Consider the following 244,538-nt stretch of genomic DNA (forward strand, 5'->3'; position numbering starts at 1 on the left):
GAGACTTCAAGTGTCTTTTTTTTTGTAAAGAAAGTGAAAGCATTTTGGAGACTCCAAGTGTCTTTTTTTAAAGAATGCGAAACAATCTTGGAGACTCCTTTCTCTTTTTTTTTGAGAATGTGAAAGAATCTCTGGGACCTCTAGTCTCTTTTTTATGATAAGGAATCTTGGGCGCTCTCGAGTGTCTTTTTTTTAAAGAATGTGAAAGCATCTTTGAGATTCCAAGTGTCTTTTTAAAGAATGTGAAAGCATCTCGGGAGTCCCAAGTGAGTTTTTTTTTAAATGCGAAGCAATCTTGGGAAATTCCTAGTATTTTTTTAAAGTATATAAAAGTATCTAGAAAGTCGTTTGTGTGTTTTTTTTTAAGAAACTGAAAGCATTTCGGGGCTCCCGGGTGCTTTTTTTAAAGAACTCGAAGCATTCTTGGGGACCCCTAATATCTTTTTTTTTTAAGAATGTGAAACAATCTCGGGAGCGTCCTAGTGTTTTTTAAAGAAGGTGAAAGCATTTCGGAGGCACCAAGTGCCTTTTGTTTTTACGAAACTGAAGCTAGGGGGTTCCAAGTGTCTTTTTTTAAAGAATGTGAAAGCATCTCGGAGACTTCAAGTGTCTTTTTTTAAGAAACTGAAAGTGTCTAGGGGGTCCCAAATGTCTTTTTTTAAGGAATGTGAAGCAATCTTGGAAGCTTCCTAGTATTTTTTTAAAGAATGTTGAAGCATTTTGGAGATTCCAAGTGTTTTTTTTTTAAGAATGTGAAAGCATCTCGGGAATCCCAAGTGGTTTTTTTTTTAAATGCGAAGCAGTTTTGGGAGCCCCCTAGTTTTTTTTAAAGAATATTAAAGGGTTTAGAATGTTTTCTTTTAAAGACCCTGAAAGTATTTCGGGGGTCCCAGGTGTTTTTTTTTTAAGAACGCAAAGCAATCTTAGGGACCCCTAAGCTTCCACTTTTTTTAAAGAATGTAAAGGAATCTCTGATACTGCTAGTGTCTTTTTTATGGTAAAGAATCTCGGAGCTTCCAAGTGTCTTTTTTTAAAGAATGTGAAACAATCTCGGGAGCGTCCAAGTGTTTTATAAAGAATGTGAAAGCATCTCGGAGCGCCAAGTGTTTTTTTCTTAAAGAAACTGAAAGCATCTAGGGGATCCTAAGTGACTTTTTTTAAAGAATGTGAAATCATTTCTGAGTCCTCAAATGTCTTTTTTTTTTAAGAATGCGAAACAATCTCGGAGACTCCTCTCTCTTTTTTTTTAAGAATGTGAAAGAATCTCTGGGACCTCTAGTGTCTTTTTTTAAAGAATGTGAAATCATCTCGAAGGCCTCAAGTGTCTTTTTTTTAAAGAATGCGAAACAATCTCGGACACTCCTCTCTCTTTTTTTTTAAGAATGTGAAAAAATCTCTAGGACCTCTAGTGTCTTTTTTTATGATAAAGAATCTCGGGCACTCTCAGGTGTCTTTTTTTTAAAGAATGTGAAAGTATCTCTCGGACCTCTAGTGTCTTTTGTGAAAACATCTTAGAGACTACAAGTGTCTTTTTTTTAAAGAATGTGAAACAATCTCGGGGGCCTCTTAGTGTTTTTTTAAAGAATGTGAAGGCATCTCAGAAGCCTGAAGTGTCTTTTTTTTTAAAGAAACTGAAAACATCTCGGCGTCTTTTTTTTTAAAAAGTGCGTAAGCATCTTGGAAACTCCAAGTCTCTTTTTTTTTAAGAATGTGAAACAAGCTGGGGAGCTTTCTAATATTTTTTAAAGAATGGGAAGGCATCTCGGAGGTTCCAAGCATGTTTTTTTTTAAGAAACTGAAAACATTTCGGGGGTCGCAAGTGTTTTTTTTTTAAGAATTCAAAGCAATCTTGGGGACCCCTAATCTCATTTTTTTAAAGAATGTAAAAGAATCTCTAGGACTTCTAGTGTCTTTTTTATGGTAAATAATCGAGGGGGCTCCCAAGTGTCTTTCTTTTTAAAAAATGTGAAACAATTTCAAGGACCCATAATGTCATTTTTATGAACGTGAAAGAATCTCGGGAGCTTACAAGTGGTTTTTTAAAGAATGTAAAAGCATCTCGGAGGCTTCAAGTGTTTTTTTTTAAATGCGAAACCTTCTCGGAGACTTCTAGCCTCTTTTTTTAAAGAATGTGAAAGAATCTCAGGGGCACATGATCGTTTTCCGGGTTGGAACCGTGTCAATTGAGTTTTTAGGCTCCACGTTTCGCACACTTTCGTAAGTGGCATCTTCAGGAGCAGGTATAAGAATAAGGCAAAAGAGCACGGTAACTCACTCTGTCAACCATACCAGAGGCGAAACTCTTCTGAAGAAGCCCAAAAACTCAATTAACATCGTTCCAAACCGGAAAACGATCATGTTTTGATTCCGATCGTGCAAACCTCCGAAATTAATCTCAGGGACCTCTAGTGTCCTTTTACATGGTAAAGAATCTTGGTGGCCCCCTAGTGTCTTTTCATTTAAAGAATGTGGAAGTTTCTTGGAGGCTCAAAGTACCATTTTTCAAAGAATGAAAAACTGTCTCGGGCTTCCTAATGTTTTTTTTTTTTTTTAAGAATGTAAAAGTCTGTCGGAAGCCCTAAGTATCTTTCTTCAAAAATGTAAAAGAATCTCGGGGACTCCAATGTCTTTTTTTCTAAGAAGCCGAAAGAATGTAGGGGACGGCGCTCAGGTGTCTTTTTTTTTAAAGAACGTGAAAGCATCTCGACGGCCCAAAATGTCTTTCTTAAAGAATGTAAAAGCACCTCGGGGGCCTCAAGTATCTTTTTGTTAAAGAATGCGAAACAATCTCCAGAACTTCTAGTCTCTTTTTTTTTAAGAATGTGAAAGAATGTCTGGGAACTCTGGTGTCTTTTTTTATGGTAAAGAATCTTGGTGGCTCCCAAGTGTCTTTTTTTATGAAAGTGCAAGCATTTCGTGGACTTCCTAGTTTTTTTTAAGAATGTGAAACAATCTCGAGGACTCGTAGTGTCTTTTTTTATGACTACAAAAGAATTTCTGGAGCTTCGTTTAGTTTCTCTTAAAGAATGTGAAACCACCTTGATGGCCCCATGTGTCTTTCTTAAAGAATGTAGAAAATCTCGGAAACCTCCCTGTCTTTTTTTAAAGAATTCCAAAGAATCTTGGAGGTGGCGCTCAAGTGTCTTTTTTTAAAGAATGCAAAATCATCTAGAAGACCCCTAGTCTCTATTTTTTTAAGAATGTAAAAGCATCTCGAGGAACCCTAGTGTCTTTTTTATAAATGCGAAACAATCTCTGGGGCTTCGTAGTGTTTTTTTTAAGAATGTGGAACTTCTAGTGCCTTTTTTTATGGCAAAGAAACTCAGGAGCCCCAACTGTTTCTTTTTTAGAGTGTGAAACCTTCTCGAACCTCGAATTCTCTCTCCTTTTTTGTAATAAGATGAAACCTTTTTTTTTCTCTTACAGTGTGACTAGTATTTTCTATATTCTTTAATATGAATGATCAGATCAGCTCAGTCTAGGAATTTTCTGCCATTATTGCATTATTAAAAAGACGCAATAAATTAAAAAAATTCTCCTCAGTCTGAAAAAGTGTGTGAATTGTTTCCGAAACGTATTTGCTGTTGAATGATCCTCTGACTCGATTAACGCCTCGTCAAAAAACTAAGCAGTTGGTTCGTGCAGTAATAGTTAAGCATGAAAAAATTTGATTCAATTTACTTAAGGAAATGAGTTTTGAAAAATTACCTTCACCTGGAGTTTTTGCGCTGTCAGTTTAAAAACAAACTTTCTATTAACACATAATAACTACAACAAATAAAAACTGTCGAATTAGTCTAAAGATTACTTCAAATTAATTCCCGTTTTGTAAACTGACTGAGCTGTATTTTTTAAGTTCAAGTTATCCGATGACTAATTTAACATCGATAATTTTCATTTTTTCGACCGCAAATACGATTTTGGTTGCGTTTTGCGGGTTGGAAGCAGCTTGTTAAAACAAAACAGGTGTGTTTATATTTCCGTGCAATTATTATAGCTTTGGCAATACCAACCACTTCGACTTCCCTCTGATGCTCCTCTACGGTCCGTCTGCGTCTACCTCCGGACCCTAACCTACATAAAGGTATTAGATTCCATTATCCTCATTTTCCTGTTTCCCATCATACACAACGTACACCGCGCACTATAGACTATCCACCTAATCCCTGTTTGCATGTTTAGATGAGTAGCATTCAAATGGGCATGCCAATATTTGGTTGACATTTTGGGCGGACTGCCCAGACACAATAAGGGTGTATTGGAGACAGACAGCGGCAGTTACTTTTTACACACCGCATCACTTGAAAGGGTGAGTTTCCGCATGCTGAACCGATTTTGCCGTTTTCGCTAAAGGAGATTCGAATATTGACAGGGAGGAATAAATAAGTGAAAAATGGATCGAAAGCAAATCGGTAAAAATTAATCGGTTCTAGTAGGTACTAATGTTGTAAACTGTTTTTCAAAATGATTTTCCGTTGCGGTCTGAGTAAAAAACAACTTCAGTCCTTAATTGATTTTTGTGGATTCTTTTTTGTGTAATTTGTGTCCTACGCAATAGCAGTGTTGAAACAATTTTAACCAATTATTTGAGATGAAACATCCTGTATGCATATTGATTTTTATAAGCGATGTGTCATTTTAAATATTCATCCGGAAATTTGTTTTTTTTATAAGAAATGTATAACTTTCTTGATATTTAACTTCCTGGAGACAAAAATTAAATTAAAACGGTTTAGTTGTTTATGTATAGGATGATTCAACGGTTTGATCACGGATGGTTAAAATTTTGAGCTGTAACTAATAGAGCTCATTTAATCAAAAAAACCTATTTTTTCGCACTCTAAGGATCATGAAACGACGAAAAAATGTAGAAGTAGCCGTCCAATATACTCGATTACAATACTTCCTTAGCTTGCGCTAAGTAGTAAGTAGATGACAAATATTTTTAGCTTTTGAAAAGTAGCAGTAGAGTTTAATGCATAAACTAAAATTGTAAAAATTGTTATTAAAATTGTTGCTGCAAATATGAAATTAAAACACAAGTTAAAAATAACTTAAAGTAGTAATAATTTGTTGAAAAATAAATAAAAAAGAGACGAAAAGCTCGTTGTTTCAAACTTATCCCTCTGCTATTATTATCGTCTATCATACTACTATTATTTAATTTTGAAAGCTGCCAAAACGAAAGATTTCTACTTATACAAATGTCACTTCCCTCCCAACAAAACATCTAGAGATCCAGCTACATTCGTAGACCGGAAGCTCGAATTAGGAGCAATCAAAGTTAATCTGCAGTCAGCTGATTGCATTATGTTGTGTCCTACTCTTCCACACACAGAATTCATTATCTGCGTGGGCACAAGTAAAACAATACCCAATCACAAATTACGTCAAAAACCATAGTAAACATAAATCCAGTGACGTCACGGCGCTTCTCCCTATCTCCATCGGCGTCACCGGAATTATCCTGAAACAAAAACCAAAAAAAGCTGCTTTTCTAAATTTTTATTGCCGAAGAAAACAAAGACTTCAGCGACATCACGCCAGTTCTCCCCTACGCCATCACGTCCCCCACACCCCGAAATTATCCCGAAATGACAATTGGGGCATACGGCAAGCAGTGGCACGCGCCAAAAATTAAAATATCTCGGTACAAAATCGTCAAATTATAGCAATCATTCGAAATTACACGTTTAGTATAGTGGCAAGGCGACGTATGCAGAAGGTAACATAACGGTTTTTAACACACAAAAAACCGATTTGAAAAGATCCAGGGCGGTGAATGAGTGTGTTTGAATGCGCTCCTTGGCCCAGTATCGGATGACAATCTGGTGAATGCGCGATTTTTTAGCGGGGTTTTGTTACGGGCAGAGTGGGTGTTACCGGCTTCTTCCGGACACCGTGCGCAACAGGACAGGGTGGACTCGTTCGGGCAGGATGGAAGGGAAAAGGTGAAAGGGAGGAATACCAGTTTAAGCTGATGAGGCATCCGAGTGGGTCTTCGGCTAGATACAAAATCTATCGAGTTTTAGTGTGACGGAAATTTAAATTAGGGTGATGAAAAAAAAACATATTAGGGCTGAACTCAACTACTAGAACTTTTTTCTTCACTGTGCTAAAATTTTTATTATCTATTTTTGAGTAACCGTACTTCATTTAAATATATTTTTAAGTCTATTTTTTGATAGTTGCTTATCTTATAAGATATAAAATATATTAGTACATTACAAAAGGATAGACAAAGATCAATATCTTCTACCATTCTTTGAAAGTTTGAACTAAAAATGTAACGGTCAAAAATAAACTTACAAAAATCGATGAAAATAATGGCTTGTCTTTGAATCTGTTCTTTCATTTTTAAAACGAATTTTAAAACGAATTTTTGAAAATAGAAAATGCTTTCGGACTGAATTAGTTCTCCAAACGTAGAACCTGACTTATTTATGAAAAATATTTTTTTCTACTTTGTTTTCATCAAAAAACACTGTCTTCTTTAAAATTTCAGGTTGAAACCAAGCGTAAAACCATGTAATTTTTTGCAATTCTTACAAATAAACTTAATATAATGAAGGTAAATGTGATCAGTTTTCATTGTGTTAAAAAAATGAAAAAAATTAAACACTTTTGTTTGGAGTTTGTTTTTAAGTCACTAAAACAACACATGTGATTCTAATATACATTTCTTGTATCGTAAATACCATGAAACAAGAAATTATATCAAATCATATAGTCCTACACGTGTAGTTTATGAATCTGTCTTGAGCTTTTACCTAAAAGTCCAGATTTTTGGAAAAAAAAAATCAGAATTATATGACAACATTTTGCAATTTCATTTTGAATCTGCAAAACCGAATGCTTTGAAATATTCCTAACATTTTGAAGTTATTGTAAGTATGGTAAATTTTTATAAAAATATATCTCGTTATTCCTCCAAAAATTTGATGATGTCATGTCAAAATTTTGCCGAATAAATCCTATCTAAAATCTAAAATTTGCAAAATATGACGAGTCAAGACTGATTTATTATTAAATAAATTTTAATAAACTTAAGAAAGCGTTTTGACAGAATATCAATTTTGATATTTTGTGTTACTATCACTGTTAGTTATTTCGCTTTAATTGATAAAAGTGTTACTTCAATTTAGATTGTTAATCGAATTGATTTACAAATTTTTTTACAATATTTGGCACATTTTAGATAAAATTAATACCGAAAAATTTTGAGATGCTCTCATCAATTTGGGGAGATAAACGGATCAATTTTGATTTATGATACTTACGACAATCTTAAAACATCAGTAAGTTTTTCAAGCAGTTACATGTTAAATTGTAAGATATTGTCACAAAATTTCGATTTTTTTCCTAAAACTTATATATTTAGAGCAAAAAACAAGACGGATTCATAAACCACACGCGTGGGATTATGCAGTTTTGTGAAAATTAAAAACATTGCGTAGGCACAATTTTGAAGTACCGTCGTTACACTGTTAGTGGGGATGATTAGACAAATTTTGGTTGGCGTTTCACCGTCTACACTTTATTCTTAAATTACAGCCGAATTTTTTTAAATTTTGATAAATTATTGTAAAACTGTACCAATTACAACATTTCGCATGTTTCGGTTTCTGTCTTCGTCCGCCACACTATATTGACGCAGGTAAAGAATGCCCGCATTTCTTAGGATGTTAGGAGCGGAAACCTTTCCACAATAAAAAAAAAAAAACTGCTATACATATGAAATTTGGCAACAATCGGTCCAGTAGTTGCGGAAATTATCTAATAAAAATCGACACACACGACAGACGGTAGACATCAGACGACAGACGAGAATAATAGACCTATTTTTTCATATTCTAGAGGTCATAAACCGTCGAAAAAGCATGAAAGTAGCTACTCATCAAGTGGATTCTATTACAATACTTCTCTTAAACGTAAACGTAAAAAATGGTTAGAAACCAAAATTACAAATTTAAAATAAATATGTGGAAACTTTTAGGAAAACTGAAAAGTATAAATCTGAATGTCTGAAGAAAAAGGAAACGTTTTAATTTAAATTCTAATAGACAACGGGTGATCAAAAATTTTTCAAATTAGAGTTGGCCATGGAGATATTTCTCATGTCATAAACTGTAAATGTCAAAAAATAAAATTTTTGAATTACAAATGAGGTTATGTATGACATTTGCAGTTTAATCAAAGACTTTTTGATCACCTGTTGATTATAATTAACAAAAATATAAAAAGCTAAGAATAAAAAAGTATTTTTTGTGCAAAGTATATCAATAAGTGCCTTAATTGTTTTCAACTATAGATAGAATGTGTTCTTTTTTTGAGATGTAACATACAAATTAGGTTGTTATTTAAGAAGGTATTGCAATAGGGTACTTTCATGTTTCAACGTTTTATGAGCCCTAGGGTACGAAAAATAGGTTCCTCGTTTCCATCTGTCCGTCTGTCTGTCGCCTGTGTCATTCTCATTTGTGTCAATTTTCATTGACAAATAATCTCCAAAACTACTGGACCGTTTGCTGCCACCTTTTATATATATTACCTGATAGTAAAACCCTAAACAAAATTTGCCTAATCATTCTCATCAACAATTTTGTGACGTTAACTCAACATTTTACGCATTTTATGTTTATATTATTTTGTAAAATAATGAATTCTTGTAGTGGTGCGGTATGAGTCCACCTTGATTTTGTTTATGAATATTACAATTTTTAGTGTTTAATTCTTCCTGTATTTTAGATACATAATAAGAAGTTAAACAAGCGGTTCCTGTGCCTACTTTGCAAATTACCGAATTCGAATTTTATCCCTGGAAATTTCAATTTTTTTTCATTGTTTAATTCAAGAACGGTTCACCTCACTTTCTCGGAAATGTATGAATACAGTAATATCGCACACACTTGTATTTATTAATAATAATAAAATAATAATTATTATAATAACAGCTATTCACCCAAAATAATATTAAAACCATTTTACTCCATTATAACTGAATCAAGCAATTTCGTTTTCTTTTAACGCAAATACATACTTTGATATGCCGCCACTGTTGCTTAATAGTCGAATTCTTTGGAAATATAAACATAAACAGTCGAAGTTGCACAGGTACTAAGAATACAAAACATAATGGGCTTCTTCTTAGTAGTGAAAAAAAATCTCGAACACCCTATATTTTATCACTGCATTTTTGGCTTTTATTCTGTTTCTCCCTAAGGAAACTGAAAAAACGCAAAACTTGTCAATTTTAGGTTTAGATGCACCAATAAAGTGAAACATGTTCAAGTGGAAAATTCCCAGAATTTAGTTAACTTTATAACATAAACTTTCAATATGATTTAAATTCAACTTCTGTCATACATAATTCATCTAATTTTTTACTGAAAAAGGCTTTGATATTTAAGCAAAGTAGCAGTGTTTCCCGAGCGTAAGTCCATCAGCCGGATTGCCACTTTCATATTTTCTCGAAGTGTCATGACCTCTAGAGTACGAAAAAACTGGTATCCCGTTTCCGTCTGTCGGTCCGCCTATCTGTCTGCCTGTCTGTCTGGTGTCTGTATCCAGGTTTATTACACAAGTAATCTCCACAACTACTGGACTGATTGTTGTCACATTTTGTATGTGTATTATGAATATCATGTTAAACTCTAACTAAAATCTGACTAGTCATCCCCACCACCAATGAGATGACGTTATCTCCAAAATTTATAATAAAGTTTTTTTAAATTTTATAAAGAAGATACACCTGTACTTGTGGTGTATGAATCCGTGTCGAATTTTCACCCTAGACATCCAGAATTTTTGGAAAAAATTCAAAACTGAATAACAATATTTTGCAATTTAACTTTGAAACTGCACAACGGATTACTCTGAAATCTTGTAAATATTTTAAGGTAATCGTAATCATGGTAAATCGTTAAACGAAATTTATTCATTTATTCCCTCTCAAAAAATTGATGACGCCATCTCAAAATTTTGGCGAATAAATCCTGATTTGGAACTTACGCCCAACACACTTCTTTAACATTACAGTCATTACACACACATTTTTATTTTCACTTACAAAGATTATAATAAAAAATAAAATTCGCAAAATCGAATCTTATAAATTTTCCAAAAATATGGATTTATATTATTACCTTTAATCAATTTTTGAAACGTGTATTAATTTTCTTTGATTTTTCAATTTTTCAAAGTTTCAGTTTCATAATTTTTCGTTTTTACAACTTTAAGATCCGGTTCATGGAAAGCGAATTAAAAGTTAATAACGATTAATTTTAATTGAGGTCCGTTGCTATGCAACGTACATGTGTTAACCAATGACGGACTCATATTATTAATCTTAATCCTATGTTAAATTAATCGAGGATTCAATATTTAATTCAGTTTCCATAAACCGACCCTAATGTTATCAATTTTTCAATTTCAGGCTTGCATATTTTTCAGTTTTTTATTTTTATTTTTCCTTTTCCCGACTTCATTTTCTTGATTTTATTCAATGTTTCTTCCGATTTTACAATTTTTCGTTCGTTTATTTCATTCTTCAAATTTTTCAGTTTTCAATTCCTCGATTTTTCAATTTTCAAATTTTTTAATTTTGGAATTTTTGGATTTCTCAATTATCCGATTTTCCGATTTTTTAATTTCCAGTATTTCGAATTTACAATGTTCCGTTTTTCTGATTTTGTAGTTATTCGATTTGTAATACCCGTTTGTACCGTACTTTTAATCATCTGACTATACGTTATGTTTGTTTACCTTTTTTATCATACCTGTAGCCCTCTTTTCACAACAAAAAACTTAAAATATCTTGAAAATGGTAAATTTTTGTAGATCAAAATGGACAACATATAAGGCCCGCCCACCCACTCCTTCTCAATTGGATGAATATTTTCTTTGTGTACATTGTTTTTCTTCAACAATTTTTTGGCACAAAGAACAAGAGATATAATAAAAAACATAGTGTCAATATATTATTCAATAATTTTGGACTGTACTTCAAAATTCACGTCAAAAAAGCTGTGGGACCGTTATTTACGCCACTTTATAGAGAATATCAGAAAACAAAAATTGCAAAAACAAAATATAATTTTTCGAAAAAGTGGGATTTATTTGGCTGCACTTCAGAGGCGAGGGACTTTCGAGCAATTTTTTGAACTAGGTCTGGTTTATCTTCACTTCGACTACAATATTACTGTTTTCATATTTTCTAGTTTCCTACTTAACGACAAAAAATAGCTTCTTACTGGTTTTCATTTCCTTTCCTTTTTTGTTCTTCTTAGAATTTCCAACTACTCTGTTTTTGTCATAATTATTTACAGTTTACATTCTTCTGTGATTAATGCAAGTTCCGTTGTGTTTTGCATTACACTAGCATTACATTTTAAATGTTTTCTTTCATCCATTCATTCTGTTTTATTGATATTATATAAAATGAAACTAACAAAAATTAACTAAATAGTTATTTTAGATTCACGATTTCTATTCGAGTTTTACACAGACCGTCGGAACCATTTGATGGTTCGAGAACTTAGAAGTCTAATTTTGGTCAAATTTTACTGAATATGAAAATAACTGCTAATCTACATTTATTGCATAGATTTGTAATTATCCTTACATAGCTTACTCAAAAATAGGTCGTTTAATTCCAGCTGTGCGTAGGTAAGAACTAATTGTGCATACCTCGAGGAGTCTGCACTTACACGAATAAATCAATAGTTTAATAAACAGTCGTGTTAACGTATCATTAATTTATTTATTCATTGCCGCATAATAATAGTTGCAATAACGTAATTACGGTTACAGGCATGTATCTACGTAGGGACACGATTGACAGTTCAAAGTGGTTGTTTCAGAAGTAAAATGCCGACAACTACACCTTTTCAGTGTTACACAATATGAAATGGTTCTGATTTCGATCAAGGAATCGACGTAGATCTCTGCCGGTGTCGGTGAGAAGTTTTTGTTGGTTTGCTACCGGAATACAAAGTCCATAACTAATTTCTTTATTAGTTTACATGACGTGAATGGTATCCTGCCGGCGAATCAAATTTTATTCTTTTATTCCATTGTGCGGCTGTGCCATCATTAATTATTGTATTGGAGCTTGTTGATTTGTTACAGGTTTAACCGTTCGAATTTTTTGCAAAGGATAATGAAAGCTGCGCTATAATTTATTTCAATCTTACCGACGAAAAATCGCAAAGATGGAGGTTTATTGATTACGAGGACAATTTTTCTTGTTTTTTGGTATATTTTGATAACTTTTGATCTGATTGAACCCATCTTCTTCAGTTCAATCCCCCACCGTGTCACCCAAACCTCAATAATCTCCTTGTAGCAAATAAAGGCCTTTTGAACCTAATCTCCACGTCAAGCGGTCGACATCTCGAACAAAACCCATCCCAAACAGTGTCCCTTTTCGCCCATCCACCGGCCTAAACAACATTATTCCGGAACGGTGAGCAACATCCACTAAACCCATCTCCGTTCCACCAGGTCAAAACAATCCCATTGTCGTCGAATAAAGCGCACTGGCGGCATTATCCTTTTCCAGGATTACACAGATCAACAGTCGTTCACTTCTGACCATCTCTGTTGAAATATTTAAAAGAGGTCACATAAAACTCGTAAATTTTATTATGAAAAGCGAGCTGACATGTTTCGGCACCCACTGGTACATCATCAGTGCAAATAAAAACTCACCTCTTTTAAATTGGGGACATATCTGATTTTTATCGTTTGACGATAAACACCGATTTCATGTGTGAGAAGAACTAAACCACCGTGGTCGAGATAATGGACGTCGAGATTAAGTGTAACGAGAATGCGGATGGGAAAATAATTGCATTTTATTCAAAGTTTTTGCCGATATTGCTTCATTAGGCCGTTCTCTCTGCACAATTATTAATGAATCTTGACTTGTCGGTCGGTTTTTCTGCGCCGAACAACCATCTGTCATCGATATTTTCCATTATGGAAGTTTAAAATGTTAATTAGGTTCGATGGGGTACTAATCTGGGCGTATTATCTTATCCGAGATCGACAAGAGCAATCTGGGCGCATTCATGGGTCACGTGGCGGGATGGCACCCTCGGGAGCATGTGCCGCTCGTTAGGGCTATTGAAACCTGGATTTAGGATAAGGATCAAAGAGAACTGTTCACAAATAAGGATTAAATAAAAATTACACGACATTTAAAAGTGGCCAGTTTTTGAGAATTGAATAAGGTGTAGATTTCTTAATAAAATAATTATAACAAATTAGATATTCTTTGTTTAGACATCCTGTATCCACAAATGCAAAAAAATGCACAATAACATCTGAATAAAAATAAGTCAGATAAATTTAATCTGTTTTTAAGATTGCGTCGTAAACTTTATGGAGCGTATGAATACATAACTTGTAGTCAACGTCATATTATGTCTAAATTAACGTTTGTATCTTGCCAAAATTTCTAAAAAGTGTGTTGTTTGATGCCTGAAACAGATTGTATAAATATGGTGGCTAAAACCATAAAACTACAATGTATGCAACGTTACACACTTTAAATGAGCTATATTTAAATCAGTTTTAATTAACATTTTGATGTTCTGCATATAATCATCCAAGTACATGTCTGAAATAGATCATTTGCCTACCAAAATCACCAGCAAAAAAACAAATCGTAAAATTTGATAGTCCAAATCATTTTTTTTTTTTTAGATAACTAATGAGAAAAAAAATTAATGAATTATTAATAGAAGCACCTGCCACACGTTGGGAGTGAGGTTTGTTTAACAATGTTTTTATACAGGGTGTTCAAAAAATGAATAATAAATGAAAAGTTGATCAGTACTATTTATGGAGCAGAGAAAAAATAATTTAAAAAATCCTTTTGCCCAGATGTAGAAGTTTAATTTTGAAATTGACGTAAAGAGTTCTTTAATAATTTTTTTCAAACTTGGACTTGAATAATCCATGCTGCCATAAATTTGAAAGCTGTTTTTTTTTATATAAAATACCATCAGTAGTAATAATACTTTTCAGTTTTTTGAACTTATTTACCTATATCGGCAGATATTTGTAAAAAACCAAAATTTTACAATAAAATTCCAAAAAAAAATACTCTTCTGACCCCCTTGCAAATGCTTTAATGTCGTTATAAACAAGGTAAATCCTGATCAAAATTTGTCTGTGTATCCCTTTCAAAAACTTTATGATGTCATCTCAGAATTTTACTAAATAAGTCCCATATGAAATGTGAAAACGGTTACATTTTTACTCTTATGATCTTTCGAAGTACCTAGGTTTCTAAATCTTGCACGTACTTACAGACTTAAAAAAATACAACAAAGTTCTAAAACTTTTCTAGGAAATCAGTTCTGTTGGATAGTGCTTCAGGACTGACGAAAATTATATGTAAGTGTTTTTTGATTCATATAGGTATGTTCGTTTGAAAAATCGAAAGCTAAAAGTTCCAAAGCCAATACTTAAATCGTTCTGGAATTAAGTGCCACCAAATTTTGAAAAAATAATTTAATTAATTTCTATGACGATCAAAGTGACGTAGCGACAGTTATTTTTGTGGTGTATTGTTTTTGAAAAAATTTGAAAGAATTTTGAAATATTTGATGTTTTTTTTTTGACCATTTATAAGATTCTTGGGAGTTCCTGCTGTTTTCAGAACCTTTCATCTGTTCGTAAAGTGTTCTTTCTTTAAGAATTCAAATCTCGATAGCCTCTGGTGTTCTGTTTTTGAAGAATTTAGAAGCTCTGAAAGGATTTCGAGACCCCAGGTGTTTAATTTTTTAAAGCATTTCAAAGAATCTTGAAGGCCCTACAGTCCTTTTTCGGAGCCTCTGGTGTTTTGTTTAACAAGAGAATTGACAGAATCTTGCAGAATTCAGAAGCTCTGGAAGAATTTCGAGACCTCTGGTGTTTAATTTTTTAAAGCATTTCAAAGAATCTTGAAGGCCCAGAGTTCTTTTTCGGAGCCTCTGGTGTTTTGTTTAACAAGAGAATTGAAAGAATCTTGCAGTTCTTAAAATCGTTTTTTTTTAAGAATTAAAAAATATGGGGTTTCCTTAGTGTCTTTTTTTAATTTAAAAGATGTAAAAGAATCTTGGTGGTCCCTAGTTTTATTTTTGAAGAATTTGAAAGAATCTCGGTGTTCCTCGTATTTTATTTGAAACAAATTGGAGTAATTTTAGGTAACAAACATTTTTGAAAGAATTTAAAAGAATATCGCGACCTCCAGTGTTTTTTTAAGGAATTGAAAAAAAAACTCAGTGGTCCCTAATGTCTTTATTTCAAAAGAATCTGAAAGAATTTCGAAGACTGTAATCTTGGTGTTTTATTTTTAGATACATAATTTGAAAGAATCTCGGGAGTCTCTAGTGTTTTGTTGTAGAATAATTCTGAGATGTTTTATTAAAAAAAAAAAAAAAAAGCTGAAGAATTTTACAGCTTCTCATTTTATTTATTTATTTATTTATCTTAGGAGGTACTACTAGCCCCGCCCACCCACCCTCTCTTTCCTTACAGGGTTTTTCATTTGCCAAAACCACTCTTATCTTAGCAGATACTGGCCCCGCCCACCCACCCTCTCTTTTTTTTAAGGGTTTCTCATTTGCCAAAATCACTCTTATCTTAGCAGGAACTAGTCCCGCCCACCCTCTCTTTTCTTAGAGGATATGTTATTTGCCAAAATCGATCTTAGATTAGAAGATACTAACCCCGCCCATCCGCCTTCTATTTTCTTAGAGGGATCTCATTTGCGAAATAAATCTTATCCTAACAGGTACAAAAAAGTTGGCGGGGCTAGTACTTTCTAAGATAAGAGTGATTTTGGCAAATGAAATACCCTGTAAGAAAAGAGAGGGTGGGTGGGCGGGCCTAGTATCTGCCAAAGTCAGACTGATTTTAGCAAATGAGATCTCTTTAAGCAAGGAGAGGGTGGATGGGCGGGGCTAGTAGCTGCTCAGATAAAACTGATTTTAGCAGGTATTAGCCCCACCCGACGACTATTTTCTTAGAGGATATGTCATTTGCCAAAATTGATCTTAGATTAGCAGGTACTAACCCCGCCCACCGGCCCTCTATTTTCTTGGAGAGATCTTATTTGCCAAATCAGTCTTACCCTAACAGGTACTAGCCCCGCCCACCCACCGTCTCTTTTCCTAGAGGTTATATCATTTGCCAATATCAGTCTTATCCTAGCTAATAGCTGCTCAGATAAAAGTGATTTTGGCAAATGAAATACTTTTTAAGAAAAGAGAGGGTGGGTGGGCGGGCCTGGTATCTACCAAGATAAGAATTTAAAAAATCTCGGATTTTCGTAGTGTCTTTTTTAATTCAAAAGATTTAAAAGAATCTAGTTTTATTGTTGAAAAATTTTAAAGGATCTCCACGTTCCTCGGATTTTATTTGAAACGAATTGGAGGAATCTTGGGTAAGATTTTTTTAAGATGTTAAAAGAATATCGGGACATCCAGTGTTAATACTAAATTGGTGAAATATCCTCTGATAATCAGGCTGTAGGACAAAAAACCTTGAAAAACCATATGACAAATTCTTAATCCGTGTTGGAATTATGTCCCGCTAAATTTTGAAAAATTGATTTTAATTCATAAATACCACTCGTTCCACATACTTCGTCCCTTTATATTAATCTGGTAGGATATCCGATCTCAAGATCAGGTCGTGGGACAAGAAAACTTCGGTAAATCAAGTACTGAAAACCATAAGACGGATTCCGAAACTGCTCTGGAGTTGTGTCCCAGCAAAATTTGAAAAATTGTTTTTTAATTTATAAATGACACCCGTCCCATATATATTTTTCTCTCCATACTAAACTTGTGCAGTATCATGTCTGAAAATTAGGCTGAGGGACAAAAAAGCTTTGGGAAAGCGAATGCTGAAAATCATAAGACGGACTCTTAATCCGTTTTGGAATTATGTCCCGCTAAATTTTGAAAAATTGATTTTAATTCATAAATGACACCCGTCCCACATAATTCGTCTCTCCATATTAAACTGGTAGGGTATCCGGTATGAAAATGAGTCTATAGAACAAAAAAACTGTGGGGAATCGAATACTGAAAAGCACAATGCAGATTTTGAAACCGTTTTGAAAATATATCCCGTTAAATTTTGATTTTTTTTTTAATTCATAAATGCTTCCACAATGTCCCGTAAATACTGATCTGTCCATACTAAATCGATAGGGTATCCGATCTGAAAATTTCACCCGAAGACTTGAAAACTACGATAATTCAAACACTGAAAAGCCCAAGACGAGTTCTTAAGTCGTTCTAGAGTTGTCCCGTTAAAATTTGAAAAATTGTTTTTTAATTTTTAGCACACAACTTGGCTTTTTTAAACAGAACACTCTATATATTTTTGGATATTCTTTTTAGCTTGTCTCTAGGCGTTATAACAATTATAACCATAGTTTATTTTTGAAATCCCGATGCGACGTTGCCACGTTATTCTATTTTTTTTTACCAATGCAAGGGTTCATAAAAAAATTGCAATAACGTTATTTTCAAGATCTATATTGCACTATTTTATAAACAGAAGTATCCGCTTTGCTATGGCTTCAATTAACTATAATTTTAAAATACAGAGTGTTTATAAAAATAATTTTAAAAATTTCATACATCGATATTTTAGTTGTTCCAAATGGAGCACCTTGTATATTTTATGACTGCAAATTATTCTATTTTTTGTTCTATTTTTTCAATACGTCGCCGTCGTTGTATCGCTTAAAAAAGTAAAAAATCTCAGTAACTATCAAACTGAACTATGTATTTGAAAACAACTGAAATATCAATATTTTATTATTGTTATGTTTTATTTTTTATAAACACTCTGTGTATACAGATTTTAAAAGAAGAAATTATTTGGCAAATTCGTATTGGAATTTTGAAAATCAACTATAGTTATCACGCCAAAAAAGTGGCAAATCAGAATATATAAAAACATAACTATATTTGAAAAAACGAATTTGTATGTTATGTCTTAAAAACAGAACATTCTGAATATGTAGTTAAAAATAATTTTAGTTTATGGTCTTCAAAAAACTGTATAATGAACTTTTTTCTACTAATAATACAATTCGTGAGATATCAAAGAGCGCGCGCTTAGTGACTCACCCTGTATATTCGCCTCTCCACACTTAACTGGTAAAATATTTTCGGACCTTTTTTTCCGTCCAAACAGTTAATTGTCGCACTATTATTGTTCATTAGGTGAAAAAATCAAACTATGAAGATAGTATTTGAAGTGAGTTTTTTTATACAATAATTAAATGAAAAGAATTGCAGATGGACCTAGTTCGTGAGACACCCGGTATAATAATAATCGTATCAAATAGATGCACAATTTTGATAAAAAGCAATTTTACAATCTCCACGTAACAACAGTTTTATTTTCTACTTTATGTACATAAGTACTTAGTAGTAAATCCGTCAAGCAGAGCATGTCCCTGATGAATTAAATGTTTATAGTTCCTCGTACCTCCGTCTTATAATAAATCACATCTCGTTCCAGCTAATTAAAATTTTGCAGCACAAATGAGAGCACCCGGAAACCATTAAATTTAGCAAATGTTCACCAATAAATGTAGGCTAGCAGCTGAAAAAATGAATTCATTGATTTTGTTTCCCGTTAAACACAAAGTGAAAATGATTGAATCGTATGTCGTACAACGGGTTCTTACTGCTAATAAGCCATAACAATAATGAGAAAAATGTAGATGATTGATGACTACAGTTACATTGACACTCGGTATATTTTATTAATACTAGAAAAACAACCGACGCGTGTAATCATTTTTTCTTCTACCACCATCGTCGTCACGGCTAATGGCTGCAAAAACAAAGCGGCACCCCTGAACCCTACTTAAGTCTTAATTTTACTTTAATTACGTTACGTAATTACTCATTTTAATAATCGCTTTCCACGAGCAGGTGATGTTTCTATTTATTTTGTCATTGTAGTCTTTATGCAAATGCAACATTCTTCAGAGATGTAATAACAACCGGAATCGTGATCAGAATTAATATTAACGTAATTTTGCTCTTTGCATATTTATTTCAGCACATACACACACGTTCTTCACAAAAACACCGACAGTTACTTTGTAGAAAGGATAATTTATCTTGAACAAATTACTCCAATTAAAAAATTATACTCGTTGCTTTGCATAATTGCCGAATTGTGCAAGTGATGTTCTGGGTTTATAATGTGGCGTCCGACAATGGTGGATTTAAAATGTGAAACATTTACATCACGGTAATTGATCTTGACTGAGAATGTACACTACATACATTTAAATTTCCTTATTCAACCATCTACCAGTACATCCAGGACAAGTTCACAAAAAAGGACAAGCGTAATACAAGTGCACTGATATGAGATTCCTGTATATTAAACGCTTTTATATCTGTTCCATCACTTTGTTTTTCACTTAGCTCAGTTATTTCCGAAGCAATTAAAATAACATGGTAGTTTTTCGTTTTTCTGCGCTGTAAAACTAGTTTGTTTGTTATTTAAATACGTCGGTTAGAGGTATTCCAAGTTTTTGTCGACTCTAGTTGTTTTATGTTGTTATGAAGTTATTAATTTTTTAAAAGTGATGGTTTTCGAGTTTACTACTTGTAATTAATGTAGTTTGAGTAAGAGTTAACAAACACTTACTTAATTAGCATTCTCAACATTTAGTTTAAAATCGTACTACCTACCAGGAGGTTGTTCGAGCATTGTTGGCCTATTTTATGGATGTAAACTTAGCAAAGATTTTCACCGTAATGATCAAACAGAAAACAGCTTTTTATGAAACCTCATTTCTTATGTATTTATACAAAAGTATTAAAAAAAAAACTACACACGGTAAAGCCGCCAAGAAAATATGAACAGTAGTAAAAAATAACCTTAACAACACCTTGAATTTTCCGTTTGACTGATTTGATCAGTTTTCAGAGAAACGTTAATGTATGTCTGTTCCACAAATATTCATCGCCTACAATTCTGTTTTAGTCCAAGATTTAATGAAAATGAGCAAATAAATAGATGTAAGAGTGTTTACATTTTTTTTTTTTTCAAATTGTGCAACGCAGCCATGTTTATTCATCATGTGTAAACATATTTGTAAATTTAAATCATTAGGTTATCTAATTAATAAATTTTTATAACAAAACAAAACCAGTTTTCTACACGTGTCCCAAATCTGACTTAATTCCTAAAGACATAATAAACCAGATACCTTTGTCACTCGAGATTTATACATCCCAAAAAAATTTACGATACGTCTATATCACTTTTCGACGACACGTAGTTTACGCCATACCTTCCAAACAGGATTTTTATTAGACATTGATATGTGCGTAATAAAAGTTTGCTGCAACGGTTGAATAATAAGTAAACATCTTTATTTTTTATGACTCACAATGCCATGAATCAATTCGTAATTAGACATACGTAAATAAAAATTACAGGTGCTGAAACAGAAAAATGATGTCTCGGAATTCGATATCGCGTGCAAAAATCTCAATGTCTAACAGTTTTTTCCAAAGAAATAATTGCCCGCCTGTTCTAGCCATCGCAACAATAATGATCACCTTCGCGTTTGCCCAAGAGAAACCAAAAAATGCTGCTATTGTCTCTGGAAGCTGCGAGCTGGAGGCTATGTCGGTCTAGCTGGCTTTTAGACAGACGAAAATGTTAATTTTCTTTTTCAGGAGGGATAAGTGGGAGCGTTCGACCTGCGGTGCGTAGCCAAAACACGACGAAAAAATATACAAGATTTAGAGTAATTTTCCCATAAAATAAAATACTTATTATGTATCTGTTAGAAACTAAAATCTAAAAAAAAAAAAATATTTGATGTAAAAGGGATACGAATTTGAGTGAATCAGCTTTTAATATTACTTCGCATATTCAGATATGTGCAACACATATATTTTCCTCGTTATGCACAGAAAATTGGGAGAGAATAAATATAAAACACAAAGACAGAAGGACAGTTATTACTACACTACGTTTATAATAGGTGTCATTACCGTACTAATGCGATAATAACTGTCGTTACCTTACTGATAGGTCTGCTTTACGCGGCGGCAGTAACTCAACACAAGTTTCGTTTAATGTTAGAAAATTCGATTGTTTCGCAGTAATACTTGATCTCTCATTATTCCAAAACAAAATCAATCAAATTTCTTTTTCTTTTGTGCAGCGACTGATGCTTGCTTGTATGTGATTACAGTCGAATTCTTTCGAAGTATAAATATAAATACTCGAAGTTAACCATATAATAATTACTAAAGGCTCATTTTTCCGTTGGTTTAAATATATTTTCTATCGAACGCACTTGTGCGGACCACGGTACCTTACAACTTGGTTTTTAATTTATAGAAGTTATCACCAACAAAAATGTTAAAATCAAGTTTCATAATTTTTCAAAGAGGCGGAATTTGTTTCAAGAGCGAGGTAAGTTCTGCCCTTCGATGTTCTTCGACCATTTTTTTTTTATTTTGGGGGTTATGATTATGAAACTTCTATAAGACATGAAAGTAGCCAAATGGATTCAATACAGTAGAGCCTCGATAATCCGATTTAATTGGGGAAAAGGTGTGTTCGGATTAGCGATTTGTTCGGATCAGCGAATTTCCAAAAATCTGAAAACAAACGTCAAGAAATAAACCTTAATTTTTTTAAACAGAAATAATGTATTATTAAGCAACAATGGATAAATAAATACATTCGAAAAAAATATTACTCCGTGACCACAAACACGCTATTCGGAATCAACACGTCAGGATCTATATCTCTGAATTTTTTCAGAATTTTTTGATGACTGTCAAGAATGAAATTTTCCATTTCGAATCATTCTCGACGATTTTCGAAATTTAACTTAATAAATTTTCTTGCAAATTTTGGGCAGCAGAAGTCACTTTTGGCTTCATTTCTTCGATAACTTAAACTGTTTTTCTAGAATTGTTCAGTGAAATGCCGCAATTTTTAAAAATTCCGAAAAATTCGAATTTCACACCGAATTTTCCGAAGATATTGCTCCGTTACCATCAACACGCTATATTGTGTGAATCAGTATGTTGAGATCTACATTCCTGAGTGTTTTCACAATTTTTAGATAACTTTTTTAAAAATGAAATTTTTTCAATGGTCCCCTCTTCTTGAAAGTTCTGAAAAATTTTGACATTTTCGAAACTTAACTAAATACATTTTCTTGTAGATTCCGAGCTCTAGAACTCACTTCTGGCATCGTTCCTTTGATAAGTGTAATCGTTTTTCAAGAATCGAAAGTTGAAATATCGAAATTTTCAGGAATTTTCAAAAATTCGCATTTTGTACCGATTCTTTCTAAAATGTTGGGCCGTGACCGTCAACATACTGTGTTTTTGGAATCAGCAGGTCGATATCCACGTCCCTGAATTTTTTCGCAATTTTTAGACAACTTTTTTGAAAGTGAAATTTTACAATGGTCCCCCCTTCTTCAAATTTCGGCCAAATTTTGACATTTTCGAAACTTAACTAAACACATTTTCTTGTAGATTTCGAGCTCTAGAACCCACTTCTGGCATCGTTTCTTTGATAAGTGTAACCGTTTTTCCAGAATCGAACGTTGAAGTATTGAAATTTTCAGAAATTTTCAAAAATTCGCATTTCCTACCGATTCTTTCGCGCCGTAACCATCGACACGTTATATTTTTGGAATCAACATGTCGAGATCTACACTTTTGAATTTTTTCAGAATTTTTAGATAACTTTTTTAAAAGTGAAATTTTTTCAATGGTGCCACCTTCTTCAAATTTCTGAAAAATTTTGACATTTTCGAAACGTAACTAAATACATTTTCTTGTAGATTCCGAGCTCTAGAACTCACTTCTGGCATCGTTTCTTTGATAAGTGTAATCGTTTTTCAAGAATCGAAAGTTGAAATATTGAAATTTTCAGGAATTTTCAAAAATTCGCATTTCGTACCGATTTTTTGAAAATGTTGCGTCGTGACCGTCAAAATGCTATATTTTTGAAATCAGCAGGTCGATATCCACGTCCCCGAATTTTTTCGCAATTTTTAGATAACTTTTTTGAAAGTGAAATTTTTTCCCCCTTCTTCAAATTTCGGCCAAATTTTGACATTTTCGAAACTTAACTAAACACATTTTCTTGTAGATTTCGAGCTCTAGAACCCACTTCTGGCATCGTTTCTTTGATAAGTGTATCCGTTTTTCCAGAATCGAATGTTGAAGTATTGAAATTTTCAGAAATTTTCAAAAATTCGCACAGTCGACAGCGAATGTTTAATTTTCCGCCGTTTGTCCGTTGGAACACCCCGTATGAATCTATTCTACATGAGTATTTTGGCAGAAATGGTGAAAATTTTTTATTCTTGTGGTGTGTCATTAACTATCGAAAAATACAATATTTTCGAAAGACACATTTAAATCGAGTTTTGGCGAATTGTATGTAACATTCGTAATTTTTTATTCATCCACACAGCGCGAAAATTGTGTTCTGCTAATGAATAATGTTGCAGTATTTTAATTAACATTCATTTAGTGCGAGACGCACCAATGAAAAAAAACTCTGCAAAAAATGTCCGATAGATAAGGTATCGGTGAGAATTTTTTGTTCATTCTTCGTGTTGCGCAGAGTTCTGTCGGTTTTGACTTTGTTGAAGGCGTGTGCGTACGATGTAGAAATTAATTAATTTAAGTGGTTTATTTTTGTTAATATAATTTGGTTTCGGGCTTAAAGTGAAAGGTGAGTGTTGTGATGTTCCCATGAGGAAGGAATCTGCAAGGATCGGAGCGGAAAGAAAGGAAATCGGGATTTAAAGGGTAAGTGTTCTTATTAGGTTTTACATATCAATATATTATTCAATGTGTTGTGCCTTATTTCTTCAGTCCTTCTATTCTAAATTGATATAAAAATACGGATGTTAAGGGAGATGTAACTGTATTATACAAATCGTTACTCAACGACTTAATAAATTTGTTTCACCAAGAACTCAAACGTTAATATCTCCTCAGATATTTATTCCTCAAATCTGGCCTTATCGGCTGAAATAATTTGGAATATCTAATAGGTTTTTATCAACATTAATTATTTAAAAATTAAATCCAATTTTGTTATCTCTTTACCGTCTTTACGTTTGACGCATCACTGCAATTATCGTTATTGTTTTGTGAAACATTTAAATTTCACAATTGTTTTAAGAACATTTTTGTATGTGAGGCATACTTAACTACAACTAGAACAAGTTCACTAAATCAGCAAAAGGTTTCAGACAATCACTTGAGTTTAAAACAGTCTTCAATATCTGAGTTTATTGGCAAATGTTTATCGAAGTTTCAGTTAAATTAATTTTAGAATGTTTTTAATTTCCAAATGCAGTGGAGCAGGCTTGTTTTATTAAACTGTCATTTGTTATTTTCTGGACATTCTCCAGCTTATGGCGTGAAAATATCGATTTTCCGTTTCCGTCCTTCTCCGAAACATGTTTTTACTGTATTTTGAATCTGTTATATATTTTTTTTTCTGTTCATCTTCACCAAGAATCGCGTAAGTGTAAAATTTTGCTTATAATTTATATTGTTATTTGAAAATTTTTTCTGATTAGCTTTTTTTAAATCTTATTTGCTTATTAAACCTTAATTTCTATGGTTTTTTGTTACAGTGAGTTCGTAAGTGAAGGTGAGGGGATTCGATAAATTGTAGCAGAAGAAGAAGCCTAAAGGTTAGAATTTTGCATTAATATTAAATTGGGTGTTGTTTTTTTAACATTTTTTTTATCTTTTATTAAAGCCACTTTGATCGGTAATTTTGTCTTATTTTTGTTTTATCAATTTTTTTTGACGTCTTGTTTTGTAAGTAGTTTGTTTTATTTTATTCTCCAAAAATCCGCGTACCAACGTTAAAAGCAAAGGTTGAATAAAAAATTACACAAATAAAAAGCGTATTATTTTGCATAATTTGAACAATATTTGCTTAGGTATAATATTAACAATAATATACACAGATTTTCACAATATGTGTATTGTTTGTAGAAATCGTGATGCATTACTTATGTTGGATGATAAAATTGATATCTTGTTGCATTTTACTCTTGTTTGTATTACTCCTGTCTGTATTTTTTGTGTTAATCTTATGTGTTCCTCTTGTATTTGTTACTCTTACATTTATTTCTCTTATACCTATTACTTTTGTATTACTCTTTGCGCGCTCCTCTCGTTGTGTTTCTCTTGTGTTCCTTTTTGTCTGTTAATTTCGCATTTCCTTCTTTTCGTATATGTTCCTTTTTGTTCTTTTTGTGTGAAATCCTCTTGTGTTTGTTCTCTCCATGGTTGTTCCTTTTTTGGGTATTCCTATTTTACACGTCTTGTAAGTTATCCTGTTGTGTTCTTCCTGAATATATTCCCCTTTTATACTGTTGATGGTCTTCTTTTTGTGTTCGGCTTTTATGCTCCTTCTGTATATGTAGTTCTTGTTTTTCACTCGTACGCGTTTCTTTTGTATTTCTTTTGTATCTGTTCCTCTCGTATTCATCTTATTGTGTTTGTTCTTATTTCAACTTCTCCTAATCTATTCCTCTTTTCTTTTCTTTTCTTTTCTTCTTTGATCCCCTTTTGCGGACTCCTCTTGTGTTTAGTGTATTCTTCATGTGTTCGTCTAATAAATGTTCCTCTTATGTTCCTTTTGCGTTACTCTTGTGCCCGTTCCTCTCGCGTGTGTTTCCCTTGTGTTTCTTTTTGTCTGTTCATCTCGTCCTTCTGCTTGTACATGTTCCTTTTTATTCCTTTCATGTTGAGTCTTCTTGTGTTTCTTCTTTTCATGCATGTTCCTTGCTTGGTGTTCTTGTTGTATGGGTCTTTCCTTCTGTGTCTGTTTCTCTATTATTCATCTTATGTTTGTTTTTATTTTAACTTCCTGTTCATCTATTCCTCTTTTCTGCTCCTCTTGCTCCTCTTGTGTGGATTCTTTCTTATGTTCCTTTTTGTTTCTGATATGTTCTTCTCATATTAGAATACTAGAATAATTAAAATTACAAACTAGAATAATTAGAATATTATGTAGCTCTTGTATATCTCTTGTGTTCGTCTGCTACTCTGCACTCGTTTCCTTATGTGCGTATGTTCAATCAAATTTTCCTTTCGATTTTTCATGCTGCTGCTTTTACACACGTTTTTCTTTTCTTTATTTAAACGACACCCTGATATACTGTGCCAGGATAAACTTGTTTTGGAATTAAATTTTACAGAATTTATCGATTCTTAATTTATGAAATTTAGTTAAAATTTTTATTTCATAAATAAGATAAATAAGAGATAATAATACAAGATAATTCTTTAATTAATAAATTAACTGAAGGAATTTTATTATCTATTTTTCCTCTCCGTCATTATTGTTCGCTCGCCCCTGAACATACCTAGCTTTTTCGAAAACTTATAAAATTTAATTTTGCGAATTTTGTTTTTTTATAAGAACTCCTATAAGTTAAAATAAAAATATGTGTGCAGTGATAAAGTAAATGTAAAAAAGGTGCTACGTTTTAAGTGAGTTTTTCCATTACAAAAGTTTGTGATGATGTCAGGACACATATCAATTTGGCTAGATGTAGTGCAATTCTAATAATAAGAATTCTGTAGTTATTCCCAAAATTTCCAGAAAATGGAATAATCGTTCTTGATTTAATCAATAATATAAATTCGCTCATTTAGTTAAGAATATCGTAGTAACCAAAATTTATCTACAATTAATGTTGTAAACTCTTTTACGCTTTATAACATAACATACTCCTACATTTGTAGTTTATGAGTCTGCCTTACTTGTCGACATTTTTTTTATACCTTGAATTTTTTTGAATATTTGTGTTGAAGTGCGAGGAAAGCCCTATCTAAATGACTTTACATCAGTTTCTTTATGCATAAACGTAAGTAGATCGTTAGTGTAAAATAAAAAAATATGTCAAACTTGTGGTACCACAAATTTTGCAGACAATTGACGAGATCAGTATTATAGAAAACGTTCAATATATGGGAAATTAAAAATTCATTGCTATAGTTCTTAGTGTCGAAAACGTATAAATCTAATTATCCTATTTGTTTTACTAGCAAAGTTTCAAAAATTTTCGAAAAGACGGGGATAACAGCTCCACTTTGCACAAAAATAAATAATTAATAGTTTACTTATACACTAAATCCAGTATTTTACGTTTAAATGACAACAACAAAAACAGGAAATCGTTGGCAACCTTTCACCACCGCTTATTTGATCTTTAAAATGTATTGCAGAAAAATTCAAAATACACTTTCTTTTCTAGGCGTTGAAGTTAGTGTACGAAGAAATTTCCTCAAGAACTGTTTTTTTTTTATAAAATGCGTTGATTTCCACAACATTTCCAGGATTTTTTCTCCTCTTCCTCAAATCAGAGAAAATATTGTAACATTTTTGAGAAAATTGCTTCATATTTGTTATATTTAAAGATGGAACTTTACAAGTTTGTACAAAACAAATTTACCTTGACATTAGAAACGTATAAAAAACTTAACAATATTATAATCCAATTAATTTTGTTTCATTCGTGACCATGAAATTTTCAAACTGACGTTAATTTTCTAAGAAACTTGCTAGTAAATAAATAAAGTGAACATTAAAAACGACGTTTCGGTCACAGGCGAAACAATTGATTTTATTGATGGTCATCAGTGTCATCCAGTGAGTGGAACAATTACTTTTTGCACTTTGAAAAATTTGATGAAGACACCATTAGATATTATAAAAGACTCCCTTGGAAAAAATTGAACTTAGCCCCACCTACCCACCCGTTCTATTTTTTTTTCATGTGAAATAAGAAATATCTCTTATAGCAAATACTATGACAAAAAATTACGATTAGCAGTTTTTTCTTTTTTTTTTTAGTAGTCCAACTCTATAAGTTCCCATTCTTACTCTATAGAAGAACACACAATTAACCCCACCCGCCCACCTTGTCTCAATTTCAGTGATTACTTTTATCTGGAGCGAATGAACGGTGAAACTTTACTGAAAAGAAATAAAATCGTTAGAATGAAAACAGGGTGGGTGGGCGGCGCTACTACTTGCTAAAATAAGACTGTGGCAAACACTCATAAATTTGACGAAATTCCGCAAAAGTGTAAGATGACGGATAAATTTTGGTTAACGTTTAACATGTTTCAAATAATCTTAAAATATTTCCATGATTTCACAGCATTCGGTTTTTGCAATTTCAAAGTTACATTGTAAAATATTGTTATACAGTGTTGATTTTTTCCAAAAATTCGGTTGCTGAGTGAAAAAATGTAACTTTATAAAATTTAACAGTTTTGGCCAAGATTCTAATAAGATATTAACGTTGTCATTAATTAACAATAGTAAGAGTAGTCTCTAGAATGAAGAGGAGGTGGGTGGGTAGGGTTATAACTTGCTTATAAAAGACTCCCTTGGAGAAATTTGAACTTAGCCCCACCCGCCCACCCGTTCTATTTTTTTTTTTCATGTGAAATAAGAAATATCTCTTATAGCAAATACTATGACAAAAAATTACGATTAGCACTTTTTTTTTCTTCTTTTTTAACAATCTAACTATATTAGTTCCCATTCTTACTCTATAGAAGAAAATACAATTAACCCCACCCGCCCACCCAGTCTCCATTTCAGTGATTACCTTTATCTGATCCGAATGAACGGTGAAATTTTACTGAAAAAATTAAAATCGTTAGAATGAAAACAGTGTGGGTGGGCGGCGCTACTACTTGCTAAAATAAGACTGTGGCAAACACTCATAAATTTGACGAAATTCCACAAAAATGTAAGATGACGGATAATTTTGGTTAACGTTTAACATGTTTCAAATAATCTTAAAATATTTCCATGATTTCACAGCATTCGGTTTTTCTAATTTCAAAGTTAAATTGTAAAATATTGTTATACAATGTTGATTTTTTTCAAAAATCTGGTTGCTAAGAGTGAAAAAAATGTTACTTTATAAAATTTAACAGATTTGGCTAAAATTCTTATAAGATAATAACATTGTCATTAATTAACAATAGTAAGAGTAGTCCCTAGAATGAAGAGGGGGTGGGTGGGTGGGGCTATTACTTGTTTATAACGGACTCCCTTGGAAAAAAATTGAACTTATTTGTTGTATGGGTCCAAAGGGCCAAGAAAAAACGTGTTGGAATGAAAAAGGCAGTGAGTGATTTATTTTACTAACGCATTTATTACATATTCACACCAGTAAATAAAATAAAACAAACAAATACTTCACACAAGCGGACTATATTATTATATAATAACTGACATTCAACATTTTTGACGTGTTTTGAATTTTTAAGGTATATGCATATTGTAGCTACTGAATTACTTCTTGGAGATGAACTAAACCAAAAAGTTGCAATCATTTCTGTAATTCTAGCGACCCTGTATATCTCCAATATATAAGTAACATGCAAGATAATCTCAGATCATTTCAAACAAAATAGATAAAATCAAAATTTTTACTGTTATTTTTCAACTTATGATAAACAAACAGAATTAGTCCCTTGGGGTAATCCCCCATCTAAAAATTTTTCCCGCCATCCCCGCAAACATTTTCTTGCGATAAATCATCCAAGCACGGCATTCTGTTAAACGCAATCGCCTCTAAGCTGCCACAAGCCTTCCAATTAAGTTTGCGGTAGGAAAATGACATCAGCTGTGCTCGAAGAGGAGTCATCGAACAAGACGTGGGTACAAACGGTAGCGACAACTAACAAGCGAATAATATTTGGAATTTCGCGCAATTTTTAACGCGGCACTTCAAAGACATCGCTACTGTCTAAAAAACCGCTCCAGTTACATATCGATCCGGACTCCGGCCGCAAAAAATCCGCAAGCGGCGAATGCCACAAGTGCATGCGTACGTGTACGAGTTGCTTTTTACCAAAAGGAATGAAGAGGCATGCTGGATTGTACGGCGAACGTATGTATGTACGTATGCAGCCGGGTCGGCGGAAACCCCCCGAGGGGTGGTGGTTCAAGTCAAGCACCGCGACTCGAAAGATGGAGAGAAAGAGAAGCCACGGGCAGAGAGCTTCCAGAAATCACTAATCGCTGGAATGACAGCCGGGAAATATAGATAGATAAGGCGAGTGGTCGACGAAAGTTGTGGCAAGTGGTGTCTGAAAGTACCAGCGGGTGTCGTGGATGGCGCCTCTCTGGTTTTCTTTTCGGGAGCGGTAGCTGGAAGAGGTGTTGTAATGAGACACTTTAACGAAGCTTAAATTTCGTGTTAAAATATGACGGTGTCGTTTCTATCGTAATCTGAGAAACTATCGGCTCGATTACTTTGAAAGTTTGTATTTTTATTTGTTATGAAAATGGTTGAATAGTAGCCATAAAAATCAAGTGAATATTCCCAGAACGTTAATTTTCCACAAAAAGAATACACACAGATAGACGTGGAAATGCCCCTAGTCAAAAATACTTAGAATGTGACATTTTTTACTAAATTTTCCTAGGTGATTTCTTATATGTTGATATGGATAAATCTAAATTCCAGATCCCCAATTATTAAAAGGTATTAAAAAAGGAAAGTCAATAAGAGAAATTTTTTGTAAATTGAATTTTTAAGTTGGGAGACCCAGTAATTACTAGCTTACGTCCTTTGGTCCAATTGTTATATTTAGAGAGCGGATTTCTAGGTTTAATGCTTTTTGTGAAAAATGTAAGCACTTCATAACTTTTTATATCTGTAACTATGATACAATTTGGAGTCATTTGACACATTTTTTTTTATGCTTATTTGCTTTTTTTTTTCAATTTTATGCATATTAAAACTTCTATGCTTATTTAATGCTTTTTTCGACGAATATGAGTTTTAATGCATATTTTGTTCAAATGCCGGCCTTGTCGGGATGACAAATACTTGTTAGTTAGCCGTATCGTATCGTATGCATTTTACCTGGACTTGACCATTGAAGTACACTTACTGAAGACCCTTTCTGTGAATAGGTTCCGGTCGTTTGGGTAATAAAATTTTATTATAGAATTGGAAAAATACTCCATAGATTTTATGACTTTAAATCCTTACTTCCGTTGATAATGAATTAAAGCTTTTAACCAGATGTACTTTTTCGGCATTTTGTGGCAAGACCGTTGAAGATTTTCTAGAAAAAAGAATTATTGTACCCAACTACCTACCTTAAAATTTTTCTAATGGAAACTTTTAAGTAAATGAACCGTTTATTTCACAACCATCAGTTTATCGCATCTGTTATACCTACGTGGTTCTCCCTTGTTACATGTTGAGTTCTTTTTGGTAATATTACTAATATTTTAAAAGAATGTCGAAAGTAAAATCGACGCCGGATGAGTGGATAAGGGATTTTCCAGAATTAACATTAGAAAACAACAAAATATTCTGCAGAGCTTGTGTGAAAACTGTAAGCCCACTATTTTTTTTTTATCTATTTTCGTTTGTTAATCCTGTATATGTACGTTGTTTTAGATTCAAAGTGATAAAAAATATAACGTGACGCAACATGTCAGAACGACTCTTCATGTAGAAAGGAAGAAAATGTTTGAAGTTTCTAAAATTAAACAGCAAACCATACATAAATCTGTTGCATCTACTTCCACAAAATATGAGCAGTTTCAGTTTAATTTCGATTTATGTAAAATGATGATCCAGTCCAATATACCTTTAAAAAAATTGGAGAAAGGCCCTCTTCAAGAATTCCTTGAAAAATACAGCAATCGACATATTCCGGTTGAAAGTACTCTCCGGAAAAATTATGTAGGCCCAGTGTTTCAGCAAGTTTACAACGAAATTAAACATCGCATTGGAGATAATAATTATTTATGGTTCGCTGTCGATGAAACAACCGATAGTTGTGGAAGATACGTGGCAAGTTTAATTGTTGGAATTTTAAATGAAAATTTCCCTAGTCGAGGGTATGTAGTAAGTTTGAAAATGTTAGATAAAACAAATGGCAATACGATTACCAGATTTGTAAATGACAGTCTTACGTCACTATTTTTGCCAAATGCCGTACCGGCGAATAAAATTTTATTGATGATCTCGGATTCAGCTCGTTATATGTTGAAAGCAGGGAATAATCTAAAAATATTGTACCCCAATTTAATTCACTCTTCTTGCATTACCCACGGTTTAAACAGAGTGGCTGAAGGAATACGTTTGCAGTTTCCTACTGTTAATAAATTAGTGGCAAATGGTAAAAAGATTTTTGTTAAATAAAGCCCCACTAAGAGTGCAACATTTTAAGGAAAAATTTCCAAACATACCATTGCCCCCAGAGCCGATTATAACGAGGTGGGGAACATGGTTACAGGCCACATTTTATTATGACAAATATATCAAAGAATTTGAGGAAGTATTTACGGAGTTTAGCGAAGATTCTTCTCAATCGATTAAAGATTGCATAAATATTTTGGAAAACAAAGATTTGCAACAAGATCTAGCTTTTCTAAGAAGCAATTATCAATTCGTATGTGAGGTAATAGAAAAGTTAGAAAAATCCAACATATTGTTGGTAGATGCCATAAAGTTAGTGAAAGAATTTAAACAACAAGCAAACGCAGTAAGGGGTTATATTGGTACTAGAGTATCTCAAAAACTTGACGAAGTGTTAAATAAAAATGCAGGTTTCGGTGTTCTTTCCGACGTTGCTCGTGTTTTACAAGACCAGAAGGTGGAAAATTTGGAGTTAGATTCAACATTAGTTGCAAAATTCAAATTTGCGCCAACAACGAGTGTGGATGTTGAACGCACATTCTCCAATTTTAAACACATTTTAAATGATCGGCGAAAAAATTTTACAGTGGACAACTTGGAACATATTACAATCATAAATTGGTTTAAAGAAAACTGAAATACGTGTGTAAAATATAAAGTCTAGGATTATTGTAATAATATTTTATCCAAAGTTCTAAGAAATGTTCTTTGATTTTTTAATGAAAGTGTTATGCTTATTTAATGCTTTTTTGCTTAAAATAAAACTTTTTTATTGAAAATGTTGTGCTTATTTAAGCGCTTATTCTTAATTTTTTTGTGCTTATAAATCCGCTCTCTAGTTATATTTCATACAACAACTTTATTTTGACTGAATACAGTACACCATCAAAAACTACTATATTCTGCTATTATGTTAAACCCATTATTAACATTAATAATAATTTCATTCTGTTGTGATATATCTACAAATTTTTCATTTTCCCAAGCACAATCTTATCATAATTTCTCTTAACTTCCGACCATGCCATTTCAATAGCGTTGAAATGACAGTGGTAAGGTGGCAGCCCCAATACCCAATGCCAATGATTTTGGGCGTAGAAATCTAAATGATAACGTTTTTGGGGTTATTTGTTAGCCAATATTCTCCAGATTTGGTCTTTCATGGCCTTGGGTTAATAATCAACCCCATTTTTATTTAAATATGCTATCATTTTTGTCTTTGTCCAACTTTTTCGAGGAATTTCTTTCTACAAATAAAGTAAAGTTTTATTACAATATATGAATACCTATAAAGACTAAATTGACACCTCAAGTCTACTATGATAACTTGCGTTATCTATCAGAATAAGAGAATGTTCCGGCAAACTTGGTATTTTTTGAACCATTTTTGAAAATTTTCCTGGTTTATATTATTTTGATAGTTTCCAGATTTGCTATTAGCTTTAAAAATTAAAGAGGCTCCTTCAATAAAACCATTTTTATTTCCAGCGTGAACCACAATGTATCTGCACCCTTCTCCAGTTTTTGCCACAGCACCTGAACCGTCTTGCCATGTCTTTTTGTATATGCTACTTTTACTAAATACCCACGTTTCATCAAGAAAAAAGGTTCCATCAAAAATTTTCTATTACTATTTTTCTTAAATTCGAAACCAATTTTCCTTATTCAGTTGGTTCACGATCTAGGATCAACGTTAGAATCGGGAATATCTTCCATTAGTGGATCATGCAGCAATTTAATAGTAATGTATTCTTTAGAAACAACCATGGATTCACTTTTCTCTTTATGTGACTAATTCTAGAAGACTATTTTTCTTGTATTCAAAGTCACTTAAACCTGGACTTTTTTGTAGCTTCTAGACAGATCTTTCCGAAATTTTCAACATTTCTGCGGGGAGTTCTGTCTTCCATTTTTTCTTAAATTCCAAAACATCTTGGTTTCTATCAATATACTTAGTCTAACACATTTAAAATTATTTGTTTTATTTAGTTGTTAAATCGCTTCATTTTTGACTGGGACAAATGACAAATTTGAAAATTTTACTTAAGACTCTACGACCTACTTAAAATTTGGTGACTTTTTGTTCACACAAAGTTTGACTTGGGATAGTTCCACGACTTTAGGAAGATTCAAAACACGTAAAAATTAATGAAGAAATAAATCAGAAAAATCAGGACGTGCATATGGAGGACAAATAAAAATGAATAAAAACTACTATAACCAGACAGCGGTACCAGAAAACTATAGGGAAGAAATAGGAAAGAGTGGCTCAACGAAGATTGCATATAAATGGCAGCAATTAACAAAAACCACGAAAGCAAATTCTAAGAAAAAATTGTGAAATTTTTATAAATATAGAAAAATAAGAAAAGAACTAAAAAGTATATGCAGAGCAAAGAAAAGACAGAAGAAACGAAAAGAAAGTGTACTAATGATAGAAGACAAATTCCTAAAAGTAAGGGATAAGATCATAACAACTTTATTAAACCATAAAAAGAAGAGTTGATATGTAAACCCGCAAAAATCACCCAAAGATAGATGGAATTCTTTAGAGAATTATTTCACGATTAGAACGAAAGACAAAAAGAAAATCAACGAGATGAGGAAAATTGAGAAATGGGGAAAGTGAGATTGTAGCTAAGATGTTAAAAGCAGGAGGGGAAGGAGTACTAGGTAGATTGTCAGAGCTGACCAGATTGCTCTGTGGAAATTATCGAGAAATTACCATGCTAGCTACGAACTATAAAGTAAAAAACTTAATAAATATGCTGAAAAATCTCTGTGAGAATACCAAGCAAAATTTAAGAACCTCGCCTCTGAAATACTCGTACAATCAAACAAATCCAATCTTTTGAAAAACAAATATAGATAAATAATACCAGTCACAATGTAAGAAAAAATAAAGTGGCTGATCCAGGAATCGAAAACGCGACCTTCGTGTTCTAAGCACGCGTATTGCACAAAGATTTTTATCAAGTAATTGTGACTAAAACTCACGACAGATTCATAAACCATACAGTCTTGAAATACATAATGTCATAAAATTAAACTAAAATTTATTGTACAAAATTTTGAGTAGTTGTCATCAAATTGTTGGTAAGGATGACTATACAAATTTTGGTTAGTATTTTACCATCTGCAGAATATTCACAACATATACAGGGTGTTATTGAAAGGTACGTACAACAAATGTGACAATTAGATATTCGCGAAGTCTAAGAAGTCTGAAAAATTTATTTTGTGTTATCAAAATTATAAGGGGAAAATCAACTCTTATCCAATCTTTCTAGACGCTACTGAAGGATAAATGGGTATAATTAATTTATTTTAGTAAATCCTAGCAACTGTAACAATAAATCTTTTGTCAAGACTAAATGTTGCTATAGAGGCGTACAACGAATTTGAACATAAATTTTAATCATTTTTATCTCTAAAAGGAGAACACTTTTACCTGAACTTTTTTTTACTTTTAGCACCCATACTTCGAGACCAATTGCCGATTTTATTTTGTACGTACCTTTCAATAATACGCTGTAAGTAAAATTTGACAAAAGTCGGTCCAGTAGTTTTCGTAATTACCTGTCTAATAACAATCGACACAGACGGACGAAAGACAGACAGTCTGTGGGAAGACCTATTTGTCGTGCTCTAGGAGTCATGAAATGTCAAGAAATTATGAAAGTAGTCATTCGCCGTTCTTTAGTTTAGGCTTGGAAAGTGAAAATCGTCAAAATAAACTCAAAAATTGTCCTGATATCTTCATCCTCAAATTAATTTTTCTTAACTAAAGCGTGATCATGTATTACTAAATAGTCTGAATTCATCTAGGGGTTACTTTAACTATCAGGAATAATAGTAGCTCTTAAGAAATTGGTCTAAGGTTATTTAGACAGAACTTCTCTCGCCCCGGAATGTACAGTCCAACAACTGTCGCTTCTTTAAAAATGATTGTGATAACCTTCATAAATTAAAAAATTTAGATAATATCAGTCAGAATTTAAAAAAAAAGCCATATTTCTACATATGGTTCCATTTAAGCTTAGACTAGTTTAAACTTGGTTCTATTAGCAACTCACAACAACTCAAAATTTTTATATGTAACTATTTATGTAATGTTTAATGTTTTTTGTTTTCTTTTTCGGGACGAATTTATCAATATTAATTTTTTTTAATCTAATTTATCTGCTTTTTAGCTCTGATGATAGTGACAGTGAGTACTGAAACTAGTTAACCTAGTTTTCTTAATAAAAATTTCTTGTTAATGTGGAATCGACCTAATTTGTCTACTGGTTCCATATAGTTAAAAGTTATTCATTATTATACAATCTGAATTCTTTAGTAAAATTTAGATATCTAGCATAAAATCTCAAAGCTGATTCATAAACCACAAATATAAGTACTTATTTCATAAAATTTAAATGGCTTTTACTAAAAAACAAAATTGAGGAAACTTTACCAAATTGTTGATGGGCATGATTAGCTAAATTTTGGTTAGCTCACGATATTTTTAGTATAATGCATTTAAAATTTTACAACAATCGGTCTGGTAGTTCCAGAGGTTTCAGTCTATTTTGTACTGCAAGACTCATGAAACGAGACTACATGAAAGTAGGTATTCTCCCGATAGACCCTGTAACAAAAAGGGATTGCAAAGAATTATACGGAAACTAAAGCTAAATTACAACTTTCTACCAGGAATTAAACATTTGTACATTTGCTAAGCTACAAAGACTTAGATGGTTGGGGCATGAAAAGAAGATGTAACTTCCTAGATACATTAAAGTCGAAGGGTGCAGACAAAAGTGTTGAACAGCCAGATGTGGAAATAGGTAGTGAAAAGTTTCCAGGATTAACAAAACCAAGGATGGAACTAGTAAATAAAAAACAAAGTTAAAATGTAAAAATTCTTGCATTCTGTAGAAACGTTTGAAAAGGTGAATTATTACTAAATTGTACTAAATAAAATTGTCGGTCAAAAATTTCATATTGAAATATTGAAATTTTGAAAAGTTGAATTAAAATTCTCAAAAATTCTGGGATCTTAACGAGCTGATTCTAAAAACAAAACGTATTAATTGTCTCGGAACAACATTTTCAAAAAAGTCGGCTTAAAATCAATTTTTTTTTTAAATATGTATCCAAAATAGTAATTTTTCATTTTATGGATTTCGGAAATTTTTTTGGAATTTTTGAAGAAAATAATTTCTACAAGTTGAAATTTACAAGAAAATATATTTAGGTAATTTTTGAACGGTGCTTGAAAACGGTAAAAAAATCAAACGAGCAAGAGGTATCGAAAAATTCTCAAAAAGTTCTAGGATATAGATCTTAACCAGCTGATTTAACAAATATAAGGTGTTAATGATCCCGAAACGCAGTTTTGAAAAATTCAGTTTGACAATTTTTTAAATATGTATCTCTAAAATTGTCATTTTTCATTTAATTTATTCTGGAAAAATTGTTGAAATTTTCAAAAAATAAAGCCAAAAATTACTTCTATAAGTCGAAATCTACAAGAAAATGTCTTTCGGGTGCTTCATAAACCATGAAAAAAATTCATAAAGTAGATCGAAAATTTGAGAATTTTGAAAAATTGCTTGAAAACCCCAATAAATAATCCGATACAAATCTCGACGAGTTGATTCGAAAAACATAACGCGTTAAAGCTTCTGTAACAAGATTTTGGAAAAATTTCGTTTAATAATAAAAATTTTTAAATATGTATCTTGGAAATTGTCATTTTTTATTTTATCGATTCTAGAAAAAATGTTGGAATTTTCGTAGAAATGAAGCCGAAAATAACTTCTTCAAGCCTAAATCTACAAGAAAATGTTTTTAGATAATTTTCAAAGGGTGACGAACGAATGGCCAAAAAAATCATGTGGGAGTAGGAATACCTATTGAAAAATTTAAATTTTTGAAAAGTTGCCTAAAAATCATAAACAATCTTGAACACAGACCTGAATGAGCTGATTTAAAAATAAAAAACGACGTGTAGAAAATTATCTTTTCTCATTTTATCGATTCTGGAAAGATTGACAAAATTTTCGAAGAAATGAAACCGAAAATCAAAATCCAAAAAAAATTTCTGGATAATTTTCGAAGAAGGAAGGAGTTACTTTTCAATGACTTGTAATCCCTGTGAGATTTCCTGAATTATCGAATGATCATTTTTTCTTTATTAGAGAAATAGCAAGTATTGCAAATAGAAGAGGAAAAATCAGTAAGCGGTGTAACCGAAATACGACTTAAATTTAATAAAAAATGAAGAAATAAAAGTAGCTGGGATTGTAGAAAGAACTTAGTCACAAGTGCCAGAAGCAATAAATTTCACAGATTTTTATTAACTCATTTACAAAATATACAATTTTAATGTAAATAACTGTCACACAACTTCGACTTTCACACAGAAGATTCTGAAAATATTGCTCCGTTACCATAAAAGGCTATATTTTATGATTTTTTCCGAATATTTATACGACTTTTTAAAAAATGAAGTTTTACATCATGTATAACCATTTTGCAAATTTCAACCCATTTTTGACAACTTTCGAAATTTAACTATTTCTTCGATAACTCCAACCGTTTTTCCGGAATTGTCCACTGAAATATCGCAATTTTTAAAAATTTCAAGAAATTCGAATTACACTCAGAATTTTGGGAAAATATTGCTCCGTGACCCTAAACACGCTATAATGTAGGGACCAGCACGTCAAGATCTATAACCCTGAATTTTTTGAAAATTTTGAAGACGACATTTTCAAAACTCAAATTTTCCAAAAAGTACATATACCTACATAATATACACATTTCTACCCATTTTCGACGATTTTCGAAATTTAAGCAAACACTTTTTCTTGTAGGTTTCGAGTCGCAGAAGTCACTTTTGGCCTCATTTCTTCTAACTCCCACCTGCTTTTTCAGAATCGCCCATTGAAATATCGTTTTTTTTTTCATTTCAAAAATTCGAATTACACTTCAAATATTTCAAAAATATTGCTCTATTTTTCGTTTTTTGTTTGCTCCATTCAACATTCAATTTTGAACACGAATCAATTATTATTTAAATATCAGAGTGTCGAGAGAGGTAAGTAAAACTAAAATCTTGAACAACTCGAAACAAAAAGATTTAACTCACTTAAAAACTTCTTCAGTGTACATTAATATTTCAAGGAAAATGTGATCATTCTTGAATGCATAACACATCTCTTATTTGAAATCAATAAGCGAAACTAAAATGTTCATACTTATGGTTGTCATTAATTGTTTAGTGAAGCAGTTAATTCAGTTAAATTCAGTTCATAAAGCATTACTACAATAAATTTGTACTTTGAAGTAAACACAGTTAGTAACTTATGAAGGAAAATTATACCAGAAGTTGATAAATTTAAATTTCACAAGATTGGTACACCCAGTGGGTTCACTCTCGATAAAAGGATAATTACAGATTAGTTTCAAATTTCCTTTGTCAAACCAGAATTAGCTGAATGGATTTTCAGATGGTTTTGAAAGGGTATCTGGGGCATGTTTCTTCATTCAATGTTTTAATTAACACTATAACACCTGTCTTTGTTTTTTCATTGCGTACCATTATTCGTATAGTTCCTTTGAAGCACTTGACACCTGAATATTATAAAAGGGCTCAGATCTCTACTAATGATTATATTGAAATCTAATTTATGCACGATGTTAATCTGATTCTAAAATTATCTTGGCTCGTCTAAATAAATTAAGCCGTTTTCTTTCATGTGCGATCAGTCACATTTAGGAATTAATAAATAATGTACTGACCAATATTTCCGCATGAATTTTTGCCCTATTGAAGCACTTCTGTTGCAATTCCCCGGGAAGAAAACATCACTTGTAGTAAAGTTGCAACGACGTAATTATATTTAATTTAAAGAGATAATATTTGATAGAAGCTGCATTGCATAAAGTTTTGAGAAAATCGCCATTAGCAAATAATTTTCCTCTACATTGTGTCAAATATCAAAGCCTGTAGGATGCATCCGTCGAAGAGGGGCGTTCTATTTTGTCTCCGAGTAGAAATTATAGACCGGGGAATTTTTGAATTAGAACGCCGCCGTTCCACGTTTCTGGTTTATTCATGTAGAAGAAGTCGAAGTTGTGAGCAGAATTAGCGATGGCAAAAATCGTTACCATCAACCGTCGAAATAAAGATTTCACCTTCAGACAAATCTTGGAAATCGACAGTCAACCGAGAAAAATCCAAAGGCTAAATCGACGTCCATCTGCGAAACAAAAGTCGCTTCGAACGTCCTTCGTATCAAACCTAATTCGTCGATGTTAGCCGACGTGCATGCACTCTAAACAACGTTATCATTTAAACAAAGATTAAACATTACAAATGATATGACCTCTGCAACAATTAGACTGACCTGCTAAGTCACATTAAGCCTTCGTTCACCGTTTATTGAATACAATTACATTGTCTGTACGCTCCGCACCAAAATAGTTCTTAAGTAGCACTCGCTTACAAGTTGCTCGTTCTGCTTCCTCCGGACTCATCTGCTCAATTAAAAATGACGAAAGTTGAAGGGAGACGGTGGAGGTGACGTGGACGAAAAACTTCCACATGGCTAATCCACAATATTAGGATGGCATTTAAATACCGAGTTCAAGGGGTCAATAAGTAAAATCAACTTATCACTACTGATTCTATTAAGTGATTTACATCTCATTTAATTACGGTGCCGTTGTTGGATCGCTTAACACTCACACTTATTGATGGGTCGGGGCAATTTGCACTACCATATCCACACGTATGCGTGCTGCCGGAGATTACCAAAACGATAAACTTATTGAATGGTAAGTACTTTTAATGCTCCTCGTGTCCTTACTCTTGCCAATTTGTCTAACCGATTCATTGCAACTATTGCAATTGCAATTGCAAATGCAATTCTACATGTATTTTTCCCAGTTATATTTTTATTGTTTTTTAATTACCCATTGATAATTAGCAGTGATTGCCTAATTAAATTTTGTATGTGCCACTAATGGGTCATAAATTAGGATTTTGATGCACACGGATTTTATTTTACATGTGGAGTTAAATAATCGAAACTATTTTTTTCTTAATTATTTTATAGAAAAATGTTCTAGAACACTTTTAAAATCGCCATGAATAGTTAAAATCATTTTACCAAGGAAATTTTCTTTTCTCTTTTATAATACTTACTTCACAAAATTATGACAGTATTGAAAAATTAAGTTTTTGAAAAAGTTGCATAAAAAATAAAAAAAATTGGGATGCAAGAACTATTCGCATTGAATTTTTTAAACAAAAAAAAAATCTAAAAATTGTCATAGTTTAATAGGCGATTCTGTGAAAATGCTAGGAGTTATCAGAGAAATAAAACCGAAAGTAACTTCTAGAGACCGAAGATCGAATATCACTTTACAAAAGTTATAAACTGAAAACTGTATAATAATCCCCTAATTTTGTTGCCATTTTTTGAAAAATCAATATTGTATAAATTATGAAATATTAGAAAAGTTTTAAGGAAATCATAAGTATGATAAATCGCTAATCAAAATTTATTTGCCAATCTCCTTCAAAAACTTGATGATGTCATTTGAAAAAATGCTAGAAATTTTTGAGGAAATGGGTCGAAAATAACTTCCTCGAGGTCAAAATTTTTAGTGAAATTTCAAAACTGAAAAGCGAAAAAGTCAGGTCAGGTCAGGTCAGGTTAGGTCAAAAATCTCTTTAGTTAATTTTCGAAAGTGGTCGAAAACAGATGAAAATTTTTGATGAAGAGACAGTATTGAAAAATTAAACTTTTGAAAAAAGTGTCTCAAAATTAACAATAAATTTTGTGTTATAAATTTGGACGTACTTATTCGAAAAATAAGGTGTGCTTATGATCCTAAAGTAAGATATTCCCTTTGAAATTCAATTTTTTTAACACCTAAAATTCATTCATTAGGCGGTTTTGGAAATATGATAGGTTTATTGAAGGAATGAGGCCGAAAGTATCTTCTGTAAAATCAAAAACTACAAAAAAAATTCTTTAGTGGTCATAAAGTGTCTAAATTTTTGATAAGGTAGAATATTGAAAAATTAAGTTTTTGAGTAAGTTATTTAAAAATTCACAAAAATTCTGGGATATAGATGGTGACGTACTGATTAAAAAAATATAGCGTGTTTGTTGTTCCAGTGTAAAATTTTAAAAATATTTCCTTTTTTAAACCCTAAACATTGCCATATTTCGTTAGGTAATTTTGGAAAAATGATAAGAGTATTGAAGAGATGATGCCGAAATTAACTTCTAGAGGTTAAAATCTACAAAAAAATCTATTTCTATAATTTTTAAAGGTGGTTAAACAAACGTTGAAATTTTCATAGGGAAAGAAAATATTGAAAAATTAAGCTTTTGAAAAAGTTGCGTAAAAATAAAAAAATTTGGGATACAAGAACTATTGGCATTGAATTTTTTAAATTAAAAAAAAAAATCTAAAAATGACCATAGTTCAATCGGCGATTCTTTCAAAATGGTAGCAGTTACCAGAGAATGGAAGCCGAAAGTCACTTCTACAGATGGAAGATCGAAGATCATTTTATAAAGGTTATATTTTAACTAAAATAAAATTCTGTAAACTGAAAACTGTATAAAAATTCCCTAATTTTTGACAATTTTCGAAAAATCATTGTTGCATAAATTGTAAAGTCCTAAAAATGTTTTAAGGAAATCATAAGTATTATAAATTGCTAATCAAAATTTATCAGCGAATCTCCTTCAAAAACTTGATGATGTCATTTGAAAAAATGCTAGGAGTTTTCAAGGAAATGTGTCGAAAATAGCCTCCTCGAGGTAAAAAATTTTAGTGAAATTTCGAAAGTGATTGAAAATAAGTCAGATCAGGTCAGGTTAGGTCAAAAGTCTCTTTAGTTCATTTTGGAAGGTAGTCGAAAACAGGTGGAATTTTTTGATGAAGGGACAGTGTTGAAAAAATGAACTTTTGAAATAGGAATCTAAAAACTGACAAAAAATTTTGTGATATAAAGTTAGACGTGCTGATTCGAAAAATACAGCGTGCTTATAGTCCCAAAGGAAGATATTCGGTTTGAAATTAATTTTTTTTAGAATCTAAAATTTGCCATATTTCATTAATCGATTTTGGCAATATATGTAGTAGGAGTTATTGAAGAAATGAGACCGAAAGTATCTTCTGTAGGTCAAAATCTACAAATTGAGCTTTTAAATAAGTTATTTAAAAATTCACAAAAATTCTCGTAGATCTCGACGTACTGATTCGAAAAGTAAATAAATTTAAAAAATATTAGTTCCGTAATTCAATTTTTTTAAACTCTAAAAATTGACATATTTCGTTAGGTGATTTTGGAAAAATGGTACGAGTTATTGAAGAAATGAGGCCGAAAGTAAGTTCTGGAGGTCAAAATCTACAGAAAAACCTATTTCTATAATATTTAAAGGTTGTCAAAAAAACGTTGAAATTTTCATAGGGAAAGAAAATGTTGAGAAATTAAGCTTTTGAAAAAGTTGCCTAAAAATAAAAAAATCTGGGATACAAGAACTTTTGAATTTTTTAAATAAAAAAAGTATTTAAAAATTGCCATAGCTCAATAGGTGATTTTGTGAAAATATTAGGAGTTATCAGAGAAATGAAGCTTTTAGAGATTCGAAGATTACTTTACAAAGGTTATATTTTAACGAAAATAAAATTTTGTAAACTGAAAACTGTATAAAAATCCCCTAATTTTTTGCCATTTTTCGAAAAATCAATGTTGCATAAATTGTAAAATAAATCACTAATCAAAATTTATCTGCGAATCTCCTTCAAAAACTTGATGATGTCATCTAAAAAAAATCTAGTAGTTTTCGAGGAAGTGGATCAAAAATAACTTCCATGAAATCAAAATTTTTAGTGAAATTTCGACTTCAAATATGATAGGAGTTATTGAAGAAATAAAGCCGAAAGTATCTTCTGTAGGTCAAAATCTACAAAAAAAAATCGCTTAAGCGGTCGAAAAATTTTTGATAAGTTCGAATATTGAAAAACTGAGTTTTTGAATAAGTTATCTAAAAATTCACAAAATCTCTAGGATATAGATCTCGATGTACTGATTCTAAGTACAGCGTGTTTATTGTCCCAGAGCAAAAGTGCTATGTTTCATTAGGCGCTGTTGGAAAAATTGTACGAGTTACTGAAAAAATTGAGGCCGAAAGTAACTTCTAGAGGTTCAAATCTGCAGACAAGTCTATTTCGATATTTTTCGAAGGTGGTTAAAAAAACATTAAAATTTTTGTTGATTCGAAAAATGTAACCGGTTTATAGTCACAGAGCAAGATTTTAAAAATTTTCGATTTGAAATTTGATTTTTAAAACATTCTAAATGTTGCCAAGTTGCCATATTTCAGTAGACACTTCTGGAAAAATGGTAAGATTAATCAAAGAAATGTGGCCGGAGGTAACTTCTACAGGTCTAAATCTACAAGAAAATGTCTCTTTAGGTAAGTTTCGAAGACGATGGTAATGAAAAATTGACCTTTTGAAAAAGTTGCCTAAAAATCCACAAAAAATTCTGGGATATAAACACTGAAGGTTCGATGTGTTTATACTCCCGGAGCGAGAGTTTACAAAACTTCAATTTGAAATTTCATTTTTAAAAATTCCTAATTATTACCATATTTCAGTAGACGATTCCGGAAAAATGGTAAATCGAAGAAATGTGGTCGAAAGTAACTTTTGGACGTCGAAATCTACAAGAAAATGTCTCTTTAGGTAGGTTTAGAAGGTGGTAGTAGAGGGTCGAAATTTTCATAAAAGGGTCAATCAAAAATAACATATTCCTGTATTTGTGGTTTATGAATCCGCCTTAATTTTTTACTCTAGACATCCAGATTTTCGCATAAAAATCAAAATATATACCAACCTCAAAACTAAATTTTCTAAAATCTGGCAAACGCTTTCCTAGTAAATCGTTATTCGTTATGAAAATTTATTTTACATTCCCGCCCCCAAAAATGACGTCATGTCAAAATTTCGCTGAATAAATTCTATCTAAAATTTGCTAAATATTATGAGCCTGTTAATTGTGGTTTATCAATGTATCTTTTTAAACATATAGGGTTTATAGAAAAAAATTACATATATTTTTTTGTAGCGGTCGAGGGAAGTTCTGTTTGAATAACCTTAGTCCAATTTTTTCTATGGCCCTTACTTAAGAAAGTTTTAGTTGAATCTTTAGAAATTATATAAATTTTTTAACCGCCATAACGATTTTGAGCCCAAAGATGGCACGAATGTGACAATTTGTATTTACTATTTTAATAAATGGAATTTAACATTTAAAATTATTTTTTAACAATTAAATTTTAATAATGAGCAACAAAAATTATTTTGGATTTTGGAAAAATGGTAAAAAAAAATCCAAAAAATTCCGGGATAGAAAAATATCTACGTACACTGATTCAAAAAATATAGCAGGATTGAGTTATAGATTAATTCAATTTTTTTTTCAATATTTACTAAACGTTTTTCTCTGTATGTTAGATGTTCAATAATAATCGAAAAAACAAATATTTTGAGGTTTCAAACTCTAACTAATGAGTTGAAATGCACCAACATAGCATTGTCGTTTTTTTTATTATTTTATTATTTGTTTTATTAGATTTATTACTTGCCGAACATAACCTAAGGGAAATTTGTCATAGGGTTGTTGTGCAGTTTATAATTTCCTATTTCTTTTATTTTGTAGTTGATAGAGTACGAATGTGCAGATTTATTATTTCCGTCTGTCTGTAGTTTGTTGAAATTTTTGTTTCAATAATTATTATCACCGAAATTAAACCAGGAGTAAAAAGAGAACTTGTAGAAAATTATAAATTAATTACAAAGATTATGATATCAGTACCAACCTCTAAATTTAAAACAAATTTAAAGCATTTTTTTAATACCTAATTTAGATTGTTTCGACTGAAAGTCAGGTTGACCGAATGGACTAAGACGGAAAACGACCGAAGGTTCGAATCCTGCACCTGACACTCTGTTTGACTTTTTTTCTTCAAAATCTAGATCTATTGTTATCCCTAAACGAAATCATATATCAACATCCCAATTTCAATGTACCTAAAGTCCCCCACCTGCAATCAAAATTCAAAATCCCTAAAGCAAAATCTACAACCGACTATACTGGCATACTGGCGACGACACACCGATGACGTCAGACCGGACAACTGGACGTGGGTTATGAAACCGGATAGATGTCACACCTGTTTATATACTGCTATAAAACAGACACTTTTATTAGGGTCCTTTCGGCGAATAATGATGGAATAACCTTTCCGGTAGGATCTTGGTCGATCATCACAGCCGAGACGACGAGTGTTGCTTTGAAATCCACAAAGTGAAGGTTTTTACTAACTCACATTATTTTGTTAAGTCACTAATTATGTGAACGACAGTGAAGACAAAAAAAAGTTTCTGTCTGAATCAGATTTTTGCTATATTTATTTGACGTCATGCATATCATTTTTTAGCCTTGACGAGTTTTTTGTGGAATTATGAATATTGTACATTTTTTTCTTACATTTTTTGTTACATTAGATCTATTTAATCAAATGTGTCCACATTTAACAACTTTTAGAAGATTTATTTTAACCATACCTAATATTCTTGTTTATCCTCTTTAAGAATCGATGGTGTCACATCAAAATACCTTTCTATCACAATATGTGATGGTTTTTTGTTTGTAGTCATGAACTACCTTATTTTTAATTTTGTTACAAAAGTTCTAAAAAAAATAATAATAATAAATACAATTATGACGGATTAAATTTTAATTTACCTAATAATAATAAGAGAATTTCTAGTTTGATTTAGAAAAAAAAAACAGATTTGAGTAGATTATAAACTGAGTAGAGTTAATTATTATTGCAGGTTTCAAAGACCGAAACCAGTACTTGAAAGCTTGTATCAGTTGCACATCCTTTTAATTACCGCTATTAAATTTCTTAAGAATACGTCATAAACGAAATTATATTAAATAGGAATTCAGAATGGATACTTATTCATGATGCGTAGTGTTTGTCCTTGTAAAACTCTTTTAGTAGTCTCTCATTAATACTTGTCTATTTTAACTCACCTTGTACAAAATAGTAAAAAATGTATAAACTCCATCATTTATAATGTTCGTCTCTTCCAAAGAAGGACCAATATAAATCTCTAACATTACATAATAACCTCCAGAAACAGCCATACTCCTCCACCTCAACTATGGCACTATATCGATCTTCATTCACGACCATGACCCAAAGCCTTCAAACTTCTTTGAAGAGGATGCAAAACGCGATGCTAATTAGCGATAAAATGAATTACATAAAATTGTCCACCTACTTGCGAATCCAATTTGTTCTGGCGCCACCTATATGATGTTACAGTCGGGAAATCCGTCACCAACATCCACTTAATCAAGACCACCACTTTTACACCATCCTGTATTTTAATTGGTGAGTCTGTATTTCCTCGCCACAAATAAAAGACGCCATAAATCCGTTATCCTGCAGGATAATAAACCGAGTGTGCTCATTACGAGAATATTTACAATCTCAACCCAATAAACAGAAAAAATTTCTAAATCTCATCACACGTTTTGTAGTCCGTCGAGGTGTTAAGTCGGACATTCGTCCACTTTATAGTATCAATAAATTTGTTGTAACCGCCATCGGGCAATAAAAGAGACCGCTGCTATTTCACAAGCTCCCGCTAGCAGTTTGTCGGTGAAGCGTTTATAAAATGGCATAATATTAAAATTTTAAAACATGAGATATGCGGCATTAAAACCGCACGGTAGCGTAAATTACACATGCTAAGAGAATGTGGGTTGATATGGCAGGAAACTGCTTTGATAAACTAAGACACTCGTTAATGAGTTCTTTTACGGCCGGTTTTTGCGCGCACATTCTGGGAAAAGGAAACAATCGAGTTCTAGTACTAGCTCTACTTGAGTAAGCGCAGTTTCGATATCTTTAATAGATGTCTTAGGAGATAAAATTTTCTTGTATGAATGTTGCCATAGAAGAATGGAAGGAGGTGTGGATTGGAAAACCGAACAGTCTGTTCGTGTCAAGTGGATTTCTTTTGCAAGATGTTTCCATATTCATACGCTTTTATGATTATTCACAGGTGAAAGAAAAAAGTTAACTACTACTTTGTAGTGTTAATCATGGTTTCGAGATTGCATTATGAAACTTACCGTTGTTCCTGGTTAAGGTATGAATTATTACTGACATGTGTTCTTGAGCCACTCTTGTACGAGCAAATTTTCTTCTCATAAGTCACAATATGTTTCACAGTTTAAGGAAACGTCTCACTTAGTATTTGAAAATAATTAGATTTGTTTAACTGAGCAAATTCACTTAGCATCTTTAATATTTAAACCCCTCGAACCAGCTTAGTTGTACTAGAATCCCAAATTGACTCAATGCAAAGTTATAATTAAGAGTTTGACAATAAATATTCAAATGTATCTGCACAAGAAGCAAGAAGAAGAAATTTCAAAATTCTTACCACCATCACCTCAAAATTTTACATGCTAAATGCTATTTAAATTTTATAAAATAACATATTCCTGTATTTATGGTTTATGAAGCCGCTTCATTTTTTACCCTAGTATCCAGATTTTCAAAAAAAAATAATAAAAATCAAAGTTGTATAGCAATGCTCTGAAGTCCACAAACGTTTTCCTTGCAAATCGTTATAAAAATTTATTTTAAGTCCCCGACTCCCAAAACTTAATGACGATATGTCAAAATTTTGCTGAATAAATTATATCTAAAATTTGCTAAATATTATGATTTAGTATTATTATATTATTTTTATTTTCGGATAAATTTAAAGGAATCTGGTGTTTTGTTGCTGGATGAACTTGAAAAAATCTTTTGAGTTTTTAGTATTTTATTTTTGATGAATTTGAAAAAGTCTTGAGTGCTACAGTGTTTTTTCTTTTAATTTGGGAGACTTTTGGGTATCCATGGTGTATTATTTCGGTAGCCCATGGAGATTTCTTTTTTAAATTATTTAAAACAATTTTGGGAGACTTTCGTGTTCTATTTTTGGAAAATTCTGACCTGAGCTGTTTTTGAATTAATTTTGGGAACGTTTTTTTTTTGAAAAATTTAAAACTATCTTGAGGTTCTAAGTATTCCTGTTTGGAAAGAATTTGAAAGTGCTTTGGAACCTCTAGTGTAGGTATTTTCTTATAATAATTTAATGCAATTGCTTAGAGGATACGTCATTTGCTTAAATCAGTCTTATCTTATCAGGAACTAGCCCCACCCACCCCCCTCTCTTTTCTTAAAGGGTATGTCATTTGTCAAAATTAGTTTTATCTTAACAGGTACTAGCCCCGCCTCTCAGCTCACTTTTCTCTTAGAGGGTATCTCATTTGCCAAAATCCGTCTTGTCTTGACAGATACTAGCCCCGCCCACCCACCCACTCTTCTCTTAGAGTAGCTGGGTGGGAGGTTATGTCATTTCCAAAATCAGTTTTATCCTAGAAAGTAATGATGACTAACTTTTACAAAAAAATGATCACAATTTGGAAACATTACGAGCTTACTTATAAGCACAAGACAGGAATTTTGAACATCTTCTCTAGTGTTTAGTTTGGTTATGCTTTAATGGATTTTTCTTTTGTTGATTTTGGTTTTTTTGTTTATAATTTATAGATGTCTTATTAAATATTTTTTTGTTGGTTTAGTTATTAATAAAAAATAACATAGTGTTTTATTAATTAAAATGCACAACGATTAATAACTACTAGTTGTTGTGGTTATTGTCCTAAAAAAAATAAAAGGTGGATTTCAATCACCATCGTTATTTTTATAAAATTACGTTTTTTTCGTAATCATAAAGATTTTTTTTTATTATTTATTTTAGTACTCCCGTAATTAACATACTGAAGAATTAATCCGCCATTTTCAAGACAACCGGTATATATTAAGTTTTGGGATTTTTTTATTTTTGGATTGTTGAATCTTTCTTTAATTTTCCAAATTTTCGGTTATTCAATTTATCGATATCAATTTTTCGGTAATTGAGATTTAGGGTATTCAATTTTTCAATTTTTGGATTTTCAGTAGTTTTTTCGGTTGTTGGATTTTCCACTTCTTCGAGTTTTGAATTTTGGAGTTTTAGATTTTTCAGTTTTGTTTTGATTGCTCAGTTTTAGATTTTTAATTTTTTGATATTTAAATTTTTCCATTTTTAGATTATTGGACTTCAAGTTCTTCAATTTTTGGAATTTTTTAGTTTTACATTTTTCAATTTCTTGATGTTTCAATTTCTCGGTCTTAGATTTTCCTGTTTTTAAATTTTTCGATATTTGAGTTTTGCGATTTTTCAATTTATTTAATTTTGGACATCTTGATTTCTCAATTTTTCAATTTTGCGACATTTTAAATATTAGATTTTATTTTATATTTTTTCAATTTTTTAGTTTTTCAATTTTTGACTTTTGAACTTTTAAGTTTGTCGTCTGGGATTCGTCGAATTTTACAACTAGTAGTTAAGTAAGCTGGTAATCTTTCCAAATATTGATCATTTCTTCTAAAGGTTAGTCATCACTACTTGATAAAAATAAAAAAATTAAAAATCAAAAAATTGAAGCATCGGATAAATGAGAAATCGGAAAATTGTACAACTGTATAATCGGAAAATCAAAAACTGAAATACGGAAAAATGAAAAAAAAAACAAATATAAAACCGAATTCAAAATTCCAGTTTTGAAAAACCGAAAAATCAAAAGAACTGAAAATTAGAAACAAAATTTTCAGATGTTTTAAAGTTACGGTAAACATGGCAAATCGCTGATCAAAATTATTTTTGACTCCTTTCCAAAAATCCGCTGACAAAAAGTCAAAAATCGAAAATTAAAAAAATAAGAAATATATTTTCTAGATATTTTTAAAATCAGATAATTGAGAAAACGGAAAACAATTAAAATATTGAAGACAGATCAAAAAATTGAAAAATTCGAAAGTTGAAAAAACGAAAAACTGAAAAATCTAGCAGTACTCGCTACGATATGACTGATTTTGGCAGATGACCTACTCTCTAAGAAAACAAAGGGCGGGTGGGTGGGGCTTTTGTTTAAATAAAATAATAAATAACCTTGGACCAGTTGACCGATTATTTAAAGTAATTGTTCAATATGTCAAAACAAACATCGAAAGTAGTGTTGTAATTAGAGTAAAATTTGGGAAAACTGTGCATGTGAAAATTACCATATTTTTCATCAAAAAGTTTATAATGTCATTTCAAGACATAGTTTAGTAAAAAGCATTTGGTACAAAGTTATATATACAGAACTTTCCTCGATCCCTGAATCCAATCGAAGAAAACCATTTTTTTTTTTGAAAAAATATAAAATATGTATAAATTTGAAAAATTTTATTTGTATTATGATAGCCCTTATAAATAATAAAAATTGGAGATAATACCAGTTACAATGTAAAAAAAAAAATTCCATTTTTTGATTGTTGGACTTTAAGTTCTTCAATTTTTGGAATTTTTTAGTTTTACATTTTTCAATTTCTTGATGTTTCGATTTCTCGGTCTTAGATTTTCCGGTTTTTAAATTTTTCGATATTTGAGTTTTGGGATTTTTCAATTTATTTAATTTTGGACATCTTGATTTCTCGATTTTTCAATTTTTGACTTTTGGACTTTTATGTTTTTCGTCTGGGATTTATCGATTTTTACAACTAGTAGGTAAGTAAGCTGATAATGTTTCCAAATTTTGATCATTTGTTCTAAATGTTAGTCATCACTACTTGCTAAAAATAAAAAAATTAAAAATCAAAAAATGACAAATTGAAGCATCAGATAAATGAGAAATCGGAAAATTGTACAACTGTATAATCGGAAAATCAAAAACTGAAATACGGAAAAATGAAAAAAAAAAACAAATATAAAACCGAATTCGAAATTCCAGTTTTGAAACACCGAAAAATCAAAAAAACTGGAAATTAGGAACAAAATTTTCAGATGTTTTAAAGTTACGATAAACATGGCAAATCGTTGATCAAAATTACTTTTTACTCCCTTCCAAAAATCCGCTGACAAGAAATCAAAAATCGAAAATTAAAAAAATAAGAAAATTATTTTCTCGATATTTTTAAAAATCAAATAATTGAGAAGTCAGAAAACTGACAAAATTGTAAAATTAAAATATTGAAAGACAAATCAAAAAATTGAAAATTTAGAAGGCGAAAAATTGAAAAATTCGAAAGTTGAAAAAACCAAAAACTGACAAATATAGCAGTACTGATTTTGGCAGATGACCTACTCTTCTAAGAAAAGGTACTAGCCCCGCCCACCCACCCTTTATTTTCTTAGAAGAGTAGGTCATCTGTCAAAATCAGTGTTATCTGGGCAAGTATGAGACTGATTTTTGCAAATGACATATTCTCTAAGAAAATGAGGGTGGGTGGGAGTGTTTAGTACTTGTCAAGATAAGACTGATTTTGGCAGATGACCCACTTTTCCAAGAAAATAAAGGGTGGGTGGGCGGGACTAATACTTGACAAGATAAGACTGTTTTAGCAGATAACTTATTCTTCTAAGAAAATAAAGGCTGGGTGGGTGGGACTAGTACTTGCTAAAAATAAAAAATTTAAAAATCAAAAAATGACAAATTGAAAAATCGATTTTGGGATTTTCCCATTCAATACATGATCGTTTTCCGTGTTGGAACCATGTTAATTGTGTTTTTGGGATTTTCCAATTTTCGTTCGATTTTTCAATTTTTCCATTTTTCGGGAGATGAAAGTTCTGTCTAAATAACCTTAGATTTATTTTTTTCTATGGCTTTTTCTTAAGGGTGTTTTAGTTGAAATTTTAGAAATTATAGAAATTTTTTGAACGGCATAAGCACTCGATTCACAAAAATGGCACGAATGTGACAATTTTTATGTACTATTTAAATAAATAGAATTTAACATTTAAAAAAATATAGATAACACAACTGTAATAATGAACAACAAAAATTTATTTTGGAAATATATTTGTATGAGGAATTCCTTGAAGCATCCAAGTGTTTTTAAAATAATAAATTTTTAATTTTTGATGCTTAATTTAAATAAAGTTTTTCTAATTTTTATTACTTTATTTTATGGATATATTGTATAGACGCTTTATTCATAAAATAATAAAACAACTTCGTAGAATAGAAAAACCTTATAGTGTGCTCGTGCCAGGTTCTTTATGAACTTGTTTAACATTCATGCTTTTATTGTTATTCATAGGTGAAGGAAAAGAGATAACTACTGTTTTACAATGTTAATAGTGGTTTCAAGATTGTGTTATTTTAGTTGAGATAATTATGCTTATTACGACAGAAACAATTTCCACTATTATCAAGTTTTCTTTCGGTTTGACAATTTTTGAAAACTCCTACCTTGAGTTTGTTAGAAAAATAGTGATCATTGAATAATTTGGAATCTGTCACAAATGTAATATATAAACCTAATTTTCTGTCATAATCTGACATTTTCTAGAAAAAAAATTGCAAGGCTAACCCTGGTAGATAAAGCAAAATTTACAAAATCTTTTAACTTTAGTTTTCTGAAGATAATTGTTTTTGTCACTGTTTTTTTACACAAATAATAAAACGAATTCATACCGGATGAATTTCACAACGAAATCTGGCTCAACTTGTTGACATCGAACCAGATTTTGTTTAATTTTTTTCCAAAAAGTTAATCAATTTTATTTCTTCAGCACAGTTAATGAAGCGTGTTCATTAATCCATATTTTTGCTTGACCGATCACATCGTACCTTCTCTAATTAACGATTGTCAAGTTATATTCAAAATAAAAAAATCGTTTCATTCAGTTTTTCAGTAATTACAAAATTTTAATTTTTTGCAAGAATTAAAATTATAAAGCTACTTCACAACTAAAGAACTGCATATTTAGCATAATAGAGCTTTGAATGTCCAATGAAATGTTTGTTTGGGGATTTTTCTTGACTGTGTTTATGGCGAAAATAAAATTTTTGATTTATTTAAAGTGTTATTCTTGGACGTTTTAATACAAATTTATAAACAGAAAACTATGAATCATGTCTTTGTTAAAGATGTAAAAATTATTATTTGTTATTATCTGGAAACTTTAATTCGGAAATTAGACCAAAGCTTCCCGAATTTTTTAAGCTTATTTTCTGAATGTGGTAAAATCTGATCAGTGCAACTATATAAATCGAAGCAAAATATTTGTATAAAAGTGTCGATTAGCTTGAAAAGTGTGTAATTGACGAGTGAGAAACCAATACGTTTAAACAATTTATTTTATCACATAAATACGGAAAAATCTGCGACAAATGCATGCTATTTCATTTAGCACAAGAATGATTGCATGATCAATGTGTCCAATAAAAAATTCATTCGAAAATTCCACACTAGACAAAACTGCGACTCTAAGTAATTCATAACAATCAGTCCAATTACAATGCAAGTTTATATGAAAAAAGAATCCTAATAATATGCAATCAATAAGAATTAAAATTACGGTCTTTAAAATAAATTATGTTATTAGAGCATCAATAATAATACAAATTTTTCAAATGCTCGTGATAATTATTTGATACCAACAATTTATCCTAACTGCTTCATAAATAAGTTTAAACTAAGTGGTAACCGATTACCAATACATCAACTTAATGTAATGATCACTGGAATTAGCGTATATGAACAAATCAAACAATTATACTGCAGAAAAACAATTCCATGTATTAAAAAACATAAAATAAATCATTAACTCAGTTTATTTCATTTTCAACTTCTTCATTTCTTACGCAAACTTTCCCAGACTTACCCGACACAAAATTTAATCAGTTTTGATTGAAAAGTGAAAGGGCTTGACAGCACATCTTTTTTCATCGTGCTTTTTCACCCATTCGCTCATTCTTGAATATTTTACCATACTATTAAAGACTTCAAACTATTCTAGCCGCGCTATATAAGGACGTAATTCCGTCTTACTGATTAATTGATATTAAATGCAATAATTTATCGTTATGCCAGTGCATGATTCAAGTTCGACGAGAAAACGATTCTTCTACGAATTATCGTCTGCTTTTTAGCCAGTCTGTTTCCAGTCGATTTCCTCTTCTGAGGACGTCTTTGCTCTGACGCGTTGGCATGACGACGACGCCGTCGCGACGCTAATTTACCAAGTATTGTAAAAGGCAAGCTCGAATTAGAATGGAGGACTTTAGGATCTTCAATATCACATTCATGTTTTATTTTCATATTTATGAGTGCTTTGATGCCGGCAAATAAGAGTAAAATTTCCTTTTAAGTGCAGAAATAATACACTTTTCTGGAACAAGTGTTTATCATTAGTTATATTAATATTATCTGTTGTGCTAAAAATTGAAATTCAAATATATGGAGATGTCTTCTTCAAAGCTAATTATTATTAGTTATTACTGTTCGACTAATTGCAAAATGGTGTAAAAAAATAAATGTTAATCAATGCGAATAAAACACATGTTGCAGCATTCCACGAAGACAATGTTGACTTTGTACAAGATATTTCAATCATTGTCAACAAATGGAATAAATTCTTTTCCCTAAGTACGTAAAAGGTTGTTACGTTAATTGCTTATTATATTTTTAAATACGTTCTGCGAATTTCTTATTTTTATTTATTTCTGTAACTGGTCAGTTGCTGAACGTGACGTTTTTCGCGGCAGTAATTTGAGGTTAATAATAATAATAACATGTCCAGTAACAAGTTTGTCTTTACTTCAGAAGCTGTAATGAAACTACCTCCAGAAGTTTATTTTCTGGTAAGTGTGTACAGTTGTAGGTCCTTCAACTAAAACTTCTGTAATTTCTCGTCGTTTGGATAAGTATGTGGGAAATAAAATAGTAATCGAATAAAAAAAATCATTTCTTGAGTGAAAAAAGACACGTATGTTTATCTAACAACCATTAATTTATTTGTTTTTGAAAATGAGCTCAAAAGTCTAAGCCAGTGTATGTAGCTAGTCTGGAAAAATTAATAGAAAGTTACATGGCGAACAAAAAATAGAGTGGTTTGCAATTGACCTGTCTTTATTATTAAGATAATTAATTGCGCTTTAACCACTTTGCCGGAGCTATTTTTAACTTAGTTGTATAGTTGTGAGGAGTTTTTAGGAATTAAGTATGTTTGCACAACACAGTTTGTAATTTTTTTACATTTAATTCTTAACGATACGCTTCCGAATTTTTCATTTTCTAGGATTAAAGTTTTCTCCTTTAGTTTCATCTACAACACTGCTTTCAGAAAAGAAAAAATTAAAAAACTTGTTGCTGTTTATTTCTATTGCTTGTTTTGACTTACACGAATGTTAGCTGCGGAAAATAGAGAGATTTTAACGAACCTCTAGTTTCATGTTTCCTTGGTGTTCTCTAGTGAAAATTCAGGTTTCCCGTTTTCGTCTGTCGTTTGCTAGCAGTTTCATTAGACAAATACTCTCCAAGAGAATAAAAATAGTTACTTGAAAATTTTACGTGTACTTGTGCGTTTATTCTCTCAAAAATTAGAACGGTTTTGTAAAATTTGTGACATATTTGTAAAATTAAAGTTTAAAAAATTAAGCTTAATCTATTAAATTTTACATTTACATATAATCAATATTTATTAAAAAATGCGAACATACTTTTCTTTCCTTACGCTAACAAAGTAGCCGGCGAATGGCTACTTTCATGTTCTCTCGACGTTTTACGACTCCTAGAGTATGAAAAAATAAATCTTCTCTTTCCGTCTGACTTCGTCTATATATTTGTTTGCCGATTCTTGTCAAGTTTTATATGTACGTAAAATTTGTCTAATCATCCCCACCAACAATTTGATGACGTCATCTCAACATTTTAGGCAGTAAATACTATTTAAATTTTATAAATAACATACTCTTGTAGCTGCGGTTTATGAAGCCGCCTTGATTTTTTATCGCTCTACCCGCCTGGGTTCGAATTCCCTCTTCTTAGACTTTTTTTTTTAACTTATACTTTAATTATAAAAACAAATTTTGATAATTTTTCGAAGAGACTAGATTTGTTGAACTGTAGAGACGAGGAAATTTTTGTTTAAATAATAATGGACCGATTATTTAAAGTAATTGTTCAATATGTCAAAAAAATAAATATCGAAAGTACTGTTGTAATTAGAGTAAAATTTGTGAAAACTGTGCATTTGAAAATTACGATATTTTTCATCAAAAAGTTTATAAGACGTAGTTTAGTAAAAATCATTTCAAATTGATTACGATTTCATTTGTAAATAATAGGTCCAAAGTTATATAGACAGAACTTTCCTCGCTCCTTGAATCCAATCGAAGAAAACCATTTTTTTTTTTGAAAAATTATAAAATATAAATTTGAAAAATTTTGTTCATATTATGATAGCCCTTATAAATAATAAAAAGTGGAAATAATACCAGTTACAATGTAAAAAAAAGTTCGGTAACAACAGGATCAGAACTCACACAGGGGACAGAGCACAAGTCCGATAAACCTGTATTTTACCAACCATTGAAATGCCACGAGGTATAAGGCTACATGGAAAATATTCCACGAAAAAATTTTTGTGAAGTATGTTATTGAAAAATACAAGGCGGATTCATAAACCACATCTATAAGAGTATCTTTTATGACGCAAAATGATGTGCGTCATCAGTACAATATTCTTAAACCATTGTAAAATTTTGAAGATTATCTAATCTCAATTTTTCAACAAAAGGAACAAAATTTCCAAACTGAAATTTTGATTTATTTTCTCTTATTAAATCGACAAATTCAAAATTCAAAAATTAAGAAATTAAAAACTCGACAAACTGAAAATTCAGATGTGGAAATTCAAAAATCGACGAACTGAAAATTCGGAAGTTGAAAATCGAAAAATTGTAAAATGGAAAAAAACTGAGAAAGTCGAAAAATTGACGAAATAAAAATTTGTAAAAACGAAAATTTAATACAGATTTTTAGTTTTTCATTTTCTCAATGTTTAATTTCTCTCAATTTTTAGCAAAATAAACAAAATTAGGTTAAGAAATCGACAAATTGAAAATTCAGAAGTTGAAAAATAGAAAAATAGTAAAATTTTAAAAACTGCAAGTCAAAAAATTGAAAGTTGAAAAATTCAAAAATTGAAAAATGGACAAATTGAAAATTCAAAAAGTTGAAAAATCGAAAAATTGAGTAAATAAAAAACAGAAAATCAAAAATCGCGAAACCGAAAAATCCAAAAATGGTAAAAACGAGAAATTAATACAAATTTTTAGTTTTTCATTTTCTCAATATATAGTTTCTCAATTTTTAACAAAAAGAACAAAATTTTCAAACTAAAATTTTGGATTATATTCCCTCGTGAAATCGACAAATTGAAAAGTTAAAAATTCAAAATTTGAAAAATTAAAAAATCGACAAACTGAAAATTCAGGAGTTCAAAAATCGAAAAATGGTAAAATGGAAAAAACTACAAGTTGAAAAATTGAGGAAATAAAAAACTAAAAATTAAAAGTTGCGAAATCGAAAAATCAAAAAATGGTAAAAACGAAAAATTAATGCAAATTTTTAGTTTTTCATTTTCTCAATGTTTAATTTTTCAATTTTTAGTTTCTCAATTTTTAACAAAAAGAACAAAATTTTCAAACTGAAATTTTGGATTATTTTCCCTCGTAAAATTGATAAATAGAAAAGTAAAAAATTCAAAATTTGAAAAATCAAAAAAATTGACAAATTGAAAATTCAGGAGTTGAAAAATCGAAAAATCGTAAAATCGAAAAACTGCAAGTCGAAAAATTGACGAAATAAAAAACTAAAAATTAAAAGTTGCGAAACCGAAAAATCAAAAAATGGTAAAAACGAAAAATTAATGCAGATTTTTAGTTTTTCATTTTCTCAATGTTTAAGTTCTCAAAAAAAGAACGAAATTTTCAAACTGAAATTTTGGATTATTTTCCCTCGTAAAAATGATAAATAGAAAAGTTAAAAATTTAAAATTTGAAAAATCAAAAAAAATTGACAAATTGAAAATTCAGGTGTTGAAAAATCGAAAAATCGTAAAATCGAAAAACTGCAAGTCGAAAAATTGACGAAATAAAAAACTAAAAATTGAAAGTTGCGAAACCGAAAAATCAAAAAATGGTAAAAAGGAAAAATGAATACAGATTTTTAGTTTTTCATTTTCTCAATGTTTAAGTTCTCAAAAAAAGAACGAAATTTTCAAACTGAAATTTTGGATTATTTTCTCTCGTAAAATCAACAAATTGAAAAGCTAAAAATTCAAAAGTTGAAAAATTAAAAAATCGACAAATGAAAAATTCGAAAGTTGAAAACTCCAAAAAAACTGTAAATCGAAAAATTGACGAAATAATAAACTGAAAATTAAAAACGAAAAATTAATACAGATTTTTGGTTTTTCGTTTTCTCAATGTTTAATTTCTCAATTTTTAACAAAAAAAACAAAATTTTCAAACTTAAATTTTGGATTATTTTCCCTTGTAAAATCGACAAATTGAAAAAATATATAGAAAAATTGTAAAAACGAAAAATTTACAAGTCGAAAAATTGAAGAAATAAAAAACTGAAAAATTTCAAAATCAAAAACCGCGAAACCGAAAAATCTAAAAACTGAAAAAGATTGGATTATGTAATTTAATAAAAACGACAAAGGCAGACGAGGGACAGATGGAAACGGGAGACCTACTTTTCCGTAGTTTAGGGGTCATGAAGCGTCGACAGATACGAAAGTAGCAATTCGCCAGATTGACTTTCATACAAACTTCCTTATATATACCTACTTCGTTGGGAAGTAACATAAATAATCACATTTATAACGAAAAATATAAAAAAATATACTGAATGAAAGCAAGCCATTCAGTATGGCTGAAATTTCAGGAACACAATATAATTTGTCTAAATATATTTTTTATTCACTTCTTCCTCCAAAAATTGACAATTCAATTTATTTAAAAAAAAATACAAATATGTAAATTAAAGGATGTATTGTAGAGCTAAAATTCTTTGAGAAGCACCTGACATCTGACATCATTCCTGTTGTTCTATTGTAATCTCCAACAAATGTAAGTATGACTTCAAGATTTTCTTGTGGATTTGAATTTCTACCAAGTTAAAGGAAATTTAATTTGTTAGCTATGTAAACTAATCCTAAATTCCTAACTGTCAAGAATATAACACAGAAATTGCCCACAACTGAAAAATCAGTACACAAAATCGATCGTGGTAAAAATAAAAGTAGAATTAAATAAAATATTACTGTATTCCTGCAAAAAATGTTTTGTTAAAAAAATCCACACTAAAAATAAACCACATGAATTTTTTTCCCACATTGAAAATTTTTGAAACCACCGAATTCTTACCAATTAATTGATCAAAAAACCAAATATTAGATTTTGTTCAAAATTTTTTACTTTTTCTACTTATTTTATAAAAAAAATAGTGTATCAGGTACAAGTTATTCAGTGAAATGAACAACATATTTTTTTCAAATTCATTTTGTGTTTCAGTTTCTCGACCAAGAAACTGCAAATTTTCTATTGTTCTGTGTTATATGTAGTATCTGACACTGAAATCTCTGTTTATTGTAAATATTTTGAAAGAGTAATCTCCAAAATCTGGTCATGGTAAATAAGTTATTTTTATGGTACATATTTCATAGTTTTCATAATAATTTTCAAGGAAACGTGAAATTCTTCAGATTGTTGGGCATGTTAAACATGTAGATTTAACTAATATCGTTTTTTACACTCTTAACCAAATTATTTGTCTCTAGGCAAAGTTAAAACAATTTAATTAAAGAACGTATAACGATTTTAACATTACATCACATTTTGTTGTATACATGTATAAAAATTTGTATAATTAATTTATAGGCAGTTGAGGAAAAAAAACATTTTGTAATTATAATCAGAAATTTTAAAAAGATATTTAAGAGTAATTTAAAATGTTTAAAATTTGCCGGTCATATGTCATTTTTGCAATAACGAAGTGTTACACAAGAATTTTTTTTAATTAATTTGATTACCATCATTTTGTACATACTTGACCACTTAGGTCTAAAACAAACACAAATCTTTAACACTTCATTGTTTTCAAATTTAATATTTTATACCTCGCAATGATAATTTTGAAAATTTATATATAACATAAAATTTATAACAAAAGTAATCGACTTTATTAAAGAAAAGAAGTGGCTTGAATGTGACCCGAAAAATAAATTTTAGACCAAAAATACTTTCGATGTGTCTAAAAAATTATATTTAACATAAAAAAGTGGAGTCTATATAAATGTGCAATAAATCTTTGTAAAACAAAATTTGAAACACTCATTATAGACACTATGAATATCCATTTTGTGACTTAATCCATCATTACATGATTCGAAATAATTTACATACATTCAGAGAATTTGGAGTTAATTATGCGACATTGCTACTTAAACACTAATAATAGTACATTTCTGAAATAACTTTAATCTACGTCAGATTGTGTAGACGATGAACATTAAAGGTTAGTTTAGAATTCTGAGCACACACGTTTAACGTGTTTACGGCACATTACTGTTTCTGGCACACAGCATAATACAAATATTGTCAAAAATCACTTACCTGATATGTGTAGACGTAGCTTTTAACGGTTCGTTACATAATTCCTACCTTTATAAAAACAAAAAATAAAAGACAGACGTCTCTCGGACTGGCGGTGACTTTGTAACGTGATGGAAATTTCTGAATATTCATTTCTTTTTTTTATAGTGATCTCAACTTTAATCCAAAGTTTCATTGAGGTGATTAAAAAACTGGAATAAAAGACGTAAACAACAAGCACAAGCTACACATTTAGGCCTCCCGTATGTAACGAACAAGGTCAGTTGTCTCACTTGACTTTCTATCAATCCATCATTCAGTCACAGAGCTGATGAAAAATGATTGAAATATTAATTTTTGCGTCGTAAATAACGTTTTTTGTGAGCATCCAGTGTACCGTTGTCCACTTCCGGATTCGTTAGGCATGTAGGTTAGAACAGAAAGAACGCTTAAAAGTTCGTTATTTATATATATTTTACACATTTAGAAATATTTTTTCATTTAATAATTATAATAATTTCGTCCTAAAATTATAGACAGTTTTCAATAAACACTACTTTACATAATAAGGTACATCTTCTGTCTCACACTCACCACAATCATCAACAACTAATATAGTTTACAATATACTATACAAGGAATCACTAAAACTTTTATAGACCGACAGTGACAAGTCGCGCAATTAGTAAGTTGTCAAGTTCTTGCGAGTTCCTCCCACAATCGCTCGCCCACGTTTCCCTCATTTTACTTACATATTCAACAAAACGCACCAACAATCAAACAAAAACGCATGGTATAAAAACGAGCGTTTCTCAAGTCGTGAAAGGTTTGAAACAATATTGTAAAATTATAAGAAGGAAACCTCAAAATGCCAATCACTTTTATACCATGGATAACCTAGTCAACACTTTCTGTTAGTACGTATCACTATTTTACAGTTTTCCGCTCGAAATGAAAACGCCAAACGACTAAACCAACAAACGCCATCGATAGGAAAATAAATTAATACAACTGAGGACGAATTGTTGATCGAATCGCCTTGCCCTGTCATCGACGATATTGCACCGAACTCATTTTTTATTAACAGGATGGAATATTCTTTAGCTGAGATCGTAACTAGACACAATCCAAACATAACTCAACAACGATTTTCCGAACGTTCGCACTCACTGGTCGCAGTTTGTCCTTTGTTATTAAAATTTCATAGACCTAATTAGTAACTAATCACTTTCTTCATTATTAAACAGCTGGCCACACCCTGAAACAAAGAGAAAAGTGTTAAAAATCACACGGTATACTATGTACGAGGTTGTAGTGTTTTTGAGTGCAGACATCTCAGTTTTTGAAAATTTTGAGTTTGGTGCGCGTGGTAATGGACTGGGCTGTGTATGGGTCAATATCTTTTTTGGAAATTAGGTTGTTTCGACATTAATTTCAAGGTCGTTGTTAATTATAGAGTGAAATTAACAAAAGCAATTGTTTACAAAATGGTTATTAAAATGGTCTATTGTTTCGGACTATTATTTTTATTCGATAAGACATTAGGTAATTACTCACTCTTCTAATTTTATGGTTTTTCCAGACAAGAATACGAATGGGTGGTCTGAATTATTTTTAATAATAAGTTTTTCACTTAAGTAGTACTTTTGCCATTTGAAATCAGGCTTCCAAAGTCTTATTTATCTTCCCATTGTTAAGAATTTTGTTGCATTAATATAATACAAAGAATGTTTTTCCTTTAATTAATATGTAAATATAGTTTAAATTAATTAAGGTAATTAGGTTTTTTTAAACGTTAACTGATGAATAACTTTTCATATCTATTTTAGATCGCTAATAAAAAAAATAGATTCAGAAAAATATTATTTTGTCAAAAATCGAGAAGTTTTGATTCGAAATAAAGGTAATTTGATTAACAACGTGCCAAAATACGTTTAACAGTTCTTGCAAAAAGCTTTTCGATTAATTCCATGCTTTTTAGGTGCCCTGTACACAGAAACAAAAAATATCCAAAATAAATTCTAAGGATGATCAAAATTATAAAATTTTGTATACAAATTGTTAGTTTATAGTAATAGTTTGCTTGGCTTTGTAACTTCTCTGATGTCTAGAATATGAAATGGTCTTTTTTTGCTCATCCGTACATTTTTTAGTCTAAATTCCAGAAAATCGGATAAGCGACATATAAAAACTCAGATTTATAGCATTAAAATGCAATAATTGCGAAACAAACTTAATAATAAAAACAAGATACAACACTACATCCTTTGCCCGGAATTAAAAAAGTCGTTTCCTGTGCCTTTCTAAATCTCCAGTCGGACTTAAATCATAATTTACGTAAGTATGTCTCAGTATGTGGCAAATTTTACCATTGAATACGTTAAAAAGTGGAATAATAAAATTAATACACACAAAAAATAAGTTTTTAATTAATAATTACGTAATTAATTACAAAGTGAACACACCATGTATTTTGGAATATTATAACGATTTAAATAATAAAATTGCAACGAAAGAATAATAAACACACATCATTAGATCAAGAAAACTAGAAACTAAATATAGAAGAAGTTGACAATTCGACTGAATCTATAATTCTAGCTAGAAGCAGACAGTGAAAATGTATTTTCTATAAAAGTGAATATGAAAATAAAACCATCAGACATAAAATTTGAGAAAAACAAAAAATATATTTTGTTTCAATAATTTTTTTGTTTCTATTTTAAATGACGTTGCCAGCTGAAATATCTTTTTTTAAATATATACTGGACCAAAAAAAAATATATATATAGGGTGAGTTATTAAACACACGTTCCTCGATCTCATTAATTATTTAAAATATAAAAAAAGGCGCAACAGAACTTAGTTCTTTTTAAACACCCTATATAATGGAAGGGTTGAATTTTTCATGGATATTATCGATAAAGTCCAATCTTCATATACAGAGTGTTTATAAAAAAAAATAATTATTGCAATTTTCAGATAGCGATTTTTCAGTTTTTTCAGATAAAATACGTGTATGTTATTAGTGTATCTTACACAAATAGAGTAATATATAATTATAAAATACAGGGTGTTCGGTTTGAAAAAATTGATACATATATATCGATATCTTAAAACTGAATAGTAAAAATTTCGATTTTTTTATAAACACTCTGTATATTAAAATTTGATTTAATTTGTACCACAACAAAGCACGTACCTTTATTTATCCCTCCACAAAATATTGTAATACAGATTTTAAAAACCACTCTTTAGCGAATTTTTGTGAATGCTTCTATTGCCAACAAATTTCAAAAAAATTGGATTAATATGGAAACATCGCTTCGGATTTAAAAAAAAACTGTGATTTTAGTATCTAGAAAAACGCTACTCAGAATATGTAGAAGTATGTAGGGTGTTTCGTTTAAGAAAAACTAACTTGTATCTTACGCCTTAAAAACTGAACACTCAGTATAGTCTCTTGTTCTGAAAAGACAACACGTATATTAAGAAAAAATGCAAAATATAAGCCCCGCCCACCCACCCTATCTCAATTGTGATGATTTTCTTTATTCGTCATGGGCCAAGAAAACGGAAATTAACTGCAAAATCCTTATTTTTCTACGAGAAATTAAAAGCATATTTTTGAGTACCGTGTCACTCAAAAACTACTATATATATTAATAAAAACTTAAAACCAAATATTAAGCCCCACCCACACCTGTCCTGATCTAAATAGTCATGAAGTTTTCGTTCGTTGCCAGACCTAGGGGCGGAGCCTAATTGAAAAATCCATATTCTTTTACAAAAAGTTACCATTTTAAACGTATTTCAAGTTTCTAAGAATAAAAAAAACCATCATTGAGAAGGGGTGGGTGGGCGGAGTTTATATTTTGTTTTTTTTTCTTAATATACTTAATATTCCTTGAACAACACGACACACAAAAACATGTTTTTAATTTCTTCTAAAAAATAAGCATTTTGCAGTTAAGCTGAGCCCTCTTGGTTCACGGCGAATAAAAAAAATCATTACAATTGAGACAGGGCGGGTGGGCGGGCTTACATTTTGTCCTTTTGTTTTAATATGTCTAAACTTCTTTTCAGAACATGAAATTTAAAACATGTTTAAAATGGAAAATTTGTATAAGGAAATATCGATTTTGCAATTGGGTCCCGCTCCATAAGTGCAAAATTCATATTTCCTTGAAAAAATGTACCATTTTAACCATATTCTAAGTTTTTTCTTGTGAAAAGATGGCTATGTATAGTAAGAAAAGAAAACAAAATATAAGCCCCGCCCACCCACCCTATCTCAATTGTGATGATTTTTTTTGTTCGTCGTGACTCAAGAAGACGGAATTTAACTGCCAAATCCTTATTTCTCTACGAGAAATTAACAACATGTTCTTGAGTATCGTGTTACTCAAAGAATACTATACATATTAAGAAAAAATTGAAATTAAAGATTAAGCCCCACCCATACCTGTCCTGATCTAAATAGTCATGAAGTTTTCGTTCATTGGGAGACCTAGGGGCGGAGCCTAATTGCAAAATCCATATTCTCTTACAAAAATTTACCATTTTAAACATGTTTCAAGTTACTAAGAATAAAAAAATCATCATAATTGAGAAGGGATGGGTGGGCGGGGTTTATATATTATCTTTTTTTCTTAATATACATTGAATTCTTTGAACAACATGATACTCAAAGACATGTTTTTAATTTCTTGTAAAGAAATAAGTATTTTGCAATTATACTCTGCCCTCTTGGTTCACGGCGAATAAAAAAAAATCATCACAATTGAGATAGGGCGGGTGGGCGGGTTTACATTTTTCCGTTTTGTTTGACTATGAGCAGACTTCTTTTTACAACATGAAACTTAAAACATGTTTAAAATAGAAAATTTGTATGAGGAAATATCGATCCATATTTTCTTGGATAAATACTCCATTTTAACCATTTTCCAAGTTTCTTGTTGGGAACAGATGGCTATGCATATTAAGAAAAAAAAGACAAAATATAAGCTTCGCCCACCCACCCTATCTCAATTGTGATGATTTTTTTTTATTAGTCGTGAGCCAAGAAGGCGGAACTTAACTGCAAAATCCTTGTTTTGTACGAGTAAGTATGAAATATTTACATTTTTTACTAGTTTTTCATTAATTATCCAGAACCTAATATTAATAAATTTTGTTCTTATTTATATTTTAATACAACCAATAATATACAAATATCCTCTGTATGAAATCAGTTATACATATAAGCACATACTAAGTAATATTTTTTCTCAAAATTTATTTTAAAGTCTACACGAATTGAAGCAATTAAGTACTGTTAAAGTTTTTACTAAGAAATTTGTTTGCAGGTTGAATCACAAAAGTTATGCGATTTTTTGAGAAGGATACAATAAAATTAAGAATTTTTGAAAATAGAGAGTAATTTGTTTTTGAAACATAGCACTAAATAAAGTTATATAGAACAGCCTATATATTTTTATATATTTTTATTAACCTCTTCCTAGAGTTTACAATCATAGTTTCTTTTTAAAATTCTGATGAGACATTGACAGAAAATATTTTATGGAGATATAAACAGATATCCGCTTATTGTAATAACCATTTAAGTATAATTATATTATACAAAGTGTTTATAAAAAAATAATTCTTATAACTTTCAAATATTCAATTTTCAGTTATTTTCAAATGGAGCACTATTTTATTATAGCATCATACTCTATTTTTTGTTCTCTTTCTTTCGAAATGTCGACGTGTCTCTTAAAAAAGTAAAAAAACCCAATAACTGTAAGTATTTAACAAAAAAGAAAGAAAACAAAAAAAATACGATTCAGTAATAAAATGTAAAGTGTCCTATTTGAAAAATATTGAAAAATCGACATCTGAAAAACCTTAGAAATCGATGTTGAAAAATTGTAATAATTTATTTTTTTATGAACACACTGTATATTAAGACTCAATTTTATTTCTAACAACAAAGTTCATACCTTTATTTAGCTGTCCTTAAAATGTTATAAAACAGACTTTAGAAATAACTCTATTGCGATTTTTTTCTTTGAAAACCCTTCCATTGCTAAAAAATTTCAAAAAATTTGAATATAACGCGACAACGTCGCATCGAAATTTCAAATATAAAGAATGACTATAAAGGCTAAAAAGGAGGTCAAATAGACTGTGTACAAATATGTATGTAGGTGTTCCATTATTCTCATCTACTTTTGCCTATAGTTTTTGTAAAAATTTTGACTCTAGCTTTTCAACAAGAAAATAGCAATCAAAGAACAAAGTGTCCCAAAATTAAAATAAAACTCACTACATCACAGAATTTATTTTAGTACATCAGAATATAAATTTGAAGCTCTTTTATGATCTATAGAAAAATGGTAGTTGATGTAAATTCAGGCAATTATGTGAATACATTTTAGAACTAAATTTAGACTCCTTATTAATATCATTCGAACTAAATGTACAGATACATTTTACCAGTTTCGTATTTTAACATTAGCATGAATAAATCATACAGTGAAAATAAAATTCAAGTTAACTACAATTTTTTCTTAACAAAAAAACTATTCAAATCAGAGCTTGTACCAAGTCTGACAATAAAAACTGGTTATTCAGAAATACGTTATTCAGTGTGCTGAGATCAACCCAGTGAGAAAAAAACAAAATGAGAGCACTTTTGACTACGAAACAAAAAAATGGTTTGAGGCAAAAATTTTGACCGTCTGCTTATTACACAACCGAGCATAAAAACGGAAAAAACAAAGTCACTTTTTCTCCACATTGCCAGCGTAAATGTTAGATACCTACTTACTTCAATCAAAATCCAGCACTTTCAACCTGTTTACTTGTCAAATTAAAAAAGAACAAAATATATGCATGTTAATTTAAAACCCAACAAAATATATTTACGATATGCTAACCATTAATTAACTTGCCGTTAATTTTAATTAAGTTGTTATAAAAAACACGACCGGGTTAAGTAAAGTATTCACCAGAAAATAACTTCAATGAGTAATAAAACCCATTGTTGTCGCATTCGCCATTGTTATTGTTATTACATGAGAATTCCAGAACGCCGTGTTTACTTGAAATTTCTCGCAAACATTTTGCTTTCGTAGCCACAGCGTAAAAGTTATTCGAAAGAAATAACTCATGGACACTCATTACTTTAAAAAATGAGCTCTTTTATTTACGTTTCATCATTTGAAGGAAAGAATTCTTTCTCCTTTCACTCCGCCCATCGCCTGCACTCGCTCATTACCGGTAATTAATTTTCGAAAAATCGATCCAAGTTTAAAAAACGAATTAACGGCAACTACAAAAACCGATTCCAATTAACGCACAGCAGGTCTAAGTCGAATTTACATTAATTGCTCCAATTAGGATTTTTCCAGTAATAAACAAATTCTCGTTCGTTGAACTCTCATTGGCACCTCGGTAATTTCTCCGGGTCTCTAACCAGGAAAACGAGCCTCGCAACAAGTCCACCCCTTGGAGAATTTCATTACATCAACGTTAATATTGAAACATTTAAACTAGCAATTAACGTCATAACAGACGTCACGATCTTTGAGCGATTTATTTTTCTTTCTTATTTTATAGTTTGCATACCGACCACCGGCCACAATTTCCCCGTTTAATTAAAAACGCATTCATCAACTTGGCGGCGAGAAGATCATACAGAGTGACTCGAAAAAACGCGCGGACGACGGCCAATTAGTCGCTGATCTACTAGACACTGATCGGGATTATTAACACGTCTTTAATTTGTTTGTGCCGTTAGGGCGACGCTCATTACGATAAACTGTTTGGGTTTTTAGCTGAGTTACACCACATTTGCATAATTTTATGTTCGGCTACTGAAAAAAAGTCCCGTGGAACCACTACCACACGATTAATATGTATGAACAAATCTGGGTTTTATTAGGCATTTATTAGAAAATTTAAATGGAAAATTATGCCCTCGGGTTAAATTGTGTATCAAAATTCGTGAATGCATGCCTGTAGGTCGAGCGAATTTACAGTTTTTGTTAAAAATTCTGAATCCATTATTACAAATTTCTGTTTACTGTTGCAGCACGAGTTCTAGGCTCTACTTTCGTTTATTTATTATTGTTAACGTGTCGGAGAAATTACGTTTAAGTTTAAATGCAAAATAATATAACAGTACTACCCACGACTATCTGACCTAAATGTCATATTTCCGATTTTTATTTTTTTATTAAACAAAATATATCGTTATACTTGGTTGCTTGTTGCCTTCACTTTTCTCAACGTTAATTTATTCAAAATATGTTATATTATGTATAATGCCGTGTTCGTACTTTCATTTTTCATTAACAGCCATGAATCTACAAAAGAACGAAATTTTAATTTTGCGCTGTTGCTAGAATTGCAGATTTATTTATTTAAAAAATAAACAGGAAAACGCGTTTTGTAAAAATTAACAAAATTGCTAGTTTGCTGTAAATTGCTTTTGTTTTAATAATATGTTGTTTAAGTTTGAACTAAATTGTTGCTTGTAAATTAGGACTTTGTGGTATTAAATATGCAACGAACTATCGGTAATTTTACACGAGAAATAATTTTGAATTGTATACCTGTTTAATTTTTAATTTGTGATTTTTTTCTGCAATAAAAACATCTGAATAAGCTTGCGCTATGGCAACACTTGTTATCTATTGCTCACAGAGACTATCTGGCTAATTTAATCATATACAGGGTGAGTCATTCCAAGGCAAAGACAAAAGTTCAGTTCTTTGAGTAGCATCCTATAAAATTGTTTCTTACTACACAGAGTGACTTGTTTTTGAGGCGCATCATTAGATCACAAAACACATTTTGTAGTAATTTCAATAAAATCGAACCTTAATATACAGAGTGTTTTAAAAAATATCTAGTAATATTTCAGTTTTTTTGTGACAGGACACTCTATATTTTACTACATCATCTTACTCTGTTTTTTGTTTTTTTTTAGTATGTTGGTATCTCTATAAAACAAAAAATTGCAAAAACTTTCAACGTCAGATAGAGCAAATACACAGAAACATGTTGTAATGAAATACAGAGTGTTCTATCGGAACGTTACACAGGTGATCCAAAAATGACGGAAAAGCCACGATGATAAGAAGACTCTAATCAATTCTAAATATTTTTTTAATCCTTGAACCAAAATTTGTAAATATTAAAGTTCAAAGTTGAAAATTTGTTAATTATGTTTTAATGTGAATTTTATTGAGAGTTTCGAATTCCGATAAAAATGGCATATGTCAACAGTAAAAAATTATGTTTCTGATTCAAACAAATTAATTTTAAATTATTAAAAACTAATGATTTAACTGTCTGTTAGACATGTATAAAAAAAAACAAAATTAGGAAGTTATTTCTTCAATTTTGACATTTAATATTTTCAAAAGCACATCATACAACGGACCATCGAGTTTTTCCGTCATTTCTAGATCACCCAATAATATTTTAGATTTTATTTGTAAATGTTCTATATAACAAGGCTCAACTTTATGGTACAATAAAAAGCACAACTTTTTGTGAAAATTCGCAAAACACGGCAACGTCGCATTCAAATGCCAAAAATAAAATAAGATCATTAGAACACTTTTTATAATAAAAATAATTTAATCCATGCTAATAATAATTAAATACAAAATATTTAACGAGATACTCGCACCCTTAGTGACTCATCCTGTATATTTTGAACAACATATCACGATTTATCCATACTTTTCCTCATTTTATAGCAGCAGGTGATTTTTTAAATTTCTGCTCTAGTCGATCATGGCGCTTACGTTAGCTGTCAATTCGAGGAAAAATTTTAAAAATCACACGATATTACAAAACCCTTAAAAATAGTTCAGTGTGAATCTGTCAACAGTGGCTAATTTTTCACCTTGTGAAGTGAGCGTCAAATTGACGTAAGGAATTTTTTAATGATTGTCCTCGAATTTAGACTTATGATCTTAATAACATATCGCTGATTTTTTTTAATCTCTTTTTGTTCAGAATTCGCATTTTTACAAAAAAAATATTTAACGAGTTGTTAATAAATAATAAATATTAGTGTTTTTTTTTAATTATTATAATACCGAGTTAGTCTTAATGTTTGATGACAACATATTTACAATTTTATGATGGCATTCCTGATTGTGAAATTGAAATTGAAATTGAAATATAATTGGAACTACAAATTTTTATTATGTTTATAAAAAAAAAATCTGGAACGAAATTTTACAGTTTCTCTTAGAATCTACGCAAAGAATTTGGTTGAAATGAACATTAATTTCACAACTGATTGCAAAACAACTAAATTTTATTTATTTATTATGTCCCCAAAGTTGACGTCAACTAAATAAAAACTTAAATAAATCTGAATTAAATTAAAAAAATTATTTTCAAATGCAAGGTTATTTGTGTTCTGACTATATATTTCTTAGAATTGTTAACACAGGATGTTTCAAGTCATTGATGCATGAAGCCATTTACATTCTTGATTAAATCAAAAATGACTTATCTAATTTTCCTGAAATTCTAGGAACATAAATTAATGATATCATAACAAAATTTTATTATGAAAATCTCATGCTTCTAAAGCTTGAATTAAATTTAAAAAAATGGCTAACCAAAACTAGGAATTTTGTTTTGTTTTTTTTTGCACCCCCCAGTCAATGCAATTTCAGGAAGAAATTATAAAACCCGTCAACTGTAAATTATTTTGACTCGAGATCCGGCATATCTTGAGCAAATTACATATAATTCTGGTTCTGAAATAATGAACGATAATCAGAGTGACTTCTGATAGGTTCAATGAAGTACCAAGTAGGAATAATAATCAACAGATCACGGATAAGCTCGATGATACACACCATCCACGAAAAGAGTCGTTTTATGATTTTGACTTTTCCCAACCTCTGGTGTGTGAAGCAACAGCGTCTTAACTAATAGCTGTAAACAGATAAACCATTCCTATTTACGAAAATGTGGCGGTCAAACTCAATAAACAGCCGCCAATAAAGTTTGGTGGTGTCATAAATTTGCAAAGTCGTAAAAATCACTGTTTTCGTGGATGGCCTATACGTTATTGAGAAACCAGTGAACCACTCAAAAAAATCTATATAGTATAGTTAATCAATAAAAACTGTCTATAATCACATCTGACAACGGTAAAAAATTAATTTGTGGATCGTAGTCAAGCAAATTAAAATCACAAAGTTAATTCTTCAGATTTAAACTTTAATATAATATATTTTAGAAAGTTTGGCTTTCGAATTGTTTAATCATTTTTTTTGAGTTCTTCAGTGGTTTCTCAACAATGTACCATCGAGCTTATCTATGATTTTTTGATCTACAAGGTCAATCTAAAATCATCCTTTAAATAAATTGTTATGGTATAATTTTGACATTAATATTAATATTTCTGGAGAATACACTCGGTGCTTTGTAACATTCATTCATAAATGAAATAAAGATTTAAATCTAAGCCTGCCAACAAATTAACTTAAGAGAAAATAAGCTCTTCACTCTTTAAACTAAAAACAAAAGTGAGGGTGGTGTTAAATAAGAGTATTATGGATACAAGGAAAAAGACGATTGCTGCTGATTCAGTAATTTTCATTATGCATAAATTTTATTAATCTTAACCCAGAATAAATCTAAAAAGACCTGCAAATTGTCAAATTACACGTCTTTTTCCCTTCAGAGAAGTTACCATGCCAAGATACACAATTTAATTCACTTTTGGAAAACCCAAAGGGCCAGTTTTCATTGTCGAAAACTTAAAAACCCTCGAAAAATAACAGATTTAGACCCGTTAATCTGTAACTTAAAAACATAATTCTTGAAACAAGACAAGTTGTGCCTGACAATAATTCCATACCCTATATAACATCATGAAGTAGGCATCAAAGGTCTCATAATTCCTTTGACTAGGTGCTTGGATGATTTAATACTTGATCCGCTGAAGCAAACTTTCATGAAAGTTATTCCAAGGGTCGTCCGGTTGTAAGTGAAAAGAACTGCACATAAATATGTTAAGAAAACTTGTGTATGTCAGACAATGTGAAACAAAATTAAAAACAGAGACATTATTTGCTTCACGTAAAACTAAACCAAAAAAGTTCCAAGCTGTATCAAGTGTCGAGAGGACAATCAAGTTTAAGTACCTCTGTTACAGCAGTCAGCGAATAATATCTACACGACGTCGTTAAAAATAATGTACAGGGTGTTTCAATCAAGATCGTTATTTTCTAAATAATGTAATTATGTAAAAAGATCTTAAATTGAGACACCTTGCGCACACGCTTCATTTTAGAAAAAAATCAGTTCCCGATCGAACGTATTTTTTTCCTAAAGTATACACAGGTCACACTTACGTAAGGAGGCCGGGGTTGTCCGTGGGGTACCACGAATATTGTGGGAGGTAGTTGTGTGGCGGGTGTGGGTGCGGCGCTGGATGAGGTGGCGGGTGTATTGGTTGCTGGGGTTTGACGTCCCAGCCGGGACTAGCTGCCGGTTGACCCGACATGTCTGAACCTGGGGTTGAACTGGGGGCCGGCGACGAATGCTGCATGTAGCCGGCGGTCGCTGGTGAACCACTAGACGATCCGCCCCCTGAAATATAGCGAAACAATGTGTGTCAGTTAAGTTGTACTTTATCAAGTGGGCGACGACTTGTATGATATCTACAGTCCGGAACAGATGTCGCCGCATGTATCTAACGTAATATGGGCACCGGCTGCCATGTTGTATTACTAGAGCGTGTTATAAAATTCAAATGACGTCGAGGGTGTGGACTCGGTTGACGTGCTTCAAATTTAATTCGTGGAAATGGCCTTATGTAAAGAGGAGGCGAATAATAGCAAGTGGGTAAAGTGTGTATGTTAATATATTTTCTTTTTGACGAATCAGTAAGGGATGGTGCGATTGCATGTTTTGGCAATATCTTCAAACGTTATAATGCCGTAACCAAAATAAACATCACAAAATTTTGGTATTGCATGAAAAAAATGCTTACAATTCTAGTAATTTCATTTCTTTTAAAATTTATAAAACGTGAAATCTTAAGAAGATATGTTATTATCATTTTCTACATTTGGAACCTCAGAAAACTTAAAAAACTGTCCCAAAATATTAACAGAAACAAATTTACTTTGTATAAAGTCTAATTTCACACACTAAACCCGCTAGTAAATTTTCTAAACTAATATTCACAATTCAAAAAGATTAAATCAAACATATCAAAAGATATTCTAGAACTTCAAATTTCTAGAACTTGTAAAAATTGTGACACAAATACAAAGTCTGTTGCGTTCGTTCTTGTCCAAATAACTATAATTAATCGTCACATCACCGATTTACCCCACAACTAAACAATCCAGTAATAAATTGCTATTATTTTCTATAGGATTAAAACTCAAAAGTTATCTCGTCTTAAAGTTTTCTGTCCTCTGGTTTCTCAATTTTTCTACTAAAAACTTTTTTGTTATTAATTTTATGCTGAAAAGTTAGTCATAAAATTTATAGCGAAAGCTTCCAGGCCTTGAGCTGCGAACATCAAGGCCGGGAATTTACGTTGACGATTATTATTTTGAAAATTTGCTTTAAAACTTTACGCCACCTTTGCAATAGTTTACAATTCTGTCAAGACGAATAATTAAGTTTAGAAGTACCCAAAAGATACATATTTTCGATAAGTAACACATTTTTTAAGATCAATTCGGGCAAGTAACTGGATTGCTATGTTCTCAAATTTGATATATGGAAAAAGAACCTCTAATTTTTTTCTAATCCGAAACCTAAAATTGCTGCTTGAAAGGTTAATAAATTCAAAACTCCTAGTTTTTCTTTGAGTTGTTTGATTTTTGTAATAGGGTCCATCGGGAGAACGGTCACTTTTGCGTTTTCTTAACGTTTACCTCTGTCTATAGTCTCTATGTATATCTGTCTGTCTGTCTGAGTTTTGTTAGACGAACAAGTTCCGAAACTACCAGGCTAATTGTTGTAAAATTTAGGAATATCGTGTAGATGGTAAAACGCTAAACAAAATCTGTCTTATCATCTTCACCAATGCTACATAAATTTCATGAAATAACATACTTCTGCACATATTTTATTTACTTTTTTGTGACTTTTTCGAAGCTTTTGTGTAGCCTTTATTAATGTCCTTTTTTGTTTTTTTTTCACTTTTGGTATTTGCTTTTTTGTTGATTTTTTGTCCTTCCTTTTTTGGCCCTCTTTTTTGGCCGCACCATATCGTTTTTTTTTGCTCTCCGTTCTTGCATTTTTGCCGCCACTTTTGTAGATTTTTTTCTAGTTTGTTTATTTTATTTTTTATAAGTTTTCTTGTTGCTTTTGCGCCCGTTTTTTATTTTTTTTTGTCTTGCTTTTCGCATTTTTTTGTTCAAATGTTTTTATCCTCTCTTTTTTTAACCTTTTGTGTTAGCTTTTTCTTACTTTTATTATAGCGTTTTTTTTTCTTTATTTTTGTGACTGTTTTGTCGCCTTTTTTGACTCCCTTTCATTTTTTGTCGTGTTTGTTGACCCCTTTTTAATTCACTTTTTTGCAGTGTTTTTTTCCTTTTTTGCTGTATATTTTATAGACTTTTTGTTCTTTTTTCTGTCACCTTTTGTGTCGATTTTGTTTAAGACTTTTTATTGTAATTTTCTTCTTGTTGTTTTATCTTTTTTTTCTTCCTGAGCGTAAGTTAGGAAAGTCTTATAATCGAGTCCGTCGGCCATACTGGCCATTTTCATATTTTCTCGACGTTTCATAACCCCTACAGTACGAAAAAATAGGTCTCCCGTTTCCGCCTGCCGTCTATGTCGATTTTTATTACACTGATAAATCTCAGAAACTACAAGATCGATTGCTGCCAAATTTTATATATTTATACAAGTTACGAATTTCGTATAGATGGCAAAACGCTAACCAGAATTTGTTTGATCATCCCCACCAACAATTAGACGATCTACCTTCATTATTTTAAGTAGTTAAGGTTATCTAGATGTAATGAAACAACATACCTACTCCTGTACTCGTGGTTTACGAATCCGTCTTAATTTTTATCACTTTACAAAATTTTTGTTTGCATGAAATGGTTTAGTTGAATCTGAATGTCTGATGCGCCGTGTGGGTTCGAATCCCATCCTTACCTAGTGTTTTTTTCCACTGTGAATTGTATTATCTATATTTTTTACCCATAAAATAAATAAAATTAATATATAAGTAAACTTTATCTTAAACTATTTTCTGGTCTTTGTTAAAAAGTTATAAAAAAAACTCTCTTGAAACACACCCACGGCATACTTCTTTAACAATCCATTGTTTTAACTTTTAGGAGGCGTAATATAAAAAATAAATTCGAAAAAATTAAATTTTATGTTTTATCTAATAAACTGGATTTATGTGGTTGTACGTCAAGAAAGAAGGACGTTTTGTCTTAGTAACTTAGTAACAAAATTGTAATAGCAGACTTTTTGTAACTCAGATACAATATCATTTAAGCTGAGCTGTGGGGGTAATTCTCTACAAATAACAAAAACTGTTACAATTATTCATAAACTTACGAAATCTTTTTACTTCAAAACACGCCAGATTATCACAAACCAATCCAATTTAATTTATTCTTCTGTCGGTATCCTTATAATACCCGCATCAAATCGCATACCTAGAATTACTTAAATAACAGAAAATATCATCAGATCCAGCAAAAAAGAACATATTTCTGGAGAAAACCCAAAATTCGAATGCATGTTTTACAAAAAAACAAATTACATGTTTTTGCAAAAAACGTGCAATCTGTTCCAGCCTGTTCGTGATTTTTAAGTGGTTACATGTTGATTGCATTGGTTTAACTTTCCAAAAGTCAACAAAAAACCCTCGTTTAGAATTTCGTCTTATGTAACTCTCCCCTACAGATAAACCTTATAAAACCACAAAAACCATGTTCGTGTATGAAGTTTTATTGCAGTAATGTGTAATTACTGATTGCAGATTGCAAGATGAATTTATTACTCTGGCTAGTCATTACATCTGTTGCTTTTTAATTAGCTTAATACCGGCAGTGAAAGTGTCCCCTTAAACCCTCAAATTTTAAATTCGAAGTGGTGCAAAACAACGCTCCACAATTTCTTACAGTTGAATTTTCTCTCCCTTGGGGGCATAGAGGAGCACACTTAACCCACAATCGATAACAACCTAATTTCTTTTGTCCATATTTTATGACCATTGATAAGACGAAATGCGTGACATTTCTCGCATGCTGATCTGATCGCGTAAAAACATTCGCTATATTTTTATCTCGAACATCATATTCCAACACTGTACGGCACGCAAGTTCTGAGACGTTGCTGATAGATCATGCCGGAAACGAAACAAACGTAAAAAATATAAACCTACATCCGTTCTATTTTTATTCATAATTTTGCAGCACTATCGCGAACTTTCATTTCGAGAAATCTCGCCACCAGGTCCATCATTTCCACCATAATTCTCCTTTTCCTTTTGACTTGTCCCACTGGTTCTACCTGTCGCAATTCAAATTAATGATAATCTGGTAATGTCTTTGTTACAACCGCGCCGAATTTTTAATTTTTCAGCGAATTACGCCCATCCACCTGTCATGAAGAAATCAAGCCTTGATTATCTCATAATCCAATTTGATTGGTCGCAACCAATTTCAGTCTGCCCTCAAGTGCACAATTTAAGAGATTTCACGTTGCTACCACAGAGTCATAGAGAGAAACGAAAAAATAGAATTAAAATTACATAACGGTCTCTACTATTATTTAAATCGTATTATTACTAACAGGAAACGGTCGATAGTATCAACGCGAGATAAGATTTCGTTGTATGAATATTCTTTATGAAATTTATAAAGAACGGCGATCCAATAAAATTCGCTATCGGGCTAGATCGGCAAGCATTAAACAACAATCTGAACACTAATTACAGGAACTTTCTTCGCATGAAAAGGGGCGATTTGACGGCACCTGTCAGCAAAAATAGACCACCGAATTCGGACAATTTATAAATTCGTTAATTTTTTTTTGTGGAGAAAAGTACGATCCACGATTTAGATTAGTTTCAGCACAAAAACTTTGTTTCTCACCTGGCATCATATTTTGGCTTTGTGGTCCTGGACTCGTCGGCGGTAAATTCGAATTAGGTCCTAAAAGTCCCGAATGTCCCCCGGGAGTCCCGTTGTTGTTGTTGCCCCCCGACACCTGCGCCGCCTTCATCATTTTCTTGTACTTGCTTCTCCTGTTTTGAAACCATATTTTGACCTGGAAGAAAAACGAGACTGTTTTACTTTGTTCTGTCTATTTTGTTCTAAAATCTGAATTTTCTACACCCCTAAGACAGTTTCTTGAGAAGGTCACATGCATTTTCGGTACTAGAAAGAAAGGTAACTTGATTTTCTAGGAAGAGCTTTGATGTGTCAAATACACCAAGCCCTCCTACTACTTTTTTTTCTAGTTCTCTTCCTATATCATTTAGTTCGTTTTGGGTTTTCGTAAAGTTACATTCAAAAGTGTGAAAGTGTTTTAAAAATTGTTTATCATCTAGTCAAATAGTCCTTAAAGGACAAGTTAAGGGAATGGCAAAACAAAGAGATTTTTCAAATAGACAACAGCGAATTATTCTGTAACGCCTGTGGGAAAGTTGTAAGTATAAATTATTAATATTGCACAATTTCAATGGGAAAACTAGTTGTAAAATTAATTCCATAAATTCGCATAATGATAATTACATCAATAAGTAAAATGTGTTGTAAATTTCATGCCAAAAGAAGTGCCATGTTCTTCAACATGAAAATACTGACAAGCACAATCTTTAATTTCCTCATTTCATAGTGAAAATCATATGAGAATTTTTACTGTGAATTATGCATTTTTGTACTGAAAATATACCGTTGAAGAAACTTAACAACAAAATATTACTCTTAATTTTTGGACCGAAACTTCTAAAATAATATTCCTGAGGAATTAACTTTAAGAAAGAATTACTTGTCCCAAGTTTACGATGACATAAGTATTGTGTGATGATGCATAGAGACTCAAGATTGAGAACATCCTAATGGGTGGTATCTTTGCCTTTCTTTTTTACTCAAAACTTTTCTTTGAACAACACGACTAAATACATTTTCTTGTAGATTTCGGGCTGCAGAAGTCATATCCGCTTTCATCTGTTCGATAACTCTAATGGTCTTTCCAGAATCGTCCTTTGAAACATTCAAAAATATGCAAAATACCCCAAGTTTCGACCAATTTTCAACAAAATTTTCGAAATTTTACAAAATACATTTTCTTGTAGATTTCGGGCCGCAGAAGTCATATCCGCTTTCATTTCTTCGATAACTCCAATGGTCTTTCCAGAATCGTCCTTTAAAACATTCAAAAATAAGCAAAATACCCCAATTTCCGACCAATTTTCAACAAAATTTTCGAAATTTCACTAAATACATTTTCTTGGAGATTTCGGGCCGCAGAAGTCATATCCGCTTTCATTTCTTCGATAACTGCAATGGTTCTTCCTGAATGGTCCTTTGAAATATATAAAAATATGCAAAATCCGCCCAATTTTCTACCAATTTTCAACAAAATTTTCGAAATTTCACTAAATACATTTTCTTGTAGATTTCGGGCCGCATAAGTCATATCCTCTTTCATTTTTTCGATAACTCCAATGGTCTTTCCAGAATCGTCCTTTGGAACATTCAAAAACATGCAAAGTACCTACCTACCCCAATTTTCGACCAATTTTCAACAAAATTTTCGAAATTTCACTAAATACATTTTCTTGAGATTTCGGGCCGCAGAAGTCATATCCGCTTTCATTTCTTCGATAACTCCATTGGTTTTTCCAGAATCGTCCTTTGAAACATTAAAAAATATGCAAAATACCCCAATTTTCGACCAATTTTCAACAAAATTTTCGAAATTTTACTAAATACATTTTTTGTAGATTTCGGGCCGCAGAAGTCATATCCGCCCAATTTTCGACCAATTTTTAACAAAATTTTCGAAATTTCACTAAATACATTTTCTTGTAGATTTCGGGCCGCAGAAGTCATATCCCCTCTCATTTCTTCGATAACTCCAATGGTTCTTCCAGAGTCGTCCTTTGAAACATTCAAAAATATGCAAAATACCCCAATTTTGGACCAATTTTCAACAAAATTTTCGAAATTCTATTAAATGCATTTGAGAACACGTTCCACATGCTTATTTCTCATAGAAAAATCAAAATTTTGCAATTAAACTCTGCCTCCTTGTTCACAACGCATAAAGAAGAATCGTCACAATTGAGACAGGGAGGGTGGGCGGGGTTTATGATTTTATGTTTCTTTTCTTCTTAATATACAAACTCTTCACAGCAAAAGACTAAATACATGTTTAAAATGGTAAATTTTATCTCCCACACTTCTCTACAAATTTATTGTTTTAAACAAGTTTTCAGTTTCTTGTCGTGAATAGAAAACCACGTGCATATATTAAGAAAAATACGGCAAAATACAAAACCCGCCCACCCACCCTTCTCTCTATTGTGATGAATTTTTTAATTTGTCGTGAGCCGAGAGGCGGAATTTAATAGCAAAATTCTTATTTCTCTAGAAGAAACTACAATGTGAAACATGTTTTTTATGTTGAGGGAAAAGTATACATATGTCAAGAAAAAAAAATCAAAAATAAGATTAGAGACCATAGGGCTAATATTAGGTCAGTCTGTGGATATAATAGTGGATTTGTAAAAATATTTGGAAGATACCCCAGAGGAAGTAGGTGAAATGTCATTTAAAAAACTGCAAGATACTTTACAAAAAAATACCGACTACATATACCTTAAACTTGGTAGCAAAGTATTACAAGGCGAAAATATAGAAAAAGATTTAAAAATTAAACTCACTGAAATTTCTAATTTTAAATATTCTCCGTTAACATCGTGTGATTTTGACAAATCCTCTAGGTGTAAAAATGTCCTAACAGACTTGAGAACATTTTTCACATGGTAATTTCTCGTAGAAAAATAAGGAATTTGCAGTTAAGGTCCGCCTCCTTGCTCACAACGAATAAAGAAAAATCGTCACAACTGAAACAGGGTGGGTGGGCGGGGCTTATTATTTGACTTCTCTTTCCTTCTTAATATACTTACCTACTCTTCACAACAAAAGACTGAAAACATGCTTAAAATGGTAAATTTTATCTCCAACACTTCTCCACAAATTTACCATTTTAAACAAGTTTTCAGTTTATTGTCGTGAATAGAAAACTACGTATATATTAAGAAAAAGAAACGGCAAAATAGAAACCCCGCCCACCCACCCTCATCTCAATTGTGAAAATTTTCTTATATGTCGTGAGTCAAGGGGCGGAGCTTAATTGCAAAATGTTTATTTCTCTACAAAGATTCTACCATGTGAAACACAGTGTTGAAAGAAAAATATACAAACGTTAAGAAAAAAAAAATTAAAAATAAGTAGGTATTACAAGACGAAAATGTAAAAAATAAAACTCATTAAAATTTCTAATTTTAAATATTCTCCTTTAACATCGTGTGATACTGACAGATCCTTCTCTAGGTATAAAAATGTCCTATCAGACAAAAGGAAAAATTTTCAAAAAAATCTGATTATGCAAAATAATAAAATAATATAAACCTCAAAAAAAACAGACGTTGCCTATTTTGACATTTTTCGTTTATTTTGGGGATTATTTTGGCTTCTTTTAGCCTAAAATCAGCTGTTTAATTATCATTGGGCCTAATTAACGTTTTATTTCGGTTTCTTAGTTTACTGAAAATCGACGAGTTGTGCATCATCCAATGCATTCCAGTTCACCAGGTGATGACGTTCACATGACTCGCAACAATTCGCCGCTTGCACGATTTTCAGAAGTCATCCATCATGGATGCAAATAGAGAACATGCGATTAGGTCAGCGTGTCAGATCATAAATGCGAGGTATTTTATGAAATGTCAATTTTAAGTGCGTGAAGTTCGAAAAAAAAAGCCCCCGTATGTTTTATTTGTGTTGCATAATTTTTTGCATCTTGTGGTGTATCTAACTATTTACATACATATTATAATTACGTTCTTTGGTGGCCGAAGTGGCCGGGTGTCCCCTAGGTGTACGGTTAATGAAGAATCGTTTAGTCAGGCTTGCTACAATGGCACACAATTCGAATAAAGCCGATCCTATCTCTATTTACACGGTGTTCCAGATGGTTATCGCTCCTGTAAGCCGCCTCTTCTGAATCATTCAAATAAATGTCAAGCGCAACATATTGGTTTCGTTTGAAGAAAATCGTTTTACGATAATTATTGTTGGCAAGATTTTTTCCCTGATTTATTATTTATAACGGCACTGGAAAAGTAGACTAATAAAATTTAATGGGAAATAAATAATAAACGCTGCAGTAATTCCAATTTATTACGATAATGAGCTTTTGAACTTTACAAGTATGAAACAAGTGGTATTAATTCATATCGAGATAGAAATCCGGATATTGTGGAATACGGGTCAAAAAATCGCAGAGCCTCGAGAAGTTCGGCTACGGTTCTGTCTAATTTGGACTACTGGTGGTTGTTTCGAAAACGCTGATGTCAGTCACGAAATTAGATGATGAGGTAATAACAATTATTATGAAAATCCCGGTAGCTCCGACTTGCTAAAATTGGTTTTAATAATGGGTTTTATTAATATTGGAATTATTATGTTACTTTCTGCTTCATAAAGTTTTGGACAAGGTCTTGAACTATAACTATCGAGGAGCACGGCCTGGGGCGGTGTATTGTTTTACGACCTTTCTATTGTGTGAAGACGAGACCAGAGAAGAGAAATTTTTCAGTGCTGAAACGTGGAACAAAATGTGCTTTCGAACATTGAAGAATTAATCAAATGCGAAAATATACATACCTTCAAGAAAAACAAAAATAACTTACTGTAATCATTTTATCACTAGCTCTTTAAGTTTGCAGGGAATGTAATACATAAAACAAAAATAACACTAATTATAGTGATATTAAAACCAATCATAACTGTACTACGCTATGCAGAGGTAGTGGAAATATCCAATAATTTTCTCGCAATAATAATTAAGAGTCAATAGAGAATTCTGAACATGAAAAACAACAACAGGATGTCTAGGGTAAAAAGTGAAAACAGATTCATAAACCACACCTTAAGGACTATCTTATTTTATAAAGTTGAAATAACAAATAAACAGATAGACGGACGGAAAGGGGAGATCTAAGTAAATTTAGAAGCTTCTATTGTGCACCACGCTCTATATAAGTTCCCACTGCAGCTTTCTTGTTAGATAGAAATCTCTTTAACGATTCAATGACATTACTATAAATTTATGTGACTTTCATAAATTAGCACTCAACGTTGTTTCTAATTGTTGAATATATACTACAAAAACGTGTAATTTCATAGCAGTTGTATTACGGAGTTCGCCTATACTGTGTCCAACTTGGCCGTCCTCCCCTACCCGACACCTCTGACCGTGGCGACCGATTAGTCGCAATTAATTAACTGAAAATCCGATGGGAAACAAACACCCAAGAGCCTAAAGTAAAATTTCTCAAACCACGCGCATAATAAATCTCGTCTCTTCAGAACCGTTTTGACAAATAACGGTGAAATTCCGAAACGTCGGCCCACAAAAATCCCGCTAAATCGCCCATTTTTTCCCGCGTCGTGAGTACGCGATGCCCTCGGGCCAGCAAAGGCTGAAGCAAAGGAAATGTTACAAGGTCTTCAAGATTATCGCGGAGATTGTGGCGTTTTGTAATCACTGTCTCTCTCTCGTTCACTGTTTTTTAATTATTATTTTATAACGAGTAAAAATAAAACGTTCGAGTTGAAGACTTCATGTGAGTGACAGTTCGCTGCTGCGGGCTCGTCGGAGCCCATGAATAAGTTAAAGGCGCTTTCACATCGCCCTTGTTTGTTATTATACGGTGTCAGAGTGGCTTTTTTGCCCAGTAGCAGGAATTTCGTGTCCCATCGGTTCAATTGTCTAACGTTTTCCCTGCTCGCATGGGATTTCGTTCAGGGAATTAATTAATTTAATTACATATCTTCGGTAGATAAGGATGGGTTATGGCGGCCTGGCGAGCCGGATAAAAGCGGCTTTTTTATGTTTTTGAGGATAATTGGAGTAAGTGAGACAATGAGAACGACCACGGAATTGAGATGTCCGGAGATACAGTTTTTGACTTGGTCGAGATTATAAACAGGCTGCGTCCTGGATTATAGAAATTAGTAGTTTGTTATACTTCTACATGTAATCAATCCGCCTGCTTCTGTTTTTCTCTTTTCCACTGGTATAATAGGTAGTTTGCTGACGTACATTCACATTGTAAAACCCAGTCTGGGTGAATTGACTATCCACCATATTTTATTTTTAAATTAATTAATTTAAATGTTATTCATTGTTTTTTTTAATTCTTTAGCTACTGTTACGGATATAAATAAAATTATTTGTATATTAAATAGAAAACGACAGATATAAATAAGTTTTAAGATATTCTCAGACAAAGTCTGACCTCCAGCTATATTATTTTATTAGATAGAGAGGGGCATCGCCAGTCATTATTATACTAGACCCTATTTAGTCTTAAATATATATTTTTTTACTAATTTCTTCTTGTTTTTGTCTTGTCAGAGCTCTACTACACAAATAAAATTTAACTATTATATACAGGGTGTATTAATATTTTTTTTATTTATACATGGTTCAGAGTATTTTGTGTTTTATTATTTAAAGAACTGAACTTAGTTTTTTTAATATATAAAAGAATCCATCCAATTTTTTAGTTATCGAATCCATCGGAACGACGGTTTGAAAGTAGCGGACTGCATTTTTTTTTTCTTTAGATAGTTTTAATAAAATCACTCTCTAATTTTTTATGCATCAAATTAAGAACGTGACACCCCATTTTCTGGCGACAAACCCATTCAAATAACTAATTTCTACGTGATATTCTTTCGATGTATAAACATAAACACTTCGACTTGTTATTACTGCTGAGAGGCCGTTTTTATTTATTGAGTGTAAGCTAAACAAGCATAGTAGGGATTATTTAAGGAACTTATAAGGATTATCATAAAAAATAAAATTGGCAAAATAAATTTTTTTAATTTTTCTAAACAGTTGAAATTGATGTACTGTAATTTAGAGAAGATGGAAGTTCTGTAGAAAAAATATTCAACGAATTTTTTTAAAGGATCTTAAAAAATCTTGGGGGTTTTAATCTTCTTTTATACTCCTATTAACGTACAGGAGGCATCACAAAAGAATAAAATTTGTGAATCAAGGCTTATAAATTGTCCAAGAAGCTGAACTTCAAATTAATACCAATATCATACTGTATTTTTCAAAATTAATATTTTTATCACCGAAATCTTGATACCGTAACCTTAAAAAATTATTACTGAATAAATCTTTTGAAAATTTCGTCCTGATATTCAAAGTCGAGGGAACTCCCATATAAATAATGCAAAGTTTTTTTCTATGCTGGTTACAATATTGCCATACTTTTATATTTAGAATTATTAATCTGATTCTGGTTTTTCTATATGTAATAGTTGTGCTGTAAATATAAATTAGATTATTGATTCCCGAAATAGGTAATTACGTTTTTTACGCGGAGTAGAATTTTAATTAATTTTTTATTCAATTATCGTTTCATACATTCTTTATATCCACTTTAGTTATTTTTTCATATAGCTACACTTTTTTGTTATACCACTCTCTAAAAGGATAGTTGTGATATTAATTATTAACTCCGGATTTCACTTTGTTTGCATCTAGATCTATCACTTTCGTTAAAATAAAAAAATTTTTGCAATTTTTTTATTATATCTGTTACACATACAGCAGCCTTAAAGTGAACTGATTATGCACTTGGTGTAAACACCGTGTGTACTAATTTTTTTAATTCGCAATCAAATATAATTATAGTTCTATTATCATACAATACATTATGTTGAGACTAATTGAATTGAAATTCCTGTTGTTAGTATTCAGTAATGCTTCACTTAACGACCACCTGTACTCATGTTTTTTCGACCTATCAGTCTTCGTCTTGAACAATATCAATAAAATCCTCCTGAACCTTCAACAAGAAGAAGCCGCTTTAATTAGTTAATTAGTGTCCCTAATTAATTGGTCTCAATGATTATGGACGCCGAAAAATGTGGAGAATGTATTCTAGTATCCTGCCAGTAGCACACTCCAAATAACTTTATCAAAAATCAGAAGGACTGAAAATTAAAGGATCCGGGAACTGAAATATTTACTGACTCTGCGAGTCTTAAAGGGTCAAACAAAGGAGATCAGTTTGTGGTGTATCTTGAAGATGGAAAAATGATTTAGTGAAAAAAATCCACTTCTCAACTTGTTAGTAAAAGTATAAGCACGACTTTACACCAGCTTGATTAATTTTATGGCAACAGCAAATCACCGCGCTGCATGAGCAATTAATTTTAATAAAGACAAAATATTTATAATAATTTTTACATAACTTATTCAATCTAATATAAAAAAAAATGCACATAACTTGTGTTTTGCTCTAGGCGTGGTGTCGTCTTCGACCTTTGCAAAATTACTCCGTTTTGATATTTTTCACACAAATCATATCTTCAATTTTTTAACAATACTATAATTGCAAAAAATTGTCAAGGATGAATCCGAGTTGTTGTGTTAATTCCACTAACTTGTCGGATGAAGTATACATTTTTGGAACCATCTAAAAGAATTCCTAAAAAAACCACGGTTGAAATCTGAAATCTAGCGCTGATGTCATTGCTGGGAAAACCGAAGCAGCAACTAGAATATCCGCAGAAAGGGTTTTATTATTGTGAAATATGTTCATTTAAGTTCACGTGATCTATCCATAGATCTAGATTTTTTTAATCCTTTTTAGAGTAAAGCGAAGAAATCCGTGCGTGCAAGCTGGTGCAGAGAAATGATTAATGATAGCATGACTTAAACTTTTTCTACACCACTTGTAGCTGAAGACGCAAGCGTAACATCTTTATCGAGCAAGTTTCACCGCAGTTTTCGGCCAATTTTGGAAAGTTGTGCTATATGCATTGTGCCGATTTTTCAATATATCGTAGTGAGTGAAACCTGTTCGTGTTAGATCCCAACATATGTTGTATTTATTTGAACAGTGGAAAAGCATTGAGCGTTCTGCAAACCGCAATATTACGTGAACCGTGTCGCTGCATTATTAAAAAATAATAATAATGGAATAAATCCGGTGGTCCGGACTTATCGGAATTGCGCTTAACGACCGATCGATTCGGTTTTATTGGATTCCTTTTTACGCCACTAATGTGAATCAATTAGTCGAATAAATTGCTTGTGTGGAGAAACTAAAAAAACTTCTGCAATTGCTGCGTAAAGCAATTAAAAAGCAATCAAGACTCGTTCTTTTTCGAATTTAATTTGAATATGTAAGTACGCGTAGAACAACGATAACCGTCGATATTTCGTCCCACATTTCGCGCAGATCCGTCTCTATCTAGGCAGAAAAATACACGAAAAATTTTTTACATCCGAGTGTACAGCACGCCTTAGGCCTTATTCCGTTTCCGCTTTACACATGGCAGAGCACACATTACAAATGTTAACGTCGTGTCAAATCGTTAGGGAGCGGCAAACAGTCTCCCACGATTATGTAACGCTCGGCTATCGAGCAACTGTTATAAAACAATAAATTGTGAACGGCCGATTTTATTTTATATTCAATAATAAAACATGTATATGGACGTTTTTACCCTAAATTCGGATGCTCGTAAATACGGGGGGACGCGGAGCGGAACGGTTGACTTTGTGATGGTTAAACGGTTGCTGGATGTCTAAGCTTACCCATGTTGAAAATTAATTCAATTGTTTTACAAATGATGACATGATTCATTTAGATGATGGTTTATACGAAAGGGAAATGGGGCTGTTCTCATGGGATTCGACTGGAAATTGTGTGGGTTGTGTGAACGCGGCTTTAGGCGGCGGCCAGTGGCGGCGTCAGAGGTCGAAATTTACTCGTAATTTATGCTTCCCATGGAGGTGAAGGCTTGTGAAAACAAAGTACGATTCTTCCTACGTTCGTTCGAGGAAGGTGGTCATCGGAGCGTCATTCACCTATAGTCTATCCATAAAAATTACCGCCATTACCATCAAGTCATCCATCAACATCTGTATTTATATGTGTGTGATAATTTATTGTGTCTGACATATTCCGTCCAAAGACGAACTTTTAGCATCCTTAATCGTGTTACAAGTGTCGGGTTGTCAAAGTAAATGAAGTCCAGTGAGAATTTTTCGATGTATTTTGCGATTATGAAACGATGACTTCCTTTATACTTAACTAGATGTTCTTGTATGAGGGTAATTAATTTTTCTTACAAGATACCTGAACATCAGGACATGATACTACTGTTAATTAAGTCAGTTCTCAGATAAGTAGATTATTTAATCGACAAAAAGTGGTTTATAAGATTATTATGTAGCCGTTTACATCATTAGAAGCATTTTGAGATCTTTATCGCCTCTAATCTTTTCGAAATTTGCACATTCTTGTAAATGAACTAGCCAGAAAGGCATAGAAGCAAAGATTGCAATTTATTGCTAACTAGATTATTTTTTGCTTAGCTGAAATTATTACAGAAAAAATATGGTTAAAAAAATGTAGAAGATATTAAAAGTAAGATCAGCTCAGGTCAGGTCAAGTCAGATTAGGTCAGGTCAGGTTAGATCAGTTCAGGTCAGGTCATTTTATCTAATAAAAATATTCGTTAAGTCAGGACCGGTTTTTCAGAAAAAGTTAGTTTTTGTGAAAAATCTTAAATTTTTTAGCCGTTATGACATCATGAATATCTTTTTAATAGTAATCCTTCTCCGAAGACTGGTTATATTTTCAGAAATGACTTTTATCAGGTGCGTGTTTATTTTTTTTTTGTATTCCTAGAATTTGCAGCATTTTAAAAAATAGTAAGGAATTTTGAACTCCTTATAACATTTAAGAAAAGTTGCGCTAATATTTTGAAATTATAACGAAAAATAGTTAAAAGTCTTGTTAAAACAACATATGGAAAAATAATTCAAAATATTGAATATGTACTAAATATGTCAAATTTTTTGTTTTTCTGAAAACAGAGAGTGAATATTTTTTGTAAAATTTTTGTAAATGCTTTAGTAAATTTTATATACAGTGTGTCCCCCGATTAAGATGATTTTTTTTATATTATTTTATAGAAAAAAATTATAGAAATACACTCTGGCTTGGCTTAAAACAAAAATTTCATATACAAAACTTTTTACTAATACATATTTCTTTAATAAAATAAATCAATAAATGAAAAAAATATTCAGATAATTTAATTAAAAAATAGTTCATTCAAACGAGCAAGAATTAATTTGTGCATTTTTTTTAATGTAGATTTTTTTATTGTGATTAGATTAGTTAATGGATTATAACAACACTATGTGAATTTTTCTTAAGTTAAAATCTTTATTTTATTTGGTGTTTCTTGGCAGAAAAAAAAGTGTCGAATTTACAACAAATTGTGCTCTAAAAAATGTTTTATTGACTCTTGGGCACTAAAAAAAAAATAAATTGCACATTTCCGTCTGGCCGTCGATTTTTATTAGACAGATAATCTCCAAAACTGGACATTGTTGTAAAAATTTATATCTATATTAGGAATATTGTGCGAACCAAAATTTGTTAAGTTTGTAGTTTATGAATCCGTCTTAAGTTTTGACCCCAAGCATCCAAATTTTCACCAAAAAAATCCACATTATAAAGGGTTAGTATGAACATCAATTTTTTTACATCTTTTGATACAGAATAGATAATTATTCTCAGATATTATCAATCAACACGTTTAATTCTACTGATACAAAAATACAAAAAATTCACACAAAAACACCTAATAAAATAAAACCACGAGATCGTATTATGCGACAACAGATACATAATTCATTGAGTACTTTTATTCTGCATCTTTTTTTTTTTTCTTACACTGTGACTAGTATTATCTGTTTTTTTAATTTTAGGGATTAAAATAAATCCAATTTTGAAAATTAAATTTCATCATTTTTCGAAGAAACTGAAATTACCAGTTTTTAACTTATTACAAAAAATGTCTATCTTGGTCAATAATATGTTGCTTTACAAACGAGACGTTACAAACGTAAAGTATATTCAAAGTAGGCGTTGGAAACATTGTGGCGAGTAACCTAAAAGTTAAAAATACAAAAGTCATTCTTAAAACCTCATAGAATTGTAAATACCGTATAGTTATGATGTCGGTATCAGTTTTAAAATATCTTGACGTGTTTCACAGTACGCACACTTTGTATAAACAAAAATACAATTAATTTACCGGATCTGTTTACTAAACAACACGCCAAGAAAATATTTGAACGCTGAACCTGTGACCATGAAATGGAAGAAGCTTTTACAATAGATAAATTGTATTTACTTTACAACAAAGTATTTACTTCCTGGTTGCCCATAAAATAATTTAGTAACCCGTTTCGAAATCAAGATTTTAATGATACATAAAAGTACTTTATTCGAAATAAAACAAACATAAATGTCATAACGTTAATAAACCTTGTCCTTTCCCAACGCACTGTCACTATTTATCGGGTCACAATTACCTATTATCATCTACTTTATCGACTTCCAAGGTTATGATTTTCTAAAATTCCAAGTTTAAGGAAGACTATAAATGGTATTGTGTAAACCGGGGGCCGTTATCCCGCTACGCCACTGGTGCATTAAAACCGTTTGTTACACTTATCGTTTTTGATAGGTGCACAGTAACACGAAGCGTAATCACCCGGTACTGATACTTATGAAACGTTAATTGTGTAGGTACCAAAGCAAAAAATACAGTTTCATAATTAATGGGTTTCAAGGTTTCCGAGTCTTTGCAGGCAACTTCCTTGATACACGGTGTTTACTAATATATTAATTTAGAAAAAAACTAAACCAGAGGAAACCTATTTGCATGACACGCGAGCCGCCTAACTAAACAAAAATTCCGCATGAATTAACAACAAATCTGCTTTGTATGGTCGTAATTCGCACGATTTTTCACATCTACCCGACCATCGATCAAGATAATGCCTTCCACCATTGTTGCACAATTTTTTAATAAAAACGTACACAGCACTGGACAAGCGTGTCTAGGTCAGGTGTTGGAAAAGTCCTTGAAGAAGACGTGCAACACAATTAATGAATTAATGGTCCTAAGTGAGTTGTGACGAATTTCCGCCGCAGCATCCTGAAGCCTTAATTAACATTTATTAGGTCATCTCTTCTCAGCCTTGTTTGTTCTTCTTGAAAAAAAATCGCACTTTCTCCGCGGTTCCTGTCATTAGTGACTGACAGAACAGAAGTCGAGTGGACGCCGACCCGGACGACGCGCTGTCGCTCGGTGATTTATGGCCGACTGCTAATGGCGATTTTCATTAATTAATTAGAGCAAAGTGTAACAGGAAAATTAGTGTAAATCACTTAGATTAATAACGACGAGATTCCGCGAATCAAAGAGCGGAGAGTTTAATTTAAAAATTTACAAACAGTGCTTCTGATTGTATCTAGATCACGTGGTTTTTTATTGCGTTAATGGCAGCTTCTGGAGATATTAATCAATTTCTGGTGCGGTAATTGCAGGATGAAGTGGAGGCTTAATCGAACGTGACATTTCAACTTGACGTTTTTTGGACAACGGGGACTTTTTCTGCAAAATTGGTTACGAGAAATTACGGTTTCAAGTTGCTAGCTAACAGTAGTTAGAAAGGTCGCTATGGATTTGGTACATATATTAGGAGTCGTAGTGTCTGTCTACGAAAGTTTAGAATAAAAATGATAGGGAAGGGTCGAATTCGTTTTTCCTGCTTCTGTAATTGCAGCTACTGACGAATAATTACTTTAATTACTCCTATTACATAGATTATTATTGCATAAAAAAAATTAAACTAAACTAAATGCAGTTTAATTTGTCTTTTTTTGACACGAAACCAAAAAAACTGAAGAATTATAAAGGTTTATAATTAAACTCCTAAAGTGTCAACCTAACAATTTTCAAAAAAAAATATTCAAGATGGATTCCATGACTGTCGTATGTTTGATAAACTGATAATAAAAATCTATAGTTACAGTTATTTTAATATTTGGAATCTTGGAAATTTATAAAGGTCTAGATTCAATTCAATTCAATTCAATTCTTCGAGTCTTCATGACAGTATTGTATTTTCAAGTTTTTTACATCAAAGAACGCCTTCATCTTTTTAGAATAGCAGATTGTAAATCATTTACGCTAATTAAAGCTCAATTAAAATTAGTGAAGTCTGAAATATGCCATGAAAATCCAAATACGGAATCACTAATAGCTCTGATATATTTAATTGTCACCACACGTCCAGATAGATATTGCTCATGTAATGACTGTTCTCGACCATCTCGAGGACTGTCATGGTTAAGAACAGAAGACAGCTGCAAAAAAGTCTCTGTTATATTGGATATCAAGTGTTATTAATAATAATAATAGTGTGCAGTTTTTTTCTAATAAATAGATTACTACCAAAAATTTACCATTTTAAACACGTTTTAATTTTCTTGTTAACGAAATAAGTCCACACATATTAAGAAAAAAAGGCAAAATGTAGCCCCACCCACCCACCCTATCTCCATTGTGATGATTTTTTTATTCGTCGTGAGCTAAGGGGCGGAGCTTAGCTGCAAGATCCTTATTTGTCTACAAGAATTTACCGTTTTAAACATGTTATAAGTTTCTTGTTCTGAAAAGACGACTACGCATATTAAGAAAAAAGCCAAAATATAAGCCCCGCCCACCCGCCCTATCTCAATTGTGATGATTTTTTTTAATCATCGAGAGCCAGGGGAGCGGAATTTAATTGCAAAATTCTTATTATTTTTCTACAAGACATTACCATGTAAGACCTGTTTTTGAGTATCGTGTTATCCAAAGAATACTATGTATATTACGAAAAAACTAAACCTGCCCTAGGGGCGGAGCCTAATTGCAAAATCCATACTTCCTTACAAAAATTTATCATTTTAAACATGCTTTAAGTTTCTAAGAATACAAAAATCATTACAATTGAGATTGGGTGGGTGGGCGGGGTTTATATTTTGCCTTTTTTTCTTAATATACATAGTCTTCTTTGAACAACACGATACCCAAAAACATGTGTTTAATTTCTTGTAAAGAAAGCAATATTTTGGAGTTAAGGTCCGCCCTCTAGTTTCAGGGCGAAAAAAAAATCATTAAAATTGCGATAGGGCGGGTGGGCGGGCTTACATTTTGCCTGTTTGTTTTAATATGTGTAGGCTTTTTTTCACAAAATGAAACTTAAAACATGTTTAAAATGGAAAATTTGTATAAGGAAATATCGATTTAGCAATCAGGCTCCACACCATAATTGCATAATCCATATTTCCTTGCAAAAATGTACCATTTTAACCATGTTTTAAGTTTCTTGTTGTGAAAATATGGAAATGTCAATTAAGAAAAAAAAGGAAAATATAAGCCCCGCCCACCCGCCCGATCTCAATACTGATGATTTTTTTTTATTCGTCGTAACCCGAGAGGAGAGATTAACTGTAAAATCCTTATTTTTCTAGTAGAAATTACCATGTGAAAATGTGTTCTTAAGTAATCGTGTTACACAAAGGAAACCAAAAGAGAAGTCCCACCCATCCGTCTTCATATCAATCGTGACGAATTTTTCATTCGTTGTCAGACCGGGGGGCGGAGCGTAATTGCAAAATCGATATTTCCTTATACAAATTTAAAATTTTAAATATGTTTTAGTTTTTTGTTGTAAAAAGATGACTACACATATTAAGAAAAAAAAGGCAAAATATAAGCCTCGCCCACCAGCCCTATCTCAATTGTGATGATTTTTTATTCGTCGTGAGCCAAGGGGACGTAGCTTAATTGCAAAATCCTTATTTCTCTACAAGAAATAAAAAACATGTTTTTGAGTATCGTGTTGTTGAAGGAATACTATGTACATTAAAAAAAAAATAATAAGCTCCGCCCATATCCATCCTAAGCTCAATTTTAATGAATTTTTCATTCGTTGTCAGATCCAGGAGCGGAGCGTAATTGCAAAATCGATACTTTGCTACAAAAATTTACCATTTTATACATGATTTACTTTTCTTGTTGTGAAAAGAAAACTATACATATTAGGAAAAAGGCCAAAATGTAAGCCCTTGTAGTTATAATACCTAAGCAATTTCAAAGCTAAATTGTAATGTTGAGCTACACAGTTCTGATTTTTTTTCCAAATATTCGAATGTCAAGGGTAAACACTGAACACGCACTCAGAAACCACAAGTACATGAGTATACACATTCTTATATAATTTTAAGTTTTTTCCAAAATTCTAGATGTCTAGGGAAAGAAGTCAACACGGATTTATAAACCACAAGTGCAGGTGTATGTTATTCTAAGTATAAAATTTAAATAACCACCTTAAATTCATTTTGAATAAATATTGAAACTGAAACCCCAAGCTTCGGAATTTTTGCAAATATTATTATTTCTCATTGAAAATAAAATATTCACCTAAATTAAAAAACGTAAATTATGAGAAACACATGTTTATATGAGTTAACATTTACAAAGAGTGAAGATGAATTAAAAAATGCAGTAAATGCTACAAGGTTTAAATCTTGTCTTGACTATAAATTTTCTAAATGAGATAATAAATTAACTCCAAACAAAAAACACTAAGAATATTTTACATTTAATTATTTACAACGTGCTGAATTCTGCAAATCAAAATCGTTGTCATATTTCCCATGCACCCAATTTTTTGGCAGATTTTTTACTACGGATGTCAGTGGCTTTTTTTTACAATTGCAAAAAATATCGTCAAAAACCCAATTAAACACATCCTCTTCAATCCAATTCCCTTGCAAAAGCGAAAGCCACTTCCCTTCGACCAACAATAAAAATCCAACTTAGAGACTCAACCGAAAGTACAATAAAATAAAACAAGTCTGGCCGCACTTTTGGTTTTTTTATTATTTTTCTAATTGAGAGTGATGCCTGAAGATTGTATCTCGATCTCTGAATACCTTATCTCCGTGTTAATCTTTTTTCCGAAGTGTTACGTTAGGTTTATGGTCGTGAGCAATTCAGACCACCTGTAAGTACCTCTCAGAATAATTGTTTTATCTTGCTAAACGGCCCATTAATAATACATCAGTGGTAAAGTTAATAAATCACTGTTCAAGTTACAGACCATTGGGTCTTATAAGATTTATTCCAGCGATACCCGCGAAACCCAACAAAACCACGACACCAATTGACAGCGCCATATCAAAAATGACCGGATATTATCACACTTTGCATAACTTGGTGTCGTGACGACGCTTTTGCAAGAAAGAAACTGTTGAAAGGCAAAGGGTTGCGCAACTCGCCTTGATCCACTTAGTGGGGGCATTGTAGGGCGCTTTAGGCCTTTAAAGCAACCAAAAAGTGCACTGGTCAATCACCCCAGAAATGGATCACTTCGGAGGTATTAGGGTTAAAATTTGCGCACTTAATGAGAGCACCGAGGGCGCTTAAGGGTCCCACCGCGTGTTGGCACAGCAGCACGTGCTATCGCAGTCGGAATAAGGGCGTTTTGCACCCTCCGCTGAGAAAATGGCCCTATTACAATCATAGCCGGTTATTATAAGCGACAACCCCACAACTAACTATCCTTATTCAATCAGACGCGCATTGTGACGAGTACGGCCCTGCGTTGTTATTATTGGCCTTTGTGTCTAGGCCACCGCGGCTTTCTTGATAAGGATGGTGGAAAAACACGTCTGCACCTTGATCCTGAATGAATTGCGACGAGTTTATTCAATTAATTATCGGACTTGTGCGAATAGGAATTGGTAAAATGTTAGTGAGTTATCGGCGAGTTTGCTAATTGATTTTTTATGTGGATGCAGAATTAATTAAACATTAGGGAGAGGAGTAAACAAGGAGCTATGACGGATAGTTGCGGCACGGATAATGACGATAATTGAGGAATCGAGGGAAAAAATAACAGGATTGAACACACTTAAGGGGATCACTAAGGGATTTTTGCTTTTTTAAGATAAAATGATATTAATATAGATGAATTATACATCAAACTGCAGCTTTTCTCACGTGCTAAGCCCCTGAAAACTGTTCAACTACAGTTTGGTGTACCATAAATCTAAATTAGTACTATTTTGTCACAGAAAAGCTCAAGCTTAAGCTCAATACCCAACAGGCTGTAGACGAATCATAATTTATTATATATTATATGACCTGACCTCACCTGATTCAAAAGTATAGCTAAATCATTAAAAACCCACCAAATTCAAGGATTTTTCCCAAAATTCTGCTATCGAGTAAGTTTCATCAAGTGATGTCTTTATTTTTACAAAACAGCTTCGTGGGACGTATTAGACGTTTTATATTCCTTTGTTCACATTTAAACCATTAATTTTTTTAACCCTGAGGCTTGTATTTCAAACTATCAAAAAATATTGATATAAAATTTGAAACGAAGGCAGGGAATAAATTAAGTTTATACGTAATTACTCGTTCGATTTTTTTTGATATTGTTTGTGGTATAAGTTGGTTAAAAGTACGTATATCGAATCCACCTGGTGGGGCAAATTCCGCCTTGTCCGTGCCAGTACGTAAGTGTCCCTCATTTAACCTTATTAAGAATGAGTTAGAACATTAGCTAACGTGACGCAACTATGCGAAGCGAATAAAAAACGAAGACATTTTATTTATTTGTTGAAGAAACAAGGTGGCCCAAAACAAGACAAAATTACAGGAAAACTGGCCGCCGCTGGTGCAATCAATCATCAGTTTCGTCATCATCTTGGAAATGCTAAAAGTGAGTAACGTGTTTTGTTGAGGACCGCCCGAAGCGATTTGATCATAATTTTTAATTAACGACGGAGTTTTTTTCAGTGCTTTTGCCGCATTTGTTCAAAGTAAAGCATTTTTTCCAGGAATCCGTTTATTGTCTTTAATCGGGGAATGTTTTCTGTTTTTACCAACTATTTCCCAAACAATGAAGATCCTAATCGAATTTTTATTGTTTGATAAAACGAGAAATAAAACGCGGAATGCGGGCACGGACGGAACATCCTTTTTTAAACTTCAAGGGTGGCAACACTTTTCAATCGATTCAAAAACGTCGATATTCGTTCTCGGTAGGTAAACATTTGTATTCATGCGGATGGAATTGTTTGTTGTGTTAAAGTGCAGCTGAAGGCTTCGAGTGCGCAATTATTGCATCAAAAGGAATCGATGTTTGAAAAATGCGCCGCCACTGGCACTGTCGCTTTTTGCCTGGACGTGGATTCGGATCGGAAAGACAATGCTGTGGTAAAACATGGGAGTCACTTTCACAATGATTATGGTAATGATTTACTACAAGTTGTGGATGTTTCGAGAGAGCTGATTGTTCTACACTCTCATAAAAGCCGCCGAATCTTGACGTCGGGCTTGTCGCCGCTTGTACTACAAGCAAACAAATTAGATACAACGAGAGAAATCCTTGACGGATTAATCAACGACTCTTTCGTACTTTGCAAATGAAAAAAGTTCTTTGATGGTTAACGAAATTAATGATTAAAATTTAGATTACCTTGAATTTATTTTAATGACTTAAATAAATCTGTCGAAACGGAGTTGCGAGATTTTGCTCCACCCAACAGTCGCGATTTTTTCCTTAGGAGAAAACAAAATTATAATAGTTTTGACATTTAGATACATAATAACGCCGCACATGTAATTAGAGCTAAATATTTTGCGATCTGTGTTTGAAGTACCGAAATCACTGGGACAGCCTGTATATTTATTTCTACAACTAATCAATGCATGTGATAAAATTCAACTATCAACGGTGCATAAACTCCAGCTTAGCAATTTTTTCCCTCCACTTCTTATCCTCCTTCCCCCACCATCACCCATTTTTGGCCCATCAAACCCACGACATCACCCTCACCCATCCATGAAGAGCAACCAACTTCCGGCGATAGTGTGCAGATTATAAAAACGCACGCCGACCTATCGATTCCGTGGCGGAAGTGCGCCTGCCCGCGAATTTCAAACATGCAGCGATGAGCGAATTGCGTGCGTCCTTCATAATCATAATCAGCGCGTGATCTTCGAAAAGAATTAATTAGCTAGTGTTCACCACCAAACTAATTACCTGTCATATCAAAAGCGCGAATTTTTTTCGCACCGTCCGCGGTCGGAGCGGATTTTTCATTTTTTACCTTCCTCGACGCGCTCCGATCTGATGGTCAGCGGCGCGTTCAACATGTGTGCAACTGTAAAAATGCAACTAATACAGAGACGGCCAGCTCTGAAATTTCCTGTTACTGTCATAAAACGTCAATTCACGCTACGTGGCTCTTCGTTTTAACGGAAAAACATACTTCACGTCACATTGTAATAATATATGGCGGGTCTGAGTTGAGGCAGTGTAGCGTTGCGTCGTGGAAGGAAAATACAGGGTGCATTACGAGAATCACGATACACTGTTATTATTATTTAGAAAAAAGAGATTGTTGTTTAGGAGTTTACGCTAGGTGAAGAAAGTGAGGGCGAGGTGGGGCTTCGACCAGGAAATTTTTATTATTTTGGTGTAGGTATACCGCCTACAGACTTGAAGAGGCTCGGATTTTTGAAAATATCGTTTTTAAAAAAAAAGTTTTGCACAGACAAATCTAGTCTTATACATGGTCCGATTTTATCCTGACATTTCTTGGTTTGAAAATTATTGAAATAAATATACTTAAAAATTCTCAAGCTCTAACTTCTGTAATTTTTTAAACTTTAAATTTTATTTGTTTTCAAGATACAAGGCTAACTTGTTTTTTTTTTATAGCACCATTAGTCAAATCGTCAATTTTTGAATAGAAAATTTTTATCTGAATTCAGAACTGTATAATACATACATACACTTTTTTAACTAAAACGGCAAATAAATACTCATCCCAATCGAGAACAAGTCTCTAGGTCGACGATTTCAAAAGATTGCGCAAATTTAACAAAACTAATAATGTTATAGAAATCGTCAAAGAACCGGAAGAGCAAAAAGTGTTACAAATGACGAAAACTCTTTTAATATCATGTTAGATGTAACTGAAAATCCAAAACTTTCAGTGCAGCAATTAGCATTAAACTACAATATGAGTAGAGGCTCAGTTCAAAAAATACTCAAACGGGAAAAATATCATCCATACAAAATTCATTTCCTACAAGAATTGAGTGAGGATGACTTTGACCGCAGACAGACTAGATCAGGATGGCAACTTCATAAACCAATTATTATTTTCTGATGAGGGTACTTTTTGTTTGAATGGCCATGTTGATCGCCATAACTGTAGATACTGGTCCTATACAAATCCACACTGGATGGAGGAGATTCATTCATAGTACCCCCAAAAAATTAATGTTGGTTGCCACATTGTAGGCCTCTTCTTCATTAACGGAAATTTAAAATACCTCCAACTTTTGCAACAAAATATTATTCCTCAACTTAGACAGATATTTCCCAAGTATGAAAAGCCAAATTGACCTGTAGAATCTATCTAGTTCCAACAAGATATGTCAAGATGTGAAGTACGGAATTACTTGAATGAAATTTTTCCTGAAAGGTGGATAGAAGCAGTTGAATGGCCAGCCGATTTAACCCCACTTGATTGATATTATATTCTAACAGATTCATTTGAAAATTTTGTGCTATTGCGAGGAAGTAAATGAAGAACATTTCGAATTTGTTGTAAAATTATTGTTTTCTAAAAGTTAATTTGATGTTTTTTCAATAATGTAATTTTTTATTTAAATTTTTCAAAAAGCTTTCGTGACAATGCATTCACTACTTGCAATCATTAAATCGGAGTATTATTATTTCTAGAATATTTTGTAAATTATTTGGAAGCAACATTTAATTCAATATGTTACGCTGGCATCTTTATTTTAGTTTATGTAGCATCAGTTCTATAATTTTTTGCAATGATTGGGCACTAGTATAATTTTGAATAAAGTGTCCTACGTCAGGACTATGACAGGTACTGTCAAGACTAGCTACGATTTTCTGATTTTGAGTATTTTTATTTTGACAATTTATTTTACCATGTTGGGAAAAAATAAAATAATGTATGCCTTACATTTCTGTAGTAGTAGGATCCTTTTAACAACTCCTACATGAAATCTGTATCTTCAGTAGTTCGTTCCATATAAAAGCATTTTTTCAGACATTTAGTACTCATACAGTAGAAAATGTAAACGAAGTTTTAAGTTCTTCGACCATCATTTTCTTGGAGAAAAAAAAATGCTCGAAATTTGTAAACTTCCTAAAATAGTCTATTTTTGTCCCTGAAATCATTATTTTGAGGAAAAAATACAGATTTTAAACTTTCACGAAATATAGTAACCACGTTCATCTTTTCACGCCACTAAGTTCGGTTATATCATTTTCATCTCACTAAGAGACATAATTTTTTTAAATGACTGTTTCTAAAATTATTAAAAGTAATTGGCTTCCACAGAAAACTATTGTCTTACAATACAGTTTTCTTTCAGTTCCAATTAGTGCTGCTACTGGCAGCACCTCTAACCATGGTACTGTATTAAGTTTAAAGTAGTACCAGCTTAAAGTGTGTCTCTCTAGGTTCTTTTGGTTTCAAAAACAGACGTCGAAGATGCAGGGACGTATTTACACGAAAGATTTATGAATTTAATTACAGTCAAGAATACAAGGACTTACCAATAGTTTTTGAAATACCTACACATTTTATCTAACTAAAGAATATTGTATATAAACAACACACAAACGTGTAAAAATTTCTTAAATAATAACAGAACTGAAGATTTGTTACTTTTGAATGTGAACTTTTGACGTGTCTCTAAATTTTTTTGAAACTGTGTAAAGCATTTAATTGGAGCGTAAAAATATATATAATCATCTCAAGAATTATTGAAACTAGAGGTAACAAGTGTGGATTTCTAGAAAAACTCTTAAAAATATAAGATGACGTTGCAAGTAGATACAGCAAGTTAATTAGAAATACAAATTAACCTGAGTTTTCGACAAATACCATTAGTTTTGAATTAATTTCATAAGTAGTTTCCACACTGTATAGTGAATAATACCAATTGATACTTTTTATTTTTACAGAAACTGAATACCTACAAAAACTCTTGTTCCATAATAAAGTACGAAAAGAAATTTCTGTCTGTTTAAAATCTTTATTTTTATAAGATAAATCATCTCCACATTTAATGTGAACATTTTTTTATAACATCTTCAATAGAGTTACTCCTGTTTTTGCCCTCAGTGTTATAGAGAAAAGTACAAAATTAGTTTTAGTGGACGAAAATTCAATATTGGAAGATCTAGATGACCTAAACTGTGTACAAAAAATATGAAGCATCGAATAGAAGAAAAATTGTTACAGTTGAACGTAAAACAAATATTTAAGCATGATATGGAGGGTTTATTATTGGTCAAAATCAGTCTTATCTTAGCAAGTATTAGCCCCGCCCACACGTCCTTTATTATCTTATCATAGCCAAAATCCTATCATTATCAAAATCAATCTTATCTTAGGAAGTACTAGCCCCGCCCACTCGCCCTCTATTTTACTAGAGAATATGTCATGTTCCAAAATCAGTCGTATCTTAGGAAGTACTAGCCCCACCCACCCGCCCTCTATTCTCTTAAATGGTATATCATCTGCCAAAATCAGTCTTATCTTAGCAAGTACTAACCCCGCCCACCCGCCCTCTATTTTCATGGAGGGTATGTGATTTTCCAAAATCAATCTTACCTTAGCAAGTGCTGGCGCCGGGGAATCTGAGTAAACATTAAAAAAAGCGTATACCTTGAAAACCCGATTACTTTCTTATAAGAAAAAGACATTAATTGAAATGACTTCAAGTTCATCAATTTTGTAACATTTTTGAAAACAGCTTTAGAAAATAATGAATGATCGTCTCATGAATAGCCAATGGACTCATCACAGGAACAGAATTAAATTTGGCTAGAATATAAGTATTCTAAAGTACGTTTTTTTATTAAAAGTTAAAGTTTGTCTAGAATTATAAGAATTTTATGGACTCCCAAAGTTAATTCGTTTTACAGCCCTGTTGTCAATTTTATTGTACAGCTGAAGAGCGGGGTGAACTCAGGTACAGAAAACATCGACTTTCCCCTGACAGGCTCTTTACCTGTACAATAGAATTGACGCCTGGGCTGTAAAATGAATTAACGTTGGGAGTCCATAAAATTCTTATAATTCTGGACAAACTTTACTGTTGCTGTGTTGGTAACATAAAATTTCCCCTCAAATTTCTCGATCTTCTTCTTTCTTCACTGGACTGCATTCTCTCTAAATATATCTATTTGCTGCCATGATGGTAAAAAAATAATCAAGGAGCAACTCGAATTTGTAGAAGGAAGATCAGTATGTATCAAAAGACTATTGATAACTGTAGAAAGGGTAAATGTTATATCTACTGACTTTGCAAAAGCTTTTGATCGCGATTATCAAAGTTTATTTATTCCAGAAAATAAAAGCAATTTATCAGAAATATCTAAATTTTTTAGTATTACTAGGTAGAAAACAATTTGTAGAATATAAATTATTAAATAAGACTTATACCAGGGCAAGAGTGGAGTACAAGGATTTAACCTAGACCCAGTTATGTTCATTATTTTTGTAAATGATTAATTGTAAGTCTTTGTCACATACAAATAATTTAAAGCTTTGTAGAACTGTTGATAATGATAAGAATTGTTATTTATTACAATATACTTCCAATGCTTTATTTCTTTAATGTTGAATAGATAGTGAAAAATTTAAGGTTTTTACTTAAACTAAAAGGAATAAAGTTATTTATTTTAACTTGTTGTTTGGAATTTCGAGATCTAGGTGTAAAATGGATCCGAAATTATCATTTGTGTAATAAATACATGAATCACGTAACGAAAAGTGGAATTAAATGCTTGGCTTTATTGTTTGATCAACGATAGAATTTAGAAATATTGATACAGTAGAAATATTGTTCCAAAATCAAAATTAAATTTGGGGATTCTGTCTAAAATACTTCATAGTATTGTTAAAAATTAGTAATTAGAACAGGTTATGTCCTCAAAGCAGGTGTTAGATCATTCTCAACTTTTTATTAAGACATTTCTAGCACTAAGGAATGTCAAATTTTCCAATGCTATCAATATTTCAACTTCATAATTCACTACAACATGATGTCGATATTTATAGATGAATTGAAGTGTTAGTCTTAGACGTGGATTTTTGAAGATTTGTCTTTGATAGAATTTTCATCTGGCGGTCAATTTGAATCCGTAGCCGTCCTGGATTGTGTTTTTCGTTGCTCTCTCTGTACATGTTTAGTACATTTAGAAATCAGTTATTATGTCATTTAGATTAATGTATAAGAACAATTACTCTTTTTTTTAAACCCTGCTCTACCTGTCTTTTGGGTTCTACTAAACATTATTTAATTATCTGAAATATATGTAAGACAATTTGTAAAATTTGTAAATAAACTGGACAAAAAAACAACAACCTTAGCCACTTTTAATTCATTCACTCGAACCCAAATTTTTAAGCTCTCCAATTAGGATTTAATTTATGCAATCGATTATATGTAAACAATGCTAGCACAGCTATTAAAGTTATATTTTAAAAGTTTAATTACAATAAACCGTCTTGCGTTAAATTGATTTGATTAATTTTGCAAACGTATTTAATTTAATCTTACATAGATTGTATCTTCATCAAATTATTGACGCATTCCTGTACTTTCAGCTTGCGTCGGAGAATGATAAACATTTCGTCAATTTTTTATTATCGTATAGTTTTTACGTTCAAATATTTTCAAGTTATGTTTTTTGTATAATACTTGTAATATTGTTGCAGCATACACTGCAGGCAATATTGTTGATTATTTTTTACTGCAGCGAGTATTGGCATATGCAAGCTTTTTGTTAATTAAACAGCACGAGAATTAACATACGGTAATTAAAATTTTATCAGACATCAGTGACGTCACATAAAAGTAACTTGATCACGGAAATTACACTCTAACACCTTTAACCAGAGGATGCGTATGTATGCTTTAAAATTTTTTTACAAAACTATACATTCCAGTGTGTAAATTCTGTCTTAGAAATACTTAGAAATTGTCAAATTTGAACTTTTGAACTTCGTGGTCTAAAAAAGATTTTTATTGCAAGCTATTTTTGGAGTAATTGTCCTACAATCTGCCTCAACACAAATTACAATTTGAAAAACATCGGTTGGAGTAGGTTTCGTTAAATTACCTGCTGCACAACATGCATTTTACGACTTTGAAATTGAACCTTTGACTTATACGACATTCAGTTAGTAACACCAGTAATAAATTTATAAATAAAAATTACACGAAACGTAAAATATCGTAAATTTAAGGGAAACTATACATTATGCATGTTTGCGAAAAAATAAGCGACTGGAGTTACTTTCTATGCACCTGCTAGGAATACCATTGCAACGTTCCTCAATGAAACTCTCGAGTGGCTTTTAGGTTATGAGAACCGTTCGCATGAAGGGCAGATAAGATCAGGGTTATCCCGAGATGTATGTCCCTGCTTAAGCCTTTATTATAGTTAGAAAAATCACTTTGATAAAGTATTTTTTACATGCAAACAATGGACAAAACAACATTAACTCCGGCTACTGGCTGCGAAGGTCACCAGCAAGATCAAGAGATATGAAAAAGTGCATAAATGTGCATTTATTAGGAACGAGAATTATGCAATACGCCGACAATTAGTCATTGCAAGTTTTCCAGTTTACTGAAATGTTCGATTCTGGATTTCAATCCTCGAGGAAAAAAACTGAATCCGTTATAAACAAGATCCTGTTTTTCTCCAACTTTTTTTACCATATCGTATAATTAATACTGAACTCTTTTCGTTATTTTTTACGCGTGGAAACCGCAACTATGCTACGAGTCGGTGGAAAATACCAGTTTTTACAAATATTTGTTTAACCATCTGTAAAACGATAAACTGATGCTAATACATATTAATGACGTCTTGAAGTGTTTTAATCGCAAAAATAGGTGTGAATGAGCAGTTTTTAAAATGGCAAAGGAAGCATGAATCACCTGTACAAGGTGCTCCACAAAGAAATAGTGATCTTGAAATAGCGACAATTCTAATTTAAGTGCGGAAAACTGCGCCATCAAACTCAAAAAGCCTCGAGTTCGTGTTGGATATCTACAAGGTGAAGAACTCCGGATTTCTTCACAGCTCGAAGGTTTTTGTTTTATTCAAAAAGTTTTTTTTTATTAGTTTTAGAAGTCTTCATTTTGTACTTTTAGTTTTGTGGGGGGCACCTAAAGGAGCAAAACTCCGTCTTTAACCTTCTAATCGCCTTTGCAGCGCCACCATTGTGTCTCAACAGTAATAACATGGCATGACATCTACTTCGAACAAAGATGTACAAAGCTGCTAGTAACGACCTTTTTTCTGAAAATTAACGTTTCGAATCAAGAACTGTGACCAAGGCTGTAAACCGGAAGTCCGTGCACATCTATCTCGAGATGTCATTCGTGTGAGAAACTATAAAAACATAATAAAATATTTGCGTCATGTTCTCGTGTAATTATCAAACTTACATAACTCCGTATCGACTCTAGCCAAGTCACCATGAAAATAAATATTTCATGACGGATTTTATTCTATTATGTTTACACAACAATTTCCTTACGAATTTCCCAAACTCCATTCATATTCAATGAGAGCGCGGCAATTAATCGCTTTTTGATGTCGTCAGTTTAATAATTGAAAAACGGCGGGTAATTTTGACAAAATCGCCGTAAACGAGCTCTCTTCTGACACCTTATCTCGATTCCATCGACGTTTGGTCGGAATCTATTCGACGTTTCTCACATTACAACGCAGTCCTGGACGGTATCACCGAAGTCAGATCGTCGATCTTCACACATGTCAATTTTACTGTTCTAGAAGCACAAAACCCGCACCCATCTACCTTCGCTTCAGCGAATTGATGGAATATACGGGCATGACGTACCGGAAGAGCCTGCTGCCGCCTATATCCTGCTTAATAAAGCGGAAACAGCGACAGATTGCAACGCGGTTAATATAAATACCATTTGAATTTATTTTGCTTTTTTTGTTGGGACGGTGCCATTAGGCTCGGTCACATGCCACGGCAATTTGTTGGAGCTTAAGCAACGGCCAGGATGAGCAGGCAGCAATTAAGGACCTCGGACTCAAACCGGAACGAAGAGACGTGGAAACATTTCTTTTATTATATTGTTCAAAATGGGCAGGCAATTCTTAAATATTCTGTTGTGGTGATGACTCAAAAGAACGCATATCGAACCAAAGACTTCCGAGTTAGCACTGAATGAATTTTAAAACTTTTTAGCAAAATTAACAAAAATTGTTTCATAATTCTGGAAACAGTAGCTACAATGGAAAACGTGCCTGAAAGTGTCTAATTTTAGCCTAAAAACTGTAAGTTTATTCAAACATTTTGGTTAGTTTTAAATCTTGAAACTAAATTATTGTCACTGCTTTCTTCTTTTTGTATTTTGTAAAACGCCAACCAAACTGTGTCTAAACATCCCCACCAACAATGTATGACGTCAGCTTAACAATTTGCTTAGTAAACGCCATTTAAATTTATAAAATAACATATTGCTGTATGTGTGGTCTGTGAATCCACCTTCATTTTGTTTATGAATATTATAATTATTGTTGTTTAAATCTTCTTCTTTCATAGTCACGTAATATGTAACTGCGTAAGCCTGAGTCATGTTTTCAATTTTTTGAATACTGAATTTGAACTGATTTCTTGCTGAAATGTTGATCCAATGGAAAAATTCAGTAGAAACAGGCTTAGCATTGCTCTTAATCTAAGCACTCAGTTGGGGCAATTGTTTGACCGTTCACCCGATTTCCCAGCCCTCCGTGCCACACCAAAAAGTCAATATTTTCCTGACATCATGAGTTCGCAAAGTATGGGTAATTAAAGTGTGATACATTAATGAATACAGAAAATCTAGCTCTAAAGAATCTGAAAAATACCTTACAACATTAGCGTAAATCAAATTGTATAAATTTTCAAAAAAGCGAAATTTTTTGGACTATATTTCAAGAAGTGTTGTCGAAATAATAATGTTGGTAGATATATTTAAGCATCAAGTATTTTGAAAATTTTTAAAAAAACTGGACAACTGTTCGATACAAAGTAAACGATATTCTAAAAAAAAAGCGTAGGTATTAAGTTTCCAAGTTTTGAGTGTAGATTTTGAAACTGTTGAAGACTGATCATCACCACCGATTTGATGACGTGACCTCATCATTTTGCGTAGTAAAGCTTATCTAGATTTTATAAAATAAGATACTGCGGTACTCGTGGTTTATGAATCCGCTCTGAATTTTATTATAATCACTGAAAAAAAAATTTTGAGCAATAATTTCCAAGTGTTTCGTGAGTTGATATCTCGTATCGAGTTTTTTACTTCCCGAACTTAAGCTAAGAAAGTACTGTAATCGACTGGCTACTTTCACATTTTCTCATGTGTCATGACCCCTAGACTACAAAAACTAGGGCTTTCGTTTCCGTCTGTCCACCGTCTGTGTCAATTTTTATTAGACAGATAATCTCCGAAACCACGGAACCGATTGTTGTCAAATTTTATGTGTATTAATGAAAATCATGTAGATAGTAAAACGCTAACAAAACTCACCACCAACAATGTGATGACTTTTCAGTCATTGTCAGATCGAGATGCGGGGCTTAATTGCAAGATCCATATGTGTCTACAAGAATTTACCATTTGAGACATATTTTAAGTTTCTTGTTCTGAAAATACGACTACATATGTTAAAAAAAAGGCAAAATATAAACCCCGCCCACCCGCCCTATCTCAATTGCAATGATTTTTTTATTCGTCGTGAGTCAAGGGGGTGGAGCAGCTTAAATGCATAAGCCTTATTTCTCTAAGAGAAATTAAAAACATGTTTTTGAATACCGTGCTGTTCAAAGAATACTTGGTATATTAAGAAAAAAAAAGCCAAAGATTAGGCCCCACCCATACTGGCTCTCATCTCAATTTTCAATTGTGATGAATTTTTCATTCGTTCTCAAATCGAGGGGTGGGGCTTAATTGCAAGATCCATATTTGTCTACAAGAATTTACCATTTTAAACATGTTTTAATGTTTTTGTTCTGAAATGAAAAAACGACTACGTGTGTTAGGAAAAAAAGAAAAATATAAGCCCCGCCCACCCGCCCTATCTCGATTGTGATGATGTTTTTTCAATCGTCGAGAGTCAAAGGAGCGGAATTTAATTGCAAAATGCTCATTATTTCTCCACAAGAAATTACCATGTAAGACATGTTTTTTAGTATCATGTTATTCAATGAATACTATGTATATTAAAGAAGAATTAAAGCCAAAGATTAAGCCCCACACATACTTGTCCTGATCCAAATTCAAATCCAAATAATGAAGTTTTCATTCGTTGATAGCCTAGGGGCGGAGCTTAATTGTAAAATCCATATTTCCTTACAAAAATTGACCATTTTAAACGTGTTTTAAGTTTCCAAGAATAAAAAAAATCATCACAATTGAGATAGGGTGGGTGGGCGTGGTTTACATTTTTTCTTTTTTTTTTTTTGATATACATAGTATTCTTTGAACAACACCATACTGAAAAATATGTTTTTAATTTCTTAAAGAAATAAGTATTTTGCAGTTAAGCTCATCACAATTGAGATAGGGTGGGTGGGCGGGGCTACATTTTGCCTTCTTTTTTCTTAGTATGTGCAGACTTATTTCCACAACAAGACACTTAAAATAGTTTTAAAATGGTAAATTTGTATATGGAAATATCGATTTTGCAATTAGGTTCCGCCCCATAATTGCAGAATCCATATTTCCTTGCAAAAATGTACCATTTTAACCATGTTTTAAGTTTCTTGACATGTTTTTGAGAATCGTGTTATTCAAAATCCATTATGTATATTATGATAAAATCAAAACCAAAGATTAAGCCCCGCCCATACCTGCCCTGACGTAAATAGTAATGAAGTTTTCGTTCGTTGGCGGACCTAGGGGCGGAGCCTAATTGCAAAATCCATATTGCTCACAAAAATTTACCATTTTAAACGTGTTTCAAGTTTTTAAAAAATTTAAAAAATCATCACAATTGAGACAGGGCGGGTGGGCGGGCTTACATTTTGCCTTTTTGTTTTAATACATATATGCAGTTTTTTTTTTCACAACACGAAACTTAAAACATGTCTAAAATGGAAAATTTGTATAAGGAAATATCGATTTTGCAATTAGGCTCCACCCTATTATGCAAAAATGTACTATTTAACCATGTTCTAAGTTTCTTGTTGTGAAAAGATGGTTATGTATATTAAAAAAAAAAGCAAAATATATTGTGGTTTATGAATCTGTATTGAGTTTTTTCCCCAAGACATGCAGATTTTTGGAAAAAATATCAAAATTGTCTTGGATCAGCAAAACCGAATGCTTTAAAATCTTCCAGACGTTCAAAAATTATCGTAATCATGGTACATTTTAATCAAAATATGTTTAATTCTGGAGAAAATTGATAACATCATATCAAAATTTTGTAAAGAAAAAACTCATTTGAAGCATAGGCATAGCACGCCTCTTTACATTTATTTTGACTTTTTTTTTTTGACAAATGTTATAATTTTTCGAAAAAGCGGGTTATGTTTTATTGTACTTCAGGGATGAAAGAAGTTCTGTCGAAATAAAATTCAACCAATTTTTTTACACTATGACTAGTATTAAGATCTATATTTTTTCACTTCTAGGGGTTATCATATAATAAAGAAAATGTTACAAAATCAAATTTTCTAATATGTATTTAGACCTTTTAGAGCCATTTTTTAAACATGATACTAATCGAAAAGGCGAAAAAAGATTACTAAACTAAAACTAATTTTCATCTTGAAATACATTTTTTAACAAAATTTAATTATTTTGCATTACTAAATAGTTTATGCGGTTATATCACTGAATGAATAAATAAAATTTAATTGTTTTGTAATTATTAAATCAATGTTGTTATTTTACAAAAATTTGAAAAAAAGTCGTAGTTTCTATAGCTCAATTGTTAAATTCGTTTTTACGATTTCTTTTTGACAACTTATAACGTATAACCAATTTGAACAATAGTAGTAAACCAAGTACCATGGCACATATAAAGATTTGCTTAACAAAATACTAAGATGACGTCATCGAGTTTATGGAAGGGATCAACATATAAATTGTTATAATTAACATTGAAATTGAAATTGGTTAGTTTCTAAATCAAATCGTAAAATTTGGTTGTACAATTTTCATTTTTTTTCCAAAAACCTACACACAGTAAAATGTTAGTAAATCACAGGAATGCAGACATATTATCTTCTGCATAATTTGAACAGAAACTGCTTAGCAACATTTTGAAATGACATCATCGCGTTTTTGGTGGGAATAATCAGATAAATTTTGGTTATCGTATATTTTTAAAACATTTACGAAATCAGTTCAGCAGTTTAAAAAATAATATATCTATTAAAACCGCCAATAGAAGATACACCACGACTGATGGAGAACGGGTGAATGTTTTAATTTTAAAAATCATATAAATATATTACAGGTGTTCCAAAAATGACACACTAATTCAATGGTACATTATGAAGATCAAAAGTCAGCAAAAAATTACTTAGTACGTCAATTTGACGTCTACAAAAATTACAAAATTGTTGTCAGACACATTTTGACCAATTTTTAAGTTTCTTAGAATAGTTGTGATAAAGTAAAAAAATAATTTTGAATAATGAAAGTCCACTTGATTTCATGTACATTACGTTAAAACATTTAACGAATGTGAACATTTTTGTGAAAGTTTTGTTACATTTCGTATACGCTGTACTGTACATAAAAAAATTCTAAACGCAATACGGTGTCATTTCCGTAAGTAACAACTGTCCTTCTATTAATTTAAATATTCTTGTAAGCTCTGTACACATCATATAAATAATGATTTCCTGATAGGTGCTAGTCATTTATAATTCTCGGCGAGTGTCATCAGCTCCAAAATTCTGACGTATAGTCTGCTGCAAGCCGGCAGAACCAGCTTACCTCACCGCATAGTTGTCAAATTAAAAATGCGGCCACACTAGCTTTGTTCGAGTCTGTTTTGCCACGTTATCTCCGTATCAGACCGCCTGTTGTTCCTATAAAAGAATTACGGATCCATCTCGAGATTTGTTTTCAGGAAATGTAGTTGTTTCGTACAATGGCTTTCAGCATGTCGTAGCTGGCGAAATGCTAATGAAGACGAAGACAAGCGTTAATTAATCGCTCAATCTGCTCCGGAACGAGTCCTGTCCGTTTTCGGCGGTCACAACAAAACATTAATTTGGGAAAATCGCTGATTAATAGAGCAGAGCCGTCTTTCATTAATTCAGCAGCGGAGGAAGCGACCGAGTTCCGTCTTTGTACTTTCATCGAAGCCCATATATAAAATATGGGTTTTTTTCCTCGCCGATTACCATAAAATCACATATTAATCACGAGCAAAAACGGTTTTTAAACATCATCCAAGGTAATTAAAACTAGTTTTATGACGTTGGCATCCACATGCAGATTTCTACCACAAAGTGTCTATACTCTCCTTCCTGCGGCTCGCGATCATTAATTACGGCAATTAACGTAATTTGGCATAAATAGAAAATAAACACAGGTGACAGCTGCGTGGTTCGCCTTTATGTCTGAATGATTCATGTTTTGAGGAATTCCTCTCGTTTTTCGCTCTCGCTCGATTTGTTTATATAAATCAACGTAATTAGATTTATAACGCGTTGCTGCTGTTTAATCACTGTTTCCATGACTGCTCTAACACAACGGTTTAATTATTGCCGCGGTAATGGACGCTTTTCCGCTGCAGTTTTCAGAGATTTCAACGCCAGATTAGGACGCGCAACTGGGGACAAGATTTATCGTTTCGTCCTTCGGATTGCGTACTGAAAACAGAAAACATGTGTCGGACAATGAATTGAAAATTACGTGCATGGCGGACCCGGGAATGTAGAAAGTTGTGGACTCGGACGCACATCAATTATATTAATGCACTAGAAAATACACTTCCTACTCTGGATTCTCTGTTTATCAAATATAGGACATAAAAACATTGGAGAATTAAGGAGAGCACCTATACTTGACAGTTTAGAAATTCTGCCACAGATTTACTCGCTTTCGCAATGTATCTACCTGTAACATTTTTAAATCTAGGCAGATCTTTTTAAGAAATGACGGTTCATTCATCCAAGTTATGATAATTAATTTCATACAAACTTTACGGTTCTAATCTGTCACTCCAATTTAAGTCTTTGGCATTCTTAATCTAGGTAGAGAGTTGGTTCTTAAAACAGTGGACTACATAATTATTTTTCCTGGAAATTTAAAAACTAAAAACAGTCACAGCCTGTCTGTCATGAAGAAATTTATTCCATGGGTTATATAGTATCAAGAAAATAAGGAAAAAAACTTTTTTCCCAGATATCCTTGTAAATTGGGTATTTTTTGTGCAGATTCATTTTTATCTACACTTTCTAATAAATATTTTAACTCTAGAGATAAGATTTTATAAGTAATGTAGACAGATAGTACTTTTAAAAATTTTTGTTTAAACCCATCTTGAATTTTAAGTACCCATTTCTCGAGTTATATTCAAAAGAAATATTTTAGTTATTATACCTAACTGTCTTGACGAAGCTGTAATTTTGTGTTCTTGGCATTCCACAGTTTATGGAATACGAATATTTAGGTTTACTATATTCTTCTGTACGTTGTTTATTTTATCTCTGTTATCGTCCGTCTGCTCGAAATTATAAATAATTAGAAATATCCTAAACTACAACTGATGACGTTAAATTTTAAGGCTATTTAGATGTAGTTAAGTCAGAGGCACTTCTTTAATCAGTTGTTTTAACTATGAGTTCTTTTGCGCGTTTTTAATGGCCATTTTCAGCATATTTCTAGCATACTTTTTTAATAAATAATAATTTTTAATAATGATTTATCTAGGCACGAAAAACTTGAGACAAATTAAGCCATATAAACAATATACAATATAATATCTTGATTACTTTAGTCTAATTGTACTAACAAAAGCAAGACCAAGGGGCGGAGCGTATCGATATTTCCATATACATACCATTTTAAACATATTTTAAGTTTCTTGTTGTCGAAATAAGTCTAGATATATTAAGAAAAAAAAGGGCAAAATGTTGTACCGCCCACCCACCCTATCTCGATTGTAATGATTTTTTTTTTATTCGTTGTGAGCCCAGAAGGCGAAGCTTAACTGCAAAATCCTTATTTCTCTACGAGAAATTAAAAATATGTTTTTCAGTACCTGGCCTAATCTAAATAGTAATGAAGTTTCACTGGTTGTCAGAGTTAGGGGTGGAGCTTCATTGCAAAATCCATATTTCCTTACAAAAATTTACCATTTTAAACATGTTTTGAGTTTCTAACAATAAAAAAATCATCACAATTGAGATGGGGTGGGTGGGCGGGGTTTATATTTTGTTTTTTTTCTTATTGTACATAGTATTCTTTGAGCAACACGATACTGAAAAACATGTTTTTAATTTTTTGTAAAAAAATACGTACTTTGCAGTTAAGCTCTTTTTATTCGATTTGGTTCACGGCGAATAAAAAAAGTCGTGTCAATTGAGATAGGGTGGGTGGGCGGGGTTTATATTTTGCCTTTTTGTCTTACTATACATAGTATTCTTTAAACACCACGATACTGAAAAACATGTTTTTAATTTTTTGTAAAAAAATACGTTTTTTTCAGTTAGCTCTTTTTATTCGATTTGGTTCACGGCGAATAAAAAAAGTCGTCACAATTGAGATAGGGTGGGTGGGCGGGGTTTATATTTTGCCTTTTTGTCTTACTATACATAGTATTCTTTAAACACCACGATACTGAAAAACATGTTTTTAATTTTTTGTAAAAAAATACGTTTTTTTCAGTTAGCTCTTTTTATTCGATTTGGTTCACGGCGAATAAAAAAAATCGTCACGATTGAGATAGGGTGGGTGGGCGGAGTTTATATTTTGCCTTTTTGTCTTACTATACATAGTATTCTTTGAACAATACGATACTGAAAAACATGTTTTTAATTTTTAGTAAAAAAATACGCATTTTGCAGTTAAGCTCTTTTTATTCGATTTGGTTCACGGCGAATAAAAAAAATATCACAATTAAGATAGGGTGGGTGGGCGGGGTTTATATTTTGCCGTTTTGTCTTACTATACATAGCATTCTTTGAACAACACGGTATTGAAAAACATCTTTTAATTTTTAGTAAAAAAAAATACGCATTTTCCAGTTAAGCTCTTTTTATTCGATTTGGTTCACGGCGAATAAAAAAAATCATCACAATTAAGATAGGGCGGGTGGGCGGGGCTTACATTTTTCCTTTTTGTTTTAATATGTGCGGATTTCTTTTCACAACATGAAACTTAAAACATGTTTAAAATAGAAAATGTGTATTAGGCTCCGCCCTATAATTGCAAAATCCCTATTTCAAAAATGCACCATTTTAACCATATTCGAAGTTTCTTGTTGTGAAAAGGTGGCTATGTATATTAAGAAAAAAAAAGAGGCAAAATATAAGCCCACCCACCCACCCTGTGTCAATTGTGGTGATTTTTTTTTTATTCGTTGTGTGTCAAGAAGGGGGAACATGATATTGAAAAACATGTTTTTAATTTCATGTAAAAACAAAAAAAAATATTTTGCAGTTAATCTCTTTTTATTCACGGAGAATGAAAAAAATTCATCAAATCTGGCAATTTTTTAGAACCTATAAATAACAGATTCCAGCTTGGTGGAGATGCACTAATTTCGATTTATAAATTACGAAATATAAAAATATATATATCTACTTATTACTTTCTTCCACAAATTCAAGAGTTGCCAAATGTAATAAAATTTGGAAATCCTGAAAATTAGAACAGAAACTTTCGAAGAAATAAAACTGAAAATAACTCCTGGAGATCGAGAGGTATAAAATAGTATATTATTAACCAAGGGTGTGAAGCAAGGTATTCTAGACCGAGCGCAAATTAGAACCCGAGACGCGCAGCGTCGAGAATTCTAAAACGCGAGGTCTAGAAGTGGCTTCACAACCGTAGTTAATATACTATTTTTTTCACTAGTAGAGATCGTAAGATAATAAATTGAAAAAATAAACCTTCAATTTTTTGACGCAAAATGATTTTGTTTTGATTTCTAATCAAACTTAACCTAAATCTTCAAGACAAAGAAAACCGTTTACACTTGTCTACCAACTACCATGCGTATATTCAAGTAATGTTAGTAGCACATATTTATTCATTTTCTAAGAAATAATCACGTCAAGTATTTCATACATAACCTCAATCTTCTTTTTGAAACTTGGTCGCAAAAGTTGAACTTTACTACCTCTAAACAAGTCGACAATTGCATGTTTCGTGGCTACTAGTGAAAAAAAATCTTTTTAAGTTTCTAAATTTTCAAAGTAGGTAGAAAAAGGGTCAAAAATTTCATATCTACTGGGAAATTTTTGGAAGTAGGTAAAAATCTATAAAAAAATATGGGGGTATAGTTCTCTGCGAGTTGATTTGAAAAATATAGCGTTTTGATGATCCTAGACCAAGATTTATCAAATATTCGCAGTGAAAATAAGATCACTCGAAATCCTAAAAACTGCGAAATTTCATATTGGCGATTTTGGCAAAGTGGTAAGAATTTTTCAAGATATAAAGCAGAAGATAACTTCCGGAGATCAAGAACTATAAATCTGACAAATATTAGCAATGAAAATAATAAAATCATTAAAAATCCAAAATTGTCACATGTAATATTGGTGATTCTGACAAAATGGTAGGAATCTTTTAAGAGGAAATTAAGTCGAAGTTAATTTTTGGAAATCTCTAGAAAAAATTCTTGGCTAATTTTCGAATTTGCTCGAAAAAGTGTAAAAAATTTTACCCAACTGAAAAAAGTGCCTAAAAATCTCTAAACAATTGTGGGGTATAGATTTCGACAAGCTGATTTTCATATTTATCATCCAGAATTAAAATATTCGAAAGATTCGGTGTGAAAATCAAATTTTTAAGAATTTTGGCAGAACGGTAAGAATTCTCGAAGAAATAAAACCGAAAATGATTTCCGAAGATCGAGAACTATGAACAACATTTTTTAGTCGCCTAAAATTCCATAAAAAATTCTGGAGTATAGATCTCAACGAGGTGATTCGAAAAATATAACATTTTGAAATTGGACAAAATTTACCAAATATTTTTCAATCAAAATAGATTTGTTAAAAATTCAACAAAGGTGAGGTACTTAATATCGACGATTTTGATAAAATTGTAGAAATTTTGGAAGAAGCGAACTCGGAAATAATTTTTGGAGATCGAAACCTGCAGAAAAAAAAAATAAAAACACCTAGTCGCCCAATGAACTCGATTACAGCACTTCCTTAGCTCAGGTAGTAAAAAATGGTTATTTTTGAAGGTTCCACAAAAAAGGGTAAAAAATTTCATTCAATTGAAAAAATTGAGCTTTTGGAAAAACTGATTAAAAACCTCTAATAATAATTTGCGTGTTTACGGTCCCTAATTAAGATTTTTAACATATTTGGTGTAGAAATATTTTTTTTTGTTGCCTTGGACTCTGAAAATAATGCGGTAAAAGTTGAATTTATTCACAAGTTGCTTTGTAAATATATCTATATGTTGTACTAGTAATGCAACTATCAGAACCATTTTTGAAATTATTCTTTATTCTTATTAAATTTTGCTGTCACATGCTTGTCACATGAACCCAGCATTATACATGAGATTTGGACTTTTACTTCAAAGAATACTAAAAAGTTAACGGTAATTATCTTAGTATAATGTGTTTGTTATGGAAAAAAAGATACAAAAAATTTGTCATTTAATAAGTTGTACGTATAGGTATGTTCTTTTATTATGAAGTTCATCTCCATTTTATAAATTAAAATAAATTAAAAGTTAAAGCAGTTAGATGTACATTAATTTTAGCTCAGTTTGAAGATTGATTTTGTTTATTCTTAGAGAAAAACAGGTCAGGAAGTTCGATTTTTGGTGCAATTTTTAAAATTTTTGAATAGAGAATTAATTGTAATTTTTGTAATCACAAGTTAATAAGGAGCGTTTTAAAATTTTTTAATGTCACTTTAAAAATTCAATTAAAAAGGAACTTAACAAAAACCCACAGAGAAAAAGAATAAATAGTAAACTGGATGATGAAACTGAGCGGATATTAATATGACATAGTGAAATTATACAGTCAATAACAAACCACAAAAATCTTAAGGAACACGTTCTTTTGACGTTGATTGTATTTTGATTTAATTAAGTAATTAATTAAATAATAACCACTTTTTTCCAAATAACAACGTACCAGACACAGTTAACGAAAAAACACGTATTGCATGTAGAAAAAATTTGCAAAAATCTATAATTTAAAGTGAAAACAACATTAGTCAGACGCAGCTATCGCCTGTTTGAAAACAGCGTTTACTAACATGCATTTCGTCGCTGTTTCTGCGCAAAACAGATGGCCATTTGTTTTATTCATTACACTAACATAAATTTCTACAATCTTATCAACTACAACTTTAGCTATTGCATTGACAATACATTATACCAGTGACGTCGTTTTACAATTACATTACAATTTCCTTATTGTCCGACTATTGCGTTTCTATTGTTTAAAGCAGATATCCACATCATGTACGCAATTTCACGCCACACTATATGTGTTTATTACATATTTATGCTTACAAATGTATCGAGAAACTACTGAAGACATTTGCGATAAAGCTTACTTTCGATTTTTGCACACTCTTGAAAAAATGTACCTGCCACATTTCGATAAACTTCTCCATCCACGTCAAATTCTCATCGTAAAATTTCCATATTACACAGGTGTATCTAACCCGTTCGTCGGAATTCGTCAAGATTTACGATCTTCCGAAAACATCGCCCAAGCTCCAGCGACGTTTTTATTCACCATTAGAAAAGGAAAACAATAAATTAACCAGATAGATAAAAATGTCCGCTGACGTTTATAATTATTACTTTATCAAAAGTTAAATTTGTTAAACAATTAGACAGCTAAATTACAATCTCCACGCGGCGTTTTATTAGCTGATGAGAATCCAGCAATTTCGAAAAGCTCCAAATAAATCGTTACTTGACGTTTAACAATCCCCCTTCATGAATTTCTAATTTTTACGAGTATTGGTTTTATTAAGCGCCCATTCCCGCTAGATGAACCATAAAAGTACCTTTATGTAAAACACGCATCGATTTCTTTACCAGACGCGGAAAACCCATTGTCTCTACCAAGAACTTTGAGCAATGATTTATCTCTTCGACTTGCGGTAACGCTCGCAACATACCTTTGTCTCGTAACCATTAGTAAATCCACAGAGAAAAATGCATGAGAACTCCTAGTGCTAAATATTCTGTTCACTCATCTCATCATTGTAATGTATTACGGTCTGGACGAGTTATATGGGTACAGCACGCGATATAGTTTACTTACCTGAAGTAGCTGTTTTGCATTTTTTACCAGATTATGCATTTGCACTAACTGCACTCGCTAATTTGATACGCTAGAAAGAACAGAAATTTGTGAAGTGGTTCCGACCAAGACCAAAGAATGTTTTCCTGAGTGGTACAGAAGGTTTTGCATAGCTTTGAATTACGTGAAATCGTTTTTGTGACCGATTCTATGAACGATTATTGGGCAACGTTTGCACTTTAGAAGCAGGTTTTTCGTTATTAGTTAACTAAAATCAACGTTATTTTAACAATTGTGCAACCAACCATCAGTCAAAGTTATCCAGAGAGTTTTCAAAGAGCTAAGTATTAGGTATCTTTGATAGTGTGCGGATTTTAAAACAATTTTATATTGTTTTTAACACACAAAGAAAGAAAATGGTACCTCTTTACGATATTTCTGTCACCTTTTTTTTGATTAATTGAACTGTTATTTTATCATAGAAAAAACGGAAAAATTGTTACACCTCCTCTAGCGAGTCCCCTCATCGACCACAATACTTTTCTTACACTGAATTCGTATTACTAATTTTTTTATATTATAGCTAAGACCTTCCAGTCGTTCTCAAACGCAAATACGACGATTTGATGGCCGTTCACAAGTTCATATTTTTAATGACTTCAATTAATTAAACATAAGGCATTATAAACATTTAGTGGCACTGAAAACGAGCAACAAAGTAGTAGCGTTGTAAAACAAATACTCTTCAGGCTTTTATTTTCCAATTTAACTTAGCATTAATTGTTCCAACTACTTAATAAACATGTACGTAACGCCATTTTTACATTAATTTTATCGCTGATCGGCATCGTTAAGATAATGTTGAATGCTAAATAAATCTGGCAGTATGTCATTTCAATAATCAGCAAGTGCTAAATTGCCTAAATAATTGATAATAACATAGTGTTATTTTAATTTGTGTTAACGATTTCGTAGTAACGCTTAAATAATTACCGTTTACGCAACAAGACTTTGGGTTAGGTCAGCTAATTTTTAAAAATGATTGTAAGCTTATCATCATCAACGTAAAAACACAACGTTGTACGAGAAAAAAGTAGTCGAAGATAATTGCGTCGTTCGGTAATGTGTGAATTGGTTCTTGTGAAGGCAGCTTTAGTTGTATTCCTGGCTAAATTAGTCATTATCTAAGCGGATCTGTTTTAATATTTGAATAGCGCTGGCGGGCGAAAGTTTTTCGGCGGCGATAACGAAATGAAATAATGAAAATATAATTTGTCAACGTTTACGCTCCCGATAACCGTTAATAAATTCCGAAATATACGTGTAGGGATTTTCAAAGTTCCATGTAATTGAGTTATCGTCAGTACATAAAAAACCTTAATGCATATGGAATAGCCGAGGTGATAATGCATTGGTATTGACGTTGTAACATTGATATGACGCAACGTGTAATTTATACAAAAATCGCATTAGCAAACACATTTCAATAGCGCTCGAGTCGTATTTTAAAACCCAATTTCCACATACCATAAACACTAGTTTAGTCCTCATGTTCAGCAAAGTGTATCACTTAATTACGTACCGAATAACAAATCATTTCATTTTTTACGGTGGATGATAAAATGACAATAAAATGTTTTTTCAATCGCGAGGAAGTGACGACAAAGCTCCATGTTTCAAAACCCATTTTCTATTATTCTCTCTTTTTTTATGCAAGGACCATTGTAATGGAGAGACCTTGGCGGTCCGGGGGCACCGGTGATTTTTCTCAGAAACGCAAGTTTTATCGGACGGAATATCGCAAGACCTAGTGGTACGCACCTGGGTGATGAACGTCCCAGAGCTTTAGCACAATGTCAAAATTTTCTACCGGAAAATTCCAGAAAATTTACAGGTGACTGGTGGCCAAAATGTTTCAGTGAACATAGTTAACAAAACAAAGGGAGCGGAGATCATGCTAATGGCGCATTGTTCCAAATTAGTCATCAGTGATTTATTTTTGTACTTGTGATTGATATTTCAGTTGCTTAAGTGTTATTATAATAAAACGTGTGTTTTTGGTATAAAATATCTCAGAAACGCAATTGTTTTAGATTATACCTGCATAGTTAAAAATTTGCTGAAACCACAAAACGATTTGTGTGGTACTTTCCCTTAAAAAACTGCTATGACGTCATTACGTAGAAACGAATGTGAAAAAATATTTTCGCCAATATAAAATAAATGAATTCGTTTTTTTGACTAAATTATTATTTTATTGCAGATTTTATGGTTGGCTGGAGAATAGTTAAATGAAGATTCAGAATAATTAACTGCTTAAAAAAAACCTCAATTGAGAATAGCAACAGTGACAGCAATTACCTTCGCTGAATTATTTTTTGAACTTTTGAAAGAAAGTTTTTTAAATTCACTTATCTTTTAAATTAATGTTCACTACATATCAAAACACTTAAGGCTGTTGTTACGATCAAGCAGACAAGAATTAGTGCCACCTAAGCTGTGTAAGAATCATGGTAAAATAACACCTTCTATTGATTACATGAAAAAATTGTTCCTATGTTTTATAATGTCAAACAGAAAAGATTAAGTAAAGTTTACACAGAAGAAAAAAATTATAAAAATAACACTATGCAAGTACAGTTTAGTCACGTGTTTTTATCTACTCAATTTGAAGTTTTTGTCAAACTTTGACAAGTGTTAAGGTTTATGTTTAATGCTCCAATTGTAATTATAATAATATCCAAAATAGTGGTGAAAATGTATTTTGGGTTGCGTTTCAAACTTATTCAGGCTCTTAGTTACTCGTCGACCACCCTGTATAGTAAAACAGCAATTGTAAACAATTTCTTTAGTGTTGTAAAATTTTGTAAAAATAATATCGTTTTGTGTCGACTATTTCTGGCATACGATATCTTTATATATTACTAAATAAACCTACAACAATACAGGGTGATCAAAAAATGCGAATAAGTTCGATGTACGTTGTTGAGAAGGCCCTTAAGAACTCGAACAAATTGGTTAAAAAAATCCCTGCAGCAAATTTTGGAAATATTAAACTTCAAATTTGAAGAATTAACTTAGTAATTCTGATTTGTTTTAATGTCTAATAGACAGTTAATAATTAGTTAATAATAATTTAATAATAATTTGCTAGAATACTATCCCCAACACCATTTTTTACTGTGGACAGATGTCATTTTTGAGTACTTTTTTATCGGGATTTTAAACTGTCAATTAAATTAGGAGAATTACGAAGTTAGGTAATTCTTTAACTTTGAAGTTTAGTATTAAAAAAAAAATGATTGGGGAGTTTTACCCACTTTTTCGTGTTCTTCAGAGTCTTCTTGACAACGTATCACCGAGCATTTTCCATTTTTTGATCACCCTGTATAATCAAAAAAAGATTTTTATATAAATGGTTACATTATGATAAATAAAAAAATCTAAATAAATAGAATGAGGGCGAAACGAGTTATATTATACAAGGCGATGTTTTTGCATAGCTCCTAGAATTTGAAAAGGTAGGCCGTCCGTTTCCGAGTCTTTTGTCTCTGTTTGTCGTCTATTGGCAATTTTGATAGAGAAATAATCTCTGAGAGTCCTAACACATTGTATTATTAGTACCACATTGTACTTACACAAAGCCTATACATCCAGTTTTATAAGTTACGTAAGAAACAGAACTCATTTCATATAATGTGCTTCAAGAATGAGGGAAGTTCTGTCTAAACATCACTGGGTCAAATTTTACTTCCAGAGAATAACCTAAGGAAGTATTGTAATAGGGTCCATTCCGTAAATATTTACTTTCATGTTTTCTCGACGTTTCATGACCTCTAAAGTACGAAAAATTAAGGCTCCCGTTTCCGTCGGTTTGGTGTCTGTCAGTTATTTGTCGTCTCCATATAAGTGTGTCGATTTTCTTTGGATAGATAATCTCCGAAACTACTTGATTATTGTGTCTAATCATTCCCCCCACTAATTTTTTCATTTTTTCTTTTCCTTTATTTTTTCAATGTTTCTTACGATTTTTAATTTTTCGCTTATTCACTTTTTCAAAATTTCAATCTTTGATTTTTCAACTTCTGGATTTTCCAATTTTAAAATTTTTCAATTTTTGGACGTCTCAATTATTCAGTTTTCCGATTTCTTTAATTTTCAATATCTCGTTTTTTCGATTTTCCACGTTTTCAATTTTGAATGTTTCAATTTCTCAATTTTTCGTTTATTCAATGAAGTTCTTGATTTCCAATTTATACATTTTTCAAAAATTTCGCCATAAACTATAAAATTCTTATAAATTGGATTTTTTTTAGATTTTTCAAAGTTTTCATTACATATTTTTTTGTTTATTCATACTTGATTTTCAATTTTACAGTTTTGCAAGTTTTCCATTCTGCTTCGAAAAATTAAAAAAACGGAAAAAATTTAAAAATCGGGAAACTGAAAAATTGCAAAATCGAAAAAATGGAAAAATCTAAAAAGTACAAGTAGAAGAAATGAAGAAACCAAAAATCGAACATCGAAAGACTAAAAATTGGAAACTTAAAATAGTTATTAATGAAACGAAAAATTGGAAAGAAGAAATAGAAAAATTGGAAAACTCAAAAACTGCAAAATCGAAAAATTATAGAATCGTCAAATTGTCAAAATTGAAATACTGTAATATTGAAAAATGAAATATCAAGAAATTGAAAAATAAAAAAATCGAATAAATAAAAAAGTTTTAAAATCTAATACTTGAAACTACTAAACTATTGACTATTGTGTCTAATTATTTCCACAACCAATTTGATGACGTCCCGACGCATATTGCGTAGTAAAAGTTACCTAAACTTAATTATATAGTGCTTTATGAGTCTGCCTTGATTTTTATCACAATTAGATACTTCACATTTTTTTTTAATAATGTTTCGAAAAAAGCTGGAGTTGTTTAGTTATATTCAAGGGGTGAGTGAAGTTCTGTCTACATAACCTTAAACCGATTTTTCTAAATTTTTTGATCCTGGAGATCGTAAATCATAAAACCTACCAAGTACCTGCACAGTTTTTATTTTCTTCAGACGGAAACGAAAAAAAAAATTACAATTCAGAAAAAAAATTACAAAATTTCTGATTTAGTTCCAAATTTCGAGATACAATTGAGATTTAGATTTACAAAATGAATTTTCTTTTTTATTTCCCGAGCGTAAGCTAAAGAAGCAATGGTTTCATTCGACAAATGGCTATTTTAAGGTTTTCATGACCCCAAGAGTACGGAAAAGTAGGTGTTACGGTTCGGTCTATAACTCGATTTTTATTAAACAAATAACCTCTGAAATCACCCGACCGATTGTTGTCAAATTTTATAGCTAGGTGTGTTAGAAATGTCATGTAGATGATAAATAAAGTAGGTACCAAAATTTTTCTGATTATTCTAACCAATAATTTGATAACGTCCCGTCATGATTTTTGTAAACTCCGTTTAAATTGTATAAAACAACGTACTCTTGTACTTGTGGTGTATGAATCTGCCTTGAGTTCTTACCCTAAACACCCAAATTGTCACACAAAAGTTCAATCTAAATTGAAGGTAAATCATGAAACGTGCGAAGTAGACAAGTTCTTGTTCAGTCGGTAACGAAAAAAAGATAAGGAAAAAATTTTCGCGCTACAATTGAGATTTAGATTTACATAATGCTGAATTTTCTATTTTATTTCCCGAGTGTAAGCTAAGGATAACAATGAGGTTCATTCGACGAATGGCTACTTTCAGGTTTTCATGACCCTAACAGTATGGAAAAGTATGATATGTATCTTAGAAATATCATGTTAATGGTAAAGTAATAACAATAATTTTTCTGAGCAATAATTTGTGGACCTCCAGTTAAAATTTTATAAAATAACGCACTCTTGTACTTGTGGTTTATGAATCCGCTTTAAGTTTTCACCAAAGCAACCAAATTTTCGCAAAAAAAAATCAAGCCAAATTGTATAGTTCTTAAAGAAGCGGAATTTGCTGTACTTCAGGAGCGAAGAAACTTCTGTCTAAATAACCTTTTTTTCTGGTTATGTGGACTGTCCGAGGAAGCTCTAAATGTGTTATACGTAAGTCGAGGTTATTAATCAATTAATCTATAGTTTTACCCGATAAAACGGTAAAGTAGCTGCTGAAACACGCTAACAGTTCGATATACTGAATTAAAAGTGACTTTGTAAATCAAAGTAAATATGTACAATAATAACATAATAACAGTCGTTTTAAATTGTCCGTGTTGTGGGAATAATAACACGTTTGAGGTGTTACTACACTTAGCGATCGTTCTCAAAATTCTGCTATCCAAGTGGTGTTCCCGATTTAAGCAAAACTTCACTTGTGTGTTCTTTTTTACTTAAGAAAAGGAAGCAATCGAAGTTATTAATTAATAATGAGATAAATGTTTTGAGAATTTTCCTCTGTATTTTTTTTATTAGCGTATGAATTAAAGGCCATTATGAAAGTGGGGCGTTTCCATAGCACTCAAAAAAAAATCTGCTATTAGTATCACAAAAGTTGCTCATATTTTTTCACATTAGGTATCACAATGCAATGGTTTTTCGTATGGAGCAACTTTTATTCTAAAAAAAATTGTACAACTTATTTCAGTTTTCTTGAAAAATTACGATTAGTAAAAAATAAAGAAACTTTTTAATTATGCATAGTTAGTTTGCGCTTTTAAGTGTCACAAAGTGAGAGAAAAATGTATTAATAACAAACTTCCCACAGCCATTTAAACCTAAAAAACCTACAAACACCACAGAGTTAACTTTAAGCGGTCGGTAAAACCACTAGAAATAGAATAAAGCAATTTTTAGCGAAATTCTAAATTCACAGGCTGTCTACAAATACGTTCTCTTTTTAAATATCAGTAGTAACAAACTTTCTAAGGGAGATTAAATATGGTAAAACAATGAGACATTAGTTACTCTGAAGGCGTGTCAAAAATGCAAGAGCCAAAACGAATTGTCGATATGAAACAGGGGTAACACAGGTACGGATTTGACACATATATCGCCCGAATGTAGCTTCAATTAAGCAAAAATATAGCTTCTCGATCAATATTTGTATTTAGAACGTAAAGACCGATCAATTGTCACCCACAGATATAATTAAGACGACGAATTACTCAAAATGGTTCGATTGTGAAACTACGCATCAGCGAAATTTCCACAAAATCCGAATTCCTCCGGCGGCACATTTCCGAGAAAATACGTGGAATGACCCTATAATTCGAGGCTCCTGCACGAAAGCCGCCGCTGTTGGAGCCGATTGTACTCGCCTTTTCGTGCTGACTGTACTTCACCGCCCATATTGCTTGCATAACCTCACGAGTTGGAAGAGAAAAGAATAATTCAGGAACGCCCATTGGACATGTATACCTCGCATCGATTTATAACAGGCAAAAATACACTTTAAAATCCGGACGAGTTGGGGCCGGATTCGGATCCAGACGGATTTCACGCACGAGACCGTTTACGTTTATATTTTGAGGTTTTGAAATTGCTTTTGGGCAAACACTGCCTACAAGTCTGGGGAAAAGAAACGAGATGCCACCCGGTCCACCTTCGATAAAATTTCAAGACGTACACTCGCTGACGAACGCGAAGATAACGAACCAGATAGCGGCCGACCCGGAAAGGAGACCGACACGAATTGGAAAAATCGAGCTCGGGTTTGGCAGTGATAATATTTTGCATACGCGAAAACGTGGGATGGAAGCTTGGTTGTTGTGGTATTAAGTAGGTATAGATGCGGAGTTTGGTTTTAATAAAAATGTGGTTCGTAGTTGGTTCTAGGGGCCGTGAAGGTCTGAGAAACCGGGAATTGCACAGGTTGTGAAATGTTCACGTATCTGGTGTGAATCAGTTCTCATATTTTATACGAAATTTGGGTATACAAAATCTAACAGGAAATTTTTATCATCTGCTTCAATCTTCGTTCATCCTCTGTGCATTAAGTAGGTTCACGTTGCTTTCACGTTTTAGTAATAATTCGCCTAGTTGGAATTTTGCCGCAATATATCGACCTGCACTGATTTTTTTCGTACTAATGCTGTCTCCTGCACCTGATATTGTTTTTCTTCAAATCATGTAGAGGGTAAAGCAAAACCAAAATTTGGATTAACCGTGCTACCAATACCTAATAGGACGACGTCATCTCCAAAATTTACGATAGTAAATATTATTTCAATTGTATAAAATAAGATCATCTTTCACATGTGGTTTATGAATCCGTGTCCACTTTTTACCCTAGACATTAAAATTAAAATTGTATACCGACATTTTGAAATTTAACTTGGAAACAGAAAAACCGAAATAGTTAATCAAAATTTATTGGTTTATCCACTTTCAAAAAATTCATAACGTCATCTCAAAATTTTGCCGAATAAATCCTCTCTGAAGTATGCAAAATATTTCTGATTCTAGAATTATACTTATTATGATTTTAGAATTGTTATCAATTCACTTATAAATTTGGGATTACTTATACAAGGTGACTAAAAAAAATTATAACTGACCCAATTTATTGTATTGATTAAAATCAAAAACAATTTACTCCATTTTCTCGAAAATTTGTACTTGTACATGTACTTGCAAAAATGTTGATGACGTCATCACAAATTTTTGTAGTGGAAAATCTCACTTGAAACAAACACGTAGCAGGTAGATTTTCAAACAATTTTGTGAAATCAAAATTTTTGGTTTTTTCTTTTTCATCAATTTTACAATTTTTTTACATCACAATTTTGGTTTTCCTGTTTCTTCAATTTTTCAACTTGCAGTTTTTCAATTTTGCAACTTTTACATATTACAGTTTTTCAGTTTTCTTTTAATAAATTTGTAATTTTTCTATTTTTCTGTTTTTCGTTTTCTCAGTTTTGCAGTATCTTGTTTTTTATTGTTCATTTTCCCGAATTTTTTATTTTCATTTTCTCGATTTTATATCATAATTCTTCGTTTATTCAAATTTTCAAATTATCAATCTTTGATTTTTCAATTCCTCGATTTTTCAACTTTTAAATTTTTAATTTTGCAATTTTTGGATTTCTCAATTATACGATTTTCCGATTTCTTTAATTTTTAATATTTGGATTTTACAATATTTCCTTTTCTCGATTTTGCACTTTTCTTTTTACGTTTCACAATTTTTAATCTTTCGATTTTCAAATTTTACAATTTTCATTTTTTCCATTTTTTGATTCGAAAAACGAAAAAAGAGGGACAAATTGAAAAATCTAAAAAACTGAAAAAATGGGAAATCGCAAAATCGAAAAAAAAAATGAGAAACTTAATAAAAGAAAAATTCTACTGGATTGAAAAATTGGAAAGGAGAAAAAACGAATGGAAGCTAAGAATTGAAAAATTCAAAAATTGTAAATTCAAAAAATTATAGAATCGTTCAATTGTAAAAATGAAAAACTATAATAAATATTAAAAAATTGCAAAATTGGAAAATTAAGTATCGAGAAAGTCAAAAATTAAAAATTCAAAAATTGAAAACTCGAATACAAGAAAAAGTTTTAAAATCTAATTTATTGGAATATGGAAAAATTCTGAAATCGTAAAATTGTTAAAGTGAAAAATTTTAAAAATTATAATTATTATTACATACTTATTCACAATAAAAACTAGAAAAATTGTAAATCAAAAATAAAAAAAAATCGAGAAACATTTTACAGTTTCTCAATTTTTTTCTTCATTTTAACTTATAAGGGTTATCATAAAGAAATAAAATTCGCCAAATGAAATCTTACATTTTTTCGAAAAATCTGGATTTATTTACCTTCAACAAATTTTTTGATATAACAATTATTCGTTTTTTCATCCTTTTTATTTTTTCAACCTTTCCATTTTTCAATTTTTCGTTTGTTCAGTTTTTCGATTTGTAATTTTTTAATAAATAAATAAATACATTTTTCACTTTCTCAATTTTTAATTTTTCTTCCCGTTTTTTCAAATTCTTGATTATTATTTTTCATTTTCCGGAGTTTTTAATATTAATTTTCTCGTTTTTATATGACAATTTTTCATTTTTCCATTTCCTTAATTTTTCAATGTTTCTGCCGATTTTATAATTTTTCATTTATTCAATTTTTCGAATTTTCAATCTTTGATTTTTCAATTCCTCGATTTTCTAACTTCAAAATTTTTCAATTTGACAATTTTTGGATTCCTCTATTATCCGATTTTCCGATTTAATTTTCAATATTTCGTTTTTACAATATTTTGTGTTTTCGATTTTACACTTTATTGATTTTTACGTTTCTCAATTTTTAATCTTTCGGTTTTTCAATTTTTACAATTTTTAGTTTCTTCAATTTTGTTAAGTTTTTGGCTTCCAATCCTTAGATTTTTCAAACATTTCGTTATATACTTTTCTAAATTGGAAACATTTTTAGATTTTCGAAGTTTTCATTATATACTTTTACGTTTTTTCATTTTTGGTTTTTCAATTTTACAATTTTGCATTTTTTCCGTTTTTTTGATACGAAAAAAAAAATGGAAAAAATTGAAACAGAGAAACTTAAATAAAGAAAAATATTAATGAATCGAAAAATTCGAAAGAAGAAAAAACGAATCTAATCGAAAAATTGGAAAACTCAAAAATTGGAAAATCGAAAAATTATAGAATCGTGAAATTGTAAAAATTCAATAAACGAAAAAGTATTAAAATCTAAATTTGTGAAAAATTTAAAAAAGTATTATTATTATTACCTACATATTCACTATAAATCAACTAGAAAAATTGTAAAACAAAAATTAAAAAATTGAGACACTGTAAAATCGAAAAATTAAAAAATTTGAAAGTTCAAAAACCGAAAAACTGCAAATCGAAAAATTGAAAAACCGAAAAATTGAAAAAATGAAGACAATAAAAAAACGAAATGAAAAATTGCAAACCGAAAAACTGAAGAAATGAAAAACTTAATAATCGAAAAATTGAAAATAAAAAATTAATTGAAAGCTGGTTAAATTTTAAAATTTAAACCTGAAAACTCGAAAATCTGTGAAATCGAAAAACTGGAGAAACAAAAAGAAAATGAAAAACTGAAGAAGTGAAAAAAAATTCATATCAAAAAAACTGCGAGTGTTATTTACGCCACTGGTTCTTTAGAAAAACCAAAATTGCAAAAATTTTGTAGGGACAATTTTTTTTTTCTACATTAATATTTTTTTTATAAATATAAATAAATCTGATTTCTTGTTTTAACCGCTGCGTTTAATTCTTCCTAATCTTTTTAGAAGTTAACATTTTCCCAGATTTGATGTAGACTCCGGTAATCTTTCCGAGTGAGTGATTACAAACGAGCTCGAAATTTCAGCTGCGTAATAAGCACTACTTACGCCGTTATTTTTTTCCGTCGAACTATGTATTTTAGGGTTGCTGTTAATTAGTTCGTGCCTTAGAAAAACGCAGAAAAATAATTAACCTGAGAACTCATTTGGGCCACGAATATTTCAATCGATGGTGGGAAACTCGCTAAGTTGGTAACATGATTAACTGGAAGGCGGAGTGACTCTTGTAATGGTTTTATATATCTTCTCATTAATTTTCCTTAATTTGTTTTTCGATCGATCTAACCGTCGCGGCCCATCTTTTATTACACGTCGATCTTGCGCCAAACTGTAAAAACTTTCAAAAACCCCCATAAATTACCATGGAAATCTTCCCAACACCTGTCCTATAAAACAATAAAAACCGCCATACTTCCGTCATTCCGTTTTATTGAGGCGGAATACCATCATCATCCGCAGGATTAATTGCTCGTAATTAGCGGAAGGCACATTGTATTTCCCGCGAAAATCTGAAAATTTAATGGCGGACAGTGTCGATATTTCCCCCATGAATAATGGAGCTTTCCCAGTCCGGGATTAAGACGTCGTGTATCGAGAATAATTTATATTGACAAATGAGGTGTCAGTGCTGCCACTACAAACGCCGAATACAAATGTTACGCCAATGGCTCATTTGCAATTCGAACGCGTCGGACGCTGGGCCAGTTTTTGTGCTCATCCCGATGGGACAAAAACCCATCGTGGTCTGGTCGCATAAAATACGCCGACCGCGTTTCCAAGATCGGCGAAATAATTGGCAAGGATCTGGACTGAGCCTCCCCACCCCTGGAGCGTGCCTAGAACTAACACCGTTTCAACATTTCAACAAAAAAAGTAATTGATCGGTGATAATCATGGCAATAAGGTTACGTGCGTGAAAGATGGGTCCTAACGGTGTCTCCTGCGGGACGCCCTTTCTTGTTTGTTTTTTTGGCGCGCTGGAATCAATCGCCGGCCAGATTGATTAATACGTCATGACAGTGCCGACTACTGGAAAATTGCATATTTTGCTCGTGAAAAATTACGAACAAACATAATAAAACGTATTTTCAGCGTTTAATAACGATAATTATCGGAATTTATTATTATATTTTCTTTGGTAACGTGTAATTTCGTTCTGGGATATATCAGATTTGAATCGCAGCCGGCCGGGAGATTAATGGTCGAGGATGGTCGGAGGATCCAGCTGGTCGGCTGGAAACTTGTTTTGTTGCAATTAAAAAGGCATAAAAGTATTTTTCTTTTTAGGCATGATCTGTGGAGTAATAAAACAACTATTTTATCTAAAACTTCTTGTAACGGATTTACCAGCATCCTGGTCTGTTACTACTCATTAAGTTTTACTAATATAAATGGTGTTCGAACAAGGGCATGTTGTGGATATCGGGCTCGATAGTGATCGGTTACATTTTACACCACGCCACTAACCGCAAGCTTAATCAGAGAAAACATCCAAAAAGAAGACGTTAAAAGCGATTTGGTCTCACGGTTTACACCCAATTAGGCGCCGATTACTAGAGCTAGATGTTTTCTTAGAGCAAAAAGCGGAATCAATAAAATTTGTGTGCTCTCGGAGAAATTAACGATTCGTTACTTATGAGCCATAAAGAGAAAAAGTCGCGTAAGCAACACTCTTACATAAACTCGTGAAGATTCGCATGTCGATCTTTCACTTCACACCGCTTTTACTTGAATTGTTGTCATTTTTTACGACTGCCGGTTTCACTGTTATTACCTAGGTTTTGATGAAAGCTCAGCAAAAATTGAATAAACCGCTTAAAGACGTTCTCTTTTAAAATTTTAATTAAGCAAAATAAAATGTATTTCTTTTAATTCGAAATGTCAATCTGCCTTCGCTCTACAACTGACATGCTCTCTCAAATTCTGTGTTCTTAATTACCAAGTCCGGAACCGTAACATTCACTAATTGAAGTTGTCATGTGGGGAAAGCCCAACAGCTGAGGAAGACTACAAAACAAGCGGATGAACGAAGCGTAAAATTCATAAGTGAGAAGTCAAAATTCGCAAAAGCCTGATTTAAATAAATCGTTACTTGGAGTAGCGTGATGGTCTTCCAATATCAGAACACTTTTTTAACTCATAGAAACACCATATCACTATTATTATTATCGATATTTACCAGCAAAATGACATATTTCAAGCAGTCGTTAGATACCGTGAAGTGAAAAATACCAACTCGACGATAACAATTCCCAGAAAACCTTGGGGTTTTCAACTTATATCCCGTACAAAGTCACTTTTCTGCATTTGACTTAAACCTTATTTATTTTTACCTTTCCACACAAAAACCAAACCTTCCTTAATTACGAGTCTGGCTTTACCACTAAATATATTTGTGTGTCATATATTTGGACTTTATAATTAAGTTTGAACATTTCTCATCCCGCCTCACGAACTTTTCCATTAGAGTAAATTAAATTTTTCCCCTGCTAATATTTCTTGCATGAAAATATTGACCTTGTCATATGTCGGAAGCCCGGATCAAATTCAAAGCACCTGTTTGTTGAACGCATTCCCTTCAATTATTTCAAGACACGATCGGAACGATGGAACTGGGCCAACGGAGAAAATTGCCCATACTTCGCTCGATGTGCTCCTAAAGGTGCTTCCACACGACGGAACTACGTGTTCGTAAATTAGAAAATCCCGTAATTAATGGTGTAAACAACGTATATTAATAAGGGACAAACAAACTTGTTATACAGGTTCTTCGAAAATAATTTTGTAATAAATATGTCAATAAATAGCGTGCCAATTAAATTTTCCAAACATTTCATTTTCAAACGGAATTTTTCGAAATTATTAATCCGCGATGTGGAGATCTATATCCCAGAATTTTTTGAGGATCTTTAGACAACTTTTCAAAATTCCCAATTTTTCAGTACTTACCCCGCTATATGTGGTTTTTGACCGTTTTTCGAGATTTCGAGATATTTAGAAAATTTCATTTCCAAGTAAAATACGTCAAAATTGAATAGTGCCATTTTCCAGGATTTTTTGAGGATTTTTAAGCAACTTTTCACAAAGTTTGATTTTTCAATACTCCGCCGCTAAATTTTTTGACCTCTTTTCGAGATTTCGAGATATTTAAAACATTTAATTTTTAAATACAATTTTTCGAAAATTTTGATTCTGATCATTGACACTTTATGTTTTCTGAATCAGTTAGTCAAGATCTATGTTCCACATTTCTACGCAACTTTAAAAAAACTCAAATTGCAAAAAATAAGAATTTTTGGAACGTTTCTCGAAGTTTTTTTGAAAATCTTGGGCGAGATCGTTCGTACCTACTTTATCCTTTTAGAATTAATATTTAAAAAATTTTTGAGGACTATTAGTGAATTTTTGAAAAAATCTCAATTTTCCAATACTATACCGAATAAATTTTTTGACCGTTTTCCGAAATTTCGAAATATTAAAAAAAAAATCATTTTCAAACCAATTTTTTCTAAAACCTTGGTTCTGGACCATTGACAGACGTTTTACGTATTTCTCAAATCAATTCGTCGAGATCTATGTCCTACAATTTTTTGAGAATTTTCAGACAACTTTTTAAAAATTTTAAACTGGCACTACCATCCCGTATGAATTTTTGGACCGTTTCTCGAAATTTAGAGATATGTATTAAATCTAATTTTCAATCCGATTTTTTCCATTAACACTAACTATGTTTTTCAAATCGGTATCCCAAAATTTTTTAAGGGTTTTTAGTCATTAAAAAAAAAAAAAATCGTGTCCGTCCGCACAGATTTAAAAAAAAAATCTTGGCAGAGGATTATTAACACTTGTTTTTTCAAATCAGAATCCTAGAATTTTTTGACAACTTTTAGTTAATTTTTTCAAAAATCTCATTTCTTCAATACCACCCGTATGAGTTTTTGACTGTTTCTTGAAATTTTAAAATATTTAAAAAATATCAGCTGCAAACTGATTTTTTTAAATATGTTGGCCCAAGATTAGCAACACTTTATATTTTTCGAATCAAAGATCGTGGTCATATACCTACCAGAATTTTTAGGCAGTTTTTCAAGAATTTCAGTTTTTCAGTTGACGGTTTATCAAAATTTAGAGATATTTTCATATACATTTTTTCTAAAATCTTGCTCCTTCCTGGACCATAGTAATTTTCCGAATCAATTCGTGGAGATCTTAAGTCACAGATAAAGCTTTTCTGCAATTAGGTCAAAATTGAATAGTGTCACTTTCCAAGATTTTTTCAGGATTTTTAGTCAATTTTTCAATTTTTTGACCGTTTTTCGAGATTTCGAATATTTAAAACATATGATTTCTAAATAAAATTTTTCGAAAAAGTCGGTCTTGGCTCATTGACACGTTATGTTTTCTGAATTAGTTCGTCAAAATCTATGTCGCACATTTCCAAGCAACTTTTTAAAAATCTCAAATTGCAAAAAATATGAATTTTAGGAACGTTTCTCGAGATTTAGACATTTTTTCGAAAATCTTGGGCGAGTTCATTGGCACTTTATTTCTTTTTTAGAAGCAGAATCCCAAAAATTTTTGAGCCTTAATGAATTTTTCAAAAAATCTCAATTTTCCAGTACCATGTCAAATAAATTTTTTGACCGTTTCCCGTTTTTTTTTTAAATCTTGATTCTGGACCATTGCCAGACGCTTTACGTTTTTTCAAATCAGTTCGTCGAGATCTATGTCTCACAATTTTTTGAGAATTTTCAGGCATCTTTTTAAAAATCTCAAATTGGCAATAATCCAGTATGAATTTTTGAACCATTTCTCGAGGTTTAGATATATGTATAAAATCTAATTTTCAAACCGATTTTTCCAAAATGTTGGTCGGATACCATTAACACTTTATATTTTTCAAATTCAGTATCCCAGAATTTTTTAGGGATTTTTAGTCAATTTTTCAAAAATCTCAATTTTCGTGTACTATTCCATGTGATTTTTTTTGCCGTCTTCAGAGATTTCGAGGTATTTAAAAAAATCTCATTTTCAAACAAGAATATTTAAAAATCTTGGCAGGGACCATTATTAACACTTGTCTTTCAAATCAGAGAGAAATTTTTGAGAATTTTTAGTTTATTTTTCAAAAATCTCATTTCTTCAATACCACCCGTTTCTTGAAATTTAAAGATGTTTAAAAAATATCAGTTGCAAACTCTTTATGTTTTTCGAATCAGATATCATATACCAGAATTTTTGGGCATTTTTTTAAAATTTCAATTTTTCAGTAGATATGCCTTTGTAGACCGTTCGAGATTTCGAGATATTTTCAAATAAAATTTTTCGAAAATCTTGGTCCTGGACCATTGACCCATATCTACATATATCCCAAAATTTTTTGAGATTTTTGGTCAACTTTTCAAAAATCTCTATTTCGCAATAATAATAATAGAATTATTATGAGTAATGGTTCCATAGTCAGAGAAAAGTCCATCCTAATCTGGTTTAATTTTTACTTCCTGAGTGTAAACGGGCGACTCCTACTTTCGTTTTCTCGACGTTTCATGACGCCAAAAGTACCCGTTTCCTCTGACTGTGTGCCGACTGTCTCGATTTCTAGAATTGTCGTACAAATTTTTCAAAGAAACGTGATTTGTTAAACTGTACTTCAGAGGCGAGGAAACTTTTCTCGAAATAACCTTTGATAAAAATTGACCAATCAGAAAAGAACAGAAAATGTTATGTAAATTTTATAAAATAACATACACCTGCACTTGTGTTATATGAATCCGTGTTGAGTTTTTTACCTTTGACATGCAGATGTTTAAAAGAAATATAAATTGTATATTAACTTTGAAACTACAAAACCGAATGCTCTAAAATCTTGCAAATCTTTTATCCATTAGTCCAAAATTTTACTAAAAACTATTATTACAAAAGTAAAGATACTACTACAAAGCCTTGCATTATCACAAAATTAAATCTTACTTCTTGTAGTTGTATATTGGTTCATCAGTAAAAAAATAGTGGTGTAAAGTAGAGACCGCCAAATAGTGAACACTGACTTTCTGTTTCCAAGTGTCCATTGCAACCTCTCGATTAACTTTTGAGCAATCGGAGACCTGTAAATTCACCTAAAAGTTTTATTGCTTGCTTCCACTAAACACTTTTGAAAACACAAACTCGATGTTCACTATTTCGCGAACTCAACTTTATTAAACAGCTGCACCGTTCCAAGTTTTGTGCCTTCAGCTCGTTCATTTAACTCGTAACACGAAGTGTTGCTGTCCCATAATTCTAGGAAAACACGTCCACATCTCCGCATATGTTATTCCTCTATTTGTTAATTTCCGTTTGATTTGTTTTTGCAGGATAATACCGCGTTAAGCCGTTCAAAAATGGCGTCCGCAACTTAACAACCGATCTTTTGATTTCTCCTGGAAACCGACCATTAGCACAGTATAATTATTCCTCGCACCGACACCACTAGTGGCCAGTGGCTCTAAAAGTCATAACAGATCAAACGCAAAAGCTGTTATTAGTAGGCCGTGTTAAGTGAGGCACGCCATTCGCCATCCCGACTTAAGTATTGTGTGTTAGAAGACACAATATTTTAAAAAGTCAACAGATGTCAGTGCGACCGGTGAAAGATATCGCTCGGCCCGACACCACCTCAACCGGTCATTATCTATTGTAAAAATGTCACAGGCGATCCGAAATGAGATAGGGGTTCGCGATTAACCTGTGATTAACAGGAGCGAGTGTGTCAGTGAACTCTTGAACGCCGGTTTTCGCTTTTCGGGATAGAAGATCCTATCAATTAAAATGAGTCAAACGTGGATAAATTATGGACGTATGGAGGGTTCCGACACTACCATCCATGGCGGGGTATTCAGCAGCGGCGCTCGTGGCAACGCGATGTACTAATTATAGGGAACTGAAAACCTTTGACATCTGACCTGATCCACTAACGAGCTATCGACGGGCGTTTTGTTACCAGAATTGCTTAACTATGAGTGCGTATGTGCGTTACAGGGAAAGGTCTTGTTAAACAAAGGGTGATTCGGTACGTAGGCGGCGAAAAATAATAAAGCTAGAATGAAAGATAAAAAAGGTCAAAAACGCGGGCAGAATTTTTAGACAGGAAGGGAATTTGTGTTGAATATAGAAATACATACAAAATACTGTTATAATACTTACTTAAATTATTATTTAATTTTTAAAATTGGCGGGAAACCACACTTAATTTTCTACAAGCGGTAGGAAGAATGAAATAGTAATTTGATACAACATTATGAAGCTTTCATTTTCTACCTGCAGCATCTTTCTATTGTTCACTCCAAGACTACATTATGTCCACCTTCTTTCAAGTTAAAGTCCCTGACAGAAAAACTTTCCCTTTTGCCCTTGCATTAAGGTTTAGGCGACGTTGGTGCGTGTATTTCGGGTGCAAATTGCAGTGTTGGTAGATCTTTTGCATGTGAAGAAATGTTATTTACATTCGCGAAAGTTTTAACTAAAACGGTGTCATACCATATTCGTTATTTTGAGGGGAACTAATATATTAAGGGCCGGTTTACAAAACAGCGAATTAAATATTTAATCCTCGATTAATTTAACAGAGGATTAAAATGTGGAATATGGGCCCGTGATTGGTTAAGACATGCAGGTTGCCTAGCAACAGACCTCAATTAAAAGTTAATCGGGAGTTAACTTTAATTTCCCTTTCTATAAACCGGGTCTTAGTTTAATATGGTCAACCTAGTTCCAATTATAACATTATAATGTTGCAATAATTTTCGAAAAATAAGTAGACGAGCTATTTTTTAATATACCTACAGTATGTCTCAGATAAAACTTCTGCGACCTTAAAAATATAATATAAATGATCTAAATCAAGATATACATCACAATTACATTACTACCGTTAATAATTTTTAACGTCAGAAAGCTTGAACTACATACTGCAATATTTTTATTCTGTCCAAAATGGTTCAATTTTTTTATTAAAAAAGCATTCACTATGAAAAGTCCCTATTCGATGGCCACTCGCAGTCCAGATTTAAGGTCTAATTTTTCTAAAATAAACGGGTTCTACTACTTTATATCAGTCATCTTAATTTTTTTTTATATTTATAAACTTAATTTTTTTTCGACTAAAAATGAAACAAACTCCTAAGTCGTTTATATCATCACATACACCATTTATGTCATATTTTCAATGTACTGCATTAAAAGCCTCTCCGTTTAAGTCTCTATTCTCAAGATATTTAACCGCACAGTTTTATTTGGGACACCCTGTGTATTAAATTATCTCTTGTATATTTTTCAGATATGTGCAGACGATTTTAAAAATAATGGTAAATTAAACCAAAAATAAAATGATTTGTTATGTTGTATGTCTAACGTGAACTTTGCTTTATTAATTTTTGTGACGTCATAATTTTTTTGTAAGGATCAAATATTAATTTTATGCGTAAAATGTAACCCTAAAAATTACTTTGTCCCTAGAATTTCTGCAAAATTAACTTGTTTAATTTAATGAATAAATAACAACGTTAGATCTTAGAGCATATTTTTAATGGACAACATGTCACGTTCTAAATTTAAAGTAAAATATACATATTTAATACAATTAATTAATAACAGGTCATTAAATTTCTATATATCAGAAGCAGTACGTTCCAAAAGTCCCGTAACTATCTCTCAAAAAATTTTCCAGCACACGGACAGATTAACAGACAGACAGACAGATAAACTATAGAAAGACGTAGAGATATCCTAACGTTGATCTAAAATTATTTAGACAGAACTTCCCTTGCTCGAAAATCCAATTTTTTCTAAAAATATAAAATTTGATTTTGTAAAATTTTATTTATTTTATGATAACCCCTATAAGTAAAAAAAAATAAATAATACCAATCACGTTGTAAAAAAATACAGTCAATTACCATGGGATTCGAACCCTTATGAGTGGAGCACAAGTCCGACAATCTGACATTTAACTACGAGGTGCATGTGAAACAAGTGGGAAATATTGCATAAAAAAACTGCAAAATAATTGTGACGAAAATCAATCCGGATTCATAAACCACAAATATTTTTAATTTAACAACAATCGGTCTAGTAGTTTCGGAGATTTTCTCTCTAATAAAAATCGTCGCAGACAGATGGAAACGGGAGCTCTATTTTTCTATTCTACAAGGCGATGAAACGTCAAGAAAAATGAAAGTAGCTAGTCGCCGGATGAAGTCTACTATACCTACTTCCCCAGCTTACACTTGGGAAGTAAAAATAGATATAATTTTTAATTAAATATTTGTGGTAATTTAAGTAATGTAAGTTAAGCAAGTTTTCAGTATTTTTGGGTTTTTATTAGAGTTTTAAAGAAAAAAAAACTTGAAATATGTTTCCATCTTTTATGTTTTCTTAACGTTTCATGACCCCTAGAGTACCAAAAAATAGGTCCCCGTTTCCGTTTGTCTGTCTACCGTCTGTCCGAATTTTTATTAGACTAACAATCTCCGAAACTACTGGACCGATTGTTGTCAAATTTTATATGTGTTCTATATCGTGTTGATGGTGAAAGGCTAACCACACTTGCATGCGTGATTTATGAATCTGTGTCAAGTTTTTTACTCTAAACATCCAGACTTTTGTGAAAAAAATAAAATTTTATAATTTGATTTTTCAACTCTACAATTTTACAATTTTTAAATTTTTCAGTTTTGCAAATTTTGGATTTCCACTTATCCGATTTTCCGTTTTTTAATTTTCTGTATTTCAATTAGAATACATGTTTCGTTTTTTCGATTTTGGACTTTTTGCAACTTTAAGTTTCTCAATTCAATGTTTCTTCAATTTTCCAAGTTCCTGACTCCCATTCTTTAATTTTGGTAAAGTTTTTCTTTTATACTTTTTCGTTTTTCCAACTTTACAATTTTGCAATTTTTCGATTTTTTTAATTCGAAAAGTTGAAAAATCAAACAATTGAAAAACGAAAAAGTGGAAAATTAAAAAATCCGAATCGAAATACCGAAGAACTAAAAATCATGTGGTGAAATTTAAAAAAAAAAAAACTTGAAATCGATTCAATCGACTGAAAATTGGTCTCAGATTGTAAATAATAATAATCTTGTGCCAACACCAATCTGAATTCGTCGTCACGACATCTCTTCAAATAAATATGAAAAGAGAATTTACAATTTCCAAATTTTTTCCAAAAAAACGGTTATATTGAATTTAATCGGCTAAAAATTAGCGTCAAAGTGCCTTCCAACAATTACAAATCCAAAATCGCCGTCACGATATTTACGTAAACAAACGTGAAAATGAAGTCTACAATTTTCAACATTTTTTTAAAAAATTGTAAAAATAGGTTTAATCGATTAAAAATCGGTAATTTTCAAAATTAAAAAAAAAAATGGTCAAAATATGTTGCGAATCACTGTTACGTCATCTAAATAAACGTGAAAAGTGAGTTTACGATTTCAAAATTATTATTAATTAATATCGTTTATCGTCTATCTTAGCAAGTTTTAGCCCCGCCCACCCGGCCTTTATCTCCTTAGAGGATATCTCATTTACCAAGATTAGTCTTATCTTATCAAGTACCAGCCCCGCCCACCCGCCCTCTATTTTCTTAGAAAGTATATTATTTGGCACAATCAGCTTATCTTAGCAACTACTAACCCCCACCCTCTATTTTCTTAGAGGGTATGTAATTTGTCACAATCAGTGTTATCTTAGTAAGTACTAGCTAAGATGAAACTGATTCTGGCAAATCACATACCCTATAAAAAAAGAAAGGGTGGGTGGGCGGGGCTAGTACCAGCTAAGATAACACTGACTGGCAAATGACATACCCTCTAAGAAAAGAGATGGTGGGTGGTAGGGGGGGCGGGCGAGTACCTGTTGAGATAAGACTGATTTTGGCAAATGAGATATGACTTATCCTAAAAAATTTAATTAAATTATTATAAGAAAAGACACTAGAGGCTCCAAAGCACTTTCAAATTCTTTCCAAACAAGAATACTTAGAACCTCAAGATTCTCATTCATTATAACTTCACCAAAATGGAAGTATTTTTTTTTACTATTTTTCCCAAATGCACCAGTTAATTGTTAAGACTTAAGAGCATAGGGGGGAGTTAATCCGCCATTTTCCAGACACCCGGTATATCATGATTTTTGACATTTATGCTTACTCAAGGAGGTCCCTGTATTTTTTGAGGATTTTTATTCAACTTTTTCAAAAGTTCAATTTTTCAATACTGTCCCCTTATAAAAATGTTGGCGCTTTTTCGACCATTTTCGAAAATTATCCAGAAACATTTTCTTGTTGATTTCGACTTGCCGAACCGAATTTCGGCCTTATTTTGTCGACAACTCCTACCATTTTTCCGGAATCGGCAATCGGAATGCGGCAATTTTTAAGATTTTTAACAAAAATGAATTTCACATTGAATTTTTCTAAAATCTTGTTCTGGGACCGGAAATACGCTGTATATTTCGAATCAGCACGTCGGGATCTACATCCTTGAATTTTTCGCAGATTTTTAAGGAACTTTTTCAAAAGCTTAATTTTTCACTGAATTTTATGAAAATTTGGGTATTACGATCATTTTCGAAAATTACCTAAAAACATTTTCTTGTAAATTTCGAAGTTAATTTTGGTCTTTTAGGTTTATTTCTACGATAATTCCCACCAATTTTAAAGAATCGCCAGCTGAAATATTTCCGTAATAACTACTTTGAATAATAAAAATTTTGTTCATTGAAGCATTTTTTTTTATTAGACCGAAAGTTTACAAATGTCTATCTGACAAGTAACTTCAATGGAAAACAGTATTACTACCAGTTAAAAAAAATCCATAACTCACTAGAGGATTTTATTTTGGATTATATAAGTATACCAATTATATTCTATTAGACAGAACTTCCTTCGCTCCATAAACAAGTGGTTTTTCGCAATTTCACTTGCAAACGTTTTAAAGTTATCGTAAGCATGGTAAATCGTTAATAATTTTTTTTCGTTAATGCCCTCCTAAAAAATTACGTCATCTTACAATTCTCCTGAAGAAATGTTCTTCATTCTTCAAATTTATGAGTGTTTTTGGGGAAAAAACTGAGTGTGGTTACTTAGTTAATTACTCCTCTCATGTGCCTTGAGGAGACAAAATCAATCAAATTTTATTTTATTTTAACCGCTGATGCTTGCATTCTGAACGTAAATAGTCGAATTCTTTCGAAGAATAACATAAACAGTCGAAGTTAAGCATATACTGAGAAATTGAGAATATCTACATGTTTTCCCATTGATTGCCTACTTTAAATATATTTCATTTTGTCCACGCTTGTGGTACTGGTTTTTACTTTACAGAGGTTATCAAGTTATCAAAAAATGAAAATCGCAAAAATATCCATATCTCTAATTTCATTTCTTTTTAACAATTCTTTTAATTTTGCCACTTTTTATTCTTTTTTGCCACTTTCATGGTAAATTTAGTGAGTCGAAACTATTTATTCAAAATTATAACTAAGTACTTCAATTTTAGAGTGAATTGAAACATAAAAACTGTGAAAACTTACACTACCAATAAAGCTAATAGTAAGTAGCTTAACATTCCTTTTTATTCTAGGGAAAAGCGTGACGTTTACGCTAAACTTTCCTTGCTTTCGCAATACAGGTCAATACAGGTATTTTCGTTTTAGGAAATATTGCGATTTCCACACAAGAATTTATTGCTTCTTGTATACTAAAAATAACTCAGTCGAACCTAAAATAATTCAGCTTAAGTTATGAAATTTAATTTCTTAGTTTCCCCTACCAAAAGTGTTAGCTGAAGTCCTTGTTTGCTGAAGTTGTGAATTACGATCTGGGTATAAAAATGTTCATCATGGAACGTGGAAGAGGTGTATGTTAATTCATACCTGCCTGTCGCTGACTCACCGTGTATATTCTCCTCCGCATAATTCTTCCGAAATCGGGTCCGCCGTGTGTGCGGAGCGGAAAAAATCCACCCTCCTTTCACCCACGCCGGCTCCCAATAAATTGTGACTTGCAGGCAATAATTATTAAATAATGAATACTCTTGAGACGCATGATATATTCAACTCCTCCTTCTTTACGCATTTATTTCAATTTTATATTTATCGAAAGGAAACATGCATTCGCCCCAATACTTTATAAATTATAGCTTAATCGATACCGAAACGGCGGTTCACAAGAAACTAGCGTGAAATATAAATTATTTAAAGCTAAAATATGATAAATTCTATGTTTTCCTCTGGTGAGTCTACCCCGTTCCTTTCGTCTTTGTAATTATCGAGCGGCTTTGCTCCTCTTGTTAAGATTTTTCTTTGTGTTGGCTATTAGTGCTCTGTCATTATTGCTCCAAGTGATGGAAATTTAATAAAGAAATCTTGCCACGAGGACGTTTCGTCGGACCAAATCGAATAAATAAAGCATTTTTGTTAAAAGTTGTATTGCTTGAAGAGGGAATTTTGTGTGGTCTCGTGCAGGTAAGGCGAATCGATTCGGCCCCAACACATACGGTCATCAATCATTCAATTAGTCCAGGAATTATTTACATGACTTGGGGATGTTGCTTAAAAGTTGAGGCTGGGTTGGGTTTAAAGTTAAACTGACACAATTCGATGTCATTAGGGTTTTACGACGAGGCACGCAACAATTCGCATCGATCAGTGGCTTTCAAAAATAAGAAATAAAATATGGAGAAATAATGTGGATAGAACAAAAGGACGAAGAACTTTACTCAATACTAAATAAACTACAAAAATATTGATACAGCGGCAAAGGTTTACTTATTAATTTAAATGTGCTTTTGTGCCAACATGAAATTGAGAAAGAATCGTTAATTAAACATCTACATTGTTTATGTTCTACTGTTTGAAGCAGTGAAATGTCATGCAATAGAAAAAAATTGAATTAGAGTTGGCTGTAAAGATTCAGTTACTGACGCGAGATGCAGGGTGTTAGTTGTAGCCAACTTTAAACCAAAATATTTTCGAACTGTGATTGCAATGTAGATTCAAAATCAGTAGCTTATAAAAACGGGAACAATTTTGTTTTGTATACTAGATGTGTTGTTAAAATGTATAATACACTTTTACTAGAAATTCCAAAACTAGATAACAGGTTGTGATTGAGTCTCTCGAACCCTCTGCAATAAATTTTCTCAGGACTTTTTGCAACTGTGTACAGGATATCCACTCAAGTTCCTGTAGCAGAAAGTTGCAAAATGTCTAATAATAATTTATTTTACGAGCAGAGTTATGTAAATAGCCTTCCTGTGCCTTGGAAAACGAGTAAATAACAATAAATCTAATAAAGTACTTCACCTTCCGAACTCCCGCTAATTCTCAATCGGTATTACAAAACAACAATAATTTATAGTGATCTTAACGTGCATAGTTGAATTAGAAATCATTTAGTACATAATTGATTCCTTTAATTACGCATTTAAACGTTGATTTAGTGAGTAACTAATACTATTTATATGGCCACGAAGCGCTAAATAAATTATCTCGGGGCCTTTTCGCTTAATTTATAAATAATGAAGTATAAAAGGAAGCGGTATTTGTCCAGGAGCTAATTATATACAGTCGTAATAATCAATTCGGATAAACATACCATCATTTAATTATGAATAACTCACTAAAGGACGGATTAAAAACAGTTTAACATCAACAATGATTTAATCGTGCCGCTAATCGATTATCATCAAATGTCGATTACGGGAAAATCGTCATCGTCATTACTTTCGGCGACGCTTTCCTTCTCAAAAAATCGTGTTAACAAGCCGCAATTAGCTTACGTAATTCAATTAATTTAAGTCGCAATTAAAGAGTAATTGCCCCAGACGCGGCACCTTTTCCCCGTGTTGCTGTCGCGCGACTTCTGCGCCAGCCTGTACTAATTAGAACCACAATTTATGAACCATGTAGCCCCAGTTGTACAGTAATGGTCAATTAGGAAAGCGCTAATCTTACTTCTTTATGGACGCCACCCCGACGACGGCGTCCATAAATTATTAATGCAGAATGATAGTTTAGGGGTAGTATAACAAGCAGTTTTTTTGTGGTGTTATTTATCAGTCCTTATCTGAACAAGCCACAAAAATAAACATTAATGCACGATTTTTGTTTAGATTTTTGTGTAAGTGTCGACGTGATTGTTATCTCAAAGCTAAATCCTAAAATTTTAGCACGAATATATTCAGATCAAAGTTTGAAACGATGATCTCAGTCTCACCCTGTATCTTAGTGTTACACATTGTTTGTGTTAGAAAAGTTAATCACATTCTCTACATATTTATACATATACAGGTGTCCCAGATACAACCCCGCGGCCTTATACCTTGAGAATGGATTGACATTTTGAAATTCTGTAAACACCGTTGATTGTAGCTTGAAGAGTGAAACTAATAGTACGATTTGTTTCAAAAAGAGGTCATTTAAACATATTCGAACTATCGTCCTAGCGTCCGAATGCACACAAACATTCTTATTTCATTTTTTAAACTTCTAAATCACCCAAAAATGGCAAATATGCAAAATTGTTTATATATCGCCGCACAAAGAAATCTAAGGGTGTTAAATCCGGATTACCTGCTGGCCATGGAGTAAGACCCTTATTACCGATCCAATTTTCATCATAGATATTTTTCAGAATTAAAAATATATATATATATATTTTCGACAAGCCAAAGAGAATTGTGTAGCCCACCATTTCTGAGTGTTTCAGTCATTTTAATCGTAATTTAAAGGTCTATCAAAATCCGTTAAAAAGTAAAATTATGAAAAAAACCCAAACAAAATTTTATTTATTTCATGGATGACTCGGGGTAGGTGTGATAATATTTTCAGTTAGCGGGCGCAACTCGGATAAGTCCACGTTTTGTAAGGTATTAAATTAAGGCTTCCCGGTGAAGCTAAAGACAATGGAGTTTAGAAAATTTCGAAATTTTTATTCTCAAAATATAAAGCTGCGGAGTTTTATCTAGGACACTCAGTTTATTATAGTAAACAAATTATAAAGATTTTCTAGAAAATTATAGAGTTGGTTTAATAAATTAATAATAATCATATTAACATTAGAATCTGCTATTTTATCTGCCTTTTTCAACTACTTAGTTGCATTTATTTTTAAGTAAACTAATCATTTTATAGTAAATTTTTCTCTGTCCATATTTATATACAGTATGTCCTCGGCTTGAGTTTATAAAAGGAAAACAATTTTTATTTGTAATTAAAAAAAATCTAAAATTGGCTGAGTCGTTAATCGTGCATTCCTGATATATTAATTATTATTAGAAATACAAAAAAGTTAAAAACTAAAGTTGAAAAAATTAATTAATTATTTTCGAATTTTAAATAGATCACTCTCATTACACGGTGTCCCAGGCTTTATAACTCTAGTTTATTTTTGAAATTCCGTTGCGACGTTACCACATTATTTCAGTTTTCGAGAGTTATTTTTAGCAATGTAAGGGTTCACAAAAAAAATCGCAGTAATGTTATTTTTTAAAATCTAGAATATTTTATGAAGAGATCAACAGAGGTAAGTGCAGTATCTATTAAATAGAATTTTAATATATAGAGTGTTTATAAAAAATTTCAGTTTTTTCAGACAGAACATCCTATATTTTATTACCGTAGCTTAGTCTCTTTTTCAATCTCTCTCTACCTCTCTCTTTTGATATATCCATGGAAACAAAAAACAGTAGTAATAAAGAACAGGGTGTTCTACTGGAAAAACTAAAATATTGATTTTTGAAAATTTTATTAATGTGATTTTTTTTTATCAAAACCCTGCGCATTAAAATTTCACTTTATTCATACCACAAGAAACCGGGTACCTTTTTTTATCTCTCCATAAAATATTGTAACACAGATTTTCAAAATAATTCTATAGCGATTTTTTTGGGGACCCTTCAATCAAACAATTGACAAATAACGCATCGAAGAAGAGTTCAATTAGGATATGTAAAGATATATAGGGTGTTCCATTTGAAAAAACTAAGTACTTGTTAAGCTTTAAAAATAGAACACTCTGTATAGTTGAAAGTAATAAGTGTTTGGTCAAAAAATCGTACAGCTTTTGTCTTTAACCTTTTACTTCCCGAGCGTAAGCTAAGGAAGTATAGTACTCGAGACCGTCGGACGATTGGCCACTTTTATATTTTCTCGACGTTTCATGGCCCCCACAGCACGAAAAAAGCAGTCTCCCTTTTCCGTCTGTCTGTCTGTCTGTCTGTTGCCTGTATCCATTTTTATTAGATACATAATCTCCGTAACTGCTGGACCGATGGTTGTCAAATTTTGTATGTACACATATTAGAAATATCATGTAGATGGTTAAATGCTAAACAAAATTTTGCTAATCATCCCCACCAACAATTTGATGACGTCTTCAAAGAATTCTATGTTTATACAACAATATACTTCTATAAAAGTGGTGTACGAATCCGTTTTGAGTTTTTCTGTAACCGTCCAAATTTTTGCAAAATCATAAAACATGGTATAATAGCAGTTTACCATTAGCATGAGGCATCCCGGTCGTGGTCTAGTGGTTAAGGCTGAGGAATGCGGACCGGACGTCATGCGTTCGATTCCAAACTTGGCATTTCGCTTTTTTTCTTTTTTTTTTTCTTTTTCTCTCCCATTGTGTTTTATCTATGTTTATGACATCACAACAAATTGTTTATTGGTCAAATTAAGAAGAAATCACCCCATTTTCTTCCTTAGATAATAATGATAAAATAGCAATTACAATATACAGAACATTCTGTTCGATTGTGGTTTCATTAATAATTTTAGTTCTCTGTTTTGAAAAGACAAACTCACCCAAATCGAACTAATTTCTACGTGACATTCTTTCGATGTATAAACATAAATAAACACTTGAGCCTCAGATTGCTATTACCTAGTGCTGAAGGACATTTTATCCTGTTAGTTAAGTGCTTCAAATATTATTATTTCAAAACGAAAATCGTAAAATGAAATTTTATAATTTTTTTTAATGAGTTGGATTTGTCGGATTATACTTCAAGGGCGAGGGAATTCCTGTCGAAATAGCCTTCTACCACTTCTTTCTATTTCTAATAATTAATGGGATACCGAGAAACGCATGGTTAGTGATTCACCGTGTATATCTAATTCTACAGTTAAACTACTGAAGTATAAATATGTGTTTAAATAAACAACAAAAGTTAAGTTTCTTTGAATAAATTTGTGTTATTTTAAATATTTGCATTATTTAAAAGATTTTTAGGTGAATAATTTCTGTCTGTAAAATAAAAAAATAAAAAATCCTTTTGTAAACTCAATCAGGGGGCATATATATAATATATAATAGATGATATTTAAAAAAAATAATTCACTGTGTTTCTAAAATAATAAGATAATTTATATTTGAAAAACATTGCATTACAAAAATCATTATCTGTGTAATTAATACATAATCTTTTACAGCTAATTTTCTACAGTATTCTTCGATTTTTGTGCCACCCTTTAAACGAAGTCAATTTAAACAGTTTACAAAATGGCAGCTCTTCGTTTATAAAGTTAGTAGAAATATACATTTTCAAATATGATTTTTTTTTAAATGAAGATAAATTTATTATTATTGTAGATAAACAATCCACAATAAGTTGGATTCAGTTGTCAGTGTTTATCGTTTTTGTATATGATATTTAATCTAAAAGTATGTTGGTGTGGTTTATTGATTCAGATTGACTGTGTAAATTTTCAATGAAACATCCTAATAATTTCAAACTAAACTTTAAACGAGTTTAGTCAAAAAATTAATAATCTTCTATCAGATTTGGAAAACTGCGAAAATATTTCTGCATTTTTTGTTTAAACAAATTGGCTGCTTTCAGTTATTTTTAGTTAAAATTGTGCCTTTTATTGTCAGTGGTATTGACAATATTTTTGAAATTACCTGTGAGGAATTTAAAAACAACCAAAATAGTAAAAATTAATAACTAAATAATGAGTAATTTATTTAAATATTGAACCGGATTCCCCAATATTTCTAATTGTTATCCGAAATTATAATTGCAATGAATTGAATTTGGCTTAAAAATTGAGCAGAATTGTATAAAAATTTGCACATTTGGAGAAAACTGATATAAATATATAATTAATTAAATGATCAAATTTTAATAAAATTTGGAAAATTTTTGTTAGGAGCTTTTTAGAAGAACTTGAATATTATACTCAATTTTATTTACTCTTCTACAAGACCGAAAACATTGTCACTTCAAAAGATGAATAAATAATGCAGAAATTTGACAGTAATTTAGTCTAGTTCTCTGAAATTGTTCATTATTGTTTTGTCACCCTTATAGAAAAAGACGATACAGAAAACCGAAATTCCACCCAGTAAAAAAGTTCATAAATTTAATAAACAAACAGAAAAAGCATAAATTATATTGTAACGTGCAAACTATTTTTATCTATTAAAACTTCACACTATTGCTTTCCCCGCTACATTATTTTTGCACGAGAAAATGATGCCATCGATAATCAATATGTATAATTATACTATTTACAAAACACGTGTTCCATGCAAGTGCATGATATTAACAACCAGTGTTGCGGAATTCACCTCATTTTCTTACTGATTCACGATCGCTTTGTAAACAAAAATCTTCAAAATTCTCTCAAAACTCCGAAACCCCTTTTATTTAAATCCTAAAAATTTGATTGCCTTTACTTAACAAAACCGAAATGTGAAAGCTTGAAAGCACGCGTAAAAGATAAAAACAGAGTAATTTATTAACACTCCTAATCACAACCACGTCCTTAAAATCTTCCCGTTTTCCCTAACGTGATTTAAATTTCATGGATAGACATAGCGGTTATTTTATTAATACTTCATGATGTTCTTTCTAATCGTTAAAATATAATTCAAAAATAAAATATAAATAAGATGGATATGTAATCCATAAATTATGATCATTCAACCTAGAAATGTCATGTTTCGAATAAAACTAAATGTTAACGTTTTATAATGGTGGTAGTTTTCTCGTTACAAACGTCAAACGTTTTAATATTACACATATAAATCTAGGCGAGCATAAAAATTACGTCAAGCCAGCTTTCAGCATAAATATTGTTTTAGCGTAATTAATCGCAGTCACATAAATTTTACAAGCAACGTAATATTTTTCCAACTTGCTAAAACCATTGTTATTATATTTTTCACAGAAATAAAAAACACCTTGCAGATTATAATAATGCGTAATTAGGTTTTTGCATGAAAGCGTTCTAATAAATCTAGCTAGAATAAAATAAACCACGAAAATACTTTAAAATTCTCGAAAATAATATTTTATTTCTGTCATTATGTGCACGTTTCATTCGATAAAACCACTTCTGGTTATTAAGCGCACTCTGGAATCAACAGAGCTCGTGAATAATGACATTAATGTACCGGGTGTATAATAACTTGTTGATTAAAGGAAGATAGCGGCACTTTAGCATTTTTCTTTAATATTATAAAATATGGATCTAATTACGATTTGCTAACATAAACAGTAAATAAATAAAAAAGATGTTAATTGCTACGCTATAAAATCCAGGAGTACCGAGCCATTATGTAAGACGGATCATTAAACTAAAAACCCGGATGCTACTTAACATTTAAAGTGAATTCCCGATGCGGGGCGCGTTGTCGCATTGGTAAGCATCCTCCGAAAATTTTCTTGTGAAACCGTTGGAGCCGCTCTTTCTTGCTAGAATAAATTCCATAACAAAAGCCCGTAAAAAAAGGAAATTGAAATCAAATGAAGACTTGGGATTCCATTCATCTACAATCCTTATTCTTTTATTAACCCAGCTACTGTTCTTACGATCATTAATTCACCTGGCAGCATACTGTAAAATCCAGTAGACCAAGCGCGTTTCGGATTATCTTAATAAATAAAACAACAATTAATGATCGCCAGGATTTGCCTGGGCAACGGAGCGAGCGCAATTTCAAATTTCATGCCTACAATTATTAATTCGATACATATTATTATTGTGGCCTTTCTTTTTATTATTATTAAGGAGGCTCGGACAAAGGAGGGAAAAAATTGCTTCCCACTGGTACGATCGATTGATCTTTCCACCGATTGTCAACCGGTACTTCCACGTGGTAACCGTTCCGTGGAGGAAATGTACACAAACATCCATCATTAAAGACGGTTGGCAACATTTTTATGAAGGATTACGTACTAGATTAATTGCTGCAAGCTGTGCGTCACTGTTCCATCGAAGGTACTACCAGCATGTTGCGCCATTTCGTATTGGCATTCGACGGTCTCGTTATTTATTTATAAGGGTCAGGGTACGCATTTTATCTCTAATTAATTTGCTTGGACTGAGGTGGAGGATTGGAGATTGGGATCGGCCGATGCAAATTTTGATTAGAGGTGGATAAAATCACTGATTGAGTTTTTGGGTGGTACACCTGGTGTGCGAGATAATGAAGATGCACACAGCCGGCTTAATTATCAAGTGTCTAAGATTTTGTGTAACCAGGATGGATTTGGTTACATGTGTTCTAGTATTTTGCATTTTTATGGCCTAGTCGGTCGGAAGCTGTCATACAAGACGTGTTGTAATCAAAGCAATTAAAGCCAGTACTTCGACAAAGATAAAAGGTGTTTATTTGCATGAACAAGAGTTTAATGTTGCTTGGTAATATTTTAAGTTGGCTTTGACAGACTTAACCATTTCCAAGTACCGTTCATTGAAAATAGATAACTCGGTACTACACACAAGTAGCTAATATAAATCAGAATAAGTACTGAACATGACCGTACGTACAACAGTTAACGATCTATTTTGGTTATTATGTATGTAATGAAGGCAAAAAATGGAAACAACGGGGTCTATAAGTACCAGACTTGGTTACAATTTCCATTATTTCTATATCAAGATATAAAGGGTCTTTGGACAAATTTCTCGCTAGATATATTTATTAGTTTTTGATAATAAGTGAGATTTTTCACATAATAAAAATTAGAAAAACAACTAAATTCAGATATTAACTTTTACTCCCGAGCGTAGAGTACGCAAAAATCCGTCTGTCTGTCATTTGTCTGTCTAAACAGATAATCTCAAAATGTTCATTTCAACCATTTCCACCAATAATTTGAAACCATGACCTCAAGATTTTACATAGTAAATGCCATTTAAATTTCATAAAACAGCATAAACCTGTATTTGTGGTTTATGAATCCGTCTTGAGTTTTTATCCTGGGTATTCAGATTTTCCAAAAAAAAAAAAAAAAATTGGGGATATGTATTACTGTATTATGTACTTCAAGGGCCAGGGAAGTTCGATCTAATCTTAGAACAACTTTTTGAAATATTCTCCTTAAATAATGTTGATGTCCTGTCAAAGTTTCAAAGAAATTAAAACTACCAATAACTGAAAATAAAATGCTATACTTTTAAAATGAGATTTTTTTTTTAATATCTTGGAACGACGTTACCCATTTTGATTCACCACCTTCACGATGATCTTAAATATACCTAAAATTTTGGTAATATAATTTCAAGTTTCAAAAGTCAAAATTTCTCTCATTGTCCCCGCCAAGAATTTGATGACTTCATCTCAAAATCTTGCTAGGTAAATCCTATTTAAATTTTATAAAATAATATGCTTTTATCTACATTTCTTTATTTCTTCACAAGATATTGGAACACAGATTTTGAAAATAACTCTACTATGATTTTTGTGAACTCTTTCATTGCTAAAAAAGTTCAAAAAACGTGGCAACGTCGCATTGTAATTTCAAAAATAAACTGTGGTTGTAAAGCCTAAGAAGTCAAGTCAAAATATCTAAAGATATATAGGGTGTTTTATTATTAAAAAAAAGTTGTGTGCGTCTTGAAAACAGAACACTCTTATCTATATAGTTGAAAATAATTTTATAGAGTATAGTCCTCAAAGAACCGTAGAACTTTGGTTTCCGATTTTTTTCTATTTCTACTACTTGCAAAGCTCAAAAATCTGAAAAACGAGAAAACGAAAAGCCAAAGTTTGAATCATCTAAATTGAGAAAACGAAAAATTGAAGAACAAAAAAATTAAAGTCAGGAGATTGTAAACATAAAAAAATTGATAAATTGGAAAAACTGAAAAGTCGAAAAATTGAGAAAATTGGGAGATCAAGAAATCAAAAAATCGTAAGTGGAAAATTTAAATATTCGAAAAACTTAAAAACAGAACAATCGAAAAACCCAGAAATTAAAAAATCTAAAAATAGAATATTTGAAAAATTGAAACAACGAGAAATTGAATCATGACAACAAGAAATAGCCCAAACGAAAAATTAAAAAATGAAAAATTACATTAAAAAAAATGAAAAATTTAAAATTTGAAAAATCGGGCAATTGGAGAATCGAAAAGTCGAAAAAAAAAATAAAAATCCAAGAATCGAATAATCTAGAAATCGAAAAATCCTTTTAAATGACGAAAAATTGGAAAACTAAAAAATCTAGAAGCAAAAAATTAAAATTGTAAGATCAAACAATCTGATAAAAATTTAAAAATTCCAAAAATTGAACAATTGAGGAAATACAAGTCTCCCAAAAAATAAAATTAAAATATCGAAATACTGAAGAATCCAAAAATTGAAAAATCAAAAAATTGAAACATGGAAAAATCGAAAAGTTGAAAAATTTCTAATATAAAAATCGGAAATCTCAAAACTTGAAAAACTGAAGGATTGAGAAGTCGAGAAATCGAAAAATCGAAAGTTCAAAATTTAAAAATTCGAAAAATTGAAAAATAGAAATAATCGAAGTACCTACTGAAGAATCTAATAATTGAAAAATCGAAATAACGAAACATCAAAAAATCCATCGAAAAGTCGAAAAGTTGAATAATAGAAATATTGAAAAATTCTAAACCTGAAATAAATATCGAAATGTTGAAAACTTCCAAAACTGAAATATCGAAATGTTGAAAAATCGAAAATCAGAAAAATCGAAAACTTAAAAAATTTAAAAATCAGAAACAGGAAAAATCGAAAAATTGAAATCTGGATAAATCGATAAATCGAAAAATTGACTAATTGAGAAATGGAACCATCAAAAAATTGGAAAACCTGAAATTAAAAAATTCGGAAAATTGAACAATAAAAAATTTGAAGAACTGAAAATCGAAAAATCTAGACTTTTAAATGACGAAAAATTGAAAAATTAAAAAATCTAAAACAAAAAAACTTAAAAATCAAGAAATCGAAATTCCAAAAATTGAAAAATAGAAAAAATCCAAGTCTCCCAAGAAATAAAATTAAAATATTGAAATACTGGAGAATGGAAAAATTGAAAAATTAAGAAATTGAAACATCAAAAAATCGAAATGTAAAAATTTCTATTATAAAAATGGGAAATTTAAAAAATTGAAAAATTGATGGATTGAGAAGTCGCGAAATCGAAAATCGAAAGTTCAAAATTTAAAAATTCGATAAATTGAAAAATAGAAATAATTGAAGTACTGAAAAATCCAGAAATTGAAGAATCAAATAATTGAAAAATCGAGATATCGAAAAATCAAAAAATCGAAAAATTGAATACCAGAAGTATTGAAAAATTCCAAAACTGGAACATCGAAATGTTGATAAATTGATAAATTGAAAAGCAGAACAATCGAAAAATTAAAAAAAATAAAAATCTAGAAATTAAAAACTGGAACAATCGAAAAATTGAAATCTCGATAAATCGAGAAATCGAAGAATTGAAAAATCGAAAAATGGAACCATCAAACAATTGGAAAATCTGAAATAAAAAAATTCGAAAAATTGAAAAATACAGAATTCGAAGAACTGAATAATTTGGAAATCGAAAATTCTAGACTTTTAAATGACGAAAAACTATCTAGGACCAAAAAATTTAAAGATCAAGAAATATAAAAATCGGAAATTTAAAAAATTGAAAAACTGAAGGATTGAGAAGTCGAGAAATCGAGAAATCGAAAAATCTAAAAATTGAAAAGTCGAAAAAGTAAATACAAATATTGAAAAATTCTAAGACTGAAATATCGAAAAGTTGATAAAGCGATAAATCAAAAATCGGAAAAAATCGAAAAATTGTCGTTTATTATTCCGTCCTTATTTTTTAATTAAATAATGAGAAATGGTGACAGTTTTTTTATCCAATAAATGTTCAAAAATGAATATACAGGGTGATTCACAACAGAACCTTATAAAGTTCGTCGAATTATTAGACGTTACCGAAAAATAAATAAAGTATTCAAGCATTTTTTTTCTAATAAATATAATGATGGTGGAAAATAGTTTTGATAGCGTAGCAAATTTATGACCATAGTTTTACTAGGATTTTTACTTATTTTTTGCCATATAATAATTAGCCATTAAAATTGTGCAGTAGTGCTCTGAACTACCCTGTATATATTTTTTCAGCCTACCGGTTTCGGAAAACCCTCCATTTTTAGGGCTTCTAATGAAAGTAACATATTGAAATGAAATTAACGAACTAAATCTTTAAAAATAAAAAGCATTGACAAGTTAATTTAATTTGTTAATTTAGCCCTGAAGGAACTTTTCCGAAACTAGTCAGCTCAAATTAAAAATATCTTCAGCACTTCCTGTATCCTGTAACCATATATGTTTTACCTTAGACATAGGTACAGACTTTTGGAAAAAAATACAACATTTGATCATTCAATTTAGAAACTACAAAACCTACTGTTCTAAAATCTTGCAAGTGTTTTAATGTAAACATGGTAAGTTGCCAGCTTGATAACGTCATCTCAGAATTTTGCTAATCAATCATATCCAAAATTTTATGGATCTGTATTTGTGGTTTATTATATCATCTTTAGAATTGCTTATCATAGGATGTAAGTAATTTTAGGAAAACAATATTTTTGTTGTCATTAATATATTTTATTTCTCTGAAAATATAATATAATAAATATATAATAAAAATAACTCAAAAAAATTGTGAGAACTTGAACAACTCCTGCAATGATTTCCCCCTTTTGCTATTGCCCTTGTTCGCAATTAATTATCAAAGTTAATTAAAACTGAAAACTAATTACCCTATAATTATCATGAATAATTTAATATGTAAGTAATACATCAACCTTTGAATAAAATAATTGGATATTTTGCATTTTAGTGACATTTCTTTTAAATTCTCTTTTAATCGGGTACTTAGAATAACCTTCAGTATCCTAGATTGAAGAGCAGTTTTTTTTTGTACTTTATTAAATTATTCTTTACACTGTATAGTCGGAACACTCAAATACTGTTTCCAAAAGTAATAATAATAGTGGTGTTTTAGAAAGTTTTTGGGTTGTTTGTCCAAAAATATCAATGCTTTTGTGAATAGGAGGTCATTGACCATTTAGCTTAAAATATGATTATGCACGTGTGATTCCTAGAACCTTTGTTCCTTTCAGCAAGCGGCAAATAATCATGACCATAATTCTCAGCTATCTATGTATTCCAATTCAAAAAAAATAGTCAAAAAACACCGTCTTTTTTTCACTCAAGTGAAAAGTTCCTAACTTGTGTCTATAACAAGAATATAAGTTGAAAAACTATACAGATAGCAAAAAACCGATATCCCTCTGCCCGACTTTTTAATCACTGGAAGTTTTTCAAAGGTTAATTATTAATTTACTGATGTATCTGTGCAAAAAAACATTATTTCTTGCGTGCTACGTACCGTCGTTGTCCACAACCCTTACCTCTCTCTCGCACCTCCTAATTTATCTACTTTTAATGAAGAACAAAGCACCCAGCTAATGCGAGGTTAATATCGCCGTGAAGTTTTAATACCATATAAAATATTAACAGCTCGTACTCGCAACATCGACACAACTCACCGGCAACAGTTCGAGCTTATTACAAATCGGATGCGCTTTCGAAAAAGCTCACGTTTTGCCTTCTGTCACCGCCCGAACGACTCCCTTTGACTTTCGCCGATTTTACCTGAATTTCGAGTGCAATTAGAATGACAGTAAAGATAAGTCGAATAATAAAATCGGCTCTTATCGAATTATAATTAGTAGTTTTACGACAGATAACGACTTTTACAACTACCGGTCGGACCGCGCACCTGAATAATGAAAAATTTCGATAAATTTAATATTACGATAAAAATACTTTTCGCGAGGTGGGTCTGATAGCAGGAGGAAGTCGTAACTGGATGACGACGTTTGACAAATTGCTTATTACTAGTTAGCACACTTGTCTATGCTAATCCGTTTCAGGAAACGCGGCTTTTTAACTTATGCATCAATGCTGTTTAAAATTTGCTGAATAAAGTGCTCCGGAATAATGAGCAATAAATGTTTTATTAGATATTATTATTCCACGTTCGCTGGAAATAACATATACACGCGAATACGCTTTTTGCATGAGGTATTTTTATTGCTGGAATCAAGGTTTTGAAGTTGATACTGGAACAATGTGGAGTGACGCATGGGCCGTTTGGGTCTTGCTTGTGACTAAGAGTGTTTTGTGGTTATTCAGTATTGATTATTCAAGTGCTTGATTTGCCGTTTTGTTGACAGTTTTCACCACATTTCGTTTTTCAGAATACGTTTAAAGCGATATTGATTTTTGATGCACGAACTGTATAGAAGAAACGCAAAATGTGCGCTTTTTACCAAAGAGACTTTTTTAAAACTGATGCTTTTTTTAGTTTAAGATAAGTTTTATGAGGATAAAAGAACGAAATATGCGCAGTTTCACTAAATTCACCTACCCATTCCGTCCAAAACTTGATGACGTCATCTAAATTTTTTAAGTAATTCTTTCTTGAAATTTATGCTGTGTATAATATGAAAAAAATATATATTTGGGGTTTGATAATGTGTGGATATTTTTAAAAATTAAGTTATTTTATTGATCGAATCAAAAACGTTTTGCCTAATTTTTTTGAAATTTTGGGTACAAAATATTGTCGTTTTTCAAAGGAACTGGACTTTAACTGATTGTGTTTCAGAAGTGATAAAAGCTGTTTGATTTTCAGGTGCTTTGGACCAAATAAATCATTCAGTGAGGTTTAAAAGAAGAATTTTAGTTGGAAACAATCGGATTTAAAAAAAAATCAAAAATTAATTATTCATTAAAAAAGGCACGAATTTTTCTTAGTTGCTCAATTATTTTGAATTAAAACTGTAATAAAAGTGGCAAAAAAATCAAAATGCTATGAGATTTAACTATGTTTAGCTATTCACTTTTTGATAGCACTTTATTAGACAGAATTTTCACTGCCCTTGAAATACAGTCCAAGGGTCGTATCCGAACTGCGGTGAAAATTGTGTTCAAATATGGAGCAAATTACGTTTCGTTCTCGAACTGTACGGGTTCAGGAGGTTCTGGCATTGTTTTTAAAGCAATTGAAAAATTCGAAGAAGAGTAAAAACATCATTTAATGCTTTAAATTTAAATTTTGAGGAAACCGAAGACTTTTTAGACCCAAAGAATAAAGTGAATTTTTTACATAAAAATGAAAAACGATATATTGACAAAGGTCTGGTTTCCAGATTTATGTGATTATTATTTATGTATCAGATTAAAGGGAAACATGTATCAGGTAGTTACAAAAATTTTGCACCGCATTTCGATTGCGGATTAAAAATGTGCCGAGGCGGATTCATAAACAACAAGTTTAGAAGAATAAAATTTAAATATTATATTATACATATAGTAGACAAAGTTTTTAGGTGTCCTCATAACATTATTGGTGGAGATGATCAGATAAATTTTGGCTACCGTGTTACCCTGTACACGATATTCCTAAAATATAAATAAAACTTGACAACTATTTGTCCAATTTATTTTAATTTAAACGGTATTTAAGAAGGCTGTGTATACATAATCATAATTTGAAAAGAAAAAAACGTTGTATCGGGTGATTTTCAAGTTTCGGCTCTAGTTAGTCACGTCTTACGTCGGCAAAAAAAAATGTTTAATTACATCTACTCGTATTTGGAAATAGAAATTTGGGAAAAAAAACTCTGTTGAATACAAATATTTCAGGAGCATATTTAAAATTACCAAAGTCAAGTAAGTAAATTAAGACAATTTACACTTTGAAACGATCTTAATATTATAACAGTGTAAAAAAATCATTTCGGTGGTCTGATTGGCTAAAGACGAAAGGGATACTTAAACTCCATCTAGATATCACTTTTGGAAATGTATCATATACCTAATTAAAAAAAAAAAACTTGTTAAGTGCGCTTTGGAACTTTTTTTAATTATAGAAGTATCACGTTTATAATTCAGGTTAAGTAAATCAAATCAATTAAAAATAATAACACTGCCAACATTTTTTTTTTATAAATTCCAAAGCAAACTTGACAAGCTTTTTTTCGACATTTGGTATTTCCGTTGAACTTAAATTTCTTGAGCAGTACGTACATAACGGGTGTTCAGTTGAAAAAAATCATCAAGTTGGCGTTGATTTTTTGATAGAAGGAAACGTAGCAAAAAACGCATATGTTTTATTAATCCATACTGTTGCGTATGAATTAATATTTTCGCGTTGTCAGTTGTCATCTATTAAATTTTAGGTTTACTGTAGACATACGTCTCAATGTTTACTACGACGTATATAAAGGGCAACTTGACGACTTTTTCAATTGAAACCTGATAAATAATTGAAAACATAAATCATATAAAAGAATAAACATCGAGAAATCGATTTAAATTAAATAAGTATGTATATCTTGTTTAACTGGGAATATATATACAGGCTGAGTCATCTAAGGCGCATTTTCGGATATCTAATTAATTTTTAGAGAACAAAAAGCCACACATTAAAGTGGTGGATTACAGCATACTTTAAAATTATTTTCGACTATATAGAGTGTTATTTTTTGTTAAGAGAATACCCTATATATTTTTACATTATCTCATTAGGCTTTCCGTAGTTTATTTTTGAATTTCCAGTGCGACATTGCCACTTTATTCCAATTTTCTTGAATTTTCTAACAATTCAAGGGTTCACAAAAAAATCGCAACAATGTTTAAGATCTATTTTGCAATATTTTATGGAAAAATAATTCCTGGCTTTGTTGTGGTATAAGTTAAATCGAAATCTAATGTACAGAGTGTTTATACAAAAATCTAAAACATTAGAATAGAACAGTGTTGTATTTGAAAAAACTGAAATATCGATTTTTGAAAGTTGTATCAATTAAAATTGTTTTCAAAAGTGTTGTATTATTGCGTGTACTTTTATTTATCGTTTCCCAAAATATTGTAACACAGATTTAAAAAATAACCCTATTGTCATTTTTTTGGCTCAAAAGATTCAAGAAAATTGGATAACTTGTCAACGTCGCATCTAGATTTCAAAAATAAACTGTGGCTATAAAGTCTAGGAAGAGCTCACTCAGAATATGTAAAAATATATAGTGAAACACTTTGTATAGTATAATATAATTGTATTGTCCTCAAAGAACCGTAGAACTTTGATTTTTGACTTTTTTTTTAATTTTTTGAAACCTGTTGTTTCAAAAATGCTGCAATAAGTGACCACAGTTTACATTTATTACATTTTCATTAAATTACCAGCTAATTGAAAATAATTTATTTAACGAGTCTATCTGTTGTGAAATGATTGCCGATACATTAATTTGATGAAATTGCTAATAAAATTACCGTATTTATTTCTTTTAAACACTATTGTTTTTCTGTTATTATAGCATATTATTATAAAATTTTTAGTAAAATAATACTCATATTTCATCGTGAAAGGTTAAAAAAAATTTCATTGAATTTGATTAATTATTTTAGAGATTTTATAAATTACAGTTAGAATGTAAGAGATATTGATTAATATATACTTATAACAGCTTGCAAATGTCATTTGAAAGCCATTACTGTATTTCCATGTTCAAGTTTTGTAATAAAAAGAAATACAGTTAGGTGTAAAGAGATCCGTTTTTCATTGAATTATACAGGTGTCCCAAAAGTCGATCTGCTGAAAAAGTTATTTGACAAAAGATAGAACTCATTTAGGTCTACAATTCAATTATTGCGAATTTTTAAAAATTGGCAGTTTTTTTTTAATTTACATAAAATGAAAAGTCTAATTATGTAAAAATATATAATAGGTACGCAAAATGTGTGATCATCCGCCTGATTTAGGACACCTGTATATAAAATTAAATTTAAAATTTTAACTTCACGACACGATCAATTACAACGCTTTTATAAACGAGGATTGAATGGTACAAAAATCAAAAATATAATTTTTTAGCAAAATAATACTGTCAAGCACAAGTACACTGTAAAAAAAATATATGTAAAATTACACGGAAAATAGTAGGCAACTTTGTAACCAACTTTTTTCCGTGTAAAAATCCAGTGCTGTGTAAAAATACATTGTCTTCATAAAATATTACATATTACTCGTGTACTAGCACATCTTGTGAATGTAAAAATACAGATCATAAATGTAAAAATATTATGCGTAAATGTAACTTTACAAAACGTTTTGTAAAGCAACTATCTGCAACTGTAATTTTACAGAACATGCCTGTACTTTTACAGAATACGATTGTACTTTTACATCTGAAATATGTACATTTCCACAGCCAGTCTGTATAATTACGTTTTGTTTCTGAAACTTTATAAATTAATATAGGTTCTAGGAAACTCAAAATAGAAACTACACACGACGTATAAATGTATGTATAATAAAAATATATACATAAACAAAACAAATAAAAACGAAATACAGAAGAATAAAAAAAAGGATAACATAATTGCAATTGAACAATACTCTAACATAGTTATATGGAGTCCACCAATTTTCACAAATATAGATACTAAATTCGACGCATGCATATTATAGTATCCTAGATCTTTTTCAATTTGTTCATTAAAGATACTACTTTAGTAATAGTTTTTTTCTTGCTCTTGGTGCCAATTTCTGGGTACATTTTAAAAAAATACATTTGTACAAACTGTAGTGTATGTGATATTTGTTTAGGATAGCACATATTCAAGTTATAGTAGAACGAAAATACTAGTTTGAAGGCAGTTATAAAATCAGTACTTTCTGCAACTTTCTTCTTTTCAATATAAATGAAATACCTGTTTTCGTCATCTAGAATTAAAACAGTAACAATATAACATTTAAAATTGTCACAAGGTTTATACCTACCTTCTTGGTTACTTCTAATGCAAGGTTCGTTGCAGGTGACTGTTTGATTACGCTAAAATAAAAGAGAAATATATAAAAAAATATATATATGACTGAAGTATAAACCTTGTCCTGCTCATCAACCAAAATTTTCAAGTCTTCATTAAAATACTTGGCTATGACTTCCAGACATTGCAGGTAGGAATTTTCACACGTTAGCTTTATTTTATTTTGTTGACCAAGCTGTAATATCTTGGGAGCTTTATGGGTAAATTGCTCTTCCAATACGTTTATATTTTTAGAAGTTAATTTCTCGAAATGCCAAAAGGTAACTGGTGTTGTAAGTAAAACTGGCCACTCTGTAACAATTTCTTCTATGGTGGGAGCATCACATTTATTCAGGAATAAACGTTGCATATTGTATGTCTCATTTAGAAGAGTTGTAGTTTCTAAATCTAACGTGACGTTGTTAAGAAAAGCATTGTGCAACGCATTAAGTGTATTCTTTTTTTCCTCCAGTGATTCGGGAGATTTTGTTTCGATTTCCGGTTGCCAGTTGGAACAACCTAAAAAAGCATTAATAAATGTGTGGTGAAACGTCTTGTCAGAATGTTATGCTTATTCTTTCTAAAAATTAATGCAAATGGCTTATTTGATGAAAAGAAATGTTTATTGAAAATGAAACGATCAATTGCAGTAAAGAAGAAAATTAGTATGGAGAAATCTTTGTAATTATCTTTTTGTTTGGTGTTAAATTATGTAGAAAAGTAACAAACAGAACACAGTAAAATGGTGGCTGTGTTCAAAGTACTAAATATAAAACATAGTTTCTTAGTTTCGCAATAGTTATAGATAAATTTAGAATTTACCTGCTTTTTTGCTCAACATTTTTCTTCTTTTTCCTAAAGGTATATCTGTTACATATGTTGCATTCGGTGATCTTTTGTGAGGTCGGTTTAAGTAATTGTTACGATCTACCAATCTTTTCAAAATTGTATGATTCCCATCTCCTATAACGATACCGTCGTCATCAACGTCCGCAAATTGTTTCGGATACTTTGCTACAATTTGCTTTGCTATAGCACGAAATTTATCTATTTCCGCATGTTTGGTAAATTCACGGACATTATCAACAATCATGTTGATAACTTTGCTTCGGCAATCTCCTGTTTTAAAGCCTTCTTCGCATTCCCGAATTACTGATTTTGGTAAGCATTGCCATGGAATTTCAAAGTCAACCCACGTTTTATTCTCTTCTGTTTCAAACGGACTCAATTCATGCGACGAGGATGAGGATGAGCTAATAGTTACAGTAGAAGCCTGAGATATAAAACTTGCACTTGCCAGTGCCACATCAGCAGACACCCAGCACTCCTCTTTTGTCAGCAAAATTAAAACTTCCTTTTCGACCATTTTCAACACTGTTTCGTCATCTATTACAGTCCCATCTGTTTCTAACACTAATGTGCTTCCATCAATTTGTAGTTTTTCTGAGGCTACAATGAATTTTCAAAACACAGTTATTTGAATAACTGCCCTTACCTTTGGCTACCAGTACTAATAACATCTGCTCGTCTTCTTCAATGGCCACGAATACCTTTTTGGTTCGTGATACGTTCCAAATTTTGAACGCTAACATTTTTGTTTACTAAAATTTAGACCAAAAATTAGGAATAATAACAGCAGCTTATGTATTTTTTTTTATTATTCACAACAATATAATAACAAACATGAAATATGCAGTTACACGTTATTTTAATTTTTAAAGATAAATTTTGAAGTTAAAATTTAATCATAAAAACATGTATTATAATAAAAATTATTTCATAATAACGTTGTACGCATAACGTTACTTTACACTGGATCTAAGTATGTATGTAAGTTTTTTTAAACTTCTACAGAACTAGAGATAAGCCAATATAGCAAAGAAACAATGTCTTTACATCTGGATAGCAGGATTTGTTTTAAAACAAAAAAATTTAGACTTATCACCTGATGATGTTACAAACTGCAGCAAAGCTTCTTTAGGTGTTATTTTCGAATAATGAATACACGCGCAATCTGTATCATCATACCTTTTTTGTACAACAAATGCGCCATTATCAAAATTTTCTACAATTTCTAATTTTTTACCAACAAAGTAAATATTTGAATATGCTTGATCAACAAGCATATACATTATTTCACATAATGAAAAATGTCCATATTGAACATCACAACCATAGCAAATACACATTCCGTCTTTGTATTCGATGCCTCTAAAAAATACTTTATTAGTTATAAAAGGGTGTTCAAATAAACAATTATCTCTAATAACAGATGACACATGTTCTGGATAATCTTTACAATTGTATGTAGTAACATTATCGGCTATTACTTTATCATTGAATGTGATTTTTTTTGAGGCAAGTACTGCTTGAAGTAATTGATGCTTCTCAGAAAACGAATGCAAAATATTTTTATAATTCGTACTATGACGTATAATATTTTTGAAAAATCTATGCTTAGATTCGAAACGAAGCGTCCACAAGTGACGCAATGGACCATACTGAATGATCAAATGGGGATAGTGAAGCATAAAGTGATGCTTTGGCCTTAAATTAGTACTTGAAAATAGTTGTTGACGCAAGCTGATATACTCAAAAATTAATGATTTCAAGTATGCCACCTGGCTCACTGAAATTTCAAAAGACATTACAAGACTACATATCTGGCGTAAAATAAGTACAAGCCTCCATACTTTGTCCAAACTATCAACTAAGTCATAAATAACTAATGGTAGAATAAACAAAAGCCGCATATTTTCACTCGCACTGCCTGGTAATTTGTCGCCTTTTTTAATTTTGGGTATTTTTTCGAATTTGGATTCATTAATAAATTTAAAGTCATGTAAATGGCAGTTGAGAGTTTCGTAAGTAAAAAATTTTTTTGAAACAAAATAATCAATTGCTAGCATAAGATCATATTGCACGACCCCTTCAAATAAGTCATGTCCTACACATGGTGGTAGACCAGGTTGACAAACATGAAAATGTTGCAATTCATTTAAGACTGAGTTAAATTTAATTCCTCTGGAAGTTTCATTCGTTAAATGAGTCAAATCAACATCTAAGTCATAGGAATATTTAGATCTAGTTGTGGAAATTTTTAAAACGTTATTTTCAAATTCGGTTTTTGTAATGTGACAATAGCGACAAAAATATTCACTTGTAGAAAAATTACATGTAAAGCCTCCTATGTGATGGCTTCCAAGATTATCGCCAGTCATCGCAATTAAAGAACCTTTAACAGTTTCCTTTGTATCAGTGTTAATAACTATTCCTTCAGTTTCTAAAATTTTAATATCTTTAATTATAGCACTAAACATATTTGAAAATCCATATTTCATTATATCTGATTCCAAACCTAAAGCTACTAGCTGTATATGATCAACCTGACACCTCAAATAGGAAGGTATATTAGCTAATACCATATACACAGCAATTACCTTATGGATTTTTTTTTGAAGAGCCCAAAGGGTTGCAAACCTCAAAAGCATCTTGATACAATATGAGACGTAATGCTTTTGAATTTTCAGTGAAAAAATGGTTACTTTGATAAACTCTTCCGTCCACTATATCGCTAATAATATTCAACTTTTTGTTTATTTCGTTTGTATCTTGTGACCAATGCTTATAAACAGCATCATTTGTCATTAAATATTTTATCGTGTTTAAAATTGGTATGTAATAGATTTTTGACCAACTGTCATTGTCCCTAAATTCTAAACATAGTGGCTCAATGTAATTAAAATGTCTTTTATAGAACTGTTTTCTAGAATAGGAAGTTCTAAGGGGGCCACTGCCTGTTTTATGAAATTTTTCAAATAAGTTATTATTTTGAAGAAAATTTTCCGGTAAAGATAAACCAATTTGAGAAAGGTTTGTAGCAAGGGATGCAGCTGAAATTTGACTAAGATCTAATAGAGACTCAATCATAGTTTGTAATCCAATATCTGTTAAAAAATGTTTCGTTTGTAGTGTCAAATACAAAGAAGCTAATGACATTAGGTAAGAATTACATTCATTATTTTCTTGCAGAATATTATTGTATGTAACCGCCTCACTACAGTCTCCCCGAAATGGGCTAGCTGATAAATTAACAGCAGGAACATTGAAGTCATGAAAACTATCATGATCGTTGTTTATCACAAGTTCATCATTTGATTTCAAAGAATGTTTACGATATATGTGAGATTTAAATTGAGGAATTTTTCTATACAACGTTTCTACACTATTACAACTCAAGAGAGGACATTTAACAACACATCCTGACCTAATATGTTCATACATGTGAGATGACAAGTCTTTCAAGGCAATACATTCAAACCTGCACATTTCTTCATTACATTTAAAACGTGGATGAGGCTGATTTGTAACGCGCGCCTGTTGACGCGAGTGTGCGCGGAAAATGTGTGACTTAAAATTGTTGTATTTAGCAAATTCATTAATACAGCCTTCATACACACATCTAAATCTGCAAACTCTTTCGTTACGATGCAAATATTGATGTCCGTTGTAACTTAATAATGCCGACGTCTTATAAGGGCACATCAAACACTCGTAATTCATCATTATTTAAATTCAACTTTCTTCGAATCAAACGAACTGCAAAAATCACCTGTACGTTTTAAACTGCATGTAAACTTGAAGAGGTTAAGTACTTACCGGTTATCGGTCAACTCCGTTGAAATTACGCAGCAAAACAAACCCACCGCTTCACCCTATTTAAATCACAAACTTGTAGGAACTATCTCACTAGAAATACTGTCAATCCACATAATAGAGCGGTAAATCAAAAGTTCGACAACAAAACAAAACTGCTCTGCTCACCACGTGTAGATTGGGAAAATGCGAGGGAAAATGAAACAGTGGGAGAGTGAGAGAATTGCATGCGATTGCACTATAAAGCGCGCGATTCGAACTGTTGCTAAACAATAATATATTGGGATTCTTATTTTTCGTTTTTTTGTTACATGTATTGTCAATGTTTAAATTTTACGCTACTGTTCATCTTCATCTGTTTAATGCAAAAAAAAATCCATTTAAAAAATTGATTATGTCTTAACTTCAACCAAAAAATATAAACTTATAATTAAAAAAATTAGCAAATCAAAACTTACTTCTTTACCTAGTTATAATTTTGAAATTTCTATAGAAATTATTTCATATTTTACAAACAATTAAGCGTTCAGTTTTTTTACCATCACTTTAATTTTATGAGTCACAGAAAAGTAAGTGATAACTTTACTCATTAACAAACAATTATTATTTGAAAATTATACATACTCTATACACTCACAATTACAATCCTGATGTTTATAAAAAATTCTATGTTTTCAATAAATAGTTGTCATAGCACTTGAACTAAAACTTTAGGTACATTATTTTATTTGTAAAAATAATAGAAATGATCAAGGTAAAACCAAAATTCTGTTCATAAAAAATGTGTTTTCACCTAGATAAACGAGCAGTTTTACATGCATAACTTGTAAAATTAGTATTATGTGTAAATGTACTTTTAATATTGTAATTATACTCTTGTGGCTAATGTATTTTTACAGTTTAGAGAGAAATGTACATGAATATGTAATTTTACTGTTATCATTGAGTTAATTTACACTGTACTGTAAGATCACATAAACTAAATATGTAAAATTACTTTGTAAATAATGTATTCTTACATGCATTTTTTACAGTGTAGCAAATATGTGCAGTTATCACATTAAACAAAATTAACATGCAGATCAATAGAGAATTATTGGTGTTTTTCTTTGTCTAACAAACTGGCTAGAACTGGGAATAACTTTATCGCCCTTATTGATTTATAGCTTGTAGATTTTCTGATCCTCTATTTTGGTTAATTATTGATAATAATAATAACCCGCTGAGTAATCTCGCTGTTAGAACTACTAAATATTAGTCTGTGCCAAAAATTGCATTAAGTTTGATGTGAAGCCGTCTTTAGACAAATCTCACTGACCTGCGTTTGCGTTAAACCTAAACTGGCGGCTAATTCTGCCCTTTCGGGCAAAGCCAGGTACTGCGTCCTTTGAAACCGCCGATTCAACTGCTGCAGCTGAAGACTTGAATATATTGTTCTTGGTTTTCTCATCTTCTTGCCCTTGCCGCCCCCCGACGGCCTCTCCAGCGATAAACACTTTTCTGCAACAAAATTGTTTGTTTTAGCAGTGGGAAGAAAGTTTCTAAAATGCGTTACGCCCACCGAGTGATTAAGATCGAGAACTTATAATGAACTCGGAGAATATTTAAATGGAGTTTTATCCTCGTTGCTTTTTTTGTGAAACATGTAAATAGGTGGGGACGTCTGAAAAAAAACTTTTTTGTCTACATATTAATGATACGTTTTTTGGCATAAAAGGGTCACAGTTCACACAGTGCTGTATTTATATCTGGCGCATTAAATTTTCACCAAAATAAATCAATGTTGGCTAAATAATGTAATATTTGTGGAGCATTGATTTATTGGTAAGTTTTGAGGTTTAGGCTGGAGTGTTTATTAGAAATGCAAATCGCAAATAGAATTTATTAATAATAATTAATAACTGGTGCGACCGCCTCTTGTCCTCTTGTGCTGGAGAAATTTAAACTAGGACGTGTATAAATCACTCGTAAAGAATTTTTTGCCACCTCTTAATGAAGCGATCAAATAATTCTGTCACAACTGAAACATTTCCTTGCTTGTGTTGGTGTTATTAATTCATGAAGCAAAAGCAAAATACTTGAGTGATAAGTTTAAATCAGTCGATAACAAATTTCAAATTTAGATTATACAACACAGTGTATTTTTAACTTAATATTAAATACGACCAGTCCTACTTTAAATCAGTTTCTCAAATCTAAATTGAAAAGAACTCAATTATTCACGATTTCGCGCCACAATTTGAAGGTTGTAGAAAAGCCAGTTTTGAGTTGTGTGAATATTGATGTCTAAACGATAAATAATCTAATTTAATTAACCAGTTTGGTAATTTTCAATAGAAACGGAACACATGTGGAACCCAAATATGATATAGACAGGTTATACTGTTTCATATAATCAATACTGTACGTTTTCAGACGACTACTAAATAATGTGTCCATTATAAGGTTGCTTTTATTTTGTACATGAAATGAAGGTACCGAAGTGATGGTCGTAAAAAAAAAATAGTGTGCAATTTGCATAAAGTACTCACTTTTAACACAGCGAATTTCCAGGATTCTATATGTGACAAATTAGTGGCGTTCGTTATACATCATTATTAAAAAATAAAGCTGTAAGAAACTGACTATTTTTCAGGAAGCTCCAATTGAAACATTACAATGTTTAGGATTTTCAAAAAATTTTATTCTCAAGACAAATTTTAGAAAATCTTGCGCTGGGACCACAAATACGGTATATTTTTCAAATCAGCACGTCGAAATCTATATCCCTGATTTTTTTTGTAAATTTTTATGCAATTTTTCTAGAAGTTCATTTTTTCAGTATTCGCACCTTATTAAATGTTCGTCAATTTTTCCACTATATTCGAAAATCAGCTAAAGACTTTTTGTAGATTGGACCTCAGAGGTTATTTTCGGCTTCATTTCCTCGAAAATTTTTGCCATTTTTCCAGAATTCCCACTTAAAATATGGCAATTTTTAGGATTCTTTAAAATTTTGACCTTCAAAATAAATATTTCCCCAAAGAGATTTCCAAATATTTTAAGCATATAAGACACTAGGAATTCTAGTAAAATACAAAATCTCAGGCGCTCCTCAAGACTTTTATCCTTAAGAATTTTCAAAAAAAAAAAAATGCTAGGCTCCTTCAAGATTCTCTTTAATATTTTAAATATAAAAAACACTAGGATCCCGGAAATTCTTTCTTAGGACCTCCCAAGATACTTGGTTGTCAAGATTCTTTCACATTTCTTCAAAAAGTGTTCGTATAAGCGTGATCCAAATCCGAAAATTTGACGATAGGTATGCAAAAATCATGAAAAATAAAAATTTTCAAATCGACCTGAAATTCTGGATTCTAGCTAACTTGAAATTGAAGAGTGCATTTTTCGATCAGTTACCCGTTTTTCCTGAAATTTTACCCGGAAATGCGTATTTTCCGGATTCGAAAAACTTTTCTCTGAGTTTAGGAGCTCATAATTCCGAAATGGGAAGACGTAGCGATTCGAGTTTGATGTCAATCGATTGCCTGAAATTTTGGGGTCGCGTTGGTCAATTTTCATCCAAAATTGTCTATTCGTTTGCGTTCCAAAGAATATATATATATAGAACGGGGTCATTTTTCAGACGGTTAAGTTATTGAAAATTTTCAAAAAATTCAGGAGGGTCCTGAGTGATTTTTTGAGCTTGAATTCTTATTCAGGAGGTTCGAATCAGTAGAGACGACAATTTTCAGAATGTTGGGTGTCGCCAAAAATGTGATGGTTGAAATGATTCAAATCCGAAAATTTGCCGATGTGCAAAAAACATGAAAAAATTAAAATTTTCAAATCGACCCGAAATTCTGGATTCTAGCTAATTTGCAACTGAAGATTACATTTTTGCCATCAGGTATTCGCTTTTCCTGAAATTTCAGACGGAAATGGGTATTTTTCGAATCGGAAGAACTTTTTTTTGAGTTTAGAAACTCATAACTCCGAAACGGAAAGACGTAGCGTTTCCAGGGTGATATCGATCGATTGCCTGAATTTTTTGAGTCGCGTTAGTCAATTTTCAACAAAGAATCTCTATTCGTTTGCGTTCGAGAGAAAGATATATGGAACAGTGTAATTTTTCAGACGGTTAAGTTATTGAAAATTTTCAAAAAATTCAGGAGGGTCCTAAGTGATTTTCTGAATCTGAATTCTTATTCAGGAGGTTCGAATTAGTAAAGACAATTTTTAGAAAGTTAGGTGTCTGCATAAACATGGTGGTCTGAAATGATCCAAATCCGAAAATTTGACGATGTGCAAAAATCATGAAAAAATGAAAATTTTCAAATTCACCCAAAATTCTGGATTCTAGCTAACTTCAAATTGAAGAGCACATTTTTTTTTCCATCAGGTACTCGCTTTTCCTGAACTTTCAGCCGGAAGTGCGCATTTTCCGGATCGAAAGAACTTTTCTTTGAGTTTAGAAGCTCATAACTATGAAACAGAAAGACGCAGCAATTCGACCTTTATGTCAGCCGATTGCCTGGAATTTTTGAGTCGTGTTGGTCAATTTTCAACCAAGATTCTCTATTCGTTTGCGTTCCAGAGAAAGATATATGGAACAGTGTCATTTTTTAGACAGTTAAGTAATTGAAAATTTTCAAAAAAATTCAGGAGGGTTCTGAGTGATTTTCTGAGCCTGAATTCGGGAGGTTCGAATTTATAGCAAAAACATTAGACTTCTAAAATCCATTCAAAAACAAATCTTCAATAAATCTCAAAATTCCTCCTAAAAAAAACACCAAAGTGTCTCTAAAATTCTGATGTATTTTCAAAAAAAAAAAATAATTAGGACACCAGCAGCCTTCAAGATTCTTTTATGTCTTTCCAATAATCCAATATCTTCAACACAAAAGAGAATAGGAGTTCTGAGATCCATTCAAAAACAAAATTTTAGGATCTTTCCAAGATTTTTGCTCTTTCATATTTTTCAAAAAAAGAAAAGAAAATACATTCAAGATTTTAAATATTTTAATCCTAAAATACGATAGGAGTTCGCAGACCGTTTTAAAATTTCAGGATCTCCCCAACATTCTTTGACATTCAGTCAAAAACAAATCATCAAGGATTCTCAAAATGCTTTCATATTTTGTTCAAAAAAAAAAATCGGAATTCCAGAATCCCAGAATTTTTAGAATTTAGAAATTTGGTTTTCAAAGCAAATATTTCGCAATTCCTGACCCGGGTCCTTACAAACGCCATATTTTTGGAATTAGCTTGTCGAGATCTATAACTAGATTTTTTGGTAGATTTTTACCCAACTTATCAAACAGCTCAATTTTTCAACCATTTTTCGACTACAAACTTTTAAAAAATAACCAAAGAGACTTTTTTGTGTGAATTTCGATCTCCATAAGTTACTTTCAGCCTCATTACTTCGAAAATTCCTACCATGTCTCCAGAATCGCCCAATGAAAATTAGCAATTTTTGATTTTTTTTTAATTCAGTTTCAAACCAAATATTTTGAAAATCTTGAGTCGGGACCATAATCGTGCTATATTTTTTGAATCAGCACGTTAAGATCTATATCTCAGATTTTTTTGTAATTTTTTACGCAACTTTTCCATGTTAAGCTCAATTTTTAATACTCCGTTCTTATGAAGTTTTCGACTATTTTTCAACCACCTTCGAAAATTAACTAACCGTTTATCCAGAGTGGCCAATATGAAATATGATAATTCTTAAAATTTTGAAAAAAAAAATGTTTTCAAACCGAATACAAATGTGGCGTGACATCATCGACTTTTAGAATATAGAATTTCGAGAAAATAAGATAAAGTATTTTTGATTTAATAAATTACAAAATTTCAAGGTTTACTTACAAAATTTTAATATTACGTCATTAAATTCTTGAAAAGGATCATTAGGTGAATATTAATGTGGTGATTTGCCACGTTCGTGATCCCTTAAAGCGTGTACAATAATTTAATAATAATTTGGTAATCTATAAAAGAATTTGTAAAAATTTTGCTGTAAACATATATTTTTTTCCAAAACCTACATCCACAAGATTAAAAATGGAGATATTTATAAAAATATTGTAATATCCATTTTTAGTGAACTGGAATGGATATTAGATAACACACAAAATCTTTAAAAACTCAAGAATAAAAAAAATCTGAGTAATTTTTACAGCCTTCAAACGGTTTCTGAAAATTTTTCAAAAATTGAAAAATCTATAAATTTTCTGATGTTCTTATGTTTGAATTTTAAATTTCTCTAAAATTGATCTAAATCTGTCAGTTTGGTAAATTTCTAGGAACTTTAGACTAATATAGAAACAATTTAATACAAACTAATTAAGAAAATTTTGACGTCCAACTATATCCAGTTTGAATGAACTTAAAATAATGTACAAAGCCTTTGGAATTCCAGAATTTTTAATAATTTTAAAAATGTAACAATAAAATTATCATTATGTTATCCCGAAACGTAGAGGTGGCTTAGATAATAATTGTTCAAAATAAAATTATCCAAAGAACATACCCGACAAAGTTTAAAAAAAGTAAAAAATAATTAAGAAGAAATTGAAATGTTTAAAATGCATTAAGATAATTCGTAAGATTTGTAAAATTACTAAATTAATAACAAAAAGTTATTGTTACTTGTGAACTAAAGATAAAACAGAGATATGAATAAATGGAAATAAATTAGCCTACACTTTCTTAGTAAAAAAAAAACTTTACTGAGTACTCACATTATAGTATTTAAGTAATTAGTTAATAATGTAAATTAACAAGTGTAACATATATTTATTATTTTCCACAATATAAATGAATATCTTCACGTTTACAAGATAAAAAAATGAACAAAACCAACATAATAAATCATCAAGTATGAATAATTTCCTCGGTGCGCCACTGATTGCACGCAGCCATAATGAAGTAAATTAGCCATAGCGCCATATCCCGACAATTGTCACAAGATATCCATCAATAAACACCTTGTTAATGGCATCGTTCCATTATATTTGCGGCGATCTTATCGACTTATATCATTCTATAAACTCATCGAATATTCCGACTCATAATACAATTTATTTTCGGCAGCTTATCGTCGATTTGATTGATGTATGTTCGGTAAATTGAACTTTTACAACACATCGACTAATTCCAGCGGAACGTGTGGGAATTGTTGAATATTTAATAAAGACAGACGTGCTGGAAGTGCTCGATTTATCCATTTCGAGGGCTTTTAACGCACGTCACTGTACTCCAAAAGTGTATTAAAAAAAGGACGATTAATAATGTCCCAGTGTCATGGAACTGGGCGGATTCAGACACACGCTGACCTAAAAGGGAGAATCACAACAGAAATGACATAAAGCACAAGGATCGATCCGTCATGAATTATTTAAACAATTCGCATTAGCGTAAATTTATTTAAAAATATTTCAGTGGAAGGGAAAGCTCTGCATGATATTATTAAAATTAGCGAGCATAACGACGATATGAATGGAACAAGGAGCCATTAAACAGATTTTTTTTGTGGAAAAATGTGTTTTGACGAATATTTATTATTTGCGGAAACGTTGATTAATTTGCACATAAAATTTTACACCGTATTTAATCTCAAAAGTAATTCCCAAGGTAATTGCCGCATATATTTTGTTTCACAGAAGTTCACAACGATAGATAAAAATTTGATTTATTTTACAAGTGGAACTGCTGTTTTTGTTCCAGATAGTTAATTGTCCATTGTGATTTACGGTCGCGAAATGTGATTTATTGGAGAGGCACGAATGTTGGGAAGAACACGCGAAATTTAGGAAGAACGGTCATGGTCGTAGCAAAACGCTACTGCATTTACTGCATTTCTTACTATCACCTTCAAACCATTTTTCGACTACTTTTAAAGCTGTGTCCGGTTCTAAATGAAAATTAATTTTCACTTCGGGATAAAGACAATTCCTTTTATAGAAATGATTGTTCCTTGTAATATTTCTTTAAAATATGTATAAGGTAGTGAAAAAATTTACTTGGAAATATTTGCCGCAAAACGGCAAGTGTAAAAATCGTGAAGAATCTAAAGTTAATTATAAATTCTCAAAATGGTTATCTGAAAGATTTTAGCGTTTTTGAAAAACTTGTATCATTCTTTCAGTTTGGAGATAATTTTTATTAAAACATTGGGGCAAATTAATGAACTTAATTCAACCTTTTTAAAAATGTAAACATTGCCATATAATTTTTCTACGCAATGTATAAAGCAGTATGTTTTTCTGAATATATGTTTTTATTAATTGTATTTCATGTAGTGATGAAAATTCTGTTTTGAAAGCTACGTGAAGTTTGAAAAAATTGATCGAAAGTTATTTCCCTCGCTTCTGAAGTATAGTCCAAATGCTACTCTGAAAAATTATAAAATTTTATTTTACCAAATTTTACTTTTTCCTGATAACATCTATGGAGTAAAACAATATAGAAAGTACTCGTCACAGTGCAATAGAAAAAAAAAGGTTTTAACCTCTTAAAAAAATTGGGAGCCCCGACGAAGTTTCACATTCTTAAAAAAAGACATTTGGTGCCCCCGAGAAGGTTTTGCATTTTTAAAAAAGACAGTTGGGACCCCCGAGAAGGTTTCACATTAAAAAAAGAAGACATTTGGCGCCCTTGAGGAGGATTTTACATTGTTAAAAAAAGTTGGGACCCCCGAGAAAGTTTCACATTAAAAAAACAGACATTTGACGCCCCCGACAAGGTTTTACATTTTTAAAAAAGACATTTGGAACCCCCGAGAAGATTTCACATTAAAAAAACAGACATTTGGGGCCCCCGAGAAGGTTTTACATTTTTAAAAAAGACATTTGGAACCCCCGAGAAGATTTCACATTAAAAAAACAGACATTTGGGCCCCCAACAAGGTTTTACATTTTTAGAAAAGACAGTTGGGACCCCCGAGAAGGTTTCACATCAAGAAAAAACATCTGGCGCCCTCGAGAAGGTTTTTACATTAAAAAAAAAGACAATTGGTACCCCCGAGAAGATTTCACATTAAAAAAACAGACATTTAGGGCCCCCGACAAGGTTTTACATTTTTAAAAAAGACAGTTGGGACCCCGGAGAAGGTTTCACATTAAAAAAACAGATATTTGGACCCCCCGAGAAGATTTTACATTTTTAAAAAAGGTAGTTGGAACTCCCGAGAAGGTCTCACATTCTAAAAAAAACATTTGACGCTCCCAACAAGGTTTCACATATAAAAAAAGACAGTTGGGATCCCCTAGAAGGTTTCACATTAAAAAAAAGACATTTGTCGCCCTCGAGAAGGTTTTTACATTAAAAAAAAAAACAATAGAGAACCACGAGAAGGTTTCACGTTAAAAAAACAGACGTTTGGGACCCCGAGAAGGTTTTACATTTTTAAAAAAGACTTTTGGGACCCCCGAGAAGGTTTCACATTAAAAAAACAGACATTTGGGGACCCCGAGAAGGTTTTACATTTTTAAAAAACATAGTTGCGACTCCCGCGAAGGTTTCACATTCTAAAAAAAAACATTTGAGGCTCCCAACAAGGTTTCACATATAAAAAAAACCAGTTGGGATCCCCTAGAACGTTTCACATTAAAAAAAAGACATTTGGCGCCCTCGAGAAGGTTTTTACATTAAAAAAAGAGACAATTAGGACCCCCGAGAAGATTTTACATTAAAAAAACAGACATTTGGGGCCCCCGACAAGGTTTTAAAATTTTAAAAAAGACAGGGGATACCCGAGAAGGTTTCACATTAAAAAAAAGACATTTGGCGCCCTCGAGAAGGTTTTTACTTGCAGCAACAATGAAAACGTCAATTTGGAGTTAATAAAGGCGGAGGTATAGTGCTCCAACTGCTGGTTCGTTTTTATGACTGTAACCTATTGTGAAGGAGTTAAGTGTTCTACAATAGGCCTCTGCCATAAGTAATCCAGCGGTCATAAACCGTCAAGGGACCAACTGTTTACACTACACAGGGCCGTATGCGCCCGTAAACCTTTAAGATGATTTATGGCACGGCTATTTACATTTTCAATAGAGTTCCTAATACTTGCGGTAATTGAGATTGCAGTGCCATAAAAACGAACTCAGAATTGGACCACTATACCAAGACAGTAGAACAAATAGACTAGAGTCCTGTCCTAAGTATCGTTTCTAGGATTTTCTAGATAAACCAGCCGGCGACCGGCTAAAAGAGGTATTGTCATAAATTTCGGTAGGTTGTAATTCGATTAAGATCGTTTTTGTTGCTTAATTTATGATCTTTCCTGTCCGGTGCTAGTTTGTTAATACTATACTTTAGCAAAAATTAGTTGCCACTACTTATAATGGTAATTTACAAAGAATGTCTGCTTTAGGATTGCTTGGCGAAAAGGATCAAAGGTTTTGCGAATCGAACGTGGTTAACCATTAGAATATGTTCGTATACCTGATTCATAGAATCTTTGTCCCTTTCTTGCAAGCAATCGGAGAGGAGGCCAAAGCTGTAAATTATTATTACCATGATCCTAAACGGTTTATGTGTAAAGTAATTTTTCACTAGTTAACGGACCCTATTTAACATTATTATCATGTTTACAGTGAAATGACATGAGTCTTGCTCAAAATATAAAAATAAATAAGTACAAATATTGCCGAAGCACATTTTTTAAGGACATCATCAAATTCCGGAGGACATAAAGAAACAAATTTTGGCTAATTTTTAGTAATACTTAAATTTACGTTTCACCAAAATTTCAAAGAAATCGTTTCATGCAGTTTCAATATTTTATGGTCCAGAGATGTTTTCCTAGAACAGCCTCAACATATTAGATTAAATTAGATGAAAGCATAGAGAAAAAGTGAGATTTACGCAATACCTAATAGTTACAATTGACTTCATTAACTTCAGATATTTTTGGATAATACTCTAATTGCGTAAATTGTCAATAATTTAATTTTTGAGTACCTTTTAAGCAAAAACGCTTAAAATTTTAGTAATTATTTGTGCAAGTAAGTTGGTTAACTAAAACTGTATTAATATTTTAAACTTATATTCTTTATAAATCTTTTTTTTTCAGAATGCTCGTATACTTTTCATGAAGTAGACACCAACGAAATAATTATTCTAAAAAAACCACTGTTATTTAGAATCGTGTTTTAAAATAAAGTGATCTGGAAAATCTTACTATTTAAAAAATTAAAAATGTATTATTCAATCTGGCGGATGCTACTTTGTTTTTTCGACGCTTCATAACCCCTAGATTATGAAAAAGTAGGTCTCCCGTTTCCTCTGTCTGTCTGTATATGCTAGTAATATCTCCCAGAGAGTTAAATACTAACCAAAATTTGTCTAATCAGCCCCACCAACATAATGTATACTAATAATGGTTTTATTTTATAAATACCTGGTGCTGTTTCAGGGTTATGAGTTTGCCTTGCGTTTTTACCCCAAGCGTCTAGATTTTTTCCAGAAAAAGCCAAATTATATATTAATCAAGGACCATTTTGTGACTGGTATTATGTAAATTTTTAAATTATAGGGATTATCATGAAATAAATAAAATTTCACACAATGAAATGTTATAATTTTTCGAAGAAGCTGGATTTGTTGGACGGTATTTCAGAGACGAGGGAAGTTCTGTCTTAATAACCTTAGGCCAATTTTTTAATGTTCACTTTAAGGATTGAACTCACAAAAACACCACTATACCTATTTTTCTCTTTTTATTGAGAAAATTTTGTTTCAACGGATAAATTAATTATAACATGAACTTCGAAAAAAATTTGTTTGAAACTATTTTGCAAATTCAATTGCCCATTTTGCAACTAAAGTAAGTTAACATGAAAAAAAAAATAAAAACATTTCTGTCAAAAAGGTTAGAAGTACCTACTAGCAATGGAATTTAAAACGCGAAATTCTGTAGGTATATCTAAAAGCGTGTCAGCGTCGTCTAGTAAAATACGTCAGTGAGTTATACAATCATAATCATCTTTAATTCACTTTTTTTATCACAGGTTATGTACACGGGTATTTTTTTGCAATTCGTGGTGGTAAACAATATTTAAACAGTTTTTCAAGCTATTTCTACGTCCGTTACTGAGAAGTATCAACGTAATTGTTGTAAAATTTGGTGTGGGATGCCTTATTTTTTAAATTATAGTATAATGTATATACTGTGTGTTCGAAAAAAGGCCAACACATGGCTATGTGATTTTTACGAGTGCAGATACGTCAAATTAAATTTGCGGATACAAATCTTGTTACTTCATGCCAACATTTTTGTTAGGACACATGAGAAATTCGTAACTTTTGTTAATGCACCAAAGTATTAAATTTGAAAATGTCGCAGACAAAAACAAATGAACTTTAAACATTCATTTTTCAATTCAGATCGTAGTAGACCTACTTAAAACGATTCAATTTGACGTATCACAGAAAGCTGTATTCGAAGAAATAAGACCGCTGCAGCCCTAGGTTTTTTCCAACACACGGTATAATATTTGGATGATGCTTGCGATATGATAAGTTTCGTCTTGCTAGTGTATCTAAAGCTGAAACATTTTTTTAATTAAATACATACGAGTTCAATCAAATTTCCTATTGATACTAAATATCTTTGTGAAAATATACAACTATTATTAATAAAAAAATTATTATACATAATCCTTTATAGACTAAACCATGTTGAGGTCGTTTTATTCTCCTGTTGGTTTAACTTTGTGTAAAAATTTGCCTCTCGTTTCACGGCATAACTTTGGTATTAAATATTTTTGATAGATTTATGAAATTTTATTCGAATGTTTATTTAATGTGCAAAATGGAATTACGATATAATTATACAGTTTTTCGCACTGCCAAAGATTCAACATTAAAAGCAAAAGAAGTGAATGTCATTTTTAACTATTTTCGTTGATTTAAAATGTTTTATTGAAAGAGATAAGAACTAGCACTGGTTTAGAGACTTTTACAGTACTTATAAATAAATATTTATAGAACACAACAAAAACAATAATTGATATTTTTTAGTCATTAATTTCATCAAAACTGGCATAATTACAAACTAAAAGTGTCAACAATATTAAAAAAGTGCACATATTGTCGTCCTACACCTACACACGCTAGAAAACACTTGCCTTTACAAATACACGAGTACGATAATAAATTTATCAGTTCTCGCTACTACACAAAGCATAAATATTAACACTGTCAGTCACTACGACAGTGTGACTATAAAACAGAAAATTTATTAAACGGTTCTGACCGTTAAATTTTTCAACAAATCACACTGACCAACCTGTGCAGCCATACCAGATGACGTGTTACTTTGTTCAGAGTTTGAAATGTAGTCAAATTTTAACTTTCCGACACTATTTTAACGATAATTAATTTCCTAGATCGCCGTGGAATTGGAAGTCACCATTTTTAGTAATCAGGAATTGATACGTTATAAAAACCAATTACAAACGAAGGACCTTTCGATGCACGATATTATTAATGACGCCAGAACTAGAACTGGAGCCAAGTTGTTTTTGCAATTATTTATTGCAATTACGCACTCGTAAAAAAGATTATTAATTATACGTCAATCCTGGTCAAAGATTATTATTTGATATGTACTTGCAGCAATCAGGCTGACCAATATCATTAAATCCCCATGTAGGAAATTCGCTTTAATTACCTCCACCAGCAAGACTAATTAACAGAAAAATTTTATGTCATACGATTCGAAGAAAAATTAATTAGAACTGTCAAGGATTTGGAGCAATTAATACAGTCCGCAAGGCCTTGCTAAAAAACGCAGAATGCGGGTAATTTATAGCTTTCTGTTTGAACAACAAGTGGCAAAAATTAACAACGTTCTGCGGTTTCAGAACAATGTTAAAAGCTCCCACCACCCCGAATAAGCTGGAACTCTTTCGTGCATTTTCGAATTCCCAACTTTCACATTTTATTTTCTGTAGTAAAATTAAAAATCCATAACTCTCGTGGGAATGTTGTGGTTGTAAATCAATAGTTTCCAGAGACACAACCGCAACGCTATGCCATTTTTCTTTTTCTTCTAATTATTTAAAATACGAGCGGCTCCTTTGCGAGCAATCGAATGTATCATTCCTGTGGTAGATAAAACGGCTAATTATTGCACAACTCAATTTGTATTCCTTAACATACCGGTCACATCTATGGCAAAACAAGTCGCTTTATCCAAGATTTAAATGCTGAATGCCTCAAATGATGTTATTTACGGTTTCGACGCGAAATGCTAGCGAAGAGAACATGTGAAATTTGACACAAATAACTCACGCTCGAATTAAAAAACAACTGCAATTAATTCATCAATTTGTAATTATCTAATTGGTTAATTGCTTTACGCCAGACCTGCCGTAAATCTATATTAATTCCGGTAAATGTAATTAATGTTGCTGGATTAGGAGGCAGGCGTCTGATGTGATGATGGCTATTTTCGATGTTTATAAATCGTTAAGATTTCGTTTTTTGCAGAATTTTTTGTCAGAAAATATAAGCCAACACGCGGTGTTAAAAAAACTGTCCATAAAACAACTTCTGATAGTCTTTATTAATTTTTTAATGATCTTATCGAGATTATACGCAGATTTTAGGTGATCAAACATAATTTTCCAGACGATAACTTTCCACTCCTGACTGATTTTGATTGTTAAAATTTTAGCATCAGATATTTAACAAAATGGAGCCTACTGTCATTATTTCCATGCAAATATTATAATCTGTTCCTTATAGAAAATATATTTTCGCACTAAGACGATTAACAATAAATCATCTTTACTTACATAACACCGACTCAGTAAAAAATGCTGACACAGCAGCTATATTATTTATGTTACATAATTTTAAACAAAAATTTGATTCAAATGGTTGCTAATGAAAATAAAAAACACGAATACAAAAGTCCAAGACCAACAGTTTTATTTCTTTTTTTTTTATTTTTGTTTTTAAAGAACGAGACCGTTAGATTAAATAACACGATGCTTCTTAAATATCTCAATCTCGTAATTGTACGCGTCTTTATGTCATTCTTAATTTTACAATTACGTGATGGTGCAGATATTTTTAGCATTGACACAACACTGCTAACTTTCTACAATCAAAGGGATTTACACATTAAAAAATATAGTCAAAATTTTTATATTTCTCGGTTATTTTTCGTAGTGAAACTAGACTTAACAGCGGTATTCCCAACAAATCCGTAACGGTAAACAATAATTCGGTCAATGCTTTTTATACCGTCAAATTTTCTAATCAAAAACAAAAACCCGTCCATCGAGATAAAACACCACTGCAAATCTGTGTGAGAACTGAGAAAGCCGGAGAAAAAACAACCTCAAAAACAATTTATTCTGCCATTTACGCCGATCGAATAATAAACGTAGTGGTTTAGTGTAAGTTTGAATTACGTTTTTATGCGAGAAGAAACGAGAACGAATAATACTATTAGGATAATACCCAGCGGCCAGAAAAAACTGACCACTTTGAGAACTTTTTTTGTTTATTGGAAACTAATAAAATTCGAAGCATAATGTAGTTAGTCAATAGAAGAAAAAAACATGTTGGCTAAATCTGATATGAAAGGTCCAGTAAGGCGGTTTGATCCATAGAGGAGATATTTGTTGTGGTATCTTAATGTTTCATGGAAGCCATTAATTGTGGTGAACTGTTTCTTTGAGAATTGAGATTGTTCTAAGAAGAGACGAGTTTAGTGAAGTTTATTAACATTTTCTGATGGAATCGTCATAATTGTTGGTAAACATGGGCATGGTTAGGTCGTGCTGTGGCAGCAGAAATATTATTGGAATGTGTAGTATTCTAATTGATAAGATTTTCCAGAAATTTTAAGTTTAAGGTCTCAGTTTGACCGGAGAAGCTACTCGAAATTGAACTATTGAACGGCAATATTTTTCCTAGTTTTTCTTACATTATTTTCTATGGTAATTTAAAAAAATATATATATCAGAAATAGATCATATTCTGTCACTTTAAAGATAATTAACGACGCTTTGGAAAACACAGCAATTAGGTATGGTTTTGCTGCAAAAACAGCAACAACTCAGAATAAACATACTTCTAATTAAATTTCCACTGCAACCAGTACATGTAATTAGAAGTATCTAAGCTAAATTTTAGTATCTAAAAATTTTTTAAATGAGAAAATATAACAAATTAAAGTTAGTGATAATAAATCATACTGCATTTAAAACTGACAGACTACTGTAGATATATATTTTAAAATGCTTTACAATTCGGTCTTATCGGAACGTCAAGCATCTAAAAATCCTAGATAACCATAACAATGACATAACTGCGCATACACATGTGTTTTTTATATTAATTTATTCTGACACGTGGGATTTGTTGTTTGCATTGCCATTCTCAACACACATTTTTCTAGTAAAAGATAGTAGTACACGCTGATAAGTGGTGCTGTCTTAATCAGTCGGGATAAAATTTATTTTTGGTATTAAAAAAAATACAAAATCGATTTTTGTTCATGCAAGATTATCAATCCCAGAATTGTTTTCTGTCAGAGATGGTGTGAGGAACAAACACTGTATACTTACATCAATAGAGCGAAAATGTATAAAAATCAAAAATAATATGTTTCGTAAAAGAATAAAAACTCCTTTTTTCAACTAAAGAATGTCATATATGGTGAACATAAATTCATTATAATAATTATTGCATTAAATACTTTGACCATTTTTGTCACACAAAATTATCCTAAATCGTTGCTGGTTTGTACTGGAAAAATGACTAATGAATTACGACTAAGAATTTATCAAATAAACGTACCAACGAATCTATACTTAAAGAAGTAACTTTTGATTTATTTAAATAGTTCCACACCACTGGTATCTGATTATAAAATATTGCTGTAAGGCTAAATCAATGCATTGTTTTATTAGATGTTTATTTTCTTCATTTTTCAAGCCTTGGAAAAACATCTCGATTGTAATATGTTAAAAAACAGAACAGTATCTACCTACTAAGTTATTTCAAAATGATATAAATTCTGGAAATTTTCAGCTTTGAATGAGTAACACATTCAACTGATTTTTAAAATTCTAATAAGATAGGGTAAATGTGTACAAGAGTGCGCATATGTATAAGAGTACGCACTGATGATTTCTGCTTATTAGTGCCATCTGGGTAAGATGAAGTTATACCATTCACAATCAAATGCTAAACTTGAGATAAAGGTGCAACAGTGACCTGTATATAGTTTATAGTTTGATCGTACTGACGATTTTATGTTTACGCGTTGTGTGGATGTAATTTTTACAACTCATAGTTTTAGTTTTTTGTAAGGTACGTACCAGTTCTTTTATTTTACAGTAATAATGTTCATTAGCTGTAACTTTTAAGGTGTCGTTATACACTAGCAGTTTTATACTTTCTATACATCAAAAGCTTTTAACTTTGAAAACATTAGGTTATGTACAAATGTACAAGAGTGCGCAATACTTGCGATACGTAGTCTTATAGATACATATGATATCTACTATAATGAATTATTTAACTCTACTACTTTGTACTGCTTCTCAAGTTGTGTGGTGGTGGTTATGGTGATGTTTGTTTTTTAATTTTTACTTCCTGAGCGTAAGCGAATGAAGTATTGTGATCGAGTCCGTCGACCGACTCTCTACTTTTACGTTTTCTCGAATTTCAAGACCCGTAGAGTACGAAGAAATATGGATCCCGTTGTATGTGTAGTCTGTAGTCACTTGTCCCTATTTATTTTCACCTTAGAAATAAAGATTTTTTTCATAAAATGTAATGCGCACTCATAAGCGTTCAAGTGCGCACTCTTGTGCAGTGGACTGTCTAAGAGTGCGGATTTACACATCTTGACAAAAATTGAAATTACTCTTAAAATATAGTGGTCTTGGGACGTACAATTAAATATATCTGATCTCTAAACATGTATATGACGAACCCATGTCATAAAATTTGTCTATCCAAAATAATTAAAAAGTTATTGACAGTTTTACACTAAGTGCGTACTCTTGTACACATTTACCCTAAGCGTACATTTTTGGAATGATATAAATTATTGTAAAATAAATTATGGCTTCAAAGCTGAAATTTGATCGCTATGAGAACAGAAAAATCGACGATATGTTTTGATACAGAAATATAGTAGCCAAAAAATTAGATTTTTTGTAGCGAATTTTTCCAAACTAGAGATTTCAGTTATAATAACAAAGATCAAGATTTTTTATTTTCTTCAGTGGGTATGTGGTTTGGTTTTTCAGTTTTTACATACAGATGTTTGGCCAAAGACTTTCGAAAGAAAGTGCACATACTTTAAGATAATATAATGTCGAAAATTTTGTCAATAAAGCTATGTTAAATTATTGTGAAAGAAGAAAACTTCATTTTAGACAGCTTTATGAAAAGTTTAATATTTTCTAAAAGTATATTTTAATATTGTTTAGGCTTCAAGATTCCCAGAGGATTTATCTCCAATTTTATTGACCACATTTTAGAATCCAAATAAACCATACAGCAACGATTTTCTTCAAAGATTTTTGTACAACATTACCAAAATATTTTCTTTACAGTCTGAGAGATAACTTTGTGCGAAAAATTTATTTCTAAAACGAATTTTTCGAAAATCTTGATCTGAGATCAACACGTTGTTTTCGAAGCAGCTCGTCATAACGTATTTCCCAGAATTTGAGGATTTTAGTCAACTTTTCAAATGTATGAAATTTTTGAGTGTATTCGAGCTTTCGAGATATTTAAAAATTTCAATTTGCAAACCGAATTTTTCGAAAATCTCGGTGCGTAATGTTTTTCGAATCAATTCGTTGAAATTCAGTTTTTTCCAGAATTTTTTGAAGATTTATAGGAGACTTTAATCCTAACTTAATTCATGTTGTTCAAAAGATAGCTTGCAAGAAAAATTCGCAGTAAAATCGATGTAAACTCTTTTTAATTTCCAATGAAGTCAGCATTTGTGTGAGTTACAGATTTTCAAGATTTTTTAAATTTTAATTTATATAATCATCTGCAAAGAGTGAGTCAAAAATTGAATTTGGTTAACATTTTTCATAATTACGGCATGTAAGTTCAAGGGGACTGAATCTTTTACGTGAACAATCAGTAAAAATGAGCTTGTGTTTTTTTATATTGAGTTAGTCAAATAACTTTTTTATTTATTAGTAGTGCGTACATATTTTTTTTTTATTTCAAAAATATGTGAAAAATTAGCTTTCTTAGCTTGTGTAGAAACGTGTTTAGAAAACAGAGCAGAGAAAAAGGTTTAAGAAAAAAAAAGCAAATAAAACGTATCAAGATAATAAATATTTAACTTTATAATAAAATAAAAATTCCGCTAAATTAAAAAAATATATATTTGTGACGACTTTTTCTAAATTATTGAGCTTTCTGTCAATTATTTCATTCTATTGAAGTGATGCATTCATAGAAATCATTCGTCTTTATTTATGAACTGAATTCCATTAACATAAGTTCATAAATAAAAAAGTTATTCGAGGGGTACCCTTTTCGCTGATTCACCCCGTACATACAGCATGTTTCACCAAAAGAATTGTTCTCTGTTCTGTTTCGATTTCGAAGATTTACTGGAAAAATTTATAGGTCGTTTAAACATTATTCTAATGCCCAAAAACTGTTTTATACAAAAATGAGTGGAAATAAGTGGTTTAAAATTTTTCAAATATGTTGTAGAAGGTTATTATTTATTTACTTTGGAAAATTGGCTTAAAATGTGCCGTGAGGAACACCTTTTTTCCTTAACACCAAAGAACTAACTATTTTTCAAATAAATACCAACCCAATAAGAATACAACAAGAAATATTTAGAAATCAAAATTGGTTTAAATGTGAACAAAACTGGTGAATTTTTGATTAGATTCTGTGTTCAAAACCCCAACCCCAAGGCTGTCTATTGCGCATTTCTTTATATATCTAAACCTGTTTCAGTCGTATATACCGGGTGTGTATGGTCCAAACATTGTTTTTCAGAGCACTGAATATTTTCATAAATTTTATAAAAATAGAGTTTTCTAACATTTTAAAAAATTTTCAAGATTGCCATAGGTTGATCTTACACTTTTTTGCGCAATTTAAAAATATACTGGGCGTTTCAAAATTCTCACAACAATTATCATGTAGTTCATATTATTATTAAAATACCGCAGTTAGCAAAAATTTTTTGAGTACTATTTTAAGGTATATCAAACTTTAATTTCAACTTTAAAAATCTAGGTACCATATTCTTCACTCGAATGAAAAATTCGCAACCGCCAATAAACTCTTTTTAATTTTTGCTTGTTATAGAAATCGAAGAGTTTGTATTTATTTATTTTAAGTCAACTACAGACAGTGATTTGAAAATGGAATTTAGTCCAATCTATATTCTAGTCGAACTAGTGAACATTGAGTAGTCATAATTTTGGGTCGATAAATTTGATTTGACGAACGTTGTTAGATGTCACGTTTTTTCGTAATCAAATTCTAGTTATTTTTTTTTAGTTTGGTGTATAGTTTTTCATGAAAGTACTAACACTCACTTATTGCTTTTAAAATTGTAGTAAGAATTTTGGAACTCCTGTCTAGGTGTCTCGAATATTTAGTCCACCTTCATAACTAAAAAATTTCAAATAAGGGCTAAGTCTCGGTGAAACATCCTGTACGAGTATAAGAATTCCAAGTTCCGTCCTGGAGTAGTACTTTTGAAAATAATTCGCACACCCTCGCTAATCACTCCCGACTGTACCACCATGGTAACATAAACCATAAGTTCCCTTTTGTCACTTAGCGTCGGTACCGTCGCACCACCTGGACTTACCGTCATCTTTGGGTGAGGGCGGGCAGTTGGAGGCGTACGATCCTAGGTGGTATCCCGTGTAGGAGTTCTGGTGCATAGGAGGGAAGGGGTATGCCCCCAGGGCGCCCCTGGGGCTGGGGAAGCCGGCGTCGTGCGTGCCCGTCGGCCCCGTGTGCGCGTTTCCCGCCGGCGAGTTGAAGTGGTGCTGGTACGACGTCCGCAGCGGGCCGTAGCCGTGCTGCTGGAGTTCGATGAAGGCGCTCTTCGAGACCGGCGTCGAGCTGCTGGACTCGTGCGGCGTCGGCGGCCCGATGTGCGCCTCCCCCGACATGGTGTTGGGCGTGCCGGGGGGTTCCTCGTTAGGCCCCCCGAAAGGGGACCCCAGGTCCGTGAAGTTCAGCGTCGTGAAGGGTTTGTTATCCACTTTGGAGAGCAGCGGAGGCGTCTTGGGCAGTTAGTGGCCTCGTCTTCAAACGCAAGGACACATTGAGCACTAGGAAGCACAGTTTGGACGGACACTTCACAAGCTATCTTCGATCACAAACCACCCCGAAGGAACCGAAAACCCCGACGGAGAGCGCGTCGGACGAACCGCTGGGGCAATTACGGTACTCGACGATAATACGTGTAATTCACACTATAATTGAGTAAAAACTATTCCAAGATTAACCCGAAACCAAATTACACGAAATTGAGCGCATATGTCGTTTTTTTACGTCGAAAATTGCTCTCTCTAAACCAACCATCTACTTCCTACGACTGTAGGGACTATAATGAAGAATAATCATATAATAGTTGGCTTTGCCGCTTAGTTGCACCTTTCAACCGGCAGATCTCGCTACCATTCAGCGTTACGCGCTCGAAACCGCGCCTCGCCGCTCCTCGATAGGCCCACACTCCGTATCAGGCGTGGTCTAAACACGTTTTTAACCGGAGCTGCGCCAGGGGGGCGTCATCGCGCCGTTTTCCCCGCCCTGCCAGACTGGCAGGCGCTTCATTTTTAGGTTAGGTTAAGGTGTTGTTAACAGGCGAGTGCTTTATTACAGACACATTATGATCAATCTCTTTAAATATTGTGCTTTTCGGTGACAATTCATTATAATTTGATGGTGTGAATTGGGCTTTCGGACAAATAACCAGCGATTAAAGCGAAACGCTGTATTTTCGACTAAACTGGTTTATGCACTTATTGATTTTTGGCGGTCAAGTGGGGGCACTTTTTGGGGCTGATTCGGTGTTTATCCGCGAACGATATGCTAACGAACCACATTAAAATTTCATCCCTTAGACGGTTCATTGCGTTGTGGATATTGGCGGGAATTTGTTTAATCAAAATTAATACATTAAATAATTATCGGGGATGAAAGTGCAATTAGGGTAAACGCGGCTCATCACGAATTCATTATGTTATGCCATTTGCTTAATATTCTTTAATTTGTTATTAAATATTCATCCTGCGTTTCAAGGCTATTGATTTATTAGACAAGTGTTACACAAACACTTAATTTTTTTAATTTATTTATATCGATAAGTAAGTACGCCCCAATATATTTCTATGTGCTTACCCCCATAACAAGAAAGGTAAGCTCACTAACATACCTATGATTAATTTTAAATTATAATAAATTGAATTAACGCATGGTTATCTTCTTAATGTACATGCATATACCGCTCTATAGATTTAATATAGCATATTATAAACGTACTTATTGAATGTAAGTATTTAAACTATTTGTATTGATTATTTATAAAATCGGTAACTCGATGCCTATGCCGATTTTTGTAAATTTTAAATCAGAATTGTGGAATATGTACATAATAAATAATCCAGGGAACGTTACATGAAAATAATATTTCATTTATATTTTAATTTATCGTAGATAATAGGTATATATTTTTAAGACAATGAATAAATAACAACATATAATCTAAAGAAAGCCAATTAAAAATTCCAATTCGCTTTCAGTTCTATAATTATAAAAGCATTATTTTTATGTATTGACAGAATATATCGACAATTAAATCTTTTTTTACTAATTTATTATAAACCTGCAGTTTATGTGTGTGTTGTTTATAAATACCTCAAAAAAATCCTGACTTATTAACATAACTGAGAAACCAATAAAGCGTTTTCAAAAGGTTAAGCTGTCATTAAATAAATATCGGGTAATCATTTCAGTGTGACGTCACCTGTCATACGAAAACGAAGCGGATGTAGCGCATTGTTACTTCCGACGTTATGTTAAATCTGTCACATTAGATGGCCATAAACGTCGAAACAAAAACCGGGTATTTAGTAAAATCAAGGTAGGTACGACGACCTTTAGCGCAAAATCAAAAAGATTTTTATCATGTCCTTCTAAATGTCCGTGCTAAATTTAAAAGATCACGCCATGGTGAATTTCGTTTCGAAGTTTTAACCGAATCTGGACGTCCATGGGATCAGAAGATTTTGAGAACCAATGTGATCATATATTTTTTTTTTGTATAAACATGGAGGTTTAGAATGCGTAACCAGTGTTATTATGTTTAAGGGATAAAAATTAAAACAAAATTTTAGGGGCGATTTAATCGATCTAGCAAGAAAGCAATGGAAAACACGATCAAAGACAGCCATGAATTTTTAAAGATTTCTCTTTGCTGCAATTTTCGTCTGCCAATTTGATCAAAGACAAATCTTCAGAACTCCATTGCTGTCTTTGATCCTGGTTTTTTTTGCTCTTTCGGTACCTATTATAATTTATAGAAGTATAAAAATTTAAATATTTTCTTATGTGTTCATATATACTTAATATTTTAAAATATTTTATTTAACACTTTTTAGTGGAGAACAATTATGTTGTTACAGTTTAACTGATGATAGGTAAATTGTAAAAATAGCAAGTATTTAAATTGTAAGGAATCTGATACAATTTTTACATATTATCTATATCCATTTCCATACATACACAGTTTCAACCTTATTTACTCAACCAAAAGTTGTTAACAAAATTGCAATATTTATTGTTCTTGCTAACTGTTAACAGCTGTTATGGAATTAAATATTCAATAAAAAATGTCATTGCAGATCTGTACAGATATCTTTCTAAATAATTAAAAAAAAATCCAATCTGTTATATCAACTGCACTTAAATTGCATGTATTATTAAGTTGTAGGTATTTTTCTTAATTTCATGCTTTTCTTTTTTAATTAGGTATATACTTAATATTGATTTATTTTGTTATTTCTTAGAGTTTCTTTTTTACTAGATACCCTTTCTGGACATTCTGTATTTTGTTATTATTATACTATTATTATTTTATTACTGTTTCGTGATAATAAATTATCGTAAAAATATTTCAAAATTATCACATCTAAAAATTATTTTTAATCAGAAAAATATGAATACAAAGAAAAGAATTCTTGCTGCTTCAAAAAAATTTCCAGTATAGGTACTACAATTTTAAAATATTTGCCGCTTCTCAGATTCAGTGGTTTTAACTACCCGTCAAACTCTTAATAATGCTGTCTAAGTTTTATCGCAAACAGTATAAAATCCAATGAATTAATTTAAATTTTATGCTGAAATTATTACATAGGTACAAACCAAAACGAATAATCATCAGTTCAGAATTTATCTCAGAAAAAATATCTCCATGCCCTTGAGATCTTCAAAACATATTTTAAGACGATGATTTATATTTAATTTTTCCACATCTTGTAAATGTTTAATTTTAATTAGTTTTTCGAAAATCGATGTCTGTTTAATTTTCATTCTTTTCATAATTTGGACCACATTTTCGTCTTGAATTTTTAATTATTTTAAATAAACTCAAAAACTCATGCCAATTCAAAATATAAAAAAAAAACTCTAGAACCGCCCGTAGAAACTGTGTTTTTAATTTTAGTTAATTGGCTGAGTTGAGTTTATAAAACAGACTTAAAAAATCAACAATTAAAAAAATTTTTTGGAAATAAGTTACAACGTTTATGTAGATAATAAAAAATGCATCAGACATTATAGTTCTCTTTGAAGATAGATATATTTTTTTTCAGTGACAGCTCGTGAATCAATAAAAATATTATTGTGTAAATAATTTGAATAATTCTTAACTGTACAATAAATTCAATCGCGTTTTAAGGCTTTTTACTTGTAACCGTCTCAAAAAATCCATAATTTCTCAACATTTAATCGCAAAAGGAATGCAGTGGGTAGGTGCCGTTTCCATTCTAATTCAACGTTATTCCGGATATCACCGACTTAGCAATTCTCCTTAGAAATCAAAACCGCGGTCTACAATGTGGGCCGAAAAATACACTTCGTCCGAAGCGGAAGGGTATCGCCATGGCAAATTAAAGGAAGTTTTCATCAGCAACTTATCTCGATTATCAATTTGAATTTTTCGAGCCACAATTACAAATTTATGCATAAGTTAATAACAGAGCCGACTCGAGCCTAGCATAAATTTGTTTAATAAAATTATTAACAGCGCGTACCTGAAAAAATTCATGTAATAGGATCAAACATCCAGAGCAATATTTTGTTATTCAAAACAGCTCATTGCTTATGCAGGCTGCTGCTCTACAACACATTTTTTCGAGTAATTAGCGCGATTACGGGTCGTGGAAGGATTTGAGTTGTCGGATCGAAATAAGACACGAGAGGTAACAGTTTTTTGTTATTAAATATTATTTCCTTGATCATCATCGTCGCACTGTTAACAGTAATAATAACAATAAAGAACAGATCGTTTCACTCAACCGTCCAAGGATAATATGACGAAATTGACAGTCGTTTCATTTATTGTTACGCTCAACAAGCAGCGTTTGTAACAATGTTGTTATTGTCATCTCTTGATTGCCTTATTTTAATAGGGTGCATCATGCATACAGTTTTGACATGCGAATTGGAATTTAAAGGACTTTCCCGAAATTGTGGACGGGTCCTTCGGCCGAAAAATGAATAGAATTAGTATAATTGTAGGAAAATGTTTTATACAGTTGAAATTTTCATGAATAATGCAACACAAAGCGTGAAATGTTGATAATTGAGCATAATTTGTTTTGAAAATTACCTACGACTAAAATCGATTTTTAAAGTTATGGAGCAGAATGTTTTCTGACGATCAGCACTAATTATTCAAATTTTGTATACGACTTCTTATGTTACATTATGAGAAAAAACGGGTTCTCTTGAAACAGTGGAAAATTTAAAATTACAAAATTTACAGTCGTGGATAGGACTGGGGATTAACAGGTTGTTATTCAAAACAGTAGCGTGAAATAAAGTCTCAGCAAATTAACAAAAGCGAATTTAGTTTTTTTTTTGACAAATTAAAGGCTTGGCTTTGTTGAAAAAAATATATGAAGTTAGTGTGGAAGAAAAAATATAATACACATATAATCTAGGCTGTAACTGGATAGAAAACGTATACAGGAAGAATTTTCATCGCTAATTTCTAATTAGGTACAAGCGGAAAATGTTACGTCGTTGAAAGAATATACAGTAAGAACATTATTTTTGTACACTAATCAAAGAAGATTAACAAAATTTGAACAAGAAGTCACTATCACCATGGAGAAAACGATTTCTAGTATATCAAAGTGTACAGGCAGTGTATCGTACTGTTCTGTCTTTGTTTACTGTAGACGGACATAGCAATTCTTGAAGCAGACGTTTGTCGTCACTTATTTCATACACACATTTTCACCGTTCTATCCGTTCTGACCATGCATTTTAAAAACTTTGTAAATGGCTTTTTATTGTCATTCTGACTCACGTTGGAAAATAAATCTGAAATTTTGGTACTATGAATTTATTTTGTCAACAATTCTAGCCAAATTTACACTTTAAAACTCAATATACCTAATCTGACGTCTTTTCAAGACAGTGACATGAATGTCTTATTCCCATTGCTTTTTATTGATCTATGAGAGCTGGATTTGCTTATCTTATTTGCTAAGTATTTTTTAAATATATTGAAACGTAAGAATCAAAATATAAAAAAAATAATTTTATGAAAACAAAATATTTTGACTCTGCGACAAATTTACGTGCGACCAATTTTCCCGACATAAATTACAACACAACATTCAACCTTTGATAAAAATCCCGCATCCAAGCACCCCAACAAAATGGCCAAAGTCCCCCAAAATTGACCGGCAAAGAATCAAAGGCACCGACACGAGTGTCGCTTCTTGTTCAAATTTTGTTAATCTTCTATGCTTTAAGCCCGTTTGACATGTACTTCAGCTTTGGATTTATAATAAGGCACACTAGGCACTGGCCTAGGGCATCAAAGCTGGAGGGGCCCCAAAACCTTTGGAAATGTATATTTAAAATAAAAAATTGCAACATTTTATTATCTTAGTACTCATTGACAAATTTTTAATTGTTCGGGTAATTCTTTGTGGTAGTGTACCGCTGCTGACACAGGAAATCACATGTGCAGAGGCGGCCAGTTTGCGAACAAATCAGTACGGAATACTGAACCTTATAGAACCCGTCTCCTTATGCTAACAAAGGTTGGTTTGCCGTACAAACCGTGTGCAAGACCATAAAATAGTTTCCGAAATTTCTGAGAATTTAAATAGGAGATTTTCTAAACAGATCATTTAAGAAAAAATATGTTTCAGCATCGTACAGTAGCAGATTTAGTAGCTTTCGGCGCTTCGCAATTTGTGCAGTAGCATTACAATTTGATTTTTATTTTAGTACCTTTGTAAATATTATTGTTGTCAGTCATATTTAGAAAAGGTAAGTTTTCAGTTCTTGCAATTTTCATAAAAGTGAACGCCATTTCATTTTTTATGTTTAAAATAAAATTAAAATTCGTAAATTATTAATAAATTTAAAAAGCCCCTTTGACATTGCCACAAATTAAAAAAAAATGTCAAATTGCTATTAATTTTTTTTCTGTTATACAAATAGTGTATAATTTTTTTCGGCCTCTACAGGCGGGTAGAATCTTACGAAATCTGCTATTCAAAATGACAACATTTTGAAGAGACTTTCGGGCACTCGTTGGGAGACTCATGCTGTGCAACTTCAGCAATCTTAGAATCATTTATAGTTTCCTCAAACTTATAAGGCGTTTATGGCTTTGACGTTTAAAATATTTTACAGCCGACCCTTCATAAAGCTTAGTAAATGTAAACCATGCCACGTGCCAGGGACGGCCGAGACCCGAAGGACCGGACTAAGAGTAATTTTGTTTTTATCGTTTCTTCCGTACCTTAATTATTTAATCATTATTCTGCACATTTGAAAATATTATTAAGATACTGAAAGCAAAAAACATAAAATCTTTAATAAGTACGATCGCAATCATAGAAAACTGGTCCACTAACTTTTTTGATAAATCAAATAATTTTGACGATGTTACCGTCCTTTGTTTCAAATCCAGAGGGTACATTCATATTGCTGTTATATTAAAAATAATACATGACTAGAGAGCGAAAAGTATGCAGCAAAATTTTGAGAAATATGATCATGTAATATGCATGAAATTTATGCAAATATGCTGTAACTTTATTAATATATGCAGAGATATGCAGTTGCATATCCTCCAAAAATTGAAAATAAGTGTAATAACACAACTAAATTTATTTACAAATTATAAAAACAGGTTTATCAAACTTAATTTTTTTAATAAAAAATACATAGATAGATAAAATTTTTAAAAATTATTGTCTTACACTAAATAGTGACAAATAAATAAAAATTAATAATAATAGGCCATTTAATTAGTATTTTTTGAGCAATTTATTTTTAAATACTTTTCGAAATATTGTAGCAACAAATTTTGCCGATGATCCGAAAACATATATTTGTAAATAGAAATGCGGTTTGTAGCAGAAGCTACAAAACACAATGCCTTCTTGAAGAATAAATTCAGGAAAAGACCAGTACAGGGCACGGTTGATAAAACCGTTAATTGTGAATTTAGAAGAGTCGAGTAATTATGACAGTGACTACGAGTATTTCGATCAATAAATAAGCAGTAGTAGTTAATAAGTAAATACTTAGTTGTGTATGTCAAAATTCTAACTAATTTGCTGTAATAAAAAATGATTCAGTACAAAGTTATTTTGTTTTTACTTAAAATAAAAAACTCGAAAGGCGCAGTTGTCGGTAAATGCAAAACTCAGTCCTGCCCTGTGCTTTTACCAGAAAAGGTCTTTTCAGGTAGGTATCGCTGAGCGGGTTTAAGACATCCGGTTGTGAGGACCTATTGAATTATAATGGGAGTCAAATTGGTGTGAAGTCATAAACGCCGTATATGTTTGAGGAAACTCTAATAAGATATTAAATACTTTAGACTATATATTTACAAGTATAAACTTGTAAATGAAGGTAGATTCTTGTTCAATAAAATTAATAAAGACGTTGGAGGGTTGGGGGCACCACCAGTCTTTGGTGCCTAGGGCATTAGAATAGTTAAATCCAGCCCTGATGTACTTAGTAAAACTTTTATGACTTAAGCCAAACTACCCTAATAAATCAAACACGGATACCTGAACAGAACGTCAGAGTTCGCCACAGTGGGGTTTAGTAAATCCGTTTGCCTGGAAAAACCTTTACTTTTATGGATGCCAAATGTTTATGCATTCAAAGTCATAAACACTTCAAAACTTTAGGACAATTTTAACTATTGTGGAGCATATAGCTAAGTAGCTGATTTTTTACATCATGAAGGCAAGGCAAATTCTCTTTTTTTTGTCACAAAATATGAAAAATTGGCAATTTCAAATTATTATCAATGTTAATTTTTCTCATAAATAAATTTATTAGTATCTAGGTAGGTATATTGTGAAATTTTGATTACCATTTCAGCTTCGACAATCAGTAGATATCTACATATTTTTCATTTTTAACTAAATTGCTAAAATAAGTTATAAGTATAAGTTTCCACTTGATGGAAAGAAAATTTATCCTTTAAATAAATTGCCATAAATTTTATAGGCAGAGTTTTGGTGTTATTATACTACATATATCATTTAGGTAAGTCTCGCTTTTGCTTGCAGTAATTTGTCTGATAAATAACAAACCGGTTCAATATTTTGAAAAATGATTATCGCATAATATTTAATTTAATATTAATCAACTATTTATCGTATAATGTCTTTTTTTTCAGAATAATTTACAATTTATATGTGTATATAGTACTGGAAACTGTAATTCGCAGACCTAACTTTTAAGGCCGCCGATAAGATTAGGTACTATAAAAGTATCAACTTCTGTCAAATATTGTTTATTACCCTTCTATTTATGAATAAACACCTGCACAGGAGCACCTGCAGGGAATCTGCAGATTGTTCGAAATATTTTGACTCAATTTCCCGCTACATTTTATTCACAAACTTGGTAATTTTGGTTGCCGGAATCCGCCTTTAAGTCTGTCCTAATCTTACATTACAAACATAAGAAATTACGTAAATTACATTTCCCGGGTCCCGCAAGGGTCAAATCTGGGATCTTTTTTATTCATCATATTATATATTAACGATTTGCTTGAGTGCTTAACTTGTTCATGTTTAGGATTCGCAATCTAAACAACAAAATTAAATGGAACATCGTTAACAAACTCCCTCTAAACCTAAATAAATTTTGCTATATCTCTTTTTTCCTCGATATTTCATTAATTATTAGAAGTACAAAAAAGTCAAAGTTGAACGGCTCTTTGAGGACTATACTCCAAAGTTACTTTTAGCTATACAGAGTGTGCTGTTTTTAAGGTGTAACACACAACTTAATTTTTTTAATGAAACACCTTATATATCTTTACATCTTTGACTAACCTCTCCCTAAGGGTTCAAAACAATCATCAACATTTGCGTCACTTATCGAGTTTTCATATTCTTGATTTATTTATTGGTGTCAGAAAGGATAGTCATAATAATATAGGCTTTAGGCATAAAAAATAGCTAAGTTTATTTAGGAATGTAGAAATTAGGTAATGAAAATAAGATGTTAGTAGGTGGTTAAACATTATTATTCATTTAAATCTAGATTGTAACGCTACTAGTTACTATTCAATGACATGGATAAGGTAGTTAAAAAATTAAATGTCAAGTGTACTTGCGAAACTACAGGAATCTACAGACATCTGCTTATTTAAAAATCTGTCATTTAAAAATTTTTGTTAAATAATAATGTTGTCTTAGATTCGGGGCATCAGATTTTTAATTTATTTATAGTACTTAAATGCAATTCAGTGTAAAAATGTTGCACAAAACACAAATAGAATGAAAATTAAATAAACACCTCAATAATCCTAATTCTACACAGCCATATAACCTTGTAGTATTAGAGAGACTATACATTGCGCTATGGTAATTTTTACAGGTTTTTAGGTTTTTGGAGTATATTAATTAAACTATGTTTTTCAACAACAAGTTTCCTCTTGTTCACAACATCGGCTGTAGTTTTTAAGGCGACAAGAATTCTTTCGTCTAAAATTAATTAAATTAAATGTGATAATTTTGAAACGTTTTCACTATACAAAACGAATTATATGGCAATTGACATTTTTTTCCTGAACATTGTATTCCATTTTAGGTAAACGTTTATTTCACAAAACTGAAAATCGCTTTATTTAACGTTCGCGCTTCGTCCAAAAACCTTAATTAGTCGCTGTTATTTAGTAACGTTACTTTATCTACCATCATCTGATTTATCATCAATTAATTATCCTTTTTGTCCAAGCGTCCGTTATCCACATGACCCCTCTAAACCTGAATGAATCTTCATTTTCCATCTCCTAATTCTCTTTCACCTTTTTGCGATCCAAAATCAACAACCAATCGCCACCTCCCTCCACCTGTAAGAGGTGGTGTCAAAATCTCCTCACTGAATGAAAAAAAAAAATCGTTCAGTGTGCATCAATTCACGTGGATTATGCAGCAGAAATAAAGAGTAGAAAGGCAGCTAGCGGTCGATCGAAATGATTAGACAGCGGATGATGATGAGTGATCGGCAGAGTGCCGCCGCCGCCGCCACATCCTCGGTCGGTTTCTGCAGGACCGGCCGTCTCTCGGACAGGTCTCTCTTCTTGCTGGCGTCGAATCTATTATATTAAATAGATAAGTAAAGTAGCTACCGGGCTTACTGCCGCGTCATCTTCAGATGGAGGATCATTAAACACCATGACGTTGTACAATGTGCATGTCACCGTTGCGTTCGACTTGGTCTACCTGTCGACACCTCCAACGCTGGAGAGAAGAACTGCTGGCTATTTTGGCAGTGGCAGGTGATTAATGGAGGAGGAAGGTACGGCTGGGTATTGTAGTGGTGTGGTTGTTTTTACCACCGGGGAGACAATGACGCAATGACGGTTCGGAGAATGGTGAATGAAGAGGATGTCTGAAGAGGTTCTGGGGCGAATTTTATTTACGGGGTGTGGGTTGTTGTTATATGTCCATTTAGAAGATTGTTATTTTCGACCAAAATAAATAATAATTTCATTGATTTTACATTTTTCTTGTAATCTAAAAGTATCCATAAAATTTCATCAAGTACACATACAACCATTGTATACTAAATTCCAGTGGAACAAATTACTGGGATGGGGTTGTGTGAATATAAATAAAAATGTACAATATTTATATGTCGCAATCAATATTTAAAAAATGCTAAAGCTGCGAACGTTTCTGCTTGCCTAATATTCAAACAAAACAAATTTTATAGAACAAAATATTGCCAAAAATATTATAGTAAAAAAAGAGTAAGTCAAATCTATACAATTTTATACTCATTTAAAAATGAGTTCAAAAAGATAAATTATCCATTGTAATTAATAAGCAAAATCTGTAAGTGTTGAAAATTGATAAAAATTAAATACCTACATACTTCTATAAAATATTTCCTTCAATATTAAAAAATGAGTTGGTTTCACATTATAACCACTAAATAGTAAATAATGGCTAATACATACTTTTATTATCAATAAAGAATAAATGGTTACTGAAGGTGTCAAAAGGATTCTTTTTACATTAATTATCAATTATTTATTTAAAATTAAACTACATATAGGTATTCATTTTAACATACTTTCCCCTATGTTTTTAATTTCCTTCAGTTTCATAGCTTTTCAAACCGTCTAGGTAAGGTAACAAACTGAAAAAAAATTTTTAAATAAACAATAAAAAAAGTGGAAAACCCTGCACAACACCAAAGTATCCACGGAAGAAACGATCAAGTTTAAATTAACTTTTTCTACGATCACCACTGTAAATCGTTAAGATCACACAGCTCGCTAATCATGTATGCGTGTCCTTACGCACAGCGTGCGTAAGAAAAGCAAATCGCACAGTTAGGGATTTTTCGATTTATTCAGTTTAGGTTGGTAGTGAAAATGACAATACGGACAGGCAAATACAAAATTGTGAAGCACTGTCAGCGTTACTGTTAATAAAAGAGGCATAATCAAAGAATTTTAAAAGAAGAAAACGAACAAGGTAACATTTACTGCAAAAAATATCAACATTTCTCTCTTTTTACGGATTCTATTTAATTGTAGTCTAAAATGTCTAGCGATAGTGATGAATTAATGTGCACGCCGCCGGAGATAATTGAAAAGGCCAAAACGGCTATCGACAATCTATTGCCCACAAAGTCGCGTGAAAGATATGAAGATATTAGGTCAATTTTATGCATTCTGGCGTTCGTAGATACAAGAAAATTGTTAAAATTCTTCAGAAACGTCACTTTTGAAGTGTTTTCTTGTACTTTTAAGCCACTCAGATACCCTACGGGCTCGGAAAGAGCAACAAAACCATCAAATTTTAGCTAGAAATTTATGGAATGGAAAATAAAAAATAAAGTAAATTCGTTGTCAAAAAACGTAATGTTGGCATATTTTGAAGAGTTGTCAACTACAATGAAACCATGTCACTATTTCAGAACATAATGTAACTGCATCCTGTAGTCAGAGTACAAGTAGCCACAAAACTAATACTACCGACCATTCCCTTGTATTTAACAACTGTACAGTGACAATAAACAATTACTACAAATAATTACAATATCTAATAAAACTAAAATGTTAATGTTTATGAATAAAATATTTTTTTCTTTGTCTGTGCTCGTAGAAAAAGTATAGTACATAATTCGAGTTGTAAAGCCCTTACGCACTCATGGAAATATGCACTCGCCGCTTCGCGGCTCGTGCGCAACTTTTTCCATTCGTGCGTAAGATGCTTCTTACAACTCTCATTACGTAATATACTATTACAACATCGTGTATTACTTCTCGACTTTGAATTTATTGGACCATAATAAAATACCTAAGAGGCAAAAAATTCTGGTTTTAGAAAAGAGCGATCATCGTTAATACATCGTTATTACATCTTTCTAATGAAAAAATGAAAAAAAAAAAAAATCGCGCAATGATAAATTTTTTTGAGTCACCCTGTACAAGCAAATCTAAAAAATATGAATGGAATGATAAATCATAAGAAAAGACTCATCATATTTTGGACATTTTATATAATATTTATTCGGCAAAAATTTTGAGCTGACGTCGTCAATTTTTTGGAGGGGATAAGAAAATATACTTATTTTGATTAAAAATTTATCATTCTTATCATAACTTTAAAAAATCTAAAAGATTTCAAAGCATTCGATTTTGCAGGTTCAAAATTAAATTGCGAAATGTTGTTTTATAATTTTTGATTCTTGTTTTTCAAAAATCTGGACGTTACGGGTAAAAATTCAACACGGCGTCATAAACTACATGTGTAGGACCATGTTATTTTATACAACTTAAAATCCATTCACTATGTACAATTTTGAAGTGAAGTGACGTCATCACATTATTGGTGGGGATTATTAGACAAATTTTGGTTAGAGTTTTCCAACTACATGATATTGCTAATATAGATACAAAATTTGACAACAATCGGCCTAGTACTTTCGGAGATTATCTGTCTAATGAAAATCCGACACCACAGACAGACGGATAGACGGAGAGACGGACGGACGAACAGACAGACGGAAACGGGAGACCTATTTCATCGTACTGTAGTAGTCGCTTACGCTCGGGAAGTAATAATCCATTTATTTTTTGCAAAATTATTATCTATAGTGCAGTGACATATTACTTAATATTTATTTTACATACTTAGCTATATAAAAATAATTTTTACTTCCCGGGCCCAAGTATCTATGTTTGTAATCTAAGTCGAGATTTATTACATAGATAATTATTTTTAATTTTTTTACGCATTTTATGAATGACGTGTAGATGCGAAAACAATATCCAAAATTGGTTCAATCGTCCCCACCAACAAGATGGCGACGTCACTCTAAAATTTTACATAGTAAATATGATTTAATTTCTTAAAACAACAAACTTTGATATTTGTGGTTTATGAATCCGGTTTTAATATTAAACCCTAGAAACCTAACAGTAAATGTAATATGAAATTTATACTTGTAAAATAACATACTTCTATAGATATCTATAGTTCATTAATCCGCCCTTGTGTTTTTTACCTTAGACTACTAGATTTGAAAAAAAAGTCTAAATTGTAAAATAATATTTTTCAATCTAACTTAGAAACCTAGAAGCGACTGCTCTGAAATCTTGCAAACATTTGAAGCTTATTGTAAACATTTTAAATTGCTAAAAAACTGTTTTACTTCTTCCGTTCAAAAACTTGATGACGTCATGTCAACATTTTGCTGAATAAATCGTCTCTGAAATGTACAAAATATTATGGGCCTACTTGAAGTTTATCAGTGCATTAATATTATTTAGAATAATACAGGGTGTCTCAAAAAATTAGGGAAAGAACCGGTTTATTTTATTGACTAAACCAAGAACGTCTTACTCCATTATCTTGAAATTTTGGAAATACATACTGTTGTGTTGGTATTTCTATTGAACTAACCTTATCCAAATTAATACATTAGCAGAACCAAATTTTATAATTTATTTGAGAAAATGAATTTAGATGATTGTACTTCAGAGACGAGGAAATTTTGGCTGAATAATTTTAGCACATTTTGTTTGTAATCTATCGCTGCACTACAATGACTAAGCGCTAAATGCAATTAATTATAAAGCCGGTGAAAGTCAACTTCAAATGCTTGAAGGAATTGGATCATAAAATTAATTGTCATGCTTAATAGAATAATTAATAATTGTTAATAACAATTATGAAAATGAATTGTTTTAACCTTTGATCATTTTTTTTTTAATATAGAATCTCGAGAGTAGTTTCTCACTGAAATATGACAATTTTAGGATTAAAAAAAAATACGCCACCTATATTTTTCGAATCAACATGTTCCACAGCTTTTTTTGGATTTTATGCAACTTTTTCGAAAACAAAATTTTTTAAATCCTTTGAAATCCTTGAAAATTTCGACCTGTTTTGGACCGCCTACGAAACGTACCTAAAGATATTTTCTTGTAGATTTGGATCTCTGGAAGTTACTTTCAATTTTATTTTTTCGATAAATGCGGCCATTGAAATATAGCAAGTTTTAGGATTAAAAAAACTGAATTGAATAAAAAATTGATGTTTTATATTTCTATATATGGCAACGTGCGTGGCATCAGCTTTAGATTTTTTTTTTAATTTTGCTTTAAATTTTAAACATTTCAACACGATTATTCAATACCGTTTGTGAGCATAATCCGTGTTTTCTAGTTAAACAGATCGAGAACCCATTTTTCATGAGTATTACTAGATGTGTTTAATTTGAAAAAAAGTATCTCTCTAATGTCTATTTAGAAAATAATTATGAAATTTGACACAAAAATTTTGTGTCCACTCTTTCTCCTCAAAGAATAAACAGAACGTAAAATTTGTTTTTGTCACTTATGTTTTAAAACTTTTCTAAGCAAATTTTATTTTAATGGTTTACAGGGTGGTCAAAAAAATGCCGTATTAACCAGGCGCGGCACAAGAGCACGTGCTCTCCCAAAATTACAACTGGACACAGCAAAATAGTAACTTTAAATATTTGAAAAATTGTCTGGAAATTTGTGTCATAATTATCAAAACTAATTTTTTTATCTTGCTCCATTTGCATAAAATGTATCAAAACTTGCAACTAAAAATGTTGTGTCATATATGACAGGCTGCAACGCGGACCAAATCATGACTCATTTAGACGCTTTGTTTATACGGTTGCCATGGAAACCGTGCGTCTAGTCGTTGTATTTGTCTGGAATCGGGTCCTGCTCGAGCGGTGATCACTAGCAGTAACACAGTTGCGGGACTTCATTTTCATTCCAATTGTTTGATTTTAAATAAAAATAATGAATTTAGTTGAATATTTAATAAAAAATTGTCCTCTGATTTATGTCTTCATATTTAACTCGTCAATCAAACTGTGTCGTCCCATTTCAAAAAGTCACGAGCCGCCACTGGTATTAACTATATGACACGTTGTTAAAGACTGAGAAAAATAATTGAAAAAATCAAAGATTAATTTTTTCCTTTATTCGATATTTTAATTCACCACTTAGAGCAGAGTACCTACATGAAATCGATTAGATTTTTATTATTTAAAATTACTTTGGACGTATGTCTTTTAGCCAACATTTTCTTACTTTTATAATACACAAAAAAACTTAGAAATTGTAACTGAACTTCAAATTAACGTAGGTGTAACAAAAAAATTTTTTTCATGATTTTAGACTTGTGAACTTAATAATGTGGTGTAGAGTTAGTGCATCATTTTTTGACGACCTGTAGATACCTATATCTGTGGTGTATCTTTGACATAAACAAAAAATCAGAATTGTACAATTTATCTTTCAGACAACAAAAACGATTAATTTTAATGCTGTACTCTTATTGTTAGTAATCAAAATTGTTTCATCCTTTCCAACAATTTAATGGCTTTGTTTCAAAATTTCGTAAAGTTTGTCTCATTTGAAATTTTCAAACAAAATGTTTCTGCATCTGCAGTTTCTTTATATACTCCTATTTTTTTAGAATTGTGTATACAGGGTGTATAAAAAGTAATGAGCGAAACACTTCATTTTATTGGAAAAATCAAAAATGCCTCATCTTATTTTCCTGAAATTCGAATAAGATCGCAGTATTGTCATTATTACACTGTGCTTACTCAAATTAAAAAATAAACAAATTACGAACAAAATTTACATAGTTTACTTAAAAATCTGGTTTATTTAACTAAGTGTGCTTCAAAGAGGAGGAAAATTCTGTTCATATAAATTTAGCAAAAGCAGACGAGCTGAACCGACTTAAAACTTTCTACGTAAGATATTGTTGCTAATGAAACATACTATAGAATAACAACTAAATGGTGATGATGGATAGGGTAAATGTGTACAAGAGTACGCACTTAGTGTAAAACTGTCAATAACTTTTTAATTTTTTTGGATAGACAAATTTTATGATATGGGTTCGTCATATACATGTTTAGAGATGAGATATATTTAATTGTACGTCCCAAGACCACTATATTTTAAGAGTAATTTCAATTTTTGTCAAGATGTGTAAATGCGCACTCTTAGACAGTCCACTGCACAAGAGTGCGCATTTGAACGCTTATGAGTGCGCATTACATTTTCTGAAAAAAATCTTTATTTCTAAGGTGAAAATAAATAGGGACAAGTGACTACAGACTACACATACAACGGGATCCATATTTCTTCGTACTCTAGGTGTCTTGAAATTCGAGAAAACGTAAAAGTAGAGAGTCGGTCGACGGACTCGATTACAATACTTCGCTTACGCTCAGGAAGTAAAAATTAAAAAACAAACATCACCATAACCACCACCACACAACTTGAGAAGCAGTACAAAGTAGTAGAGTTAAATAATTCATTATAGTATCATATGTATCTATAAGACTACGTATCGCTAGTATTGCGCACTCTTGTACATTTGTACATAACCTAATGTTTTCAAAGTTAAAAGCTTTTGATGTATAGAAAGTATAAAACTGCTAGTGTATAACGACACCTTAAAAGTTACAGCTAATGAACATTATTACTGTAAAATAAAAGAACTGGTACGTACCTTACAAAAAACTAAAACTATGAGCGGTAAAAATTACATCCACACAGCGCGTAAACATAAAATCGTCAGTACGATCAAACTATAAACTATATACAGGTCACTGTTGCACCTTTATCTCAAGTTTAGCATTGGATTGTGAATGGTATAACTTCATCTTACCCAGATGGCACTAATAAGCAGAAATCATCAGTGCGTACTCTTATACATATGCGCACTCTTGTACACATTTACCCTATATTTAAATTTAAATATTTGCAGTGGTGTGTGTATTCAATAGGATTTAATTCTCTATGAATTTTAATTCTAATTTTCTCAAGAGGAAAAATTAATTTCTTAACGCAACTCTTTCTATGTAGGTAAAACTCGGTATAGTTACAACATCTCAGTTTAATGTTAAGTTGTATAATGTATATGTTTCTGGTTAAGTGGCCATTATAGAAACACACAGTATTTACGATTTGCCTGAAGTGCTTAATTTTATTTAAACTATTTCTTATTGCTGTTAATATTACATAATATTTTTATCACTCCTCTAAGCATCCAAATTAGTCGAAGTTCCCATTGTCCAACTCATCCCACCAATTTTTTGCGAGAATTCCATATCTCCATCTTTCGACTCCTCGTCGAGAAATGAAAGTCATGGTCCCCGTGACGTCTTCATTAGATAAATCTGTTAACACAACAAAGTGTAGCAGAAGCTGTTTGTTCACCCTTTGGTGTTGTGTGGCGGATTACAGTTGATAAATTGTCGGAGAGTGACTTAACTTTTTTCGAGGAGTTGTCGAGTCTGTTTCATGCCTATCACGAACAACAAATGGCCCATTATACAGCAATTAGGTTTGTTAAATAATAATTTATCAAACATTCAAAAGGACGACGGCATGCTACCCGATATCTGTGCGTTAAAATTGATTTTCGGAAAGTTATACTTAAATGGCAATTAGTGATTCGTGAGCTGATTTGTGATAAAGCCGGTTAGTTTTCGATTAGGATGTGATGGCTGCGGAGCAAGCCATGACCGGCAATTGATTTATCGAAGATCATAATGTCTTTTTCATTACGGAAAATATAAAATTTGTTTGTTTATTCTAGCCGAAATATAGGGTAAAATAAAAATGATAGATGTCTCGTAAATTAGGTACGGTGTATGACAGCCGTTGACGTCACAGTACCATTAACATAAAACAAAAAAACATTTTTTTATATAAATTTTACAACGCTTCCTACATAAATTGATAAAGGTACATTAATTTCAACAATAAAAATTTGCATTGTAAATGAAACCCAGAGCACCATGAATTCAGCGCTCCGCGGGCATGTACCAAGTAATATTTTTTATTATGCTAACGTTAACCCACATCACTTTTTTAAATACTATTATCCATTACTGTATCCATTAGTTAATTAAGTTTTATTATGAAGCAAATTTTATAATACAAACACTATTTAAAAATCAAGGTTTTTGTTTTTTGTCGGCGCGGCACTTTATAACTCGAAGAGATTGACAGGTGTCAAAGAAAACAAAAACTGGCCATAGAAACATTTCAGGTCTCTTATTAACAAAACCGAAATCTGTGACTGCCAGGTCAGAAATGGGGATCACCGTGAAAATTAGTAAAATGCGTGTGGGCTAAGTATTGACCTGAATGGCATTTTGCACGTGCGATTTTACGAAATTTGTGCGGAGTGTTATTTTGTAATACTGAAAGCGGTGCTATAATGAGCGGAAAATGGAGGCGATTTTATCGTTTTACGTTAATATTTTAATTGTTATGCAGATTATGATTCTGCAAATTGTTAATTGTTTATACTACATTGAGGAAAAATTATACAAATAGGGCGATTAGTGTGATATTCCAGTCACTTATCAATTCAATCTTTCAATTTTTTACCCAACAGATATAATTTTGAAATTTTTTTAAATCAAAAAGTCTCAGCTGGTATCAGAATTTTTACTCAAAAATACTTCATTAGACTGAAGAGTAAATAAAATATTCTACATCTACCTGACGTCTCAACAAGGCTGTTTTTAAACAATTTTCCACAGTTCACCGAACGCTTAATTCGTTTTAAAGGAGCTTGTATTTGTCTCTTACACACTATTATTTATTTAACACACTATTCTCGACATTTGCCAACTTGAACCACAAACCACACTCAAAAAATCAGCAAAAAATCAACAGTTAAATGACTACTAAAGATGCCAAAGCGACATAATAACAACAACAATTATCATGGATGACTACTATATTATAAAAAAAAAAAAAAACTCAAGTACCAGGTCCCACCGTTTATCTAGAAGCCAAAACCTTGATCGACCTTACGATTCCCAGAAGTTTTCAAGCCGAGCCAGAACCACAGGAACTTGTGCATCCACATATATCCGGATATGCATAGTCAACCCATGACGCAGCAATCGGGAAGCCCTCGGCCTCATCTCCACCGAGCCGTCAGAGGAGGTGATGAGCCGTGTGTCGGTGCCGCTAAAAGATGCAGAGGTGTGTTTAAGTGGCGCCGAACCAGGTCCAGGTAGAAAAAGAAGAAAATCTGGAGGCTTGTATGAGGAGGACAGAGATGCTAGACTATCCGCGACAATGCTTTGTTCGTACACAGAGAAAAAGATGAGACGGGGTGGATTTTTGGATCAAGGCCTAGACATCTAAAAAAGTTTGCGATCAATAAATATGAACATCGAAATCGACCAGTTTGTAAAAAAAAGCTAATTTAGGTTTACAGGTGGAAAGAAAGAAAATGTTTAATTTATTGAGGTAAAAATTCAGTAGCGATATTTATATTTTATTATAGTTGTTTATTGTTTTGTCGGGCAAAAATTTGCGTGTTTTGTATAATTTTTTCGTGAATATTACGTAATTTGGCGTGTAGAATGGCCATTTTGTCGAATATGTATTTCTAACCCTAAATTTATTGGTCAAATCGAATGTTAAGAACTATTTTTATAACAGAAAGAACATTTGAATGAAAAAAGCGTCATTTTTAAAGAGCCCAGCACAAGTTGTTTCTTGCTTTTCTAGGAAGAGCTTTGATGTGTTACATATTAATACCAAGCCCTTCTACAACTTTCTTTTCGAGTTCTCTTCCTGTCTCAAATAAATTGTGTTGGGTTTTCGTAAAGTTAAGTTCAAAAGTGTTTTAAAAATTGTTTATTATCTAGTATTTTGTGCCATTTTCAAAAATGCCAAATCGTCTTTAAAGGATAAGTTAAGGGAATGGACGGAAAATAAAGATGTTTTTCAAATAGAAAACGGCGAATTGTTCTGGAAAGTCTGTGGGAAAATTGTAATTATAAATTATTAATGTTGTACAATTCAAATGGGAAAACTAGTGGTGAAATTAATTCCATAAATTCTTAGGTATTTGTTAAGATAAAACTAATTTTGCCCTTATTAATTTTGTAAAAACTTGTGAAATTTAAAGGTTTAAATTGTAAATTTCCATAGAACGAGTTAAAATCCTAAATCTACCCGAAATGTGCAAAATATGACCTGTATGTGATTTATCACTGCATTTACATTTCTTGGATTTGCATATACAGGGTGACTCAAAAAAATTAATGAATGCGTGAATTTATTTTATTGATTTAATTAGGAACTGCAAAACCGAATCCTTTGAAATCTTGAAGATGTTTTAAAGTTATCATAAGCCTGGTAAATTTTTGATCAAAATGTATTTGCTCGTTCCCCCTAAAAAATTGATGACGTCACCTCAAAATATTGCTCATTATATCCTATCTTAAATGTGCAAAATATGATGAGTCTACACTTGTGATTTAATTTTAATATATAATTAATATTTTTTAAATTTGCTTATACAGGGTGTCTTAGAAAAATTAATGACTGAGTTGTTAAAAAATAAATATCCAATCAGATTTAGGAATTTAACTCGTTTTTATGGAAATATGCAATTTAATCAGTTTTATCTTGACAAATACTAGCTCCCCCCCCCATATTTTCCCACAGGATGTTATTTGCCAAAATCAGTCTTATCTTACCAAGTAGTAGCCCCGCCCACCCGCCCCTATTTTCTCAGGGTATATGCCATTTGCCAAAATAAGACTTATCTTAGCAAGTACTAAATCTACCGAAATGAGCAAAATATGAAGAGTTTTTATTTGTCATTTATCATTACATTAATATTTTTTAGATTTGCTTATACAGGTGGGTCAAAAAAATAATGAATGTGTCAATTTATTTTAATGATTAACTCAGGAACGGCTCACTAAATGTGAAATAGCTTTTCAATTACTTATTGCAGTAACCGAAAATGAGAATAAAGTTCTCAAAATTTTTCAAAAATTTTTTTTTTTGAAAATTCCCAAAGTGTCTCTATTAGTGTCAAAAGAAGTGGTAATTTGTAGAAAATTCTTCAAAAAATCATAAAAACTTTTTTTTTAAACTCCAAAAGTTACCCTATAAGTACGAAAAAAGTGATAATATGTAGAAAATTCTTCGCAAATTAGGAATGTGAAATCGCTTTTCCATTACTTATTGCAATAACCGAGAAAAATGACAACAAATTTCTCAAAATTTTCCAAAAAAACTCTTTTTTGAAAATTCCAAAAGTGGTTCCATTCGTACGAAAAAAGGAGTAATATGTAGAAAATTCTTCACATATTTGAAATCTGAAATCGCTTTCGCAGTATTTATTTAATTAACCGAGCAAAATGGGAACAAATTTCTCAAAATTTATTTATTTTTTTATTTAAAAATTTTTGAAAAATAAATAAATAAATAAAATATGTTGTTGTAGATTTCATACCAAAAGAAGTGTCATGTTCTTCAACATGAAAATACTGACATGCACAAAACAAATCTTACTAAAGTTACCAGGGAAACTTTACTTTCCTCATTTCATACTGAAGACCATAAAAAAAATTCTAGTATGAATTATGCAATGCATTTGTTGGGGCAAATATAGTTACTTACTCCCCTAGTTATTTTACATTGTACTTTTGTAGGTCATTAATAGTTAGAACAGATATTGTGGTTCACGATATTTGGATAGCAGTAGATGAGACTACAAATTCTAATGGGCAATATGTTGTAAACATTGTAGTGGGAAAAATATCTGTAGAGGCAGCTGGTACACCACATTTACTGACATCGAAAATATTGGAAAAAAGCAATAATAATAATATAACAGTGGCACGTTTTATCAATGAGTCGTTAGGTAATGTTAATTTAAATATAATAGTGCAGGTATATAACGGCCTACTATAATTTGATTTTTTTTTTTAATACATATACATACTCTTCATAAAAACAGACTGAAAACATGTTTAAAATGGTAAATTTTATCTCCCTCACTTCTCTACAAATTTACCATTTTAAATAAGATTTCATTTTCTTGTCGTGAATAGAAAACTATAGTAAACCAAAAGCTATAAGGTTATATGGCCAACTGAAAATTATCCCATTTTGTCGAAGTTAAGTTGTTTATAATAGAAAAGGTTTTATGGCCGTTAATAATGTGTCCACTGCAGCTCGACCGACTGTTGTCGTTTCCTTCAGGGGCGGCTTTTATACTAAACATCTAAATCTAAGCAATAAATGTTTAGAAGACGATTTATTGCCAACCGGTAAGCTTAGTGCGAACCACACAAAAGGGGTATTTATTTGCGGTCAACTACTTTTATGATGGTCATATAACCTTATAGCTCTTGGAGTACTTTACGTACATATATTAAGGAAAAAACGGCAAAATACTAACCACGCCCACCCGCCCTCATCTCAATTGTGATGAATTTTCTTATATATCGTCAGCCGAGGGGCGAAGCTTAATTGCAAAATGTTTACCAGAAACTACCATGTGAAACATGTTTTTAAGTATAATGTTGTTGAAAGAAAAGTATAAAAAACAAAAATTAACAATAAGCCCCACCCACCCGCTCCAGCCTCAATTGTGATGAATTGTTCATTCGTTGTCCGACCAAGGGGCAAAGTTAGTAGCTGAAGTTATCCGGAATCAATATGAAGATGTCTATGATTTAATTTCCAACGTAAAGAAAGTATTTCTTAACGCGCATTTGAGGATCCAAGCTTTCCAGGAAGCCTTACCGGATTGTCCATTACCAGTGATTGTAAAAATTTTATCTCTCTTCAACTGAGATCTACCTTTCTTTCGGACTAGACAAAATGAGTCACTGAAATGGAGCCAGGGTGGGTGGGCGAGGTGAATTATACCAGGTGTTTCGTTTATTTCATACAGCCCCTGTGAGATTACAGAATTTACTATTATAAACATGTTTTAAGTTTCCTTGGTTTCTTCTCTTCAGTTGGGGTAGCACTTTTTTTTTATATAAAATTAATAACCGAAATGGAGTCGGGTGGGTGGGCGGTGTTTGTTATAAGTTCTTCTGTAGAGTTGTAATTAGCTGATCGAAAATAGGCTGTAAAAAAGCGCCAATCGTAACTTTTTTGTTGTATTATTTGTTATAATATTTATTTCTTATTTCAGAATAAAAAAAATGAGACAACGGGTGGGTGGGTGGGGCTAAGTATTACTTTTTCCTAGAGAGTCTTTCATAGGCAAGCATTGGGCCCTCCCACCCACCTCCTCTTCATTCTAGTGACTACTCTTAATATTGTTTAATTCTATCTTAGAAAAAATTAGACAACGGGTGGGTGGGCGGGGCTAAATTTAACTTTTTCCTACAGAGTCTTTGAAGAAAGCAATAGCCCCACCCACCTACCCCCTCTTCATTCCAGTAATTACTCTTAATATTGTTCAGTTTTATCTTAGGAAGTTTTAGCCCTGCCCACCCACCCTTTTTTTCCTTAGAGGATATGTCATTTGCCAAAGTAGATCTTATCGTAATAAATACTAGACCCGGCCACCCGCCCTCTACTTTCTTAGAGGCTATGTCATTACCAAAATCCATCTTATTTCAGCAGACACCAGCCCCGATTTTAACGATTTTATCTCTCTTCAACTGAGATCTACCTTTCATTCGGACTAGACAAAATGAGTTACTGAAATAGAGTCGGGTGGGTGGGCGGGGTTTGTTATATATTCTTCTGTAGAGTTGTTCGAAAATAGGCTGTAAAAAAGCGCCAATCGTAACTTGTTTGTTGTATGATTTGTTATATTTATTTCTTATTTCAGAATTAAAAAAAGAGAGAACGGGTGGGTGGGCGGTTCTAAGTTTAACTTTTTCATAGAGAATCTTTTATAGGCAAGCATTGAAATGAGGAAAGTAAAGTTTGCCTAGTATCTTTGCCTCCAGAACCTGTTCTCACAAAACGGGGCTCATGGAACCGCTAATATATTATTGCCACCATGTTGACTATATAAAAACGGTTCGTTTATTGCTATTCACAATTTTGTTGTGTCATTCAAAATTAAATGAAACATTTCAGTTTATTATGGAATTTGACTCCCCAGTGTCGACCTGCATCGCCGATGCTCAATATATTTCCAACAAAAGCATCTCAAACATAATTTGGCTTATATAAACACCCATGGTACCATCTTCAGAGCTGTTCAGTACTTCAAGTAAAAGTACTTGAAGTAATACTTCTACTTTAAGTACTTCAAGTACTTTACTTGAAGTACTTTTATATTTAAGTACTTGGTACTTGGTACTTGGAGTATTTCTAAAATGTACTTGAGTTTAGTACTTGATTTTGCCAAGTACTTTACTCCAAGTACTTCACTCAGTATTTTAAATACTCTTGAATTACTTGAAGTATGAAAGTGTAAATTTCAAATACTTTAGTCTCTATTTTACGAAGTTTTCACATCTCAAAATAGGGTCTGTTAAATACTTGAAGTTATTAATTCAATTATTTGATTAGATGTATTTTTATAGTAAAATCGTGTTTGTTTCCTGTGAGGTTATATTTTGATCTGTGATTGTGGATATCTAATCCACAATACGACGTATATTTCATAGGTACTTGCGTAATGCAGATAGGTAGGTAAGAAAATTAATGTCATAAATATGTCATTTGAGAGTGGATGACGATAGCAGAAGGCTCGGAGATCTGTGTAAAATTTTCAGCGATGTAAAGTTGTGAATATATGTATGAATTTTGTCTTTATTGTATTTTGGTCTGGAACTTAACTTTGCGGGTAGTTTATCAGTACCTTCCCGTTACCCCAAAGGGGATCGGGTTTGTTGACGTACCTGCTAAAGTGCAAGGTCGGATTTGAAAATATTTGAGAAATGATTCAGTACTCGTTCAAAAAGATATTTATTCTTTCATTAGTTTATTAGCCCCGCCGTGTATTTGTCAGTAACTGCCCATTCACAATGGACATAAGACATAAGAACGAGCGCATAACATAATTTACGTTTTTGGTTTGTGTCTGGCTTATGCTTATCTACGTTCACAGTGGACAGAGTGAACTCTGTAAGAATTGTTAAACTGCGCAAACGCAGAACGGAATAACTCCTGGCTAAACATAGAAACGGCTAACCTCAAACTGAGTCAATCAAAATATCTAACCTACAATTTCAACGATATTCGAACTTGACAACTCGCAGTACAGAACAGACTCGCAGTGTGAAGCTTTGATTATAATTTTTATAATTTAATCAGAGATTTAATTAAAGGTGTGAATGAAGTGCCAAGTGCCAACTGTCATAGGGAATTCAATAGCAGCATTCAAAAGTCCCTAGATTTTAACATAATTTTGACATAATTCGTGCACAAAGTTGAACTTGTTTCAACTTTGTGTACGCACACAAGGATTACATAAAACGTTCATAAGCATAAGAATTACGTTCGTCCATTGTGAACAGGGGTACACGTTTTCCATCGTTTCAACTTTATGTATTTATGTAAGCTTTATGTACTTGTTATGCCTTATGTCCATTGTGAATGGGCAGTAAGAAGCCTGGTCAGGGCGCAGAACTCGGCAGGGGATTATCCCTTTTATTACAATAGCAATAGCTGATGGCAGGTACAGACTTTCATATTCGCCTCTTCCTCGTAGAATTTAAACACAATTTTATGTTAAATATTTTGCAGTTTAATTTTCTTTATCATGTTAGACACTCGTATTTTACCAAATTCTCTTTTTTTGTTTATACATGGTTCAGCCATATAAACTTAGTTTGTTATTACTACTTATATTTTCTCACATTACAGTTTCAAATAATCTGTTAAATTGTATGTATTATTTGAACACCAACAATTTAAAAATACGTAATGCAGAAAAACAATGATTTGAAAAGTCACACCAATTAGTGTCATTTATCTTTCCTGTGCGGATTTTAGTTATTACCGTACAACAACTTTTTAGGTATTACATTGCATCGCTTATTAAATAATTGTTCAAATTGAAATATGTTTTGTGCAACTCGGCTCGTAGTACCAATGTTTTTTGTAATCTAGTTGATACGACCATGATTGTATGGTTTTGATGAGTACCGAATTGTACTTTGATATTGCTCGAAGGACCTTTGTTTTGTTGTGTGCGAAATAATAGACAGCGTTCGGTTTCGATGTTTAAATACAGGACGGTTACAGAAGTACTGAATTTACATTTGTATTTACAATATCAGGTAAAGATACCCAAAAGGGTCAGTAGCCACTTCCGTAAATTGAACAAAATACATATTCACATTATAAAAAAATACAAAGTTAATGAAATTCGCGATTAGTTAGTATAATTGCCTAGATAAATACACCCCTACGAAATATTTTAACAATAATAAATTTAGTACATATTTACCTGAATTTTCGCAAAAGCCGTTGTTAGGCATTCCCTGAAGTCATTGTAGTTATCAGTTACTAATGGATTTTCAGGTAAAAATAAAAAATACGCCAATCGAAAATGTAAAGAGAAATTCTGGAAAGTTTTGTGGCATTAGAGGAACAAAATTTTGTATAAATGGGCGGAACAGACTTACGAACCTATTATTTGTGATTTGTCAGTGTAAAGTTACATACTTAGATAGATAAACATTGTAGTGATTAGTGTTTACTATTTACTTAGTTAGTGTACTATTTAGGTTAATTTAATAGTTTTTAGAATAGTGAATACGTAAGTGGTAGACAGATATATTCAGGAATATGGGGCATTCATTCCAAGAAAATTCTCAGCATATTTGGTAAACGCAAAAGTAAAAAACGACTAATTACTTTGATCACCTTGATATTTTTCAAGAGTTATAGTTTCCGCTGAAAATGGACTCTCGTTTTAGGCATTTTGTTTATTTCAAAAATTCCTACGTTTTTTTTGAAAATGCAACATAGTGTCTTAAACATTTTTATGTCACGAGCATGTATATGTGTCGCACTGCTTTTAAAATTTTGTTCTGAAAAATTTCAGTTTCACAAATCCGGCCCTGTGCACTTTCACAATGCGTGTAAGGATGCTGTAAACTATCGACAAACTTAAACACGGAACCGGTTCATAAAATTCATATATTTTTAACACAACTTTATTAAAACGCATTTCAAGTATATTCAAGTACTTGAAGTATTTTGAGTATTTCAAGTATATGCAAGTACTTGAAGTAATGTACTTGGATTATACTTCAAGTACATGAGGAAAGTACTTTCAGTAAAAGTAAGTACTTGGTACTTTACTTGAACACTATTTCAAGAAGTACTTTGTACTTGGTGCTTCAAGTACTTTTGTTGAGTATTTTGAACAGCTCTGACCATCTTAAAAACAAATAATAATAATAATAATACAAAGTAATCCCACAGGCATTTGCCCAATTACTGGATTACATCACTAATAGGTAGGTAAACAGTAATAGGAATAATGAACAGCGCAAAATAGATAGTAAATATTCAACTAAATTTCCATAGTTTTAAAGATAAGCTTAATTTGACTCATGTTAGTAAAAAAATTGTCGAAGGTTTTCATGATGTTAGTTCTCGGTGCTACAATTTCAAATAGATTAGTGCTCCGAAAACATGCTGTTACTGAACGAAACTTTAACATACTCAGTAACTGTGGGCAACTTATGTAGGAACGAACTAAATTTAACCAGCATTAATACAGAGTCCACCATTCTTCTTCTCTGAAGACTGTGTAACTTAAACCTTTTTAGAAGTAGGTCATGTAGAAAACCTTGATTCGGATAAACCCCATGAATCCTGTAGGCAAGGTATTTTAGAAAACGCCTTTGAATTTTTTCGATATTAGAAACATGAATGTCATAAATACGGGTCCAGATTCTAGATGCATAGGTACTCCAACTTGAATCCTACGAAAGCAAGATACAGACTTTTTAATGCAACAATATCGTCGATTTGTTTTGAGTGTCGAATGACAAATCCTTTCAGATTATGCAATTAAACAAATAAGTATATGTGTAATGTTGGTTGCATACTAACAAATCAATTTACAAACGAAGGTTAGCTCTTGCTTGTTGAAAACTAGAAAAACTAGTGAAAGAAAATAACTTCTGCAGTTTACTTAAAAGGCGAAAACAAAGTTAAAAAAACTGTTGGAAAAGGTATCCATTTTCCTGTATACATACTTGACACGTCTTTTCATGTTTTCAAACACATTTTGTAGTGTAGCAAGAGTAATGTGGGCACTCTCTTCGGTAATTCGGTCTTTCAGTTCTTCTATGGTGTGAATGAAAGTTTTAAAAATAGTGTTTGTTAGATGACCGATCAAGAAGCAATCTTAGAGGGGTTAAATCTGGTAACCTTGGGGGGTGAGATTAGGATCGCTGATTGTATAAAATAATAAAATCAATGCAGATCTCAAAGAAAATTACACGTTGCGTAAAATTATTTTTTTTAAACTTGCCTTTGGCATTGTACGGGCCTAAATTCCCCATTTTTATCGCCTATTTAGGGTCTTTTTGTTTTCTAAAGCTAAAATCCGCTCTTCATAGTCATTTTGTTTTATAATTCCTTCATGATTTAAGCTAAACGTGTTGCATTTCATCTTTTCCTGTTTTATGAGATTTTTTTCAAGCAACACCACTTCGCATGTCAACCTATGAACAATTGTAACAAGAAATAGAGATGTACCTATGGTATTAAAAATTTAGAACAATAATAACGGATAAGTGTAGTTGGAAGAACTATACATAATTGAAACCTAGGGGAATGCTTGTATCCTTCCATTTAGAGCAATGGTTCCAGCATAAGATGTGTCAAAAAGATGTACCTATATAAACGAACAAGAAACTGCTTAATGAATATGGTTAAGACACTTATCTGTCAGAGAAACGAATACAAGTCTGATGAACAACGTGCTTCGCACGTATATGAAGCAGCTGACTTAACTGATTTTATACAAACATAAAGCCTGTAAAACATATCCACTTCCTCGCCTCTAGCCGTTAACATCGTATACAAGATCAGTTCAATTAGCTCCGGCCCTGTCAATTTTCGAAGTAAACCCTGCTCTCACAGGAAGCGAAGGTTAGCCCTCTAACCGCAGCGTCTTTTGGAATTCGGAATTATTAGTGGTTAACGGTGCCGTGGGGCTCGAGGTCGGGGTTGGGCTAGGGTGGCGTGTTGCGGTCGCGTGACGAGCAAGGGAGCAGCACGCCTGTGGCGCCATAAGGGTCGTTCCATCGTTCCCTTCACCTCAGGGCACCTCTTTGATCCGCAGGTGCACTCGAAAACGCGCCTTTTCGAAGATTCGCGCACCGACGATGACTCGGTACAGCACAAATACTTGCGGTTTATCGGCGAAGGCATCGCTGCTACTTATGCATGCAGGGGGCCGTCGTACACTCAGAAAAGTTCGTCGGATACCTATCATAAAGAGCGGATCTATATGCACAAATATCTGTCAAAATATGTAATAGAAGTCGCAAGGAGTGAGATCACATTAGTTGTATGAGCAGTAGCACCATCCTGCTGACAGTAACATTACACTAACTAATCATTACCCAATTATGGCAGCATTTATTAAAACTGTTTTGTTAAGTATAAATATATTTTTTATTCCACACCCACTAGAATGCCATATAAACTTTACATCGATAATTAACTGTCAATTAACTGTCAACCTTAATTTTTTTGGGATCAATCTGAGATGTTAAAAATGTTCCTTATTTCAACGTATTAATTTTCAAACGAATGCCTAAAAAAATCCCGTCCCCTGTCCTAGTTTTCGCTTTTAAATCTTCCAAACGACCAAACAACCCTCACCTCTTGCATTTACGTGTAAAACACGTCTTTTGTCGGCTATTTAAGACACAATTAGCCGTGTTCCTCGTTTTATACATTTTCGTTGACTTTTATGTATCTGCCATGGCATTATTGCTTTTCTCCGTTTCTCAAAAGGCCTCCGCGCCAAACGCAGGTAATTTTGTGGAATTCAAATCGTGAAACGGCCAGGTAGGTAGGCGTTAACCATATACCTATTGTTCTACATAAATAATCCTGTCGGCTCTCAACTTAGTTCAGGTTAGTTTTCTGTGCAAACACATCCGAAAAAGTTAATTTATCAAAGTTTTAATATCACTTCAAAGCTACCGGTTTTTAATTTATTCAGGAACTAAACTATTTCGTTACCGTCTAATGTCCCCATTAATTAGAACGGTGCAATTCGGATCGGGAGGCGCAAATCCTTCCTGATGGTCTGACCATCAGACCACACAAAAACTAGACAGGTATCGCCTGGAGATAGGGACTTTTGGCGTCTGAGACGCGACCCAGCGCTCATAACGCCGTTTTAACAATATACCATTATTAGTGAAAAATAAGGGAACGCACGCAACTTAAGGGTGCTACTATTTTTAGGCAGGTGGGGTGTAATTACGGACAAAGCCGGCCACTATTAGGAAAAATTGCCACTAACAGTTATTGGATTTTACAGAAATTGAGCTGCGAGGTTGGAGGCTATTTTTGCAAGGGGAGCAAATTAAATGGTAAGGTTGTACGAAGTTATTTCTGCTTAAAAATAGCTTGACCGTAGCCAAAATGTTAGTTAGCTAAATTTGGAATAATTAATTTACCTGTTGAAGTTTAGAACAAGTAGAAACTATTTAATTTGTATAAACTGCCGAACTAACGACTGAAGAAACGATGATTGCTTTGTATGTACTTATTACAAAAAGAGAAATGGAGATTGTAGAACATAAATGGGTTTAGGGGAAAGAAGGGAAGGGAGAAATCCCTGATGAAGAAAAAATGTCGTTTATATAAAATTGACATAAAATAGTATATAGTGAACCAAGACCTATAAGGTTATATGGCCATCATAAAAGTAGTTGACCGCAAATAAATACCCCCTTTGTGTGGTTCGCACTAGAGATGAGCGATATTTCACTACCGGTGATTATTTCACCGTGATCTGTTTGTCACTGTTGGTAACCGTGACTGGTATCGGCAAGTAACGGCGACCGTGATTTTCCCTTTTAAAATTGATTCCGGTAATACGAAACAGTGAATGGTAAATTTTGCTTTTATTTTCTTTTCATACAGTTTGCTATAAAATCTGAGGCGACATCTAGTTATTTGGAGGTAGTTTTTCTTTAATTAATTATGCATTTTATGCATAATGTTTTTATGTGCCAATGAATTTACATTTATATATGATTTGTTGTTATTTATTTGTTCCCAACAATTACTGTTTATTCATTCATCGATATATCGGAATTTTCTGCTGTTCACATGGCACACCGTTTCACCGTTCCTCCGCGAAAGAATATTGAAACCGTTCCTACGATCACCGTTCCTGCGATCACCGTTCCTCCGCGAGAGAATATTGAAACCGTTCCTGTGATCACCGTCACGGTGACAAGAAAGAACCGTGAAAAGTCGCGGTTCGCGCCGGCGCCGTGATCCTAATATTAAATCGCTACTTTCGTCGCTCGCCGTTCCTTGATCACCGTGACAAAATCACCGTTTAAAATCACCGTGATTCAAAAGGAACGGTCGCCGTGATCACCGTGATCGCAAAATCACGGTATCGCTCATCTCTAGTTCGCACTAAGCTTACCGGTTGGCAATAAATCATCTTCTAAACATTTCTTGCTCATATTTAACAGGGCCGGCTTTCAAAGCGAGTGGTTATTTCGGAACCCTCAGCGGCTGCAGGTAGTAAAGAAATAGTGGAGTGGTGGATTTTCATATTTAGTGAAAGCCGCCCCTGAACGAAACCACAAGAGCCGGTCGAGCTGCAGTGGACACGTTATTTACGACCCTAAAACCTTTTCTATTGTAAACAACTTAACTTCGACACAATGGGATGATTTTATGATGGCCATATAACCTTATAACTCTTGGTTCACTATACATTCTTGAAGCTCAAGCCTTCGTTGAAAGGTTTAGTAGAGTGGAAATACTGTGCGAAGACCATGTTGAGTCATCAAAGGCTCTCTTAGTTTTAACCAGTGGTGTATTAATCGCACAGTGAGTTACAAACTGAATAATGAATGCCGCTGACGGTACTACCAGTACAATTTCCTCCCTCTCAATTAGCCAGACGGCATTCTATTGGTGGATTCTTAACAAAGGATCTCCACTTTCGATGTTTACCGTAAGAAAAAGTAATCATAGCAATGTCGTGTTGTGTCTGTTACGATACTTTTAAGATGTGAAACAATAGAAAATAATCTGCTTATCACAGTGTCAGAATAAACTAAAACTTTTTTGACGATCTATTATTTAAAAACATGTATAAGGATAACAAAAGGTTAATAAAATTACATGAACATATACATCCTTTTAAATTCTAAATACCTATGTTATCGTTATCGTATTCAAACTTTCGACTGGAACAAGAAAGAAAAAAAATCACAAGTAACAAAAAAAATTGGAAATATGGCATGTTATCAGAACTAGACATAAGAACAAGGAAATGAATTACCATAAAATAAATTTTATTTCAAAAACTGTAGACTAGGTACATATGACGATTTATATAACGGATCTCTGCAAATGCTACCACCTTTTTCGGTTACTGCTGATTTTATAAGCATCCCTTGTTCAATATATTCCAAGAATTGCTAATTTTTGCTTTAATAAAATATGTAGAAAATTTGTAGCTCGCTGCGCTCGGTTCATTTGCGAACTGTGAATTTGCTATTTGAAACATGTAACATAATACCATCGAATTTTGACATTCTCATTTGACTCATGAGACTTCATCGATGGTCGATGGACAGGTTCATGTTCAATGCATCAGTTTTTTTACATGACATCATAGATATTTATAGATATGGTTGATATCATATATTTATAACGTTGCACAAAAAAATCTTGTTATTCAGTATGATATATATTTTGTGTTTAAAATTTCCACATACTGGGTATTAAATGTAAGACGAAATAATATATTTGACTAAGTATATAAAGTAATAGCAGTAACTTTTGTATTTTTAGTGTGGTAATAGTGAAATGCCTCATAGACGTCCTAGCAACACAAAACACTCTACAACAAAAAAATTACCAGAATTTTTTCTAGATTATTTTGATTATGTTATTTGCGACGCCCCATATTGTGCAGTACGCTAATATTTTAAAATCTAAATGATTTTATGTGTAATTAATAATAATAATACCTAAGTATCAATTGTTTTTCCCTTGCATTTCACCTATTAAAAAATTAAAACAGTTCTAACTATTGAAAAGTTTATTCAGAAACAGAAAATGTTTAACAACCGAAAAGAAAGTGACCAACTAATTTTTCCAAACACAAATCAACGTAATTTAAAATAAGAGAAGGATAAAGTGCCATCTCTTGTACAATCATCTGTCTACAAGGATAACTCATGCTAGTTACCTGGCTCACCATCTCATTTGTCAACAACGTAAATACTTTCGCTGTAGAACTTTTCGACCTTTCAACAGCAGTTACTGCCGAAGACGGACATGGTCCAGTAAGTGCATAATTTTTGCATTCGTCAACAATCAATTTAGCGCATTGATAATCAACATCATATGAAGTCCAAACCTTACTCCATGTCGTCATCAACATCAAGTTTCCAGTCTCGAGCACATTTGAAAAGCAATCGTTTAATCGATCAGTCATTTCCGTCCCAAAATTTGTTAGATCTGCATTTGCTGTAGCTAAACAGCTGTCTACGGTAGTGTTATCACCAGTACTATTCCTAGCATTCTCCGCCAGAATTAAAATTTTAGTTGAAATGTTATCGATTTGGTCGTTGATTTCTTGTTGAGCCTGAGCCTTCATTTCTGTTAGTTGACTTAGAAGAACAGACGATTGGTTATACCTAAGGGAGTCGAGTGCTCCTCGATATGTTAGCATTAGGTTGTTCAGTTCCTTCAGGGCTTGTTCGGCATCTTCTATAGTACTTCCTAGAACCTTGAAAATTGTTGAGAATAAAAATAAAATGTTAAAAAAGAACTTATTACCTGTAGGTTATGTAAACTTATGAAGACTAAAATTAGTGGGAGCTTCATGATCGCTACAAGTGCTGACTCAAATGAAAGTATATAAAGTAAATTCCTGATATTTATAACTACTCTGACTGATATCTGATCTGATATCTGTAAAAAAGTATATACATATTTTGGTTTGAGTTTTGATTTAATCATTGAATATGAAATGTTTTTACACCAAACATTTTAAGTACTTTACTCTAGATTGTTTTACAATAAAAAACGAGAACGAGAAATTGACCTAAATATTATAATATTTGCTCCAAGTTCAGATTTTTCTTAGGAGACTCATTTTTCAGCCACAGTGTGGTGGAGGCTCAAAATAACGCCCTGGGTAAACTAACTATAGACAGTGTCGCAGATGATCTCCTGAAACAGTGGTTTGTGTATACTATAGATTTTCTGAACAGAAACATATTTAATTAAACTTAAGATTATCAAAAGTATTCTTTAAGTGTGAGTTCAGTTGTTGACTACTCGGAAATTGACAAGTCAATTGAGTGGAGTTACGACTACGTTAGACAACTTTCACGCCGTGTATGATAATCTGCACTTTTGTGCTTGTATATATAACTATAGTGAACCAAGAGCTATAAGGTTATATGGCTATCATAAAATCATCCCATTGTGTCGAAGTTAAGTTGTTTACAATAGAAAAGGTTTTTTTTTTTTAGGTCTTGCGGTTTCGTTCAGGGGCGGCTTTCACTAAATATGAAAATCCACCACTCCACTATTTCTTTGCTACCTGCAGCCGCTGAGGGTTCCGAAATAACCACTCGCTTTGAAAGCCGGCCCTGTTAGCATGAGCAAGAAATGTTTAGAAGATGATTTATTGCCAACCGGTAAGCTTAGTGCGAACCACACAAAGGGGGTATTTATTTGCGGTCAACTAATTTTATGATGGCCATATAACCTTATACGTTTTGGTTCACTATATTAGACCTTTGCGAACAATGTATTGAAAGAGATATCTTTTTTCTGAATTCTGAAATCTTTTTAAGATCTTTTTTTCTGATTTCTTATTTTAAAAAGAGTTTCTTAAATTATATTTCTAAGTGTCTAAATACGATAAATGGACTGCTGTACTGATGAAAATCAACATTTAAATATTTGGTTTTAGCTTTTAATCAACACTAAATGAAACAAATCAATAATAACTGGAAAAAAAATAATAAACACTTAAAATAATCTGCCAAATCATTCTAAAAATCACCTCATTACAACAAAGTTGATAAGTCTTCATAAAACATGTACCTACTTTATCTTAAAATAACAATCTTTAAGGCACTCACAATTTCGACACAATAGCTGAGCATAATGAAGCATAAAGGCGAAAATCTGCAATACTGAAATATCGATAAACTGAAAAATTAATCGTTAAATGAAACAATTTTAAAGAAAAATTCTAAAATCGTAAAATTGACAAGGTGAAAAAAATTTAAACTATAATTATTATTTGAAATACAGGGTGTCTCAGAAGTAAGTACATTAATTTTAATCAGTTATAGCGCTCATCAAAATCAACCACTTTTTTAAATAGGATTTTGTCAGAAAATTTTTAAGTACCTATCACGTTAAAAATTGTTAACGTTTTATCCCAATTAATGTTACCCGCCCATGAATCCTCAGTTACCCATGGACACTAATAATTATTATAATTAATAATTTATAGTCAAAAACAGTTAGTAGGATCCGTATTTTTCTAATTATGTCAACATGATAAACATTTAGAGAGAAATTGAAAGTGCTGCTTCCTAATGGCGTACGGAATTTCATCGTCTCAAATGTGGGTGTTGATTACACTTTGCCTTGTGTATCCGGCCTCATCAGTTGATAGTACAAGAGATACAAAATTTGCTTGTTGGTTTATTTTTCTAGAAAAATACCGAAACCAAAATTTGCAAATCGAAAAATTGAAGAAATGAAAAATTGCAAATCTAAAAAATGTAAATTGAAGAATTGAAAAAACGAAAAATCAAAATACTGAAAAACTAACTAAATTGGTCCTAAACCAACCCGAGTGATACTGCCTTAAATTGTAAACAAATTCTAAAAAAATCCCCCAAAGAATCTGAATAACCATTGCTGATAAAATCAACTTTCAAATTTATAACAGGTATAGATAAATCTTAATCAACACTCAATGAAATAAATAAGTGGTAACTACAAGGACGAAAAACATGTGGCAAACACCTGAAGTAGCCTATCAGAATATTATAAAAATTACCTCTGTAACACAATTTATTACTCTTCACAAAAAAATATACCAGTGTTACCTTAAAATACTAGATAATACATATTTAAAAAGTAAACAATTCCTAAAAAAATATATCTAAGGATCTGAATCCACTCAAGGTTCTACTGATATAAATCAAGTCTAAAGAGTTTGGTCTAGATTTTAATCAACACTAAGTGAAATAAATACATGATAACATTGATAATTGTAAGGTCGGCAGCAGCAAATAATCAACACTTAAATCAACCCATCAGATTTTTCTAAGAATCACTTCATTAGAACACAGATTATCCGTATTGACATTTGATCTTAATTTTTAGATCGTAAACAAACCTTGAAAATACAATGTACGAATCATAGATCTGTCGCCAGGAATCAACACTTAATATTTGATCTAGATTTTAATCAACACTGCAAAGAAAATGATAACTGCAAAGTTGAAACAATGCATCAAATCTTTCTAAAAAGCACCTCGTCACATTGCAGTTGATCTTGACGAAAAATATCTACTTGAATCTTAGATAGTAAACAATATTTAAACAACTCACTTCACAGAAATCTACAGTAAGATTTATTACACCTAACAGGACAAATATGTTGCCAAAAATTTTAACTGCTGTGGTGATCGCTTTTGCCACAATTCAGGTAAGAAAGTTATTCTATATGTGTACATATCTGAATACTGATTTTAAATTATTCTTCACAACAGATTGATGTCTGTAAGCCAAAATCTTTAAAAATTAGCGAAGATCTTGAAACTGTGTACAGTTTATTCAGGTCGTCGACAGATCGGAATGTCAGCACATTTATGGGTCATACGATTGATGTTGAAAAAATCCAAAACCAAACACTTGAAGAGCAACAGCTCGCCGCCATAGACATTCTTAACAAAAAATTAGACGATATAAAATCGAAAATATCACAGATTGAAAAAAATCTTAAAGAACTGGGTATAAACGAGTGCACTGTCGGTTACATTGACAAGATCGAAGTCTACCGTGCACAGTTAATTAATCGTACCCAAAAATGTACAGAGTTGGTTTTTTCTGCATTTTCTGCGCTTACGCGTGCGACTTATTTATATGCACTTTACCGGGGAGAAGACTTCAAGACCTGTTACTACACTGCTGTACGTTCTTGTTCAGGTGCTACATCCAGCCGTGATGGTTGTACCAAGTTCATGCTTGACAAAATGGCAGAAGCTGAAGAAAATATGATTACTACTTTTAAGCTGATTCAAACTAACTATGACAGCAAGATTGCTAGTCTGAAACTACCCTGCCAAAATTTGATTGAGTTTGAAGTTTCAGTTTATCCAGACTATTATTTGCAAACAATTGGTAAGTGTGCTGACAACAGCATCAGCAACAGCTATCCCGACACTTGCCCACAAAGTAGTTGATATGAAAACTTATTTAAGTTTGCTGTTTCTGTATTTTTGTTATAAATGTACACAACTTAATAAAGCTGAAACCAAGTCTATGTTTACTATTTCAAAATACATAATTGCAAAAATTTCCACTGAAATAAATGCGAATATACAGGACGATTTATTGTAAGCCTGAAAAAACCAGTGATTCTTTCTTTTTACTTCAGTTAGTCATCACTAATCAGGTTAAATATTATGACAAATGTGGATTTATACTCGTATGTTATACCGCAATCAAAGTACGTAGAGTTTCTACTCTCATGTGGATCACCCTATATATTAAGCATTTCGAAAAGTAACGAGTATTGTCTGAAATTTAATTTTTTGACATAAAAAATAATTATATTACGATATCATGTGAATGTAGAAAATTTAATAAAACTTGTGTTATTATGTATTGATTAAAAAGAACTGCAACCTGTGTTACCTATACATCCATGCTCTTCCTTCTCCTACTTCATCTACCGAGAAAATATTTGGAAAATTTATTATTTCTGCAACAGAAAAGCTTAAACCCTCACCAAAGGTCACTAACATGATCATATTAAAGAGAATTTGTCTTATTTAGACTACATTGAACCGGTTATAATGAGACCAGAATTTCGTACTTCATTAATGCGAATTATTATTACGAAGAAACCCAAAGAAATAACATCATAACTCAAATTTATTTTACATAATTAGAACAGTTAACCACATGATTTAAAATGGTGTAATTTACGGTCACATGTCTTTAAACCGAATCTCAATCACAATATTTTCTAATGTTTACATTAAAAAAAGAAATCATTAGAAAACTTGAAGGGCGTTATCGGAAACTGGGAAACTGGTAAAGAATCAGACACAAAATGTAAGGACGGATTATAGGGATGAAATTTGAATGCATCTTAAAAGTATTGTAAGGATGTTTAAAGTAAATAGTACAAGGAACATGCTGGAAAGTGTAACTTCGTTGTCTTGGTGTAAAAATGAATTTATAATAGCAAAAATGTATTAAATTCGTATTCATAGTGCTATAAATATATCTACATATGTCATTAAAATCATTAGTGCACCTCTGTTTAGCAAGTGTTTTAAGTATTTGCTCCTCCTTACCGAGCTACATTTTTTTAGTTATCTATTTGTTGCTTAATGAAAGAATTCCAACTCGAACTTGTACGGCAGCAGCTCTATCATTATGTCAATAAATCAAAATTAGATCACACTAATGATTGAGATAATTTAATGATTCACAAAAGAAAGTGATACCTAGTTACGTAAGAGTGAATGTTTTTGCACCTTTACCACTTCACATCTTAAGCAACAAAACCGCATTAAATTGATTTAATAATAGTGATAAGCAGATCTATTGAATTTATCTAAATTGATCTAATCTGAAGTGAAACAGACATTGTTGTAGTTGGAAGTGGAACTGCATTGCTTAGAAAGCACTCGGATATAAAAATATAGAAAAAATATATAGATTGTCTGCTGGTATCATTTAACGATCAATAAAAATCCTGCAGGTGAGACCCCTTCACGGTTATTCTATTTTATACCCGTTAATTTTATTTTTCAATTCGAAATTATTTATTACGGGAATAAAACTGTAAATTACGTTTGCTGCATACTCCGAAATTTTTTATTCGATAAATAGCCCCTAATTTATGGTCGTGCTTGGAGACCTCGATATTTATTTTAATTGAAGCATCTTTTAATTGCTGATACATTATTTTATTTTATCTAATAATTACATTAAGAGTGACGTCATGTTTAAAGCGGGTTTTTATAACGAGGTCTTTATTAAGAGATCATAAAATTGGTCATATATTTTTCCAACCTTTCCATTTTATTAGCCACATTCGAGGTCCTTAAAGTTTATAGCGTGTGTTTGAGAGAGTCAATGGGAAAAATAAATTCTAAACTATTCGTAAAATTTTAAGCGGAAATGTCTAAAAAAATGTCCACACAAGCACGATTTTCGCCGTTCCATCCATATTTTTCTTTAATTCCAGCCGACCCGCCCACCACAATAATTACACATTGACGCAATAATACAAAAAGATGCTCATCTACCTAAAATTTTTAATCAAGAAGAGCGCCCTCACCACCGGCCCCTCGTTAAAGCGGCTTAATTAACTCCGACGTTTATTTAAATTTCTTTGTGTTCAGCTTTTTTACTACGAACAATTAGGGGTCAAGCGAGCTAAATAAAGAGTGTTTAAAACAATGCGAGCGCTGATATTTGTAGTTGGTTTAATTAATAAATTAGTTCTTTGACGGCGCCAGTCGGCATCTCCCAAAGAAAAAATAATACATTTTTAACAGGATCTTTAGAGGCATCAACGCCTTTCTGGGTGTACAGTCAAAGATAAAATTAACGACGAGCTATTGACCTGCCGCTGTTCTGTGGCTCATTTCGCAACAGAGTTTTTATGAAGGGGCTACACACTGTAATAACCTGTCGAAGAGAATACAAGCGTAGTGAATGATATTGGTTCAAAACCCAGCTCTATATTCAGCGGATACAGTGTTGAAAGTATTCAGGGAATAAATTCAGTCGGTTGAAAAGAAACAATATTTTTTATGAAAATGTTTGAATGGGTAAATCAGTTTTGTTAACTGTGCTTTTTGTTTGCCAAGCGTAGTGGATATGAAAACGTGGATCTCCCGCTTCCGTCTGTCTGTCCATTGTCGCCTATTGACAAGCTTCTTTGATAATTTCCGAAAATAGTGAGTAGATTGTTTTGAAATTATTATATTGTAAGAACATCGTTCCGATGGCAAAATTATCTGTGCATTCCTTCCAAAAAATTGATGACGTCACATCAAAATTTTGCTTCTATATCTTGATCCAGTTTTACATTTCAGAATTATTTATACGGGATATTTCAAAAAAATAAATAATGATGCAATAAATTATTTTATTGGATAAATGAAAAAGGTTTGTCTCATTTTTATTTACACATACATCCATAACACATAGTTATTTTCATTATTATATTAGAATATATTGTTTTAGTAAATATTTGAGTCAAAAAATGTATATGTGTTTGGTAATGAAACATTATCGTACCAGTGCGGTAAATGAAGTTATTATCTAGCACAAGTAATTGGAACAAATAAAAAAAAAATGGAGTTGTTGGATATATCAGATAAATAAGACCTTTTCAAGTTTGTATTGAACTTAGCATGCGAATGATTTATTAAATTTTACAAAGTGGAAATTGTTGATGACATTTAGATCTAAATTGTTGCTAAACATGATGTCACGATATTTTCTAGGCCGCCACTCCAATGTCAACGTCTTTTTCGATTGTAGTATCAAACTAGTTGAGAGACGGATATTCGTATAATGTAGAGTCCGGCAAATAGTGAACACTGAGTTTTGCCGATTGCGTTCCTGAAAGGAACAAAGTTTCTATGAATCAGACGTACATGAACACATTTTAGGTTTAGAATAAGCAACTCAAAGCCCTTTTAGGAACAGAAAATCAATGTTCATTATTTGGCGGACTCTACTTTCGTCCAGTTTAAATGGATTTTGCAAGTAACTATAGGGAAAAAATTTATTAAAATTGTTTCTTGTTTCATTATTAAAAAAAAATAACTTAATTTTTGTGAAGATTTAGAATCCAAAAAATTAATAACTTTATGGCTGTTCATTTTTTCTAATAATTGTGGTAATTAACTCCGCTTTTAGTTTTCACATGTATGGTTCCTCTTTTTGGATTTGTGTCATTGTTCAGAGGGGCAGCGACGTCCTTGTTACACTTACCTGAAACGGACATTTCAACGTCTCTAATTTACATCAGCCGATTTTCCTCCCACTTGGTTCGATTCTCTTTGTCTCTGGTTCGGTTCACCGACGAGGTTTTACAACGGCTCGTTTTACGATTTGGAGTTCGACTAATTATACGAATTTGTACATCAGAGACTGAAAATATGTGTAAATTGACGTTAAAATGTCAAGAATAAAATACCTATCTATTTTAGCGTTTAGGTGATCATGCGAAAACGATACAATTTATGCTCAGCTCAAAGCAGTTATTTAAGACAATTGTTGTTCTATTACATGTTTATTGGTTTTGTTATTGAGTGACGGAATACACGTCGTTACAACAGTGACAGTGTAAATAAAATGTTATTTTTTAAATTTGTTAAAATGCACTTTTCAGTTTTTTTGTTCTATTTTATGATTCGTTTATTAAAATACTGATGCACAGATTTCTTACACTACATTTTTTTCAAACTTTTCAAAAAATTATCAACTTGGAAAGTTGTTTTCTTTCCGAAAATATTGCAAGATTACCTTGTTTCGACTTTTGTTATATTACCGTTAGGAATATTTGACATTAATTAGAGATAATGTTACTTACCTAAACGTGTCACGAACTTCCATCGTGCTCTTCATGTTGTGTTCTCTTTAAAATTAACTTGTCATTACAAAAATACAGCTCTCTTCGTTCGTCAAAAGAATATTATTAATGGTGTTACATGCCAACCAATATGAATGATCATTTTTTACAGTCTTTTTAAAAAAAATGTGCTTTTCAATTTTTCCGCAAACGTAAACTCCTTTCAAGATTTGTGAACTTCGAATTCAACTATTTTTGAAGACACTTGCAAATATTAAAATTTAGGGTTGCAACAGATTTTCAATAGTAAATAAGGAATCTTAAACTAAAATAGTCAGCGAAGTTATAGTTAAATTGATCGAGAAAAAAAAATACAACTGTGGAATCCGTTTCAAAATACAGGCACGTACAATAATCATTGAATTACTTTCTCGTATGTTAAAACACGTTGCGCCATCTATCAGACAGAAGTCCGATTAGCAGCAAGGTTCGTCACCCGAGAAAAACAGTCACTGTCTGGCAGGTTGGAAAACCAACTGTTGCGTCGCTCTTAACGCGCACGCTCGTAGTAAACACGCCTGTTCCTTCCCCACTACTGGTAGTTGTCATGGTTACAATTATTAATAGCAGGTTTACCATTGGTTCGTCCAGAATGATACCATACTTTTAATATGGCAACGCCTGGTTGTGGCTGCTGAAGAGTGGCAGTCGGTGTTATGGGTTTGCTGGAATATACACAATACGCACATTTGTATTTTCCAAAATTTTGCTGTTAAACATATTTATTGGATATTTTTGACTCAAGAAACAAAAGTAATTTTCTTACGAAAGAGAAAATTAGGAGAGCAGAACTGAACAAAGTTTTATTCATTCCAAAAAAATCATTTAAAATCCTTACTAGCGAAATGGTGTAATTTTTTGAAATCTTGTAAACTTTACAAATTTTCTTCAAATGTATTTTCGAACTATTTTTGTTTGCTGATATAAATACTATTACTATCATCAATGATAAAAGGAAATTTATTTGAGTATAAAGCAAAACAAAAAAGCTGTTTCTTTTTCGTTAAAACGATGTGGTCGAAGTAGTGATCGTAACCAACAAATAAAACTGCAATAATTTATATTTTTTTTGCAAAGAGGTAGAACTTCCTATTGCCTTCATACTCGTACATACAAATAATTGCAATAAAACTGTAAATACTTACATAAAAATTCTATAGGTATAATTATAGAAACAAAAAATAAAACCATAAAAATTTACCTACTCCACTTTGGATAACTTGTCAAAAATAAGTAATCGTAGAAAACCTATTTATGGTAATTTCTAATAAAATAATCTCCGAAACTACTGGACCGATTGTTATCAAATTTTGTACCTATGTATACTAGGAATATCATACAGATGGTCAAATTCTTACCAAAATTTGGCTAATCATCCCCACCAACATTGTGACGACCTCCGCTCATTATATTGCGTAATTAGCATTACCAAAATTTAATGAAATAATATACTCTTGTACTTGTGGTCTACGAATGTACCTTGATTCTGTTTACTATTGTATGTGTTTATTGTTCAATTCGTTTTTTTACCGCAATTTTGTTTCAATATTTCTTCTAAAAGAATCAAATTAATGGAATTCGACATGTTCCTATTTTTTATGATTATACCTACTGTTACCAGATTTTTTAATTGATAGTTACTTAATTATAAACCTTATAATCCCAAAATAATTATGTTTATGTATAATCTGCCACCGCTATCGCCGCCACTGCCGCCATGAATGATTTTCTAAATTTAATTTTTATCCAAACCGTAGTATAACGTTATAAACGACTAGAGCTTGTCATCATGAGTTTCCGACAGATTAAGTTTATGATTTTTGTACTCAAACCGTAAATCACATTGTAAATCTTAAAATGTTGATAACATTTGTCAGGACGTATTTTTAAAATTCAATATCTCAATTGTTTATGGAAATTTTGACACGCAGTTATCACCAGTGTTTTCAGCGTATAGAACTCTATAAATCCTCCAACGAACATTGTCGACCTTTTTCATCGGAAATAAGATCCGGTAAAAGCCGCTTCTTCCGCACAAACATGGGCTTTGTTTAAAGATGATGATCAACTATTTAAAAAAAAAAACGACTTTAAGCTATATAGAGAAAGTTGTTAGGTATACCTATTTAAAATTTCATAACAATAAGTCTACTAATAATGGAGATTTTATTTTCCAAATATGCATTGTAATCCCCATAAGAGCAAACGTGGTGACACGAGCATAACCTTTAATAAAATCGACAAAATATGACTCAAATTACATTGAGTAAAAATTTAAACTCTGAATTTTTACTCAAAGATAAGATAGCATGGGGTATAAAATTTAACATGGCAATATGTACCAACTTTTTCAAGGTGTGACGAATTTCTCGCCTAGCGTTTAACCTAACTAAGTATATAGTGGACCAAGAGCTATAAGGTTATATGGCCATCATAAAATCATCCTATTGTGTCGAAGTTAAGTTGTTTACAATAGAAAAGGTTTTAGGGTCGTAAATAATGTGTCCACTGCAGCTCGACCGCCTGTTGTGGTTTCGTTCAGGGGCGGCTTTCACTAAATATGAAAATCCACCACTCCACTATTTCTTTACTACCTCCAGCCGCTGAGGGTTCCGAAATAACCACTCGCTTTGAAAGCCGGCCCTGTTAAATGTGAGCAAGAAATGTTTAGAAGAGGATTTATTGCCAACCGGTAAGCTTAGTGCGAACCACATAAAGGGGGTATTTATTTGCGGTCAACTACTTTTATGATGGTCATATAACCTTATACCTTTTGGACAAGTATACCTATATGTATACAAGGACAAAGCCAGAATAGAAGCAGTGATATTTGTGTTGTCAGTGTGGCATACAACAAGCCTATCAGCAAAACCACAAGAGAGGTCAAAAATCTCATCAGAAAACACAGAATTGTTTGAACTACTTCATTGTTCTAGTCCTTCATTTCCTTACGAAATTGAGCAAAACGTTATAACCCTTTTCAAATTTGACGCTGTCCGAACCCGGAAAATGTCTTTTTGTTATTGAGTTGTATTATATCTACTGCAGGGGACTACTCAGTAAATCAAAAAGTTAAAAATCAATTAAAACTTTATTTAGAAGCGGAGATTTCTTAACACTGGGGTATAAAATTAGGAGCATTAATATTTTCCAAACACAAGCCAACGTAATTCAAAATAAGAGAAGGATAAAGTGCCATCTCTTCTAAAATCATCTGCCTACAAGGATAATTCATACCAGTTATCTGGTTCACCATATCAGTTTTCAAGGCAGTAAACGCTTGCTCCACATATTCGTTCAAAAATTCCATATCAGATATCAGCACATCCGCACACTCTTCATTTCCGTAGTTCTTGCATTGTTCAAAAGCCATCATACCGCATCGATAACTAAGATCATATTCATCCCAAACCTTACTCCAACTTGTGTACAACATATAATTTCCAGTGTCAAGCATACTTCCATAGCAGTCGTTTAATCTATCAGACATTTCATTGGCAAAATCTGTAAGATCTTCATTTGCAGTACTCAGACAATTGTCTACGTTAGCGCCAGTACTAGTCTGGGTATTTTCTGCCATGGTTGAAATTTTGGATAAAATGTTGTTCACTTGGACGAGGATTTCTTGTTGAGTCTGAGTCTGCATTTCCATCAATTGACCTCTAAGAATGTCTGACTGGTTGTTCATATGGAGGTGAAGTTCTCCTTGGTATGATAAATTGAGGTCTTTGAGGTCCTGCAAGACTTGTTCGGCATCTTCTATGGTGCTTCCTAGTACCTTTAGAAATATATACAATAAAAATCGTTATGAAAAAAGAAATAAGTACCTGTGGCCTGAATAAAGTGATGAAGACTAAGAGGAGCGGGAGCTTCATGATTGCCAAAAGAATCGACTCGAATAATGTATTTACAGAAAATTATCGATATTTATAAGTTACTTACATCTCTCATCTGATCTGAAAGTTGTTTACGCATATTTTTATCTATTTTTATTGTGTAAAATATCATGTGAAGCAGTTTTGAGTCAAGTTAATAGATTACATTTAAGCAATGAAGCTCAAGTGGCTACTTAACTTAGTTACATGTTTTATCAATTTTTGTATTGGGAAAAACCCCCACAAAATGTCTTTGTGCGTATTTACGACGAAAATAGCTTTTATGTATACAGGTGTTCCACTGATATGATAATGCTTAAATTCGTTTTCAATCAGTGATTAATTATTTAGATTGTTGAAATTGGTTTAATGCTTTCTAAAAACACAAAAAAATTTTGTACGTTCAAAAAATATGTTTCAGTAGATATATGAACTGTTCCGTTTGTAATTTGCAAAATGAACTTGTATTTCTTAGAATAAACATAGGTAAATACATTTATCTTCTGTTTAGATTTATTTGACGAAAATCAAGAAAATAATAGAATTATTTATGATATGTGCACTTTTATTTTCGAGAAATGCCAATATTTAAAAATATCATGTTTCTCAGTGTAATGATGATGAATATTTGCAAGTTCGTACTTTTAAGGTTGTGCTTTAACAAACTTAAAAAAATTAGACGCTATGATAATGCAAACACGTGCACCTGTGGCATCAAATTTTTTCGAACATACAAAAACTGAATTTAAGAACTGACTGATTTGAAAGACAGCACTCAGGAGTGTAAAAGCAGCATCCAGATTGATTTTACAAGGGGGTTGAAATAAGTACCTACCATAAGTTTTATATAAACAGCGTATTCTAAAGATTAAATTCACTTTTCTGGTGTTACTTTTTTAAGTCGTCCTCTATTTTCAAGAAATTAGCATGTTAACTTAACCAAAATGAGACTAACCTTTAGAACATAATGTATTTTTCTTTTTAAATTATTATAAATAAAAGAAAACTTGGAATGCATAAAGTAGCTTTTTTGATCATTTAATAAAAAAGTGTTTCAAAATAAAACAAAGAAATACAAAATCATTTTATGGAATATTTACATACTTATGGAGATGATCTTAACTTCACAGGATAAAAAAATTTTAGATCCTTTTCAGAATAAGTAGGTACATGGAATTTAACTTATTATTTTGAACGACAAATCATCTGTAAACGATGTTTTTTAATTATTATTCTCTTCTTCGTATGCTAATGTTATCAATTATTATTTATTATCTTCACATATTCTCATTCTCGCATACTACCTTTTTATGTGTTGAAACATCTAATCTTTTCTTAATTCCTTTTTACAATAATTTTTCTTCACATCAAGATAAATTTCAAAATGTGGTAATTTTGTCTTAGTTTTTAACGAAATATAAACAGTATTGGTTTTCAATTATGGTTGCATTAAATATTCAAATTTCTTTAAAAAACGTTTTCTCTCCAACCTGAGTAAGGTATGTTTTGATGTTATTTTAATTCGGACGGTCAAGAAAATGAAGCACATGTGCCATTATTTTAGAAAATATGCCCGAGACTAGTTAAAATAAAATAAAAAAGGAAATACAAGTTGCCAAATATTTCGTCTTATTAAAAATAATCTACAATTTTGTAGCTGATCAATTTCAAAATTTGAATAATAAAACATTTTTTTGTGTACAATGTTTTTACGAAAATTAAAGACATGTGTAGTTGTGTTATTATATAGAATTCCTTTAAAAAAATACGACAAAGTTTTGAATGATTGAAACATTCTTAATATATTGGACTTAAAAAAAATAAAAATAAAATAAAAAAAAGTCGAATTTTAACAGGCTGCAAATTCTCTCACATATTGTACTAAGGACATAATTAGAGAGATTATGGCATGTGGCAATGTTTAAAGCCCGACGAAGGAGGGTTTTTAATTTCCCGAGAGCCACAATCGACAATTATGCCCATAGTACATGCAACGTTTTATTCTATTTTAGTTTCTAACGAAAGATTGACTATTTCTGGCAAGATTGTGTGAATTGCGATGCGAACTTTAATACATAGCTGACTATTATTTTGACGTTATAATGGATACCACGTTGTTTATTTGTTAAATAATTGTATTTTCAAAATGCAAACTGAAGTAATGTAAATAAATAATCAATCTTTGATTAGCAATTTTTGACTAATCTGTGCCATAAAGACCAATTTATGCCCCCATTTGTGTGCTTCTAAACAAGATTATGATTCTAAAATAGAATAAAATGTATTACTAATGGGTTTTTTTAGTAGGATGCCCCTTCAAAATTGAACGCACTAGATGTTAATCAATCGTACTCAACAGTGAAATAATAAATAATAAAACACTTGAAGCAATCCTTGATGGATGATTCTTGTAAAAATCACCTCATTGTGAATTATCTACTTGCATCTTTAGATAGTAAACAATATTTAAACAACTCACTTCACGTAAAAATATCCAGTAAGATTTTTTACACCGATCAGAACAAACATGTTGCCAAAAATTTTAACTGTTTCGATAATTTGCTTTGCTGCAATTCAGGTAAGAAATTTATTTCATTTCTCTGCAAGTCTAAATGTTGATTTTTTACCTCTCTGACAGATCATTCTGTGTAAACCAAAATCTCTTAAAAGCGGCCAAGAAGATGCTGATGCTGCTTTCTATGCGCTTCTCGCACGTGTTAATGGATTACTTAACGATTTGGATGCTCATATGAGCAGTGTGATATCACCCCTGATAGATAAACAACTTGCAGAGCAACAATTAGTCGCCACAGAGGCTATTAACAAAAAAATAAACAATGTACAAGCAAAAATCTCACTGATTCAAGAAAATCTTAAAGAAGTAGGGGTAATAGACGAGTGTACTAGTGGTTACATTGACACGATTGAAAGTTACCGCACCAACTTAACTGCTCGTACTCAAAAATGCACAAAGTTGACTTCTGATGTAATTTCTACGATTGCGAATGAGACTTATACTTATGGGTCCAATCTACTAAATGGTGTAATGAGCTGTTACGCCAGAAGTAAGGGTATTTGTGGATTTGCAACGAATGATAGTTGTTACGATTTCCTGATTGATAAAATCGCAAAAGCTACAGAAACTATGCCTACTGAATATCAATTGATTACAATGAATTTTGACAATAGGATTGCCAGTCTTAAGTTACCCTGCCAAGATTTGATTGAGTTTGAAATTTCTGTTTATCCGGACTATAATTTACAAGCGATTAGTCAATGTGCTCAAAACAGCATCAGAAACACTCGCCCGGACATTTGCCCCGAAAATAGCTGATGTAAAAAACTTATTTATAAGTTCTGTATTTCTGTATTTTAACTGTAAACATTTAATAACACTGATTTCAAAAATAAAAACGTCTTTTATTTATAAAAATAAAATCAAGAACTGTTAGAATATATTTGCGTCATTTTGGATGCACTTTGAGCAATAGCAGAATTAAAATACACCAAGCCAGGTGTTTGTCGGAAAATAAACAACAGAAAAATGTGATAGGGGCACAGCTTTGGTGAATACTAATCAGTCAGCGCAATTAGTATAAAAGAACGACAAAGCTCGATTTTAGTCAGTTGGGTAGTTCCAGTGTGAAGATGCATTTTTACGAAATTTTTACCACAGTAGTATTCATTCACATTCTGCTTCATGTGACTTCAGGCGAAGGCAACTACTTTCTAAAAGCTGCGAAAAACGTGCCCCGAATCGGCAGAAGTAACTCCAACAAAAACACAAACATTGACGAAATGGGAAAATTTTTCATGAAGGCGTCTAAATCCGTACCGCGAATTGGACGTCGGAATGAGGTAACTATAATTTTTTGGACATTTTCAACATGATAAAATAATTTGTCTTGTAGAACTTCGAATACGGTCAGGGTGTTGAAAAAAGAGACCAGGGTATGTAGTTTGTGGGTTTTTCGTTTTCGTTACATTTTTCAGTTGCAGGGGCGATTTGGTCGGATATCGCTGATCGTTTCGAATACGAACCTGAACTATTGACTTCGCCCGAAATTTTGGAACAGCTGGAAATGGGAGACGATCCTTCGGCCTACGACTGGGACCACGCACGCGCTAAACGAGATAGTTACAGAAAACATCAAAAATTCCAATATTCGATGTAATGCAGCACAATTATTTGGTGTTATTGGTAAAAATGCTTATATATGTTAATGATGTATTTAACGACTTGAAGCTACAATAAACTTTTTTTGAAAAGTGCGTCGACGTTTTTATTTTTAACTAATGTAAAATTTCCCAAAAAGAATGAAAGAGGTTCAGAATCTTTAGAGATTTTCAGTTACAGGTTACAGAATGTAGGTGCTGACACTTCATATGGTCAGTGTTATTAAAACTACTTTCAAATAACTACTTTTTGTCAAACTACATTTCGAACTACGTAGTTAGAGTACTTTTCTTACTTTGTGTGTAAGGTAAAGTAAGTATGTATAAATAAAAACAGTAGGTAAGTACTTAGCTAAAATATACATTGGTATATTAATAAAAATACAGATAAAATATTAAATATAATAACTTCACTAACATTAAAATATCTTATATGTATTAATTACATCTCTTTGTTATGTTTTAAAAATAACAATGACTCGAAATTTCGTCATCTAATTTATTCCTTGATGGCGTCAGGAATTTGCCACGGGAACTAAAAATCCTCTCAACAGGCATTGATGATGGAAGTAAAATATTTATATTTCCTAAATATTTTTTCTGCCGCGCACCGTTTTCAATTTTCTAATAGAGCTATTAAAGCACCCAAATGACGTCGAAGCGGTTCGGTTCTGAAATAGATCTGATGTAATTTAGATCTGTAAGATTGGTAGTCATGACGAGAAATGTCAGGTGAATGTCAGTGGCAAATGTGAAATTAAAATTTCCCGTATTTCGGGAGGCGTAAAGACTTCACTAACTTCATTTTAACCAATTTTAAGTTACAAAAACTCGAATTGATTCGAATTACAGTTGTTGTGAAAATTTGAACTTCAAATATTTCGTAGTTCGTGTCAGACCAACCCATCACCAATCACGACAAAATTCCCCAGATTTAAAAAAACGCAAATTTCGATTAAATTTTGCTAAAAAACATGCGCGGTAGAAAAAATAACATAAATAACTCGTTCATAAGACCATTGTGGCACTCATCCTTTATATAACTCGCGGCTTCGCCGCTCGTTCTATAAACTTGGATTCGTACCTTAGTATTTGCCTTATGAAACTCGTTCTTTAATATACTATTAAAATATTTGCAATTTTTTTTAACATCACAACGTCTTTGTTAAATGATTGGAAATATTCTAATACAGGGCTTTTATAAATGATTCTAAGGGCGTAGTTGGCCATGAATTTCAAAAATCCCGCTTCGCTGAAATTACGCCCGTGATTATGCCTCATTTTGACAGTTCTCACTTGTCACATTAATGTCTAATGTCATTTGTAACCAGATCTCCGTACAGTTAAATCTGAGAGGCGGCACGTTTACATGACCTACTACGACCCCATGTACAATAAATACTAGGTATGATATTGCGCACGTACGGAGTGGGGGGATGACGTCACTCGGTGAGTAAACGCAGGCATTTCGCGCGTATTCTGCGACGTTTTTCTGTCCTACACGTATTTTTTAAAAGGTTTAGTGGCTACATGTTGTTTTAATAATTTTATAAAGTCACAACGATGCGTTGTGGCGTTTTTGGGTGTAATAGCGATAAACAATCAAGACATTTTCAAAAAGACATACAATTTTATTCGTTTCCAAGGGTATGGGTTATTTCTTGTTGTGGTTCGGACTCTTTTATAGTAAAAAATGCAAGAGTGTGTTCACAACATTTTAGTGAAGACGATTTCGGATGAAATTTGCAACACGAACTTCTGAATTATCTTCCTAAAAAAGGAAAAGAAACTAAAGTCTGGAGATCAGCCAAGTTAGTTAAAGAAATTTGTCCTAGGGATGAAATCGCGAAATTAAATAGGTTATTTTACTTGAATATTGATATAAATCAAACAAATTCAATAAAAAAAAAATGTTCACAAAGAACATCTTATATGTAGTACTCTTTTTTTAGCAATTATTTTATATTTTCATTTATTTTATAGCACTGAAACCAATGACGCAAGTGCTGCTTTGGAAGATAAAACAGAATCTGCAAGTAAATCTGTTGGGTATATTGAACATTTATTGTATTTACTCAAGGAAATTGATTTTTTTTTGAAGAATTACTTTTATATTTGCACGGTTTTTTTTGCACGATGTATATTTCTTTCTTAAGGGAAACGATTATTTCAAGACGTATATCCAATATTTAATTATGTTTTTTTTACGTAGTACAAATACAGATCAAGATATACAGAGAGAAGACCTAGAAGCAAAAATTGCTTATCTTAAAAAACAAAACGACGAACTTGCAAAAAAAAATCAAGCTATGAAAACGATTTTCACTCCAAGAAAAATCATCGAAAAATTGTTAATTAACATGTAGATTACAGTTCAATAGTGCATTGTATTTATTTTTAGTGGTTATTTTTTCTTGTACTCAGTTTTTGAAAGTTTGGAACAGAATATCTAAAGTAGATTTCTATTAATTTCGGAGGCTTTCACGGTCGGAATCAATACATGATCGTTTTCCGGGTTGGAACCGTAAGCCCAAAAACTCAATTTACACGGTTCCAACCTGGTAAACCATCATGTATAGATTTCTATTTAAGATAATTATGTTCACGTTAAATGTGCATAATTACCATAACAACAAATCTGTTCATGATTGATAATAATCAAATAAAAACCTAAAAAAGCAAAAAATGGATAATTCTGAAGATAACCTGTGCACTACTAACGAGAAAAATATCACTTTTTTTCTAATTATCTCCAAATTAAAGCCGGACTTTTCTATTGAGTACACAAAAAATAATATTAAACGCGAAATTTTAATTTGTTGCAAACAATAGAAATACGTATCAAACTCCGTTAAATTCGTTTTTACAATTTAATTCAGGTAATTCACCTAAAATTTAGCTTTCAGGTTGTTTACTGCAGCATTATAATTATTATATTATAATATAGAGATTGTACAACACATTTTTTAAATACATAACGAATTACAACAATAAAAATCAGAAATATTAGCCATTCTTCGTGCTTTTATGTTGAAATTTCAATAGTTCTACTCACCGAGTGACGTCACTGCGCGAACTGTGGTTTCATTTTGAGCCGCACGAGTATCATACCTAGAGAATTACTATATCATGCACGACCCTATAATCATTTATAGAAACCCGGTACTTCTATTGATGTTAGATATTTCAACATTTTTTAACGACATAAAGTCAAAAAATGTTCCACATTTAAATAATGGAGATTTTGGATCATTTTCGCATTTAACTTCAACATTATTATACAATTTGTACAATTCCTCTAAAAATAAATCTTTGATGATCTGATATTTATCAGATTCTTGATTTTTATCAATCCAATTTGTCTTAAAGACTGCTAACGAGACAGTTGTATAAATTAAAGGCCTGCTCAAGATATTTTTAAAATCAAGTATGTGTTGAAACCGTGAATGAATATTTTCTACTATAGTATTCCTCAGTGGGCCACAAAAACGTAGATCTTTAGATTTGTTTTCTCTATATAGAATTTGTAAAATACTAGGGAGAACGTAACCTGAATAACATCGATTTTCACCTTATAATACACAGAATTGAACAAAGAATTCCATCTTGACAAGGGACAGTTAATTTTCTGTAACATAATTTTTACACGAAATAAACCCATTCGCCGCCCCGGTACGACGCCTATGGTTCGTTGAGCGCTGTTTTCGTATGTACGGCAATGATCACTCATCATTGATGACACCGGCCGGCGATTGCCAAAGAAAAGCCTGGGAGCGGAAGTCGCGATGTGCAACCCGGAAAAATCTCGAAGCGTCGTTCTCGATCCAGCGAGAGTGACATACAGGTTTAAATGGAAGCCACCGTCTGGAACGAGCATTATTCAATCAATCGAGAGTACATTCAAGTTTGCTCCGGAATTATTTTGTGCATAATCGCTGTGTAATAATCAGTCGTGTAATTCGAGTTATTAAAAAATAAATTGTTGAGTTTAACCCACGCCGATTTTAATTCACCCATCATCGTAACAATATATTTTCGATCTACTGCTAGCATTCCAAATCGCAGAAACACTCTGATAATTTTTTTTAAGATTTGCTAGAGGTATTAGATACGATTTTTTGTGCATCAACTGTTGCTATTAAATTTAACGTGTGTGAGCAATATTGTTTAGGTAAATCCAAATCGTCATCACTTAGAGAGCGGATTTTATGAAATTTGCATATCCGTTATTTTTTGCATATAAGTCTTGATATTTAATATGTGAACGAATCATGCTAATTAAAAAAGAATACAGCTATAAAAAATTGCATATTTGCATATTTTTGCCTTCTGCTGCATATTTCGCCTAACAGGTGCATATTTTGCATTTTTATCAATTTTTGTGCTAATTTGAAAAAAAAATTATTGTCATTCTATCGGCATTTGTCTAGAAAGACGAAATTTCATGAATCTTTCTATTGCAAATATT

At 31.8% G+C, this 244,538-nt stretch overlaps 4 protein-coding genes across 5 annotated transcripts; 1 reads left to right on the forward strand and 3 right to left on the reverse strand.

The window, feature by feature from the left end:
* The first annotated feature begins 41,011 nt into the window (after positions 1-41,011).
* On the forward strand, positions 41,012-240,134 carry LOC135124412 (uncharacterized). The gene is made up of 4 exons (XM_064049460.1): positions 41,012-41,095; positions 239,607-239,752; positions 239,806-239,845; positions 239,894-240,134. The coding sequence occupies exons 2-4, from the start codon at positions 239,693-239,695 to the stop codon at positions 240,067-240,069; spliced, it is 276 nt and encodes a 91-aa protein (XP_063905530.1). The 5' UTR covers positions 41,012-41,095; positions 239,607-239,692; the 3' UTR covers positions 240,070-240,134.
* LOC135124411 (homeotic protein distal-less-like) lies at positions 62,400-189,416 on the reverse strand. 2 transcript variants are annotated; one of them, XM_064049459.1, is made up of 5 exons: positions 188,687-189,416; positions 169,169-169,350; positions 79,037-79,211; positions 74,300-74,537; positions 62,400-63,171 (listed from the first exon to the last, which is right to left on the reverse strand). In XM_064049459.1, exons 1-5 carry the CDS (start codon positions 188,994-188,996, stop codon positions 63,153-63,155), a joined length of 924 nt encoding a protein of 307 aa, XP_063905529.1. In that variant the 5' UTR covers positions 188,997-189,416; the 3' UTR covers positions 62,400-63,152. The 2 variants fall into 2 exon arrangements, with proteins under 2 accessions (XP_063905529.1, XP_063905528.1); XM_064049458.1 differs by lacking the exon at positions 62,400-63,171 and adding an exon at positions 73,815-73,942.
* Positions 162,861-168,164, reverse strand: LOC135124479 (uncharacterized). The gene is made up of 6 exons (XM_064049550.1): positions 167,854-168,164; positions 164,690-164,795; positions 164,017-164,643; positions 163,274-163,713; positions 163,169-163,220; positions 162,861-163,111 (listed from the first exon to the last, which is right to left on the reverse strand). Exons 2-6 carry the CDS (start codon positions 164,784-164,786, stop codon positions 162,861-162,863), a joined length of 1,467 nt encoding a protein of 488 aa, XP_063905620.1. The 5' UTR covers positions 164,787-164,795; positions 167,854-168,164.
* LOC135124074 (uncharacterized) lies at positions 235,092-235,923 on the reverse strand. Its single transcript, XM_064048934.1, has 2 exons — positions 235,847-235,923; positions 235,092-235,797 (listed from the first exon to the last, which is right to left on the reverse strand). The coding sequence occupies exons 1-2, from the start codon at positions 235,892-235,894 to the stop codon at positions 235,132-235,134; spliced, it is 714 nt and encodes a 237-aa protein (XP_063905004.1). The 5' UTR covers positions 235,895-235,923; the 3' UTR covers positions 235,092-235,131.
* Positions 240,135-244,538: the final 4,404 nt, after the last annotated feature.

This window comes from Zophobas morio, unplaced genomic scaffold (assembly GCF_036711695.1).
Source record: "Zophobas morio isolate AGI-343-1 ecotype UQ-CSIRO unplaced genomic scaffold, CSIRO_AGI_Zmor_V1 ptg000007l, whole genome shotgun sequence".
Classification (NCBI taxonomy): Eukaryota; Metazoa; Arthropoda; class Insecta; order Coleoptera; family Tenebrionidae; genus Zophobas; species Zophobas morio.

Coding starts and splice junctions, on each gene's coding strand:
- LOC135124074 (XM_064048934.1), bottom strand. CDS start 235,894: ATGAAGCTCCCGCTCCTCTTAGTCTTCATCACTTTATTCAGGCCACAG. Junction 235,798..235,846: donor TCACTTTATTCAGGCCACAG/GTACTTATTTCT, acceptor ATATTTCTAAAG/GTACTAGGAAGCACCATAGA.
- LOC135124411 (XM_064049458.1), bottom strand. CDS start 188,996: ATGTCGGGGGAGGCGCACATCGGGCCGCCGACGCCGCACGAGTCCAGC. Junction 79,212..169,168: donor TAGGTTTAACGCAAACGCAG/GTCAGTGAGATT, acceptor TTTTTCTTCCAG/GTCAAAATATGGTTTCAAAA. Junction 74,538..79,036: donor AAGCCAAAATATGATGCCAG/GTGAGAAACAAA, acceptor GCTATATTTCAG/GGGGCGGATCGTCTAGTGGT.
- LOC135124412 (XM_064049460.1), top strand. CDS start 239,693: ATGGGAAAATTTTTCATGAAGGCGTCTAAATCCGTACCGCGAATTGGA. Junction 239,753..239,805: donor GAATTGGACGTCGGAATGAG/GTAACTATAATT, acceptor TTTGTCTTGTAG/AACTTCGAATACGGTCAGGG. Junction 239,846..239,893: donor TGTTGAAAAAAGAGACCAGG/GTATGTAGTTTG, acceptor TTTCAGTTGCAG/GGGCGATTTGGTCGGATATC.
- LOC135124479 (XM_064049550.1), bottom strand. CDS start 164,786: ATGTTAGCGTTCAAAATTTGGAACGTATCACGAACCAAAAAGGTATTC. Junction 164,644..164,689: donor ATTAGTACTGGTAGCCAAAG/GTAAGGGCAGTT, acceptor AATTCATTGTAG/CCTCAGAAAAACTACAAATT. Junction 163,714..164,016: donor AATGTTGAGCAAAAAAGCAG/GTAAATTCTAAA, acceptor ATGCTTTTTTAG/GTTGTTCCAACTGGCAACCG.